General features: G+C 38.3%; 28 protein-coding genes and 4 long non-coding RNA genes across 39 annotated transcripts; 21 read left to right on the top strand and 11 right to left on the bottom strand.

The window, feature by feature from the left end:
• Positions 1 to 2,954: 2,954 nt before the first annotated feature.
• Positions 2,955 to 9,798, bottom strand: LOC141913353 (nuclear receptor subfamily 2 group E member 1-like). The gene is made up of 7 exons (XM_074804858.1): positions 9,762 to 9,798; positions 6,327 to 6,569; positions 5,937 to 6,069; positions 5,146 to 5,495; positions 4,103 to 4,549; positions 3,528 to 3,701; positions 2,955 to 3,196 (listed from the first exon to the last, which is right to left on the bottom strand). Exons 1-7 carry the CDS (start codon positions 9,796 to 9,798, stop codon positions 2,955 to 2,957), a joined length of 1,626 nt encoding a protein of 541 aa, XP_074660959.1.
• Positions 9,799 to 19,642: 9,844 nt separating this feature from the next.
• Positions 19,643 to 26,302, bottom strand: LOC141912799 (peptidyl-prolyl cis-trans isomerase FKBP3-like). Of its 2 annotated transcripts, XM_074804198.1 has the most exons (9): positions 26,228 to 26,302; positions 25,727 to 25,813; positions 25,434 to 25,540; positions 24,884 to 24,979; positions 24,692 to 24,775; positions 24,423 to 24,570; positions 23,613 to 23,677; positions 22,808 to 22,911; positions 19,643 to 22,244 (listed from the first exon to the last, which is right to left on the bottom strand). In XM_074804198.1, exons 3-9 carry the CDS (start codon positions 25,533 to 25,535, stop codon positions 22,181 to 22,183), a joined length of 663 nt encoding a protein of 220 aa, XP_074660299.1. In that variant the 5' UTR covers positions 25,536 to 25,540; positions 25,727 to 25,813; positions 26,228 to 26,302; the 3' UTR covers positions 19,643 to 22,180. The 2 variants fall into 2 exon arrangements, with proteins under 2 accessions (XP_074660299.1, XP_074660298.1); XM_074804197.1 differs by lacking the exon at positions 25,727 to 25,813.
• Positions 26,303 to 27,000: 698 nt separating this feature from the next.
• Positions 27,001 to 36,548, bottom strand: LOC141912708 (uncharacterized). Of its 2 annotated transcripts, none has more exons than XM_074804054.1 (13): positions 36,446 to 36,548; positions 35,766 to 36,067; positions 35,223 to 35,402; positions 34,687 to 34,866; positions 34,473 to 34,594; positions 33,914 to 34,097; positions 33,372 to 33,538; positions 32,938 to 33,019; positions 32,599 to 32,747; positions 31,883 to 32,139; positions 31,688 to 31,782; positions 30,949 to 31,212; positions 27,001 to 30,562 (listed from the first exon to the last, which is right to left on the bottom strand). In XM_074804054.1, the coding sequence occupies exons 2-13, from the start codon at positions 35,770 to 35,772 to the stop codon at positions 28,974 to 28,976; spliced, it is 3,276 nt and encodes a 1,091-aa protein (XP_074660155.1). In that variant the 5' UTR covers positions 35,773 to 36,067; positions 36,446 to 36,548; the 3' UTR covers positions 27,001 to 28,973. The 2 variants fall into 2 exon arrangements, with proteins under 2 accessions (XP_074660155.1, XP_074660156.1); XM_074804055.1 differs by having other exon boundaries at positions 30,949 to 31,197.
• A 7,277-nt stretch (positions 36,549 to 43,825) lies between these two features.
• On the top strand, positions 43,826 to 56,494 carry LOC141912522 (kinesin-II 95 kDa subunit-like). Its single transcript, XM_074803774.1, has 19 exons — positions 43,826 to 43,968; positions 44,327 to 44,418; positions 45,418 to 45,525; positions 46,013 to 46,137; positions 46,744 to 46,952; positions 47,476 to 47,555; positions 48,093 to 48,162; positions 48,254 to 48,346; positions 48,692 to 48,824; positions 49,443 to 49,626; positions 49,719 to 49,795; positions 50,300 to 50,451; positions 51,016 to 51,213; positions 51,644 to 51,882; positions 52,383 to 52,496; positions 53,067 to 53,175; positions 53,620 to 53,759; positions 54,086 to 54,145; positions 54,803 to 56,494. Exons 1-19 carry the CDS (start codon positions 43,966 to 43,968, stop codon positions 54,870 to 54,872), a joined length of 2,256 nt encoding a protein of 751 aa, XP_074659875.1. The 5' UTR covers positions 43,826 to 43,965; the 3' UTR covers positions 54,873 to 56,494.
• Positions 56,495 to 56,996: 502 nt separating this feature from the next.
• Positions 56,997 to 73,712, bottom strand: LOC141912732 (sodium-dependent glucose transporter 1-like). Of its 3 annotated transcripts, none has more exons than XM_074804095.1 (4): positions 73,608 to 73,712; positions 63,541 to 63,788; positions 62,461 to 62,746; positions 56,997 to 60,941 (listed from the first exon to the last, which is right to left on the bottom strand). In XM_074804095.1, the coding sequence occupies exons 2-4, from the start codon at positions 63,778 to 63,780 to the stop codon at positions 59,050 to 59,052; spliced, it is 2,418 nt and encodes an 805-aa protein (XP_074660196.1). In that variant the 5' UTR covers positions 63,781 to 63,788; positions 73,608 to 73,712; the 3' UTR covers positions 56,997 to 59,049. The 3 variants fall into 3 exon arrangements, with proteins under 3 accessions (XP_074660196.1, XP_074660198.1, XP_074660197.1); XM_074804097.1 differs by lacking the exon at positions 73,608 to 73,712 and adding an exon at positions 67,031 to 67,090; XM_074804096.1 differs by lacking the exon at positions 73,608 to 73,712 and adding an exon at positions 65,078 to 65,312.
• Positions 73,713 to 73,991: 279 nt separating this feature from the next.
• LOC141912803 (MICOS complex subunit MIC27-like) lies at positions 73,992 to 75,125 on the top strand. Its single transcript, XM_074804201.1, has one exon. The coding sequence runs from the start codon at positions 74,068 to 74,070 to the stop codon at positions 74,542 to 74,544; it is 477 nt and encodes a 158-aa protein (XP_074660302.1). The 5' UTR covers positions 73,992 to 74,067; the 3' UTR covers positions 74,545 to 75,125.
• A 213-nt stretch (positions 75,126 to 75,338) lies between these two features.
• On the top strand, positions 75,339 to 81,815 carry LOC141912662 (protein AATF-like). Its single transcript, XM_074803986.1, has 14 exons — positions 75,339 to 75,497; positions 75,619 to 75,813; positions 76,397 to 76,598; positions 76,854 to 76,939; positions 76,985 to 77,152; positions 77,573 to 77,716; positions 78,157 to 78,262; positions 78,430 to 78,615; positions 78,871 to 78,979; positions 79,701 to 79,820; positions 80,224 to 80,357; positions 80,463 to 80,543; positions 81,314 to 81,385; positions 81,687 to 81,815. Exons 1-14 carry the CDS (start codon positions 75,419 to 75,421, stop codon positions 81,754 to 81,756), a joined length of 1,752 nt encoding a protein of 583 aa, XP_074660087.1. The 5' UTR covers positions 75,339 to 75,418; the 3' UTR covers positions 81,757 to 81,815.
• Positions 81,816 to 82,201: 386 nt separating this feature from the next.
• On the bottom strand, positions 82,202 to 106,187 carry LOC141913260 (plastin-3-like). Of its 2 annotated transcripts, XM_074804735.1 has the most exons (13): positions 106,119 to 106,187; positions 102,015 to 102,170; positions 99,289 to 99,452; positions 98,555 to 98,638; positions 97,981 to 98,188; positions 97,264 to 97,449; positions 96,902 to 96,979; positions 92,281 to 92,491; positions 91,691 to 91,732; positions 89,530 to 89,706; positions 88,514 to 88,725; positions 87,848 to 87,991; positions 82,202 to 87,748 (listed from the first exon to the last, which is right to left on the bottom strand). In XM_074804735.1, exons 1-13 carry the CDS (start codon positions 106,185 to 106,187, stop codon positions 87,569 to 87,571), a joined length of 1,911 nt encoding a protein of 636 aa, XP_074660836.1. In that variant the 3' UTR covers positions 82,202 to 87,568. The 2 variants fall into 2 exon arrangements, with proteins under 2 accessions (XP_074660836.1, XP_074660837.1); XM_074804736.1 differs by lacking the exon at positions 91,691 to 91,732.
• A 5,190-nt stretch (positions 106,188 to 111,377) lies between these two features.
• Positions 111,378 to 112,466, top strand: LOC141913352 (excitatory amino acid transporter-like). Its single transcript, XM_074804857.1, has 4 exons — positions 111,378 to 111,530; positions 111,752 to 111,826; positions 112,169 to 112,291; positions 112,381 to 112,466. Exons 1-4 carry the CDS (start codon positions 111,392 to 111,394, stop codon positions 112,464 to 112,466), a joined length of 423 nt encoding a protein of 140 aa, XP_074660958.1. The 5' UTR covers positions 111,378 to 111,391.
• A 919-nt stretch (positions 112,467 to 113,385) lies between these two features.
• LOC141913351 (excitatory amino acid transporter 2-like) lies at positions 113,386 to 116,237 on the top strand. The gene is made up of 5 exons (XM_074804855.1): positions 113,386 to 113,468; positions 113,819 to 114,055; positions 114,711 to 114,902; positions 115,222 to 115,356; positions 115,856 to 116,237. Exons 1-5 carry the CDS (start codon positions 113,386 to 113,388, stop codon positions 116,010 to 116,012), a joined length of 804 nt encoding a protein of 267 aa, XP_074660956.1. The 3' UTR covers positions 116,013 to 116,237.
• Positions 116,238 to 118,051: 1,814 nt separating this feature from the next.
• LOC141913350 (putative G-protein coupled receptor 139) lies at positions 118,052 to 120,927 on the top strand. The gene is made up of 3 exons (XM_074804854.1): positions 118,052 to 118,099; positions 119,170 to 119,258; positions 119,751 to 120,927. The coding sequence occupies exons 1-3, from the start codon at positions 118,052 to 118,054 to the stop codon at positions 120,925 to 120,927; spliced, it is 1,314 nt and encodes a 437-aa protein (XP_074660955.1).
• Positions 120,928 to 122,242: 1,315 nt separating this feature from the next.
• On the top strand, positions 122,243 to 123,290 carry LOC141913256 (uncharacterized). The gene is made up of 3 exons (XR_012620262.1): positions 122,243 to 122,437; positions 123,022 to 123,164; positions 123,246 to 123,290. It is a non-coding gene; the product is annotated as an uncharacterized LOC141913256 (long non-coding RNA).
• Positions 123,291 to 123,313: 23 nt separating this feature from the next.
• On the top strand, positions 123,314 to 124,434 carry LOC141913349 (organic cation transporter protein-like). Its single transcript, XM_074804853.1, has 4 exons — positions 123,314 to 123,457; positions 123,699 to 123,834; positions 123,986 to 124,080; positions 124,192 to 124,434. Exons 1-4 carry the CDS (start codon positions 123,344 to 123,346, stop codon positions 124,432 to 124,434), a joined length of 588 nt encoding a protein of 195 aa, XP_074660954.1. The 5' UTR covers positions 123,314 to 123,343.
• Positions 124,435 to 125,152: 718 nt separating this feature from the next.
• LOC141913347 (putative transporter B0252.3) lies at positions 125,153 to 126,470 on the top strand. The gene is made up of 3 exons (XM_074804852.1): positions 125,153 to 125,251; positions 125,787 to 125,921; positions 126,326 to 126,470. The coding sequence occupies exons 1-3, from the start codon at positions 125,202 to 125,204 to the stop codon at positions 126,468 to 126,470; spliced, it is 330 nt and encodes a 109-aa protein (XP_074660953.1). The 5' UTR covers positions 125,153 to 125,201.
• A 419-nt stretch (positions 126,471 to 126,889) lies between these two features.
• Positions 126,890 to 127,556, top strand: LOC141913291 (solute carrier family 22 member 6-like). The gene is made up of 3 exons (XM_074804780.1): positions 126,890 to 127,006; positions 127,136 to 127,208; positions 127,296 to 127,556. Exons 1-3 carry the CDS (start codon positions 126,915 to 126,917, stop codon positions 127,506 to 127,508), a joined length of 378 nt encoding a protein of 125 aa, XP_074660881.1. The 5' UTR covers positions 126,890 to 126,914; the 3' UTR covers positions 127,509 to 127,556.
• Positions 127,557 to 128,446: 890 nt separating this feature from the next.
• On the top strand, positions 128,447 to 130,914 carry LOC141913346 (solute carrier family 22 member 6-B-like). Its single transcript, XM_074804851.1, has 5 exons — positions 128,447 to 128,664; positions 128,943 to 129,154; positions 129,245 to 129,380; positions 129,772 to 129,866; positions 130,846 to 130,914. The coding sequence occupies exons 1-5, from the start codon at positions 128,517 to 128,519 to the stop codon at positions 130,912 to 130,914; spliced, it is 660 nt and encodes a 219-aa protein (XP_074660952.1). The 5' UTR covers positions 128,447 to 128,516.
• Positions 130,915 to 130,926: 12 nt separating this feature from the next.
• On the top strand, positions 130,927 to 131,787 carry LOC141913409 (uncharacterized). The gene is made up of 3 exons (XR_012620280.1): positions 130,927 to 131,000; positions 131,098 to 131,266; positions 131,760 to 131,787. It is a non-coding gene; the product is annotated as an uncharacterized LOC141913409 (long non-coding RNA).
• Positions 131,788 to 134,651: 2,864 nt separating this feature from the next.
• On the top strand, positions 134,652 to 137,430 carry LOC141913345 (solute carrier family 22 member 6-B-like). Its single transcript, XM_074804850.1, has 6 exons — positions 134,652 to 134,781; positions 134,998 to 135,209; positions 135,618 to 135,810; positions 136,122 to 136,162; positions 136,632 to 136,828; positions 137,247 to 137,430. Exons 1-6 carry the CDS (start codon positions 134,652 to 134,654, stop codon positions 137,428 to 137,430), a joined length of 957 nt encoding a protein of 318 aa, XP_074660951.1.
• Positions 137,431 to 137,626: 196 nt separating this feature from the next.
• On the top strand, positions 137,627 to 139,501 carry LOC141913141 (organic cation/carnitine transporter 2-like). Its single transcript, XM_074804600.1, has 6 exons — positions 137,627 to 137,654; positions 138,165 to 138,299; positions 138,399 to 138,484; positions 138,630 to 138,747; positions 138,837 to 138,909; positions 139,338 to 139,501. The coding sequence occupies exons 1-6, from the start codon at positions 137,641 to 137,643 to the stop codon at positions 139,494 to 139,496; spliced, it is 585 nt and encodes a 194-aa protein (XP_074660701.1). The 5' UTR covers positions 137,627 to 137,640; the 3' UTR covers positions 139,497 to 139,501.
• Positions 139,502 to 139,627: 126 nt separating this feature from the next.
• Positions 139,628 to 141,501, bottom strand: LOC141913120 (uncharacterized). Its single transcript, XM_074804576.1, has 4 exons — positions 141,390 to 141,501; positions 140,722 to 140,911; positions 140,001 to 140,246; positions 139,628 to 139,901 (listed from the first exon to the last, which is right to left on the bottom strand). The coding sequence occupies exons 1-4, from the start codon at positions 141,390 to 141,392 to the stop codon at positions 139,873 to 139,875; spliced, it is 468 nt and encodes a 155-aa protein (XP_074660677.1). The 5' UTR covers positions 141,393 to 141,501; the 3' UTR covers positions 139,628 to 139,872.
• Positions 141,502 to 143,197: 1,696 nt separating this feature from the next.
• Positions 143,198 to 148,115, bottom strand: LOC141913045 (CD9 antigen-like). Its single transcript, XM_074804484.1, has 7 exons — positions 147,917 to 148,115; positions 145,879 to 146,076; positions 145,358 to 145,432; positions 145,088 to 145,189; positions 144,460 to 144,549; positions 144,177 to 144,266; positions 143,198 to 143,528 (listed from the first exon to the last, which is right to left on the bottom strand). Exons 1-7 carry the CDS (start codon positions 147,980 to 147,982, stop codon positions 143,469 to 143,471), a joined length of 681 nt encoding a protein of 226 aa, XP_074660585.1. The 5' UTR covers positions 147,983 to 148,115; the 3' UTR covers positions 143,198 to 143,468.
• Positions 148,116 to 149,035: 920 nt separating this feature from the next.
• On the top strand, positions 149,036 to 163,339 carry LOC141912444 (CD9 antigen-like). Its single transcript, XM_074803643.1, has 7 exons — positions 149,036 to 149,210; positions 154,284 to 154,481; positions 154,986 to 155,060; positions 155,625 to 155,726; positions 156,031 to 156,108; positions 156,556 to 156,645; positions 157,263 to 163,339. Exons 1-7 carry the CDS (start codon positions 149,145 to 149,147, stop codon positions 157,320 to 157,322), a joined length of 669 nt encoding a protein of 222 aa, XP_074659744.1. The 5' UTR covers positions 149,036 to 149,144; the 3' UTR covers positions 157,323 to 163,339.
• Positions 163,340 to 174,251: 10,912 nt separating this feature from the next.
• LOC141913147 (uncharacterized) lies at positions 174,252 to 180,389 on the top strand. Its single transcript, XM_074804606.1, has 11 exons — positions 174,252 to 174,327; positions 175,136 to 175,363; positions 175,467 to 175,735; positions 176,044 to 176,241; positions 176,324 to 176,569; positions 176,720 to 176,860; positions 177,027 to 177,185; positions 177,497 to 177,619; positions 177,913 to 178,144; positions 178,237 to 178,325; positions 178,579 to 180,389. The coding sequence occupies exons 2-11, from the start codon at positions 175,147 to 175,149 to the stop codon at positions 178,606 to 178,608; spliced, it is 1,704 nt and encodes a 567-aa protein (XP_074660707.1). The 5' UTR covers positions 174,252 to 174,327; positions 175,136 to 175,146; the 3' UTR covers positions 178,609 to 180,389.
• Positions 180,390 to 183,053: 2,664 nt separating this feature from the next.
• Positions 183,054 to 187,236, top strand: LOC141913148 (uncharacterized). Its single transcript, XM_074804607.1, has 11 exons — positions 183,054 to 183,065; positions 183,399 to 183,626; positions 183,730 to 183,998; positions 184,521 to 184,718; positions 184,802 to 185,047; positions 185,199 to 185,339; positions 185,504 to 185,662; positions 185,970 to 186,092; positions 186,390 to 186,621; positions 186,762 to 186,850; positions 187,102 to 187,236. Exons 2-11 carry the CDS (start codon positions 183,410 to 183,412, stop codon positions 187,129 to 187,131), a joined length of 1,704 nt encoding a protein of 567 aa, XP_074660708.1. The 5' UTR covers positions 183,054 to 183,065; positions 183,399 to 183,409; the 3' UTR covers positions 187,132 to 187,236.
• A 583-nt stretch (positions 187,237 to 187,819) lies between these two features.
• LOC141913152 (uncharacterized) lies at positions 187,820 to 194,312 on the top strand. Its single transcript, XM_074804613.1, has 11 exons — positions 187,820 to 187,852; positions 188,232 to 188,486; positions 188,830 to 189,098; positions 191,341 to 191,538; positions 191,622 to 191,867; positions 192,121 to 192,261; positions 192,411 to 192,569; positions 192,917 to 193,039; positions 193,248 to 193,479; positions 193,929 to 194,017; positions 194,212 to 194,312. The coding sequence occupies exons 2-11, from the start codon at positions 188,243 to 188,245 to the stop codon at positions 194,239 to 194,241; spliced, it is 1,731 nt and encodes a 576-aa protein (XP_074660714.1). The 5' UTR covers positions 187,820 to 187,852; positions 188,232 to 188,242; the 3' UTR covers positions 194,242 to 194,312.
• Positions 194,313 to 194,936: 624 nt separating this feature from the next.
• LOC141913344 (nurim homolog) lies at positions 194,937 to 197,319 on the bottom strand. Its single transcript, XM_074804849.1, has 4 exons — positions 197,061 to 197,319; positions 196,745 to 196,917; positions 196,330 to 196,497; positions 194,937 to 195,924 (listed from the first exon to the last, which is right to left on the bottom strand). Exons 1-4 carry the CDS (start codon positions 197,317 to 197,319, stop codon positions 195,622 to 195,624), a joined length of 903 nt encoding a protein of 300 aa, XP_074660950.1. The 3' UTR covers positions 194,937 to 195,621.
• Positions 197,320 to 199,128: 1,809 nt separating this feature from the next.
• Positions 199,129 to 200,184, bottom strand: LOC141913343 (uncharacterized). Its single transcript, XM_074804848.1, has one exon. The coding sequence runs from the start codon at positions 200,182 to 200,184 to the stop codon at positions 199,129 to 199,131; it is 1,056 nt and encodes a 351-aa protein (XP_074660949.1).
• An 11,359-nt stretch (positions 200,185 to 211,543) lies between these two features.
• On the top strand, positions 211,544 to 216,501 carry LOC141912805 (uncharacterized). 3 transcript variants are annotated; one of them, XM_074804206.1, is made up of 8 exons: positions 211,544 to 211,557; positions 211,852 to 212,366; positions 212,769 to 212,874; positions 213,588 to 213,704; positions 214,337 to 214,440; positions 214,760 to 214,830; positions 214,901 to 215,087; positions 215,696 to 216,501. In XM_074804206.1, exons 2-8 carry the CDS (start codon positions 211,895 to 211,897, stop codon positions 215,839 to 215,841), a joined length of 1,203 nt encoding a protein of 400 aa, XP_074660307.1. In that variant the 5' UTR covers positions 211,544 to 211,557; positions 211,852 to 211,894; the 3' UTR covers positions 215,842 to 216,501. The 3 variants fall into 3 exon arrangements, with proteins under 3 accessions (XP_074660307.1, XP_074660304.1, XP_074660306.1); XM_074804205.1 differs by having other exon boundaries at positions 211,552 to 211,645; XM_074804203.1 differs by having other exon boundaries at positions 211,550 to 212,366.
• An 831-nt stretch (positions 216,502 to 217,332) lies between these two features.
• Positions 217,333 to 224,381, top strand: LOC141912548 (X-ray repair cross-complementing protein 5-like). Its single transcript, XM_074803815.1, has 15 exons — positions 217,333 to 217,692; positions 218,180 to 218,284; positions 218,523 to 218,597; positions 218,730 to 218,777; positions 219,002 to 219,056; positions 219,257 to 219,350; positions 219,866 to 220,052; positions 220,506 to 220,666; positions 220,752 to 220,848; positions 221,267 to 221,381; positions 221,862 to 221,950; positions 222,252 to 222,492; positions 222,779 to 222,940; positions 223,564 to 223,763; positions 224,081 to 224,381. The coding sequence occupies exons 1-15, from the start codon at positions 217,615 to 217,617 to the stop codon at positions 224,195 to 224,197; spliced, it is 1,824 nt and encodes a 607-aa protein (XP_074659916.1). The 5' UTR covers positions 217,333 to 217,614; the 3' UTR covers positions 224,198 to 224,381.
• A 593-nt stretch (positions 224,382 to 224,974) lies between these two features.
• LOC141912538 (2-hydroxyacyl-CoA lyase 2-like) lies at positions 224,975 to 232,327 on the top strand. Its single transcript, XM_074803800.1, has 15 exons — positions 224,975 to 225,126; positions 225,389 to 225,442; positions 226,068 to 226,172; positions 226,657 to 226,735; positions 227,324 to 227,554; positions 227,801 to 227,915; positions 228,004 to 228,104; positions 228,503 to 228,612; positions 228,904 to 229,027; positions 229,142 to 229,236; positions 229,863 to 230,017; positions 230,344 to 230,481; positions 230,779 to 230,953; positions 231,035 to 231,133; positions 231,625 to 232,327. Exons 1-15 carry the CDS (start codon positions 225,001 to 225,003, stop codon positions 231,808 to 231,810), a joined length of 1,893 nt encoding a protein of 630 aa, XP_074659901.1. The 5' UTR covers positions 224,975 to 225,000; the 3' UTR covers positions 231,811 to 232,327.
• A 4,391-nt stretch (positions 232,328 to 236,718) lies between these two features.
• Positions 236,719 to 237,839, bottom strand: LOC141913241 (uncharacterized). The gene is made up of 3 exons (XR_012620255.1): positions 237,521 to 237,839; positions 237,334 to 237,442; positions 236,719 to 236,983 (listed from the first exon to the last, which is right to left on the bottom strand). It is a non-coding gene; the product is annotated as an uncharacterized LOC141913241 (long non-coding RNA).
• Positions 237,840 to 241,780: 3,941 nt separating this feature from the next.
• On the bottom strand, positions 241,781 to 242,721 carry LOC141913305 (uncharacterized). Its single transcript, XR_012620271.1, has 3 exons — positions 242,447 to 242,721; positions 242,250 to 242,361; positions 241,781 to 241,944 (listed from the first exon to the last, which is right to left on the bottom strand). It is a non-coding gene; the product is annotated as an uncharacterized LOC141913305 (long non-coding RNA).
• Positions 242,722 to 246,975: the final 4,254 nt, after the last annotated feature.

Below are 246,975 nucleotides of genomic sequence, written 5' to 3'. Positions count from 1 at the left end.
ATGTATGGTTTTTAGATTACCGTGGCACCTTCTCCGTCGAAATTGGCCAAAAACTGTCATTGCCTTATTAATCTGCGGATATTGATAATCATGGATAAAACACTTCATCCGTGTTGTGACGATAACGCGTAGAGAATCTAACGAAAAAATAGAAGTGCGAAAATGCTTCCTTGAGCGCTAATAGTTTATTCGACTTTTCGACTGATCTTTGGATATTCTAACTAAAATAAAATCCAACCAGATCACTCCAACTCTTCAGCGCGGCCCAGTTCCATAGTCATGGCTTAGACTTAATACCAATTTAAGACCATCTTAGTTCTATAACCAATCTAACAACTTAAGACCATTTTTCGACTTAAGTCTCAAGTAAGGAACCAGCCCCTCTGGTCAAGCAACCACATAAAACATACATTTTCAAAGAAACTATGGCCTGTGATGTTTGAACAATGCAAAACTTTGAAACCTAGAAACGTGCGTGTAGAGTGTTACATAGTTTTCAGTAATTGGTGACTATAATTGCGAGACACGACGGCGTTCATTAGCGAGAGCCGAGTTAAGAGCACTTTCGTGTTCGCCCAGGTAGCGACGTAACGTTGCCGACGCCGTTCGTAGAATCAAGGGGATTTTAACTCAGTTTCAGTTAATTGCCGTTACGACTTAAATATTTAATAGCCGCTCAGACGGTGAAGTGACTGATCAGTGCGACAGCAGAAAAAAAAACTGAACATTGAATACTGAAATTAGAAACTCAAAAACTATCATATACCTATATTTTGAAGTATATATGCATAGACTTTTGGAATATTACGAACGTTCTATGGTTCAGTATTGGCAAAAGCCAGAAGCATTTACTGAATCCAAATCTGCGTTGAATAGATTCTATTCTGCAAGAAAGGTTCGGCTATGAAGCTACGTCTACACAGGAAAAAAAAACGATGAACATGAATATAATAATTTTGGTAATGGCATTCGAACCATGGAGGTGGAGGCAAAATAATCCCTTTTGAAATTTGTCAGCTATCAACATGATTTCTTATTGTCACCCAGGACCCAGTTCCACAGTTGTGAGCTAAGATCAAAAATCAAAGATCAAAAATGAAATGAAAATAAACTGATTTTAACTCAGAGTTAAGTTTAACTCATAACTGTGGAACCAGGTCCAGGGGCCGGCTCCGTAGTTCCATGGCTAAGACCATTTAAAGGCTATTTTAATACTATAGCCAATCTTACAACTATTGGGCTTAAGTCTTGACTGTCAAATCGGCGCCGGTTTGTGGATATCCCCCTAGGGGTAACTCTGATACCCATTCTATGAAATCTGGATGAAGTAACAGACTTTCCGCGTGTTGATATTACACATGGCTGATGGGATATTTATTTGCGAATGTGAAACAAATTAATGGTAATCCTGTATGTAGAGGATACAGTATATTGTAGGATCATCTACTAAGTAAGTGTCGATCGCATTATCAAAACACAATCCTCATGGGAATTTCTGATTTCTTCGAACAATGAGCATAAGCTCTGGAATTCGGAAGACGGCTGGGAATCACCACTTAACCGTATCGACCGGTATAATGCGTGCAGTACCATTTGCTTTAGTAGATATTAATCCTCGATAAACCGCGAATACGCCGTCAACGATCGAACGTATTACAGTCCAAACTACATCAAACTGTATGCTACGGTGACTTTAACCGCTTTGCCCGCGGGTTTCAGATGCCGAACTTCCCACAAGTGCTGACCCGCGAAGTGGACGACCGTATAAGCACGCGAAGGAAGATTAGTCGCCGCGTTCGGTGCTTGCACGCGCTTCCCCCCGAAGCAAGTCCGGCGTGAAGTTCCGAGTCGACTTCGGCGCGGTCTCGGTTAATTGACGTAAATACGAAATCAATCGTCGAGATGGATACGAATCATTAGTTACTCGACTGGAATAGAGGAAACAAATCGACAAGCCGAGCACAGGATTACAGGCCATTCCTAATGATATCACGCAATGATAGAATACTGAAATGAAATAGCAAACAGCAATGAAAAATGTTGTTTGTTGACTTCGTGTCGTCCTTAATCATCAGTTCCTTTATTTTCTTCGCAAACTCACAGTTAGTGCCATTTTGGCCATTTCTAGTCAATTCGTGTGTTTTGAGATGAAGCAACGAGATTCGGATATCACGAAGGGTTCGAACCCCGATTTGCAAGTCTGATGACTCGGTACTTCATAACGAACCTTCTTCTTTGGTTTCGCTAAATGAGGCCCGAATCTGGCTGCCACCGGGATTCCATTAAACATTTAGTGACTTTTCCAACAACATTTGTCAGTGGGGTAGAGACCTGAGAACATTCGACCAAGAAAGGATTCGAACGTAATGGACGCTGGTCATTATCGGTACACTTTATAACTCTCAGTTAGTCTCTCGGTCTATTCATCGTAACAATCAAAAATAGAAAACGATACTAAAATGTCTTGTGTTCGATCGATTTCATGAATAATTTATTCATAACTTTGTACAATCTTTTATTACACAATCATTATCATCGATCATTATCATGGCAATATTCTTTACAGAAAATTCTAAACGTTAATTAGTAGTATATGCGTGGAATGAAATAAAATTTGCAAAACGTTCAAAAAGATATATATATATACACAGTATCATTTTACTATACAGCGACAGTTAGCAACGCGGTTATATTTACAGCTTTTGTCGAAGTCGTCATTTTGAAAGACAGAAAACTGACTTCTGAAAACTGAAGTCCATATAAAGCCAGTAATAGACACAGTCTCCTTCCTGATTTAAACATCGGGTTGGATAACTCAAGTCAAGTATAATATATATATATATATTGCACTTTAAGACGCTGATTGACTGAGAAATCTGCTCCGGGAAACTGCAGAAGTGTTATTAGTTAGTGAGAGTTTTTAGCACAGAATTGTGTATAGGTCATCCAGGAAATCAACTAGATTTGAACATGTCCGACAGTAGTCTTTCGATCGGCACCGATCCGATTGTCTTTCTGAAAAACAGTTCTTCGATGATTTTCGCGCTGACCGTTCTCAACGTGGGTAGTAACAGCAGCAGCCGACCGAACCGCACTTTAGTGCTGACGTGTTGACTGAACGAATACTCGTTCAGCATCAGTTGAGCCTGGTCTTGTAACGTCTCGACCTGGTGCGTGTCTTTCAGGCCTCGCGTTTCTGCAATAAACGAGAACGCGTGAATGAAATGGAATGAAAATGGATGAAATGTATTTTGTCATTGAAAATAGTTTTTAGTCCAGGGTTCTTTGTCCGGGTCACTATTCTTGTAAATATTTTGCACTACTTAAGCCCTAAAATGCTACACTGTCTTGTATATAGACCAATGAAATTGTATTTAAAAGTTACTGGAAATATATCGGATGGCCACAACCGCCCATATCCTTTCAGACTGAAGGAGATTCGTCTTGTCGATTCATCGTGGATATTATGATTACAGTGATTCATTATGCATTATTTAAAAAATAAATCGAAATCATTATAGACCTACCTGGTTTGAAAAGTACGAGCGCCTTGAGGCAAGCGAACTCAGTGGCGTCGACTCGGATGTTGTTGAATCGCGATATGATATCCTGTAAACAACGTATTTGCGACACTATCGTCGTGGCTTTCTCGTTAACGCGGCTCACCGGACTGACCATACCACTCGCGGTCAATAACGTTCCTAAAAATAACCAAAAACAAACACGTTTTATGTATTAGTCATCTCACAAGTCGACAAATATTGTTTCATGACACCCGGCAGAAGCTCGGTGTCCATAGAATACAGCCTTGGGGTAGGACTCCCAAGAAAAAGCAAAGCCCTGTTATTGTGTGCCCTTGTTACATTTTGCTTTTAATCCCCGTAATTTTCGAATAAATTAATTAATCATTTTTGATTTTCTTTCCTCAAAAGTTAAGTTCTTTGGGCAAATTAACGGTCACGCTATAGTGATTGAGGTTCGGTCTCAAAGTTGTGAGTCAGAGTTTACTCAGAGTTAAAAATCAATAAATCTTCACTGTTAAATCGAGAAGCAAATTGAACTCAGAACTGTGAAACTGGATCTCGAGTATTTAATTACGTACCTGGGTCGATCGGTAGTGACCACTGAGCAGCGCTCAATATGAACAGTTCTCCCCACGATTCCTCGAGAAGAATAGCTTGATCTCTGAACGGCAGTTGCAGAAACGATGGAATATTTCTGGCCCACTTCACCGACATGAACAGTAAACGGGCGGCGGTCTCGTAGACGCTTTCGGCCGCGGCGCTGACGTACAGACTGTGACCGTGCGGTACTGTCAGGTGAGTCGGTATCGGCATCGCCGGTTGAGTCTGATTGCTATTGCCGTTGCCGCTTCTCGAACTGGTCGACGAGTGGTTTTGGTCGTTTTTATTGTTACCGTTTTCGTCGTTATTCGTAGCTGATAAAAACGACAGTGATCCGGTAAGCGTGCCGCCGTGCGCCTGAGGAGGTGTTGATGACGTCGCAGCCGGTTTGTTGTTAGTGAACGACGCCGGTGACTTTTCTCGCTCTGAACAAACAGAAAATCGAATAAAAGGCTTAATATTTAGAAACCCGTAGAAACCCGACATTATACCACACGCAGAATAGATGATGATGACTATAGAGGTAATGCACCGACGTCACGCGTTATGCGTCATATTGGACGTCAAATGGCAGGTAACCTCGGCTTTTTTACTACGGTCGGCCGCTTGCGCTTGACGTCCGATATGACGCGCTGTTGCGTCAGGTGCATAACTTCCATCCATATAAGTATCGCAGCCATGTTTTCTAACTACACGACTACTCGTCCTAATATTTGGTTGTAAAACACAATAAGTTATTTACATGACGGGCCCTCAAAATTTTATGAATCCTCTGGACTCAGTTCCAGAGTTACCAGTTATTTGACTGATGAATTAAATTTGTCCATTTCCGATATTCTAACTCAAAGTTTAGTCAAATCTTGAACGAGAACTTGTAAACCAGGTCAAGATTTTACTTTTGCTATCATGTATGACAGTCTCGAGTATTGGTTGGCAAACAAACTCTGATGCCAGATGCAAGTCCTCCATTACTTTTTATTTCTTAAATTTGATTTGGTTTGATTTAGTGTGGCGGTCTTACCTGGAGATCTCCGACTCTTCGAATCGTTGTTCATGTCGTCTGACATATCAGACGTTGACGAGATCGGTCTCGATAATTCGGGAGTAGATTTCTCGACGGGACTGTTCGCTCGATTGATATTGTTATTGTTTTCGAGGTCTGGTTTATTATTGACGACGTGATGTTCCAGCGATGTTTGTCGAGCCGTAGCCGACAGACGATGGTTCATCAGAAAGCCGTTCAGACGGTTTTGAGCGCCGTACAGCGCGGCGGCCGGGTGCAGTAGATGCGCCGCCGCCGCCGGGAAACCGAAATCGTGCCCGGTTAAACCGGTCGGCGGGCTGTATTGAGTTAATCCGTTATAGTCGTATCTACGAAAAATGAGAAAAATAGCGATAAATGAATTTGAACAAATAATATAAACTAGAGTAAAACCTGTAGAAACCACGGGTGATTTCTTTTAGCTCTGAACTTCAAACTGTTCTATTTATCGGCCATGGAATTTAGTCGGGCCTTTCCAAAATTATGTAATAATACGCCCATGCCCCAGGGAGACCAGGAACTATCGAAGACGAACAAAATATATGTAGTTGAACTTCGCGGGATTCGAGCGTCTGGTGCAAGTCTTGTGCTTTATTAATTGGCCTGTGCTTTATTTATAGGCCATATTCATAATTATGCTTGAATTAGTAGAAATTGGCTCCGAAACTTATAAGAAGTTTTCCGAATATAATGCTATTAACTATATCATGAATTAAGGGAAGTATGCATTATGCGTGAAGGAAGGAATTGGAAATAGAAATAGCGCTTACCTGGCCGTGTCCAAAAAGCCTGGATGTGGAAAGGCGGGCAACGAACCCGGCAAATTTTGCTCGGCGAACTTCCCGATTTCTGGACTACCTCTTCTGTACTGGTAGCATCGCGGAGCCCTCTCGTGTTGGACAGCTGTAAAGATAATTGTTCAAACTTCATTTTCGATGCATATTTATGCTACGGTTATTCAATTATTTTCCAACATTATTATTGACCCCCGAGTGAAGAACGACAGAACCTATAGCTTGAACGATGCAATCTTCCTCGACCTGGGCGCATGCGAGTGTAGACTAAGATGACCAAAACTTATAAACCAACGATCACCCTAGGTTCAAAAGTCTGCATCGGTATGTTTCTTTTCACAATAATTAACTTACGATTGAGCTTACCATCTCTGTTCATTTTGACTTCGAGACATTTTTTGAATCGGCACGCCTGGCACTGATTTCGTCTGGCCACGTCGACGATGCAGTTGCCGTTCTCTTTGCACACGTATTCCAGGTTGCGACGGATCGAGCGTTTGAAGAATCCGCGGCAGCCGTCGCAGCTCAACACCCCGTAATGTTTACCCGACGCCTTGTCGCCGCACACTAAACACAACGCGTCCGGTTTTCGGTGCGATGGCATCGAATCTGAAACATAGGAAAACTAACTATTAAAAAAAAACTAACCAAATAAATAAAACCATAAAACTAACCAAACTAACCAAATTAAACCGGTCTAAACTAGACCGGTCTAATTTGGAACGGTATTTTTGCCCGTATGAACGCTTGGTCCGGTCTAAATTGGACCGGACCAAATTTAGACCGGTCTAACTTTCGTCGTGTGAACGCGCCTATGAGTCCAGTGACGCCGTAAAACATTGCTTAGAAATGTAAAGATTATATAATACTAAGGATGAATGAAGTTATGTTGAATTTAAATATATCCATCATTGAATTGAAACATGCCCGAAACATGAGAAAACATCTATGTTTGTTTTTTGTTGTTGTTGTTTTCTAGGGCCGCATACTGCGAACAGAAACACTAACGGTTAGTTTTCATAGATTGATGGCTGTCTGAAAAGCTCGCATATATAAAACAAGAAAGTAGTGACATTTTGACTCCGAGCCATTTTGAACGATGGCTCATAGAATAGAAGAAAAAACGTCGCTACCCTTTTACGGTGTTTTTTCTGTTGGAAACATATTTTTCGACTGCTGCTGCAGCCGACTTAACGTTTCTGGCCAATCCAATACGATTTACAAATGATAGAAAAAAAAACCGATAATTTACACGTACGGTTGATAATATAGACAGCGCGAACGTGTCTCCCCTCGAATATCAATTACAACACGAGTACAAATAAAATCACAACAGACGACAGCATAGAGCGGATGTAAACGATAATATAATAACCCGTTATCAGTCCACTCAACGGGATACGATTAGATATCATGTATTGCGTTCATATAGATGTATTTGATCGGCAAGTATTCATCCGATGATTTCCGATCAATTGATCGATGACACCCATTGATCTGGTCTTTTCATCACGCGAAAGTTCCGAAGAAGGGAGCAATCGTTATACACAGCGGCGGCGGTTACTTTGTCGTGTCTGCGAGGAGGGTAGATTATTTCCACGTGGCCGCGCACCTCTTGCTGGCCTCGTCGATTCGCCGGTGGTCTTTGCGCCGGTCCGATGTAATTGTTCCCCAATAATGATGATATCATACGTGCAATTGATTCATACCCGACGCAATCGACTCCGGGATAACCGGAGTCTAGTGTGTAGTCATTTCCGAATCTCAACGTATATATATCAAGGTAGCTGATAAGGTTAAGCCATGTGATGGTAGATTACTTTCACGAACCGGGACCGAAATTTCGTATTATGTATTTCGATTCAAACATGCAAAACAATCATGCAAATTCGACCGATCATTCAAATATATCAATACTTCGATTTCACCCCCGTTTCTTTTTCGGGGAAACTAAAATAAGCATCAAATCAAGTCGATAGATAATAGAGATCATCTTGCCCATTTCAAGCCATCAAAATCATCTCTTCACGGCCACTAATCGGAGCCAATTCTAACGAACAAATGCTGATATGTTTTCGAATTAAATATGACCAATGAAAATTCCTGCAAATATATTTGCGCATATATCTGTATAACATGTGTCTATAGTTGGAGTCTTATAGATAAAGAATCAATGGAGTCGATATAGATTTAATTTTGCGGAAAATAGTTACGAGTTATTCAGTCTCAAATTTCTGTGATATCGAACCGAAAACGAAATATATTTGAACGAGATACCGCTCATATACACATTTATCATACGCGTTAGTTAAACGTTTTGATAATCTATATAAGCTTGTGCAAGGTTGACGTCGTGTTATCGGGACGGGATCCGGAAACAAACATTTGAAAAAATTGACGACAACGACCTATAGCGATGTACATGTGTGTATAGGTGATAAAAAACCGGTAGAGGCGATTGTGATAGTGCTTATACCGGAATTGTGCCGTCTGAAATCGAACCGATGTTGATATGATTAATCTTGACTGATGATCGTTGTGCTAATATTTGAAGATCCGGTACGAGATCAATTTCGACAAATCGCGCCGCGCGGTTGCGGAAAAGGTGCTTTAATTCAGTTAGCAAAATTCAATTGACAAAATTGGACTAATCTTTCGGCGCGTTACGAAACAATGGACCACATAATTTCGCATGTGGTCTGAAGTTTGAAAAAGAATCGGTTGATCTGCAATTATCTTTAGTGTATCATTCAACTTAAGAGCGAAAAAATATGTTTCGGATCCCGTGTCAAATTCAACCCATAACTATTGATAATCATGACAAATATGGTTTCACCTATAACTGCCTTTCAACTACGTCATGTTCCGTGCAAAAATTTCATTAATCGTTACATAAGAATTGGAAAAAATATGAACCTCCGACTGATGTCAGAGTATTGAATGGCTGGGGTAATAATACCAAAAATGTAAAGCACTCGAACAGTTTTGCTGGATTTAGACACAATATTACTATCATTATTGTTTAAGCCCCTTTCACACTTCTATTTCATTGCTTTGATTATCTATCTTACATGCCAGATATCTTCCAGGATCATAAACGACTTAATCAATCGTTACATTTAGAAAATGAGTGTTATTCATCTATTCATTTCTTTTCTATCGGGAAAACTCTTTGAAGATTTGATTTAAGAAAAGAATTCATTGAAATTCTACTTCTGCCATTCTTTCAGTGTTGCTCATTTATGTTTTGTAGATATGATGTTCAAGTGAATCAAATTCATTCGAGTAAATGAAATTAATTCATTCTTCGTTTAATAGATTCAATTTGTATCCGACATGGATATTGCGCGGATACAGCTGCTGACTTTCACATATATTATAATACTCTAAACCATTGACGTTTTGACCTCGATTGATTAAATTTCATTATATATATTCGAGTAGAATTATCCTCAACATCGAATCATTTTGATAAATGACTGATATAATACGCTGCCGCGCAGGCAGTTTGTTTCCCCATACACGATTTATTGAAATTTACTATTTTTTCACAAATTAAAAAAAAAACCCATCGCATTTTCTGTCGTCACAGAACATACCGAAGTTAAAAAATGAACTACATGACATTTCATGTTTCGGAAAATGCGAATTCAATCTGTTACTTGGTAAGATACAGATATATATCTAAAATAATTTTCCATTTTATTTTTTTTTATATGCTTATAATTTTTGTATTAATTTTTTTCTGGAAAAAAAGAATCGTTTCATGTAAGTTGGTTAAAGTAAAATCAGTTCACGTACCTAAGACCTCAGAACTGGCTGACGGACTATGTATCATTTTGGAATCCGATTATAGAAATCCTAAATCTCTTTTGTCATGAAGCCGGAGTTTGATAATTTCCTTCTTCCTTCCGCTGTCAAACGAACGCAAGTGTCGAAAGATTATCGGCAGGTACCGGCAAAATCTACTAGATCTTTTAAAGTCCTCAACTTTGAGAATTTCGCAGGTGTTAACCGCCATTATCGAACGGCGCGCTCTGATTGGCTGGTCGACGTCGCTCGTGCGAAGCCGGCTGCCGAGCGCGCGCGACGCGGTAGGCCCGTAGCCGTGACGTCACTGCCGGTCGATAGTAGGCGTGACTCGAACAACACGGTTTTAAGTAGCGAGCAAACTGCTCATTGAACACGGGAACTTTCCTGTTTAAATTAATGAATAAATAATGCCAATAATACGGTGTTGGGTATATTAATTTACTGCACCGGTTTACAAGCTACAGCCGAACCAGGAATCGAAGTCGCACGACCTCATCAGTCACAAGCGTGGACAAATTTAGACAAAATGCACTGAATCTGTGAATTATTTAATTGCATTGTATAAAACTCGGTATGAAATTACAAAACGCGCTATTACAGTTAAGAAAAATAAAGTTATTATTCCTGGGTAGTGGATAAGTTTTTAAATTGACTTCGTTTTTTTCATAATTGATTTTGTGTGACACGAAATTTCATAAAAAATGACAAGTATAAACATTCCGACCGAATTGATACTTCTTTTACTGGCGTCAAACAATAATTAAAACGACACGAACCACCTACAGGTAAAGCGACCAAAACACACCGGGTGCCCCGGGGCGAGTTGGCCCCGAATTACCGATAAAACTTGATGCGAGTACACGCAAATTCAACAGGGAAAACATCGGTCATGCGAACACCCGAACGGGTTTACAGCCGTTGGCTATGGATACGGGGGAAGACGGTTTTCTTTTTCGTCGCGACGGATCCTATATAACAGCGACATGTTTGGAACAATATGGCTGCGTGCTATACGTGCTGTCCATTGTCGCCTCGGACAATATTTCCGCCGAGCCCTGACCAATAGGACATGGGAATCGGTCAGCTGGTCCGACCCTAGGACGTCGTAACTATGGAATGCTGACCGATCGGTCGACCTAATGATCGATTTGAGTAGCCGCGATTACGTGATGAAGCGAACGACCGCCAAACTACTTAAATACCGGTTACGAAATTCGTATAAACAATGATTATTTATCATCCCGCGCGTCGCTGTGCTGTATGTTGTAAAACCGTTCAAATGAGCAATTCGAGCTCTGTTCAATCTCTCCGAAGTTCATCATAAACCTGTTCAAACTTGATAGTGTCGAGAATCTTTTCGAACGTTTTTGCACCTTTGAAAACGATATAATGCAAATTTTCGACAAAAAAATGTCAGTGTTCTTGGATCTTTGAAATTTGCTTAACGTTTTATGGGGTTCGAACCATACTCGCACGATCAGAGACTTACCTGATACCATCGAAAATAATGATAGCCGTAGATTTTTTGGAAAGGAATTGAGTTTCTGATATATATCTTTTTATTTTTTCAAATAAGAAATAGACCTTGTGTTAATTTGATTCTACATAGATGGCAAGAATAATGCGTGATTTGATAAACTTAGATTATAAACTTAAAATAACTTGCAACATATAATTTCACTTCACCGTATAAAATAAAATGTAAATCAAATATATTTGTATTGGATATCGATCTGTTTATCAATTGTTCTCTCAGAGGATTGACAAACAATTTGGGACCACTTATAAACTAAGTTACGTAACAACATCTCCCGCCGCCCAGTGCGTTCGTTCACGTTCGTTAAGGGAAGTCCTAGGGCGATTCCTATTGAAATGCCTAATCAAGCGAAGATGATTTTGAAAATTAGAATCGTCCATAAAGTTCTCATGGTTTTGAAAATTAGTTTCATCACAAATGCCCCGTTATTTTGTACGACTGACAACAATTCCTTAACCATAGGAAGAGGTCGTTTCGCAGTACTCAAAGATAAATCCTAGAACAGCATTTATAGATTATTATGAACACTTGTCATTGAAATCTTGAAAACGGAACTTGACGGACGAACTTCAACTTACGCATTTCCGCGTTTCCAATTATGACTCCGTAGTTAGCTTTAGCATCCTTCCTTTTATTCGGTCGTGTAAATTATTTTCTTCGTTAACAGATATATTTTAGTTTTCTTCGCATTTTGTGACGTAGGTCATTGGATAGAATTGGGGAATTCCAATTCAATCACTTTCCAATCCGTTACAACTTCAGAATACGTTTGAAATGGACAGCCGTATAAAAACGCAGGTCACCGGATTAGTGTCTGTGTCGATTTCGTGAGATAGTCATAATATGCACCGTCCGTGGGATGAATTGAGAATGAGATAATCGCGTATATTTTCTCAGGATTACACGAGGCGAATATCAGAAATTTCATATCGCAATTCATTGAGATTATTGTCCATGTTTTAATGTAGCGTGTTTACTTTCAATTTCGGCACAATGAAACGATGAATATGATGTACGTCGTATGTTAGCAAATCAACGGTCAATGGTCCCGTGAGCGGAGAATAGGAACATAATCCCGTCATTTTCATCTTAGAAAAACTGGGGCCAGTTGCTCAAAAGTTGGTTAAAGATAACCGGCCGTTAAATACCATAGTAACAATGAAATTTCAATTGTCACCATATCAACTATCCACTGGTTAACTCTAACCAACTTTTGAGCAACCGGCCCCTGGTTGTTTTCATTATTAGTATGTTTTTTACATAGGAATATAATTGATATATAAGGTGAAGGCGAGCCTAAAGGCTGTACTTAATGATTAAGCACTGTGCCCATAAGTATGACATAGTGCCTTAATCGTTATAAACAATTTAGTTGATTCTTGCCCGAGTAATCATTTGTCAAACGATTACTCCTAGTTTGATTGCATTATACGCAGCTTCTGTGTTGGGGCCAAAAAATTATTTGAAAAAGTTAATATCTTGTTTCTCATTTCCGCTTAGCTTAAAAGTTGACCCGTCCGGCCGCCTATCTACCCTTTACATTACTTTTTAAAATCATGGTCTGGCTAACCACAACTGGCCCGGCGGGGGCTATAGAAATGAACCGATTATGAATTCTATTGCAGTTTACAAAAGTTTTTTCAACCTCAGAAAAAACATTTCTTAAATTCCTCATCATTCGCAGAAAGAAATACTTCTTATTTTGATCTTGAAATAGGGATTTTCCCTGTTATCTATTTAGCTGGTAAATTTCGTTTCATTTTTTGATTGTGTCCCTTACAGACCCACAACACCTGCCGGGAGCGAAACAGGGGGTTTTCTTCTTATTAGCGATGAAATACACAAATATGTTACGTAATTCATAAAATGTTTATGACTCTCTGTTGGACGGTTGACGCAAGTGGCAATCATCTCTTAATTACAAACGTTTTCGTACACGTCTTGAATTCGTTAGTTTGTGTAATCTGCCTTTCAATAAAATCCGGTGTACACTCCACGCGACAAGACAATCATAATATCGAGTGTCTGGCAGCATTCGAAAAACAGACAGAAAACTTCTCAGGCGACGCGCGCGATAGCAGAAAAGTTCTTCGCCGAATCCGACGCGGAGAAAGCATCTCGTTTTCAAGCGGCCGCGGAAACTGCGGAACGAAATAGCTGCGTATCGAGCACCCAACCGTATAACATTAGCACCTTCAATAGCTCTCCGGCGCTGACACGAGTACCTGCAAATAGGTCGACTAAACCAACACCGACACAACGTTAATAGCTACCTAAAAGTGAAAACCGTATTTGCGAAACGATTGAGAAATCAAAACACGATTGTATTTAAGCACTCCGTATCGACAATAGGGCTGCTCAATTTACGCTGGTGAAGCGGCCGTTTTTATTGTTTTAATGTCAGTGCGTGTCATCGAGGAACCATCCTCTTCTCTCACTCAGCCGCCTCTCCTAGTCGTTTAGGAAGCCAAACTTTTACCACTCGATGATGAAATTTTCGAGTGCTTCCGCTACCCATGATAATTTAAAATTAACTAGCTGTCTCTCTCTCTCCCTCTCTCTCTCTCGACAGGTACAACACCTATGCGCTGAAATTTGATGCCGCCATTGTGAACTGATCTAACCACGCATTGTGTTTGATTTTCAAGTGGATCTACGTGTACAAAATTATTCATTATATGAATTTTTAAAACAGAAATTCGTCCGATTCAATTATAATTGTGTTAGTGATGGTATTGATAATGGTATTATGTAAGGTACAGTACATTCATAAACATATCCATATAAGTAGAAGGTTATCCACCGACAGACACTCGCTCACCACAATATCGCGTAAAATGTGACTTTCCTACACTTAGACTACCGGGTATAGACTCTAAAAAGGAGGTCTTTTCGTTAGAGTTTTAATTAGACGCCGGTGCTTGATACCTTAATGATGCATTTTGAATGCTTTATTTTCAAATGTAATTTACAGCAAAGTGTGCAAAATGCAATACAAAATAGAGTAAATTATAGACTTGGGGGAGTCTTTAGAAACTTAGTTTATATAAAACAGGTGCCTCAAAAAAGAAGAAGGGAAGAAGAAAAAAGAGTAATATAAAAACACGCTCAAATCATTGGTTTGATGTCACGTGACCGAAATATGATTCAATAGTCTCTATGTCAGATCGGAAGTAGGCCTACGTCAGAGATGCATAAATTAGCCCATCCAGACGATCAGTTCCACAACTTAGTCAGTGAATTGAAATCGAACTTTTGACCGTAGACTTAATAAACTCACAACTACAGCGCAGTCCTTGACGTGGCAATCGGTGCTGAAGACTTGCCATACAGCAAAAGATAATCAGAGGATTTACAAACTTTGAGGCCGTCTTATTGCGTTAGAACACCAACACGCACTAATGCGGAAACAGTGCATGGCTGCAAGAGACGACCAGAAAAAAAGTTAATTCATTTAGTTTTTATCAAGGTAATCACCTAAGTGTGCAGATATAGAAACAGATAAAAAACCGATTGTCGCCGGATATAACGATTTAGACTCCTACGCAAAATAAATGAAAGGAGCTACATGTCATTGCGATTATCTGTGACAGATTATAGTGTGATCATCCAGCCGGAGATGATTAATATATGTAGATTTAATTCACGAATAATAGTATAATAGTATATCAATTGTAATATCAACGTAGATCGAATGCAGGACGAGTAGGTCATCGAGATCATCAAAACGATATCATTGAAACATTGAGAATTTGAGCAGCTGGGAAACGACTCCAGTTCGCATCTAGAGGAAATCTAAACATGACCGATTGCGACGCTGATGTTTCATTATACCGCGTTTTCTGAACTAGATCGCATCGTATCAGTTACTGTATCGTGATCGATCTGGTGACTGCAGTTGGAAAAAAGTAACGTTAACGATTGAGATTTTACCGGGAACGGCCTATTCCAGTCAATGAATATCAGGGTGATTTCATAACAGAGCAGAGTAATCGTTACTAAACCGTATCGACAATCGTCGGTCCACATGTAGTTGTGATTAACTAGAGACCAGCAGCCGTATTCATGAAATCTCACTAAGCTATAGTTTCTTGCTAAGTTCTTTACTACCTATAGGTTAACTACATAGTTAGCAACTAACTTACTTTAGAAAAAAAAACTCTTGGGAATATGGATGCGTGGTTCTCTAGTGAATTCTATGAAAGGAACCTTAGAAGATGTTTTTAGGAAGTGGTGAATGACACCTTCAGCGGTTTTTGGCAAACAATAGAACTTTCGAAGCCTTCACATTGTTGATCGCGCACGCACGGTGAGTCGCACGTGTCGCTCTAAAGTATATCGTGTTTGTGCCATCCTTTGCAAAAAACTGTCTTTTGAAGTAGTTTTACGTGTTTTGGGGCTAACGTTCTTTACGAACGAGAGGCAATTGAACCAGTTTTGGACAAAACTTCGACGAAACGCTCGATTCAAAATATTTCAACGAGTAAACCTGCCGCACGTTCGAAAGTTGAATAATAAACGTGCGGTCGGATTTTCATTCATTCGCTAGTGTATCGAAAAAATCATAACGGAAATACTGAAACATGTTCTCAAGAAGAACGACAACAGTCTGAATCACAAAGAAATATCGGTTTTTAGAAGTAAGCCATCTTGAATAGAATAGAATACCGATCACAGGTTGTCGTTTTCTATCGACATGAACTGCATCGAAAATGCTGGAAACCTCCCGAGTTTAAAAAACATCCACCGTTATTCGAGTCGTCGCGTGACTAAAGTCGAAGCAGAAAACCGCAAGTCGGTCGATAATTTCCCACTTTCAACTGTATCCCCATCTCAATCAAAAAGTGATACGACGTTCACGATATATCACCGGATGCTTCTCGCTTTTGTCTGCTACGCGGAACAGTTTTACATCTTCTTCGGGATCAATTCATTTTAATTAGGGGCATATCAAAACGAGAAAGTTATCGTCATCGTACGCGGGCACGGCAAGTGTCGCGTGAGTGGAGGTCGATGTTTAATTAACCGTCCGTCCATCGGAAGCTTTTAACTAAATTCAAGTTATCGACCGTGAAACGTGTCGCTAAAAGGCATATAGCATGTTTTTTGGGTCGTTGGTTAAAAGAAACAAATAAAGTCAATGCCTTTACTTTCAACGCTGACATTTTTTTCTTATCTTGTCCGTTGTGACAAAGTTCTTGTTGCGTGGGTATTGGGTTTTTGATAATGGCGTGGACTATTTTGTTGAGTGTCTGGGATTCAAATAGACAAATCCCTTAGGATTTTTAAATTCGACGACATGCCTCTTTTATTTTTTTTGTGTACATTTTCCCCTGTTAGAAATTGTAACTTGCAAGCCTGTCGCAATAAATGAATGAAGTGAAAACAATGAAATGAAATGTTAGTTTTGTGGGGACTCGGGAATACCGTCGTTTCGTCGAGATTGATACCGTTCACAGAAAAGAATTCATCAGATAATTAGCCCTAAAACCGAAAAGCTTTTCCAATTCTAATTGACACTATTTGATAAACAAATTTTCAATTCACATATGTATATACTATGCCATATATATTAAGATAATATATTTCTCATTTATTCATTTTGTCAATTCAAGTTTAATGCCGCTTTGATCTTTTCTTGAAACCCAATGGAATAAATACAAAATCGAAACTTACGAAAGTTACGTTTTATATTCTTAGATGTTCATAAAATGTTGATTTGGCTGCTCAATAGACTCGCGCTAAAAGCGATGCAATCACAAAAGAAACCAATCGTAACTATATATCGTCAATATCATTACGTATCATCGAGGGACATTTCATGATTGCCGCGGATAATTAACCCTTTATACTCGAGTATCGATATTCACCGGCAAACGATACCGGAAACTAGAGCCGTCATTACGAATCATAAGTTTTCCTCTTCGTTGAGCACTTGTTCCGTTCGATCAGTGATAACCGCGCGCGCTCCTCATCGATTCGTCCTTTTGTCAGTCGCGTATGCACAATGGCGGCATAATATTTGTAAATAATAAATAGACGGTGCACGTGGCAGTAGTCGATGGCATTCTGGCTTCTGGACTACTGTAGTGTCAGTTTAATAATTATATGTATATGTATATACATTAACTATTCAAGCGGTACTTAATTACCTACGTGTGTTTACTGTAATTATGCACGGACGATTTTCATTAATTGTCCCAAACCGAAACGGCGGAGAACACCTCAAAAAGGAACCTGGAACCATTTTTTAAGATTTTGTTATTATCATTTTGGGAACAATAAACTTCATTTCGTTAAGATTGCGTAAGTGATTCAAAAAGTGCCGTTTTCTTGTTTGAAAGACATTTGAAATGACCATACAGATGGTCTACATGGGGGGGGGAAAGCTGCGAAAGTGCCCATCATTTTTTATTAAATGCCCTTTTTCATTTTGTCAACAAAGTTGTGCATTCTCAGTAGAGTACGCCTAGATTTGCCTTTTTGGACATCAAACGCCCTTTTGGGACTTGACAAGTTCTTCAAAAGGAAGCTCTCTGTACGTCGGAAGTAAACCTAAAACAAATTGCCTTTTTGGACATTGAGCGCCCTTTTGGGATTTGACAGTCTGGTCCTCCCCTGCTCTCGCGTACACGTGTATGAATGTATGTTCGAATGTTTGTAAGCGAGTTGATTGATGCGTTAGATTGTGTCGCATATTGATCATCGATTATCGATCGATTTCTTTCGTCCGTCACAAATTGCGAAACGACTCGCTCGCTCGCTCCTTTCACGTCGCTGGCATTTGTACGTCTTATTAATTAACGAGATGCTCCTTTGTTTGTACCCGTAATCAAACTGTTGTTGGTTTCCAATCTTGTCTGATTGAATGATGACTGGAGTCAGTGGTGCGTGCGATATGGGAACGCCGTCAGCTGCGCACATTCGCGTGTTCAACTCGTTGCTGCGACTACAGAAGGGTTTCGGAGCCGGAACGGACCTTTCTAACTTCGCAGATTGCATATGCAAATTCGAAAAGGGATAATGCGAATTGGTTTATGTATTTATTTCACGCTATTTTTGCAGAATATTGTCTTAATATTTCATAATCTTTAAGGTATAAACGCCTTCGATCGGTTCACTCATTTATGAGCGAGTGGTCCATGTCTTGGGTCACCTGGTTTCGTAGAATTTCCGGTGCTTTGCGCTTGTTCAGACGACTAAAAGACAAATGACGATCCGGAAAATTCACCGAAAACAGTAGTTTTATGAAAAGACTGCACACTAATAGTATCCGCCTGGATGTAAATAAATATGTTAATGTTAAACACCGTACTAAGAATTTTTAATTTAGTTAAAATCAGACTATTTTCTCTAAGTCGGAGGATTTTTCTAGGTCCCAACCGACTTACACGAGGTTTATACTGTATCAAACGTTCGGACATTAAATTCAATTTAGATCATACGCGTCTAATGAATCTACCGAAACACACGACATAGAGGTTTTAAACACCAGTAATTGAATCGCATCCCAAAATTGCATCGATTTTATCATCGCGTCTAAATAGCTCTCAAATACCCAGCGACGTCTTGGAGTGTAACGGATTATACGAGATACTGACCTCAGCGTGGCGTCTTTACGAACAGCGAGATCACGATTACCGGAGGGGAAGCCAAGGGCTATCGAGATTGGCCAGATCATGAGCCGTCCACTCGTCGACCAAATACACGGAAAGTCACTCTTTACCGAGTTGTGGATAAGTGTCGATTTAATGCCGATTTTAGACTGGGGAAATTAGCGGCGTGCCTTGGGGATCAGTATATAGGCTACGCTAGTCGCGTGTGTAACCAAAATTACAACAGGGTGACCACGAACCACCCACTTGCAAATTCCCTGCGTTTTCCCTGTGAAAAGTTGATTTTCCCTGTGCTGGGCGTCATCTGGAGACCATGACAAATATAAAATTAAAGACAAGCAGCCTATCGTCTGATATAGCTCCGCTGTGATTTTACAAAGTTAAAAAAGTTTGTTAGAAAGTGGCGCTATAACTTTGTATTACTTACCATATGATCCTTGGTTTCAGGTAGACAATTGTAAACATTCGCGGTGAAAACGCGCGTGCGAGACAAAAGTAATTTCCCTGTGTTTTCCAGATTTTTACCAATTTCCCTGAGAAAAATCATTTCCCTGTGTTTTCCCTGTCTTCCAGATTCGTGGTCACCCTGTACAAAGGAAATTGATAAAATGGATATCTGTCCGCGTTTCTAGAACATACTGCATCGAACATGAACGCCTTGATATCAACCACAACTATAAACCATCTAAATGATATCTAAAAAAGTTTTCGTTTATTTTCGTTCATAATTTCAACATGTATATTTTTACAGTTTAACTTCTTATAACAAACATTCGTCGATAACTTCATTAAGACATCAGGTCGCTGCATAGAGGAAATATTCAAAATAAAGCCTGTTTAACTTCTAATCATTATCATTACGTGCCAATTCAGCAATTCTTTTCTTTTAGTTTTCCATATGGTTACGCTCTCATAACTTATTACACCTCGGGGGCCCAGACTTTGAAAGACTGTAACGTCTCTGTTTTTTCATAGTACCATAATTAATTAGCCTTAATCAGTTTCCTCATGATCAAGTTCCTTAAGTTCATATTTCCTAATGTAGACAATTCAAATTTTGGCACTGGTTTAAAGATGTATTCATGTAACATGTATTCAGTTATATCGAACTCAAAACTGCGCCGGACCATATAAACCTTGGTTTCATTCCAATATTAGTCGATAAAACCGGGGCCCTAGATGCCAACAATGCCTCGAAATCAAAATACTCAATCGCTACGGGTCATTAGTAATTCTTGGTAATCGAAGTAAATAAGGGACGCACAAGAGCAATACAAGGAAGGTATCCTACGTTTTTCTGGAATGAATTGACAAGATATGAATAGACGACCGAATTCAACAATTTAAATGCAAAATATATAAACATTCAATACACATATATAATCAATATAAGTTTTATGTACAGTAGACTCAACGATAAACCGGGTACATCATCATTCAACTATATTCTTACAACAGCTGTGCCTACCCTTGGATTTGAGTGTAAGTAGTACCCCGAACATCAAAAAAAAGACTGTCTTGTCTCCGAAAGTCAAGACAGTCTTTTTTTATCACGTAGTTCAAAATACAAATTTAAAATACGCTCAACGAGAAAGTCAATATTATATCTATTTGGTGATTTGTCTGATCATTTTCGGATTCGAAAGGCTAAAAATCAAGTTCACATTTCATTGAAAACGAACTGATTTTTATAACGAATGACCCAGTGTTTTGTGGCGCCATCTGGTGAGTGTTGTTACCCCATTGACACCCCACATTAGGCTAAAGAAAATTGATACCTTGTTTCTCCGCTCTGCTCAGCTTAAAAGTTGAATGGCCGCTTATATATACCACGTACATTACTTTTCTTAAAATGGTGATCAATTTTACCATAACAGACCCGGCCGCTATAGAAATGAATTGTTTTACAAATCCCATCATATTTTACAAAGTGACCCCGGCCGCTGCGGAGAAACAAGGTATCATTTTTGTTAAGCCTTACGCAGACATATCTAAACCAAAGATGGAAAATGGTTCTAGTTCAAGTTTGATGAACAGGTCAAAGTCAAAACAACTCTGAACCCGACAGTCTACTGTACATAAATGTATGCATATACGCAATATAACCGTTTGTGTCACTAAGTGACCAAATAATGCATGAAGAGACAAAACCGTATTCGTTAAAAAATACATCTTAAAAAGAAAACAAAACAAATTGACAATACCGAACCAACATAATAATAAGTACACGCCATGTACTTTGAAAGCATTTGATGAAGAATATTTCATCGAAGAATTGATAATCCACCACCGCTGAAATGAAAACCCGTGTGGTGCAGTCGTTATCTCGACCTAGGCTTTCGCTTCTTAAGATCATAAAATTTGAACCTTTGAATTTAAACGCAGACATCATATCCGCAGCCAGGACTCGGCATCTCCGACGTTCCACACTTAACACGAGCTTAACGTGTGTATGCAAATTCAACCATGCACGTCCCAAGACAGGGGGCTGGGGGACGAACACCCTTTTGTGCCTAAATGCCCTTTTTCAAATAAGGAAAGATGTCGATCAATTAATAAAATCTTTGCACTAGGACTTTAGGGAAAGAATTTAAATTGAAATTACATACAAACTGTGTATATAAACCAAAAACAAGTATAATTTACGCAGTATAGGGACTCAATAATGACCTCGGTTGTGGCCTAGGATGACATCTAGTTGATTTGGCCCATTAGAGAAATTTGACTCCTTGAAAATCTTGGGGACGCACAATATGTCAACTGCAAAGCTTTTAATCGAAAATGAGCATTTCTACATTTTCAAAAAGTTTATCATCTAACTTCAGGCTAAGGGAACGTGACTGCCCGAGAGTTCGGTTCCGGACTGCGGGTCCACGCCGCATGAGTAATAGCAGATTAGTAGTACGAATAACTATGAAGGTATCAGGTACTGTAAGCAAGCATCATTTTATCACTAGAAGAAAAGACTCGATAACCAATTTTTTTTTAGTTTCGCTTGAAGACAGCACGAGATAGCGCATAGTCGCGTGCGCGCGCGAAACGCTGAGACAAGTTCGTTGTAATCAGTGTTTAATAATAAACCAGCAGCAACTCTTGATTGCTCCTAAATTGTTTTATCTATCGTACGAAATTCATCAATAGTCCTCCGCCTTTTCTGCAACTACGATGATAGTTGTTCATTACGGTAAACCAACCAACAACCGCATAGCACCATATGCCGGCAAACAACACCCACCCGCCGAGTCCGTGCGTGATCAGCATGTTCGGTGGATTTCCAACTCGAATGTTAAAGTCTCATTCGGTGGAATTGATATTCCTCTGCGGTCGATCGGTTAAGGCAAATAAAAATACCAAGGGCTGCAGTTGCTCAAAAGTTGGTTAAAGATAACCAATCGATAAATACCCTAGTAATAACGAATTGTTTGTCACTACGTCAACTGTTAACAGCTTTGGAGCAACTGACCCCAGAAGTTATCATATCGTTTACGCTCAGCATTAAAATGAAGTAGAATCCGAATTTCCTTCCAGGTCCTTTTCAGTTTGAACTGAATTTAATGGCACTCTTACCGAGTTATTTTGCATACATAAGTTACATGGCACATCTGATGAACTTATACCTCAATATATATTGATATACTGATACCCCCCGGTGGCCATAATTTAAGTTGAATCGACGGAATTTTGAATAGGGGTCTGCCCCAGTGGTGCCCTACTTGCCTCCCAAGTTTGAAAATATATCTGATAACTGATAACCCGGGCAAAATTGTCATATTTTCAGTTATAACCACAGTTTCTTAATGTAACCATGGCAGTTGTCGCCCAGATTGAGGATTTACCCAGGCTGAACTTGAGTTAAAGAGTTGTTTTGGTTAAAAGGATACTCTTTATTTTTCCGTTCGTATCCATTTTTGCCGTAAGCCCATTCCGGCTCGATGACGAGTTCGACCTTTTCTCCAACGCTCATCGTTAACAATGCTTCATCCAGCTGAAATAAGAGATAAGGCATAAAAAACGTATCAATATCATTTCAAAATTGTTCATTAAAAGCCATATACAGTATCAGTTCCTACAGGTCTTGCAATTCAGGCCAAAATCAACCTTTTTGAGAACAAAAAGGTCGCAGGATGGCCTTCCCGTGTTGGATCAACCCAATTCAGGCTTATGCTGATGGGTTATGCGGGGATAAAACACATGTGAAAGATGCAGATAATTGATTGAAGCGTCTTCAAAATTTCCCCGGAAAAGTTCAAAAATGCTGATTTCTGCTAACAAAGATGGCTGCCAGTCGGTCATGTTGATTTTGACAGGCCCAGATTTTGGGCTGAAGCTGTGTCTATGGTAGATACAAGTGTAACTCAAATATCAAGACAATCCAGTAGACACTGACATCTTAAAAACTTCCCGAAATAACTGGATTCCATCTACGTATGGATGAATGGATGGACGAAGGATAAAAAGTGAACGCACTAGCCTGCTGGGCCCGGTTCCATAGTCATGGCTTAGACTTAAGACCAGTCTAAGACCATCTTAGTTCTATAGCTAATCTAACAGTTTAAGACCAGTCTTAAGATTTTAAACCACTTTTTGACTTAAGTCTTAACTATGGAACTGGACCCTGGGTCTTAAATGGGGTTAAAAAAAGATGGCATTATAACAAACATTGACAGTACATACATGCATACGTACCCCTCTAATGAGTGATCCGTTTCCGATCTTGAATGGAAAAGCTTGGGGCTTTTTACCTTTTCTTACTGAAAATTATCATGTCAAATGAGTCAGCAATAAATATTTTTCGAGATATCGATTGATATCCTATTCAATGTCGTATTCATCTTCAGGAATACTATTATCTGGTCATCTTTAGGAATACTGGCTCTGCAGTATCCTAAACCTCATCAATCAAACACCAGAGATCAGGGCCCTGTTTCACGGATGACAAAGCTTACTTTAAGTTTCATATTTAGTATCGTGTCATACAGTAGAACCCCTTAATGGGAATCATTCGGAACCAACCAACCAAATTCATCCAGTTTATTAGACCAACATTTGGATTTAAGCAGGTTTGACCGCAGTATGAAACTGGACCCTGGTTCAGCATTGTATAAACTGCCATATAATAGTGTCTACAGATCCCCATTGAATATCTTATTTTGTTTTCTGGGGCCAGTTGCATAGTCATGGCTTAGACTTAAGACCAGCCTAAGACCAACTTAGTTCTATAGCTAATCTAAAAACTTAAGACCAGTCTTAAGATTTAAGACCACTTTTGGACTTAAGTCACGACTGTGCAACTGGCCCCTGTAGATCAATTTTTGTTATAATGGTGCCAATGAAGACTCTCAATGTTGACTGCGGCGACCAAAAATCAGGTAACACTGATGCGTATTTGGACAAATACGCCAGGATTTTTGTCAGATTCATTTCAAATCAATCCACAATTTCTCGAATTCAACGAATGACGAATAAGCGCGCTAAAAAAATCATTTCAAAACTTACCTCCTACGACATTACTTTCGAATATTGTGCCGTCCGCTAATTTACCGGTGTAGAATAATTCCACCGAGTCGCCTTTTTGAGGATAAGTCTTTTTGTCGCCTTTTTTCAACACCTTCTTCGTGTATTTGGGTTCTTCGACCTTTTGCTCCTTAGAATAAAGAATGCGAATAAATCTTTGAAACGAAAAAATCTACATCGATTAAAAGTTACTTCTTCCAGCCTATTAAAGTGAGACTAGTACCGGTATTAGACAGTGATAGCGGTTTTACCTCTTTTGGTGCCTTTTTGATGCTGAGTTTTTCAGCGGCTTTCGTCACAGCAACAAGTTCTTCTTCGCCTTCTGTTTTGAATGCCTTTACGGTTTATTGGGGGATGAACAAAAAAGCTGAATATCACTACCCGCTCCGACGTAACTCATTTTTGTCGATAACCGACTTAAATTAAATCGAGTTTTTGCTTACCTTTGCTTCAAACATCAAAATGTAGTCATCGCCTAACTGTTTCTTTGTTTTGGATTTAATAGCGTTTTTGCCTTTCAGTTTATGGTCGACTTGGAACTGAAATTGACGATGAAATGACTCAATTTAATACATTGATCCCTACTATGCGTTATCCAAGGGAGTCAACGTGCACGATGTCATCTGACGTTTCAAGATGTCGATAATAATTGTGATTTTCGGTGCTTATTTTGTAGGCCTGGGTGCAGTTTCACGAAAAAGTTTGAGGCTTAAACAGTTAAGTTTGAATTGTTGTCCTCATTGATGAAATGAAGTAACCAATGGCAATAACACCAAAATATTTTTTGAGAAACAGGGCACTGATCAAATATATTACATAACTATCATCTTAGCTTTGAATAATTTCAATAATTAATTTTTATTACATTACATGACACAATTTAACTTTACTTATATCATCATCATCTATTGCCGACAATATATACCAATACACGTGTTATTTGTTAAGGTGTCTATAAATATTAGTTAATTTTTTTGCTTCAATTTAATTTACCTGTTGCGAAGCATTTTGTTGAAGGAATGTCAATATGTCTTTCTTGCTCAAAGCATCGCTGTCCAACTGTTCATCAGTCCACTGTCTGGTTATATCTGCCATTTTTCCTAGATGAAGAAAATGAAAATGATAAACGAAAATGCCTGTGAAAATAATAGAATAAAATTGCAAATGGAAATTATCATTATTTGACAATGACATCGGAAAAATGAATTAGATTAAGAAGAATGTGTAAATATCGATCTGTTGATATCCGCGAAAATACTTTTACCAGAACCAGAATCTGGAATTACCTTTTTTTAAATCTTAAAATAGAGATTGACCCTGTTATTGCGAAATAGCGTTACCAGGAATAACGCCATTACATGTTGCCAGGCTACCTAAAATAATTTTCAATCAAAATTGCCTGAAGATGTTGTAAGGCAATGAGACACAGATAATAATGGCAAAAAAAGACTGGTGGCACTGGACTGGTCGCAGTAGAACAGAAGATGCGTTGCCCCTTATCAAAATATCCTGTTCAAACAATTATGTCACACATCATGATCAACGAGGAGGATAATCAAAGCAGACTCTCTGAACCAATCACAGATCCTTCATTACTGATGATGACGATGACGATGAACACGTTACAATACTAAGCGGAATAAGCGCAGACCAACGAACCTGGAACATTTGGATTGGATGGAACAAATTGCGTGAGCTAGTCTTTCAATATTACCGCGAACAAGCACATGAGAAAGTTATGACGTTTTTAAACGTTTCTACACTTAAGCTATTATCATTTCACTTACGTGCTGTGTTGTTTTTAGAGCGAATTTATTTCTTTCTCTAGTACTAGCGCTGACTAGGCACGATGATTCTCTACTGACTTGCGTTTAGCCAGTTGCTCGCCGAGCTGAAGGTCACGAGGACCACAGTCAACTCAAATTCAATATATTCACTCAGGCAAATCCTCACTTGCGACTGACTTAAGACTTTCATAACTCACAACCAACATGTAATTGATTTTGTTCATCATAGTATTTTATGATCACTATTAATTTGAGTCTCACACAAGCGAGGATTGTCAATAAAGCATATTTGAATTTTTTGAACCTTTAGATCACAGTAAAACAAGGAACCAGTCATGGTTTAGTAAAACACGGAAACGGGCCAGGCAATATGGGTCGGACGCGCGACACTAAGAATCGTTACTGTAAGGCTAAACAAAAATGATACCTTGTTTCTCCGCAGCGGCCCGGTCATTTTTGTAAAATATGATAAAATTTATAAACAGTTCATTTCTATAGCGGCCGGGTCTGTTATGGTAAATTGATCACGATTTTAAAAAAAGTAATGTATAGGGTAGATAGGCGGCCGGCCGGGTCAACATTTAAGCTCAGCAGAGCGGAGAAACAAGGTATCAATTTTTTTTAGCCTAATCAGAATTTCCAACCAAAATGTGAATGTAGATTACGTACGGGTTCCTACAATGAAATCAATCTGGGCTTGAAACGATGAAGATTCAACAGACAACAATATGTCTTACATTTCTAATAGTGTATATTCATTACTTTTACTCCAACGAAATATATAAGTACCATGGCTGTGCTGCCTTTTTCATTATAAATACGAGTTGAGTACAATACAACATAACATCGCTAATAAGCACATTACAGGATTACGACTAAAACTAGTAGTACGAATCAATTGATATGAATTTTCGTATGGCTCATCCTTAAGAATTCTTTAAAATTATTTTTTGACTCCCATGATGAAAATGTATTGACACTACAATCAATACAGAATGCTAGAATAAGCTACTTTTAATGCAAGTTCCAGCAATCTATAGCCTGGAATTCTAAAGCCTGAGTTGGTAACAAAAAGTTGATTTCAAAATACCGAGAACTGAAGGCATCATCCTAAAGATATGACTGGAAGGCTGGACATTCAAAAATTGGAAGAGTGGCAGATTATGTCAACCTATCAATCACCATATCAGGGACAAGTAGATTTTCAAGGACACATTAACGAAACATGAAACATGAAAAATCTTTAGAGAGAGAGTAGAAAATTGTTTCAGGGACAGCAATAGATTTTAAATAGCATCAAAAACCACCACCAGGGACAGTGAGGCATTTTCAGTGACTGTAAGGTTCAGACTGCAAATTGCTACTTGCATCATCAATATGCCAATATTGTTTATTCAATCATGTGCATCATTTACAGTAGTTTTTCTATAACAAACAATAAATAGACTCCATCATCATCACCTGAAAACTGACCACATCAATTATTGTAATCAGTAGAGCTAGCAAATAAATCTACACGTACTTCATAACAAAAATTGTGCAAAAATATAAAATCTCATTATAATTCCTAGTATATTATACTTTTGTGTCTAGGTTTATGGAGCGCTGAGTATTTTTGAAAACAACTCAAGGACGGAGAGGAGAGATGCGTACAAAATCTACAAACTATAGCTTTGTTTGAATAACCGCACGGAATCAGACATGGCGAATAGATAATACGATTAAAATCCATCAAATACAAATTCAAGAAGTTATAACAAAATTCATTCACTAAATCAAATTGATGTAAAAGGAACTAACATTGGGTAGTCTAGAGCGGGTTCAAAATTTGGTGTCTCATTTAATTTTTGATCAACCAAACAATTCTTGTTTTAACCTCTTAAATTTGTATAAAGCGGGGTTGTACCGGTAAATTGTGACATAACAGACGATAATATGACTTTTCAGTCAGTTCACAGGCAAAAAATTGTAACAATTATGAAAAGGCCTGGGAGACTACTGGAACCCCTAAATGTAATAAGCAAACCCTCGTCGAAACCCACCTCTCAAATAAGTAGTGTATCTGTTAGTCTAAATTTGTATTTCCTATATTTAATCTACCAACACAAAGTCGACATTTGGTTCCAACTCCTAACAATGATAACTTAATTAGCGGGTAAACAAGTGTGACTGAACTAACAATTTGTAACGATATTTTTCACGAATGTACATGGAGAATAGTGGCCAATCGAACTAACTAGTTCTAGTTCGATTCAATAGGTTTCTTTTATCTCTTATTTTCTACTTTCTGTGAAATTACCTTAAAATCGAACTCTGTTTGCCTCCTCAGATCTGACAGGAACAAAGCTTGCACCGATGCGAGCTATCAATCCCGGCAGTCAGAGCGGTTATAACCACATGATTATCAATAGAAACTTACAAACATTTTATGGGTGTCACACGATGATCTGAGGCAGTCGGCTCTATGTTAAGTTAAGTCTATAGATCTTATCCCTTTCAGTACGTCTACACCGCAGTGCGGTGTATAAATCTGTTATGGACTTGGCTAGTACACCGCATCGCAGTGTATTGATGCTATAAGTAATTAGTTCTCTGTATTGAAAGATGGCAGCACATGGTGAAATATCAGTAGCTAACGATACACTGCACTGCAGTGTAGATATGCCCGCTATTCAACACATTGGGGTGGAATGTTTTTAAATTTTTACATTCTAAACTTTACATATACACTTTACATATACAAAATCTAATCGGCAAATTCGGCCAATTGTCGTTGGTAAATATCCTTCAACTGCTCGAGTTCCGCTTCCGAATCGGGCGTGAATTCAGTTTCCTCCACGTCGAAGCCGCCGCAGTCGGGTCGCGGTAGATTCTTTTCGATATTCTCCAGCGATTCCTCGATGCTGTCGGCGTCGTCGTCGTCATCGAGCAATAAACTCGAATCGGCCTCGTCGATCGTCTCCATACTCTCGGCCGGTTGAATTTGTCGACGTTGCGCGCGTATATTACACGACGTCGACTCATCGTCCTCCGATGAGTCGCCGTTTCGCGTGTCGATCGTGCTCAACTGTTTCGCGTAGACGCGGCAGATTTGACTGACGTCATCGGTGGCGCCACCGTTATCACTGCTCACATGCGAACAATCGACATCCGACAATTCAAAATCGTTCTTCGCGTTCAACAAATTCTCGGTAACTTTTGATTTCGGTTTAAACGAAACAATATCGTTCGATTTTATCTCGATTACGCTTTCAGTTTTCATCAGTAACTCTTCATTCTTTAAATTCTCATATTTTCCTAAATGCCGCTCTTTCGCGATGTTCGAATCTTTCGCGCCGTCGACCGCGACGTCCATCTTCGAATTCCGATCGTCGCGGTTATTATCGACCATTTCGATTTCGCCCTCGCTGATGTTTTCCAGATTCGCGACGCCGGCTTCGATCAGCGCTTCTTTCAACGTTTTCTTACCTTTCTTGTCGATGTTCTCGTCGCTGAACCACGAACGTAGTTTGAAACCGGCAGACGTCGACATTTCGCCGTCATTGTCGTCGACGGCGATCACATCACCGCTACCACCGCCGGAAGACAGCGAATCAGAACTCGACGTCGACGACAGATCTACCTTTTGATGATTGCGCTTGCGTAAAATATTCGTCACTAAAGACTTCGCCTCGAGAAGACGCGGTACCGGTACCGGTACCAGCTCGACCTTTTTAGACTTTTCGTCGACAAAGTCATCATCATCGTCGCTATCTAAAACTACGTAGTCGAGTTTCTTCTCATTGTCCGCCTCCTCGACTTCCATGCGATCGGTTTTCGACGCGGCGCTCGACGTTTTCTGTTTTTTTCGCGGACCGACTTTCAGCGGCGACAAGTTTAAATCCGACGACGACGACGTCGTGTTGTTACCGCTGTTCGACGAGTTCGGTCGTTTGATCGCCGCGTGATGCGACGACACCGGCTCGGCCCACCGATACCGACGATCGACCTCCATGATTTCGACGTCGCCATCGTCGTTGTCCTCGTCGTGCATTTCAATGTGACTGACGGCGATTTTCAACGATTTGCTCAAACGCGCCGATTTACGAATTTCCGATTCGTCGTCGTTCGCGGTGGCCACGTCGACGCTGATACTCGGTATTCCACCGCTGTTCGATTTCGATCGTTCAGGGTCAACGGAAAATTTCGGTTTTAGTTGATTCATTACGACCTTCGTGTTCGTCGTCGACGAAGGTCGTTCGGTGGTCAGACGTTTGTTCGATCCGGATACGGAAGATTTGATCGGAAATTCGATCAACACTTGTTTACCACCTTTCAACATGTTCGCTTGAGCCCCTGAAAATAATAGATTCTACAATATAAACTTACAACTCATTGGGCTGAAAACGAGATGAAAGGAGAAAAGAATCTACTCAATTCCTCAATCTTTTACTCAATGGCGGTAGGTAGGTTAGAGTTTAAATTGGGGTAGTTGCCAGGTTTACCAACCAGTCAGCGGTGTTGGTTCTTCCTTTCTCTCTCCTAATAATTAGGAATCAAGTGACTCTAATAGTGACAGCTTAAGAAAAGCAACAACTTAACAACTTATCCGACAATGACTTATCTGAGTTCAGCTGTAATGCACTGCGTGGCGGCGCTCAGTGGGTTAAAGAAGGTTTAATGAGGCCTGCACAGTCCTTCAGTCTACCGCAACTAGGTCTATACCGAAAAATCAAATTTACCTGTAATCAAATAACTGATAGTTGTGTACGGAGTGAAGTGGAAATCTTCGCGTAGATACCCGTTCAGCAGCATGTGTCCGATGACAATCTCGCATTGTTCGCGAATCATGCTCGTTTTCTGTTCAGCCTTCAGGTGTCCGGGTCCTTTACCGAGCCAAGCGTCGACTAATTTCGCCGCCGTCAGTCTCGTCTCGATCAGACTAGCTTTCTCGAGAATGTTCAACACCTCTTGACAATGTCGAGTCACATCTTTGCTGATCACCTCTAGAACGGAGTACAATATTGAAGCAATATTTAGATGTTTAAATAACATTGGTGATCAAAAATACAGTTGACTCTTTGTTCAGACGAGATCATCTGCTACAGTCAACCCTTGATTATCCAACATCCTCAGTTATCCATCCAAATTTCTTATCTACCTGCTAACAAAAATTTAATTCACCCAGCCTTTGATTATCTGCCGACAAAATATCATTACCTAAAGTGACAACCACACAAATATGCTCAATGCAATGATCGTCATACCAGTACAGGCCTATTCTAGTTAGTTACCTAATCGTTGGTGGTAAGCTTTTTATGATTGGATGGGCTTATACCAATGTGGTATATGTGGTTTGTGAAAATATCCGATCGTGAAACTAAACCACAGTCAGGTTACTGACTAAGGCCTATACAAATGGTAGCCACAGTAAACTTCATGTTTCACTCATGCACATCTTCAATATTGAGCATTCTTTACCTTTTTTATTGTTAGAACAATGATCGCACATTTTGTTACACAACGCCGAGTCCCAACGTTCGCCAAAATGTCTGGCAATCATCGTACGTCGACACCTGCAACACAAAAACCATTCAATTACATTGTATGAAATTCCTTCAACAAATATAAGGCAGGCTAGGCACGGGCCAAATCCGACCAGAACCAGTGACTTACTTTACAGTGTCGAGACAATAACCGATGATGTTGTAAAGCTTCTCGAGACCTCCTTGTTCGGTGAACACCATCGTGCTCTGTCTGAACACGTCCATCAACCGGAAATACAGGATACAACGAGCGTCGCGGTGGTCTCGGCCGGCGCGGCCGCTCTCCTGATAGTAATTCTCCATCGATTTACTGACCGAATGATGAATCACGAATCGTACGTCCGGTTTGTCGATTCCCATCCCGAACGCAATCGTCGCCACGACAACCTTACAAACGAAGAACAATAGACCGATTCTTTTAATTGAACTACAAAGACGTTTCACCAAGAACCTTAGTGTCTGATGTACCACAGGATAGAGCGACGGGGATCACTGGTGGAGACAACCGCTGCCAGTGCGGGTGAAAGACGAGCGCTGCGTTAGATGAATTACATAGTTGCATGAACTAACTAGCACGTTCATGACTAAAGCAGGTATCAATCTGCAGTCTGGGAAAACTTAATAGTTAGTCGGATTGTGATCAGAACTAATAATCAAACGATCAATAGGTTGAACGTTCAATCTTATGCATGTCACTATGTCCATGCGATTGCGCAATTAGATCTGAACTAAAGCAACCACAGTCAAATTTGATTTTGGTTTCTCAATAACTGGATGGAATTTAACAGTCCTAACTCATCCAGAATGGACGGGTTTCACTGTATCGATGAATTCTCATGAACCTACCTGAATTTGTCCTTCTAGCCATTTTTTGTGAACGCGACTGCGCTGTTTGGCGTCGAGTCTCGCGTGATAACAACCAGTTTTTATTCCGTACGTTTGTAAATCGCGCGCGACGTCTTCGCTGTCTTTTTGACTCAAACAGTAAATTATACCTGAAACGACGACGACAACATTCGCAGCTGATCTAAATGTAGCTCCACAGAACCGCGGAGATGCTGTGTTCATACTCTAGAATTCCGGTTGCAAATATTCGATTCATGTGCTGTTAACATGTTGGTTGATTTGTTCAACCTCGTTCATTAAGACTGACAGATAGGTCATTTGAATGAGCAAACCTCATACCTGACTGATTAGGAAATGAAGTTTTTATTAGTTTCTGCATTTCTTCCATATTATCCTTATGGTTGGAGGATTTCGGGCGTATCTACGAAAGAAATGAGAGCAGAAAATTATGCATATTTCCCAATGTATCAAATATTTCAACTGAAATTTTGAATAATCCAATCAACAGACATTGATCACCACATTCCCCAGAAATCAACTGCTAACTTATTATATTTCAGCTGGTACAGGTATCACATTGTAATCACTTTACTTATTTTACCGTTACAACTGTTCTTAGAAATTAAATCTGTTTTGAAAATGGTTCGTTCATAGCATTTCAGTCAAATCATCAAAGCACGTCTGCTCACACAGCTTTTCTTCATAATTGTGGGTTTTCTTTAAAATTCAAATGTAAACCGTCGCTTCTCTACAGAAACAAATTGATCGCTCACCTCGTAATAAAGATTCGGTCGATTGAAGGAATCTTGGAATATCACACATTTCGGAATGTTGAGTATAGTTTTGATGTCGTCGAGTACTTTAGACGTGGCTGTGGCAGTTAGTCCGAGGATTGGCGCACTTGGAAACTGACGTTTCAAAATACCCAGAAATTTGTAATCTGCAATAAAAAGACACTTTGAAGTATTTTCTTAACCCTTTTCTGCCCGAGCTTCGTTTTCCTATACGACTGGGGCGACATGATTTTGGTGTTTAGTGTGGCCCCTTTTTCTCTTTTATCATAATTTTTTCATTTAGTAAGAAATCGCAATCTTCAACTTAACCCACTCAGGAATTTCACTATGTCCTCAGTATGCTTTCATATGATGTAAGATTTGATGGGGTCAGCCACATAAATCGTGACCTTTTGCCACCAAAAATTCATCGAAACCAGTCACCGCGGATTCAGTTGGCTTGAGGAGTAATAGATCAAAATAGCAACAAATAGCGAATAGTGGGGGTATAACCGAACCGAAAAACATGATGATATATTTACCCGGTCGAAAATCGTGTCCCCATTGAGAGCAACAGTGTACTTCATCGATAGCAATGCGAGCTAATCGTCCGAGTTCGTACATTTTCTCCACTTTCGACATGAAACGTTTGCTCTGTTTCAGTTTTTCTGGCGTCACGTATAACAATTTCAGATTCGACGATTGGTTCGTCATCGCGTCGTGGACCTGAAGTAGAGCGACCATATACACGTTTAAAACGTGGTAGAAATCTAGTTGAACCATGGTTCCACGCACAATTTCATAGGTTCGGATCCAGAGCCCAGTCATGATTTCAAAAGAGGTTTTAAATCATAAGACTGAAGTTATATAGATTGGATATAAAGTATTGCATGTTACAAGGGCGGATTTAGGGAGTGGACCAGTCCATCTGATGAATGTTCTGAATTTTGAATGTGCCCCCAAAAAGTCAGGAAAGATATTTTTTGCAAAGAAAATTTCTAAAACGACTTTCAGTCCACGTTTCATAATTCCTAAACCCACTAAAGTATTTAATTATCAAATGATTATTATTTTCGCTGTCTCGATCAATGACTTACGTACATGCTTAACTTCTTCTTTCGTACTGGAGGCGTTGAGAAGTGCTGCATAAATTCCGAGATTCTCCAAAGCCATGAGCTGATCTTCCATCAACGAAACCAGCGGAGATATAACAAGAGTTATACCTGAATCGAAACAAATGCACTAGAACATCATTCTGAGTTGGTAGAAACCGATAATCAAAACCTAAAAATGTTTATAAATCCACGACACTTACCGGAGCTTATCACTGCAGGAAGTTGATAACACAGACTCTTACCGCCACCTGTTGGCATGATGAGAATACAATCTTTACAGGCCATCGTAACGTTAATCGTTTGGTGTTGAAGAGGACGGAAGTTCGACAGATTGAAAACGTTCTTCAGCGCATTGTTCACTTGTTCACTCCATTTAAACTCTACACAATTGTATAACACAATAACATTTTGAACTCAATCGCAGTCAGTTAATCAGGGTTCCTCGGCAAAATAATCTACCAAATTCCATAACTTTCCATGACCTTTCTTCCCAATTTTACATATCATTTCCCCGACACTAAACTCCCAAATCCAATACTTTCTAGATTTTAAATAGTGCAAGAATATCATCACCACTTTCACTGATTTGAGTAAAACTAAAGAACTGAAATTCCCAACTTTCAAAGACATGGAAAACTATTTTTCGATCCCTGACTTTCCCTGACTGTTGGAACTCGTGACTCCTGACTGTGACGAAATTAAAGAAAGAGTTATGAATTAAAATCAATGTTCATACCATTCTTGCTCCAGATATCTGGTTGAGAAACATCGTTCTGCGGAGCTAACAGCTTTTCTTCAAGTTCGGTTTTACGATTTACGAGCTTTTCTTGTCTGCGAATGAGTTCTTGAATTTGTTGTTCGACGAATCGCAATTGTTGTTTTACATCTTTTAATTCTCTTTGAGTCGACGCGCGGTCTAATTGAAAATATACATTGAGAAATTCTCCAGGGGCTGGTTTATAGACTGGTATCATATTCATCCCAATTTATTTATCAACTCCCCCCCCCCCGGGTTGTAGGACCTATTACTTTCTTTTCCCCTGATGTTTTCCCTGACTGATCTACTAACACAGTCAAATACGCAAGAAATAGATGTAAACTGTTTGATCATACGCGCAATCTAGCAATTTCTTTAACTTTCCCCGATTTAACCCTGATTTCCAACTAGCCACCGTGACACCGCGATTAGGCTTGAACTGGATTGACGAAAAAATCAAATACAATTTTAGAGTCAAACATTTCATTGAACCCGACCCAGGGTACAGTTTTCCATATATACCTTCCATGATATTCAGGGAAAATCCGCTCACTTCCAGAACACCTTGCCTCCGATAATCTTCACGGCCGAACGATTTTTAATGATCGTATCTCTGCCGAATTCGGTTCCGCAGTTCGGGCAGACGCCGCGAATCTTCGTGAAATTCTCGATCACTTTATGATCGTAACATTTTCGTAGGTGACCCTTTCCGCCTTTGCGATACGTGAGCAGTAACGATTGGCATTTTTGGCAGAAAACTTGCAGCACTCGCCAGGACACCATATCACCAGTAACACGGGTCGATGGCCATACTCAACCACCTACTGCATAGGAAAATAGTGACAGTTACCCAGTTCAACAGTTTGGATTTGACTATAAATTAGGTCGGGCCCTAGTTTTTAATGATCTAGTGTTTTACAATGTAGTTTATTAGAATCAAATAATAGACAGAAATCCCACATCATGAAAAAAAGGCCAAAATACCGGTAGTTAAAATGTATTGAAAATCAAATTGGTCCACACGATAGCGTTTAACTTATTATAATGCCACATTGGTATAATAAATAAAACATTCCTGTCCCGATTTCATTTTTTTGTGGATGATTTTTTTAGAATTCTGACTTTTTTGGTCATGTCATCGCGTTTATGGTGCCTAACTTTGAAGACGATAGGTAAAATAAATCATATGGCGCTTTACATACATTTCTACATTTGCGCTGCAATACTGGTCAAATAAGAGATAAGCGGCTTCTATTAAAACGAGAAACGTGAGTTTATAAACTGTAATGTTTGTGCTCCGACTTGACAGCTTTTATTTCCGGGTTCCAGTGAAAACAGAAAAACGGTCGGCTCCGATAATATACAAGTAAAGGTATCCATTTCGCGACGGTCCTTAGATATCCAAACTTTGGCGGGAATGGGGAGCGAGTGTAAAATCACACACAGGGCGGGCGGGCCCTATAGATCGATGGTATGGTAACTCTGAGGGCTATGGTATGGTACCGGACCGGTATGAGAGAAACCGGCAATACTTATTATATTATTATCGTATTATACTCAACTCTATCGTCAAAACCGCCGTGTTATTCTTGTCTATGTTTTTAAAGGTTTAAATCAATGGGTACTGTCCGGCGGATCACTTGTGTGGTTTAGTTGTGAACATCCGATCGTGAAACTAAACCACAGACAGGTTACGGACTACTATGTGCCTAGATATCTTTTGCAACATTACGTAAAATGGAAGCTTGTTTCATTAGTCACGAGGAACCACTGGAGCTCCAGAACTCGTCAACGTTGAATAGATTTTAGTGAGAAAGGATATTTATTCACCTGTTGCATTAAAGGTTCAGGTTTAAGTTCTGCCCGATGATCAATCATCGTGAATCGAAGAGCATAAAAATTTTCATCAGTCACCTGTCGAATTGAGGGTTTTGGTTACGAATTTCTGCTCACTGAATAAACGTCACCAATCGATGAGCAAAGCGTAATATTGCATACAGACATATTCATATCAAATCATATCATATATATCATTTCATTAACTAACTACTAACTTATTGCCAAAGCTTACGTTCCCTAAGCGTGTCATATAGTATCTTGAGTGATTTGGGGAGTTCAGTCCCCCAGGGCCGGCTTTCATCTTTTGGTTTGGGTTCGGGTTTTATGGGTTTGTGTTGGTGTTTTGGTAGTGTCTTTTCGTGGTGTTTGGTTTCATCGCTTGGGAGGTTCCGGTTATTTCTGTAGTATGTCCGCACAACTGGGAGTGGAAATAATACTATGTTAAAGAAGTTGTGCCAGTGTCATCATCAGGTTCGAATCCCGACAATAAACACTAATTCTACTTTCATTCTAATAACTCTCTTTATTTTGTACATTAAGTCTTCACGTTTTTAGGCAGACAACTTGTATTCGCTGTTTTGCAGCTAAATTTTTTAATTCAATCTTCTTATTATTTCCTTGCCATTTTTTCGTTCACCAAACCTTAACATTTAGTACAAAGCCCCGGAGGTGACACGGTGAAAAATAATACTTTCTTTTTAGGGAAGAAAATGATATTTTCATGGAAACCCAACGAAATTTATTTTTCACCATGTCACCTCCGTAACATGGGGCTCTGTGAGAGTAGTGATCCGCATGGATCGATTTTCAGATGCCGGGTGCGTAACGATATTCAGCTTAGAAAAAAAACACTCCATATAAGTTTCAATCAATATTTAGCTGTGCAATCATATTACATTTTCCAATTCATTTGTATAAGATATATATCGCATGTTTTATTCATTCGTCGACTGTTCTCGCTCGAGAAAACGAGATATTTTCATTTCGAAAATTGTATACGTTAGAAGAAGAGACTTAGGTAAGTCAAGTCAATGAAATTTTGGTACACTATCCGATAGACACAATGTTTATTGAAAAAAGAACGCGCTTGTCTAAAGACAAGAAATGAATTCATAATGGCTATTTATATTACGCGTCGAAACAAGAGTCTTGTTCCCGTGTTCCTGAGATACCAAACGCAAGCGACACGACCGTCCCGCACTCAGGCCCAGAGAAACACTGACTACAAAATGTAAAGAGATCATTTAATTGACTTCAAATTAATTTCATATTGCGAACAAAAAGTTATTCACTAAATTGATCATCACTTATATTATAACTGTTACAAGCTTTTGAGACTAATTTTGACGAAATTTAGAATTCATTATCAGTTAGTTTTGTCTGAACCTGGTAAGCCTTACATCATCTGAGGACAAAAGTTTTATTCACTGAGCGTCCATGGAAAACTGTTGAATAATCAGAATTTGGGATTCCCCAAAATGCCAGATCGCTAATATGTTGAATTTAAATTCTAGGTGTTGAAAATGCTTTCTGTTGTGATATATCGTGCATGTGCTCTTGTTGTGATTGTGCTCAGTGTTGCGTATAATCCACATAGTGAGTATCTCCTTGGAGAATAATATCACACTAGATACGGCGCTTATGAAGTACCGTACTTCGCTGTTGCCGAATTCACCAAAATACGGCGCTTGCACAGCCAGTTACGTTCATACTATGAGTCGGCACTTCGTAAGCCCATTTTACAGTTGCTAGCAGCCCATTTTGTTGGGTACTTTTGTGCCGTATTGTTGGGTCCTCTTAAGTAATATTGATAAAGGTCGCAATTATCTTTTAACGTGGCAATAAACGAAAAATATCGCGCGATAAAACGACTTTTTCTCGTTTTAACGTGGAAATTTTCGTTTTATCGCGCTATTTTTCGTTTTAATGCGGCAATAAAACGAAATCGTTTTATTTTCGTTTTATCGAGCTATAACGACTTTTAGGCGTGTGTAAAAAAAAGATTTGCACCATTTGTGATTTTTGTACGTGGCCCGAATCAGCCACCATACTAATCAGCCACCATATGTATTTCCTAAACTCCTGTACCGTATATATTTGTTTGTACGAATGGTCGACATGGACGAAGGGGCATCTATCATCCTCATCGTCGGGATCATCACCGGTCCTACAACCGGGTTGGGGGTTCATTTATTTACTTTCAATCTAAGATAATTGATAACTGTTTATAATAATAATAATAATAATTTATTTTCGTAAACCATGATGCATATAATCACATGAACAGTTAATACTTTTCATTTCAAAATTAATTCTATTTTGTATTTCATTTTTTCTTTGAAACTGAAATATAGCTTGCAAGGATGCCGGCGGAATCTGTAGTCATGATAACGACTGTTGCAGCCGTAGTTGTCCCGCGAAATTGTGTTCTTAGTGACCGAATCGTCGGTGATAAGAATTCATAATGGGATATATTTGTGGTGATTTGGGAAATATCCGATTATGAAACCGAACCTTTGTCGTAACTATTGCGCATTAAACTAAAGCTCAAATCGAATTTATATTTGTAACTCGGATGTCAGATCTCGTGTTATGATTAGATTCAATAAATCTGCGAGTAAATAAATAATCTAATTAACGGGTTGTTTGAACTGTTTACTGTTTCGTCGGTGAAGAGTTTCAGTGATCATCAGGATGCACCTTTCCATCCGCGGAGTGGAATACATTCGACTTCGACTACTCTTTCGGCAAAATTCTATACTTATCATCAATAGTTGAAATATTTTCTGAGTTTTCTGCTCTTTCATGGGTACAAGGATTGCTAATTACTGAAAAACATAGATTACTTATTACAGAAATAAACAGATATTACTCAGCATTACGAAATATTGAGTAGTTCTCGCCGATTTAAAACTTAATTTTCGAGAATATTTATCAATCCTTCAAATCGGTTCAAACTGGATATAAAAACAGTGATTGATCTGACTACACAACTCTACTGATTCGATTAACACCTATTTGAGGTATGTACGCCGAGAATTAAGCGAAATATTCCAAAAAGATCGAGGACAATCGAAAATAAGTAGACTTTAGTTTTAATGTATATCTATAGCCAGTTTTAACAGATTCCAGTTTGATCAAGTCGTCAAGCTTCAAGATTTCCATAGATTTGAATAATGGCTTAGATGGTGCTCGGGAAGTTGACTTGAAAATAGTTCATACTGCTCACTTCTGTAATTTGAATAATATTCTTTGCAATATGTATAACGTTGTTGGAGCAGTTTAAGATTATTCTTTTGTAGTGTGGGCAACCTATTACATGCGTCCGGCCGAGAGTGTTTAACTTTCTGTGAGATAAGCATACGATGCGCAAATATAGCTCGGGATATTTCCCTAACATAGGAGTATATGAGTATATGAGCGGGTCTTATAGTCGTGTCGTTGTTATTCGTATACCGTATACGGGAAAGATCCATCAGAGTGATCGAATGATTACCGTCAAATCGAAGCTTGTTTCAATAGTCCAATAGTTCAATAAACCACTGGAATAGAAGGCTCCAGAACGCGTCGATCAACAATTCAACGTTGAATGAAATTCAGTGAGAAAAATATTTAGTCACCTGTCGCACTTAAGGTTCTGGTTACTGAAATTTCTAACCATCATGAACTGAAGAGCAAATAAGTATACACCAGTCACCTGCTGAACTGAAGGGTTTCTTTTACGCAATTTCGGCTCGCTGAATAAACGTCACCAGTCAATGAGCGGAGTGTATACTGATATTTTAATATTAAAGAATAAAAAATATAAATAAAATATGTGTTTACATGAATTATAAGTGAATTTTAACTTTGCTGTATATTCTCTTACTACGTACATACTGAATACTACGTTAAACGAGTTCCGGGTGCCAGGCATCACTACGTTCGAATACCGACAATAGACACTAATTCTATTTTCTGCATCATTTCAATAAAGCAGACTTGAAGTCGCTACTTTGCACCTATCAATTACATTTTTCGCCGCTATTTTTCCTCTGTATACCTTAGCCATTATTTTCTCGACTATTTTGCCGTTCACCAAACCATATACCTAGTATGGAACAACGGAGGTGATGCGTTTTTTTAGGAAACGAAATAATCTTTTCGTTCCATCCCACGAAAGGGTTATTTCGTGGCCACCAAAACATATTTCGTTCCAACAAAAAGAATATTTGTTCCCAACGAAAAAAAAAATGCTTTTCTCACCATGTCACCTCCGTTAGGGCTCTGTGAGTGAACATAGTGTTTCGCATGGATCGATTTTGAGATGCCGGATGCGCATCGATTCAGCTTAGAAAATATCATAAGTTTTATTCAATGTCTAGCTGAGCAAACATAATGCATGGTAATGTTTTTATTTACAACGTATAAAATATCGCATTGTGTTTTAATTCACTCGTCTGCTGTTTCTTGCTCGAAAAGTTATTTCCATTTTGAAAGTCGAATACGTCGTCGGGAGAAGTGATTATGGTAAGCCCTGTGTTGAAATATTGTACACTGTCTGACGAAATATTTATTCACTAAGAGCCAATTGATAAAAAGGGAAAAAATTCAAACGCCGAATTCAACACTTTTATTTTCACCGCATCAAGCTTATGAGACTAATTTTGACGAAATTTAGTATTTGAAAATAATTATCAGTATTTTGTACAGCGTATCATTTAATTGACTTCAAATTAATCGTATTTTATGAACATATGTAATATTCATTGAATGTATGATTACTTTCGATCTCACTCTTACACAATGATAAGACCTATTTTGACAAAATCTAGTATGGCATCCAACCTAGCAATGCAGAAAACCCGTTATCGCTGCTTTGCGCTATAGTTATATCAGTTTTTCTTTTGAAGCAGCATTACTTTAAACCTGTAATGAAATCAACAGTTGAATATTCAGAATTTGGGATTCTCTTAAGTACCAAATTGCTAATATATTCAATATCACCCCTTCTCAATTTGGCGATAAAAAAGGTTTGCAATCATTTTATTGATATATGTCATGTTCGCCGTATGTCTACACGTTGTATTGGGTTTTTTCTTTTTTCTTTTTGATTTCTTTGTTCTGCTCTGAGCTAATTGCGGAGCAATAAACTTAACCTAATTCAAATTCTAGGCAACGAAAATGATTTTTGATGTGATACGTCGTGTATGTGCTATTGGTTTTGTGATTGTGCTCAGTGTTTATGATCCTCAAAGTGAGTAACAACTGAGAAAATAATATAAATTAAATTCGCAAATTATCAGTAAACACTTAGTAGTTGTTTATCGATTGAACGAATTAATTTGATGAATTGCATTTCACAGATAATATTACATACGTCTTATATGCTGACAAAGATTTATTGCCCACGTTGAATTCATAATCAATATGGAAATAAGACCCCAGCGAAAGGGCATGCCGGAGGCGATTTTTTATAGACTGGTCAGGATTTAACTAGCAGTCTATAAAACCAGGCCCCGTGTTTGTCTGAATGGTCGACATGGACATAGGGCATGTCATCCTCATCGTTATTGGGATCATCACCAGTCCTACAACCGGGGTTTCAATTATTTTTTTTTCAATTTCAGATAAATAAAACCTGTTTTACTTCAAAATTAATTTTGAATTTCTTTTTCTTTGAAACTGAAATATAGCTTGCAGCAGCAATGTCAGAGCCTGTAGTCATGATAACGACTGTTGCAGTCGCAATTGCAGTACCGGAAAATTGTGTTCTTAGTGACCGAATCGTCGGCGTTACGAATTCATAATGGGATATATTTGTGGTGATTTGGGAAATATCCGATTATGAAACCGAACCTGAATTTATATTTGTAACTCGGATTTCAAATCTCGTGTTATGATATGATTCAATAAAACTGCGAGTAAATCACTTAACGGATTGTTTTAACTGTTTACTGTTTCGCCGGTGAAGATTTTTAGTGATCAAGCAACACAAAGCACTTTTCCATTCACGGTGAAGAAGAACATCCATCGTCAATTCCAATACAACGTTTCACACTCGACTTCGACAACGCTTTAGGCAAAATACTATGGTTATCATTAATAATTAAAATATTTTCTGAGTTCCCCGCTATTTCTTTTTAGTAATAAAGGAACTATGTATACATGGATTGCTAGGCACTGAAAAACATAGATGACTAATTACGGAGATATTACTTAAACAGATATCACTCAGCATTATGAAATATTGTCAATTCTAGAAACACCAGTGCAATTTAAAATGGCTCGATAAGGCTGCTGACTAGCTTTATCTCCCGATAGCTGTCATCATAAAGCAATTCTGTTTATTTTGGTAGCAATAAAAAGCGATAAAGATCTTAATAGAACCCCGAAAAGTGGATGTATTAGGATCGTAGCTATAGCGGCATATGTAACTCGAATTTTCGACCAAAAAAGGCGCCAAATTTCGAGCGGCTATTCCAAGTGTTTGATCTTGTAAGTATTGTAAATACTTATATTCTGTTCTAAACACTGGATGATTTAAGCTAAACTTCACCCCAAACTTCAAATAAAAGCCCCTGCCGAAGAAGTGATGTGCTTTGTAAATATTAAGGTGTAATAAAGTAATTTTGAATTTGAATGTGCACGGATGGGACGGACTGCGACGGCCTTCACTCGGAGCCAACCTCTATGGTAAGCACCGGATAATTTGTCCGGTCACGCTTCCAATTGCGGCGCCCAGTACCCGTCGCCGTATTCCGTATTCTCAAGAATGAATTCCATTTCCTGATTTCTGTCAAAAAATTCGTGAAATCGTCAAAATATGAACTCCGTCGTCTCGTGTTGACGGCGTCGACGACGAGATAATTTAGATCAAACTTAACTAACCTCTGCTTTCAGCATGGTAAGAAAATCTATAGGCTCCAGCTAGGTTCACTTTAGGTTTAGTGAGGGGAACGATGTCGATATGGCTTTAAAATCCGAAATCGAGAATTTTTTGTTGTTTCGTATTTTCTTTCTGCAATGAATGAGATATTCAATTTATTCTAAGAATTTGTAGGTCTAAATTGGAATATGAATTATAATGTCTTCATCGCTGAAATTGCTACTTAAAGTGCGACCACCACAATTGAAATCGAAATGTGTTGTTATGTTTGCATTCGAAATCTGGTTCCAAAAACAGTTCAGTAGTCCTTGTTTGTAATACGTGCCGATGTTTAATTTCTTGTTGGAATATAAGCCATTGATTTGTTGTATTTCAGTCTGTGAAACCGCCGAAGTCAGATGAATGCGTGAAGGTCGTCGTGAGATGTCGACCGATGGATGAGAAAGAAATAGCCGCCAGTCACTATAGGTTTGTTTTTTAGATCGAAGACTGTATCGAAATTGCATCTTATGTCTATTTCAACCTGACTTGAGAGCATACCGTCTCACTACGACCAGAAAGCACTGAATGAGACTCCATGATTCAAAAAAAATCATTGAGTCAAATATCTTTATTTAACCCCTTTCAGTGAAGACTTTTTGGATATCCTTCAATACAGTTTCAAATGGATTAAAAAATGATGTTTTAGGTCGACTGCCAATGCTTTCTGGTCCTAATAAGACTTTTATCAGGTGTGTACCACAAAAACTGACTGAGCTAGGCCACCTGGAATGCTCTCAAGTCAAGTTGAAATAGACATTAGTAGAAATCTTGCCGTTGACCAAACAACACTCCTTGCCATGGATATAGTCCTATTATAATGCTGTATCATATAGAACTTATATTCCGACAGAAAATGCCTGTACCCGTCATTTTCCTGTATCTCTGATCCTAGCTTAGCCTGTTATCATAGCCTGTTGTATTTAGGTTCCCAAAATCCCGATGAATTATTGAAAGGCGCATGAAGGGCCTCCTAATCAGTGAATTGTTTCTGTCGGTTTTAAGTTGGTTCTCAGTAATGAAGAGTTATCCCGAGCTCGGTGAGATAAGGCGTGATGCTGTTGCATACACTGTCAGTGCTGAGTGACAAGTGGGTTCGAGTCTACTGGCTGCTTACAGTGTGCGGGCAACACTTCAAAGGCCGTGTTAGAAGGCGTCCCGGCTCGTGTTAGACCGACTCATAGGTTGACAGATGAAATGAAATAAAATTCTGTACATGGCGTTGCGTTATAGAACAAAAATTTATTGAGAAACTTAAATTTGTTGTCACTAACAAAAAAACTGACCATCTCCTTATCCACTTATCAATTTTAAACATCTATCTCCGACCGAAGGGACCGCGTGGTCCTCTTGTTTTATCAGTCTTCAATACAATCTCACAAATATCGTTTATTTGTTAACGACGTGTTCGCCCTTCGTTTTTCGCAGGGTCGTTGAAATGGACGTAAAACGAGGTTCGATCGACATTAAAAATCCGAAAAACGGCAACACCGAACCAGGAAAACAATTCACATTCGATTGCGTTTACGACTGGAAGTAAGTAACGAGTCGCGGCCTGGTTTTACAAAACTGGGGCCGGATGTTCGAAAGTTGGTTTAAGATGATAACAATTGGATCTATACAGTGGAAACAATAAATATTTAATTGTCGACTATCCACTGAATAACTCTAACCAAATTTTTGAGCAACCCTGAATTATGATTACGTTTGATTAAAATTTTAATTTCGGTTTTACAAAACTGGGGCCAGATGCTGGAAAGTTGGTTAAAGATAGTCGTCGGATGGACACAGTGGAAACAATGAACTTTTGTCACTTTGTCAACTATCCACCGAATAACTCTAAAAAAATTTTGAGCAACTTGTCCCGAATTATGATTATATACCGCTAATTCAAAGCTTAATTTCGACTAGTTCTAAGATGAAAGTTGGTGGGAGTGGTTTATCGGGGGTGCTAATAATGCGCTCAGTGGGAAAATTTGTGGAAAAAAAATCTAATCGATGATTTAAAATGTTTTTTTCGTAGCTCAACGCAGCAGGATTTGTACGATGAAACGTTTCGAGGTTTAGTTCAATCAGTTTTAGATGGCTTTAACGGGACAATCTTCGCGTACGGACAAACCGGTACCGGTAAAACATTCACTATGCAAGGTATGAATTGTATGAATACTGTCTAGAATTGTAGATACAGTAGACTTCACTCAAGTCGGATATTTTGTTGGGATTGTTTCTGATTTGAGTGATATCCGAGTTAGATGTTATGTATTTTTTCCAAAAACATCCGAGTCAAACGATTATCTGAGTTGATTGGATCCTACTTGGACGGAGTCTACTGGGTCCAGTTCCACAGTCGTGAGTTAAGATTTGACTCTGAGTTAAAACATCGAAAATGAACTAACTTTAACTCAGAGTTAACTCTTAACTCACAACTGTGGAACTGGGTCCTGTAGTATTAAATCTTAAGCCATTTTATAAATACTCAGATCACGTGAAAGGGATTGACCAGTTTTGTTTTACCAATTGAGATTCATTCAGATCTGTTTTTAAGGCCTCACAATTAAGTACGCAATATTCACATATTACTAATATGGGATATAAAAGTGATGCAGACATTTCCTCTAAATTCGAAATTGTCTCCTTGAAAACTCCTTATATCCAGGAAGACAGATCATATTTAGGGACCCTGTTGACTACCCGCATCGAGAAATCAGAAATAAGGAATAAATATTTCTTGCTCTTTTCATTATTTCATCAAAGGCGTCAAAAATGATCCGGTTTTACGCGGCGTGATACCGAACTCGTTCGAGCACATATTCCAGTTCATCGGACGATCGGAGAACCAGCAATACCTCGTGCGTGCTTCGTACCTGGAGATTTATCAGGAGGAAGTTCGCGATTTGCTGTCGAAAGATCAGTCGAAACGGCTCGAGTTGAAAGAACGCCCGGACACCGGGGTTTACGTCAAGGTATGAGTTTTCTTTTGCGGCGATATTGTGTTAGTGTGTAAGGAATAATAAGTCACAAACGATACAAAATTTGGTTTAGAGGAGTAAAATACTTACTTAGAATTTATCCCCAGGGCCCAGTTTCACAAAAATGATTAAGGCCTAAATCGATTTAAGATAAACTGAATTAATGAAGAAATTAAATCGATTTAAGAGTTAAACCTTTTTGTGAAACTGGGCCCAGGGTTAGAGTGATACCCAATTTATGAAATTGTGCAGGGCCCATTTGCATAATCCTGACTCACCATAAGTCCAGAAGTCAGCCTAAATCTTAAGATTGGTCTTAACTTTTTTGATTGACTATAGAACTAATTTGGTCTTTGACTGGTCTCAAGTCTAACTCACTGTACAAATGGCCCCTTGAGATTATATAGAAAAAAGCTAATCTGTCCAGCCAAGATCAACATTCACAATTTCGCAAAGTTAAGTTCAATTAATGTAGTATGGTAATTGTGTATTTTTCGAATATATTTCATGAAATTAGGATCTGTCGTCGTTTGTGACGAAAAGTGTAAAAGAGATCGAACACGTGATGAACGTAGGAAATCAAAACAGATCAGTGGGGTAAGTTTACTGTTGGATGAGTTGAGGATAAACTGTGTATGGAGATGTTAAGATAACAGTATGCAGGATTTGTGGCTGTTATATTACACACACAGGCGCAGTATTTCATATTCTTCGATTCAAGTCTCTGTACTTTAGTACATAGGAGATAAACCTTTAATAGCAGACATAGGTTGGCCTTGCGACTGCCAGCAACTGATTACAACGTGATTCTCTGCTGCCACGATCGTCAGCAGCAGTTGCATCGCTATGACCTGTTGACCTAAGCAAGGCCAGTTGCAGTGAGTCGCACATGTTCTACTTTACTGCAACATGACCATCTCCCAACTCACATACGCTGCTTTCTAATACTGGTGATCAGATTTTTCAGTGAAAAAATGATATTTCATTTACATAAGAAAATATTACTAACTAAAGACATGAAAATGTTGGCATTACAATAGAGGAGTGATATGATGAAGACAGCTAGGCCTAGTTGGTTTAGAGAAGGGAAGTCAACGCTGATTGGGGTTTATGCGGACATTTCTTTCATTTCAGGGCCACGAATATGAACGAACACAGTTCCCGATCGCACGCCATATTCATCATCACAGTCGAATGCAGCGAGGTCAGTGAAAACAATCTTCAACAACAACAAAAGAAACAGCCTTAAACCAATGAAAAAGTACTGCTTAAACTTCGAGTTTATCTATTTTCAGCTCGGCCCCGACGGTAAAAATCACATTCGCGTCGGAAAATTGAACCTGGTCGATTTGGCCGGAAGTGAACGACAAGCCAAAACCGGTGCTAAGGTAGATACATAGCTAGTAATAGAGAATATGAGCATTGCTTTTTGGTCCTTAAAAAAACTTTTCAGCGCTGACTAATCAAAAGTGCTGGAGATAATTTTTGAAATAAAAAAAATAAACTCCAGTGCGTTGTTAGTTACTAATATTCAACTGTGTTTGCCATCATATATTAGAGGTAAAAACTAATTACTAATTGCGTCAATACACCTCAGTGCTATGTACTAGCTAAGTCCATCACGGATTTATATATCTGTATTGCGGTGAAAACTCATTGAAAGGGTTAAGAAAATATTATTTTGAAACCGGTGGCAGTCCTGTTATTGAAAAACGATCTGACATTTGTTCCAGGGCGATCGATTGAAGGAGGCGACGAAGATTAACTTGTCTTTGTCGGCTTTGGGAAACGTGATTTCGGCGCTAGTCGATGGAAAGAGCACTCACACCCCGTACAGAGATTCCAAACTAACGCGATTACTACAAGGTAAATAAAACGACTGTCGGACGCTGCTAAAATATTGAAGTAAAATATATTATTTCATTGCTGTCCGATACTAATTCACCGGTGGTACTTATATCCCACAAACACTATGAGGAGTCACTCGTTTAAGATTTTCATAACAATTGTTTGTTTAGCAGAAAATAAGGGGTGGGGACGATTAATTGTGCTTGTGTAATTATTTTACTGGATCATAGTATCCTTTTGATCCCAAAATGAAGGAAATGTGTTTTGAATCGTACCATTACCCCCTAAGTGGTTACATACTGGTATGTAGGGGGACTTTTCTTTAGAACAGTCAGGAAATTGTCAGGGAATTCAGTAAAAAGGCTACATGTCAGGATAGTTCAGGAAAATATGTTGAAATTTCTATACCATGCGTTTAATCAGTTTTCATCTATGTATTACGTATTTGACTGTGTTACTTTATTGGCTTCGTAGCAGATCAAGTCACCGAAAACAATATACATGTCAGGGGATAGTCAGAGAAAAACCATGTCAAAAAAATAGTCGCCTCCCTATAAAATCATCGGGGGGGGGCATAAGTAATGCCCTACTTGTGTTAGTATTATGAAGTAGAATCGGTTGTTTCTGGTTTTGTAGATTCACTCGGTGGAAATGCTAAAACAGTGATGGTCGCGAACATCGGACCAGCGAGTTATAACTACGACGAAACGCTCAGCACTCTTCGATACGCGAATCGCGCGAAACATATAAAAAACAAACCGAAGATCAACGAGGATCCCAAAGATGCGCTTTTGCGCGAATTCCAAGAAGAAATTGCCAGGTATGATACGACTTGTCTCGACCCAAATCTGCAGTAATTTTGTTTAATTTGATATAAGCCAGTGAGTGAATTATGAATACGGCCTCTTTCAGACTCAAAGGTCAGTTGGAACATCGAGGTCCGGGTGCGAAGAAAAAACATCGCAAAAAGAAAAAGCGTGGGAAAGATGGTACGTACGTGCAACATCTACAGGTTAATAGCACATTATCTACGGATATTGGAAAAGATGTGGTTCAGTTTCAGACAGCTATCGGGATACCGAGATTCTGAAGTTTACTTTTTCCTAACACTAAATTAGGCAGATGTTTTGTTAAACTCTGCAGATGTTCTATGATCCAAATTTTAAGTAAACGTCACGTCGTAAAGGCTTGAAATGAGATAATATATCGGCGTAAAAAAATGTACAGCCAACTCCACCTCACGCGGTAGCATTGGGACTGTGAATATCAACGTGTGTTGCCCAAATACCAAGCCAACAACAATCAACGAGGGTGGTTTAAGGTTTTATTCTATGGTTTAATCGAATGAATTTTAGTAAAATTTACTGACTCAAACAGGACTGACTAAGGAGGAGTCTGCTGTATTAGTTTTGGAATGTGACCTGTCATAAATGAAGTCTATCCTGAAATTAATTTCATTGACCGAGATTAGCTACTTGACATGATAACTTCAGGTGAGCTTGTTGACGGCGACAGTAGCGAAGATGACGTCGAAGGTGAAGAGGGCGATGAGGAGGCCGACGCTGAAGCATTCCGTAAAGAGCAAGAAGATAAACTAGAGAAAGAAAAACAAGATATTCTCAACAACAAATCGCTAATTGAAGAGGTCAGTGAGCGCATTGAAACTATGATAATACTTGACAAAAACTTGCGCTATTTAAGGCAATTTCATTTCGATTGAGTTCGATTTTAGCTGATTGTAAACAAACGCATGGTTAAATATTTCAATTACTGGGGCCAGTTGCTCAAAAACTGGTTAAAGATAACCGGCCGTTAAATACCATAGTAACAATGAAATTTCAATTGTCACCATATCAACTATCCACTGGTTAACTCTAACCAACTTTTGAGCAACCGGCCCCTGTACATCATGGAGATATAATCTGTTATAATTACATATGTTTCATTGCTGTAAAAAAGTTTGGTTGAATTTGAAGACACTCGGCATTAGAAAACTCTTGGGCGGTTGCTCAGAAGTTGGTTAGAAATAGACTTGATAATCAATATGTGAACTATCCACTGGTTAACTCTAACCAACTTTTAAGCAACTGGCCCCCAGACACTTTCAATGGTCACTCACTTCCCCTGCAAGTAACTGTCGACTGTCGCGGATACGGATACTTAAAAGGCACTTTGATTGCATGTTTAAACTCGCGAAGTATTTTTTCAGGAAAAGCAAAAACTACTCGGTGATTTACAAGAGAAAGAAGACGTTCTTAAGAAAGAAAGCGAAATGAAAGACGCTCTGATGAACAAAATCAAAGCGATGCAGAGCAAGTTGTTGATGGGCGGTAAAAATATCGTCGATCACACGAATGAACAGCAGAGGGCGCTGGAACAGAGGCGACAAGAAATCGCTGAGAAACAGGTTCGAAATTGAGATTATCTTAAAATTGTTGAGATTGTGGTTTTTAAGCGGCCAATTTTCAAGCAAATCTTAGTCAACATGGTGGCCACTGACCTGGAAAACCTGGACATTCAGGGAATCAGAAAAAAATCTGGGAAAGGACAAATTTTATCAAATACCTGGAAAAGGGAATACGGATAATTCTATGTACCACGTGTTTCTTTGTCAATACGAGATTCAATGAAAAATGAGTGAATTGTAATATTTTAAACCTAGATGTTTCTCTCATTCACTCGGGGAATTTTGTGTAATCACAGGAAAAGTTAGGGCTAACTTGCGGTATTTGTAAACGGGTGGAAAGTGGCCACCCTGACTTATTTTGCTGGGAAAATCATCATCAGATCATTACCGGAAATATTCTCTACAAAGTTGAATTGTATTTCGTCTTCAGCGTTTGGAACGAGAAATGGCTCAGACGTTAGAGGAGAAAGACGAGGCGGTCGTCGAGTTGCAGGAGACGTACAGCAGTTTACAACAAGAGGTCGACGTCAAGACGAAGAAACTGAAGAAACTGTTCATCAAACTGAATCAGTGTAAAGCGGAGGTGAGCGATCTGCAAGAGGAACACATCCGCGAACGCCAAGAACTTGAACAAACGCTGAACGAGTTGACGAGAGAAGTGAAACTCAGGTATACTTCATTTCATCCGAGTTTTGATTTTCTTTGAAAGGATAAGTATTAAATCATGTGTACAGGGTCCGTTTGTCCATATTGTGATGATGGTTTGACGAATTATTATGTAAAGTTTTATATACATTGAGTTACCGATGAATTTACGATAGGGTAAAAATGAATTTACAAAATTTCCCACTGGCTATACCGATTCCTCGAAATCCCAAAAAGTTCTGCGGCAGTGGAGTTTTGATTCTGCTCTACTGGAAGAAGAATTACCTGCTTTCATCTAGCAGGGCACAATCGAAAAAGGCCGTATTGTAGTCATTTGGTGTCTATTGCCAGGTTTCACAGTAATATATGAATGGTACCTCTTATAGTATTGTAAGCATTGAGTGAAGAGCTAAACTGCTTTACAGACTATCATTGAAAGCAAAGAAATACTGTATTGCAGTTATTTCGATAAGTTTAGTGCGATAAGTTTATCTTACGTGAATGTATGCGTTGCACTTTTTCAGAGCACTTATAATCGAAAATTTCATTCCACCAGAAGATAAGAACAAGATAATGAATCGTGCGCGGTACGATGAAGAGAATGACGCGTGGACGTTAATGGCTTACGCCAAGAGCGGGTGAGTTATAATAATAATATATAATATGTGTCTTATATAGCGCTAAATCCAGCCAGGCTGCTCGGAGCGCTTTATTTTTTCGATATTATTACCCCGGCCAATTTGATACTCTAACAAGTATCAGTCATCTCTCCCTGGGGAGACGTAACACCGAGCTGCTAACAAACGCTCAGGAGTCATCTATCAGGCCAGGTACCCATTTACTCCTGGGTGGAGAGAGGCAATGAGGATAAGTGTCTTGCCCGAGGACACTACGGCAATGTACGGGGTTCGAACCCATGACCTGGCTTCCCAGAGCCGAACGCTCTAACCGCTCGGCCACACCGCTCCACGTTAGCAATCTAGATCAGCTAAATTAAGTTCAACCCGTGTTGAGAAAGTTTAAGACAGATTACTAAAGTCAACCTCGGTTAATCTGCATCACTATCCGCGCACTTTCTGAGAATCCTCAACACTTCAGTGGTGAATGTTTGAATGTCCGGTGTGCTTGCAGCCTGCAAATTGATACATGCATGAAAATGCTGTTGCTGACACGTCGCGCTGAATTTCAATAATCTTTCTTTTTGTCAGACCGATGACGATGGCCAAACGACCGCAATCCGCAGTCGGTAATAGACGTCCTATTTGTGAATACGCGCGTATGATGGCTCACAGTATGGGCGGCAGTTTCCGGTATAAGGTAAATATATTCATTACTCAGTGTGCGTCATGAATGAAAATCTAAAATAGGGAACGAATTGCAAATTAATTTACCGAATTAGGGAACGTTGCATGTATCAGAAATGGTCCAAAACACAGACTTGACTACGACTACTATTTGAGAGAAGTTTTGAATCTTTTTGAGAGCTGCTTCCAAAAATATCGAAATACTCTCAAAATCAGAATACTTTCTTGTTCATTTTCAATAAGATTACTATTTTTGATGTCAATTTACTCATCTTTTCGGTGAAAACTACTGCAATTAGAGATATCAGGTAGTCTGGAGTGAATACATTTAATATGACTCGCGCAGAAATAATTTGGTTTATAAATCAACTTTATCGGTTTAGACTATAAAGAATGCGGTCTTTTGAAACTAGTATTTCACGCATGAGTGTCAAGTCTTCGTTGTGTATGTTTATAGGGGGAGAATATCCTGATGGTCGAATTGGACATGCCGAACCGAACAACTCGAGATTACGAAGGCCCCGCGGTGGCGCCACGTGTTCAGGCAGCGCTGGACGCTGCGTTACAAGATGAAGATGATTTAGACATCGACGGAAGGTGAGTTGTATTATGATATTTCGGCGACTGTCTGTTTTACTGTCGACTCTATACTATATTAACTAAAGAAAACCTAATTAATGCCTGACTCGTATAGTGTGGATAAACTGTTACGATTATAACATCTATTTTTGTCGTGTATAAAGCTGTTATTTGAAACTTTAGTTGAGGGATATTTTCCTGCTTTGAAATCTGCATCAAAATTGATGATTCGTTTGATGTGTCAAAGAATACTGCAGCACTAACAAGGCTTATTTTGAAGTACAAATTTCGATGGACTATCGCATACATATTGTGAATTTAATAATTTTCATTGCTTTTTTCAGCCCTGCTGTTTTCAGTAACAAAGCCAAAGTAAAGACAAAGAGAAAGGAAAAACTAGCGAGGTGAGTTACATACATTATTACCTCTTCCTCCTCAGGAATATCTTCATTATGGAAGTGAAGTAGAATTAGAAAATGACTAGTTTAGAGCAACCAGACGCGCGATACAATGCAAGTTGATTAAGTTTGATTGTAGCTGGTGGAAACAAATGCATGTTTAGATCTTTCAGTTAGATTTAGTATGTCATGGAGTTTTCTTTCTGGCATTAGCCGACTGATACCTGCTAAATGCCTTAAACACTGATGATCAGTTGCCGGGCGATTTTCTCACTTCCAAAAAATCAAATCCTAAATATTGATTTACATGAATCGTCCTATTACAGTTTGGATAAACTATCATACAATGAAAGTTCCCTCCGTTGGGACCAACAAGAAAGTGCCTATTAATGAATTAAGAGTCATAAAGAATGTTATTTTCGGCATTTGTTTTCTCTGCAAGAAAAAGATTGACGTTAAGTTAATAATAGCATATGAAAATATCTATAAAAAAAACAGTACCTTATTCTGAAAGGCTCTAAGTCGCTTAACAGAATGTAAAAAAGCAATACAATTGGGATACAATTGAAATGTAGCACGAAATATAATTTGGCTGTACAAAACCAGTAAATAAAGCAATTAGGTAAGATGTACATGAAAATGAGAATTTATACTGTCTTTCAGACCGAAAACATCGTCGAAAAGGTCCGAGGGCGCTGAGTTTCCACAATCGCGAGGGTTAGTGCCGAAATGATGCTGTCACGCGACGACGAACGATGAACTGTTCATTTCGCCGGTGTGTTCGTGTTCTCTACTGCTGCTCATCTACTGGATATATCTTTATTACTACTCATCGCAGACGTTCATCGGACGACAGGCGTGTCACGTTATCGTTTACGGTCTTATGAATCTCGTATTGGAGTGGATGTAGCAACGCCAGAGGTAACAACGCCAAACGACGAAAATATTATCAAATCATCGAACTACGACTACTACTACCGCTTCTTTCAAAATAACGCACGTTATTTCGGAAGCGTTGCGCACACGTGGAACTCTGGTGATTGCTCCAGTACCGAATAGACGAGAATGAACTCATTTCGAGTCGGAATCAAACGGTAGCCACCGCTTCAGATGTTAGTCGTTTCTAAAGATTGCCGCGCCTAGAACCCAGGACTGGGTTTCATAGATGTGGAAGAAAGATAGTCCCTCGGAATATTTTGAAATTTGTCAGTTATAACCATGGTTTCTCATTGTTACTATGATGGTTGTCACCCGGATTGAGGATTTACCCCTAGGGATAACTTTGATACTCAGTCTATGAAACCGGGCCCATTGTCCGGGTCTATTGTTGGTGTGATTATTTCGAGTTTGGTCAGATAGCCCCTAATTGAATAAAAACTTGTTTTTGGTTTTAGGTCAAATCGGGCTCAAACTCGTAATACGTTAAAACGCGTTCAGTGTGCTGCTTACTTGTATTACCCGATTATTAGTCATTTGCTGTGAATTTAACTACAAGTAAAATCATTGACTAGGATTTCTCTTGTTATCGACTGCCAGAGATTAGAATGACACTTTTCATCTTTTATAACTGCACTTTTGTAGCTTTAAGATATATGAAAAGGTATCAGTCTACCACCCGAACCCTCGCCTCAAACCTTCAAAATTTATCAGTTGCCCAGGCTTGAAAGAGGTTCTAGGCTTCGGAGGAATTGGTTCTGGGTGGCAGGTTGTTAGACACTGAAATATAGCTACTTGACACTTGAAAGTATGGTATACTAACTGGAACTACTCCATGACCGCTGCTACATCGGCAGTTGATATGTTAAACGAAATTGGCTGTGTAATGATTTTGCATGATCTCGGTTCCTTTGCTTGACAATATGAACTAAGTTGATGTTTCAGTTAGTCGAACTAGGGGCGGATTCAAATTGAATTGAAGCTTAGCTCCAAGCTGGATCCGCCCCTGCGAACATATACCGAGTAATTCACATTCGCTTGTATGGCAGATGTGTTCGTTTTCAGCTATACTACTGGTAAATAAAGTGTGTTCGCTAATCACGAATGTTAATTTGTACATATATATTTCAGTCGTTTTCGAGCGTCCTAAGTGTTTATGTACTGATTTATTCGATATATACCCTCCTGCAAGTTCTCGTCATTGATAGATCTGACTATTTTTCATGATAGACCAGTTGCCATAACACATGTACAAAGTATTGCCATTCAAGTCAATACCCTGGTAATTGTAAGCTTTGCGACAATTTGTTAAAAATGATTCCTACCTTCGCGGATAAGTTTGTTGTGTAAATGTGATTTCTTACCAAAAACTCCATGATAATTATTAATTTATTTAACGAAATAAATATGTATATGATGATAGCGAATGTATGATTAATCGTTTGCATTGTCTCGATGGTTTTATAGGAATAGATGCCTAGGATCGTGATGGCAGATACAGGCCCTTCTTCATCAGACCCTATTACATCAAACCATATTTCATCAGACTGTTATTTATGGGAACATACTTCATCAGATCCTAGAATCCTTCAACAAACCACACTTCATCAGAACCAATTTCTTCATCAGACCCTTTTACCAGTTCTCAGCATATTCAATTGCATCAGAAAATTCTGCAATTTTGTATGGACAGCCCCTAGGAAAGTCCCTCATCTGTCATTTTATGAGTCATTTAATCACGTGGTAGACTTGTGTTACAGGATTTTAGTCCGTCTGAAAAACCAATTCAGGTAAAAGCTCGCTGTATTTTTGGTACAAAGGAGGAATATTGGAAAGAGCTTAATCAGGGCAGGTCATTTTCAGAGGCAAGGGCATAACAGCCAACCGAAGCAATAAAACAACAATTTGAAGTTACCGAATTATAATTTATTTTAAATAGCACACTGGATCTGGAAAAATATAATCCAAAAATGTATTTACAACACGTCAGGAGCTCGTAGCCCTACATTAATTAACAAGAGAGGAAGTTGAGCCATCTATTCGAAACATATCTTTGCACAAATTTTAGTTCCAGAAAAATTACATACCTAAATAAAGAATATAATGCTATAATGACGATGGGAATGTAACAGATGAGTGAGTGCTTTTTGAGATCACATTTGGATGATAGACACAACCTCGTTTATAAATTGAAAATTAGGTATACAGAAATTTTGTTCGAAGCATGCACGACAGGCTGCAGCAGAAGTCGACATCTTAAAGATCACAGAGAAAATTCATTCATAAATGAAAGCGCAAACAGTCTTTGATTTTGTTTAGGTTTACATAATTTGTACAGCGGACCTCAGAACTAATTACTAATAACATCACTACACCACGATGCGGTGTACTAGTCCAACACCGATTTATACCCCACACTGCGGTGAAGATGCGCTGAAAGGGTTAAATCATTGATTCAATTTTTTAAAACCAGGAACTTTTGAATTGGGTCCACATTTTCAAAGTCCCGTTGTGACAAGGTTCTGCAGTTGTATGATAGTTAAAGTATGGGATGAAAGCTTCGCCCTTCTCGCAATATATTTTACACATTTCTTTTCACTCTACAGTAGAGCTGGGCTAGTAGTGTGAGCAGAACTGAAGTCAGGGTCTAAATACAAACAATCATTCCTATATAGATATATCTTGCATTAGTAAATCGATCTCTCGAATTCTTTTATTCTGAAGTATAGTTTCATATATTCTAGAGCAAACAGATAACGATAAATAAATACAGCTATTGAAAATTGAAAGTTTCAGTCTGATTGAAAGTACACAAAGACTGTATTTGGGTAGAGATTTATCGTTAAGAAACAGGAAAGAACTTCGGTAGCAGACAATGAATTAAGAGCACAAAAACTACTATGCCTTCGTGAGAAAGAGCTCTGGTAGAATCGACCGTGAATGATATTCGGTTCTATGACCCGATGGTGAACGCGTGACGAACTCATCGGTCAAATTATCGAGGAATGATTTCTTCAATGATTCAGAAAATGGTCCCATAGCAATTCATTTCAACGTACACGTAGTAGAATAAGTTGTTAAATAGGAGATCAAACTAAGGAGATTCTCCAGGAATTCGCTGGGCTGTCAACCGCTGAAGTATTATCAGTAACGGTTGAAATGTTTTCAATTAACATCACAATAGTATAATGAGAGAAAATATTCAAACGTAACAGCAATGAAGGGTAAGACCCTAGGTAACAGTAGGCAGCTTTGATTAACCATCCATACGCACTTGAATGAAGAAACCACAACAAAACACAAAAGAAATGGCAACATAACACGTATTGCAACACGTATGAAGCAATGAAGGGTAAGACCCTAGGTAACAGTAGGCAGCTTTGATTAACCATCCATACGCACTTGAATGAAGAAACCACAACAAAACACAAAAGAAATGGCAACATAACACGTATTGCAACACGTATTACGGATTCACATTGATGATATCAATAACCCCCCCCCCCCCATTGAAGGACTGTTTCTGATCGTACTCGAAATAAGCGGATAGATGAAAATAAGACTGACTAGATTTTCACTGGCTATAAAATCTTTTTTTTACACATACATAAAACTTCTACGAAATGTCAAAAAAAAGTTTTCGTCGTATTCAAAATAGCCGAATACCGTTTTACCCAAAATAACTCCTTCAATGTGGTCGCTATCAAAACATATTTCAAGTCCTCATTTAAAAAAAAATTCAACCCAAATTGTGGTGAGGAAACCTTAGACAAACAAATGCCACAGTTAAGCTCACAGTTATGCCACTAAGTTTTACGGTGACAATCAGCATTGGTGGTCAGCGGTACTCAAGAGGTTTACCGTGACAATCAGCTCAGTGGTCAGCGGTACTCAAGAGGTTTACTGTGACTATCAGCACTAGTGGTCAGCGGTACTCAAGATATTTACTATCTTCCGATAATCTACCAATAATTTTAATCATGTAAATCGATAAGTTGAGTCGCGTGTCCATTTTGTTGCGGTTGATCCTCATCTTTATCCACCGCCTCATCACTAGCGGAAACGAACGCTGTCTCGTCCGTCAAATCGAAACTGACGTTTTTCTTCTGTCCGTTCGTTTTGTTCGTACCGTTTAATTTGATGCTGCTGCTGCTGCTGTTTTTACCGACGTCGTTCAATTCGAACACGGTCGCGTCTTCGACGTCGTCGTCGTCGTTGTGCACGGGAACATGCGTTAATAGTGAGTATTTCTCGCCGTGATTCGACGCCAGGTTCTGCATGATGATATACGCGACGCAGCACGCGAGACTCGCCGCGAACGGCACGTAAACGAGAAACATCGGCGTCTTCTTCTCGAACAGAAACCCGGTCAACACGGGCAGCGCCATCTCGCCGAGCGCGGCCGCCATCACGAACCACGCGGCCACCTTACTCGTCACGTTTATGTAGCGTTCGGCCCACGCGATACCCGTCGGAAATATCGACGCCATTCCGACGCCGAGCATCGCCGTGCCGATCCACATACTGACAGAATAAGATTGTACCATGAACAGCATGACGAGCAGCGTCACGACCGTAATGCACAGGTCGATTATCAACATGACGGCCGGGCGTAGATAGCGCGCGACGAATATACACAAACCGCGCGTCGCCGCGAACGATCCCCAGAACACCGACGTCAAATACGAGCCTTCGCGTTTCGTCCAGCGCAGATAGTCGACGGCGAACGTCATCACCAGTCCGCCGTACGTCACTTCCATGCCGACGTAGCACAACAAAAAGAAACACAACAAGATCATCAACTGCACTTTGAAACCGGTGGCTTTTTGCGCGCGGCCGTGCAACTCGGGGTGGTACTGAGACGACACTCGACGACGATCGAAACAACACACGACGCAGAACAACACGCCGACGACGAACAGGAACAAACTGACGATCAAATACGCGAATTTCACTTTCGATATTCGCTCTTTGAAATAGTGAACGGCTTTGACAACTTTTTCTTCGATATTGTGCAGCGTTAACTCGAATCCCGGTTCGAGAGGAGTCTTCGTCGTCGTCGCCGCGATCGAGATGGTCGACCTGACCGCAGGGTTATCGGTTACGGTTCCCGTTCGGGTCGGTTGAGTAGCAGACGACTTTGCGACTGTTTGACGAGCGGTAGTCGGAACAGCCGGCGTCGGGGTTGTAGTAGTCGTCTGGGTCGTGGTCTTCACGGTTGTAATTTTCATCGTAGTAGTCCCCGGATTCGAGATCGTCGCGTTCGATCCCGACCCGGTCGCGTTATTCGTTACGTTCTCGCTCGTCGACGTCGACTTCTGCGTCGCCGTTTCGGGAGCTACGTTTTTGATTTTATCGTTCAACTTTTTCAGCGTGTTTTTCACGAACGCGGCTTTTATATTTTGTCCGGCGGCGACCTTTCCCTCCGAACTAAGGTGTTTACCGTTGGTGTCCGGTTTTTTCGGTAACTGCGCGGTAGGTGGCGGTGGCGGTAACGCAGACGTTAAATTCGTCGGCGAGCTCCTCCGAGTCGACGACGTTTTGTTGTCGCCGTTAACAAGTTTTTCAATACTGCGAATACTTCTATCTAATAAGAACGCGATGTCCTCATTTTTGCGCGACCGGGCGCTTCCCGCCGCCGCTGATATGGAATCTCCGTTAGGTACGTTCGAAATATGACCGGTTTGATGCAGTTTATCGGCGCTCGCGTCGGTGAAATTAACGAGCGCCGTTGAGTTCGTACTCGACAGAAACGGCTCGGCGATCAGCGGAGCTACGAACGCGCCCATTCCGAACGCGAAATGCAAAGCTTGTAAAAACGGCGCACTCGATCTGCCCCATAATCCTATACACAACACATTACCACCTGAGAGAAAAAAAAACAAACATAGATATATTTCATTTATTTTCATACAGATCTGAGGATATCACATGTCATATCGGGTGCAGATTGAAGAAGGCATTTTTATGCCTATAAGCATAGCCATCTTGTTTCATTTTGTTCCTGTCAGGTAACATAGACGTAGGACTGTGCTGTACAAAATTTAAACAACTCAGTGCTCGACTTTTTCATTTTCTTTATTCATAGCGCATTTCTTTCCAGTGTTGGATATCACATCGGGTTCAGCACTATTGAAGAAGGCATTTTTATGCCTATAAGCATAGCCGTCTCGTTTCATTTTGTTCCTGTTAGGTGTGCCAGCCTGTTAGGTAACATAGACGAAGGACAGTGCTGTAGAAAATTCAAACAATTCAGCTCTCGTTTTATGTTCTTGTAGCGCATTCTAGTCCTAGTGTTTATGCAATTTGTTTTTGAAAATGTTGACGCTTGAGGCAGATATAGTGCATACACGCATTGTAATCATCATTTTGAGCCAAGAACGCTCCGTATTTCAGTATACCATATACAATACCCACAGTCTGTGATATGAAATTGAAATTTCATTAAAACAGCACGCCGCACAATAACGTTTTTAACCGCATGGCCCCCTTCACGTGCGGTGGTTTCGTTTTAATTATCATACTATAATAGCACTCCATAAACAAGTAAGCATAGATGGCTTTGTATATAAAGCAATCATTTTCAAATGCAGTCTTTTGTTATTGAAACGCAATATGCGCGCCACGTGTAGATCAATCAATCATGTATGTACTGGTAGGTAAGTACGATAGGTAGGTAGGTAGGTAGGTAGACCTACATATATGTTTCAGAACAAAACAAACATTTTCAACACATCACATGCGAGCAATAGTCTGTAGTAAGAAAGTATTGATTACGTTTTAATCATATTTTTCGAATACGTAACAATTGATATAGCTGTTCTCCCATAACGAGTACAACTATATCCGATCGTGGCATTATTTCAGGACAATATCGGCTCGTGGTGGAATATCAGGACAATCTCTAATCTATACACCCCTCTGTTTAAACTTTTTCATAAAACAACACATTGATTATGGCAATGATTTTTTCGAATATGTAATAATTAAAAAAGCTGCACTAAACGAAATCAGCTATAACCTTGTGTCAGAATATCAGGACAGTAGCGTCCTTGCTTTTTTCGAAAACATATTGATCGCTACGAAACGACGGAGACCTTGAGAGCTAGTCAATCACCAATTTTCTGTTTATGCCTGTTTGTTTATCTTTATGGGTGAGTGCAGAAAAAACCACATTTACGTAGAAGCAGTTGTGCTTTTTGGCTTAAGCATAATTTATCAATTTTAAGAATGGCTCAAAGAATTGAGTCGAAACGCCATTATTCATTAGTTTTTCAACGTACTTCCCTAACATTTCCATGATATCCAAGTAAGTGACCACCCTGTTCAATTAAGCATTAAAAATCAATGGAAAAAGAAAAGAAAAATTTTTGATCATGCCTCACCTGTGTCTAAAAATCCCATCGTGAAACCGACTATTGAGAACATGCAAATCATCAACCAGAGATTTTCACACCAGGGCGCGCTGGCCGTCGCGAACGCCGAGAACAACAACGACAACGCGATGAGAAAAAACTTGTTGAGATGATCGAAGAGGAGACCGCCGACGATCGAGCCGAGCAGATACCCGATCGACCGTCCGGTGAATATACGCATCGTTTTCTCCGTATCGGCGCCGGTTATTTCCTGCAGATCGAGCATCGTCGGACCCGGTAAAGCGATTACTAAACCCTGCAAATATAATTCATCGGCGACGTTACTACGTTCCACGTACGATTAGGAAGTGAAACGAGACGAGAATATACAGAATATCCGTGTATGATGAATAACGAGAGAAATCCCGCAATAAATTCAACCAAAATGAAAACTTCTAAATACTATTAGCCATCATCAGGCGTACTGATCATGATGGATAAATTCAGCCGAAATGTTGCTCGAAATATATAGGCCTATATCATTTTACTACAGAAGTTTTCATTTTTGGAATGAATGAATGAATGAATGAATGAATGAATGAATGAATGAAGGTCAAGTAGCGATAACCAAAATAAGCTGTATTCTTCAAAGTCTTAAATAGGGACCCAGACACCCAGATCCTGGACACAGGAGTGAGATGTTTTGATGCCTTTCGTATTTCTAAGCAAAATATAGAGTCGGTATTGTGCAAATCAAATAGTTGACAGCTCTGTGGTGCAGGTGTCTGACTGAATGATTGACAGTTATGGGACGTTAGACGAGAAGATACACAATATCCGTGTATGATGATGACGAGAGAAATCTCACAATAACGAAGCCAAGATTGAAAAATTCTATATCAGAATGATTGTATTAGAGGAGCGACGTTTCAGCTAACAACTGTTAGCCATATCAGTATGCAACAACTGTTAGCCATATCAGTACGCCTGATGATGGCTAACAGTTGTTAGCCGAAACGTCGCTCCTCAAATACAATCATTCTGATATAGAATTTTTCAATCTTGGCTTCGTTATTGTGGGATTTCTCTCGTCATGGGACACATACGTACCATTCCACAGAACGACAGACACAAAATGATCGTCTGAACCACTTTCAGACACGTTCCGTCTTTTTTCAAGTTCGGACGCACACTGTTGCTGCCCAACAACTGCATACGATCGTACGCCTCATCGTCGCTATCATCATCGTCGTCATCATCCGCTCGACCACGACCGCAGCGTCTGCCGTTAAACTTCCGCACGTCGAACAGGACCTGATCTTCGTCTTCCTCTTCAGTTGGGGCCATCATTCTGACTCCTAAAAAAAAAAAATATCAACGAGAATGAAATAAGATCTCCATAAGATTTTGACAGAATTTTCATTTTTTCTGCCCCCCTCCTATCATAAACATTTGGCAGATTTGTTTGAGAACCCACAGCCTCCATCTGCAATAAGTGGAATCAATGAATCCAATATTTCACAAGAACATAATTATATTAGATTACCGATCAATTTTTCATTGATATACATACAGTGGCTTATCATCTGCTGTGTGTAACACTGGTTTCACAAATACCGAATTGGAAATCAGAGACTGGTTTCAATTGGACTTATTCCAGTTTAGGAATAGAAATTCTGGATTACAAGCCACTCCTATCAGGTCTACAGATTAGACTATTCTGGAATAGGTAGAGCGTGTTCTGGTCAAAACGAACACACCAGAGAAAAGTATTCCAGAATCGGTAAAAACAAACCGAAACCTTCCTGATCTTGACCAGACGAATGTGTACTCAGTGTTATAGAAGTTGATAAATGAGCCCACAATTGACGATATATGATAGATTTATTCTTCAAACTTTAGAAAAAATTTCATCCATCAATTGTGGGATGATTTTTCATGATTTTAAAGATAAAGCCGTCTTAATTTACTGATTACTTACAAACTGAATAATTTTGAAGATAATGAAGGTAAACGTAAATCCATAATTATCCAAAAATTAAATCTTCTAACTGAAGTGTAGTCGAAATTAAATCGATTGCTCTAGATAACATCTTATAGCGAGGAACTTTATCCTAACAGCACTTTTAGTAAATTGTGAGGAACCACGTTATCAGATTTCAAACGAATTTCAATTTTGACGATTAAATCAATAATTTTCATTTCGGAATCAAAAATTCCAGTCTTAAACTCTAGATACAGGTCCATCATATCGAGACCGTGTCAACACATCGAGTATAACTGCTACTTGCCCTGAATCAAAACTAACATAAGCCCGAATTTCGTTCGCGTGCCCACCCCTTAAAGACTAGTAGTTAAAGTAGAGAGAATCCCACAATGATAATAAAAAGTCCGAAAATGTAACTTCGAGATAGTAGTTTATTTCAACTATATCCTAATAGTCATCTTCAGGAATAATTACTTCTGAAGATTATTCCTGAAGATGACTATTCGGATTAAGTCGAAACGTTGAATAAACTACAATCTTGAAGTTACATTTTCGGACTTTTTCTTATCATTGTGGGATTCTCTCCTCATCGCGTCAACACGGATATAGTGTTCTACCAATCGTGAACTAGTAGTTAAAGCCCGGCGGGCCGAACCTTACCCGTTACCGATGAAGTCGATATCTCGAAAGAAAGAAAACGAGATCTCTACTGGCAGACGGTAACAGACTTTTCATCAGGTTGTCGTTAAATCAATTCATCACGACGACGTCACGCTTATATCAGCGCGATACACGACCACGACTTTCAAATCGCGATACAAACACCGTTAATAAATTCATTCATGAAATTTCAGCGATTTCCCGTCAAATATGCATTTTATGACAAATATCAGTACGGTCGTATAGACCGCAGTGTTTGTCGCGACAGATTGCGCAAGTTCATTCCGCATTCATTCCGTATTTGTACATCTGCCTACGCATACATAAAATTTACATCCTCAAACAATCTTTAGAATATCAATATCTGACGACATTTAAATACGACCAATGAAATCTTTTTTATGAAAGAGATTCGCACTATTCAAACCAATCCAGTACGCCGAGCGATTTTGCCAACTGGCTTGGTGGCTATTTTGAATTGGCTGAATACTTATCATCATCTTCACAGTTTGTCACTGATAATGCCAATCGAAGAAATATAGAGAATCACACAGTAAAACAATATAAAATCTGAAAATGTTTCCTTAAGCAATAACGGTTTTTTAGTCGAAAACTTCAAAATTTATCAAGTCAATGCCTAACGTCTGTGATTACTTAAGGAAGTTAACAGATACGGAGAGGCAGTAAAAATCAGAGCTACGTACACTAGTAATTCACTTCTGCCGAAAAAGGCTCTGTGGCAGCCATCTTGGACAAACTAGATAAATCAAAACAATAGGGTTCACCCTCCCCTCTAGTCTATACACCAAGTTATGAGAAAATTGGTCCAAAACTGTAGTCGACTGTTGCGCGGGGACAAGGAATAAAATGCCAATTTCACACCCAAATATGGCTGTGGCGGCCATCTTTGATGACCTACATAAGACAAAAACAGTAGAGCACATTCTCTTTCCATCAACCAAATACCGAGTTAATAGAAGATCTGTTGGACAGTGCAGATTGAAGAGCAGAAACGAGGTCCATGCCGAGGCGGCCATCTTGGATGACCTACATATCAGAAACATTAGAACACACCCTCTTTCGACCCCTAACCCTTTAGACTATGTAGAGCAGGATGCCCATCTACCGGCCTACCAGCCGAGGGATAACCAAATAGCAGAATTCAAACTTATGATCTGCTGAGTAACTGGTCTTATAACCGGAGATCAATTATATAAGTACACCGGGCACATAGAACTGCGGGTCCACGGGTGCCTGGAGCGAAATAATAACATAAACTTCTGTGAATCCATGCTACAATGCAGGAAAAGAATACATTGAGTAAACAGGTGGTCAGTAACTGTAATCGATATGATTTATGCTGGCAATTAGTGCATCTGCTGTTGAGAAACATTTCATATTTAAGTCAATAATTTTCACGACAACGCAATTTTGGCGTTGGTTGAAATTTTCATCATACACTAACTATATATGCTCATTGTCAACGGTTCGTTTGAAAATTTAAGATTTTCCAAAATTTATGCAATATATTACAAAAAAAAGGTAAAATGCTATTAAAAAGTGTAAGAGGAAAGTGCAAAATCTATGGGCAAAATGTTGATACACGTAATGTAAGGATACTAAAAGACATGTTTTTGTGAAAAAATTTTTAATTTTTGAATGACAATCAGACTTATATAGTCAGGCCTACATTCAAATTATTTTAAGTAAAGTTATTATAAGTAAAGATATAAACAAAACATTTATTAAAAAATGGGATTTCTGATATCATAGCTACCATAATAACCGAACAAACCTCGAATCGACCAAAATATCATCGAAAAAACCGAGACCTCTTATTCAATCACTTTTTAACCTTTTTTTCCATTTTTCGATTAGTTCGTTACGAAATACTGAAAATTCATCTTCGAACGCGATAATTATTTTTGACGAAAAAAAAAAAAACAAGATTACCTTATTATTGACATAGAAAAAAACTTCGCAAAAGAACGATAATCAAATCGCGGGGCCGAGGAGATTAATCCGTGTTCATCATCGTAGTGAATAAAATATAATTTCAAAACTCGCTCGTAATTGTGCCACCACCATTCCAACGACCGTTCAACAAACGAATGATATTATATATATATATATATATATATATATATATATATATATATATATATATATATATATATATATATATATATATATATATATATATATATATATATATATATATATATATACAAGGGCCGAACAAACGTGTTAGTCAGTTGTCATTGAATCAATAAGGCAGCTGTTGTTACAGAGTTTAATAATACATCTCTCTCCAACTCTCTCTCTCTCTCTCTCTGACTCTCTCTCTCTGACTCTCTCTCTCTGACTCTCAACACCTGTCAAATCAACGGGCAACATAACTTTCATTACACCAGTCACATCGACCAACTGTTACCACCGCTTTCTAAACCGACTCGCCGACATCAGCAGGGCACCCACACACCTGAGACGACGCAAAAGCTGCAACTAATTGGATATTCGTGCCTGGCACGGGTCGATGAGGGCTTCGTGCCTGAAAGGTGATAGCCGATCTTCGCAGAACGTTCATGCCCGTGTACCCGAAGACGCCCAGGAGCGGAACTAGGATTTCAAAATGGGTGGGTTGTTAATTGAAGAGGCGAGCGTGTGCTATTGCACTGCTGTAACCGATTAGCACGTGAAAAAGTCACCAAAGATACAGCAATAAGAAACCAATAGAACCATCTCTCCTTTAGCAACCATTTGAACCATATATAGAAACCTCGCAGAACCGGCAAAATTAGTCCGAGTTAAACGAAAGTCCGAAACCTGTTTGTATATATCGCTCTACATCATTCAGATGTTGGTTTTTCAAGATTAACTCTTTCGGAGTTAAGGATCATAGAATACAATAAGGCGTAAGAAAATGATTCGGTCAAAGTTTGACGAGGTTGACTGTAGCGTTGAGAGAAACCTGCCCGAAATTTCCAACAAAGACTACATGGATACGGCACCCACACACCTGAGACGACGCAAAAGCTGCGGACATTCGTGCCCCGGTGCACGGCACGGGTCGATGAAGACTTCGCGCCTGAAAGCGGAATGTGGGTTCGCGTATATACCCGAGGTGATGTTCACGCCCGCGTCCGAAGCATTGAGAGAAACCTGCCCAAAACTACCTATGAAGACTTCATGGATGCGGCGATGCTATATCCCTGGTGAGAGAATGAAGAAGCGCGATCATTTCTACGCTAAGTTAAATTAATCGGAAACAATCAGTCCGCGAATCTAGTAATGTTTATAGGAGAAAAACAATGACACTTCATTGTACTGCGTTCATTTCAATCAGTGGTTTTTAATATCATACTTTCAACAATAACGCATTAAATACTGTCTGTTTATATGAAATAAAAACCACCATCAATTTCACGTCGCACGGTCGTTCAAAACAACAGGCTCCATTCGCGCTTTAATCAACTTTATCGACAAAAGCTTTGTATAAAAAGTTTGCGACTACGTGCTGACAAAATGAAACGCAGACAACTTGAAATTTTAATAACCGATCTCATAACAAAACCAGACATTGTTGGGGGTCAATAATTTCATCGAAGTTTTGGCTTAATAATACGAAATAATATCTGAATAAAAATTAACCGCGATCGTCGAAAAGCGTTGCAGCTGAATCAATGAATTGTTTCTTCTTCGGGTATTCAACTTGTCAATTATGCGGAAAAAGTTTATTTGGGTTGAATTATTTAATTTCAATATTACAACTTTACAGTCAATTCTGCTTTATATTCAGGTGCTGAATGGACTGCTGATTATTTTCAGCTGAATTACACAAAATCCAAGATGATCTCATAACTCAGGAACCATAATTACCAATTTTCATGATATCGAGTAATGGGAGTCATCCCGTCAGATATCCGACGAACTCCATCAAAATCGTTCAAAGTTCATTTATTCTGATCTCAGTTTTCGGTATTCCGATTAAAAAATAAGTCAATTAACGCTTCTAGATAAACTAATCATCGTCGTACTGTACACAAGCGACACCTGGTGGAATTTTACTTGCCAGAGTAGCGTTTAATCCAGAACGATATCGATCACCGGCTAAATCTGATTCGGTAATAGATTTTGCGTTGTGGGAGAGTGGGTTAGTTGTGGCATACAGGCCTATTGATCGATGTTAAATAAACTTTAAACACCTACTTGACTTTGCTCAGAAACGAAAAACAGCTGATGGATACATATTAATAGTCAAATACTCATCTACATCTTACATTTAAATTGTCATATACGAATCGAATATTCAAATATAATGTACATATGATGAATTGAATCTGGTATATTCTCCTTACGTCTGCTCAGAATAAGTCTGTCACTATGTCAGCAGAGCAATACCCTCGATAACAGCAGCATTCAGACGCTTAAGCCCGCGGCACACCAGGTAATTCTTAGTCGGGAACGGTTAGATTTTCAAGCTGTCTGGTCTACTAGATGACTATCGCTGCTGAATCGCAGGATACAGTGTTGCACCACAATATGTTGGCGCCACTTCACTTCTGGGGGTGCTATTTTGGTGAATTGTAAATGATTTTTATCTGGGCGCTGATCTTTTTGGGATTTGAAGTCACTTCTCACTAATTACAACTGCAGAGGATTAACTTAATTATTCCACCTCTAGTTACCACCACTAATTACCACCTCAATGGATTACCTTTATTACTCCACTTCTAAGTTCCACCACAAACTATAAACAGACCAATTACACACCCCCCCCCCCCCGCTGTCTTCATTTTTATCAGAGGAGAATAAAGGCTTAATAAGGGTAATAACACCTCCACCAGACCCCGCACCACCATGTTCACTCAACCACGGCTGCCCCAACACATAGGCCTACTGTGAACAGCGGGCTTAAAGTTGCACAGCTTCTGGTCAGGGGTTTAGAGTCTCCTGAAATTTCATCTTATTTACGTTACAATCGGCTGTCATCTGTCACTCTAACTAACTAACCGGACCGAGCAATAATCAGTATTGATAGAACAGTGTAACATCAACTCATATACAGCGGCAGCAGACATCCGAACAGATGGTCGCTGATTTTCAACAGAGACGAATATAAAAATGACAGGGGCGGATGCCCCTCGAAAACCTTTTGTGCAGAACGACGAATTCAAGTGAGGAAAATTGACAAATTAAAAAGCGCCATCATTATCGTTGCCTAAGATATACGAACAGATGTTGCGTGGTAGGAGTTATGATGACCAAGAAGTGACACGTCTATGGCTGGCGATGTTATAGAAGCCGGTGAACTACTCGTCAGCAACGTCGACTTATTGATAGTCCAGTCATTAATCAATATAGTCTGTGATTAGACAAGAAGGTACACATTATCCGTGTATGACGATGGCGAGAGAAATCCTACAATAACGAAGCCAAGATTGAAAAATTCTATATCAGAATGATTATATTTGAGGAGCGACGTTTCGGCTAACAACTGTTAGCCATCATCAGTCGGTGATTAATGTGGTGTATGAAAACGATTGTATCATAGACAAAGATAAACTTGACGAGTGATCTGATAGAACTGGCTGAATAGAAGTATCAATCTGGAAGCACGTTCACCATTGTATATATGACATGTACTGTCTGTCACACATGCTCTTCATGCAATGTTTTGACGGATGATTTCGCTAATAGTCACTAGATCTACCTATTATACCTTTAGGCCTATATCGATTTGTTCAGCAAGGATTTTGCATTCAGGAATAAACGACGAGGTTGTTTTTGTTTTGCCACTGTATCAACATCTGTTTACTCAACATCGAGTAGGCCTATCTGAGCTGCAGTAGGCGGCGCCACACTACACGCGGCCGAAGCCGTTTTTTAAATTACGCGGGCGTATTCTAGGTAGGCCTAAACAATCGCTGATAGATTATATAAGGCTCAAAATGGGGTCCCAAAATTAACTTTTTTTCCATATTACATGTAATTTGTAATAAAGTCCCTGGCTTCATTTAGCCTCAGATATACGCAATGCATAGGCCTAAACTCAATTCATGATATAGCCCTATATACATGATATCAAAAATACATAAAGATCTTGATGTAAACTACCTAGTAATATTTGGCATAAATCTTTAATTCAATGTAATTCGCTGTAATTAAAGTGTAATAAGCTGTAATAGCTGTAATAACCATATAAAAAATACGTAATATTTGGCATAAATCTGTAATTCAATGTAATTCGCTGTAATTAAAGTGTAATAAGCTGTAATAACCAGATAAAACCTAGTAATATTTGGCATAAATCTGTAATTCAATGTAATTCGCTGTAATCGAGGTGTAATAAGCTGTAATAGTTGTAATAACCAGATAAAACATACGTAATATTTGGCATAAATCTGTAATTCAATGTAATTCACTGTAATTAAAGTGTAATAAGCTGTAATAACCAGATAAAACCTAGTAATATTTGGCATAAATCTGTAATTCAATGTAATTCGCTGTAATCGAGGTGTAATAAGCTGTAATAGTTGTAATAACCAAATAAAACATACGTAATATTTGGCATAAATCTGTAATTCAATGTAATTCGCTGTAATTAAAGTGTAATAAGCTGTAATAGTTGTAATACCCAGATAAAACCTAGTAATATTTGGCTTAAATCTGTAATTCAATGTAATTCACTGTAATCGAAGTGTAATAAGCTGTAACAGCTGTAATAACCAGATAAAACCTAGTAATATTTGGCATAAATCTGTAATTCAATGTAATTCGCTGTAATCGAGGTGTAATAAGCTGTAATAGTTGTAATAACCAGATAAAACATACGTAATATTTGGCATAAATTTGTAATTCAATGTAATTCGCTGTAATTAAAGTGTAATAAGCTGTAATAGCTGTAATAACCAGATAAAACATACGTAATATTTGGCATAAATTTGTAATTCAATGTAATTCGCTGTAATTAAAGTGTAATAAGCTGTAATAACCAGATAAAACCTAGTAATATTTAGCTTAAATCTGTAATTCAATGTAATTCGCTGTAATCGAGGTGTAATAAGCTGTAATAGTTGTAATAACCAGATAAAACATACGTAATATTTGGCATAAATTTGTAATTCAATGTAATTCGCTGTAATTAAAGTGTAATAAGCTGTAATAGCTGTAATAACCAGATAAAACATACGTAATATTTGGCATAAATTTGTAATTCAATGTAATTCGCTGTAATTAAAGTGTAATAAGCTGTAATAGCTGTAATAACCAGATAAAACCTAGTAATATTTGGCATAAATCTGTAATTCAATGTAATTCACTGTAATCGAAGTGTAATAAGCTGTAACAGCTGTAATAACCAGATAAAACCTAGTAATATTTGGCATAAATCTGTAATTCAATGTAATTCGCTGTAATTAAAGTGTAATAAGCTGTAATAGTTGTAATAACCAGATAAAACCTTGTAATATTTGGCATAAATCTGTAATTCAATGTAATTCACTGTAATTAAAGTGTAATAAGCTGTAATAGCTGTAATAACCAGATAAAACCGGCAACCTGTAAAACCTGTTATTACAGTCATTACAGCTTATTACACTTTAATTACAGCGAATTACATTGAATTACAGATTTATGCCAAATATTACTGGTTTTATCTGGCTATTACAGCTATTACAGCTTATTACACCTCGATTACAGTGAATTACATTGAATTACAGATTTGCGCAAAACCTTTCATTTCTCTTCAGAAAGTTACTGTTTATTAGGCCTATAAACATACATGCATAGGCTATTTGATGTATGCCTGTATAATGAATTGAGTTTAGGCCTATGCTAAATAAGGCTAAATGAAGCCAGGGACTTTATTACAAATTACATGTAATATGAAAAAAAAGTTAATTTTGGGACCCCATTTTAAGCCACAAATGTGATAGATGAAAACAAAAACCTGTTTATTTGAATTCAGTTTATTTCTGAATACAAAATTCCTTACGGAACAAACTGATGCGTGAGTTATTCACGAAACCTGAGCCAAAAAGACATCTAGAATGGAATTGGCCTTGAATTGTGGGGTAGACGGTAGTTAGCTACCTGTCCTATTCGGATACATATAGGCCTAATTAAATACTTTTACTGATTTCATGACACTATTTTTATTGAATGCCATTTGTCAATGTTTTGTTTTCTCAATTTAATGCATATTCAATTCTATGTATTAACATCACAGGCTACACGGCGCAAAGTTCAAGTTCCAGTTCCGTAGATAGATGGTGGTAAGCTTTAATCAGATGGGCTTAAACCATGTTTGTGAAGATATACAATTGTTAAATTGAGCCAAAGACAAGTAACTGATGGGGGGAGGTGGGGGGACCGACTGAATTAATGTCAGTCAGGCGTGAACGAAAAAACGAAAGCAAGACCGAGCCCGAGAAGAGTTTTAAGTTCAATTCAAGAATCCAAGAATCAAGGTCGAGATCGATACGGGCAGATTTGTATGACAAGTGCGAAAGATATAGTAAAAGAATACCTGTTGTTGTTTCTTAAACTGTAAGAACTTTCGCCACAGATCATCTACATATGTCGCCGCATTTAATCATGATATATCACTTTTCTATTTTTTGACACTTCCGCATTCAATAAAAATGGATTTTATTGCATTGAATTACTACGTACTGACCACGACAAGTGCAATCATCAAAATTCAGATAATCGTTTTTCCTGCGAAAAACCTGATGATATAATTCATTTTAAATCGCACAATATCGGATATATGATTTACAAGCATCTTTCCATATTTTTGAGCTGCAAACATTTTTCTTCGGCAACTATTGTTAAATAAATCTTTGAAATTTGTATTGAATTTGAATAGGTTGAGGACAATTCCGGGCTCCACATAATCTGCGTAAAGGACAACTCCGGCTTACCAAGTGAATGAAGTAAGCTTTTTCTGCTTTTTCTATATTTGCACTTTCGATTTTGTCCTTGATATGGCGAATAATAGCATGAAAGCCCGTCAGTTACCTATATATAAAACGAAAGGCAGCAATGAAGCCGAAAAGTCGTCTACTCCTTGCTCCAGCGGCGACTGCGGTCAAATTTCTGAAATCCGCAGAACTCTCTGGTCGTATATGGACGCGAGTAAAGACACCACGAATATGATAGCTGAAAAATGTGCCACTGCTTCGAATCACACTCGAGAACTCTATCATTTCATCCGAGACGACCCCGGTTATCTACCGCGCGCCGGAGTAATCGCGATCGCCGGTCTCGGAGGTTTGGTTTGCGGATACAAAGGCGGCGTTATTCGAAAGTCCGTTTACGCGATGACCGGAATGGGTACCGCAGCGGCGTTCTGTCATCCCGATCAAACTCTGGTTATTTTAAAGCAAGCGTACGGTACCGCGACGGATCATGTGAAAACTATGTGGCAAAAAAGCGGTGAAGGATCGAGTTCGAAGAAATAATGGAAGACTCAGTTCTGTGCTGCGAAATAAACATTGGAATGATAGATACTACAACCGCGGACTGTGATCACAAACCATCATTTGAATTAAAACTAGAAATGACTTCAGTTAAATCTTTCAGTGCATACACCGCAGTGCGGTGTATTAATTGACAATGGACACTAATACACAGCATCACGGTGTATTGCTGATTAATTATAGTAACTTTGATCTCTAAAGAAAGATCACCTGTTTTCAAATTATCCCCAGCAATTTAGGATATGAATTAGTTAATTGTTGAATCTTGTCTATTTGGAAATATTTTCCTCAGTTATTTTAGATTATAGGGTTTTCACAAATGCTTTTACAATATATGGCTATGGTCAATTCAAACCTCTACTTAGGTTAAAGCCTGCACTTAAACGACTTTGGTCAGTTAACCGGGTTATTGTCTGTCATCATACTTGTATGATTTTTGTTTGAAACTGTTAATTCCAATGTTTGAAGTGTTTAAGTTTAATACTACAGATTACATATTACAGAAGTTCCAACTGACATTTGTTATGATTCTTGACTGAAAGGATTTCGCGAAATAAACTGTTAGCCATTAAATTAATTGATCTATTTGTTGCCTTTGATTGATACTGATAGCTCTACTGTCCGATCACTGGCCTTCTTTACATTATTTTCGGTCTTGTGACATTGGGACAAGAGGACGCGAAGTGTATCGGGCCTGAGTGCCCAATACCCCATGGGGAGCCACCCCATAAGAAAACAAGTATATTGAGAGTTGGATAATCTCGGAGCCGCCCGCTACGTCGAAGAAGAAAACAAACCCACATGGGATAGTCGATTGAAGTGTCTACTCAAGTTTTCAGTTGTTATCGTTTTAACGATGAGTTTTGCCGAAGAATTAGCGAAATTAGTAAATCCAACGCCTGTTTTTGATGATCCCGAGGATTCATTTCATCCAGGTTAGAAACAATCGATCGATCATTGCCCCTCCGGCTGGTTGAGAATAAATTCAAATGATTTTTTTATTGAATGAAAGCTCACCACTGCACATACGTTTTCAAACTATAATTTTGACTTCAGATAGTAAAGCGAGACTGTGCGATCCAGTTGCCGGTGATGATGAAGACAACGATGACGGTATCGCCCTAGCGCCGAGTAGCCTGCGTAGAAAGACGCTGAATCTAGACGACTTCGGAGAATCGTACGCGGGCAAGAAAACTTCGCGGAAAAAACTAAACGAAGATAGCGATTTTGAAGATGATGACTCTGATGATGGTATGCATTTTCAGATATAAGATTTATTTGTTTAGTCGCGGGGTATCAGAAAAAATTAGATTCTTTGGGTCCTTACAAAGTCCTTGAATCATTACGATCTCCTAAACTGCAAAATGCTTTTAAAAAGGTGCTTGAAACTCCTTTTTCGGCAATTGGCTTAAAACTCCTGTAATACTCCTTCGATCTTGAGAAATGAGTTATTTTATTAGAAATGTTTGTAGTTCTACTGTGAGTAGACTACGCCTAAATCGGTACAATACAGTTGGGACCTGAATTTTTTTCTTTACTAAACTAGGTGGAATTAGAAACCGATATTAGTGGTGTAAAGGATGATAATTGCTTACAAAACCACTGAATTAACGGTTTACCAAGATAAACAGTACCGATTAAGGAGGAGTCTCTACAGTAATTGGGATATGAAATTGATGCAGACACGAAATTTGATATTTTCTCCGTGAAAACTTCTCATATCCAGGAATGACTGATCTGTAGGGACCCAGACTCTTTGAGAGTTGAATTTTAGATTCTCTAAAAAGTCTGCAGTAATTAGGCCTATATATGTTATCCGATCTCTCTCATGTAGATGTCAATGATGAAGATTTGGATGATGACATTTCCGATGAAAATGGTGAGCAGGCGGATGAAGATGATAGCGAAGATGACGAGAGCGAGGCGGGTGACAGCGATGATGATGGTGACGATGAGAATGATGATGACCTGGCCAGTTTCAAGACGAAGATGAAACTTACGGAAAACAAAGCAAAGGCTTCTGGTCACAAATTCAGGTGATTTGTTAATCTAATTTAGATTCTAACAGGGTGACCATCAGAAAAATGAGAAAAAAAGATCAAGGAAAATGCAGGGAATTGGGATATCTTATTGACCGTAAACTCGAGGGGTATATCCTGACCTTAACTTATTGATACTCGCCATGACTTTGAAACTGGTACCTGAGTTTGTGACCTTCACATTCATATGTCACTTAAATCTTGTTATTCATAAATATGAAATCTGTTCTGATATTTTGTTGATGTAAACAGTTTCAGCGCCCACGATGATTACAGTAAATACGCAGATGATGATGAAAATGAAACGAGCGAAATGGATGATGATGATGATGATGATGATGATGATGATGATGATGATGATGATGATGATGATGATGATGATGGAAATGATGATAGCAATGATGATGACGTAGATTCGGAGATGGACGACGGCGAGGATATCGAACCCGACGACGAAGGCGCCGCCGAGCGAGACGGAGAAATTGAGAAATTTTCCAAAACGAATGTCACCGATGAAATCGCTCGCGGTAAAGCGGCCCAAGCACAGCTCAGTAAGTTACGTTCTCAGTCAAGATCTGAGAACTAAGAGAACCATTTTTTTATCAGAATTTAACATATATCCTTACATTTCCCATTCTTCTCTTCCCCTTCTACTCAAGGGAGCATTTGAAATGAGCTTCCTTGATGTATTCAATATTCAATACAAATACACCCTTTCGAGTTGAGATGTACATTGTGATATTTACATAGTATTTACAAACCTCAAAGATTTTAAATAAAGAACAACCATATCGCAGGCTTTAAGCTATAATATATATCACAACAATCATTAATACACACAGCCTTAAGTAAGAATTCCGAAATTATGGGCATTGTTTCAGTTACCAGTGTTGAAATTTCAAAACATTACATGATTATTTTCCGATTGGACCGTGGCAGTTTTGATGAATCGATGTGTTGTGTAATTACAGGTTTATGGGACAGTTTCCTCGAATGTCGCATAAAACTACAGAAAATCCTGCTGCTCACTAATCAGCTGCCGCAGCCGGATGCATGGGACGAAATCATCGCGTCATCAGGACCTGACGATGAAATCCAGACCGCAGCAAAACAATGTAAGTACGCCATTTCACCTTTGAATCAATTATGAAATGTTTGGAGCGGTGAGGACTCTGCAGTCAATTATCATTATAGAGGATTTAACTTAAAGCAAGCGAAGATTTGAGCTAGTGCTAGCCTTCAGACAGGGTAACCACTGACCTGGAAAACTCTCGGAATCAGAAAAGTTTGGAAACATCAGGGAAAACTAAAAAATTTGACAAATTTGCAAAAAAAAAACCCAAATCTCAGGGAATTTGGATATGTTTTTGACCATGCATTTCTCCATAAATAGAAAATGAATAGATAGTTAAATATTAAACTTAGAAATTCCTCAGCTTTGTCCGGGGGTATAACGTGTAATAACTTGGAAAATTCAAAACAGAGTTTATAAATTGGCGGAAAGTGGCGCCACCCTATCAGAGGATTCATCTCCGGTCTGCAATATATTTTTCAGGTCACGCGATGTTCAAAACGCTACTGGATGAGTTATACGTATTGCAAACATCTTTACTGTTGCGACATCCGGACACCGAGCATATCGGACGTGATGGAGAATCAAAGTAAGTTGTCGGCAATTTTTCAAAAAAGAATTAAATTTTGTGTATTTTGTAATATTTTCTTCTGCATTCTTGATGGTAATAGATATGTTTCTCTGGTAGTACAGAAATTTGTGAATCAAATATAACATTCTAATGAATAATTGATCAAACTTTTGATTCGTAAACAGTCCAGAAAAAAATAAAGATGTTGATGATGATGATGAAATCCCGAGCGATTCCGATGTCGGTGAGGAAGATGATGATGACCGGGAGCAGAAGAAAGTATCGCTGTCTTCGTTGCGAAAGCGTAAATACGACGAGTCGGAATATCCGGAATTGCTGAGCAAACGGCATAAGAAATTTCAGACGTACAGGTTAGTTACAGGACGCCCCTCGTAGTCATGATGTTCATATCTGCCATATTGACATAAGGTCGGGGTTCATACTATTGATTTCTTTTTAAAAAAAAACATTTTCAAGGACTTTGAATATCCTCTGATTTTCAGAATTTACCAGCAAAAAACTCCGTAATATTTCTGTAATATTTTCGATGTGTTTCTTTTTTGCGACAATGTTTCCTGGCATTTAGAAAAAGAATGTGTAAATCTTCGATTTTTCTTCAATTTCAGGAATGAAGTCATTCAAAAATGGAATGATAAAACACGCGTCTCGAGCGGCAAGGTGACGAGTAAATCATTCTCGGCGTTCGACCAGCCTGTTCTCAAACAAATCAACCAGGTAGCTATAGATCTTATAGTATCTTAATATTATCAGATAGTATTCCAATATTGTATCGAAGTTGAATATCCTGCATTCAAGGTTTTGTACTCGACGAATGGCCCCTTATCAGTGTTTTCAATAAGAAATTAACAAGCCAGGTCCCCCTATGTCACAGCCCCTGAAACAAAAGCTGGTTTGAAAAAACGGGCGGGTCCTTTATAAACAACAGACGGGTCTGGGACCTGGGACCTGGCTCTTATTGAAAACACTGCTTATGTTACTGCACGAGCCCTGAAGCTCCAGGTGTAATATACTGATTCGCTCTGTGACTTAAGTCCTAATGTGATCAGGGGTCGGTTGCATAGTCATGGCTTAGACTAAAGACCAGTCTAAGACCAACTTAGTTCTATAGCTAATCTAACAACTTAAGACCATTCTTAAGATTTAAGACCACCTTTGGACTTAAGTCACGACTGTGCAACTGGCCCCAGTGTCTTAAATCTTAAGACTGGCCTTAAATTGTAAGATTGGCTATCGAACTGAATGGTCTGATGTTGAATTTAAACCACATAAGTATATATATTCTGTTGTTTCGTAAATAATGTCTTAATATCTTATAAACCGGGTATATCTCATAGTCTCCATCCATATGCTGTGTAAATGGTCAGAGTATAAATAAATTCCTAATGAAATCTACTTTCAATTTCACTGAAAATGCAAATTCTAAAACTCTCCTCAGATTCTCGCCGACCGCGATCGACTACTGAAACGAACTCAACTGAAACGTTCGGCTTATCAGATCATCGGGAAAGTAGCGGATTCAGTTGAAACGGTGCCCGACTCTGAACAACAATCTACCGTAAGTAAGAAATATACGTCAAATACTGTTAACCAGGGCCAGCGGAGTGAGGGTGGTTTTTTGGCTGGGCTTCTATTTTTGCGGATAATATTATGAATAAAATGGATCTAGAATTCTGTACTCGGACATGAGCCGGGCCAATGACAACTTGCATTCACTGGCCCTGTTAACTCACCTTACTAGATAGGGTTGTAACTATGAATATTTGAGTTGAGCAGATATTGAGTTGAGAATCAATTAAGTAGAAGATTTTCTGAATTAAATTTTTGGAAAATTTATCAACTTGAACAGTTTAACAAGTTGACTAGTACCGACTGGGTTGGAGTCCGCTGTTAATGAAAATGGGCAGAAGCATTTTGATAACTTCTCTAGTAATCGATGTGTGTTTTTGTTTTGACGGTAGGAGTTTGTATCTAGGGATCATCTGAACGACTACGACCCCGAGATATTCGATGACAATGATTTCTATCATCAATTGTTACGAGAGTTGATCGAACGCAAGACGAGCGCGATTACCGATCCGGTCGCTTTGAGCAGGTACGTAATATACACATTCCAAGAGAAGTCCGATTAATGATAAACTATCACAAGCTATGGCAGGGTTTTATGATATTCGCTGAAACGTTTCGGCGATACTTTCAGGCAATGGATGGAAATCCAGAAACTTCGGTCAAAAATGAAGAAGAAGGTCGACACTAAAGCGAGTAAAGGTCGGAAAATCAGGTGAGTGATCTAGGCATCCACGATTAAAAATCGATGTATTATTTTGTTTAGGATAATCAATGCCTATTGTGCCTTGAATGTTCTATAGTATCTATACTGGTCCTTGTGAGAACCCTTGAATTCAGGGAGTTCATATGTATTCCCTTTTGCTCGAAACCTCTTTCAATGTTCAGAACAACTCTTCGCGACCCATTTGTACCTTAAAATTTGACTGCGCCGTCAAAAATAGCCTAATTCAGCTATGTTCCAAACAAATTGCAGTTGTTTTCACCCGAATTCAGATTATAATCTGATGTCGAAAATAGTACAATGTAGTTTAATTGAAAATGAACTAGAAATTATTCTGAATTTTGGAGTATTTAGATATTTTTTTTTTTTTTGATCTTAAAATAGGGATTGTCCCTGTTATTTATTTGGTTGGTAAATTTTGTTTGATTTTCTGATTGAGTGTCCCTTACAGACCAACCACACCTGCCGGGAGCGAAACAGGGGGTTTGATTTTGAAATCGGAAATCGAAGTACAGAAATAGTTGTGTGATCGGCGGTCTAGTTTACATTTTTTTGTTTTTTTTTTTGTTTAAATCGAAGTACATGATTGGGAAATTCGATATAAGTGGGAGTAGTTGGTCTTAAAAAAGAGTAGCAATATTCTCAAATAGTTGTCACAGTCAGGTCTACCCTAAATTCGGAACTAGATACTGACCTTAAGAAAGTAGAAGGCACCTCCCCCCTGATTTATGTGCAGTTATGTGTTCCCATTTGTTATTTAGATACGACGTTCACCCGAAATTAGTGAATTTCATGGCACCAGTCGACAACAGCACTTGGAGTGATGAAACGAGGTAAAAACTACTGTTTAAGTTTACTGAATAACGAGTAATTCTTCTACATTATTCTGTGAAAAGTGTGTTGGAGATTAATCCCATGCTTGAAGTTTTGACTAACAGTTTTGAGAAATTGAAAGTTTATTGAGACCACACAGTCATCATTATTCTGGTTACAGAACAGCCGAAATATTGCAACCTCAGTAAACCTTCTAATCTATAGCTCAAACTTCTAGCATTCAAGCGTAGGATTAATATTTAGTAACTGTTTACTGAATTAGCAGGCCCTAATAGTGTATCATTGCTATTATGTTTGCAGGAATGAACTGTTCTCATCTTTGTTCGGAAAAAGATTCGCAGATCAAGAAGCGACGCCGATTTTAAGATGATGCTTTATTCAGAGGCAATAAATACTGGTTTTACACAAGAATAAAATGAAGGCTTTGTGTTAAATGAATAATTTTCCAGCCTGCATAATACAGTTGTCATGTCGTGAATTGTTTAAGATCCCTGTTGTGGTCAGGTGAAGAGAATCAATCTCTGCCAACCATCTGCTAACCCCTCTAAGTTTTCAGGCACAGTTCCTGATTATCGAAAGCAGGGTCTCAGTCATTCCTGGATATTTAAGATTTCAAGGAGTTTAAGGCAGAAAATTTCTAGTGTCTGCATCACTTTCATATCCCAATTACGCAGAGTGCTCCTGAATCGGTGCGTTCGGTTGTTTCGTAAACGAATTCCTCAAACATACCTTAACATGGCAGACATTTACAACCAGACAAGACATAAAAACCTCAAAACGAAAACAAATGAAACAATGAATTACTTGCAATACAGCAAGGCGCATTTTATTCTTCATTCATAATGGAAAATGTAAGTATGATTTTTTTTTTTTGGAATGACAAAGTTTTCTCATTTTAAAATCTCTTGTATTATGTTGTACAAATGAACATGTGGCTCAGCAGAGCAGATGTGAGCCGATATAACAGACTATTAAACACACATAACACACCGAGGGAGTGTCCAAATAATAATAGCAGGGTGGGACTAAAATATGAAATACGTCGATATAATTCATACTATATGGGGAGTGGGCAAATTGCCAACTATTTGAACGCTCCCTTATACGTGCCTCATGCCTGTCAATTGATTAGATAAATTGTCATAACTATTCTCCGCGAAGAACATGGGGTTTCATAAGAAATTGATAAAATTCTACAGTACGTGCCTTCCTACTCGACATCAACTTATGTTTAGTAATATAGTAAGGAATGAATAGAACTCACATGAAATCAATTCAAACGTCATCACAATATTATACTGCACTTATAAAACACAATAACAGTACGAAGGTTTATACAGACACGAAATTGTTCACCAACTCTAGTAACATTAACACCTTTAAGGATCGCTCAGAATCGAAAAATCAACCCAAAAATACGGGATATTCTTGACAATACCATCGGGGTCTAACACTACAACATATAGATAGCGAGATGAAGAATTCTACGTATGCTAAATATTAATTTTTGCATCTAAGACGAGAATGAAGGAACGACCGACGACAGAAAGCTATTGGCAGTTATCAATGCACAAAAACATGAGCACCATTTAGACAACTGGACGGAGTAGCTGAAAGAGTAAGCGGCATTTCATCAGTTCAGGGTTCATATAGCAAACTGTTACCTTTTGAAAATATTTAGTACGGCCCTTAAAAATTGATGTAATTTTTCACCAAACTGTGCATAAATAGAGCTCGGACTTCGACTTTCGGTACCGGTATCCCAAATTTTTTTGTTTTGGACAAATATGTGTTATGTCAACATTATTACTGTAAGGGCTTCGACGACACTATTGATAAGGACGAGGGCTGCCGTCATAAATGATAAGATAAATGTCACCTTAGCTTTAAAAAAGTGCTTACGGTACTTTTACTTACAAAAAATGCTAACTATTACCTCCGCTTTACTACTGTGAACCCTGTAGTTCAATTTGAAATATCTTAACATCGAGAAAGAATTCAAACCGAGTCCCACAGTCATCGGTTAAGATTTAAACTAGTATTAAAACTATTTCATTTCCAATGTCTGAACACCTGCCTACGTCAAATCTTAACCATAAACAGTGGAACCGGGTCCTGGGCATTACAAACCCTTCCCGTAGTAGACCTGCGTGGCAATAATACCGGCGATGCACCCATCTTACTACGGTGCCGAGTTTCAACTTGTCGCGCAGAGGGTCGCAATGCAATCAGGTCGAAATTCCCGGCGAGCGAATCCGTGAACATTAAGTACCGCTAGTGGTAATCTGTGAGGAACAAAAACCAAAATGGAAGAACTTATTTCGTAATGATGTGAATTGTATGGGCAAAGTACAAATCACGTAGACGCAGTAAAACAACCCTGGACAATCCATTCAGTTTAATCATTCTATATCACAAGTAATCAACTCAATGAAATGGAAGCGTCGTAAACAAAATCTCCTAATTTTCGTGTGTCATTAAAATGTAATGATGCGGTAAGTAGTGACACGCCCCTAGTGATTCTTTGTGAATTTGTTCAAAGGTCGTCTTAACCTGTAGGCCTTAGTCATTGAGATAGATGGTTTGATGGTCATGCGGAGCTTCAATAGCAATTCATCAAATAATCAAGAAATCTCGTGCCGACTTTAATAAAGCATATATCAATCACAAATACTTTTCGGCCCTCCTGATAAGTGTACAAGCAACTAAAAACCAACTTAACTTGCAGCAAAATACGTTTAGTACTTTATATCAGAGCGTTCAAAACCAGTCAAGCAACTTACAAGGAGAGAGGTAATAACATAGCGTATGCATCCTAGATAATGGTCAGGATTGGATGATTTTGATCATTTCAACAAAGGTGTACCGCACTTTGCCGCAGCTTAATTCATGCCTCGTCCAACTAAGCGCGTTTAAAAAAAGAATCTCTCGGGTAAAATACAGGGGCCAGTTTTAATCGACCAGTTAGTCAACTGAGTTAACCCCATCGCCCGAGTGCAAACCAGTCGATGACCCAGAAGATTAAATGATAATAATAATCATAATAATAAACTCTACGTAAGCTAAAATACACTAATTCTACCAAACTTTGTATCCTCTCTTCAGAGTTCTTCAATATGTACAACTTAAAATAATAATTATCACAATTATAACGTATCAAAACAAATCACCGTTAAAACAATGTTTCGCGTAGTTGCCGCGCGCGATTACGAATCGTCGATTAATTGCGAAACGTATTCGAGCATCGATCAACAGTAGCAGCTCTATATCTTAAAATCACACCCGACACCGATAAAATAATGAACGGCGAGTTTTTACAATAAAATCCCCGCAATCTTTTTATATATAAATATTCTCTATACAGCATCATATCATTTACAATGACGATTCTAGAACAATTTAGATGCACAAACTTTTTGTCCGGTTCATTCGGAATCATCCTCCGTCGGCGCTGATTCGAACCCAATTACATCGAGACTCCCCATTTGATATGACAGATGACGCCAATCAGCAAATACTATTTTATTCTAGTTTCGGGTTTTTCCATTTACCGTTATATCCCCGTACATTGCCGTAGTGTCCTCGGGCAGGACACTTATCCTCATCATCTCTCTCCATCCAGGAGTAAATGAGTACCTGGCCGGAGAGATGACTCCAGAGCGCTTGTTAGCAGCTCGGTGTTATTTCTCCCCAGGGAGAGATGACTGATACATGTTAGAGTATAAAATTGGCCTAGGTAATAATACCGAAAATGTAAAGCGCTCTGAGCAGCCTGGCTGGATTTAGCGCTTTATAAGACACATATTATTATTATTATTATTATTATTATTTTGTTTTTTCCGTGAAATTTGCCCAATCGATTATACAAGACGCAATCTGATTGCTGGTAGATGTTTTTGTGCGGTAAACCTGCACACCGGGTCTAGCGTGGCAGGGTTTCGTGCCATGGCCGAGTCGAGAGATGCAATCTGGTTCGAATCACTTCCGAAGGAGGATGGGTTAAAATGCGATTGGAAATTATGCGATGTTTCTTACTTGCATTTTGTACCAGAAACACGTGCCTTTTTTATCACAAACAAACACAACTACCGAGCCTAGGAACTCAACTGTGGAACTATTCTGTCCTGTATTGCAGCTCGAACTGCGGTAACAGCTAACAGGTCTGTCGGCGCCTCATTGTAAGATGGAGATTACACATGTCAAACCAAATCAACTTTCTAAACATTATCGATAAGCATAAAAGAATGGAAAGTTGTTACAGGGAAAACAGGGATTTTTTATACAAGCAGCTTGTATCGATATCGATGTCATGAACTGAAAAAAAAATCGAATCGATAAAAATAAATGCAAAAAAAATGGCAAGCAATTTTCCAAACGAAATGTCATTGGCAAGATGAGAAACGGTTATGTATAATAATTTCTTCAAAAAACAAAAATGAAAACTTTAATTTTTTTAAATAAATGGAAGCTAGAAGGAATATTTATGTTGACTGAAGCAGTAATAATTATCATGAAGACAAAAGATTGACGGAATGGACCGAATGGTGAAAAGTGCTGTGGAAATCGAGGATTGCACTTGTGAAATTCTCTTTTTCGCGGCAGCAGTATACTTCTGAACAACTCAACTAACCAACTTGAAATTCTACGGAAAAACCAAAAGTTAATTCCCATAACACTATCATACCTTCCATCAGATGGATGGCAAGTTGCCCGTTCGAACAATTGGCAAATAACAATACAGAATGTCTAGAAAATTAACAAGTATTAGCATTAAACGTCGAAAAAAAAAACAAAGAGGAATGTTTTTTCTTTACAAGATCTGAATAGGAATGGAAACTATTACGACGATAAGTAACTGTATTAATACTTGTTAAATATTTTCTTTATGGAATTATAAACTGCGAAAAAATTTCGAAATCTAAAAATATTCGGTAAATCATCAGAGAGTGAATTGTTCCCTAGTAAAATGGAATTAAAGCCGCGATCACGTGGAGACAATTTGGCCTGGGTCGAACTAGCCCGACCAGACCCAAGTCAGATTTGAGCCGCGCTCAGAGTCACATCAATCACTCACTCATTACTGAAATACTATGAAAATGATGCTGTGGCAAGTGAGGCGAGTCACTGCCAGAACCGATGAGCATTCACACGCAATAATTTGACCCGTGCTAAAACTTGGCATGAATGTCCTGGTCTCAAACATCTTTGGTTGGGCCACTTGGCACCAGTGTGAACGTTCGGGGCCTCGTTTGGCGTGATCGCGGCAGAAGACAATTGTTGGCACACTTTATAGTCGATACTTCGATCGAAGTAGATTTTCTTCAGAATCATCACACTATATACAAGCAATGGACGCATTCTTCCCTTCCCCGTATTGAATATCCCCGCTTCGTAAAATACGCCGCATTACGGTAATAAAATTTCGAAATGTTTTCAAAATCATACGTAGCCTTTCATACTCAGTTACATATGATATATATATCTATATATATGTACAAAAATTTTCAATTTTCTTTCAACAATAAAAACGTTTTTGTTGCATATATTCTTCTATCGCGTTGCGTAAAATACTTCAGTTTCTTGTTTTTCTCTTTCGGTATATTAACGAACATTTCTCTATGACGAACAAATAATACGGCCATTCATTCGTTTGTTTTCTATTTCGCGATCAAGTTCTTCTATCCTTTCGGTTTTATCTAACCAGAATTCGTACAGCTCCTACTCGAGATCTATTTTCAGTAAAAAACAAAATCCAGACCCTATTATTCCCACGATCTACGAATTACCCCTTAACCTTAACTTTAACTCAAACTCTGAATACTGAGATTAACATCAGTCTTCTTAACCAGTCATCATTACTTCAACACCACTGGTCTCATTGAATGAATTCGTCAATCAGTATGAAGCTTTCTTGTAGTATATAGACTCCAACTCATACTCGATCTTTACACTCATTTCTCTACAGGTTTTACAAACCCGAATCTCTAAATCCCATTTTTCAATTACTATTTTGAACGTTTTGTTTTGGAGACCGTACGAACACCGATTGACAAAAACGCGTGGTACGCTTTTTTACAGCCAATAAGCGATGATAGTTCTTGATTAACCCTAATAACGATGATGTTCTATGATGTTCTGTGATGTTTTATGGGTTTCGCGCCCTCCTCGTGATGATACGTGTTTTAGATCGCTCGTGTCTCATTCGAGCCCGTCGATATATTAATGTCTAACAACATCAGGAAAGCGAACATCGTCAGCAACATTTTCGGGTTGACTTCGACGATATCTTCGGGCAGAGCGTACACGGCGGCGCCGGCTTTCCTTGCGACGCCGATCGCGTATTTTGCGTTCGCCATATAGTCCTGAAACGGAAAACATTTGAAAAACATTCCAACTTTCAGTTTAAACTATATCAAGTTTAGGCATAGGTAAAGACTAAATCAACTCTATCAACTACTTACCTCATCGCTGTTTCCATCAGAGAGCAGATCAAAGTTGACTATATTCTTCTTGATGGCTGCGACCAGCTCGACGAGGATAACACCTGTTTTCAGGGCTGGATCTTTGAAATTGTTTATCTGGTGCTTGAATCCACCTTGGATTAACTATAAAATGAACATCATATATGACAGGCGATAAAATCCTTATTCCAGTACCGCGATATTTCCATGATTCGCATTTGATTAAAGTTCAGCTTACAATCGGATATTTGATTAAAGTTCAGCTTACAATCGGATATGTAACGTGCTAACTAAGCAGTTTCAAATGACATCAAGACGTCCCGAGATTTCACTTGATGGTTAAATTTGACTCTTCAGTTAAAATTGATTCATTTCCTATGATTTAACCTTTCTACACCGCAGCGCAGTGCAGTGCTAGAACACAGCATCCCGGTATATTGATGTTAATAGTAATTAGTCTTATAAGCTATTATAAGTCATTACTTCTTTTTGGTTGCGATAACAGGTTGTTACATCATCTAGCATCTGAACTGTTCAAAACATTTATTGCATTTTCATTTCCTATATAGGTATCAGCCTTAGCGTAGACTCAAAATATATAAGTATGTCGCTCTAAGTTGTTGATTTGATTATTGCTTCCGACACACTTGTGAAAGAATAACTTACCTTTTCATTCGCCCAGGCGATGATCTCTTTTTCCTGTACCGGGGCGCCATCTTGTTTCACTTTCATCAGGATATTGAGAGTATACGCTCTCATCATTTGCCAGAGGAGCGCTAACGTCAACGTACTGTTCATGGTAGCGATATCCCCTCCGTCGATTCCAACCAGCGAGAAGTCCATACCTTTACCGAGTTCGATGCAGTATCGACAGTTTTCTGCAATGATAACATATATATCTATACCTATACGATTTACCCATATTGTTTTTTAACGCATACTCCAAAGGCAATACAGATGATAATACATGCGATAACAAAGTTTCTACATTAATATGGTGTTGACTTGGGCAATGGCCCTCAAGCCACCCATATCCGCGCTGCCTATTACTCCTCAAGCCACCCGAATCCACCAGACTCTTTTTTCATCTGCTACACGTAAATGGCTACAGTGGGATTTGAACGGATTAGTTAAGAATAAACTAGACATAGTTCCATATGGAAATCAACATTTTCCTATTTTTGAAATCTTCGGGAATTTGGAGTATGAACATGACAGATCCGAGCGCTCACTTATCCAACTAAGCCTGGATGAATTTCAGGGGGCTAATGGTTGTAATATAGGTGGCCCAACTCATCAAATCTTGTATCACATGAAATTCCCCGACTTTTTTAACCCTTTCAGTGCATCTACACCGCAGTGCGGTGTATAAATCAGTGATGGATTTTGCTAGTACACCGCACTGTGGTGTATTGATGTAATTAGTAATTTGTAATTATCTCCATTGAAAAATGGCAGCAAGTGTCAAACATAGTGAAATACTAGTAACTAACGATAGACCGCACTGCGGTGTAGACGCACTATAGTGGAATTCCCATTGTTCAACACACTAGGGTGGAATTTTTTAGAATTTTCAAATTTTCTCCAGCACTATAGGGTATTAATTAGTCAGCACTGAAAGGGTTAAAGAAAAGAAATTTCCATGACTTCTTAATTTCCAGGCAAGTGGCCACAGTACTCACCTAGCTTTTTGAAGTTGGCCGACAGTTGGCGGTACGGCGGCAGGTTAACTTTCGACCAATTGACGCAGCTCGGCTCAATCTTGTCGAACATCTTCAAGATGACGAGTCCATCGCACAGGTCGCTGTACAGATGATAAATAAAGCCCCCGCTCGTGCTGTTTATCCAGTTTCGGTAGGCTTAAAAAAAAATCCAGAAAATATCGCTGAAAAATTGCCTCGCTCGATAAGAATCACAAAAATTGTCGGTTACACCAACAAGAGGGATCGCACCGAAAACATCAACCCAGATAAAACCCAAATCACCACAACCTGAAATAAAGCACTAGAAATCCAGCTTCGCTCAATACTGCATTAATAAAAGCATAATATAAGTAAGAATAATGATAATAATATCGTGACAGTTTATTGTTTTGATGCATAGTAAATACTATGGGAGCGTTCAATAAGTTCACACTTGTTCGGGAGGGAGGGTTTTAATTTTCATAACTAAACAGGATACAGGAGAGGATAGTAGAACAAACTTACATACTTTATACATGCAGAGTATAACAGTCTTTAAGTTGATATACTCAATCGCCAATATTTGTGCTAATATTGTGTATAATCGAGATGGTTTTTGCAAGAAATTTTTTTTCAATCAAGCAAGTGTAATAATTAGGAACACTATCTAGCAATTCTAATCATAATTGCAATCGTAATCATAATCGTAACCTACCTAAGAGGGGGGTCAGTAATTCTGATACAAAGGTGGTACGGGGTGGGTAAAAAATCAGGAAATTTCGGGGTACTTTTTGAACACTCCCTCAGAATGCAGTAGCACCGGACAACTTCAGGCACGTAGTACAGTAGTTTCCTAACATGGAGGCAAATTGTGTTGACAGCAGTTATTTCTCTGCAGATATATTCAATTTATTCATTTTTTATGAATCACGTATTGATAAAGAAGCACGAGGTCAATAGCATCATCAAAATTCCCTGTGTTTTCCAGGTTTTTGGTCAAATCAAAACTGTGAAATTCCCCCAAGTTTTTCCCCGATTTTTTTTCAGATTCCCCGAGTTTATCCGGGTCAGAGAGAGGTCACCCTGCGATAGTTATAATAGAACACGCATTTTCTGTACGTGCAATAAACGCGATAACTTCTCTGAACAGAAATTTGCCTCAGTGAACTGATTCGCAGTGTTACGCGCCTCGAGGGGACACGTACAACTGACGCATATGTACTGACAAATAACAGTATGAAATTAACAAGAGCGTCAAATATCGACGATTTAATGATTTGAAAAATTCATAACATTGAAGGACATAACATAACATTGCCGTAGACAGTTTGTAATTCAGGTCAATATGCCCCTCATGCGTTGATCCATGGGACGAATTAATCAGTATACAACCAGTATACACCAGTATCACCAGTATACCACCAGGTTCCAGAGAGCAAGAAAATTTTACTCATATTGTTAGGTCCGTGACATTTTGGATTTCAAAACTGCCGAGAACCAGGGTCCCTATAGATAAGTTTTTTTAAAAGGAATCAAGGAATTGTAGGGAGTTCATTCAGGGACAATGAGAGTTCATTCACCGCTGTGCAACAAGTTCTAGTGTGAAGGAATCTCGACTGTGTTTTATATAAAGGGAGGGAAGGCTACCTTTTGGTTAAGTAAAATTTACCAATAGGGCCCGATCTAAATCTTGTCTGATGCGATTGTTCGAGGTTTTCCAATTACTGACCGGGAATACCGGGTTGTACCCATTACCGAGGAGTATTTATGGCATTCGGACTATACGACCCTTCTCCACTAACTGAAGGCAATGTCTTCAGTAAAACCTACGCACACGAAACAAGAAACAAAAACATAAATGTATCACAGATATAGAAAAGTAAAAACGTTTTTAACACAAACTGTTTCTTGTTTCATAATTTTTTTGTCCGCGTGCGCTAGGCTTTAAACGAAGCCAGCCTACAGTTAGAAGGGTCTATAGCCCGAGAAAGTGCGAGGAAGAATTTTTCGTCGAGCTCGAAAGTTTTGCCAGCAAGAGCTCGAAAACGAGAGCTCTTCGGAGAGAGAACCTCGAGAGTGACTACTCGTTGAGAAGGAGAACCGGAGCCGAGAATGGACGCACAGAATATCATATATACTACTACCGTGTGACTGTACCTACCACGCTCTTCGCGACTTTCCTTTACGATCACTTCAATTTCCTCTTGAAATAGCAATATTCATTCAATTTAGATTTGAAAATGTTTTGGTAAAACAACGCGTTCGCACAAACGTCGAAACCTTTCAGCTTTTGCCAACAACGAATCAAGGGTAAGGGGATTTATAAAAAGTTTATAAAAATGATGACAGATTGTTGTTCCGACTGCCCCAAAATTTCGAAATCAGGGTCAAAAAGATAAATTTTCAGGGACACAATTAGGGAAATTGAAGAAATAGAATAATTTTTAGAGCGACAATAGGGAACCAATAGATTTTCAATAGCATGAAAAAACCACCATCAGGGACAGCGATGCATTTTTCAGGGAGTATACTTGATAATCACGGACAGTTAACAGCTCTGTGGAGTTCATTGGTGTCGCGTTGCATCTCAGGCAAGCGGAGTCAACTGAAGCTGTAAAAAATCTACCCAGAATGTTGACTACCGCAGACACGTACGCCTCATTTTCCAGTCCGTCATAAAACCTGAGGCTGTTTTCAATCAAATTGAAAAGAATCCTAAATACGACGGGCGAGGGCGAATAAAATACGTACTTTTTTCCTCGCGAGTCTCTCCGGCGACTTCCACGTCGGACGCCCGATCGCCGACATCCAACGCCGGGTAGTTGTTGAATAGATTCGCGACGAAAGCTAAATTCAGTTTCTGGTTGCCGCTGACGACGTCTTGTGGCGAGACGAACATGCGACACTGGATTTTGTCCGCTTCCCTCAACATGAGATCAGCCCTCTTCAGATGATCTTGTTCCTGCAAAACCATGTATACATCTTTATTAACTAAGAAAAAACTATTACAAATCAATTTTTGAATCATTCTTAATCAACATCTTCAAGGACTAATAGGTCCTGCCTCCACAAACATGGATCTTTCTTTAGTTAAATAGCTATGTTCTTTTTTTCATCTTAAAATAGGGAATTTCCCTGTTATTTATTTGGCTGGTAAATTTCGTTTGATTTATATGTTCTTAAGGGAAGGGTAAAAAAAATTTGGATCCCCAATCGACCCAAAAATATCTATTTCTACCACACCACCAAAAGGTAGCCATACCAGTAAACAGCAGACATTTTTCGAAAGCTAATAAGGGGTGCGGATACTAGATATAATGGGTAAAAAAAAGTTGGGAATTTTAGTTCAACCCGGATATAGTGAGTAGAGCAATTTCCTGGTCAGAGATAACATGTCGATCTACTAGTATATGCAAAACAAGTCGAAAATAATGAACTTCAATCGACATTCAAATGAACAGGTATACAATACTGGTCGATAGCTTCCGGGTTATACTGCACACCATATGAAAGAATGAGCGCAGACTAAATTCATAGTCAATGAAAATATACTCGTACAATGTCAGTATGTGGGTAGTACAGGTAAAAGGAGTATCAAAGACCTTGAATTCATTCGGGCAAAAAAACATTAATCACAGTTCTACTAATATTGACTACTTTGAATTCTATGAATTATACATTATTTAGACAATCTATGAATAGGTCAAAGAAAACCTAAACTAACTACGAAGATAGCGCAAATGTAAATAATTCAAATTTTTCAGTACGAGATGATATCTGAAAAGGAGAGAATCCCACAATGATAATAAAAAGTCCAAAAATGAAACTTCGAGATTAGTAAGTTATTTCAACGTTTCGACAATATTCTAATAGTCATCTTCAGGAATAATGGAATAGTCAGGAATAATTCATTATACCTGAAGATGACTGTTAGGATATAGTCGAAACGTTGAGATAAACTACTATCTCGAAGATTCATTTTCGGACTTTTTATTATAATTGTGGGATTCTCTCCTCATCGCGTCAACACAGATATAGTGTTCTACCAATCGTGATATCTGAAAAATTTGACGAGGAATTTTCCGACTCTGGAAGTAGGCTAGAAATTTTTCCGACTCGAAAACGAAAAACCAGCAGTTACGAAGCGCGCTATTAAATAGTTAAGTCGATTCAGGTCCGACAAACGTGAATTCCATTTCCTTTCATAACACGGCAGGTGTTAACAATAGAACCTGTCATAATACTATACGATATTAAGTACATACATCTTGAGACGCGAACACTCGCTTCGCGCATATTTTACTGGCATTCTTAAATGTGATATTGATGACTATAAAATTACACGGTTTATCGCGAGACGTCATCTTGTCGCTTTATAACGACTGCCTCAAGAGCAATTAAACACTACAAAATATAAAATAGCATCGCCCAATCACTCCACAATTCGTTTACATGATTTTTCATGATGCCATGCTTATAATGCAGGGTCACTTCACATCAGTCATTCCTGGATATAAATTTTCAAGGAAAAAATTCCAAATTTTTCGAGGAAGTGTCTGCATCACTTTCATATACCAATTACAGTAGACTCCTCCTAAATCGGTACAGTTTATCTCGGTACACCGTTAATTTGGTGGTTTTGTAAGGAAATTTTTATCTCTAAGACTACCTAACCTCGATTTCTTATTCGGTAACCGCCAAATTTAGTAAACACAAATCCAGATCCCAACTGACCGATTTAGAAGCGGTCTACTGTACAACTTCAAAAATATCTTATTGCCTATTTTTCAAAATTGAAGGAGTTTTAAAGAGTCCTGGGCACTTTGCTCAAATTTCTGGAGTTTCAAGCACAAAGCATTTTCACGGAGGTTTTTAGAAATTGAATTCACACAACAATACGAAGGTCTATATCCGTGTTGCAGATTAATTCACTGTAAAAGCCTCGAGCATTTTTGTCCTGTATACTTTACTCAAAGTCTACGGCAAAATCATCTGCGCATTACTCATCTCATATGACACGCATTTTTAAATTCTTTCAGAAACTGCAGATGGAGGATATCAAATGCCGCGTGATCGGTACTGAGTTTTTAGGTTACAACTACAAAGAGATGAAATAATGATCCCTTCAATTTGTGCACCTCCTTGGACGCAAGTGCCACAGTTTTGGTTTGCAGTTATCAACGGCATTCATATCTACAAGTATCGGTCTTTATGTCGCATAATGCCAAATGTCCAGCCTTGTTACAAAAAAGAAATAAAGTTTTGAATTCAGAATTCAACAAACGGCTTATCTATGAGACCAATACCCGATTGAACTGTTAGGTTACTGCTCAGATAAAGCTTTTAAGCTATTTGTCCAGTAACTGTGGATTAGACAGTATAAAATTCAAACTGCGTAATTAAGTAATATAGCTTAAAAATCTTCCGAATCAGCAGCAAATTAATATCTTTAATATCCAATTAAGCTTTGCATATATATGGTCTTGAATATATGATATAATCTTATATATGAATAGTCATCACTTGTTGAAGATCTGCGATGGAACCGTATGCCTCAAATATCTAAACGTTCCGATTTCGTTAATCTATGTTACAATAAGGACGGGTAAGAAAGAAACCATCTCGTCAGGTGAAAGCAGAAAAAACTAGGTTAAAGAATTAATACGTAAATTCTAACGCTACACGCATAAAACACAACTTTACCTCCATTATCTCCTGGAACGGAAAGAAAAGTAAATAATGAATTCATGCATAAAATTAGTATCGACTCGAAAAAGTGATGCGAATCGTTGAAAAAAATATTCTCTTAAATTCGTCGAACCCTGGATGCAGTAAGCACATAGTCAGTGAAGTTCGGACTAGATTTTTACTAGTTCGATTTTCCTCGATAATTCGAATCAAGAATGAAATCGCAACTCGCAAATGATCCAGAATTTGGTTCGTGTTATTTTGAGGACGTGTACGGGATTGAAAAGCAATCTTTCAATTACAGGCCGGTGTTCGATGAATTAAGTATTTGAAATTTTGAATGAAGACATTTTCGATAATTTTGACCCAGTTCAATAAACTAATCATTTGTGAGTAAAATATCTCTCTACCAGGCTCAAAATGAAATACAGAATTGTAGAACAGGTCCAAATGAATAACTACTTTGATGTATTAGGGGAGCGTTATGTAAATTTGGTTTAAACTAATCATGATCAGGGCCCAGTTTCACAAAAAAGTTAAACTCAAATTTTTGGTGTAATTGCTAATGGTTACTTCATGTTTTCAATGAAGACAACAATTCAAACTAAACCGTTTTAGGCTTAAACTTTTTCGTGAAACCGGACCCAGTATTCAGCCGCACTACACTGCGTGCACGCGCGTGTGTGTGTATAACGCTGCATCTATTGTTTTTCAAGCGACGTTTTTAAACAACGCGTATATTTCCGATATCAACAGAAAGCAGCGACGAATGTTTCGGCCAGGAAAACGAAACTCGATGGTACTACAATATGCACGACGTCGACACTGCCGGCCTGATAAATTTGTCTATATTTCAAGTGCACTCCACAGTCGCGCAACTAACCGTGTACGGGTGAACACTATATCCATCAGTATCAAACTGAATTGTAGAATGTAAATGATACTGTGTTGCTTGAAGGGACATTTTGCGTGTTTTCATCAATTATCCATTAGATCCCAAGATAAACCTGGATCTATAGATCCAGAAACCAGGGCCCAGTTAGCTTGACTCGCATCCGAAAGTGTTCTTAAATCATGAGACTCGCCTTAACTCGTAAAGATAGGCTTGAACCAAGATGGACTAAGACTGATCTTAAATCTAAGCCTTCACAGTACAAGTGGGCTTCAGGTGGCCCAGTTCGATAGTCATGGCTTAGACTTAAGACCAATTTAAGACCATTTTAGTTCTATAACCAATCTAACAACTTAAGACCAGTCTTAAAATCTAAGACCATTTTTGGACTTAAGTCTCAACTGAGGAACCGGCCCGAGTGTTCTTAAAATCGAAGACCGATCTTAAGTAGTTAGATTGGTGGGTCTTGAATTAAGAGAGACTAAGGCTGAACTTAAATCTAAGCCTTCACTGTGTAATCCAATCCGGATATAAATACAGTATAGTTAAATCACAATATTCAACGATATTGTTTATTTTCCATCCCGTTTTGTGTCTTTTCTAAAATTCACGATCAGCTTGAATGAGTTTGAAAAGTTCTCATAGATTTGTGCAAATATTTCACTTGAAATTAGTTCATCCTCAATTGTTCTTTAACTACCGGTAAGTAACTAGAAGAATCATAACTCGATCGTACGTTAAAAAGAGATGATATTGAAGCCAATATTATTTTTCCGCGCGACGGTTACTTACTTGGAACGCTTGCGACGTAACAACGTTTGACTCGGCGGGAGCGATCCGGCTTAACAAGTGTAAATATATCTCCGAATCCTGAAACGTAAAGAAAAGGGATTTTAAAGAGGGTTCCGGACCAACCCTGAGTCAATGAATCAAATGAAGCCAAAATAGTTAAAACAGTTCATGCGATGATATTCAGTGGAATCTGATTATCACAACCTTGAATACAGCTATTCATTTGTTACAAACTTTTGTCCCAAATAGGACAATTATAGGAATTCCAGACTGGACATAATAAAGATCGGGTTATAAAGAACTGAAGTTAGCTTTAACGAGGTTCCAACGAACGAGGAATGCCGACCAACGCAACAACGTACCATGATATCCGTATTGAAATTTCTTATTCGTCGCGGTTCGCCCGATTTCTCGAGATGATAATTCACCCAACGCATCAGTAATTCCTCGGGAGACAACGCTTGCAGGTCGGCGAGCGTTTCACCGTCGAGTAGCAGCGCGGCAAGTTCGGCGTGATCGTGTAGATTGATGTCGTTCAACAAACCAAACTATTTACGAAAAAGCAGAAGAAATTGTTTCATCTTTCTCGCCACAAATACTCCAAAAGCAGACGTAGGTCGGCCTCGCCACTTGTTGCGACATGATTCTAAGCGCTGGCCAGAGATGATCACGTCTCCCAGACGCAACAGATGTGTATACCGCTCTCGCTACTGACAGAGTGGCACACCTACATCTGCCTTAGCCTTTACGAAAATAAGGGTGTTCGCAGAAAAGCCAGTCTCCCTCCTCTTCATCGTGAAAGAAACCTTGATTCTGCTAATTAAATAAAACACCGCGAGCAGGGGCGGATCCAGTGGGTGAATTTGACTACATTCCTAGAAATCACTGAACAATGATCTGCAAACGAAGTAGCAAGCAAGAAATTTTTGAAAAATAACTCGTTTTCCTTGTATCTAAGGCATTCTGGACCGGTCAGATTATGTACTTCTAAAAATTAAATGTCAGTTACATTTTTTTCTGACTACATTCCAGAATATAGAATAATTACCGGATAACAAATTCAGAACTCGTTTACGTACCCTGATGATTTGCCAAACCAACCCGAGCACGAGATGTTGCCGACCGTCGATGAGATCTTGCGGACCGATGTTGACGATATTGCAGCCGATACCCTGCGCCGATTGTAATACTAGAGTTTGATTCTCGTGTTTCGTGAACAGAGTCAGTTTATCTTTATTCATCACACGTTCGTCTATCGTGTCCGGGCAAGAACAGTTGATCATTTTACTGAAAATGCGCGAAACGGTTCGTCAAAATACGATATACGTCGGCCCATGTCCTAATCCACAAAATAAATCGTCCAAATAATAATCCAGGGCCCGGTTTCATAGACTGGTATCAAAGTTATCCCTAGGGATAACTCCTAAATCTGGTTAACAACCACCATAGTAACAATGAGAAACCATGGCTACAACTGACGAATTTCAAAATGTTCCCAGAGACTATTTTGCTTGCATGAAATCCAGCCCAGGATACCAAAAGTAAGCACTGTGTAAGCACTTTTTGTAATTTCTGCGAAAAGTAAGTACTTCGGGAACTCACTATGACTCTGAAGGTTTTACAGATCTGACACAAACAAAAACATGCTCTTACCATAATACAATTCCATCACTTAGGTCTTCGAACAAATTTTTAATGGGTAAATATGGTTTGCAGTCTGGATCGCTGGCAAATTTTCTGTAAAAGAAGTAGAAAGGGCAATAATTGTACGAGTCACGGCAAATTGATTCATTCATAGCGAGCGTATTCGTGAAGGCAAATATGAAACACGGGAAATCCTGCAGCCATTCAGACTGGAAATTAGAAAACTCGATTGCACGAATAACACACTGTACTCGGCCTTACTGTGTTAAGATTTCATACAGCACTGAATTTATCGCAAACAGTTGGGAATTTGATGAACTAAAAAAGCCCAACACACACGATACTGAGAAACATAGAAACAGAAGACAGAAACATGTTCCCAAGTGTTTCCCAGTGTCTTGTGCGTTTAGTATAAACATGGTCTATGTCTTTCACATCTAAAATGTTTAATTCCATGTACCTGTGATTCCCTGGGTCGTATGTGTTTACGAGAAAAACAAGAAACATAGTCGAGGACAAGGTATTCGAGATGAAACAAGTTTCTGGGTTTTCCTGTTTTAATGACAAACTTTGTTCATGGCGTAACAAAATACCAGCTCACCTCTCTTGATGCTTTATTGGAGCAAGCAGTAAGAGGATCTATATCTTTATTACGACTCATTTTTTGCAGAACTTTTCGTGTTGGCGAGTAGTTTATTCAAACCTTCCAACCCCGAGGGTATGGAGTCCGTATCTGTTCTTACCTGTTGATCCAATCAGTGAACGCGTGTTTCTCAGCCTTACTGAGACTGTGCGTGACACCTTCAGCCGTCTGCTCAGAAAGACCTCCGATCGTTTCGATACCCGATTGTCGACTGAGTAACTTAGTGAAGTTACAGTTCTTCTCCTTGCGCAACATGACCGCCGTCTGTAACGAGAAAGAACACATGGAATAGACGAGGAGCTCGTGATGATTTGGCCGGCCAAAAGAATGATCGATTTATTCAGCGTAACTACGGTGGCATAAGATCCGACCGACCTAAGTGTACTTACGACTGTACATAAGGTCATAGCCAATGAACAGCGATGTACACATCACATGACTTAAGCATTTGGTTCAAAACAATCACGGATCTCAGGTGACCAGAGTGTAGCTAAGATCCGACAAACTAGTTTTGCCCGAATTAGCGATTCGATTGTGCGAAGTGACATGAGTGAATCGTAGACGATCGGATCTTAGTGCCTCATCTTACTAGACAAGGAGCTGGTTATGTGTGGGGTGGCCGGTCTGGTCGTCAGGGGTCATTTAAAATCAGATTAAATTTAACGAGATTGAGCAATAGAAAGTTTGTGAAAATACTCTGATGCGTTGCATGGTAGACCAATGACTCATCAAATATGATATTATCAGTTACTAGTTATTAGCATCGCCCTAGGGAAGAATGATGCCATTCAATTTCGCCCTGCTTCTGTCTGCTTTACTTATAATTTCACAAAAGAGATGAAGAATTACGATACAACAACATAAAACAACTTGAGCTAGATTGAGCTTCCTAATGAATGCCCCTGGACTCCGGGAGAGGGTGGAATAAGCCCCAAATCTAACTTGTCTTTGATTTAAAGTACAATCGATGAAACAATTTAGCCCAGGTTAAACAGTAGACCGAGATCAGACCAGTGTAAATTTGGCTTAGTCACTTTCAAAACAAGTTGAATTAGTTCAACCCATGAAAAAATTATTCACGGGCCTAATTCGACAGTTTTGGTCGGGCCAACTCGAGCATGCTGATCATTTATTACATCACAAAATACCCGGCAATGATAATAATCTTTCCCTAAAGGTTTTTTCTTAGAAATTACACTATTTTGAGTAACTGGTTACGTATAATAATATGAATTAAGACTTCAACTCAATGACTGCGGAACTGGGTCAAAATCGGACGAGTTTCACAAAACAAGTATAACCCCTCGTCAGGGGGGTATTAAACGAGTTGACCCCTCCTCCCATTTCACTTAGGCCTAAAAATTGGTTAAAAAACAGGCTGCAATCGTATCGTTAGTTATAGGTAAGGACACTAGACGCTCGCAGGCATGGCTATATCATTGCGCTCTATACCTCTCTCTCTCTAAATCTAAATCAATAGTAATTATACACAACGGATAATGAATTTTTTATCAGATCCGCAATAAATACAAAGGCACACACAATATATACATATAAACACACACACACATGTAGGCGCGTAACAGCATGTATCAATTTGTCAATAATATTAGCTACAAATGATACTAACAACCACCGACCAAGTGACTGACCGACCGACTGACAGACCGAGTGACTGACCAATGGTCGTCACATAAAATTAGAAATCGCATAATAAATCGGGCCGTTACGTGAACCAACGCGCTATACTTTAATACAGAAAATATCGGAATATTACGCACAACAGCCAACAATACGAGGACGGAATGAGTAATTATTTTTCAATAGCCGTGACACTCGACCGAGCGACGGTACGTTCCAAGCCTAACGTATCCGATTTTCTAATTTTAATGTCGATAATACAGTTCACTCAGCTCGTCACAGAGCGTGTCCCCGCATACAAAACCGTTTAGAAAATTGTATGTAAACGTTTTTTTCATTATCTTCAAGTAAGGATTTACCCCTTTTTGTTTGTTCAAATCAAATCGAACGAAATAATAATCAAATAAATAATTTACGGTGAATCCCTACTTAAAGATGAAAACAAAAAACGTTTGCCATTTTCAACTGCCGAGTTCCGACTACAGATCAGTCATTCCTGGATATGGTCTGGGGGCAATTCCATCGAGTGGGAAATCTATTTGATAGAGCTTGGCAACAACCAGTTTCAGATTCAGGATAATATAAGGAGTTTTGAAATAGTTTTTTAAAGGAGAAAATGTCATAATGTCGAGGAAGCATCTGGATTCTTGCAGCAAAAATTAAGGGTGAACATCTTACTTAACCCTTTCAGTGCTGACTAATTAATACCCTATAGTGCTATAGAAAATTTGAAAATTCTAAAAAATTCCACCCTAGTGTGTTGAACAATGGGAATACCACTATAGTGCGTCTACACCGCAGCGCGGTGTATCGTTAGTTACTAGTATTTCACTATGTTTGACACTTGCTGGCGTTTTTCAATAAAGATAATTACAAATTACTAATTACATCAATACACCGCAGTGCGATGTACTAGCAAAATCAATCACTGATTTATACACCGCACTGCGGTGTAGACGCACTGAAAGGGTTAATATCGGTAAACAGCATTAGGTACTTTAAAAACTTCCTTGGACAGGTTCGTAAGAGTTTTCTATATTTTTGAGGTACTTAAAAGTCATGCTTCAAAAGCCAAGCCACAATGCTATATACTAAACAATGAAGATCCCAGCTTGTCGATGAACGCTGTTTTAGAACTAGATCAATGACCCCCGATTACTCTTTTTTTAATACAATCTTTATTACCTTGATGAACTCGTTTTTGCTGAGTTTGCCGTCGGAGTTTGAATCATGGTTGCGTATCAAATCTCGTATCTCGTACGACGGGATTCTCAGATGCAGTTTCTCGAATGCATCCTTCAATTCTGATATCTCGATGAAGCCACTCGCATCGACGTCGATCTGCGAAGAAATTGCGATAATGATAATAACAGTAGTAACGCTTTATTGAAAACCTGGTGTAAAATATAACATGTATGCCAAGGGACAGGTGTCAAGAGTCCACGGAACAGGTGTCAAGAGTCCATCATTCACTTGGGATTTCATCCAGCCTCAGCGTGGATTTGACCCGGATGGCATCGGTTAACTCAGCGACGGTGCTACACTAGACCCACTGCACAGATACATGTCCAATGAGAATCTGCTGCACCAATCAGATTACGCGTTGAATGTAACCTGATTTGTGGCAAATAATGACATGCTCTAAGCTGCATATTTACCCGTGTATTTCTGATGCCCTACTTTATGTAGGAAGAACCCCTTTTCTCCAGAACCCTTTTTGATAAATTCATGTATCCACTTCGCGGCAAAAATGTGCTGTATATCACTTCATTTACACTTGTTTGATGAGAATACAGTAGATCCCCACCCTCCCCCTCCCCCCCGAGTGCTTTCACTTTTACTCGAATACAAATCTTATGTCAGTAGCTTGCTTGTTTTTATCGTCGAAATCGAATAATCACCTAACTCCATAAAAAATCAAAGGTCCCAAATGATTCCATTCCTAAATACTTATTATCTATGTAAGCAACATTTATTAATATATCCTCAATCGAGGTCATTAGGTCGGCATTCATTATTGTGTAATAATTAGTTCGTATGATTTCGGTAATTTGAACTCGACTGCGCTGCGCTTTTCAGGTTATTATTACAGTGACCTAAAAGCAGAGCCGTCTCGAGTTTGTGCTTGTTTAAGGCCTCTGTGAATTTTGCATTAATGCAGTGTGTCAACTTTGACCATTCAAATTCATAGTTGCAACACCCATAAAAACGGCACCTTGGCTCAACAGACTCTCGGTCTATGTTTGATGGCCTATAACCTCTATTTTTGATCATCCTCCCCCGGCAGGGATTCGAACCTGACGGCATCGAGATTGCCACGGCACGAAACCCTGCCATAATCGACCGTGTGCGCAGATACATGCGCAGTTCAGATGATGTGATTTTTAGCCAATCAGAAATCCCGTTTTATTTTAGCCCGGGTTTTCCCATTTATAGTTCTTCCTTGAAATTTGCCTCAACGATTATACAACGAGCAATCTGATTGGTGCCGCCAGTTTTCGTTCGGAAAGCTGCGCATGTACCTGCGCACCCGGTCTACTGATGCAGGGGTTCGTGCCGTGGCTGAGTGTAGTGATGCCATCAGGTTCGAGTCCCTGCAGAGTGAGGATGTTTTTGATAGAGATGGAGACATCTCACTGCCTCAACCATCACACCATGTTTTCAGGGAAATCCATCAACAATTGCAAGCCATATAGAGCGAATAAGTCCCCCCCACCACCATGACAAAATCAACCTAAAAACGTGTTCTGGGCCTAAGAGCCAATCATCAGTTAAAATCATCAGTGACACTTCTCATTTACAGTGCAGTAAGTAACACTATAAAACGACCTCAACGGTTGACATTGTATAATGTAGGAACACGCCGTAAGGACCTGATTGGTTGGCGTGTTCTAATTTGTTAATCTGTATTTTTTTTCATTACCGCCCGACTTCCTTTTTCAAGGGAATGATGAAATGTAATTGAATTGGGCGAAAGCAAGATGCCGTAGCCATGACAACTAGTACACGCCAGACCACTCATTGAAGTACTCGCTTCTTAGCGCATATATAGACCTATAAATACAATATACATTCCCGACAGGTGAATGATACTTAAAATAATCAACTAGCAATATCAGAGAGAGGATAAGGATAGAAGAGAAAAGTTGAGTTTGAATAATGATAATATAACAATAATAATTATCATTTTCTTGATATAGCGCATTATCTACATCAGTAATCTTTGCACTTTGCATAAGATAAGAAAAATCAAAAAATTAAAAGTACAATCCCCGGTGATATGCAAAGCATTGAGATTACTAAAATTGTCGATTCGTTAAAACAAAAATAAGACAAATAGGTTCGTTTAAAAAGATATGTTTCCATGTTTGATTTGAAAGTTTCGACTGTAGCACTAGATCTAATAGGCCTATGACTAGGCAGAACATTCCAAAGTTCAGGAGCAGCAAATTCAAAAGCTCTCTCAGCAAAAGTTATATGTATGATAGGTTTTCTCTAGTTGATTAAAATCCTGACTGGAACGAAGACGTCGAGATAACAATTATACAACAGGGATATTGAATGAAAGCAATGCTCTGAGAGAAACACTGGCTCAAAATCCTATCTAGGCAAACTTGATTTAAGACAGTTATTTGCACGAGAGGGACAGCAGGGACAAGAAATTGAGCAAAAACATTCAAATAAAACAATAGATGATTTGTACTAGAAATGGTTCGTAGACATTTTATGCATTTTTGTCAACAAAATGCTTTTTTTCATAAGTTCACCCTAAAATATACAGGCTTTAAGTACAACCAAATTACTTGAATTGAAGTCACTTAGGACCAATTAAATTCAACCGATTGAGAATGAGAAATCTGGATTGATCATCACATTTCACACACAATTATGGATGGATGTACCATGAATAATATCCGGACTCGACAATAGTAGTCATTATTCTACACAACTAACATAAAGTTTCTAACTTAGGGGTCATTCATTTATTACGTACGCATCAAGGAAGGCGGGAGGGGTCAGTGCAATTGCATACTGTAATGCTTAATGTATATGAAAAAATGGCCGATTTTGCGTACAGAGGGGGAGGGGGGGTCGAAAAATTCAAATTCTATGCGTACGTAATAAATGAATGATCCCTTTTGATCTGATACACGGCGGCAGAATTATGCATTTCATTCAAATATGAAAAAAGTGCCTAGGCCTTTACATGACGAACTTTTCGCCTAAACTAGTTATATTAACTAGGACTATTGTACGCAGACAAATTGTCAGTGACAGTGAAATCACACGAACCGTAACAATTGACAGTTTAATTGAGGATAATTGTTCGATCAATGGCCATTTTAAAAGGATTCAACCCAGCGCTAGGTGATTAAGATAAAGAATTGAAAAATTAAAGGCTATTAGGCTTCAGCCTAATGTAATGTTGGAATTCTGAATTCCTGGATATTTCTTTGATTTTTCCAACCCGATCATAATTCCCTGACTGAATTATTAGATATCCTTTATCTTTATTGCCCTAATCAGTGTGAATCAATGATTGATTCATCATTAAATTTTTTTTCCGTTTTTCATTTTTTCCTTGCGCCCTCATAACTTTTTTCTTTTGTACACTGAAGAATCAAAGTAAAGGCCTAAACTAATAAGATATTTTACTAATGGCATCGATTTTCTCAATTAATATGATCATTCTATCTAGCCTATTTTTGACACAGTTGAGCGTGGTCAGGTCCAGGTATTTAAGCCTAACAACTGTGGGCCCCGTCAAATTGGGCTCAAAATTAAGGCCTGTTTGCTACCTACATTCTCATCGTAAATAATTTATTACTAACATTCTCATGTTTCGAGCTTGTTTTCAGATTTTTCATGGCATAAATTGTGCAATTCATGTGGACCAAAACATTGTCAGAGCAAATGGGATCTGTGTTGTGTATGTTTTCATTGACATGACCACTTTTCTGACACACAAGCTGTCATCAATGTCAGTGTACAGTACGTGTGACAGAACTAGCACAGCCGATAACATAGAATACATCGTGTGACAGACAGTAGGCCGTAAAAACCTTTTTATGCACTGGTTTATTGCTGGTTTATTGCTGGCCCCACTATTCGTAGACATGAACTGAACATGAACTGAACGGACCATAAACAGACTAAGACCTAACCGGTTGAAACTGCAAATTCAAACCTATCCGCTTTATGACAACGACCAGCTCTGCATTTTAAATACAAGCTACATCGCAGATTTTCCAGTTTGCTAGTTATCGAACATTCATCGGCGCGACTTACCGAATCAAAAGCGGTTGTTATTTCTTCGAGTTCCTCTTCGTTTAAAGTTACCGTCTCCATGTCCGCCATTTTAAATGTGTCATGTAAATATTGTGGGCGTGTCGCAACGTGTCACATGACTACCGGGAAAAGTTTTGACTTCCGGCGAACTTCACAGCGAATCGCACGCGGATTGATACATCCAGCTTTTCGCGGGCTTTTAAAGCGCGGGAAAGTGCCGCGTATTCGAACGATTCGAATAGATTCGAATCCCAATATTTACCCCACGCCGCGGATCGGTGGTCGGTGCGGTGTCGTCGAGCACCGACAAAATATTAAGGTCGATTCAAAACAAAATATGGGTCTGGAATTATGAACATCTTCAACTACATGGGCACTTTAATATCAGCCTGTGGTAGCCAAAATTCTAAACAAATTATTAAACGATTTCATCGGTGGTGCTGGTGAAACAAGTGACATTTTCAACGAGAACCGGCTTTTCCATCTATCCCACATTCGTACACTTACTAGACTAATCTGTCCGTCTGAAGCGTGATTTAATCTGGCGCCGCACGGTTAATATTTTGAAAGGGGGAATCTGGCCTTATTCGTGGGTTTAATTTAAGTCACGAAAATGTATGAACATGTTATCATAGGTTTCTGGTTTAACCCATCGATCCAAAGAATAATAACGCCCGAAATCCTGTGGAAAAGTCCCGTACGAGATGGATTTGTAGGTTGGATTACCATTTATCATTCTCATTACCGGTAATGATTCATCGATAAATCACGTACAATGTTCAACATCGGCCCCCAGAAACTGCAATCCGGCCGGCGACTGGACTTGATATCCGGAAAGCCAACGCATGTGTCTCAATCCCAAAGCTTTCAGAGTGAACTGTTATGGGAAAGTCTCGATCGTAAACGTTCCTCTATAATTGAGTCTTTTGTTGTGAAATTGTACAGCGCACTCAGATTGTTGTTAATTTCGTGGGGAGGTGACCTTATTTGTGACGCGCTTTGATTGAGGTCAACTGAATGTGGGATGCTGGCTGACATCGTGGATACAGCGTGCCGTATCTGAATGAGGAGAGACGACCAACAGGACAGTCGAGTATAGTGCGCAGCCGGTCGACAACATGCAGAGTTTTGACTTAGTTTTTTGAAATATATATATCGATCTGTGTCAAACTGTGCAGGATATGTAAAACACACATCGCTTTCTTTCAAACAGTCATCATAGCATCAATTTTAGGACTGACGTTCAAGGCGATAAAGTTTTGAAGATTGTTTGTTAAACGCACGCAAAAATCTCGAGAAACTGCTAGCCGAGCGCAGTCTGAGAATTCTCGTGAAAAAAAAGAAAAACAGTTTTCTTCAGGGAACTAATTAGCCATCAGTTGAAAACTTCACTGAACGTAAGTTTATATATAAACACAAGGACTTTCAAAAAACTTCTCGGCTCTGGCGGGGAAGTCGGTCGTATCAAAATCGCTTCAATAACGGAGATCTTTCTTCCTGGTATCATCACACCGTTCGCTTAATTATAACACGACCAGCAGGATGTTTAAAAACAACAAATCGAAGGAATACGATTGCGAAGAGATTTGGCAGGTAAGTCGATAATTTCAACTCATCTCAAAATCGGCTTCGAAAAACGACAATTGAGAATTATAGCTTCGTAAACATCCCGAAATCCACGCCAAACACCGTCCTTGAAAAGACGTTGAAATTGAAAAGTTGACAACTGTGTCCTTTAGTGGATCCGCGCGCACGCTCTCGACCACTCTACTAAATTTGTTTACCCGTTATATATTGCCGTATCGAGGCTTTTATCACCTTTCAATAACATCATTGAATAATTTCCGGCGTCTCGAGAATGATGTTAGTTGTCCTTTTCTGCTCGTTTCTAAGAGTACACGACGTCACGCGCGCAGGCTTATATTGTTATCATGCGACACTTTACGAAGCCTATGTCATGTTAATTATATATCATTTCATACATCTTCTCTACGACTCAAGTAATTAATATATTCATGATCGGGTATATCATAAGCTTTACTTCAGTTTGTGTTATCTAAAAGTTCTTGACGGTTTGTTCGTCTTTTTTTCTAATGCTATTTGAAAATATCTTGGATTGGGTATAATGATAAACATGTATTCAATTATCAATTGAAAGCCTAAAAATGGATAAGTCGAGTGTCATTATGACCGAGACAACGCGGGCCCAATTTCATCAACATAGTTACTAAACGCTGGTTTCCACGAGCAGTTTCCAATTTAGAAAATGCAAGTCCTAGCTGGCTGGATTGATTGGCTTTTGACTTAAGTTATCGGTCCTGCCAAAAACATGGCGACGTTGATCCCGCTAGCAATTCATAACTACCAAATAATTTTGGCTGCTCATCAAATAAACGGCACTAGATGGAAAGCACCGGAAGAACTGCACTCGTATGCCCTCGGGCGGGGTATTTAGAAAAACAATGAATAGACAAAAATGCAAGTGAATGAATTTACACACGATTTATGCCTAAACACTACATAAAATCTGATGTCATATTATGACATGATGCGCAGGTTCAGCAGAACCTCGCTATAGCTATCGTTCACTCATATTTCTTATACATGCGGGTAGTCAGGCCATAGAAAAGGGACGATTACAACCAAAAGTTTCGTTGTTTCTTCGTTGGAGAAAAATGGTGCTTTGGCACGTAGTATAATGCGTTATAGGTTATGCGTAATACTTTTTATTTCTAAATCACTTTATTCTTGTGATAAAACATGAATGGTCGGCTGGTGGCTTTAATTAGTGAGGTGTAAGTTCAAGTTGGTGCATAGTAATTAATACCCGGGGTTGGTCAAACGGATTATTCAAGACTATAGCCATATCCAGACAGTCGCAGACAAACTCCGTGACTATCATACACACTATTTGGTAAGCTCATAATCCATATAAGTAACGATGAATCTATCTAACATACTATAACTAGATCTTTGTGCATCGTTATTTCGTTCACTGGTGGAAATAAAACCAGACTCTTGTCTCTCCTTGCGGATCGATAATGATTGTTTTGGACATATCAGAAATCAGTATGAGCTAAAAGTGCTCAATTTGCAACGTGCACAATGGCGTCGGGCTATTTTCATCCGATCGAATGAAAGGTAGAGATTCTTTTTAAATGAATGACAGGTGTTTGGTCGCGAGGTCAACTATTTTTATCATCAGCGCTATTCATTGTTGTTGTGGATACGCGACCTATTGACAAAAAACGGTTGCAGTTGGTTTGACCAGCAGGATTACACTTGCCTGGTTTGACAAACTTGCTGAATTGTAAGGTTAAGAGATTATAGATTGTTTCTCCCAATCGGCTGGGTCACTTTTGTAAACTGCAATAGAATTTGCAATCAATTCATTCGTATAACTGCCGTGTCTGTTAATATCAGCTCTTTTTGTTCTTGACTTTTAATCTCAGCAGAAATGAGAAACAAGGTATTGAATTTTTTAGCCTAAACGATGTAGAACTAAATTAATCGTTATGTGGACGGTTTACCACGCTATTTGAGATAATATGGACTTTTTTCGGTGAATTGAATATAGCCCATTATACCATGCCGGTCTCCCCCCGTACATAATTCCAAAGTAGATATTATCCTAGTAATTAGAACAATCGTGTGCACAGTGTGTTAACAACTAATTAACGCACAGAATATTATTTTAAGAGCAGAAAAAATTGTCGCATTACTTTTTGTAATTCACCATATAATATAATCCATATACACGATATATGTGCACATTTTTATGACGCAATACGTGAATGACGACGAGCAAAAATTGATCAACTCTGTATAGGACGAACTTCGGGTGCAGGCTGCAAAAGAAGTTCCAAGTACGAGGAGATATCTGCAGGGTGACCTTTTGCAACCCGACGAATTGAACGGAATATAGCTCATATCGTATTTGGTAAGCGATAGGATTCGTCACTCTCGGCCTTATGACAGGGGATCTCTACACTTAATCTATCTTTGTGACTTATTCTATCCATTTTTAACGACCGAATTGAGATATCACGTGGGCAGATCAGCCAGTAATATTGTACCCGCGCGTGCGTGTGCTGCGATATCCATAGATTTGCACGTGTTAATTTTTAATTTTGTAATAAAACACAAGATATTATTTATCATTACATTAATACTAATAATTTGTCACCGAAGCAGCAACAGATTGAATTAATTAATTTCACATACCGGTACTTACATACAATATTAAAATGCGAAATGTGCTTTTACGTAAAATGTTGATTGCGTGCTTAATGTATTATAAATATTTCGGTAATATTTCAGTCATAATCAGTAATATTAATTACTTTCATAGTTCTATGTAAGAATTTGATTTGCGCGTGTTAGCGACATTTAGCGACTTTAAGACACGTCTGATATACATGGTGGCTGATTTGGGCTGAGTTAAGCTGAAAAAAAAATCCGTCTAATACGCCATGCACAAAACGATATATTGCTTCTTATCTTCGTCCGTTTCTTCGACGCGACGAAACATAAATTACCGCGCAGAAACGAGTGAAGAAACGAAGGTTCGTTCTTGCGCCCGTTTCTGCGCTAATCTGCCCTTAAGAGGGTCTTTTGATCTTAAAATAGGGTTTGTCCCTGTTTTTTATTTGGACGGTAAATTTCGTTTGATTTTTTGATTGAGTGTCCCTTACAGACCCGCCACACCTGCCGGGAACGAAACAGGGGGGCTCGATTTTGAAATCGGAAATCGAAGTACAGATATAGTTGTGTGATCGGCGGTCGAGTTTTATTGTAAAACCAAAAAGCTGAACTATTTCAACAATGTGAAACATCCAACTGTGAATGATAATTATGTCACGAGAATTTCAGTCAACAGTCGAAACGTTGTGGTTTCGTTTGAATAAATTACATCGTATAAAAATTTGAATTGTGGAACCTCGATTCGATCTACAGTGTTCACGGATTAGAGTTTTTCATTCGACTACATTATTTAGTTTAGGTTTGTCATTCCAAATTTGGTAATCTACACCTTCTCCCCTAGTTTGTCTGTTTGGTTTGCTCTCGTTGCAGAATTTTGTAGTGTATTGCATTTTTAGGCGTACATACTTATATTGTCTGCGGTCTTCGTTTTAGTCGTGCTATTTATATAACGTAACGCCCATTTGACTGGGTCTTCTTTATATCAACAGCACAATGCCTCTATGAACGATGGTAACGAAAAAGATTACCTAACCACAAGACACCCAGACGAGACAATCTACCTCAACGAAATGGATAAAATTCAATGTAAAGAATGGCTGAAGGAAAATCTGCTGCTTTTGCTGGCTATCGCCGGTGTAGCAGTCGGATTTATAATCGGGTTTAGTCTGATGGGCTTAGCCTTGTCGGAGGAAGTTCTGATCTGGATCGGTAAGTTTTGAAAACTTAGTCGATGAGCCAATTTTTCTATTCCCAATTCCATCAGATTATTATAATTCGAACTCGTCAAGTTGAAAAAGTCCAGTTCTGTTGACTAATGCTTGTAAAGTGTTTTAAAAAGCATTTTTTCAAGTGAAAAAGAACTAAATAAAAATTATCCAAAATATGGAAAACATACATATATATATATATTTTTTTTTTCATGTTTTCAGAAATGCCAGGCATTATTTTTCTACGCCTTCTCACGATGATGATTGTACCGTTGGTTATTTCAAGCATCATTTCAGGTAGGATTTTTATCTCATCGAACGAATCCCGATGCTTTATTGAAATTCATCCTCAAAATAATGGCCATCTACAGTCGGTTCAGGGCGCGTTTGCAAATTAATTTTTCAAAAAGCAGACCAGCTTCGGATTTTGAAAGGTTCGTCGTAACCCCTAAACCAACCCCCCCGCTACGTAACTGGGTTCAGTTGCCAGTGATCGTAGTTGGGGAAGCAACTGGTGGGCGATCATAATTTCGGTAGTTGCCGGAAATCAAGTGCAGCCGACATAAGCTGGACTACGGTCGATCGCGTTTCCTCTCGTAAGACCCAAGAATAACTAGTTCGATCCCCAACTTGTTGCAGGTTGTTCGAGTTTGGATCCACGACTGAATGGTAAAATGGGACTGTACACGTTCATCTACGTGTTTGTTAATAACGTTATCGGCTGCCTAATCGGTTTCGCCATTGTTTACGCAATAAAGCCTGGTAAGTATTTCTGCTTATATGCTACATGTTCGTCAGCAGGCCAGAAAGCAACCGGTACTATTCGGCCCATGAAAGGCGCTTCGATGTAGAAACGAACGTGCGACGGTGGCCGTTGGCATTCGGTGGCCTTGACGTCGAATTTACACACGGCATCGGCCACGAATTCAAGTTTTGACGCTGATTAGAATATTAAATCTATCTTGAAAGGAGACACTGGTGGCATAAGAGAAATCGGATCTACCGAGGTCAATTTGATGAAACTGACGACATCGGACGTTCTTGCAGATTTAGTCAGGTAAGATACGTATGAATGGTATATCAGATTTCTCTACACATCAACGTAATTCAATTTTTAAAAGGATTTTTACATCGACCATTTTCTTCTTCAATCGTTTGAAATGAATCTCATATATAATTTCTCAACGCCGTCACGGACTTGTTGTTTTTATTAAATCGTGTTTCCTTCAAAAAATTCGAAGGTAAAAATTCAAAACGATATTATGATCCACAACTTTTTTTTCAAAACGATTGATCAGCGACTGTATTTCTCTCATTACGATTACTCTGCCTCTTTTGAAATATGTCTCGAATTTTGTTTTCTATCACGACGTTTAGACCGCTCTGGTTGTCATCTCTCTCCGCAGGAACATTTTTCCGGCCAATGCAGTCGACGCGATGATACGTAGCGAACAAACGGTGTTAAAAGTATTAAATACCAGTTTACCATCAACAACAACTATCAATTCCACTCTATTCATCACCGGTAATTCAACTTTATACAACTCAACAGATACCGAATTCGCCACTAAAATAATACGAAAGGTGAGACACTTATCTTTTCGATATCCGCGTCACGTCGCGGATTCCGCTTTAAAATCCCTCTAATTTGACTGTTTTTAGTTAATTGTGAAATCTAATACGCCAACGTGTATCGCTTTACAAAGATTTAATATTTCGGAAAAATTCGAACTATTCAGTTGTCCTTTAACCAGTCGTAAATATTCTTCATTTAATAGGTACGGCTTTATGACGGGAGCAACTTGTTGGGCGTTCTGTTTTTCTCGACTGTATTCGGGATCGCTTGCAGTGGTTCGATGAGAACGCCCAGTCAGCCGATTATTCACCTGATGACCGCCGTTATGCAAGTCATACTGAAGCTCTTCAGCTATTTTCTCTGGTATTTTTATATTTGAAATGTTGAAATAGCGACGAATCTTTTCGCTGATTCTGATGTACTTTCAATATTATATGTTTTATAAAACGATTTTGGACTCTATCTTGATATCGTACTTTAAAGTTTAAAAACACTTAAAAACGGGGTCCAACAAACATGGATTCATTTGAAATTACTTTAACAACGATTTCCAATTTAGGTGTCGCAACTTATTTGCCAGAAACGCTTCTTAATTAATCGAGTATGCCTTAAAAAGGTGATCGGTCAATTAGTGTGTCAATTATCAAAAAGCGTTCGCTGGTAGCGAAACTACCTCCTAATCAGTAGATTCTATTTGATATTCTGAATTCTAGGTTTTCGCCGATCGGTATCGCTAGCCTCATATGCAACGCGTTGCTCAGAGTCGAATCAGACATATCAGTGACGTTTGAACTGCTCGGTTATTTCGCGATGACTATCGTCGTCGGGCTCGTGTTTCATCAGCTGGTCTACTTGCAAGTGATGTACGTGTTAATAGTTCGCAGCAATCCGGTCGTTATGTTTATCAACTCGTTGAAGTCGTGGATCACGATATTCGCCACTACTTCATCGTACGTATATTCTAATATCGAAATGTGTATGAAGATTTTGAAACCGTTTTACCTGTTGTCGGAGACCGGTCTTTGTCGCTGGTGAAATAAGAATAGTGTAGCCATTTTGGTATCCAAAGGAAAGCGACTGTTTTATGTTTGAATATAAAAAACCCCACAATTAAAAAAGAAACTATGAGAGCAGTCATATTTTTCCACTCAATTGCAATTTTACAAAATACATAAATTTATGTATTTTTGGCCATTTTCAAAACAGATTATAGTAATCCTATCGCTAAACTTGTATTCGTTACAACTGCTCTAACAAAATCAAATCAAAATTTAGAAAATGGCTCGTAGCCGATCACACGGAGACGATTTGGCCCGGGCCAAATTGGCAAAGTCGGATCAGGTCAGAGTCTAAATTGGCCCGTGCCTAATTAGACAGTTGCAATAATTCGATAATGGTCAACGAATTGGCCAGGGCCGAACAGTCACAGGCCCATTAAGACACCCTTGTGAGTAGTAATTTCGGACCAAATTTGACATGGGTCAAAAACGCTCGCAGGATCGCGGTTATAGTTTTCGAGTCGGAATATCAAATTATTTATTACTTGGGTCCTCGAGACCATGAATAGATGTTTTTTGATGCATGTATTTTGTTTTTTCTACGCAGGTACGCGGTTATGCCGGAAATGATACGCACCTGCGAAAAACACGGCGTCGACCGAAGAGTTTACGGATTCGTCGTGCCGTTCTGCGCCGGAACTAATCGCAATGGAAGCGCGATATTCGTGACGGCGGCGACGATTTTCATCGCGCAGATGAACGGCATCAGCCTCAATCCGGCGACCACGTTCACAATTGGGTAGGATGGCCGTGTGTGCCTCTTACATCGAAATATCACTGTTTATCATTGATATCAGATGATAGAAAAATATCGTTTATTTCATTCGCGTTTATTTCTAAAGCCCAACGCAGACGACGCAGGGAAACACAGAAACGACCAAATACTGAAACAAGCATATTTTATATTGGAAACGTTGCTCCCCGAAACCATGTTTCTTAGTCAACGCACACGACATAGGGAAACGCTCGCAAACATGTTTCTGTTACACTGCGTCGTGTGCGTCGGTCTTTACGGTGTTATATTATTCAAGCGATACACGTTTCCTGTTTTCTTCTAGGTTGTTGGTTTCACTGGCCATGTTTGCCCTACCCGGCGTACCTAGTGCAAGTATGGTGTGTATTTTGATGATTCTTACCTCGACTGGTTTGCCGACTAATAGCATCAACATGCTATTTGCATTGGAATGGATTTTGTAAGTGAAAGTGTTTTCGTTGCTCGGCTAAAACCGCTAAGGCTAATCTTTAGATCATTTTCCTGAGCGGCTAATCGCAACGCCAAACGGTAAACCAGTAATATTGATTCCTAATGCTTGTGAGTGATATTCCAACGATGACACAATCTCATCCAAGGCATCGCTTATTTCCGTATCGTTTGGTAGTTCATAAATAAACTAAATATGGTAATATCTATTCATTCAGTATCGTTCATGGATTAATCAGTGTCGCTAACGGGTGGGTATGGTATATTGAACAATCGGCGAGCCATGAAAAAAGACGTGAGACAATAATGAAAACATGAAAAAATAATTCAGGTTCTCGCATCCAGCAAATTATTACTTGCATCTGGTTCACTCGCCACTATCATCACTGTAAAAAAACTATCGATAAATAATCTGTAGAATATCAGGGAAATAGAAAACTAGTGTGATTCGAGTGTGGGCTTCACTTATCGCTTACTCATTGATATTTCAGGGATCGGCTCAGATCGACGAGCAACGTATTGAGCACGTGTTACTGCGCCGCCATTGTGAATAAATTAGTGACCGATGACATCGAACGTTGGGACGCGTTGCAGCTTCACGAGGGAAACGAACAAACTGTCGTCTTCTTGAAAGAGAGCGCCGTGTGACGTCGTCGATTTCTTAAAGCCATTAACCATTAGAAGCCGAAATGCGACCATCGTCAGTACATCAATACCAGTCCGTTGTTATGATATTATTAGTATATGTTTGATAAGAACATAGATAAGATAATGATGATTTTGTGGCCATGTTGGCAGTATGGTAAGTAGGTTTGTATGGTGGCTGATAAGGGCCATCGAAATATTACCCATCATCCGGTAGGGATTTAAACCTCGCCAAAGTACGAAACCCTGCCACGCAGCTTAGATTTTGTTATCATTAGCCAATCAGAAAATCCTGTTTTATTTACGCCCAGATTTCTCCATTTATAGTTTATCCAGGAAATTTGCCTCAGCGATGGGCAATCTGATCTGGCAAAGTTTTCGTGCGGCAAACCTGCGCTGCCATGCACCTGTGCAACCGGTGTAGTGTGGCTGGGTTTATTGATGCCATCAGGTTGTAATCCCTGCCGGGTAGGATGTTTCCCATGGCGCTGTTGCGTCCAACTAAACACATTACAAAAAAAACGCCCAATGTATTTCTCTCATAGCAAAACATATTTTAGACAGTGAAATATTCGATTGAAAAAAGGACAAGTTAACATGATAACTGTAGATCCGACGCGCAATGTTCTCAGAGCGCAGTGGCTATGCATCTCTTATCACCTCGCTGTTCGACAGCGCGAAAAAGGCGTAATCAAACGTAATCGTAAAATCCCGTAAATGTAGCGACATCGGTGCTGCGACTATCAGTAGTAGTGTAATTACTGCTGGATTACTGGTAATTACATTGAATCGTTATTACGTGATTTGACTATACGACACTGTAACTAGCCTCTTGCTAATTATCGTTACATAGTACATACTGAAAATTCATTGGTGCTACATTGTAAGTGAAAAACATCCGAGAAAAATATTGAATAAATCGTTTGTTCCCAAAAGTAGCAAATCGTGTTTTCAAAATTTATTGTTGTATTCTTGACGTCACAGTTGGATGACCTGATCCTGGTTTATGCGAGCTTCCATTCTCGCAAGCTTTTCGGGGTCTGACGTCACCTCTTTTAACGGATACCGGAGTCGTGTTTACAGTTTCACTACCTAGACATCACTGTGCAGCGAAATAGGAAAACAAGGTACAAACCCAGTATATATAGACTTAAAAGTTTAAAATCAAGAATTTGTTTAATCAAGAATTGAAAAGACCCAACGTTCCAAACCCTCAGTAGAGATCATTATCAGGTATCTTTTTAAATCTGTATATAGTGGGTTTTAATCTTATTATCTGTTCTCCAAGTTTGAGTGTGGTCATTATACCAATAGGAAGATGTATCCATGTGAATGAATTCAGCCAACCCCGATATACCAATCCCTGATAAACCATCCCCATCCGGTATTTTGCCTTGAGACTATTAACCAAAATGAACCTACGACATTACCGCCATTATACTCTACACCGCCAACATCCTAAATCACTTATCGGCGGTTTATCGGAGGTTGAATGTATTGAACGAGCAAATATCACTTTTTCAATCTGCGAATTTCAACGTAAGATGGGACAAATGGGTGTGGGATAGATTTCACAACTTCTAGATTTCAGAGCTTATCGAAGTTTTGAAATCTCTGCGTCTATGATTCCGGCCCTCGGTCGCTGCTCGGTCCACGGATGACAATATCGAGCAGAAGCCTATTTTGATACGTTCATTAGCGGAACATTGAGCGTGATAATTCAAGAGATACGAGGATGAATTCGCCATCGATGGGCGATATCACACCTAATTAAAACAATAATACCAATAATACCGCGTGTACCAAAGATGAATGGCGTTTCATTTAACATCGTGTTATCACTTGGTTGAGTGAATCCAACTGAAATTGGGTGAAACCGAGAATAAAAGCAAACCGTCCATCAATTACAGCCGCACTCTCGCGACGTCCACCTTCCTAGACGCACGCGCATCTCTAAGATCTAATCCATCTCACAACCGGAAATGAAGTCCAGAGGATTAGCCGTGTTTATGTTGCTATTATTAGCTACTTTCGTGGGCATAATGGCCGAAACCTCGACTATTTCAACGAAAAGCGCAGATGAAAATGCGGTAAGATTCATAAGATTTATCTTTGATAATACATTATTCAGACACAACATATTAGTCAGTTTTCATAGAAAAGAGTCTATTAGTCGATTATTCAATTGAAGAAAAATAAACGGAATTTTGGAGGTAAACTAAGAGAGTAAGTGACGTGTCGTTCGATTCAATTTTATGAGCCATCTTCAAAGCATGTTTGATAAATAGCTCATATAGAACTCAGTCTCCTTGCTACTCTCTTTTCCGTTATTTGAAATTGTGTGAATTCATTATTTTGATATTTGTATTGGACAGTTTGTTAACAATTTCAATGCCAGGCAAACGTCCAGGGAACATGAAGAAAATATAAATTTTATATTAGAAACTTCTTCCGGGCGAATTAGTTTTCACCGAGATTTGAAGCACGCTTCTTTACAAGATGAAGACCCCGTATCAAAAAACGTCTAATGACACTTGAATGAATGGAGCTTTGCGTGAAACAGATGTGTTACTAGAAATCTGAAAATAACAAACATTTCATATTATAGAACGATAACCACACTCAAACGTGGTGAACGGATAATAAGATAAAATCCCACTATTTACAGATTAAAAGAATTTAAAAACAAGAATTTATTTATTAAATCTAAAATATTTAAAAGACACGACGTTTCGATCTCACCCTAGAGATCATCGTCAGGTGACGTTGATCTCTAGGGTGAGATCGAAACGTCGTGTCTTTTAAATATTTTAGATTTAATAAATAAATTCTTGTTTTTAAATTCTTTTAATTTGTAAATAGTGGGATTTTATCTTATTTCATATTATGGTGGCTGATTCGGGCCGAGTAAAGAAAAAAACATTCAGCGCATTAAACGTTCCATGCCAACTAAAGCATGGCAAACAGTACAACTCAATCTTACCACTGGTAAAGGTAAACATTAACTGCTTATCCACTAATGTTTATATAAATGGTTGATTTGTTTCGTTTCTTCGCCGCGAAGAAACGGAAATTACCACGCAGAGCAAGCCATGTTTATTTATCTATGTCTAAAATCGAAATCCATGTTTGTAAACATATATCTTGATTGTCATTTCAGAATACGACTAATGATGGATTCACGGACGCGTCGGAAGCGACCACGAGGAGCCAACCGTCAAAACAACCTCGAACGATGTCTCGTGACTGGTAAGTACTTAAACTAATCTTAGACTCGTCTTGATATTGCACTATAGGAAATAATCCCTCTTATCGAAGTACATCAGATATAGTCCGATGATCGGTCGAATTAACAGAATTTCTAACAAACAGAGAATTCAATAATTTGCTCCAAAATGCCAAATTATAGCCGCGAATAACACGAGCGTTTTTTGCCAAGGTCAAATTTGGCCCGGACCAAATTTGACCCGGAACAACTGTTCAACACGGGTGCCAAAATGGGCCCTAGCCTGTTTGGCCCGACCAAAAACGGGTAGTAGTACATGTGCATGTTTATACCTATGTATAAATAGGTCGTAAAGGACCAGCACAGCTAGATATGCAGCTGAACTAAAAAGTCGATTTTTAATCCATTTTACACTATGTTGAATGATTGCCCAAAAGTCTTCTTTGAATGGGGTTGCAAAGAAAAAAGTGCTTAGGTTATTCGAAAATGCAAAAGACGCATGGTTATATTTTCAGGTCGAATTGCAGCGTAACCTTCGAAATAGTTGATGAACTGAATTCCGTTCCGATTACTGCCGACGTACGGGCAGAGTGGCCGTGTCAATTACTGAAATTCTGGAAATCGTTCAAACCTTTCGTCAACGCCGTCAAATTCCTACTGCACTACGGCACCGTACTGATCGTCGTGGTCGGTGTCGTCTGCAACATCTTGGCACTAATCGTCCTTCTGAATCCGCTTATGCGGAAGGTGTCCGCTAACAACTATCTAGCCGCCCTGGCCATTTACGACACCTGCTCGCTGCTGTTCAACTTTTTGGTCGGCGTACTTCGCGGACAGAACCCGGACACGATCAACAAAGCTTTTCAAGAATCCGAGACGCTTTGCAAAGTACACTCGGTCGGGGTGGAGATTTTCAACATTCTCAGCGTTTGGATGATCGTATGCATGACCATCGAGCGCGCCATAGCCGTCCTGAGACCGCTCAAAGTGCAAACGTTGTGTACAGTGTCGAAAGCCAGGAAGATAATCGTCATCGTCACAATAGTCATAGTCGTCGTCGCTTGCCACAAGATCTTCGTGACAGGGTTCGAGGGCGATAGCGTCTTCGGGTACAAGGCCTGTCGTACGAGTCGCTCGTCAATACCGGAAATCATTTATTTGTACGTAGCCGTCAACACGTGGACGCCGTGTGTGATCATCATCATTCTTAACAGTATCATCTTGATTTCACTGAAGAAAAGTGCAAACGCCCAACAAGCGATGACCGCTGCCTCCTCGAATAACGCCAAGAAGACAATACCAGGCAAATCGCAGACCAGGATCACGAAAGTTCTTCTTCTCGTGTCGACCACGTATCTTATTTTGATCCTACCGCTCGGTATCACACAGTCGGTTGAGTTGTTCTACAATGCCACCTACAAGAAACCAGTCGCCACCGACGGCCAGGCCCTGATCGACTACGTAGCCTTCATGGAAACAAGGTTCACGTTGAAATGGATTCGGGCGTTTTGCTTCTTCTTCTATCAGATAAATTTTGCCATCAACTTCTTTTTGTACTGCGTCTCTGGAAAGCGTTTCCGCGACATGGTTCGCGTAATTTTCCCGTTCTGCGGCACGCCCGCCAGGTCGGATAGCATTCGTAGCTCATCGACGAAGGTATCCCGAATTTCGAGCCAAGACAGCGGCGATTAAAGGCGGTTAATGACAACACCACCATTCCTCCCTGCATCCCAACCACGTTAGCCTTTATTTAAATGTATTCATAGAGTATATAGCGAATAAATAACGAGACGAGTAGTACTATCAGGGGCGGATACAGGGGGGGTGCACGAGGTGGCTAGCCCCCCCCCCAAAAAAAAAGAAAATTTTAAACACCTATATTTTCTTGATTCATAATTTCTTCATTCGTGAGAATGGCCCTGAACGCGTCTCTGTTCAAATTATTTTTCAAAATTCTCTGGTCTGGAACCCAGACAGTAGCCTAGTCGTATGGGCCCATGGGTCAACTTTAAACAATGGAAATTCGCGAAAATTCGCATGCGTTGGGCATCGCATGCGTTGGGCCCATCCCCCGCTCGTACATTACTAAACCTACAACAGCCACCCCCTTTATAAAATCCTGTATCCGCCCCTGACTATATAGGTTAACTATTTTGACGCACGAGCTTTCTCTACTAATGTATAGAAGCTTCGTCACTCATTCACCCGATGAGGCTTCTATACATTAGTAGCGAAAGTTCGTGCGTCAAATAAATAGTTCGCATATATTCGAATGCACTATTTACGATTCAAAATTCAACGGATTTTACCAATTTGCCTATAAGTACGTAAATGGAGATAATTTTCGCATTTGGAAAGATTGTTTAAATGTTGTTTTTTTTAAAGTAACACGTGCGGTTATCTATTGCCCATTATTTGCACCAATTTTTGCATGTATTGATATTTAATCCTTTGTGCTGCGATTTCTGAAAAAAATATACGCGCGACCTAGGCAAGGCAACTGACACCGTATTTCAATGCGTTTTGTATGTTTCTATTGGACGGGGTAAACCTCGTAAATGCATTCGTTTTATTTCATTGTTCGGTGAAAATTAGAAACTGAGATATTTTTTTCATAGTTGTAGACGAATTCATATTACGTTGTTGTAGTCGTAATTATCCTAAGCAGCTCGGTGATACATCATCCATTCCACTATAATGTAAGTAACCCAGTCATACATTTATTTATCATACTATTTACGAATTAGTAAAATCATCCGACTAATTATCGTTATTAATCGGGTACATGTTAGGCCTGAGCGGAACACGGATTAACGGGTTCCGCCTAGACAAAGCCTAATTAGTGTCCGTAATTTTACTCAAAAGAGTTAAAAATTTCTTCATTTCAATGAATATTGAATGTTTAAGCTCTACAGTCATCTATTAACACAGAACTATGGAACTGGGTTAAACATAGATGATAAATCCTCTTATTTGCATTGGTAATTGTAATGCTTTAGGATATAGATGAATAAAAGTGATCGTCCGTGTGATGAATTATACGTTTTAATTTTGGATGAAGAACTTTCCTGAACTTTTCGTGGTAATCTGAAAGTGCTTTGTTTATAAACGGAACCGTTGGGGCAACGCTTCGTGGAGTGAGTTTGTCTCTAAAACATAGCGAAAATTCTGTTTCATTCAGAGGCGTTACCAAATTAATTCGGTAAGATAGAAATGCTTTTCTTCAGGAGGCAGTTCCACAGTTGTGAGTTAAAATTCAACTCATAGTTAACTCATTGAGAATAAACTGATTTTAACTCGGAGTTAACTCTAAATCATGACTGTGGAACTGGATCCATAGTGCGTGACTGTATTCAAATTAAAATCACTGAAAGACTTCACTCTGAATAAATACTTACATGATGCCTTTCGATTTCTCCTACCGTCATGATCACGATAGTGACGTCATCATCCGACGTCATTGAGGACTGTATTTAACTGTAGAAACTACAAAAATAATCATCTTCAGTCTGATCAGTCATTCATTGATTATAGAATTACATATGTATCCTGTGTCATGCTGTGTTCATATATGTGCGTCATTTGCATCGACATAAACTTATGTGCGTGGCATCATTTGCTTCACGTAGGACCTGTGAGGAATTTTTTTTATATTGGAAACTCATCTGGTAAGAACTTGTCACACTCGCATTGTACCTGCGAGTATGGTTTTTGAAACTCCTTGACATAATCTTATGACAATGCTTTCCTAATTAACAACCTAAATTGATTATCAATGATTTATAGATGAGAAAAGGTTATGGACAGGACTGACGAGATTCTAAAATCTCTCGGGAAATACGGGCGATGGCAAATGGCACAGATGTTCGTAGTCGGTTTCTGTACCGCATTCGCAACAGCCTTCTCAAGTTTGGGTATAATCTTTCAAGGTACGCATCTCGTAGATGACACATGAATAAAAAATACATACGATTAACGATAATTTACGAAGGATATGTATTTTATTTCAGGCTGGACTCCGCCATATTACTGTTCGGTCGACGGTAAGAACTTCACGTTGAATCAAACGATTCCGTTTGTGATCGACGCGAACAGCGGCGCTTCGTCGATGGATAAATGCAATATGTACGAATATCCGGGACAAACGAACAGAAATACGACTGTTCCGTGTCAGAACGGCTACACCTATGATTCCGATGGTTATTACACCGTTGTAGAAGAGGTATATATATATATATATATATATATATATATATATATATATATATATATATATATATATATATATATATATATATATATATATATATATATATATATATATATATATATAATATATATATATATATATATATATATAAATGAATTAGGGGGAAAAGGAAGCAAAAATAGAATTTAAACGAATGAAACACGTTTTGTCGGAACCTTTTAACTGGGACGTCTAATAATTTTTTTCTGAATAGTTTTCGTGGGTATGTGAAAAAGCAATCCTGACGTCCGTATCGCAGACGACATATTTCGGTGGTGTGCTGTTCGGTAGCGCTTGTTTCCCCCCGTTTGCCGATTACTTTGGTCGCAAATATACGACGGTGATAACAGGTATATATTAGATTTTCAGTTCAATTCACAGGTCTGATTATGCCATACACCAACATTCACATCCATTCTTTAAAAAAAAACCTAGATAAAAAGAGTTCTATAGGAGAATATGTAGATGTCAGCATGTCAATTATAATAACTTATTAATCAGGGATTCTCGGCGCCATATCGCATCTGGTCGGCGGGATTGTCGTGCAACCCGCTGCCTTCATATTCACAAGATTCGTTAATGGCGCAACCGATCAAGTAAGAGATAATAAAACACAGCAACACATGGTGTTCGACCTTTGTCATATTCTTCTTCTGATGAAACTACTGAAATATAACCTGATCATATTTATGGTCACGTTGTTGTAGGGAACCTATTTGTGCGGTTGCGTTATGGTATTCGAATGTTACTCGACGAAGCATCGAGCTTTCGCCAATTCGATTCTGATGATCATATGGTCCTTAGGAATGGTAGCTACCGGAATTACTGGATATCTCGTGAAGAACTGGCAGCATTTTCAGATATTTGCGTCCTGTCTTTTGGGGTCCGCCATTCTCGGCATATGGTATGAAATCTGTCAGCTATCAAGCTGGCTTGGTGTCTTTCCCTAATGATAAGAAATGTACCTTTTGCCGGGTATATGTGAATCTTGATGAACGACTGTGTGTTTTGGTATGGTAGTACGTTACAATCCCACAGTACAAAAAGACGAATTAGTCGGAAAGGTTTCCTCGAGCTATATATACAGGTCATTTCAGCGTTTTCGACATATCACAACAGTCATCTTCGTGAATACTGAACCACCGAGTGCAGTATTCCTGAAAATGACTTTTACAGAATAGTTAATAGTCGAAACGTTGAAATAGAATATATATTCGATCTTACGGGTCACGTAAATTTTCAGGGTCTACGACGAATCGATCCCCTGGCTCGTGGCAAACTCGAGAATCGACGAGGCGAATAGAATTCTCAAAAAAGCGTCAAAACGAAATAAAGTTCCGTTTTTACCTATTGATAACATTTCACTGGCGAGCTCACAAGACGATCACACCTATCATATTGATTTCGATGGCAAGTGTTCGATACTATTTTCCTATTTACATATTTTAATGCTTAAACTTGACATCTATTGCAAGGTATTTTGATTTGATTTACATCATGCATTCGTTGAAGAATAAGTACACGAATATTCGAGTTAGAAAATTCTGAGAACACTTTGTATACGATTTTAGAGCATAATAACCAAACTGCCTCAGAAAGATCAAACTGGAAGATACCGGAACGGAAGGGTAAGAGGTGGGAAAATATAGTCATATTGAAACGCATGTGCTCTTGCGCGAAAACAACGAAATCTCTCGAAATTGGTTATTTACAAATAATGAAACATCGAACCTTGATGATCTACTTGATAATTCAATCATTCATCTGGTAAGTCTGATAGAAAAGATAATCTATCTATACCGTTCTCAAATTAGAATTATTTTGGAAGAATTCCGTTCCGCATACCTCTATAAGTATGCACCTTCACCGCAGCGAAAACCGACCGCGGGATGAAGATATGTTTTGGAGATACTTTTACTTCCGTAAAAGGCTTTACATAGTGGACAATGACCGCCGGCTTAACTACGACAGCAGACAATGGAAGTCAAATTTCAGATTTCTAGAATTCTTTTTGAACTTTAGACTCAACTTATAAAATTCGAAAATCCGACTTTCAAAACTAAAACAAATAATCAAGTTTTAGATGATATGCTGTTGGTCACATTTCCCTTCCGTAGCAAGCTTCAGGTATTCATCTCCTGTAGCAGTTATATCGACGGAACTGGATCCTGGTTAAATGTTGAGTAGCGGGATTTGTTTTTTTCCCGACGGATTTCGTGTTTTTACACGTATACGTTATTGTGCGAACTGAAATCATAATCATCGTAATATCTATACAGATCGTGGCTTTATTTACCTACAGGGTCTTCACTAGTTTCACCTACTACGGTATGACTTTAGGCACGTCTGTGATGGTTGGAAATCGGTTCGTTAATTTCATGCTCAGCGCAGTTGTCGAGTTGCCCAGTTATCTCGTCACCCAGGTCCTGATAACGTGGTAAGTCGAGCCGGACGCTAACGATCATTGCATAGCGAAAAACAGTGACATTTTGCATTAAATTTGACACACACACAATACTCATTGGATTGAACACTTTTTTGTCCCATGCACGGTGTAAGAAAACAGTTCTCAGAACAAAGATTATGTCAGTAACTAAACGTTGTTAAACTGGGTAACCTACCTTTGCGCGATAATCATACAATATCATGCAATGTGTCCTCCACCTGCCGGGAGTAAAGCATGAGGCGGCTTATATCTTGAAATCGAAAATCGGACTACAAAATATAGTTTGAGTTTATTCATTTCGGGCCGAACCAAACATAAAAAATTATACAACAACCACGCGTCAATACGTCTATTCGCCAAGTCCGTCAAATTAATGATTGTATCACTGTTTTCAGTTTTGGGAGGCGTCCAACAATGATACTAGCGTACAGTCTAACCGGCGTTTCGCTGGTGGCGGCCAATCTTATTCCCGAAAAGTCTGGTAGGCCTTTATACACGGTGTCTCAAAAATGTGTTACCGAAGCTCTAAGATCAATATGATAATAATAGTTAATAATATTAATGTCCGGCTTTTATATTTTAACAATTTTATTAAGGAGAAATCTTTCTCAGTTGATATGATTGCCACATAATGGCCACGTCTCAACCCAAACGGCATCACGTAGACAATGGCACAATCCTAATTTCGTGTATTTGGTTCGACTACATTTTCGCGTGTACTCAAAAAAGCGCTAGTGCTCAGCCATGTACGACTTACTGCGTGTTAATAATCCACTCTCAACCAAACAGCAAGGTCTATCAACCATACCCCTAAAAAAAAGAAATTTATTATGATTATAGTTGATAAAAAACAATCGTAAAGCTTCGTTCATGCATTTTCTGAAGGTGAACCTTTTCTACGTACGATCTCTTCTCGCCTGCACAGAACTAGTAGAAATATATACGATTTTTGTTTCAGGAAGTGTTGACCTTGTGCCGCTTTTGATGACATTGAACGCTTTAGGGAAGTTTTTCTGCGCGGCTGCCTTTAGTGCACTGTTCATACACACTACTGAAATATTCCCGACGAATTTCAGGTATAAACATATTGCAACTTTCAAAGGGTTACGATAAAAAAGATACTAGAATATATTGCCAGGGTTGAATTATCACGCACGATATGATCTCTAGTGTAAATTCCAGTTGAAAATGTTTCTCATTTATAGAAACAGGGCTTTGGGCGTCGTGTCATCTTGCGCACGTATTGGTTCGATGACGGCACCACTAATCTTTCCTTTGGTAATTGTGTTGTGTTCATTATCGGTTCCCGAATTTTCGTATTTCAATTTCCTGGTAATATGAATGTTCCATATTTTCATCTTGCAGACTGACGTTAACCCTTGGTTACCGGGATTAATATTCGGCGGTATCGGTTTTTTGCCGGCGTTGTTAGTTTTACCTCTACCGGAAACTAAAGGAGTTCCGATGCCGCAGAAGATCTCTGACGTACAGACCAATCCTTGTTATAACTGCCGCCATTTGTTATATACGGAAAAATGTGTTAGGAATTCCAGAATAATCGCTGACGAGGTTTTGTAATCATTGTTGCTTTCAAAATCACTGATTCTGTCGGAAATAAAGTTTTAAAATGCGTAGAGATAAAGTTTCTTCATCGATCGGGTAGGGGGATTTGAAATAAGATAAAAACTGCTCCATTTTGGATGCCGTTTTGGATAATATCTACCCGAATAGTGTCCATTTACTGAACTACACGTATGACTGACGCCGCCATTTTTGCAAGTGACGCTTTTTACTGAACGAACCTGAGAAATGTGTCCATTCACCATAACATCGAATTTGTTTGTAAACATATGTCACGTGGACTGACCTCATTAACTGGTCAGTGACAACCAGACAAAAACAGACGAGAGCAGAGCAAACCAAAATACGTTCATGCTCAAACTTTATACGTAATAGATAGTTCAGTTTTTTGGTTTTGCATAAATCCTATGGAGGGTGGATTAGTGGATTTCAACGCTCGTGAGAGCGCATCCAACATGAATGCGAGTATGACCGTGACTATAGCCGTGACCATGACGAACATATCAATCCTGTTTTCCACATGGCGCCGAACGTCGAGTCCGGATTGCTACAGAACATCCTTTTAAAATTCATGCAGGGAAACAGGACTTTCAATATATTCGTTTCAATAGATTTTTGCGACGAATTTTTTTTCTGTCCTCAAAACGGCTAAGTGTCGCTTTAGATATTCGAATAGCATGATGTACATGATAATGGCCGTCAAACTAAATAGGGTCGGGTATTATTTCTTAATAACCCATTATGTTACCATTACCTATATGCACTAACTTAGGTCATAGAACAAAAAAAAATGTCGCACCTTAATTCTATATATACTTCGATCAACTCGGAATATTTCACGAGGGCTGAAACTATGAAATGGATTGCACGGAAACATTGAATAGAAACAGAAATACACTGTACTTGCGTAGACAATCGAAAGTTTAGAATTCGAATCGATTCCGAGTTCATACAAATACAAGTTTTGAAAACCGAGGACCTGCGGGGGTTACGATTAAGACAAGAATGGAAGAAAAAATTATTATGGATAACATCGACGAAGTATTAGAATCTCTCGGAAAGTACGGACGATGGCAAATGATGCATCTGCTCTTGGTCGGTTTCTGCACCAGTTTCGCGACGGCATTCTCAAGTTTGGGAATAGTGTTTCAAGGTAAATGCTAAAGATATTGTTATTCTCTCGCAGAAACTGTCGCCTGCACATTATATTTGAAATAATACAGCTTAGATTAGAATCAGTGTTTTATATTTACCTAAACTTACATTTCAATACGCTCGTGATACTAATAACCATAATTTCCCTCGATGGAAAGATTAGAAATCGCCACCACAGCAAAAAGGCTATAGAGTTAAAATTATGCTGTTCTATAACGATTCAGACTTGCCAAAGCTCACGGTTTAGCGGTAAAGTTTTAAATTACACTTCCATAGGCTGGACCCCACCACATCACTGTGCGGTCGACGGTAAGAACTTCACGTTGAATCAGACGATTCCGTTTGTGATCGACGCGAACAGCGGCGCTTCGTCGATGGATAAATGCAATATGTACGAATATCCGGGACAAACGAACAGAAATACGACTGTTCCGTGTCAGAACGGCTACACCTACGATTCCGATGGTTATTACACAATCATTGAGGAGGTATGTTTCAAATCAAACGATGTATTTTTGATTAAATTGGCAATTTCGGATAAGCGAGGCCGTTACTTTCCCTTTTTTCTCTTTGAACAGTTTTCCTGGGTATGCGACAAGGCGATCATGAATTCAATGGCGCAGACGGTATACTACAGTGGCGTGTTGTTTGGTAGTTTTTGTTTCTCGCCGTTTGCCGATTACTTCGGTCGTAAATATACATCGATTGTCACAGGTACTTTTTCATTACGATGTGGAGCCATGGTTTTCAGACTCTAGCATAGTTTAGTATTTGATGGATAATGACAAAGTTCTGAGTGGATGAAATCGATTATTAGAAAATATATATTGAAATAAATCCGATTTGACTTATGCGGGAACCGATTTGTGTCATGAATTTAGCAGAAAATGGATCAACAAAGATATTGAACGATCTACATTTTGCTGTAAATTATATGTAAAATAAAGCATTCAGCATTCATCGAAATATTGGATATTTTTGAGAAACTGGACATTAATAAATACTCATCGTTGCTTCGGACCTAACTAGCGACTTTAGAACTGGGGTATAGGTTGTTTTGCCAAGAATAGCCACTTTTATAAATACTTTCAATCGTCGTTTATAGGAGTTGTTGCCGCGATGTCGCATCTGATCGGAGGAATTGTTGTAAATCCAGTTGTCTTCATAATAACGAGATTCTTCACCGGTACAGCCACCATGGTATGAATTATTGCGATGAGAAAACCAAGGTTCAGTTGCAGAGACGCTTTAATTTCAAGACCAAAAATCAGGCTAAACTTATTCTTTAGCTCATCTTACAACATAAGACATATGTGCAGCTAAACCATATGGGCTTAGTTATACAGTTACGCAAGTTGGACCAAATATTGACATAATATTAAGACTGGTCTTAGATTGCGAGATTGGTTATAGAACTATGATGTACCTTGACTGCGCAACTGGTCTGTGGGCAAAGTTGCTTAGTTGTTGCAACTTAATTGAAAAAAATATCACACATCCTGACACTGAGCTCCTAAGTTGTTAAAATGGTTGTAGAACCTTAGATGATTCAATAATGTTTTGAATGATATAAAGCAACCGGCTACTGGCTATCTTTCAGATTTTGATCATGTTTAACTATCATTTTCACCCCGCAAATTCCTCTTTATCTCCTTCAGGGCAGCTTTTTGTGTGGCTATGTTTTGGTGTTCGAATGTTTCCCGACGAAGCAACGACCTTTCGCCAATTCAATCGTGAATGTCAGCATTTTCAAATATTAGCGTCCTGTTTATTGGCGTCCGCCATTCTGGGTATATGGTACGTGCGTGGTTGGTGCGCTGGGAGTAGAACTAATGAATATGAATAAACCCTTAGAAATAGAGAATCTACAGTAGACAAATCTAAGTTCCTTCATTATGAAACGTCAATGCTATTTTGATGAAAATATACCTTAATTTTTTTCTTGAGTTTTGCTGTAACAAAATTATCCGTTTACTTTCGTTATTTTGTTTTTATTCTTAAAAATCTTAGCGCATTGCACTGTTACTGCCATTAAACCATCGACAAGGTTCAAGCGGTTGTATTACTATGGTATCGCCGTTTTGACCTTCTGAGTTTCCCATTCTTCGTATACTTTTCAACGTTTTTATCATAACACTTTCGGTACGTTTAGGTTAACTCTGTGTTTTGTATTTTTCAGGGTCTACGACGAATCGATCCCCTGGCTCGTGGCCAACTCACGACACGACGAGGCGAATCGAATTCTTGAAAAAGCGTCCAAACGAAATAAAGTTCCTTGCCCACGAAATAGCGTTATTACGCTACTCTCAAAAGAGGATAAAGTAATCAACGATGGTACGCTATTCTTCTATTGAAATGATGAGTAACCTTAGAAATTCTAATCAGATTTAAGTTAAATGTTTTAAGCGTGTCTGTTTAAATATAATTTCAGAACATAGACATGATCGAACGAAAAGAAATCTTATGCTTTCCAGAAACATAGCTGTATTAAAACGGATGTTTTCTTGCAAAAAGAAAGCTAAATCTCAAGATATCGGCTATTTAGAAATTATGAAACATCGATCATTGAGTGCCTACTTAGTAATTCTATCATTAATTTGGTAAGTTGTGAATATATGTTCAGGAGAGTCTGAGGTGAAACATTTATAAAAATGAGTAGTGAAGGATAATGTATTTGTTGCCTTTAAGGACTTGTGACAATAGCCCATGTTCCCGTGTTTATGATAGCACAATTGCCATTCTTTCAACAGGAACATGAAGCCCACTGGAAAGATTAATAGTTGGGCCATGAAAACATGCTTAATCGTGGTTATTTCTTTCTTCGTGGTTTACAGTAACATTTTTATTCACCGGATTTGACGTCTGCGCCTAAAAGTGTATAAACCTGCGCACAGCATTCAACACATCAGAGAGCGAATTTTCTTCGGACGTTGTCCATTTCCAATAGACAAACATTATTGTTACAAGTGTTTTACTGATGTTTGAAATAACCATTCACGATAGCAGCATTCTATCAATCGGGTGTATAAAGCAGAGTACGGTTCTTTATTTGTAGGTGCTGTAATAGTTTTCAATACTACGGTATGATTTTAGGCACGTCTGTGATGGTCGGAAATCGGTTCGTTAATTTCATGCTCAGCGCAGTCGTCGAGTTGCCCAGCTATCTCGTCACCCATTTCATGCTCATCCGGTATGTTCGTTCTCAATTTTCATTCGAGAATGAAATAAACTCACAATATTGTTTCGCTACGTAGAAGGTTATTTGTCAAAATGTCGATGTTTTTTTTTTCAGTTTTGGGAGGCGACCAACAATGATAATAGCGTACAGTCTAACCGGCGTTTCGCTGGTGGCGGCTAATCTTGTTCCTGAAAAGTTTGGTAGGCGCCGATTTTAAGACGTCGGAAAAAACCGTTAGAATGATGTTATATACATAGTATGCATCTTAAGGGGTTCTGCACTATACGTCATCAAAAATGGCGTAAGACAATTCCAATTGTTAATTTTGACGGTTTTTTCGTAATTGAATCATAGTTCTATCACTCTATCCTTATTTTTTTCGAATAAATTTCAATCGTCGTATTTGAGAGGATGTGAATTATCGATACACCGTCATCAATACATCGGGGCAAGACTGGTCACCGATCAATTCAATTCAATCATCAATATATTCAAATCCGTTCTCTTGGTTCAACATCATTAGTAAATTCTATAACGGTTAATGCTTTAACAGTAGAGCCGAATCTCACGTCACAACTGTAAAAATGGGCCCTGAAACTGAGAATCAATATTGATGAATAATCGTTGTGTTTCAGGAAGTGTTGACCTTGTGCCGCTTTTGATGACATTGAACACTTTAGGAAAGTTTTTTAGCGCGGCTGCCTATTGTGCACTGTCCATTCACACCATTGAAATATTCCCCACTAATTTCAGGTAAATAAGTATAATGTACATTGCAACTTTCAGAGGGATTGGAGGGTTAAAAATAGCAAATACTCAACGCGTTATAGCGCATTTTATCGATGTTAAAGTGCCCAGCTTTAACTCGTCAATGCCCTTTCTTCATTACAGGAACAGGGCTTTGGGTGTGGCTTCGACGTGCGCACGCATTGGTTCGATTGTTGCCCCACTGATCCTTTATTCGGTAATGAATTCATTTTGTATGTGGTCTTATATACCTTTTACAGTTTTCAATTATCTTTATTAGTTTTTAAGTAATTGCGAGACAATCTTCCAAAACACATTTTGCATCAATTTCGGTATAGGGTGTCGTGAAACGTTTGTTTTCTTTATTTTTCAGTCTGATGTAACTCAGATACCGGGATTAATATTTGGCGGTATCGGATTTTTAGCGGCGTTGTTAGTCTTGCCCCTACCGGAAACTAAAGGAGTTCCGATGCCGCAGAAGATCTCTGACGTACAGACCAATCCTTGTTATAACTGCCGCCATTTTTGTTAAAACCTGTTCGGAATTCCACAGCAATCACTGACGACGCTTCAATAAGTTGAATGAATGTCGTGATTTTTTGCAAAATATACAGAAATAAATAAAACCGAAAATAAAACCGGACTTTGTGTTCATTTTTTCTTCATTCCTCCTTTCTTTCTCTTGAGTTTTTACGAAAGTTACAATTTGACTGGCGTGTCTATTCTGGCCGGCAAATCTTATCCTCGTAAAGTCTGGTAGGCCTATATTCAATGTATTGAAGCCGAATTTCTTTTCTCATATTTCATCTACAAAGAACTAGTTGAAATGTCCGGGAACTGTAGATTTTGTGCCAACTTGATGACATTTTGATCACTTTTGTGTGGCATTTTGTCAGGCACTGATCGCATGCAATGAGTATTAGAGTATTCATGGGTTTAGCAGTTGGAAATTAATGGGAAAAGCGATATCGCTTATTGAATATACGCAAAGCCTATACACGAAAAACAACAAAACAGCCGGAAAATAAACCCTCCATCAAAATTAACTCGGCAATGTGACACATGGAGCCATGACAAATTATGGTGAATTTGTATTTGTAAGGTAAGTAGTTTTAAGCCTATTATCTGAATTGGATTGTAAACCATTATATAATATGAATTCCTAAATTTTGCCGTCGACGAAATAAACCCTCCATCAAAAACAACTCGGCAATGTGACACATGGAGCCATGACAAATTATGGTGAATTTGAATTTGTAAGGTAAGTAGTTTTAAGCCTATTATCTGAATTGGATTGTAAACCATTATATAATATGAATTCCTAAATTTTGCCGTCGACGATTCTTTATTTGAGGGTAATCATTTCGATCGGCTGCAAGAATAAAAATCTTATTGAAATATAATTGATTTTAACGCGTTTGAACGATACGTATGAGGGAATATTAAACCAATAAGCAAACATTTTGTTAGACTAGTTTTTCATTGCTTATGTTTCGATCATTGTTTTTTAAGTATTTCTGGGATAAAGACGAGGAAAAAAGGAGCGCGCATGAATAGGATAGAACAATCAGAATGTAGAAATGCAGCAGGCACTAAGGGGACAAGAAACGAAACAGACGGCAATTTTTCTTTCTAAGAACACTGATGATCGTCGACAAATTATGATGACATTTTGATATTTTCGTTTTCACGCGTATCGGGTCCCGCGGAAGGCAAGTAAGATTTTTCAATTCGTTTTTTACCGCTGGGTTTTATTCTTTTCAAACGTTGAAATTTGTGGAAACAGGAATTCATGCGCATCGATATATTATCGAACTTTTGTTCCTTCTCCGCTCCAGCTTCCTAGATTCTAGTATGTCCGTATTACTTGGGAAGTAGATCATTCATATATATTTGAATACGAACGAACCTTGAGAACTTGGTGTTTATTAAAGAAATATCGAATATTGTGAGTTGTTTCGTAGATTTGAACATTATTAGAAATCTAATCGATTACGTATTTTATATATTGATAATAGAAGGGAACAGAACGGTTTACAGGAACAGAAGAACCAACCATGATGGATAACATCGACGAAGTATTAGAATCTCTCGGAAAGTACGGACGATGGCAAATGACGCATCTGCTCTTTATCGGTTTCAGTACAGGATTCGTGACGGCATTCTCAAGTTTGGGAATAGTTTTTCAAGGTAAAGTGCTGAAAATTGTATTACATTTCAACACGCTCGTGATACTATTAACCATAATTTCACTCGATGGAAATATTAGAAATCGACACAACTGCAAAATAGCGAAGAAACGTCATATTCTAGAGTTAGAATTATGCCATTCTATGACGATTCAGATTTGTCTTTGAAGTCAAAGCTCATGGTTTAGCGGTAAAGTTTTGAATTACACTTCTATAGGCTGGACTCCGCCACATCACTGTTCGGTTGACGGCAAGAACTCCACGTTGAATCAGACGATTCCGTTTGTGATCGACGCGAACAGCGGCGCTTCGTCAATGGATAAATGCAATATGTACGAATATCCGGGACAAACGAACAGGAATACGACTGTTCCGTGTCAGAACGGCTACACCTATGATTCCGATGGTTATTACACACTCATTGAAGAGGTATACGTATGATTTAAACTGGAAATGTTGAATTAGCAAGCAAGCGCATGAGGCCTTTTTCAATAGCTTGGTTTACGGGAACCGCCTCCCCAAATTTGAAGGAAAGTCAAATTAAAAGAATATTTTTGAAATTTTCATTCCTGTCTGTGGAACAAGTGAAAAAATAAGCAAAATAAATTTTTTTCAACTCCTCCGAATGAGAATCCTGGCTTGAATGATGAAAAAATTGAAAAACGCGAGGTTCTTTTTTGATCTTTTTTTGCAGAATTCGAACTTTCCAAGAATCATTTGTTTGGACATATGTATATTGCCCTATCGACAGTTCCCTCGTCCATCAAAAATGATTTTATCTCACTGAGGGAATTTTTTTTGAATTTTTGTTTCCTCCGAAATGATATTCTAATATAGGTCTACCCCGTAAACCAAGCTATTAAAAAAGGCACCGTTTTGTTTCTCTATGAACAGTTTTCCTGGGTATGCGACAAGGCGATCATGAATTCAATGGCGCAGACGGTATACTACAGTGGCGTGTTGTTTGGTAGCTTTTGTTTCGCACCGTTTGCCGATTACTTCGGTCGTAAATATACATCGATTATCACAGGTACTTTTTCATTATGATCTGGAGCCATGGTTTTCAGACTCTATAATAGTTTATCAATAACGATAATGTCAAAGTTCTGAGTTGATGAAGTCAAATATTAAGAAATATTGAAATTAATCCGATCAAACGGATTTTTTGGACCAATTTGGGTCATCAATTTGACGGAAAATGAATGTTAGACTTTTTAAATGTTAGAGACAATCGTGAGTTTTGGACCTAACTAGCGACTGTAGAACTAGGTACAAAACTTGGTACAAAATGCTTAGGCAAGAATAGCCACTTTTATAGATATTTTCAATCGTTGTTTACAGGAGTTGTTGCCGCGATGTCGCATCTGATCGGAGGAGTTGTTGTAAATCCAGTTGTCTTCATAATAACGAGATTCTTCACCGGTTCTATCTCTATAGTAAGAATTACTGCGATAAGAAAACCAGCAGTCGGTTGCAGAGTCATATTATGACTGATCAGCCTAATAACGACTTAGTGTTATAGCTAGTTTTATAACTGAAAACTATAGTGTCCAGATTTTAGCCCTTTTTGAACTGAAGTCACGATTTGGCTTAGTTATACAATTGCGACCAAAGACTGGGTTTAGGTTGTTAGATTGGTTACAGAACTATGATGTGCCTTGACTGCACAACTGGTTGCTCAATTGTTGCTATATTCAAGCCGAAAATACTACTTGAGATTAAGATGATGGTTTAATATAGGTTATGAATGGTACAAGCCATGAAAGTGCAACCGTGTATTCACCCCCTTTCAGGTTTTGGTTATGTTGAACCATCATTTTGCCCCACAAATTCCATCTTTATCTCTTTCAGGGCAGCTATTTGTGTGCCTCTATTTTGGTGTTCGAATGTTTCCCGACGAAGCATCGTTCGTTTGCCAATTCGATTTTGATGACCTCGTGGTCATTAGGAATGGCAGCCACTGGAATTACTGGATATCTCGTGAAGAACTGGCAACATTTCCAGATACTTGCGTCCTGTTTATTGGCGTCCGCCATTCTGGGTATATGGTACGTACGTGGTTCGTTGCGCTGGGAGTAGAACTAATGATTATGAATAAGCCCTTAAAAATAGACAATCTACATTAGACAAATCTATGAATATCTTGTATACAATGTTTAGAAGAATAAAAGAAAATAAACACTCACAAGTAGACGAATCAAAATTCCCTTATAATGAAACATAAATGCTATTATGAAAAAAACGAATCTTTTCGTGAGTTTTGCTGTAATGAAAATATCCCTCAACTTTCGTATTTCCGTTTTTTTCCTTAAATATCTAAAGGTATTGCAAGGTTCAAGCGGGGAGATTCTATTGTATTACTATGGTATCGCCGTTTTGACCTTCTGGGTTTCCCATATACTTTTCAAAGTTTTATCATAACTCTTTCGGTACGTTTAGGTCAACTCTGTGTTTTGTATTTTTCAGGGTCTACGACGAATCGATCCCCTGGCTCGTGGCCAACTCGCGACACGACGAAGCGAATCGAATCCTTGAAAAAGCGTCAAAACAAAATAAAATTCCTTGTCCACGAAATAGCGTTATTACGCTACTCTCAAAAGAGGATAAAGTTCTTGACGATAGTACGCTGTTTTTTCTATTGAAATTATAGATTATCTTAAAAGGCTATTTTTAGCGTTTCTATCTAAATATAATTTCAGAACACAGACATGATCGAACGAGAAAAAATCTAGTGTTTTCATGTACCAGAAACGTGGCTATATTAAAACGGATGCTTTCCTGCAAAAAGAAAGCTAAATCTCAAGATATCAGCTTTTTAGAAATTATGAAACATAGATCATTGAGTGCCTACTTAGTAATCATGTCATTCATCTGGTAAGTTGTTATCATATTATGTTCAGAAGAGACGTTGAGTCCGAGGTGAAGATAGTAGTGAAAGATAATATAGTTTAGCTGGAGCCTTTAACTTGTGACAATTATTCCTGTTCTCGCGTTTCTAATTATTACTTCAACTCAATAGCCATTCTTTCAAAAGGAACACGATGTTCACTTGACAATATAAATGGGGATTAAACCGTACTTGATCAGCGATTTCGAAAATGACAATCACAATTAATGAATTTTGTAATTAAAGCAATAAACTTACGTCATCACTACATTGGGGCTAGACTGGTTGACGGTCAATCGATATATACTCAAATCCGAAATAACTTAATTGATCCTTAATAGTATATAGTTATATTATATTATTTATTGTCGACAATATTGAGCAATATATGTATTTTCTAACGAGGCAATTATTTACTGATGTTTGAAATAACTGTTAACGATAGCAGCATTCTATCAATGACGTGTATAAAGCAGAGTACGGTTCTTTATTTGCAGGTGCTGTAATAGTTTTCAGTATTACGGTATGATTTTAGGCACGTCTGTGATGGTCGGAAATCGGTTCGTTAATTTCATACTAGGCGCAGTCGTCGAGTTGCCCAGTAATCTCGTCACCCATTTCATGCTCATCCGGTATGTTCGTTCTCAATTTTCATTCGAGAATGAAATAAACTCACAATATTGTTTCGCTACGTAGAAGGTTATTTGTCAAAATGTCGATGTTTTTTTCAGTTTTGGGAGGCGACCAACAATGATACTAGCGTACAGTCTAACCGGCGTCTTGCTGGTAGCGGCAAACCTTATCCCCGAAAAATATGGTAGGCGGATTTTTTCTTCATCATTCCCACTAGTTAGTTAAGTCTAAATCGGTTAATGCTTGAACAGTAGAGTCGAGAACAGTGGAAATGGACCCTGAATTGTAGACCTGAGTATCAAGATTAATAAACAATCGTTCTATTTCAGGAAGTGTTGACCTTGTGCCGCTTTTGACGACATTGAACACTTTAGGAAAGTTTTTTAGCACGGCTGCCTTTAATTCAATATTCATTCACACCACTGAAATATTCCCGACAAATTTCAGGTAAATATAGAACAGCAATAAGTTAGACAAGTTATAGCGAATTCATTTCGATTTTAAGGTCTCTCCAGCTCTCCATTTCTTCATTACAGGAACAGGGCTTTTGGAATAGCTTCGACGTGCGCACGCATTGGTTCGATGGTTGCCCCACTCACTCTTTATGCGGTAATGATTTCATTTTATCACCCCATTTCTGCCCCATTATATCTTTTGAAATTACCCTAGGACTTAGCCCTAGAAAACTATTCCGTCCGATGATTGTATTGAGTTTCAAGGTCATCGGTTTCTCTTCATGTTCACCAGGGGCGTTAAATGACATGATATTTCTATTTGTTTTGTAAAAATCAAATTGCTAAGTTATAGTTCATGACATTTTTCAAGCATCTGCATTTATTTATAAGGGGGTGTTTATGTTTTGAATAGCCAGACTGTCGGGCACTGTCTCCTTGAACTGCTAGTCCAATGTCGAAATGGGTTTTAGCAACGTTGCTGGTAAAATATGAAAAGATGCTGAATTATTTTGCATCGATTTCGGAGTCGGGTGCGGTTTGGGCGATACGTGTACACGACGTTTTTTTTTCTTCATTTTTCAGTCTGATGACGCGAAGATACCGGGATTGATATTTGGCGGTGTCGGATTTTTAGCGGCGTTGTTAGTGTTACCTCTACCGGAAACTAAAGGAGTTCCGATGCCGCAGAAGATCTCTGACGTACAGACCAATCCTTGTTACAACTGCCGCCATTTTTGTTAAAACCTATTCGGAATTATCAGAGCACAATCACCGTTTCAATAAGTTGAATGAAAACGACCGCTATATTTCTGATACGATTCAATTGTGCAAAAATATGGAGTAATAAATAAAAATGAAAATATAACCGGACGATGTATTAATTTTTCTTCATTCCTCTGTTTTTCTCTGGGTTTTCACAAAAAAAGTTGCAATTTACAATTTCCTAAATAGATTCAAACGTGACGAAACTGCGTTTGTGGTTTTCGGTCGTTCAAACAGACGATGCAATCTAATCGAAATGAACCAAGTAAATCAAAACACGATTCTTGTTTCGATAAATTTCAACTTCATATGTATTCGTCTCCTTCACTTCAGGTACCATTTCATCCAACACTAATTAGATTGACATCAATTTTTCTACATATTCTACGAATTCAAAAAAGAAGAGCATGCTTACAATTAAAAATTCCGTATAGGAACTAAATATTGTGCAAACGTTTTCGAAAGTTGATTATAATTACGTACGTATATAATCAATTTGTCCATTTCCGGTGACATCTGCATCTTTGATGATTTCCTGCAATTCTTTTTCACTCAGCGCACTGTTGGCGTACTTGGCGAGCAAGGCTTTCAATTCATCCGGGCTTATGTATCCGTTCCCTTCCTTGTCGAAAACGCGGAAGGCTTGCAGTATATCCTCGTCTGTTTCGGGTCCTTTCAGCCTCCGGGCGACCAACGTTAAGGCCTCATTGAAATCGACGGTCTTGCTATCTGTAAACAAGAATAGAAAAATACGTTTGAATGATTTTTCTCATAGCTGAAATCACTTCAATATTGGTTGGCCGGATAATCTGTACGGTTATTTATTTTCAAATCGATTCCGTGTCATCGTTTCATAGAAAAGTAAACTGAAGAGAAGGCCGCCGGACTCACGGACTCACGTGATGTCACCAAATATTTGACAATCGTCGAAATTAACAGAATCCTCGCTGTTAGAGATAAACAATAGCCTCTCGGTGATACATCCACCGCGAGCATTGGGGACAGCGTTTTCCAAGATTTGGTGTAAAGTCTTAAGACTTAGACAAATCATGAAAAACGCTAATTTAGATAAGAGACCGGGAACCCGTCTATAAAATATATTGTTTATCGCGACCGGTGATGGCGCTGAACAAAACACGTGCCTAGCGGACTATTTAGGAGTCGGCCTTCCCTTCGAGTTAACACTTTGATCTTTTGAATTTACCACCGGAAGCACGGACGGCTGCCATTTCTTTCTTCAAATCGTCCAATTCGGCGTCAGTAGGATTTTCATCCATCGATCGTAGAATGGTAGCTAGTTGTTTGATAGTGATCGTACCTCCGCCATCTCTGTCGAATAGCGAGAACGCTTCTTTGAATTCGGCAATTTCGCCCTCGGTTAATTGTCCAATACTCTAAATATTATGTATATATTCGATGTATTTGATTATGTATTTGTGCGAACCCACTTATCGAACCTCGAAATATCCTTCTTATTCTACCAAACAACGCCTAACGTATCTTGTACGCATTGTACGTTTCATACGGTTGAACCTCGTTAATACGATTGTTGTTAAAACCAAAATCGTGAATTCCGATGATTTCCAGCATCGTCCCAGCTGATATAGTTATATCAATCAAGCTTTGGTTAATACGAAACATGTAATACGACAATTTTACTTTGCCCACAAAATTCGTATTAACAAGGCTCTACTATTACAAGGTTTGAGTGTTTGAGCCATTCGGATAATTAGTATATTTATCATCAACCTCTCTCTATTAATACCACTCTTAGGCCCCAGTATTTTGTGCATTTGGGTTTAGACTTTCTGTAGCACAACGAAATGCCAGTCATTTCAAAGTGGTTTTTGGAAACTTCAAAAAGATACATACCATATTTTCACGTCGGAAAGCCGTTAACGACAAGCGGTGCGCTGAGCAGTGTGACGGTTACGTTTGGTAAATCACGTGATATCGGTTGGTCACCCGAAACGTTATTCCAATCGTCATTTGAACAACTCCTTCATAAAAGAGGAATTCTTAGCAATTTCAAGGCGGAATATCAAATGTGCATCGAAACCGCTATTTAAACTTTGAATTTGAGGGTCGGATCCAGTCTAACGCTTATAGATTTAGATTTTGTTCATAATCCTCGAAACGCACCGAAGCTGAGAACCACCTGAGGGGCGTTCTGAGGGTCCTTCCCCGGAAAACCTTGTAAATCAGGAGAATTATCCGCTTTCTGATATTAAGGCACACGATCACAATTAGGTTAGAAGCTTCAAGGTGTTTAGGGCCCAAAAATAGTACCTAGAATATAGAAGAGTTCTCTCGTGAACGTTGCCATAGTTCTACAAATAAGATATGTAACGAATTGCGGTTATATGTATGAAATACTTAGGACCTGAGATTCGTAAAAATGTACCACTCGAGTGGCATAAGCAGTAGGCTGGATCCCTTTTCCAAAATCTATATAACAATAACAAGACAACTCGACTGGTATTTATGGCACTAAAATTCCTTATCTTTGGCGAAATTTTATTACAAACATATTTATTACGAAAAGCCTAGAACTGCAACTTCAACTTCAACTTATATACGATACATTCTATAGTACATAAAAGCGCCCACGCGATATGTTTAAACGCCCGTCAACCTCAAAAGGCTTCCCTTATCATTATAAGGTACCATACTGACAATCGGATCTGTAAAACATTTATACGTATTTATATACTGAGCAAGGTTGACGTTACATTCAGAATGCTATCAATTTTCAAATGATTTTCAACCAGGGCGGCCTGTCATCTGTCCAGATGAATCAATACGATATATCTTTTCAAACGGATCATGAATGATTGTTCAATTCAAATCTCAGTGTTGGCGTTAAAAACGTTTGAGTGCGAATTTCAAATTATGTAAAAGATAAATCCATTAGTACGTACTTGTGGATTTATCTTTTACACAGTTATGTAAATTCGACCGATCATCCGACAATATCGGTACTTCGATATCCGCCCACCTGTTTCTTCCCGGCAGGTGTGTGTGTGGGTATGGTTTGTTAGAGATACAAAACTCAAGTCAAATCAAATCAAAATTATACAATCAATTATACAGAAAAGAGGGGAAATTCCCTATTTTGAGATTTGAAAAATAAAACGTTGAGCCATCACGCCAATTAGATTATCCCTCATTTTCATTCATGTATTTTGGTTCGAGTCAGCCACCACAATGTGCGGTGTCTATCATCACTATTTAGAAAACAAAGCTGCCGCGCGGGCGGTGGTGTAAATGATATTGGGACCAGGACTCGAGGCTCGCCCGATTATGAATACGTCTTTTTGCGATCGTTTATACATCGTTTATAGATTCATATTCACAGGATAACTAGTAGCCTCTAGAAGCGAACTAACTATACGATGATTAAAATAGATGAGTTTTTTTTTTCATCAGAAAATAGAATACATATTATATATATATATATATATATATATATATATATATATATATATATATATATATATATATATATATATATATATATATATATATATATATATATATATATATATATATATATATATATGTATGTATATATATATATATATATATATATATATATATATATATATATATATATATATATATATATATATATATATATATATATATATATATATATATATTATGATACATAATGAATAGATACATTAAAAAATTAACCAACTCTGGCCTATAAAATATGCTGTGTATATTTGCGTTTGACCTTCGCCTAGTTAATCAGATCGAGCCAAGATTTGATGCATTTTCATTATGATTCCCATGTGTTCGGTCGTTAAGATGCGCCGTTTTCCAGAAACCCAGTATATACTTATTTGTATTTGATCGTTAGTGTTAGCGAATACAATATAATAATGCATGTATATATAATGAATAATGGTGATGTCACCGGTCGGCTTTCCAAGCGCGGCTTGTTTAACCCCTAGTGTCCCTGATAGCGCAGCATAGCAACATCGAGAAGATCAGACCAATCAACTGAAAATGAAATTTTAGAAAATGTTACAATTACTTTACTCCAACGACATAATTACAGGCCATAAATTGCCATTACGTAGATATACGTATCATGCCCCGAGCCCAGTTATGATTTGAATCTCACGCACGCGACGCAAGGAAACACGGAAGCAGGAGACGGAAACATGTCTGCGAGTGTTTTCCTCGCGTCGAGTGCGTTGGGCTTAAACACAGAAACACGGAATCAAACGCTCGGAAACATGTTCTCTCTCCTGTTTCCGTGTTTTCCTGCATCGTCTGCGTTGAGCGTGAACATGAACCTATGAACTTGGGTCCAGTGTATGAACTTACGTAAATATTATGTATTTCGAGGTATCGTTTTGTTTAACCCATCCCGGTAAAAGAGATGATTTACAAATCTAGATATCGGCGCTATATATCTTCGAATATTTTTTCTGTTCCAACTTTTTGAAATATTTCTTGTAAATATATTCGCGATCGTGACCACAGTTTATCATTTAGTGATTTTTAAAATCACAAATTGATAAGGCTGCGTTGAAAAATATTCCCAGTTGAAATTTCCGAGGTATAATGTTTTGCTTCTTCGATATTTTCGTATTCTATCATCAAATCAATTCACATTCTATATAGGAGTTATTTGAATCGTACCATGACAACTCCTAGTCCGATGACTACTGCGGCTACCACTGTCAATTTATCTTTCAACACGCTGGCCGTTGCTTCCTCGCATCCCACAACCTGCACGACAATTTGAGAACTTTAAAATTTAATCCGAATTCTTAGCAAACCCGATAAAACACACCATTAAAATACACAAAACTTTAAATTGTTCATTATCATTCTCGACATGATCTTCGAGACATCTCGTCCACCCGATTATCTGGTAAAATGTACAGGATTATTTTCTACTAATCCGCCATGTTATACATACCGGCTTAATGAGAGTACTTAATTGCGTACACGGCTTCGGTCCAAGACCAGGAAGGTAGTCAACTCGCCCATGTACCCCGCAGCAATTGAACTAAGATACAGAAAATAGAACTTCGGGTCATAGTTTCACTAACCATTTAGTTGTATAAATATAACATATTTTGATGTATTTTTTGTCGGGCAAAACAATAAGCTATATACAGTGTGCTTTTTTTATGCTTTTTGACGCAGTAATAACCGTTACAATAATGTTTATCTACATTGATACTTATTATACGTTATTTAAGTGGTGTGTTAGTCGATGTGCACTACGTCATCGATATTGGCGTTACAAAATAAAAATCACAATTGTGGATTTTGGCGTTAATTTTGTATTCAAATATATTTCATAACTCTTATTCTATTTTTGATAAAATCTAATAATTATTATTTTTGAGAGGATGTGCTCTGCGTCATCAGTAACTGGGCTGGACTGGTTGTCGGTCAATTCAATTCAATTATCGATATATGCTTAGAATCGTTGGTTCAGGGCATTGTCCTTTTCTTCATGAATTATCATCATCTGCAGAGATGTAGGCATTGTTTTCTGAACAGCAGTCGCCGGTGCTGCGAATGAGGAGCGCGCATACCTGATTCTGTATATTCAGTAGATCCGTATTCTTTTCAGGTGTGTCGTCGTTTTTATAGTTATCGACGAGACTTTGCAAATGTATTCCCCAGTATTTCTTCACCTACAAACGAAGTCAAAATGAATTTATTGACAATGAAGATCCTTTCTTCTATTAGGCTGGTATATATGACTCAGATTGCGATGTTTCTAATTCAGTAACACAGTTTTCTGGTCCAAAATCAGCATTCGTAATGAATCTTGTTGCGGGTTCTTAAATCAAGTAACTTACAGCTGCTTGTTTAATGACAGCCCAAATCCCGCATCCGACCAGGGTGATGAAAATCAACAGCAACAGTACGAAAAACTGAAATATATTTCATCAAATGAACTCAAGCTTATCTAATGGAGATATATCATGATATTTTCATTTTTTTGTAGTTGGTAAAACGTGCTGCCGAACTGTTCGAGATATTGCCTTGCCTCCCTCTTAATCAGAGCAATATAGTATCGTATTTAGATACAGCATTATGGCAGGGGCGATTCTAGGGGGTACTCTACTGGACAATCAGCTCTGCGTTGAACCTACCGTAACTGCCAGTGCCGAAGGCGCGAAGCAGTGACGGGGATCTTTGGGAAAATCTTGAAATTAGCCATCATTCATGCATTCCGAACGTTCAATACCAAGGGACTTTTGCTAAGGAAGGGGGCGTACTAGCACCCCATGCACCCTTTGGTTCCACGCCTGTTTCAGCTATTACAGTTTACAAAAGCGACCCGATCGATTAATGGGAAACAAGTTCACAAATTTACCGTCGTCAACATGCACTGGCTTTCTCTCCAAGCTCCACAGTAACCGAGGAATCCTAGCACCATCACTATGATACCAACAACGATCATGACGTAGGCACCGATATAGAAATTTCCAATGCCAGCCTCCTGGATGAGTTTTGTCGATTCTGGATCGACGAGCAGCCATATACCAACACCCAGGAGGGCCATACCCAACAACTATTTGAATAGATAGAGATAAATCATTTTTTTGCAAGGTTTTGGATGAACTATAATTAAGTTATCGTATAACAAAGAATTATCGTTTATCAAGTAAAACAAGCATTTCAATGTAATATGTTTAAAAAAATCACGCTTTTAAATTCAAATTAACGAATTTGACATTCACATTCTAAAACAATTTAGAGTCCATGATGTGACGTAGCCGAGCTGGAGGTGTGCGTACTGACCGATGTCTTGGGCGATGTATAACGTGAATCGCTCAAAAATGCTGGCTTTTTCAAGTATTATTGTAATACTCGTGGTAAGCTGTTTAGCCATTGTTACAAGTTGATATATTTATACATTAGTTTATATGTACACAGTCGAACAACACTCTCGTGAAAAAACACACAACGAAATGTCGGAGATGCCTTTCTCTATCCCGAGATAACATGAAACGCTAGCTTACATAAACAGATGCTAAAATAGCCCGTGTAATGATTATCGTTATAGGTAATATCGCATTTTTGTTGTTGAAGTATATACGAACGATAAGATAACCTATGTATTCGTATATTTCGATCTTTCTATTTGTTCACTCGTCAATTAATTCGTAGTTATCTTTACCCGAGGGAAATTGCTCACTAATTGTTGTTTCTTCTGGCCGTCGTAATTTAGGGATTCCTGCGCGATAGGCACTGCACAAAAAAAACTCACTAAAACTTGGGCACTATGACGTTGTTATGATTCTATTTCGTAAATGGATAGAACATTTTGATCGACTTATAAAAAAAATGCCAACCATCCTGACCCTTCTAGCTATTTGTCTGTATTTAACGTTTATGGGGGCCAGACAAAACCATCCTTACCCAGGCTGGTTTCCAGAGGCTAGACTTGGGATCTAAGACAATATTTTGGACATAAGTCACTAAGTGTGCAACTGTGGAAATTTGGCTTGATATTCAAACCATTCAGAAATTCTATCATTTTTAAATGGATTTTTCTGCGAAATGACCGGTTTGAGATCACAGTACAAACTTTCTGCAGATCACTTAAGATAGATAGATAATATTATCTGAACTCATTATACCGTGTCGGTTTAGAGTTGTACCAACAAACGTGCACGAATGTGCAGGGAAAGCTAGTATGGAGGTAAATATAAACGAGGGAGGTGTTTATCTAGGCGCGGGTAAATTTAGATGATCATCCGATGAATTAGAGCATCGCATATCTCTAGATTCAACTGTTGTAAGATGTCGGCAACGTGTATGTTTTTTCAACCTCACTTTTGTTGCAGTAAAGTAGCGGCCTCAACATCTTCGAATACTCGATTCTGCTGGGAAAGATATTTCCCTCTCAAACATTCGCGAAGCCTATATATAATGCCAGACGTCTGCTGATGCCATTTTGAAGACTCTCTCGAACGCGGGCCAAAATTACTTTCCGCGCATTCCCGCGAAGAGCCGCAGAGAAAGACTTTTCACAATGATGAAGTACGTCCCGAACTAACATTTTACATTTTTCCTCCCTTCTCGTTCGCCAAAATGTTACCACACCAGGGTACACTAGGATCGTAGACTGTCGTAGATCAGTGTGATGGAAACAACCACTTCCCAGGAATGGCCGTGAATCTTCGACACGCACGCATTCGTCGAGTTAGGTTTTAGAGCAGTTAGGTCTGTCACCAGACCACAATAATCCGACAGTTTTCGAATTGTTATTGTCAAAGAAATGAAGATGAACAGCTATTTTTTTAAAGATGATACGAAATATTCCGTATCTTTAGTATTGAAATGAGATGTTTTAATGCAACGACAAAGTTTTACAATAAGGAAAAATAACGATAAAAGGCACTTACCCAAAAGATGAAATTAAATGCTATCATCAAATATTTGATGCAAGTAAAACAGCTTCCGAGCCCCATAATGACGACGGTTTGATTATTAGTATATCACCTGATTCAATTATCTTACGAAGAATAAGGGCACCCTGAGAGTATCTAGAGATCAACAACACCTCAGGAGTCGGGAATTAATCCGTCTCGATCAGCTTGTAAGGAACTCTCAAACAGAACTGCATGGAACGGAACTGACGCTATATCGCAGTAACAGTACCGCCGCAGCAGCACACTAGGCTAAGCATTGGCCTAGATACACACACCTATCGGAAAAATATCCGATTTTTTGCACGATTCTCATTTGTTTTCGTTTTCAGGAATTAGCCAATGTATATGATCAGAATTTGTTGGTGGCCGCGACACTACGATATCAATTACCTGCCTCCTAACAAAGTCGAACATGCAAATGCTGTTTCACAGCCCAATTTTCCAAATTCGGTCAACCTGAGATAAATTCCATCTTTTTTTTTAAATTAGAAAATGGGAAATTATTTCTTTTTTAAAGGGATAGTTAATTATACTTTTTGCACTTGTCCAGGTTTGGCGACACAAGTAACTATTGTGACGATATGATGATTTTCACTCAAATTAGCGCAATAGTTCAATAGATCTTGTTTTTGCTATTTATAATTCACACAAAGGCCCTAGTTTTAATTACTTGCAGCACAGATTTTTCAATAGAAATTGTTGTTTTGATTATTTGAGCATTGAAATTATTTGAGTATGAAAAGAAAATAATAAAAGAGTGCAAATTGTCATGAATTTTGAAAATAAAGATGGAGCAAACGAAGAAAACAAAATGTTTTTCAATTGTAGATCGGAAACTCGGAAGAAACGGAAATGTAAAGAAAATCAAATGATGTTTCGTGGAAGAATCCTCGGCACCGCATTCGGGTCCCATGTAATCAAAAACAGCAGAGATATAGGCTTTTTCGTTTCATCAATCCATAATTCGTGCGTCGGTTATAAGAAATAACTTTATGTTCAATAAAAATATTTGAATTGAATTTAAATATAAGTGGGATTCGAATCCTCATAGCACCTGGAAACACCCTCAACTCGCCAGAGGGCGCTAGCGACTATTCGGATGAAATTCTGAATATCAAAAGTTGGTTTTTCCGACAACAGGATTTACTAGTAGCGGATTTAAGCGCTGTTTGACAGTATTTGACACGATTAAACAGTTATCATGGGTCTGGGAAGTTGTTATACGTGCATCAAGTATTTGATGTTTGCATTTAACTTCTTGTTTTGGGTGAGTAATCGAATCCACTGTGCTTCTTCAATACTTCATCCTCTGACCTCTTCACTTTTTACTTCCAGTTCGTCTTCGTTTTTTTTTCTTGGTTTGTTTGCCTTCCCTTGTTTGTTTGGCTTTACGTCGCTTGGATCTTGGTTTCCCGTTGTGGGATTGTTCGTTTAACCTTACGACAGGACTGCAGCCTTTGAAGTGTTGTCTGTACACTACACTCCTCAGTCTAAACGACTATTGCCGGTTGAACAATACATCAATAGGCCTGTTGTTTAATATTATAATTCAATTGAGTAAATGTTTGTAGAACCAAGGGCCTTACTTTTTGCCACTGTTATTACTAAACTGGGTCTCAATTTTAAAAACTTGCTTGTGAATTTGTGGCCCACCCCAAATTTCAATAAAGCTGCTGCACTTAATGTGCCTAATCTATTCCTTGAATTACTCGACAATCTACAGAAATAGAAAGAAAGTGGTTATTTTTTGCCAATGAGAATTTATTCTAGTTGTAAGACTTTGATGTTCAAAAGGTAGTTGACTGTTTACAACTAGAATGGGCTCAATCGAATCGACCTAGAGAATTAGGATCTCTAGCTTGAGTAAGATATGTAGCCGCTTTAGGTTAAGCTAGGGTTACGGTTATTAGTAGTTAAAACTTGAAATCCGATGAAACCACTGTCTCTCTATCTCAGTGCATTAAATCAGTTGATCTACCTTTATGCATCACTTTCAGTTCAAATGTACTGCATCAAGAAATAGTAAGAGATGTTTATTTTAGACGCTACGCTCTCTACAACTGCTTCAAGGTTGCAGTAGCACCCCTAATAGCGCAGCCGCAGTGACTAAACTTAAATCCCGATTTGTTGTTTCATCTTAATAGATATCTGTATCGAGTGGGAACCTGGTGTTATCTATAGTAAAGGGGTCAATAAACTTTCAAGTTTGAATTTTCCTCGAACATATCGGCCTATATTCAAACACAGATACTCTTTTAAGTTGGGCAGGCGTGTTCAAACGATATATTCTGCAATATATGCTACATATAATAGGCTATTGCTGTGATGATTGTGTATTTTTTGCTGTATAACCGCACAGCCGACACCCATTTGCCTGCGTGATCCTCTCAATAGAGAATAATTTGTGTCAACTATTTACGCGGTGGTGAATTAGACGCGCAGATACAGCAGGTATTAGACGTCTCTCTATCACAATCAGCGTTAACAATGAACTGAGAGTTAATGAGTCATTAACTAATCACGCGCGAATCAAAAAAATATATATATACGTCGTCATCGTGGTATCGTCTCTGTGTACTGAATGCGACGGAAATACTGGAAAAATGTATTTATCGTCAATTACATCATTTAAGGCTCTCTTAATGAATCTAGACTGTAAAACTGGCCCACTTCATGATGACTATTAGGCCTAGATATAAACGGTTTGTTCATTGTTCCCTCTTCAGATGTGATTATTTCGTCGGATATTTTGACCTATATAATTTCTCTTCCGAGTTCTCTCAAGCGATACCGTTTGTTTAGATTTTGGTTGGAGTTTTTTTTTGTGGACATGCCGCTATTAAATTCATATTAAGGGCAATGGCGTGGGGGCCTCGCAAGCCTGATTTGTAGGCCTCTAGCCTAATTTTTACCAGTTCTGTCCTACAACCTGCATGTAATGAAAGGTCGTATAATACACACATTTTAAAGCCAGGAGACGTTTTTGTTGTACATTTATCGGGGCTTGTCTTTTCATATATATATATATATATATATATATATATATATATATATATATATATATATATATATATATATATATATTATAGTCGCTTCTCTTGAACTGGGAAAATTTTCCAACGTGTGGAAAAATGTGAAGAATGTAAAGTGGGGGAGGGGGATACAGTGAGAAGGTAATTAGTGGTTTACAAGGAATCATCATTTTTGCTTAGAACAAATAATATAATTTCTTATAATTATCGGATTCATTTTATAACAAAAAAAGGGCAGCCACCACCCCCACCCCTGGAGAGAGAGATATATAAATGAGACGCTCTGTTTGAGTAGTTGTGATTGAGTAATAAATTGCGTGTATTGACAAATTGAGGAGAGCTGTATTTCCCCGTGATGATCGGTTCATAAAGCGCTGTCAAATTCCTCTGCTGGATATCCATATCATTCAGCAATGATAAGATATGGGATATCCCCTACAGTCAGTGAGCTAGGCGATGATTAACGCGAATGTTATTTTCACCAGTTATTAGTCTATAGGCCTATATGTGTCGATGATAAGATAGCCCTGATCAATATGATTGTCGTAACTATTCACGGCTAATTGTTGTTGGTTAAGTGATGTATCATGATCCCTTTAGATTTCTAAATTTCGTATTTCTTTCGACCGTCAGTTTGTGGCAAAAGTCTAGAGATACAGCGATCACACATGGACGATTTGGCAAGGCTTGAGCCAAATTTGGCCCGTGCCACTAACTACTAAGTCAATACCACTGACTCAATACTAAACAATGCTTAAACAAAGCGAAGTGGGTCATTTCCGAAACCAATTCAAACGCAATCATTCGTCCTGTGTTGAAATTTGGCTCGAGTCTGGTCGGACGTTTTTTGTCGGGCCCATTCGGCACCCGTGTGTGAATCAGTTGTTCCGGACCAAAAAAAGAACGCCCTAGTTCAGGATAGGCCGTGATTAGTGCTGAGTAATGCGTTTATTTACCCTATTTTTAGAAGTTAAGTATCAGTAATGTTAAATCAACTATACTTCTATAAAATGAATATGTCCGAGATAAATACTTCCCTATATGCCGAAAAAGATTTTTAGTGCATACAGCAAGACACAAAACTACATTCTGACAGTTAGTTTCATCAGGGAAGTTTCATCCGTTGGTTTCATCAGGGAAGTGTAATGACATCCATTACACTTCCCTGGTTTCATGAAACAGTTGTTTGATTGTTACGTTGTGTGTTAAAGAGTAGCTAAACAAGAAACACGACGACGCACAATAAATAACTAACCGATCGGTGACAAGCAAATAAAAAAACCATCAAAATCATCACCATTTTCATACCATGAATCATTATCAGTCCTACTTCTTTTCTAACTGCTAGTGGTTTCTTCTCTACGTGTGATAACGCGGGGAACTAAACATACCAAATCTGTTATGTGTTTCCTCAGTTCATTCTCACTGCGTTGTGCTAATACCCATCCTGTAATGCAGTGAGGTATTGCAGCTTTGAAATTTACACCGCGGCCCCTCGGGAATTTGTTTGATATTTCTATGATTTCTGATCATCCCAACTTCGTATGGGTCAAAAGGACTTTTCCTGGTTCCGTATTATTCGGTAAAATAAATTTGCTAGAAATATCCAACATTCATTATTTCTTAAGTCCGAAAAAGTGAACATGCAGACATCCATGAAACAAATTTCTAATGTAGACACCCCCCCCCCCCCCCCCCGTATAAATCTGCCTTGGACAAAGTCAGTTGTTATTTCTCAATCGAGACGTGAACATGCGGTTTACGATACACTGTGATATAACCACTCATTGCTGTATATATGATTATTACTTATTATATACTGAGTTGAAATGTTAGAACTCGATCACCCTGATCGAGAAATGAGTGTTTGATTTCTTTCGGCTGGTAAAAATGTAATTACTCTATATTGATTTTGTCGCCCCACAGACCATGTAGTATATATATATATATATATATATATATATAGATTTATACTATGCAACGTTTGCACTTCTCATCCATAGTCTAGGGGTTCGCATCCTGCGGGAGGGATGGGGAAGAACATGAGTTTAGGAACCGACGTAACCACATATTATAACCATACTAAACGTTATATAATGCTTTTACTACTGGTCGTAAGACGTCAATTATTGTATTTACCGGTTGTTTTTCTAGCCTCCGATCTTCCTGATGTAGGCCTATGTCACTAATGCTTCCAAAGATCGTGAAAATCAAGCTGAGTAGTCCATATCCAATATGGACCACTCTCCAAAAATAACCGGAAATCAATATAGCAGAGTTGTCGATATTGATTTCAGGTTATTTTTTAATATCAATAATCAATAATATTATTTACTATTATTATTTAATAATATTTTGAACTGTTATTTTATTTGGTTTCTTTCATCGCCTCGCAGTAATATCTGCCCTGAAGTTTTGGATCAGGGAGGTCTCGGTTCTGTCGCCGGTATTGAATCGAATCTGATGATGAAATATAATGTCGTGTCTCGTCATGGAGGCGGTGTTGAGTTTTATTCATGCGATCGGCAAATAGTTTTTTTATGCGATGGCGAATATTAGTTAACCGAAATACATATGTAAAATAGGAAATATGAAGCAGCGTTGTGCGGAGCAGCTGAGCCTCTGTGTATATTCAAATGCACTGTTAGCTTAAGTCCTATCTGCAGTACACTTTCACCGGTGCGGGTAAGCGCGAATATGTTATCGACAAGTCTGAAAATTCAAGATCTTGTCCACATCAGCCAAAAAAGCGAGCTTTACAAAATACAGTCAACCGATATGCCGCCTACTGCCAGGTTTTCTAAATGTACATCTCAATATAAATACATAGTAAAACACCCCCGATATACTGCCATACTCTCTATACCCCCAAAATCGTTCTGCACCGATGTGGATGGTATATCAGGGGTTGACTGTATGAGCAGTTGACCGACATAACAGTAAAACAATCTGCAGTAAACCTCACCTTACTCGGACTTTTGGCTAAAGCCGCGATCGCGCAACGATTTGGCTCGGGCCAAATTCACGGGATCAGACCAGAGTCGAATTTGGCCCACGCCTAATTAGACAGTGCATTCACGCGTAAACTACTCTCTCAATACTGAACAAAGCGAAGTGTATCACCTCCGCGACCAGCTGCAATTCACATGCAATAATTTGGCCATTGGCGAAATATCCACTTCCTTTTTTAAATTCAAATAGCTTTAATTTGTTGACCGAGGGACCCCTCATACCACAGTACAAACGTCGATGCATTCGAAGGTTTAACGAGTGAAGATTTAAACTGGTTTCTTTATTTCTAATTTCAGTTGCTCGGATGCGCTATAATCGGAGTCGGAATCTGGCTGCGAGTCGACAAAAATGCGCAACGATACGCCGAAGAGGCCGGACTGACAGCGATCTTCACGGGAGCGTATGTGTTGATCGCTGTCGGTTGTATCATCATGGTCCTCGGTTTCCTCGGCTGCTGCGGCGCGATTCGTGAGAGTCAGTGTATGTTAGTCTCGGTGAGTAGTCCGACGTCTCCTCGTCGTTTAAGGGACGTCATTGTGTCGACGACTTACGCTTAGTAAAAATTGAATTGGAAATTGGGACTCGGAGATAGTGACAACTAATGGCGCGAGGACTGACGCAGTCAGCCCAATCGAATACGCCTGTTGATGCAGGGTGCGATCTAAGCACTTGTCCGATTGCCCGGGACAAGTATATTTTCATCAGGGCAAGTAGGTTATCATTTATAACTTGTCCCCTGGGCTAGTGCAATTTTATGTCACAAAACTTTTTTCCCAGTCGATACGACGGATGATAGTGCCACCAATCGGACTGCCTGTGTAGGGCAAGTAGCTTTTGGAAGGGGGCAAGCAAAATTTCAGATATGCTTGCCCCCCCCCCCCCCCCCCCCCGGCAAGTGGCTCTCATTCCTTAGATCGGACCCTGTGTTGTCGTGTTTGAAATTTGGAATTATTATCTATTCATTATTCGTTTGTTTTATCTGTTTTATGTGTTTGCAGTTCTTCATACTGTTGTTTATCATCTTCGCTGTTTTACTTGGAGCTGGAATCTGGGCCGTTGTCAACAAGGATTCGGTAGGTATACGCGCGATAAACCCGTGTTCTTAGATTTGGTTTTTAGTTATGCCTTTACCAATGGCGTCTCAAAGCGTATCTTATATTTCAAGAGATTCGTTCGTACGTACCAGTAATAACTTCATAAAAGGACGGCTTTTAGAAAAAGGACTCGCGGTAAACAGGGATAAAAAAACGCTCACGGCGATGATGGAAATTACTTTTGTTTTATCCAAATTACCCGATTTGTTGCCCTTGTTAGATACCGACTACGGGCCCGGAGCCAGTTTTATAGGCTACCGTTAGCTAACTCAGTTGATTGCTGATTGAGTTCACCAGCGGGTTCGAATGACGCCAGTCCTGGGCCCAGTTTTATAGACTGGTATTATCTTTAAGAACCCAGGGGCTAACTCAATTGAAAATAAATTGAGAATGAATTTAGTTGCCCTCCGGGTTTAAGTTGATACCAGTCTATAAAACTGGCCCCTATGAGAATTAATTCTTTTCCATTTCCAAGCTCCAAAATTTACTTGTATTACCGGAAGTTGAATATATGGGCTTAATTCTATTTTCTTATTCGTGCAGCTGAAAAATCAGTGGGGCCTCTTCCTACAGAGTCTCGTCGACAAGTACAAGAAAAATCAGGACCCCGCGGCTAACTCAGTTCTTTACGAAATCCAGGAAAAGGTAAATAAATTCGAAAAAATTAAAACCTTACATTTGATCGATGAAAGAGTAAGAATTGCTTAATTATTTTCGCGTACTTTCGGGGTATCATTCAGTCAACGCTGGAAAGGGTTCACCTAGCGATGAATGGAAAAGTCTCGCCTTGAAAATAATCTTGAATAATCGAAGTATTTTGTCAATTTATTCAACTGAAACCAGAGCATTACAGCCATCAAATCAGGCAGAATGATTTAATGTTCCCATACAATTCCCGTATAAAGGTAATGATATCAAATAGCCTTTTTCTCTTCTTTTTTTTTTATAGTTTGAATGTTGCGGTGTTGATTCGATTGTAAGCTATGGAATAACTCCCCCGCCGCCGCCGTGCATTTCCACCAAAGTGGTATGTATCTCCTGCTATTTCCTCACTCACAGTTTTCAGGGTTCTTACGGATACGCGTCTGTGAAAGTCGGGGAATTATGGTTTTCGGCACCGTTTTCTTGCCGGTAGCCTAACGAGTGACATGAGAGACCTCTGAAAGAAGAAAAAGCCACCACTGAGGATTTAATCAGGGCATTTTGTGGTTAAAGGTCGGGGAAATTCCCTCAACCCTGTGTTTTATGAAGATCAGTTTCTTGTGGGTTGCTTCTTAACTTATGGTTGATCCATGGAACTATAGCTGAAACTGGTTATCACCTGCTGTTGTATTCAAAACAAAATGAAATTGAAGTTACTTTAAGTCTTTGAGGCTAGTTAGCAGAAAACCCTTTTGTATTTTCTACTGCGCATGTAATTGCTTTAGATCTGAGATATGATGATTCATGATCTGTGACATTTTCTTTGTTTTAGTTCAGCGGTTGTAAAGATGGTGCATTCACGTTTATCAATGAAAAGATCGTTGTTATTGCGGCTGTTGGTATCGGAATCGGTATCGTTATGGTAAGACATATTTATTTTCAAGATCTTTTTTCTGAATTTATTGAAATTGCCAAGATTTTTAAACATTTCACAATGGGGCTTGGTGTCTTGGACCCCTAGTTATTAGCCCTGGAGGATTATAGCTTTGTGTGCGATAACTTTTGATTGATCTTCTTCTAACTTGGTATTTGAGTTAAGAATGGATGGAGCATTTAAGCCATTTACCTGGTTATCAGAGCCAATTTCCATTTTTTAACAAAAAAAGTCCGGTAATCATGTAAAAAAGCTACCGTAAAAAGTCAGGGACACTTGTTGAGAATGCTAGATCGCACGAAAAATCAAACAGTTTCCGACTTTGTTTTGGGTATTTGACTGTGTTAATTGGTTGAATTCTTAGGGAAGAGTCGGGGGGGAAAGCAATTCAAATAAAAGTGACTCCCCTGTAGTATTTGGGTACAGTCACCACTTGGCTTGGTCCAAAAGTGGCCTGTGGGCTCTGTGACTGCTCCCTCACTTATCAATGTAAATGCGGCATTTATAATTTTCATTTCATTGTTATCTTTGAGTGAAAAATTAATTATATTTTTTTTTTGTTGAAAGAACATTTGATATACTTGCATGTGTTGATCTGATTACAGATATTCGGAATGATCTTCTCGATGATGTTGTGCTGTGCAATACGCGACACGAAGGGTTAGATGAAGAGTTGAGAGAGAAAAAACCATGACCGACAACGGAGATAAAAAGACAAACATTACCAATCAAAATCTGTGTGGATAGAGTTTTATGGCGTCGGGATATTTATTAAAAAGCACTCACAAGCCGTATCTAGGACCGGAATTGACGTAGGGCACATCTCATCATGCAATTTAGATGCTATCGAATGGTATATATGTCGGTACCGAGCTTAGGAAACCGTTGATTTCTTCTATTTCGATCGGATGCTAGACCGACGAACGCCACTACAGTTAAACCCGCTTAATTCGGATAAGATTCATTCAGATTTTTATCCGATTGGGATATTATATATGGTCGACCTATACTTAAATGTGTATGTGAAAAAAATTATGCGTATAATCGGAGACGTCTCGTAAACCGGATTAATTCCATCGGTCCAACGTGATCCGAATTGAGCGCGTTCTGCTGTAAAAGGAAACAGGTTCAGCACTATATTTTCCTAATCAACGACTCGGCCTTCAACATCGATCGAGAAAGATTGGAAGTTCGTTCAAATGTGCTTTAATACATATCCTGACTTAGCTATAGCCGTCGATGAGCGAAGATATTTTTAGCCGATCGCATTTTCCCGTTACTACACGTCGTACTACCAGGTTCGCTTCAGTGTACAGCATATACTGTTATATACCTGTTTGCCTGGATCACCCGCCTTATTGTCGCTATTCAAAATAATGCTCCCAGTTTATATTTGTCATCGGTTATGTAATACACGGTCCCTACAACTTTTGATTCTTTAGAAACTCCTTTTAAAGAGAAGATGATTCATTTGAGTAAAATGCATGAAACTCTTTCAATTTCGAGAAATCAGCGATTAGAAATGTTTGTAGTTGTGCGGTAACTGTTACCTTAATCGGTACAGTTGAGACCAGGATTTATTTTTAGCCAATTAGGTGGTTTCCGGATTAGAAACTCGGGTTGAAGTAGTGTATAGGACAAAAATTTGCTTACGAAACCACCGAATTAATGGTTTTCTGAGATGAACAGTACCGATTCAGGAAGAATCTATCGTAATTGGGATATAAAAGTGATGGAGATGCTTCCTCGAAATTTTCTTGAAAACTTCTTTTATCCAGAAATAGAAATGACTGATCCGTAGGGACCATGTAATATTTTCTACATTTATCGGAAGTTTACAGATATTACCATCACCTCTTCTTTGTCGCGCTATTGCCAGTTTCCTGGTCAATGTAAAAAGCGCAGTGTATATGTACATGTACATGTATATATATATATGATGGCACGAGATGTTCATTATCAATTACAAGCCAATTATTTGAATTGTGTATGTTTATGGAACTAGGTAATGAAATGTCCATTCGGTAATGGCTTACGCTTACGTCTCTCGGGGTCGCTCTAATGACCTAATAACTGGTAATAAGGTTTTCTAGAAAATAGAAGCCGCACGCTCAAATTTACAGCTCGATTCATCGCGAGTCCGTATCGATGAAAAGTGAAAAAGTGAATGAAAATCAGGACGGCAAATTTCAAAACTTGTTATTAATGATAAGAGATGGAATGACAGCTTTTGACCTAATGAACCGCATGATATAACTATACATTGATATAATGAGGTCTAAGAAACTAGCGGAGTATATCATATTCAAATAGAACTCTTAAGCCTTTTTTGGGTTACTTTGAGTATGGTTCCGCTGCCTGGAGTTTCACCACAAGCATCATATGAAAAAAAAAAAAAAATTCAAACATGGAAAATTTTTCTTCGATATTTCCAACTTGGTTTTTAATCGCATGATTCGCAAAAAAATAGTTTTTTTTTTGTCTCTCCATCCATCGTTTGAATTCAATTCGACTCAATTTTCACTCGTTTTTCATGTTTGCCGTGATTCTTTCCGGATTTCATTTGAAAAAAAATCTCAAATCATTGAAAAGAATTTAAAAACATATTCATTTCCTTATTCCCTCCCGCTTTAGAACGCTGTGATAGAAAACATTACTTCAGTATAATTTTTTGCTGTTTTTCTTGAAAAGATCCATACTTCAAGTAATTGGAAAAAAAGGCTTATAGTGTTTCAGGACAATGTGGTGTCGTCATACAGCCACATATAGCTTTATAAAACTGGCGCCCAGCCTCGGTAAATTTCAAAAACATGCATGTATGGCCAAATGATACAGGACATTAATGCATGGATCGACTGATCTAACCTAACCCCTTGCAGGGTATCTTGTTATGTTTGCCGAGAATGTAAGTAATTTTCCGATCATGTACAAAAAAGATTTTTAATAACCGATTAAATCATAGATTAGATTTATTAGATTTAGATTTGAATATTATCGTAAGTACGTAAAGGTATGACCGACGAGAAATGAAAGGAATATGATAGATTTTAGTTTTTCTAACTTTTAGATGAATCCGATCCCATGTGTATATGTATATAAACATACTTTACTTCGCTTTGTGATCAACATGTTATTAGATATATAACCCAGAAAACTTTGGAATCATACATTTTTTTCTGAATGTTTTAACAAGTAATTTGCAGAGGAATCCATTTTGCGTAACAAATTTTTGAAAATTCCGATTCGGATTCCTATGATTTTAGGATATTTCATTTTCTGTTTTGAAGAGTGCATTGTTAAGAGTAGATTTGTGTTTTTGCATTGGTTTCGAATGGGGAAGGAGTACTCAGTAGTCGAGGATTCCGGCTGTAGTCCGACAATCCACCAGGTGGCAACAGTGTGCAGTAGGACATCGATGGCAAATTTTTAAGATAAATCTATTCATAATTTCACGAATTCAGTGGAAGATGAATAAAAGTTGCGCATTATGAACCCTAGAAATCGACCCGTGTTCTGGAAAATCATTTGAAAATGAACTAAACTTCGAACGAGTCGTCCTATTGTTACGAGCGCCATCTGGTGGGAATACTCGCGGTCCTCTTCGTATTGACTTTCCTCTACTGTAAGGAGGACTTCAAACTGTAAGTCGAAATGGGCATTTGTCACTATATACGTAGTTAATAGAGAAATATAGTTTAAAGATTCAACTGATTCATCCATATTTCTGTAAATAATAGATAAGTACGTAAATTGATGCTTTAGAATTTGTCGTGTTTAACGGCGATGATGCAAATATTTTCGCGCGGAATCAAATTTTACGATAATTAAGATTGAAACGCTGCATGACGCCTATGTTTTGACTGGTTGCTGAATATTAACCCTTTCAGACTAATCAATACCCTATAGTGCTGGAGATAATTTGAAAATTTTGAAAAATTCCGCCCTAGTGTGTTGAATAACGGGAATACCACTACAGTGCGTCTATACCGCGGTGCAGTGTATCGTTAGTTACTAATATTTCACTATGTTTGACAGGTACTGCCATCTTTCAATAGAGATAAAAACTAATTACTAATTACACCGATACACCGCAGTGCGGTGTACTAGCAAAATCCATCACCGATTCATACACCGCTCTGCGGTGTATACGCACTGAAAGGGTTAATCAGTACCGAATAAGATGGGAGTCTAGTAGGACGATTGATTTAATTGGAAAGGCGTGTTTGAATTAGGTAATTATACATGTATATCTCTGTGTAATATATTAGCATATAGTAGACTCCTTAAATACACTACTGTTGGGATACCAGTCGCGATCACACGACCGTTTCAAATTCAGCCCATGCCGGATAAGGCCTTTGACAATAGCCAAATTTTGCACGATCAAAAACATTGGACCAGACCCACGCCAAATTTTAGCTCGGGTCAAAATCATGTTGATGGGTGTGAAGTGGTTCTGAAAGTGACTCACCTCACTCGCTTGCCACAGCATTGTTTTGATAGCAGTTTTAGTTACGAGCGAACAGTGAATTTGAAGCGGGGTTCAATTGTTTCCGTGTGATCGCGACTTACTATTTATGAGGAAGCGTCTACTGTACATCTTAATGTGTTAGCGATGTAAATACGATGTTAGCTCAATTGAAATAGTTCGTCAGCAGGTACTTGGTAGAAGCTTCGTCGCTTTTCATTTTCTCCTGGTAATATTCGCAAGATTTTCTATACTAAGCTTACCTCAATTTAGTGTTAGTAGGAATCTTATCGTTGTGACAGTGGACTTATATTATGCGTAATCGAAATCTTTGAAAATTGTTAACGATTTGAGAATTGAGTAAAAAGTTTGCGAAAACTTGTAGTTTTTTCGCTGATATTTCGGTCACGCACGTATTTTCTCAATTCCACCACGGCAATTTACAGGTTCACCATTTTTTGCTTCGTGTTTTTAGATTCATGCAGTTGCATTGAATTTTGTTTGATCATGCTTTCGTATAATGTATTCTGAATCGGTTTACGATACGACAACCATATGGAAGTATGGTTTGTGTATGAGTAATTATACCGAGGTATTACTGAGTATTAACTACCGGCAAAAGTAAGTAAAGAGATGTATTTTCTACTACCGGATATGTGCTTGCAGCTGCATTTATTTCTTCAATTCTATGCGCTCTTATTTTTTTTTCATTTGCTTATCGTTTATTAAAAGATCATGTTGATAATAGATGTATCATGTCATGGCGAAACAGAGTTAAAACAACTTACGGCCAATAGTGTTGATAGTTGTAGCGTGCATAGTCGAATATTTATGCACAACTTTGCGATCAGTGGTCAGTCGCTCAAAAGTTGGTTAAAGATAACCAGCGGATAAATACCATAGTAACAATAAACTTTTAACTGTCACTATGTCCACCGATTAACTCATGACTATTAACTCTAACTATTGAGCAGCTGTTCACTGGCCTAGAAGTATAAACATCAGGTGCGGATCCAGGGCTTTGCAAGAATGAAGTGCCCTAGGCAGACATGACTACCGCTACTATTTGAGTGTAGTTTCTATGATGACGCCCAAAAAATATCAATACTCTCGAAATCATAGTAATTTTCAGCTCATTTTCAATGGTAAAGCTACTATTATTTTTTATATCAAAATTACTTTCATTTTTGGTGAAAACTTACTACAATTTGAGATATCAGGTAGTCCGGTCTTCCTTGGAAATTTCTCTGAAGAGGGGCCACTTGCAGAATTATAATATTTTCTTTCAATGCACGACTGTCGTGAAATGCGCCTGGATCCACCCACCTCCCCCGACCTCACGAATATGTAAGGTGATAATATTTTTTAAGAAAACATATAATCCGGAATGATATTTTAGAAACCTTTCTCATTGACTGTGTATTAGAAAATGGCTTCCGCGAATAAGGTGAACTGAATCTCCGCATAACAAACCTGTCTCAACCGATAGAAAACATCGCAAGTAAATTCTTTTGTCCGACAACTATGAATAAAGTTGAAGAATTCTTCAAGATGTGTCGATCCAGTTCACGAGCCAGTTCCACAGTTCACGGTTGTGAGTTCAATTTCGCTAGAATTAAAATTTTTTTTAATTTTTCCGTGATTCAAAATCAAAATGAACGGGCACAAGACATTCGTTTTCTATGGACGTGGTGCTATACGTATAAGGGACATTAGAATATCTTTATTTAGGCGTGCGGATAGACAAAACCAAAACATGACACGAACTGCAATAAACTGCACCTTTGAAAATCAGGGAAATACATGTGGAGGTTTGAGTAAAATTAACTGCCTTCAAGGCTCCTTTTTCAACGTTTTTAGAATCTGATTTCAGCTATCATGAAACGATATTGAGGTTAATGTGTTTTCTAGAAATTCAAAAAGGCACGTTGCAGTTGTAATGATTCGCGCCTGTCTGTCCGGTTCGCTGCTCACAGAATCACCTGTTTTATATTCTGAAATCGCGTGTGTATCAAACGAATTTTTTTTGATTCGCCAGTTAATTTATGCGCATGTATTAGTTACGTACATCGAATATCGAATATATTTAATACATATGTATATTCCCCGAGTTCATATATGATATTATGTAAATGATATTATGTATTATGTTTTACATATTAATTATAATTATGCGTAGCTCTGCTGATTTTTCTGGTACAATAAAATATTTTACATGGTAAAAGTAGCAGTGGATTATTGTTTGTTTTCCTTCGGCAGGCTAAAGAAAACTTTTAGCTACGTCAAAGAAACTGGTGGAAAGCTGATCACAATCACAGGATTATCAATTGTAACGGATCCCTGTGGTCGCAATGATATGCTGATGCTGAATATGTTAAACAAGGATGTCTTAGGTTCGAACCCGGTATATCAATGGTCGTGCTTCGTTGGTTTTCTAATTTACGTGAATTATAACAGAATGTAGCATAGAATACATTTATTTACTCTCCAACCATATCCATGGTATGTAGAGGAAAATGACTTTTTACGTAATTGCATAATGATTTGGTGTGATTTCCACCATAATTTCCTTGAACTGTTTATTGACAACTTCCAATAGATGGCAACCTATGATTTTGACATTCTGTACACGAGCTGAATTGAAAAATTTCAGAGTTCAAAAAAATTCCAGTAGATGGCGATCTATGACTCTGAACAGTCCGGATAACCGGGGATGCTATATTCTCGCTTGCCAGGGTTTGATTGCCTCGCGCCGATACTCACGCCAACGACACAGGCCGCAAACCCTTCATTGATCTATAACACCATCTTCACCCGTCAAGGAAATGAAATCACGCTTCGTGAGGCCAGGGGGCTGGTGGAAGCGAGTTCGGGAGTGATACCGGACCCCTGGCAAGCGAGGATGCTATAACACCTCCTAGAGGCGTTTTTACGAGCATCCGATTTTTGCGATCGATCGTAGGAACGCATTTACGAGCACCGATTTTTGCGATCGATTTCACGATCGGCGTTTTTACGAACACGATTTTCCGATCGATTTTTGAAATCGACCAACTCGCTCGGCGAGCGATTTGGCGATTTGATTTCCAAGATGGCGGCACCGGGTAGTTCAAAACCATACATTTTTTTCCTCAACGTCGCCATATTTATGTCATGTGATTAGCCAAAGCCATCGTCATTTTTACGAACGTTCGATTCGATCGTACGATCGAAGCAAATCGTTCACGAAATCGATCGCAAAAATCGGATGCTCGTAAAAACGCCTCAAGATTCCTTGGTCGGACAGGTTGCCGCTCAGGCCCGCCCAATCAAACCCTGGCAACCCATTTGATCACCTTATGTGCTGCACCCATTCTGCGGCGCAAGTTTTGGCCCGAGGGGGTCAAATACGAATAGCTGCAACGTTTTTGCCTCTATTCTAATATTTCTACACGATTTAGACCTTTTTATTAATGATGGCTGATTCGGAACAAAGCCTAAAATCCCCTGACATGCAAAACGAAACAAAATACGTAAAACCTACAACAGTGATGCTTATAGCAGTTCACTCACCTAGGTTTAGCGGGTGGTCTCGGGGGCTCGGCCCTCTGCTTTGACATAAAGGTTGCCCTTTTCGTGACGACTAAGATTGTTAAAAGCTGCAAATCTGAAACTCATTCTTTCGGAAATTGTTTCTTTCTAGAAGCCTATGACATTTGCATATTTCCTCGATGTATAAAAGATCTAACATACCGCTCGTAGCCTATAACATGGCTGCTCAATCTTCTGGACCCCGACCTCCCTATTACCTAGATCCACCCCTTCACTTGGCCTCAAACAGTTCGTGGTTTTCACCCTACTTTACTCGCGCCAATCTAGGGCTGAAGGAGGGATTTCTTTAACATATACTAAGTACAAAATTAACTCTGCGATATCCTCAAAAGAAAGCCGTCAGTGGAAGCTTTTATCCATTTTATAAACGGGATTTTCAGAAGTATTGAACGATATTTCGATTAGATGAATATTTGTTCAGTTGATAAGTCCACAAACAGAAGAATACTGAATAGTGGATCCGGTTATATCTATTTATTCATATGTTTATATTGATGATGTGATATCCCTCACGTGGACGGACAATCAGCGCATCTGTGCACATTTGTGTCTTAAAATGTGGTCACAAAGTTAACTTTTTTTCATATTACATGTAATTTGTAATAAAATTCTGGCTTCGTTTAGAATGCATAGGCTCATCAGTAGGTCAATAGTATCTAATATGCGTTTCATGGATTGAAATGTTTTGCATTAAATCTGTAATTCAATGAATTACATTTATTAACAGATTTATGCAAAATATAACTTAGGGTTTATCTGGTTATTACAGCTTTACAGCGTATTACACATCGATTGCAGGGAATTACATTGAATTACAGATTTTTGCTATGACAGATTTATGCAAAACCTTTCATTCCTCATCAGAAGGGGACGTACGCAATAACATATACAATATAATGTATAAATAATGAATGCAGTTTAGGGCGTATGCGTTACATGAGACTTAGGCTTAATGAAGCCAAGAATTTAATTACAAATTACATGTAATATGAAAAAAAGTGTTAATTTGAGGCCCACTTTTGAGCCTTGCACAACCTTTCACATTCCATACCAACAGGGCCGCATCCAACGACCACTGTTGAGGGTAGCACTACTAAATGGCATCATCTGAGACAAACGAGGGGGTTTGGGGTCCTCCCACAGAACATTTTGAAAGTTTACTGCTATTTGCCAACGTCTTTATGAGAATGATCTGCCTGGTAAAAATATGCCCATTTGGGAGAGCCTTTTTTGTTTGACATTTTCCACCTCATCTTGAAGAAAAATGTCCTTTTCTACTTTTGGGATTGATGGAGACTAAACGTGTCTTTTCTTGTTTTTCATTCGGTATTGATGAACAGCTGAATGTGCCCTTTTGTTTAAAATTAACTGCCTTGTCTTAGAAAAATGTGCCCTTTTTTCTTTTGGGATTGATGGAGACGACTAAACGTGTCTTTTCTTGTTTTTCATTCGGTATTGATGAACAGCTGAATGTGCCCTTTTGTTTAAAATTATCTGCCTTGTCTTAGAAAAATGTGCCCTTTTTTCTTTTGGGATTGATGGAGACGAATAAACGTGTCTTTTCTTGTTTTTCATTCGGTATTGATGAACAGCTGAATGTGCCCTTTTGTTTAAAATTATCTGCCTTGTCTTAGAAAAATGTGCCCTTTTTTCTTTTGGGATTGATGGAGACGACTAAACGTGTCTTTTCTTGTTTTTCATTCGGTATTGATGAACAGCTGAATGTGCCCTTTTGTTTAAAATTATCTGCCTTGTCTTAGAAAAATGTGCCCTTTTTTCTTTTGGGATTGATGGAGACGACTAAACGTGTCTTTTCTTGTTTTTCATTCGGTGAATGTGCCCTTTTGTTTAAAATTATCTGCCTTGTCTCGGAAAAATGTGCCCTTTTTTCTTTTGGGATCGATGGAGACGACTAAAATTGCCCTTTCAACTTAGAAATCACGCGAAATATTTCCATATTTTAGATGGACGTTTTCTACCGCCCTTCTCCGGTCTAAAGTGAATCATTGAGTCCTAGACTCAAGAAGGGTGGGGTAGAAACCACCCGAAATATTGATAAAATAAACTTTTTAGTCATTCAATCTATTATTGTAGACTTTTTACACTGATTGTCTCATCGCGGATATTGTGATCAACTGATTCATTTAATCGAACAAAATGTTAAAAACTTCCCAGAATAACTTGATTCTACCCCAAGTAGCCAAACCCACGCTAAGTAACGATGGTTTGAATGATGAAATACAGGAAGAAAACTTTATTATCATAGTAAACTTTGTACCTTCGTAGATTTCTTCGAATCGAAGAGGTCGCGACCGTTTTTTGCAAATACGACCGACAAGTTCAAAGAACCGCAAGAGATTTTATCTTTCAAAGTTTAAATACATCGATAGTACGGGTAAATATGACCCTTACAAGACAAGAGAGACTCTGAATTTTATTTGCAGCAAACACAACCTCGTGCGGAAAATATAACGAACAGACGGAATCGAAATGAATGATAATTGAGCATTTAATCAATAATTACACCGATCAATCCGACCAGACAATGAGATTATTGCAACAACTTTATTTGTAATTGCTGTTGATTCAGCAGAAGTTCAGTTTCAGATACTTTCCAATTATTTGTAATGATTTCGATTATTGTATCAATCCTACGCGTTTGACAGCTGTGTTAGCCCGCGATAGCGTTTAAATAGGTCGTCGCCGCCAATCGTGGACCATTCGTCGTCGAAAGCTCCGAAGAAGACAGGGGATCTACGAAGACAAGTAAGTTTCACTGGGGAAAAATCATTAAAAATCATTGGGCCGGAGACAATAATCGAGGGATAAGAAACCTTTTGGTTATATCTCATTGAAAGGCATGACTCAATTTCACAGTTGCAGAGTTATGATTTGAAAACATTTTGTTGAAACATTGAAATGAACTAATTCTAACTCAGAGTTAAGTCTAACTGACATCTCTGTGAAACCTCGGGTCCATATGACTAGGTTATGATTTTTTTTACATTTTATGAACGTTGCACCACGTAACGGTTCTTTTTATATCGAATGAAATTATTCACTAGACGTCTTCTATGTGAGGATCAAGAAAAGTGGAGGCTTCACCCGATCTAGGAATAGCCATAACCTTACGATCTGAGCACTAAACAATTTACATCATCCATTGTATTTTTCTCCGTCTAAAATCATCATTTTTCTATATTCCAATTAGATTTAGCAAGAATGATTTCTACTTGGTTGTCCTGCGCGGTAGTTTTGGTCGTGATGACCGCTGCCGCACACTCAGCCGCTCCAGAAACGGACAAAAAACAAACTGTCGGTGAATCTCTGGACGCCAGACTGAAATACATCGAACAGTCGATGAGCCACATTTCGCGACAGTTGATGTTACAACAAATGTTCGTAGAAGAACGTATCAGATCCGATGGTAAATCTGGTATCAAACAACTACGACTCACTCGCCAGGGTAAGTTTCAAAGCTGCTATATTATTTCCACGCAATAAGTTGTATGTTCCTCACCCTTACCATAATGGACTCATACCAATCTGCTGGCAACAATACACCAACGCTTTCACGTTTTTTTACTAAGGAAGCAATGAGAGATAGTTACATGGCTTTGATATAGTGTATAGAATGTACAAGATTTCTCTAAATAACGATTCCTGGAAACTCAAGGCAGAAATACTATAGAAAAGTAGTATTTCTCGCGCGATTCATACATAAGAGCTTTTTATCATTTACAAATTGTAATAACCACCAGGACCTAGTTCCACAGTTGTGAGTTAGAGTTAACTCTGAGTTAAAATTAGTTCATTTTCAATGAGTTAACTCAGGTTCAAATCTTAACTCCGAACTGTGGAACTGGACCCATCGAATTCGTCATAGTTACAGCATAGTTACAAGAAAGCGTGACCAACCCAAACCCTTATGATTTTGTTTTCCACAGGAAGCAAGACCTACCATTCGACCTCATACAGTGGAAAGCGAGCTGCTGCCATGCACGATCACTCAAACCACATTCGTACAGTCGGCATGGGCGAATTCGTAGCCGTGTTGAACGGAGTCGAATTCAGAACCAGACACAACGATTATAAACTCGCGAAGCCTGCCTCCATCGCTCCCGGAATGAACAGAACCGCTTACAATCAGATTGAGGACATCCCATTCCCAGATGTCCCGAAATCAGTTACAGAAAAGGACACGATTGAAGAACAGGTTGGTAATGACTGAAGTAAAATTTATTTAGAAAAAACCCTGGCAGTATCTATTCTTCACTTGCTATACGTAGACAAATAAACTAACTAGAAATGATGAGAACAGAAACAAAGCAGTTTTTCTGACTCTTTCGGACGCTTAAACTTCTTAGCTTTTAGATAAATCCATTGAAATCTTATAGTCAAAAACAACCGACCAGCTCACACTGATCATTACAAATATTGCAGATTCAAGAGATGAGGGAATATTTCAAGGCGTTCAGTCAGCAAAACGAAACTCACAGAAACTACAAGGATTATTTCAAGCCGTTGTTGTGTTTTCTGGAAGGAGGATGGACTGTATCTGATGAAGGCGCCATCGAAGAATCGTTCGAAAGCGACCGACACCACTTGGACGCCTCGTCGTGGCTTGATCTTCAGGAAAAAGTACGAGCTGTATGAAAACCTTTTTTGTCTGTTCTCGTTTTTAGAATAACTTAACGTATAGATATTTTCCGATTCCTTGTTTAGGTAAGATACTCATCGTACACTGGACGAAAAGATCGATTTGAGAATTTCGCCTACCTGCCGACTACGATTACTAAAGTAGTGAACGGCGTCCCGATTCTGGCGCAATGGAACTATCGAATTGTATGTCACCCGTTGAAGAACTACTTATCGACAAAACGACTCGTACTCGTCGATGATTTAGACGTCAGAATGGCAAATAAACACGATATCAAACAATACGAGATGTCTAGAGCTGCCCGATATAAGGTAATACTGCTGACAACTCCTGATAATCTTTTACAATGTTCACGATTTGTCTTGATTAAAAAATCATTGACTTTTTAGAAAAATATTTTACATGAATAACGTATAAACAACACTGTCATTGATACTGATGATACTTTCTTTTTTTCTAAGCTGGCACCTAAAGACGAAGACTCCTGGAAAGAGGACACTTATCGATATGATTTTCTGGATGAATTGATGTCTGAAATCCCGGGTAAAGACGGTTACGGCGCCAACATGGTCGATGACGGAATCAGTGGAAGTCGCGCCAAGGTCAGTTTTAGATCAGAGAAGCACTCTATGGTTTAGACCATCGGTCTATCATGAACTTGTCTCTCATCAACCACGATTCTTTTTCTTCAAATCCTCTTCCCACTATAATAGAAATCGTTTGAAAAATGTTCCCATTCATGAAATGACCTCCTTATATTTACAGTCGTTCGTTGAACCAGAAAAAGATTTGAACGCGGCGTATTATCACAGATGGTTCACTGGTGACCGGGACGCTATGGGATCTAGATGGCAGCACCGAGGTTTCGACGACGACAGTTTGTTCGCGGCTTCGACCACGCAGGAAAAAATAGCACCAGCTGAGGTTAGAAAGCACTCGTACGGAACAGTACGACATGGTGAAAGATTCATCGAAAACGAAAAGCCTGTAAAATCAATGTGTTAAAAAAGTCGATCTCTGAGGAGTGTGACGAGTGTCATTGTCTTGTTTATCGTTTCATTTTTGGGGTTATTCTTAACGGCTCTAGCATCCTTTTTCTATCACGTAGAAGTTATTTAAAAACCCGAATCACGCAGTACTTCAACCGCATATACTTAAACTTAATTTACGTGAACATAATGCTTGGGCGACTCTTTATTTTGCTTCGTTATAATCATGTTCGATGTTTTCCCCCAGGTCGAGTACTGCCGGAAAAAGAAATGCGTGCAAGCCAAACAGAGGTTCACGTACGCGATACCGTTGGAAATTGTCTATCTGACTCCGCTTAACAGCTGGAATCCCCACAATATTGCTTACAAGGTAATAATGCTAATGAAGTCAGTCCTTTGTTAATGGTTCTCAACGTATTGATTGCAACAATCTGTACAATGTGACAGTCAATGAATAATGTTATAATATAAAACAAAGTTACAACTAATGAATTAATTTCATTCCTTCAGAAAAATGATTTTTCGTCCAATTCCGTTGAATCCCATCGTTATTCACCGGTATATGTGTCATTTCGTGGTAGTTCATATGAATAAAGTTTATATCATAGCGATACTATATCTTAACATATATATAACTTCATTTAAATAAAAAGCATGACGAGGACCCAAAAACCTCACCGGGTATTGGAAAGAAACCGGGTAATGCTTTGGCGCACGCTTCGAGGACGGTTTACGACTTGACGCCTCTAGAATTCTACGCATCTAACGGATACAGCGGGGACCCGGCCGACACTTCAAACGGCTTCATGTACATCAAAGACAATAAGGGTGTGGCTCAAAAGGTGGTCGCATCTGGAGCGAAGATTTTATTGCCGCCTATTCCAGGTAATTTAGATATTCAACAACAACTACTCCTTGCGTTAAATACAATGTTCAGAAATGCTTCAAATGATGTGATATTTCTTGTATAATATAAATGCAGGTATCGACCGTAGAGTTCGGTTACGTTTCCCGATCATGCCCATTCACCAGGAGGGTAGCGTTTACTGGAAGAAAATCGACGCACTTCAGGTAAGCGATTCATAAAATATAATTTTCAACATTTCCACCATCTATAACTAGAAATTACTTGAATTCGAATATCTTCGCGCAGTTTTTTTTAGCTACGTGTTACGTAATTTGACTCGGAAGTAAAAGTTCAGTTCCTTCTCGATTACACAATTTCACGTTAAGAATTCTAATTCACATCTTTTGGATCAGGAGTTTAATCTCTAGAAATGTTTAAAAATGATGTAATGAAAATTTAAACCATTTCAGGACTCGTTACGAGCAAAAGAAGAATTGTAGATGATCATTTGGAGATGCGATGCATGAAAGAAAGATGATCGGCAATAGATACGTTAAAATGTCATATTTAAATGTATAGCTGGATTGATAATAAATGAGTACACAATGGAAATACTGATGCGTTCACGTCATTCAATATAGATCTAATCTAGTGGATTTTAGGAAGTTTTACCCTTACATCTGTTACAGAGCTCTTGAACGATGACAACCTGTTTTGTTAGGATTCGAAGTTATGCAATCTTTCGACGAGGACAACCTTTTTTGAAGATTCGTTTCGATGATGGCGTCATCCTCCCTCGGCAGGGATTCGAACCCGTTCGGTACGAAACCTAGCTGCCTTCTTTGAAAGATGATTACTTCTTAATACTCGAATCCTTACAGTACAGAGCCCCGGCGTGTGCTGTGAAAAGTGTAAATTATCGTCGTTTCACCTACAGGTTTTCATCATAGCACATGATTAGTCGGTAGATGGCGTTTCTGTCGATTATTCGCCGTAAAAGTTTAGACTGGTTGCATGTCCCATTCAATATCTAATTGAAGATAGAGACCGGTAACCAGTCTATGAAAATTGTTGATGGTTGGAATTCATTGTTTTTGAGCAATTGAATGAAAAAACCCAAACTCACGACAATATTTGACGAAACGCCGAAATATATAGGCATGCGCTAGACGAATGGAAGAACATTTTGAGTTGAATGAATATTCTGACCCGTCGTATATGTCGAAAATGATTCGATAAGGAAAACGTTCTGCACTAATAATTCATTTGAAAGGTTGATTTATAAGAAGAAAATATTTATGTGTTTAACTATGACTTATTTCTTTATGAAAGGGAAAAAAGTTTCAGGCATAGATGAATTATTTAATGTAGAAGTTGAGAGAACATTATAAGAGAATATTTTCGATAGGTGAATCGAGGTCTTGATATTTCGTTCCCACAATAAGACACTGAAAAATATCTGCTTACTATCCAGTTCGGCATCGATCACTGTCCTGAAGTCACACTAATAATTATAATAATCATTGTTTTTATGATGTACATGTAAAAGAGCCAAATGCAATATAGAGACTGATTTTAAATCAACTCATCAATTTAAAGCATGAAGGTTTTTCCCATTCATATCAGTTTAAATGCAGACCTGTCACCACAGGTCCCGAAGCTCTGCAAAATGGCGCGAACTGCCGTGTGAGGTCTCACTTCATAATCATTATTTTATAGTAACTTAATATTAACTATATCCATGGTTGGCAATATATATCATACTTATTACTATAAAGAGACCAAAGAATTAAAGTTTTCCTTCATTTCATCATTTTAAATGCAGACCTGTCACTACAGGTCTCAAGAAGCTCTGCAAAATGGCGCGAGCTGCCGTGTGAGGTCTCGCTTCATAATCATTGTTTTATAGTAACTTAAGATTAACTCTATCTATGGTTAGCAATTGATATTATACTCATATTATACTCATTACTATATATAGGTTTTAAAAAGTAAAGTTTTTTCCATTTCATCAGTTTTAATGCAGACCTGTCACCTCAGGTCCCGGGAAGCTCTGCAAAATGGCGCGAGCTGCCGTGTGAGGTCTCGCTTCATAATTATTGTTTTATAGTAACTTAAGATTAACTAGACCAAAAAAATTAAACTTTTCCTTCATTTCATCAGTTTTCAAGCAGACCTGACACCACAGGTCCCGAAGCTCTTCAAAATGGCGCGAGCTGCCGTGTGAGGTCTCGCTTCAAAATTATTGTTTTATATTAACTTAAGATTAACTATATCCATCGGTTAGCAATTTATGTTATACTCATTACTATGAATAGACCAAAGAATTTAAAGTTTTCCTTTATTTCATCAGTTTTCAAGCAGACCTGTCACCACAGGTCCCGAAGCTCTTCAAAATGGCGCGAGCTGCCGTGTGAGGTCTCACTAATTAATCAGTGTTATCGCAACTACGATGTGTCTAATTCAACTTATAAGTTTAGAACAAAAATGTTTTTAAATTGTATGTGCTCTTGGTGAATTAATTATATTGCGAGTAATCAATAATAATAATATGTAATAATAGAGGGTCTAATTATAATGAGTATAATGATTATCATTAATGCTGATTATGATTACAAAAGGCACTACTGGTATCATTGCCTGATCTTGATATGTTTATGTTTCATGTTACAAGAAAAAAATAAATTAATTGTAAACAATTCTTTCAATGTTCTCAAATAAGTCACAATCATTGCACCTTTATTGTTATATATACAAGGCGATATAGTTCAACAACTTTTTATAAACGGACAAACATAAATTCTTAAATGAATTCATAACATAATCCTAGTTTGTTTTTTGTTTTTGAATAATATATTCAGAAAGCACTACGATATGTTCTTTGTATTCTCATCGGCTATCATGTGTTCTAAATCCGCGCCTATCATGTCTTCTAATCGCCTATCTTCGGTTCAGTCATAACGATTTTCATTTTAGCGAATCAACCTGTCACCTGAGGTCCCATCATGTCAGGTCTTGGGCCCTGACATGACAGGTTCTGGAAACTCTACAGACGGACCTAAATCGATTGGAGCAATATTGAGTCAAAATTTGTCATTTTTTCGAAATAAATAAGGTAAAATCATGAATACAGATCAGGTTTTATAATAAATCTTTGCTTATGATGAGTTTGGAGACGATGATTTAGAGCTAATAGACAGTGAATCCAGTGACTTGATAAAAAAGTTCAGATGATATTTATGATATAGACGACGAAAATCAAACCCTTCTCAAGGCCAAGTCCTGGTCCCGAATCTGATGAATCTAACAAATACTGACCAATGCTTTGTCACTTAAATATTCAAACCTGGTATCATATGAAAGGTCATAATATTGTCTACAAACTTTTTTTTTCGCTGCTAAGCTATGACTGATTTTTATAACTAGTTTTTGAACTTAATGCTCGCATAATTTAAGGCTTTTCATGCACATGTTTTCAAGCAAAATCGATACCACGCCCATATATGATTCCGGTAAAATAATCAAATCTAACATATCGTGAAATTCGCTGCCAGGAACGGTGAGTAAAATAAGACCGGGAAGATACACGATTTTTAAACAAAATGTTTTGAAAAGTTAATATATTTTACTCACAGTTTTCCATCGATGTTATCTTGCTATTCTTACAAATGAAAAGTAAATCTATCATCTCCGAATCCTTACTCAATTTTCAATCGACTTTAAAACAACGTGGTCTTTTGATTATTCAAAGAATTCACCAATTGCGAAAGTGTATTTTACAAATAAAATCTACCCGAGTTCCCGGGTACATAAGAATGAGGTATATTTTTTACATTTCATGAACGTTACACCCCGTAACGGTTCTTACATATCGAGAATTAAATTTTCTCTCTAAAATCATCATTTCACTTTATTTCACTTAGATTTAGCAATAATGATTTCCACTTGGTTGTCCTGCGCGGTTGTTATGGTCATGATGACCGCAGCCGTACACTCAACTGTCAGTGAATCTCTGGACGCCCGACTGAAACACGTCGAACAGTCGATGAGCCACATTTGGCGACAGTTGATGTTACAACAAATGTTTGTAGAAGAACGTATCAGATCCGATGGTAAATCTGGTATCAAACAACTACGACTCACTCGCCAGGGTAAGTTTCAAAGTAATCATTTACAAATTGCAACAACCACAAAGGAATTCGTCATAGATAAAGACAGCGTCACTAAACCAAACCCTTTTGATTTATTCCTCAGGAACCAAGACCTACTTTTCGACGACGTACAGCGGCGGGCGAGCTGCTGCCATTCACGATCACTCAAACCACATTCGTACAGTCGGCATGGGCGAATTCGTCGCCGTGTTGAACGGAGTCGAATTCAGAACCAGACACAACGATTATAAACTCGTGAAGCCTGCCTCCGTCGCTCCCGGAATGAACAGAACCGCTTACAATCAGGTTGAGGAAATCCCGTTCCCAGACGTCCCGAAATCAGTTACAGAAAAGGACACGGTTGAAGAACAGGTTAGTAATGGTTTACTACTTAACTAATTTCTTTGGATACAAATTTTTACTACAAATGCTTTGAGTGTCTTGCGTCATAAAAAGCAAGTCATGTTTAAAGGGTAATCATTTTTCATGAGATACGTAATGACTGAAGTAAGATTTATCTAGAAAAAAGCGATCATAGATATCAGGTATTTCGTTTGAAAGAACGGGAACAAAGCGGTTTTCCAACTCTTTCGGGCGCTTAGCCTTTACGCAAATTGCTTTAAAAATCTAATCATCGAAAAACCCCGACCAACTCACATTGATCATTACAAATATTACAGATTCAAGAGATGAGGGAATATTTCAAGGCGTTCGATCAACAAGACGAAACTCACAGAAACTACAAGGAATATTTCAAGCCGTTGTTGTGTTTTCTGGAAGGAGGATGGACTGTATCTGATGAAGGCACCATCGACGAATCGTTCGATAGCGACCGACACCATCTGGACGCCTCGTCGTGGCTTGATCTTCAGGAAAAAGTACGAGCTGTATGAAAACCTTTTTTCTGTTCTCGTTTATAGAACAACTTAACAAATAGATATTTTCCGATTCCTTGTTTAGGTAAGATATTCATCGTACACTGGACGAAAAGATCAATTTGAGAAATTCGCCTACCTGCCGATTACGATTACTAAAGTAGTGAACGGCGTCCCGATTCTGGCGCAATGGAACTATCGAATTTTATGTCACCCGCTGAAGAACTATTTATCGACAAAACGATTTGCACTCGTCGATGATTTAGACGTCAGAATGGCAAATAAACATGATATCAAACAACACGAGATGTCTAGAGCTGCCCGATATAAGGTAATACTCCTGACAACTCCTGGTAATCTTTAATGTTCACGATTTGTCTTGATCAAAAACTCATTGACTTTTGTTTTAGAAAAATATTTTACATGAATAACGTATAAACAACACTGTCATTGATACTGATGATACTTTCTTTTTTCTAAGCTCGCACCTGAAGACGAAGCCTCATGGGAAGAGGGCAGTAATCGAACTGATTTTCTCGATAAATTGATGTCTGAAATCCCGGGTAAAGACGGTTACGGCGCCTTCATGGTCGATGACGAAATCAGTGGAAGTCGCGCCAAAGTCAGTTTTAAAGAAGCTCTCGATGGATTAGACCATCGGTTTTTCACGTTCCACGATTCATTTTCTTCAAATGCCCCTTCCCACCTTTAAGAAATATTTGCAGAAAATCGTTTTGAAAAAAAAAATGTTTCCACTAATTCATGAAAAGATCTCCTTGTTTTTACAGTCATTCGTTGAACCAGAAAAAGATTTGAATGCGGCGTATTATCACAGATGGTTCACCGGTGACCGGGACGCTATGGGATCTAGATTCCAACACCGCGGTTTCGACGACGACAGTTTGTTCGCGGCTTCGACCACGCAGGAAAAAATAGCACCAGCTGAGGTTAGAAAAAACTCGTACGGAGCAGTACGACATGGTGAAAGATTCATCGAAAACTAATGACCTAATCTATGTATTCAAAACGTCGATCGTTGAGGAGTGTGACGATTATCACTTTTATTTTATCGATACATTTTTGGGGTTATTCTTAACGAACGGCTTTTGTATCATTTTTCCATCACGTATAAGTAATTTAAAAACCCAAATCACGCAGTACTTTAACCGCATATACTTAATCTCAATTTGGGTGTACATAATGCTTGGGCGACTCTTTATTTTGCTTCGTTACAATCTTGTTCGATGTTTTTCCCCAGGCCGAATACTGCCAGAAAAAGAAATGCGTGCAAGTCAAACAGAGGTTCACGTACGCGATACCGTTGGAAATTGTCTATCTGACTCCGCTTAACAGCTGGAATCCCCACAATATTGCTTACAAGGTAATAATGCTAATGAAATGAGTTCTTCGTTTATGGTTCTCATCTTATTTATTTCAGAAATAGATTGCAACACTGTACAATGTGAAATCGATGAATAATGTTATGATATAAAACAAAGTTACAACTAATGAATTAATTTCATTCATTCAGAAAAATGATTTTTCGTCCAATTCCGTTTTATTCCATCGTCATTCACCTATATATGTGCCATTTCGTGGTAGTTCATATGAATAAAGTTTATATCATAGCGATACTATATCTCAACATATATATAACTTCATTTAAATAAAAAGCATGACGAGGACCCAAAAACCTCACCGGGTATTGGAAAGAAACCGGGTAATGCTTTGGCGCACGCTTCGAGGGAGACATACAACCTAACTCCTTTAGAATTCTACGCATCTAACGGATACAGCGGGGACCCGGCCGACACTTCAAACGGCTTCATGTACATCAAAGACAATAAGGGTGTGCCTCAAAAGGTTGTCGCATCTGGAGCGAAGCTTTTATTGCCGCCTATTCCAGGTAATTTAGATATTCAACAACTGTCCTTGCGATAAATGCAATGTTCAAAAATGCTTCAAATGATGTGATATTTCTTATAAATATAAATGCAGGTATCGACCGTAGAGTTCGGTTACGATTCCCGATCATGCCCATTCACCAGGAAGGTAGCGTTTGCTGGAAGAAAATCGAAGCACTTCAGGTAAGCGATTCATAAAATATAATTTTCAACATTTCCACCATCTATAACTAGAAAATACTTGAATTCGAATATCTTTGCGCAGTTTTTTTGATTTATATGTTACGTAATTTGACTCGGAAGTATAAGTTCAGTTCCTTCTCGGTTAGACAATTTCATGATAAGAATTCTAATTCACATCTTTTGGACCAGGAAGTTAATCTCTAGAAATGTTGCAAGTTTAAAAATGATGTAACGAAAATTCAAACCATTTCAGGATTCGTTACGAGCGAAAGAAGAATTGTAGATGATTATTTGGAGGTGCTGTGCACGGAAGAAAGAAGATCGACAATAGATACGTTAAAAATTCATATCTAAATGTAGTCGGTAACCTGACTGGTTTAGTTTCACAAACCACATATAAGTTCGTATGAGCCCATCCGATTATAAAAATCTTACCACCAACGATTAGGTAACTAACTAATCTAAATGTAGCTGAATTGATAATCGTATAAGCTTAGTAGAGTATAGTAGTATTTATTTATCATTTGGTTGTTACATTATTACATGATTGATATTGTATAATATACAGTGAAAAAATGTAACAAGAAAATGCGGGCTACACAGAGAGATCACAAAGATCTATCGGAGCCGTGCCACCCCAAAAGAAAAAAATTAACATACATACAAATTCACTCTTACACATGCACACTACAAGCACCACACGTATACACACACGCACGCTGCATCAGTGAATGCATTCAAACATAAAAAAAATACAACATGGAAGTTCAAAATACATAATCACGATAATTTAAGGAATTTTAGATATTTACGTTGAAATACTCGAGACTCGGTCAATATCCTGGCCATCAATAGAGATTTGTGTATTACCAATATACGACTTACTGAATATAATGTAAGATGTCTTTTTTATATTAATAGATAGCTTATTGGCACGAAACCAGATTACAAGATTTGATAACTCACAGTTGACAGTATTAACAAGACGATTAATATTTTTACGGAATAGAAACAATTCGTGTCATCAAGGAACAAAATGAAATTTGAAATATCAGATGAATTTGTACAGTCATTCATATAGATTAGAAACAACAAAGGACCTACGATAGAACCTTGGGGCACTCCAATACCAATACTAAGCGAAGTTCATTTAAATGCTTAAATGCTTCAATTTGAACAATATGTCACTCAAGTAGTTTTTGAACCACATCAGTGCGTTACCTTTTATACCATAATGGTTTAATTTATGTAGTACAATGCTATGATTGACAGAATCAAAAGCTTTGGAGAGATCTAAAGATATCCCAATCGATGGTGTTTTAGATTCAATATTAGCTGAAATTTTATCTATAATCTGAGTCAAAGCCATTGTTGTTGAGTGGTTTTTTTCTGAATCCAAACTGGTTGCTATCTAAGATTGAGATTTTATCACAAAATGAGGTTATATACATTTTTTTCCAAAATCTTGGAGAAACAGGGTAGGATTGATATTAGGTCGATAATTATCACAACAATGTGCGTCACCTTTCTTATAAAGTGGACAAATTCTGGCGATTTTTAGTTCAAACGGAACAAAAATTAAATATATGGGAAATTGGGTCTTTGATTGTGTCAATAACTTTCTTAATAATTTTCATTGAGATTTCATTGATACCGATCCCCTAGTTTGCTGAAAAACTATTCATAATGTCAGCGATCTCATAAGCGTTAGTTGGGAAGAAGAAAAAATTTTCCGCTATTGGACGGCTTAAATAATTTTCAAAACTAACTCCGGAATCTGGAATAGAATTCGCCATATTTTGGCCAACATTAGCAAATAAAGAGTTAAATTCATTGGCAATATCATAAGAACCACTAACGGCAGAACCATTCAAATAAAAAACATCTGGTAACTTTGAGTTCCTAGACGATTTTCCAATAAACGAGTTGATGACATTCCAAGTACCTTTCATGTTACCTTTGAAAAAATGCAATTTACGTTCATAATAATTTTTTTTCTGCCAACCGTAGTAATTTACATAAGATGCGCTTATAGTCTTTATAACGTAATAAATGAGTACACAATGGAAATACTAACGCGTTCACGTCATTCAATATAGATCTAATCTAGTAGATTTGAGGAAGTTTTACCCTTACATCTGTTACAGAGCTCTTGGACGATGACAACCTGTTTTGTTAGGATTCGAAGTTTTGTAATTTTTCGACGAGGATAACCTTTTTTGAACATTCGTTTCGATGATGGCGTCATCCTCCCTCGGCAGGGATACGAACCCGTTCGGTACGAAACCTAGCTGCCTTCTTTGTAAGAGGATTACTTCTTAATACTCGAATCCTTTCAGTTCTTGGCGAGGATATAACCTTTTTAAAGATTCGCATCGATGGCGCTATATTTAATCGGCAGGGATTTCGAACCTATTTTCTACTAAATTGTTTATTCATAAATCGATGTATTCTTTATCGAAGAAATGGAATGAATTTTAAACATGGAAACTGTGAATAATTCCCTCAGTACAAAGAGATTAGCGCGTTACTCGCTCTCTCCCAGATCCGGCAGCAACATCTTCTCTGACCGCAACTTCCGCTCACACCGTCCATGAGATTAACTGATGTAGGAGTTCTTAGTAGGAATAAAGACGTTATAGTGAATAGTCGATCGAGTGCACATCCCAAGCTTCATTCCTGGGTCGTAAATTCATAACCCACAGTAGCATTATTTTTAGGCATTAATCTAGAGACTGTTTAACTGAACAATGCTTGACCAGTACTGGCCAGTGACTACAAAGTAATCTATGTGTTTAGTAAGCAATTGAATCGTGTTTTGGTGTCGAGCAACTAGATTATTTAGCTTCACGTGTTCTACCCGAGACATTCTTAACTGAAAATGAGCGTACACAAACATCGGATAATATCACTGATCAGCATCGTCGTTATAGTCTACATTTTATGTAATAATATTTCAAACGGTAGATTATTGAAGAATATCATATGATTGTCTGGTATCGATTATGCGCGAAAACACGTGTCCTGAGTGCAAACATGGATGATGCTTTGTAAGGTACTTAGTTGCAAAGCAAAAATGGTGCAGCCGTTGTCTCAAGTTCTAATCAATAGATATAGCTGAAAAATAATGTTTGTTCGGAACTAATGATATGCTTTGTTGTCGATGCTTTGCAGCTAAATTCATAAAATTCCTCATGGTATTTGCTCGAAACAAGTACCTTACCTTACAAAGCTTCACCCATGTTTGCACCCACGACACGTGTTTTCACGCATAATCGATACCAGACTAGCATATGCTATTTTTCAGTAATATATCGTTTGAGATATAATCATATAAAATGCAGACTATAGCCACCAACTGTAACCGAGTGTAACCTAACAATCCGTAGACTCTCAAACTTCCGTTATGAATTTTGTAGACGATTAATCTCTAAAAAAAAGCTGATCAATGATATTTTCTGGTGTTTGTGTACGCTAATTTTCAGTTCAGAATGTCTCGGGTGAAACATGTGAAGTCTGATGTTATTCCTATGATTTTTTAAAACAGAAAAAATCTGTGAGGAATAGAAACTAACATAAGATCAATTCACAAGGCCACGGATATGGGAGCCGGGAAGGGTAACGATACAACTCCATACATGGATATGCGAGCCGGGAAGGGCAAAGATACAACTCCATACATTGATAAGGGAGCTGGGAAGGGCAATGATGCAACTCCATACATGGATATGGGAGCCGGTAAGGGCAATGATGCAACTCCATACATTGATAAGGGAGCCGGGAAGGGCAATGATACGTCAACTCCTTACATAGATATCAGGGCCGTATTAAACAAGGGGCAATGTTGTCCCCTAGAAATTTTGTTAAGTCCCCTTTTTGCAAGTTATATCCTATATAACTGTCCTTTTCCGGGTTTCTCTGCCCCAATAGAGTACATAGTGTCTAAAGGTATAGTCCCATTCACACGCAACCTCGCTTGCCAGGGTTTGATTGCCGCCCGCTGGAGCTCACGACAATACAAACCCTGGCCGCAAACCCTTCACTGGACTATCGCCCAAGATTTCTTGCTCGGACGGGCTCCCACTCAGCGCCACCAGTCTATATATCTAGCCAATCAGATGCGTGATACTTATAGAGCAAACTTCGTGCCGGTAAAAACGCCTTTGATTGGCTAGATTCGACGGTGGCGCTGAGTGGGAACCTGTCCGCCCAAGAAATCTTGGGCGATGTAATAGACCAACGAAGTGTTTGCGGCCAGGGTTTGTATTGGCGTTAGCTCCACCGAGCGGCAATCGGACCCTGGAAAGCGAGGATGGAACACACGTGAAGTATATGGAGTATCGAGGTTGGAAGAATGGGAAGAATGGAACGTCTCGCCCCAGACAGCAGATTGACACGTTCAATAATTGAATAATCCCCCAAATAAAACTAGTCTTTGAAACCTCTGTTATTTCTTTATCAACAATCAAATTATAAAAGATCGCACATAAACATACAAAAATGATATGCATTTAAATAGATTATATAATAATATCAATTGAGCCCAATGAAGTAAATCGCTTAATGTTTTGGTCACCCACAGCCACTCTTAGGGATATTTTTCAAAATTAAGCGACAGAAAAACATTTTTCGTGTTTGCTTTTCATGCACATGTTTTCGAGCAAAATCGATACGACGCCTATATATGATTCCGGTAAAATAATCAAATTTAACATATCGTGAAAATCGCAGCCAGGAACGGTGAGTAAAATAAGACCGGGAAGATACACGATTTTTAAACAAAATGTTTTGAAAAGTTAATATATTTTACTCACAGTTTTCCATCGATGTTATCTTATTATTCTTTACTATTTCATGAACGTTACACCACGTAACGGTTCTTATATATCGAAGATACAATTTTTGATTTATCACTAAATGTCGTCTGTATGAGGATGAAGAAGAATGGAGGCTACACCTTATATATGAATAACCCCCGATCTGAGCACTCATGGGATATATTGGAATTGCGTTTAAAATCATCTATTGCATTTTTCTCTCTCTGAAATCATCATTTCTCTTTATTTCAATTAGATTTAGCAATAATGATTTCTACTTGGTTGTCCTGCGCGGTTGTTATGGTCATGATGACCGCTACCGCACACTCAACTGTCAGTGAATCTCTGGACGCCCGACTGAAACACGTCGAACAGTCGATGAGCCACATTTCGCGACAGTTGATGTTACAACAAATGTTCGTAGAAGAACGTATCAGATCCGATGGTAAATCTGGTATCAAACAACTACGACTCGTTCGCCAGGGTAAGTTTCAAAGTAATCATTTACAAATTGCAACAACCACAAAGGAATTCGTCATAGATAAAGACAGCGTCACTAAACCAAACCCTTTTGATTTATTCCTCAGGAACCAAGACCTACTTTTCGACGACGTACAGCGGCAGGCGAGCTGCTGCCATTCACGATCACTCAAACCACATTCGTACAGTCGGCATGGGCGAATTCGTAGCCGTGTTGAACGGAGTCGAATTCAGAACCAGACACAACGATTATAAACTCGTGAAGCCTGCCTCCGTCGCTCCCGGAATGAACAGAACCGCTTACAATCAGGTTGAGGAAATCCCGTTCCCAGACGTCCCGAAAACAGTTACAGAAAAGGACACGATTGAAGAACAGGTTAGTAATGGTTTACTACTTAACTAATTTCTTTGGATACAAATTTTTACTACAAATGCCCAGAGTGTCTTACGTAGTAAAACAAGTCATGTTTAAAGGGTAATCATTTTTCATGAGATACGTAATGACTGAAGTAAGATTTATTTATTTAAAAAAAAAAAAACTGGCGATATAATAATATCTAGCAATATCTATTCTTCACTTGCTATACGTAGACAAAAGAACTGTTCATAAGACTGTTCAAAATTGATAAAGTAATATTCAATTTATACTATTCGTTTCCCAAATTGAACCAGAATGAACTTGTACGAATAGAGAAAATTGAGGAATATACATTTAACGAAGTGAAAATATGAACAGCAGAATATCTTCCCCGATCATAAATATTTCGTTTGAAAAAAAACGGGAACAAAGCGGTTTTTCCGACTCTTTCGGACGTTTAGCCTTTACACAAATTGCTTTAAAAATCTAATCATCGAATAAACCCCGACCAGCTCACGTTGATCATTACAAATATTGCAGATTCAAGAGATGAGGGAATATTTCAAGGCGTTCGATCAACAAGACGAAACTCACAGAAACTACACGGATTATTTCAAGCCGTTGTTGTGTTTTCTGGAAGGAGGATGGACTGTATCTGATGAAGGTACCATCGAAGAATCGTTCGATAGCGACCGACACCACCTGGATGCCTCGTCGTGGCTTGATCTTCAGGAAAAAGTACGAGCTGTATGAAAACCTTTTTTCTGTTCTCGTTTATAGAATAACTTAACAAATAGATATTTTTCGAATCCTTGTTTTAGGTAAGATACTCATCGTACACTGGACGAAAAGATCGATTTGAGAATTTCGCCTACCTGCCGACTACGATTACTAAAGTAGTGAACGGCGTCCCGATTCTGGCGCAATGGAACTATCGAATTGTATGTCACCCGCTGAAGAACTATTTATCGACTAAACGACTCGTACTCGTCGATGATTTAGACGTCAGAATGGCAAATAAACACGATATCAAACAATACGAGATGTCTAGAGCTGCCCGATATAAGGTAATACTCCTGAAAACTCCTGATAATCTTTTAAAATGTTCACGATTTGTCTTGATCAAAAACTCATTGACTTTTTGAAAAAATATTTTACACGAATAACGTATAAACAACACTGTCATTGATACTGATGATACTTTCTTTGTTCTCTAAGCTGGCACCTAAAGACGAAGACTCCTGGAAAGAGGGCAGTTATCAATATGATTTGCTGGATGAATTGATGTCTGAAATCCCGGGTAAAGACGGTTACGGCGCCTTCATGGTCGATGACGGAATCAGTGGAAGTCGCGCCAAGGTCAGTTTTAAAGAAGCTCTCTGTGGATTAGACCATCGGTTTTTCACGTTCCACGATTCATTTTCTTCAAATGCCCCTTCCCACCTTAAAGAAAAAGTCGCCGAAAAGGCGTTTTGAAAAAAATGTTTCCACTAATTCATGAAATAATCGCCTTGTTTTTACAGTCGTTCGTTGAGCCAGAAAAAGATTTGAACGCGGCGTATTATCACAGATGGTTCACCGGTGACCGGGACGCTATGGGATCTAGATTCCAACACCGCGGTTTCGACGACGAAAGTTTGTTCGCGGCTTCGACCACGCAGGAAAAAATAGCACCAGCTGAGGTTAGAAAAAACTGGCTCAGAGCAGTACGACATGGTGAAAGATTCATCGAAAACGAAAGGCTTATAAAATCAATGTGTTCAAAAAGTCGATCTTTGTGCAGTGTGACGATTATCATTTTTATTTTATCGATACATTTTTGGGGTTATTCTTAACGGCTTTTGTATCATTTTTCCATCACGTATATAAGTTAAAAACCCGAATCACGCAGTACTTTAACCACATATACTTAAACTCAATTTTGGTGTACATAATTCTTGGACGACTCTATTTTGCTTCGTTATAATCTTGTTCGATGTTTTTCCCCAGGCCGACTACTGCAAGAGAAAGAAATGCGTTCAGACCAAACAAAGGTTCACGTACGCGATACCGCTGGAAATTGTCTATCTGACTCCGCTTAACAGCTGGAATCCCCACAATATTGCTTACAAGGTAATAATGCTAATGAAATGAGTTCTTCGTTTATGGTTCTCATCTTATTTATTTCAGAAATAGATTGCAATAATCTGTACAATGTGACAATCAATGAATAATGTTATGATATAAAACAAGGTTACAATATTAATGAATTAATTTATCTCATTCAGAAAAAATCATTTTTCGTCCAAATCCGTTTTATTCCATCGTCATTCACCTATATATGTGCCATTTCGTAGTAGATCATATGAATAAAGTTTATATCATAGCGATACTATATCTTAACATATATATAACTTCATTTAAAAAAAGCATGACGAGGACCGAAAAACCTCACCGGGTAGTGGAAAGAAACCGGATAATGCTTTCACGCACGCTTGGAGGGAGACATACAAGCTTACTCCTCATGAATTCTACGCGTCTAACGAATACAGCGGGGACCCGGCCGACACTTCAAACGGATTCATGTACATCAAAGACAATAAGGGTGTGCCTCAAAAGGTTGTCGCATCTGGAGCGAAGCTTTTACTGCCACCTATTCCAGGTAAATTCAATATTCCTCAAACTGTCCTTGCTATAAATACATTTTTTTACATATGATTGACCCCTCAATGACTACCTCCATAACGGTTGGTTCAGAAATGCTATACATGATGTGACATTTCTTGTATAATATAAATGCAGGTATCGACCATAGAGTTCGGTTACGATTCCCGATCATGCCCATTCACCAGGAGGGTAGCGTTTACTGGAAGAAAATCGACGCACTACAGGTAAGCTATTCATAAAATACAATTTTCAACCTTTTAACCATCTATTACTAGAAATTACATGAATTCAATCTTTGCGCTGTATTTCTAATAATGAGTTACGTAATTTGACGTGGAAATAAAAAGTTCAGTTCCTACTCGATTACACAATTTCATGTTAAGAATTCTAATTCACACCTTTTGGACCAGGAGCTCAATCCCTAGAAATGTTGCAAGGTTTGAAAATGATGTGATGAAAATTAAAACCATTTCAGGACTCGTTACGAGCGAAAGAAGAATTGTAGATGATTTCGAGGTGCGATGCACGAAGATGAAACACTTTAAAGTCATATCTAAATCATATCTAAATCATATCTCAGTCATATCTTATAGCTGGATTAATAATAAATGAGTGTACAATGAAAATACTAATGCGTGCAGGTCATTTAAATATATCTGATTTAGTGGATTTGAGGAGGTTTAGCGCTTACAGGTTATATACAGCTTACAGATCTTGGACGAGGACTACCTTTTTTAAAAATTCGTATCGATGGCGTCACCATCCCTCGGCTGAGATTCCAAACCGATGGCATCGCGAGACTCTGCCAGGGTAAGAAACCCTTCTTGAACGAGGATTACTTCTCTTTACGGCACCAAAAAAATGATAATATCTTTGCGAGCCAATACTTTCTGGATCTATTCACAGCAAACAACTCATATCAGGCAAATGGGCCTGATTGAAATGCAATAATTCACCGATCGATCGACCTCGTGGACAATAAGATAATCGCATCTGCTATCTTCGTTTATAATCGGCTGTTTATTCAGTACACGGCCATTTCAGATGCTTTCTATTTGTGATGATTTTGATTACATATATCCTCCTGATAAATAGCAGCTAATGAACCCTGCGCGTTGACAGCTGTATTAGCTCGCAGGAGGCGCTTAAATAAAACGCGTACGCTAATTAGAGCCGCATTCGTCGTCGAAAGCTCCGAAACACTCACACGGGATCTACAAAGACAAGTAAGTTTCTCTGGAAAAAAAAACTGAATAAAGCAGTGACAAGATTCGAGGCAATTTTTCCTCTTAATTAGATCTCATTCAAAATCATAGGATGGCATTTTAAGATTTAAATTTGAGTCCTCTTAGATTTTGACGAAAGCAGATAATCTATTAATTCACGAATATATATGTGAACATACTATATCGAATAAAAGTTTCACTGTGAATTTATATAAATATGTAACTTATCTGATGACACAAAGCAGAGGCCACATCCGATCTATGAAGAACGAAAGCATAAGATTGGAGCCCGTTATCGACACTGTAATTACACACGATAATAGCTGCCTATAACCATCTATTATATCTTTCTCTTTAAAATTATTTTCCTTCTAATCAGATTAATCGAGAATGATTTCCACTTGCTGGTCCTGCGCGGTAGTTTTGGTCGTGATGACCGCAGCCGCACACTCAGCCGCTCCAGAAAAGGACAAAAAACAAACTGTCGGTGAATCTCTGGACGCCCGACTGAAACACATCGAACAGTCGATGAGCCACATTTCGCGACAGTTGATGTTACAACAAATGTTCGTAGAAGAACGTATCAGATCCGATGGTAAATCTGGTATCAAACAACTACGACTCACTCGCCAGGGTAAGTTTCAAAGTTGTTATATCGCTTTTTTCCATATACACAAAATTTATCGCACGTTCTTCTGAAAGTGTTCGAATGAGTGAGCAATGAGAGGTAAGACAATTCTTAAATGTAAATAAAAGATTTCTCAGAATTGCAAAATATTCCTGGAAATCCGGTTGAAATGATGAGGAAAATGACCATATATACATGCATAATGGAGTTACTATGTGTAATAAAAACGTTCGTTTGAATGTTTGAAAAAAGAGTATTTTCCTTATATATTCATGTTTTCATAAATTGTCATAAAGAATTCATATTTGTTGAATCAGCGTTTCCAACGCAAACCCTTGTGTTTCCACAGGAACCAAGACCTACCATTCGACCACGTACAGCGGCAAGCGAGCTGCCGCCATGCACGATCACTCAAACCTCATCAATACAGTCGGCATGGGCGAATTCGTAGCCGTGTTGAACGGAGTCGAATTCAGAACCAGACACAACGATTATAAACTCGTGAAGCCTGCCTCCATTGCTCCCGGAATGAACAGAACCGCTTACAATCAGGTTGAGGCAATCACGTTCCCAGACGTCCCGAAAACAGTTACAGAAAAGGACACGATTGAAGAACAGGTTGGTAATGGTTTACTATCTTAACTAATTTCTTTAGTAATACATCGCAATGTCTCTTTAAATAAATCTTTTAGAGAGTTTCTTGTATCATAAAACAAGTCACGTTTAAAGGGTAATAATTTTCATGAGATATGTTCTAAATATGGAAATGATATCGATAAGAACGTTTACACGGATGATGATAGTAATGAATAAACCACGTTTTTCAATCTACAATTCGTTTCCAAGTTGAAATCGTGAACCTGAATTGGTAGAGATGATTTAGAAAAATTTATTGAATGAGCCTAAAATACGAACGACAGAATATCTTGCCCGATCAAAGATATCGGGTATTTTATAAGAAGGACATATTGGAAACAAAGCGGTTTTTCTCACTACCGATATTTCGGACGTTTGATGATAATCTCCTATTTGAATAAACCATTTTACAGTTGCTAGCCGCCATTTTGTTAGGGTACTTTTGTCCCGTATTGTTGGGTCATTTTTTTCTCTTTTTTAAAAACTATCCGTGATGTGTATTGTATCATATTTCATCTGTCGATGGATGGATTTTGACAACTTCAGCAACATTCAAACCGCGTGAATCTCTAGTTTTCAGTTATGTTAAAATCATTCCTCAAATTTACAACAATGCGACATGAGAGCGATATAAAAATCGGTGCTCAGTTTTTGCCGTGCGCATAGAAATCCAGGGTACTGAATTTGAAGTTCGTTATTTTCAGAAATAATTTTCTAAAAAATCCAAACATTTCAAGCACTGTGCGCATAAATGCCCCATTTTAGGTGAACTTTGAAATTTTAAGATATCTTGCCTAGTTTTTTTCCTATGGCTCTTTAACTGCAGCGCGTGTATTGTCATTCCGAGATTTGGCGCTGTTTTCTTTGCGTGTATTTCAGTATATGGGAGTTATTTCTTCATTTTCACTACACTTGTCTCTACGGAAAATGGTTTTAATTGTTGGTACGAGTATCAGGTTTAAATATCACGTCGTTTATGCAATATAATAGATCGGAGACATTAGAGATGTTGGGGTTTAAGGGATTTTTCTGACCAGTTTTAGCAGCGAGACTGAGCGGCATTTTGATCACGCATTCGAAATTGCGCGCGGGAAGAGAATATATGGGCCTATATTGAGATGGAAGAAGAAAAGAAATATAGCACTCAAAATCGAGTATGATGACCATTTAAATCAGTAGTCTATCAATAAATTTACATAAAAATCTACTGAAATTAGATGGATGGAGAAGTGGTCAAAAAGCTGGACAAATGGGGTGGGGCAAATATTCAGCTACTTTCTATGAATACTTTCTATTAAGTACACTCAAGATTGATTAGATTGGGAAGAAAATATAAGAAAACGTTTTCTTTTTTTCGAATGTCAGACGCAGGTGATAAAAAGTAAAAAGTGACATCTACCATCACCAAAAACGCAAGAAGTGTGTGGATTGCATTTACAACAAAAGAGTGATATTTTGGGTTTTCTTGGGTGCATGTACGTAAGCCTCTGCCTGCCGTAAAAGCGGTTACCACTACAGCCATTACGAACTAGCGCCGGAGAACGGAATACAGTATTAATGCCGTAATATTTAAACCTGATACTCGTACCAACAATTAAAACCATTTTCCGTAGAGACAAGTGTAGTGAAAATGAAGAAATAACACCCATATACTGAAATACACGCAAAGAAAACAGCGCCAAATCTCGGAATGACAATACACGCGCTGCAGTTAAAGAGCCATAGGAAAAAAACTAGGCAAGATATCTTAAAATTTCAAAGTTCACCTGAAAGGGGGCGTTTATGCGCACAGTGCTTGAAATGTTTGGATTTTTTAGAAAATTATTTCTGAAAAAAACGAACTTCAAAGTTCAGTACCCTGGATTTCTATGCGCACGGCAAAAACTGAGCACCGATTTTTATATCGCTCACATGTCGCATTGTTGTAAATTTGAGAAATGATTTTAACATAACTGAAAACTAGAGATTCACGCGGTTTGAATGTTGCTGAAGTTGTCAAAATCCATCCATGGACAGATGAAATATGATACAATACACATCACGGATAGTTTTTAAAAAAGAGAAAAAAATGACCCAACAATACGGGACAAAAGTACCCTAACAAAATGGCGGCTAGCAACTGTAAAATGGTTTATTATAATTATAAAAACTTAGATTCCATTATAGATCTTCTAGTTATCAAACAACTCTCACCAACTCACACTGATCATTACAAATATTGCAGATTCAAGAGATGAGGGAATATTTCAAGGCGTTCAGTCAACAAAACGAAACTCACAGAAACTACAAGGATTATTTCAAGCCGTTGTTGTGTTTTCTGGAAGGAGGATGGACTGTATCTGACGGAGGCGCCATCGAAGAATCGTTCGATAGCGACCGACACCACCTGGACGCCTCGTCGTGGCTTGATCTTCAGGAAAAAGTACGAGCTGTATGAAAACCTGTTTGTCTGTTCTCGTTTATAGAATAACTTAACGAATAGATATTTTCCGATTCCTTTTTTAGGTAAGATACTCATCGTACACTGGACGAAAAGATCGATTTGAGAATTTCGCCTACCTGCCGACTACGATTACTAAAGTAGTGAACGGCGTTCCGATTCTGGCGCAATGGAACTATCGAATTGTATGTCACCCGTTGAAGAACTATTTATCGACTAAACGACTCGTACTCGTCGATGATTTAGACGTCAGAATGGCAAATAAACATGATATCAAACAATACGAGATGTCTAGAGCTGCCAGATATAAGGTAATACAACCGCGACACCAGAAAGCTAAAACTCCGAAACCAATTCGAATTCAACGTTGAAATATGTTCTTCCCACCAAAGATATATTCACTTTAAAAAACTTCGCTTAAGTATTTTTTCTTATTGGTCAAAGAAAGTATGTTGATTTAATCGATTGAATTAACGACTCGAAATGCGTATAAATATTATGTAGTTGGCCACCATAACTGTGTTACGCGTTAATGCTGACATTTCAATTCTATACCTTATAAAGCTGGCCCCTAAAGACCAAGACTTCTGGAAAGAGGACAGTTATCGATATGATTTTCTCGATGAATTGATGTCTGAAATCCCGGGTAAAGACGGTTACGGCGCCAACATGGTCGATGACGGAATCAGCGGAAGTCGCGCCAAGGTCAGTTTTAGAGAAGCACTATATAGTTTACACGCTCGGTTTTTTAACAACTTGTCTCTCGTCAACCCAGGATTACAATTTTATTCGAATCCCCTTCCCGCCTTTGAATAGAAGTCACAGTTAAATGGTTTTGAAAAATGTTTTTTCAGTCGTATGTAGAACCAGAAAAAGATTTGAACGCGGCGTATTATCACAGATGGTTCACCGGTGACCGGGACGCTATGGGATCTAGATTCCAACACCGCGGTTTCGACGACGACAGTTTGTTCGCGGCTTCGACCACGCAGGAAAAAATAGCACCAGCTGAGGTTAGAAAGCACTGATCAGTGTTCGCTAATGGTGAAAAGATTGATCGAAACTTATGCATAAAAAGCTAAATCTATATAATGGTCGATGTCACATGAAACATTTAACGTTTTATTTAACGTTCAGAATTTTGACGATTGTTGTTGATTTTTTAACATGTATATTTTTGAAATTTTTCTAATTCAAACATTGTAAATGGACTTGGTTAAATCATTGCCTTTCCATTGACATGAAAGTTGATCCCTTTTAGTCTCAAAGTCGTATTGTTGTGGTCATTTTCGTATATTTCACTAATGGCTCTAGACATTCTGCTTTGTTGTCAATTTGTCGTGTATATATTTTCCCTCAGGTCGAGTACTGCCGGAAGAAGAAATGCGTGCAAGCCAAACAAAGGTTCACGTACGCGATACCGTTAGAAATTATCTATCTGACTCCGCTTAACAGCTGGAATCCTCACAATATTACTTACAAGGTAATGCTAATGAAAAGAAAATGCGTCCATCGCTTGTTTCTTATTCAGAAAAATAATCTATATATTACTAATTCAATTGCGTTTCATCTTTTCACCCTTTATCATTTGCGTTTACGAGCCCTAAATATCGCCGTGGATCTTCAAAACGTGAATAAGTTTGCATTTTTTGATGCTATATTTTGATAGATATGATTTCATTTCATAAAAGCATAACGTGGACCCGAAAGTCTCAACGAATAGCGGAAAGAAACCGGGTAACGCCTTGACGCACGCTTGGAGGCGTCTTTACGACATAACTCCTCTAGAATTCTACGCGTCTAACGGATACAGCGGGGACCCGGCCGATACTTCAAACGGCTATATGTATGTGAAGGACGGCAAGGGTGTGCCTCAAAAGGTGGTCGCGTCCGGGGCGAGGATTTTACTGCCGCCTATTCCAGGTAATTTAAATACAATTCCCAACTTCAAAATTGAACTTCAGTGAACTACCTTCGTTCTACCTATCAATATTTTCAAATCTCGCTATAACGCGTCACAACTTCATCTGCAATTCTTTCTGTATGTACGTCTCCCTTTTATTCGGTAACGAATGAATATGAATGTATATGTGAGTGTGAATGGACGAGGGATAAAGACCAGTTCAAGCCAGCATTGGCTTTTCCTTAATTCAACGCATTGTTTCATCCGTACGTTTTGCGTACACCTGTATATAACATGGGAATTTTGTAGCGATCTTTTTCGCGAATAAATCATATCGTCATATCATACAACTAAATTGGACAGCTGTCTTAACGATAAAAATCGTCATTCGCAAAAATGTTTGGCCCCTCATTGAATGCGTTCGTTAGTGATTCATAATGTATAACGTTGCTTTTCTTTAAAAATGCAGGTATCGACCGTAGAGTTCGGTTACGATTCCCGATCATGCCCATTCACCAGGAGGGTAGCGTTTACTGGAAGAAAATCGACGCACTACAGGTAAGCGATTCATACGTAAGAAACAATTTTCAATAATCTTAAATACTATCTCAGGAATTACTTAGAGTTCTTGGAGCTATGAGTTTTGAATCGGAGTAGAAATCGGTTTCTTCTCGAAAACGAAATCTACGTAAAAATGTCTGAACATGAAGCAAGGTTTAGAAATAATGAAAAGAATGTTCAAATCATTTCAGGACTCATTACGAGCGAAAGAAGAATTGTAGATTATTTGGAGGTGCGATGCAAGAGAAATGTTAAATATGAAATATGAAGATACGATATTAAGTTTGGTTACACAATAAATTGGTAAACAGTAAAAATACAAATATGTGACGACAATACAACTTGATATCATCCCTACCGTCTATATAAACTATGTCTAAATGAAGTGTCTTCAAAATATATCATGAAAACTTAGTTGCCGAACAACAAGGCCATCTAGATTCCCATCTCGCCAATTCTGGGCCGTAAATGTATAATGTGTCGATGTATATATAAACCAAATATCACCGTTCATCAAGCCGTGTTGAAAATGTCCCCAAAAAATAGATCATGTCTTCAGGCGGACGGGAAGTGAACGCAAGAGTCCGCGGGGTGCGCAGTGGGCAAATCCTAACAGCGTAGATGACCTAAAAGATGTGGATCACGAACTCGCGGTTACGTTACTCGGTAGCATCGAGACCGGAAATATTTCATCGAGTTGAGAAATGCAAATCGGGAAGGTTTTCCCAAAATAATTCAGTTAATTCACCGAATTGTCTACTATAATTCATATTCACATACAATCTACAAACAGAAGAGTTCTTCTTATGATACAAAGGTATAATTTATTACTTTTCCAGACATGATTTTATATCTAAATGTACATTATAACAAACACGTTTACATTACATTAGCATTAAACATCGACATACTCGGTAAATACAAATAACTATCGAAAACAACATTTCACGAGGAATTTCAGGAAAAAATGATTGGCTCTCCAGATATATTCATTATATGGATTTTTTATCAGAAAATTCCATGGAATAATTCCACAAATGCTATTTGCGTTAATCCAAAATCAAATCATAATTTACCGTGTACTTACAACGAAATACCAGGTTTGGAAGACATGAAAATTACAAAAAAGACATTATCGAAATAACTCGTAAATTTATAAAACATTATCATTCATGTTACTCTACTGTAAGTAAAAATAACTGTACATAAATGCAAGAATTCAAAGCGCACTAAAAAGCGGGGATATTATTATTCGTTAGCACTAAATACAACTCCTGTACAACTTTCTCGCCCTCGAAAATATTGGACAACAGGGTAAACATCGAAAAAAAACAAAGTATCTAAAAGGGCTGCCCAGCACACTCATCATCAAAAACTATACTAGATACTACTACAATACCGAACACATCGCTTATGGCAATGCATCACTCCTTGATAGTAACAGTGATAAGACGGATCAGCTATGAGAGAGTTTGGACAGTAGTGGCAACGGTGGTGGGGGAACCAGAACTATGAGATATCTAATGTATAAACACCTGTAATGAACCAGTCCATGAACGATATTCACTGGTACGTGTATTTGGCAGCACAAAGGAGGAATTTCATTTAACCTGAGACGTCACCATCATTCTCCTCTTCGTTCGCATTCGCTGCAGTTCGTATTCTTTTCGTTCGACTTGTTCGTCGATGTAGACGTAATCGTCGGGCGTAACGCGGAACGCGGCGAAGTTATAGAACGCGAGCGCCGTGGCGAACAACCAACGATCGATAGACATCACCGGGTGAACGCACAGTATCAGCGTTAAACACGTCAAACCGGGGTGACGCATGTGTCTGTAGAATATTTGTAAATCCCAGGTTTTTAGTTTGATCGGAAGCACGTTTCCAAGGCTGTAGAAGTAGATCTGAAATATGCAATAAGACAAACTATTTTAAACATCCTGAATTCAAACACAATCAACAGGGCGACTACTTTTATTGGCTTTTTCCCTGACTATACCCCGACATGCACATGTCATAGTTTTGCCTGACTTAACCCGCTAATAATAGGTGTCTACCGTCCCGGGCATGATACATGGGCTAATGCTAATGACCGACAAAATCTGGAATGGTTTCAGGAACAAGAAAACACTCTGATTAGGTCTCGAAGATTCATATAATTCTGTACATTCCTTTAAGTGCCATAGTCGCAATACTGCGGCGACTATGGCACTTCAAGGGTTTGAGATGATCAAACTAACAAAGCCATTATCACACCGGGTAATCGATTCGACTAAGAATAATACTTAATCAAGAGGCGATATAGCTACCTGTTTGAGACCGAGAAGTTCTGGTAGATCCATCAAGCACAGCTGACCGAACAGTATCATCCACAGAAACAGATGAACCAATGAAAATAACGTCCACCACAGCAGAGATTTAGACGTGTCTAAATTCCATAGAAAAATATTTATCGACTCCCACCGGTCCAATACAACCTGAAAGAAATGGATGAAAATTCATTACGTTTCTTTCAGTGACTTAAGATGTCTGACAGTTGTTTTTTTTCATATCAAATGGTCTTCAGGGTTTATAATCTAACATAGAGATCAGGATTCAGTTTCACAGTCATCACTGGATCCAGGAGCGGTTGTCTGGGGGTGTCAAACATACGGAAATGAAATTTCAACGAGCTATGCTCAGTACTAATCTCGATCAAGTTAGTCAGGTATGCCGAATAATTACCGATAAAGTGAGCGAAGTGATGAATACGTATACAGAACGCTCGATAACGATTAGACTGAAATATCTGTACACGATCGACTTGAAACAACGAGTAGCCATTAAACTGTGCTGTAATGCAAACATCAGCAATAACAGAAAGTCTTTCAACAAACTCAATAAAATTTCATCCCAAACTGTAAGAAAAGAAGACAAATTATCATTTTAAGAATTGTGGATAGCCTTGGTGTCTTGGTTTTACCCGGGCCATGGATAGAGTCTGGTTTGATTATCTTTAAACGGCGTAAGTTGTGATAATAAAGGACCCGCAATATTTCACCTTCTTTGCCAATCAGTTTATCATCCGTCGTACTAGAGTCGGCTGGGTATCCTCCGTCGAGTCCTGCTGCTGCTGTTGTTGATGCTGTTGACGACTGATTTAAAGATGGGTGGACAATGACGAGGCGTCGTAGTTTCTGAGTAGAACAAAACTTTACGAATTTCATCGTCGAAATCAAAGCGCAAACGAATGCTACGGCACCGATGACATAAAATATCAACTGTTTTACCGCTTTGATTATCATTGTGGGCGCCGCCATTTTATGATCATGTGACCTGTCAATCGTAAATTCAATTCAATTCTTTATTGTCCTTTAGAAAGGTAATAAAACATATAAGCATAAAAAGCAATAAAGGAACAGTAATCATTACAAGGGAATTCACAGAATAGAATACACATGAATTACAAGATAAACTAAGCTTTATTCAAATCAAGCCAACTCATTGCACTTTCCTCCGGATTAAATTTCCTGACCGTATGCCTCAAACAATTGTTTCCGACTTAATTTAGCGCCCTCATAAAATCGGTTCGAGTAACGGATTGGCGCTCGTATATACTACACGCGCCTGCTCAATCATGATCGCGAAAGATCTACTCTAATCTAATCTTCACATCATCTTCACCCGTCAAGGGATTCGAACCCACTACGCTTAAAGCTGTTCCCCGCTGGTGGAAGCGAGTTCGGGAGTGATACTGGACCCCTGGCAAGCGAGGATGTCTTCACATTAGTTAGTTACCTAATCGTTGGTGGTAAGCTTTTATAATCGGATGGGCTTATACCAACGTTAGGGATGACAAGGGCCAAAACACGGTTGAAAAAAGTAACACTTCAAAAATATACTTTCTATCCACTTCAGTCCACAATTAATGGCTTATTTCACAAACTTACACAGGTACCTTTCGAAATAATCCAATTTTATGCATGTTTCGAGTGATTAATCAACATTATTTTGAGAAATTAATTAATTTCTCCACAAATTTCGCCATTGGCCGCCATTTCTCTGTATTGCACATGTGGCATGATAAGACAAGGGGACCTACAAGGATTTATATAAAACTTCCAAGACGAAACGACAATTTTTATTTTTGATGGTTTTCCAACCTATATTTCAAATCTTCGTGTTTTCCTTAATTAATATTTAAATAATAAATTCTGGTAAAAGAAAAATGTGAATAAGTGTTGATTTCTTAATATTTTTCAATTTCGTCGTTTCGCTTTGTTAGTTTGTGCTGTTGTCCTGGCCTCAGTCCACAGGTGCCAGCACCTCCAGTAATTTTCAAAATGGCAGCTGTTGACTCTACGGAAATTTACTCTCACTTTACGGCCGATTTGCACATGGATTAAGATCGTCAGGTGAGGTGTTATAGGTATCAGACAAACTACGAATCTGTTGTGCGTCGATTACAACAAAAATTAGACGGATATCTTAAGAGACAATGAAATGCCAGGCAAATTACTCGTCAGTCAAATTGGCTGACGAAGATTTCATACAAAAATGACCTTCCCATTCCTGACTGTGGTTTGTGAAAATATCCGATCGTGAAACTAAACCACAGACAGGTTACTGACTATCTTCACATCTGCTTCATCGAAAATTCGCAATAATCATGAACAGTGGTCGCACGGGTTTTCCCGGTGCTTCTTCCACTATTCGCAGTTTAGCGATTGGAAAACGCTCGAATCAAGCTCCAGACTTAAATGTGAATTAGCTCGATCAGCGTAAAAAACAGAAATATCTACTTGTATATTATATAGGCGCCCGCTTGACAAAAACATAAATTTTGTCAGAATATTATTACCCATGAAATATGCTTGAATTCGAAGAAAAAGAACTGCCGACTTGAAACAGTTGTTTGATCCAGATCTGTCTCGCATTACAAGAAGAAAATCCTGAGAAAATACAATAGAATCTGGAAATGATACAGCGTACGTTTAATATGATATGACGAGATGATAAGAAAAATACATATAAATACATTGATTTTAACAATGACATTGGATCCAATTAATTCATAGCTTTCTTTTTAATGTTTGTATTAACTGACCTAGGAGAGTCAATTTCCACAGTTATGAGGTATAGTTGAAAACCTGAGACGAGGATGTGTTGTGCTTAGAGCCACCGCGACAAGCGAGGTACCCTCTCACTTCCGCCGAGGTAAATACGTAAATTACAAAATTCATCCCGTAGTTCAACTCCCATAGAATATTAATCACCGGACCGTACAAATTTTCTCTGATCCACAAGAAATCAGGCCACAGGAACATACATATCAACACTATAGTAGCCGGTGTCAAACAAATTACTAATGTCGTAGTTAATGCTACGAGTAACTTGGTGACCTTGAGAGCGCTAGCGCGCTTCCTTCTTTCAGATGGATCCGCGTTTGTAGATTCGGAGAGATTCTTGCGCCTGAGCAATGCGATGATTATGGAGGCGTTGCAGGCGATGATCAAAGTGATTGGTAAAATAGAAATAAACGTCGCCGATATCAAAGTGTTTGTAACTTGGCTTTTTCTGCCGACGTAACAGCCCATTATCGGGTGGAACTCCAATTCAAAACTTGGCATCAATATGTACGTCATAACGACTGCCGCCGCCAGTAGCGTCGAAACGGTTATAATTATCGCCGCTTTTCTCGTGCAAAGACGATAACCAATTACTGGAAAACAAACCACAATCAATCGTTCGATACTAATCGCCGAAACCAACCAACTACTCTGGACGGCCAATGTAATACTGCAGTACGTGGCCACGATACTCGTGGCTAAATTCACCGGTTTTACTATCTGTGGACCACCGAACCACAGACTGGCCAAATTTAACCAGACTACCAGACGCTGGGCCACGTTACCCACATCCACCAATGATAGAGCAGATAGGTAAACAGTGTACGAATGTCTGCGCATTTTCGTGAAAGTCATGATTACAAATGATATGACGTTTGCCGCGAGACCGAACGTCGTAAGAACGAATGATACGATAAACTGCAGCCAGGCTTTCCACATCGGTCCGTCCAGTAGCGATTGCGAGTATACGTAGTATAAATCACAGTAATGCCCGAGTTGGTCGCCGCCGCTATCTTCTTCATCGCTACCATGAGTTACATTTCCGTTTGACGCCATTTTACGATTACAAAAAAACCACGGCAGTTCGCGATATCAAGATTATGAGTTCTCGAATCGTATTTTTGACGAATATTCAACTTCCAATGATAATCCGACCGATACACAGCAGATAAAAAGGATGGTTCTTTTCACACTTCAACAACAAATCTTGCACTGTCTTTACTAATATATCTTCCTCCTTTTTGGGAGAATCTTGAAAGAGCAAACGTGTTCTAACTGTCGCAGGATTATGAATTTGTAGCGCAACTGATATGACTGGTCGAAGATCTTCACGGTATTTATGAGGATTGCACTGAATGAATGGGGTGTTAGTTAGATTGTGTGAACGAGTTCTGCTATTTTGATCTTAGTGTTTATTAACTTTCACACCGACACCATACTACACGAGATGGTCGTGCTAACCCAGAGATAATAGAATGTTTAATCTACTGGGAACAAAGGGTCAACAGAATCAGGCTCGCCCTCGTGATGTGCGTCAGAGGCGCCAATAGACAACGGAGAAAGTGTCAAAATCACTTATCTATTTCGATGCAATGAGATAAATGGTATTGAGATGAACGAAACAAATTGCTATTTTTACCACATTAGTTTGATTTCATTTGCATGATGATTTTATTGGATAGATTTAGATGAAATCATGGGTGAAATGGCGACAATTACCGTTCGTATGAAAAATTTTATTTTCAATGTGTAACCGACGACCAGAAAATAATCAAAACTCGAGTGTTCATGTCCATCGTAAATACGTTTGTTTAACAGCAAATAAACGGAATCTAATCATTTCTGCATAATCATGCGGAAGAATACAAGATTTACACTCGCCGAGTTAATGGATGTTCAATTAATTTCATATGCTATAGTCCAAGATCAGGGATCTTACTAACTGCCAAGGCTCAGTGTCTGTGAATAATGCTCTAACATTTATGCAAAATTACAGATTAAGCTGATTTACAGCGATCGATAAACCGTACAAGACAATAAAATGACCTGTTGAATCCAAAATCCATGCGCATACACTGAACAGAAATAAGAACGTGTAAAAGAAAAATATAAACCTCAAACTCAAAATCTAAAAATTTAGTTGTCAGCTGTGACAACGCAGCTGGGTCTAGTGCCCACAAACCCCCCCCAAATAAACCTCTTTTGAACTTATTTTTGCACCATGGTCCTACATTGTTTAAAACACCATATACTGGTATATATTACCCGTGTCGATCTGGCTATGGTATTTAGGCTTATTTTATATCTATATATTACCGGTAGGTAGGTGACGTATGGCATGGTATATATGTGACGTATCGGATATATTTTCATTCTATCACCTGGTAATTATGTAACAATATATATAGCAAAATGCATTCATTTATTCATAGCTTTGACCACGTTGAATATTATACTGAAATCAGTCAGACCCAATATGATTCGATACAACGCGGACCTGGACTTCACGCAATAGCGTACAGTTAGCCGTATTTTAAGTCTATAGCTACGAGTGTACAAAAATATCATGAACACATGAAATTATATACACTGGCCTCTGGACCTTTTGACATTCGAGTAAAAATCAATTCACCGACTCCCTACAAAACACACACCGATTACCGATATAGACTTTTTCAGTAAATAATAGTTTTTTTTTCTGAATAATTGATGAAAATTCTGTTCACTTATATAACGCCTTGTAACGGTGAATTATGCACTATAACGCAATATTGAAACGTACCCAGTGGTTGATGATATTCCGAAACTTGTCGGAACGTTGAATATCGTTAATATGTTTTTTAGAAATGGCCGCTTATTCCTGTTTTTTCTTTTATTGCAAGAAGGTAAGTGGTATTTTATACGTACTCAAATGATTGATCTAAATTTTGTAATGAAGCCAAGGAAACTTAGTAATTCCATCGATATGTAGATGTGACGATAATGATGTATCGATTGGAAAACTGCGAACAAAATTTCATTAAGTCTTTTCAAAAATAGCTTCTTATAAAATCTATCTCGTTGTTGTAATATTATTTTGTTATTTTGAAACATGATAAAAAATAACTAAAAAGATAAGGAAAATACTACCGCGGAAATCGAGTTCCCCAGAAAACGTAGCCCCAAAATGCATGGAAATTTAGATATTTAGGATGAATTTGCTATAAAAAAAAAAGCTATGGACTGCACCCCATTCTGGCTGTCGTCCCTGATAATGATTAACTAATGGATCAAATCACTGGCTTTTCGTTTTACTAATTAATTAGGATCATCATTGGAAAAGACCTATTTATCTGATTATATTGGACCGGCAAATGACCAAGCTTCAGTAGTGAAATGTCCGGCCGGTAGTTTTTACACCGATTGTAGCTGTGAAGTAAGCGGAAGAGCAGTGGATGGTGCCAAGTTTCAAGGAGATGCATGTTACTGTTATAACAGCGGTTGGGTGGGTCCGACGAGGGTATGTACACCTGATTGTGCGTGCATTCAAAGTTGATTAAATATATACCTTCGAATACATTGTTCATGAGCATAAATGTCCACATGTAAAACACCGCTTTATTTTGATTGATAATAGTCGTGAAACAAATCACTGGAAAAAAAGATTTATGAGCTGAACAGAATTAGTTTCAATTGGGAGCAAAAGGCAGCAACAATTTTGCCAGATGATTTTCGATTTTTTTCAGACAAAGCTGACCTGTACAGACAAAAAGAACTTATACTTCACGATGTCATCATATTCAACCCAAGACCCCTCTGTATACTGTCCTTGGCGCTCTACAGCTCTATCGTGTAGTCTGCATAACTTGTAATTATTTTTTGTTTAAATGTGTCGATGATATGATTACGCCGATTAAGAACTGTTTCAACGACTTAAATCATTTTTTGGTTGATTCGGATCATTTGGTTGAAATAATAAGAAAAGTAACCTTCTGTGGCAATTTTTTTTCTCATTTGGCACCTAATCAGCCACCATAATATTTTTTTCGATAGCATTTTCGAATTGCTGCCAATGCAAATATTTTCTAAATATTCTATCCGTGTGTTGAAAAAATAACAACTGCTATATTTCACTGTTTAGCTATGGAAGTGCTTTTATGTACTCAGTGAATAAGGTCGGCAATGGATGTAGAGCCGGGTGCCGACGATCCTGCCTTTTACAAGTTAGATGTGTAATAGGTAAGTCATGACTTATCATTCCCTCCCCCGTACAGTGGCCTCATGACGAATGAATACTTGTAAAAAAAACCCCACTCGAATAAACGAGAAATTCCGATACTAAAGGGCGACTCGTAGAATACTTGGAACTAGTTAAAGTTCTGTGAATGACTGCTGTTGACTAGTCGATTGTCTTATTAATTCATGTATATTCGTGAAACTTCAAATATGACATATCGGTATAACACTTTCAATCTAAAGCTGCTCGATGATAGGATGGTTTGCATATTTCTATTGATATACATTTAATTTTTAGAACTTACTGGAAAAACAATGATATCCACGAAGTTTGCCAAGATAACGGTGCAACCGGATACGGGATTTAAAACGTTGCGAACGGCAACTTTATCAAGTTGTATAAGCGAATGCGTAAAAGACTTGGTTAATTGTCGATCTATCAGCTTCCACGCTAACGACACTAATACCTTTAAAACGTGTATATTGAACAGGGAACCGTATAATATTGTCCCCGCTAAAAATGGCTGGAAATATAGAGAAGCAAAAATGGAGTACGTCACAGTCGCTTGAAGTGTTACGTACATACGTTTTAACACAACTCGAACATACTCTCACATTCTGTATCGAAAGCTGCAAATCCACTTTTAATTTTTCAAATGCACTGCGAAAGTAATATAAGGGTCATCGACATCGTATTCAATATAGCATGTAAATACACGTGAGATATAGACCATCGACGATTCATTGATTTCAAGGTTGCTACAAATGAGCTCACTGAGAACGAACAAGCTCGACGTCATTTGTTTCTCTGCGGGAGAAACAGAAATATACACGATTTCTTAATCTCATCGTCATGTTTTGTACATATATTGTATGATATTTTTCTCTTGTCCATTTTCAACGATTTACATGAATATTAAAGAGGATTTGAAACCAGACAGAGGGATTAAGTTAAACGATTATTGATTTCAATTAATTTAAGAGAATTTGCAGGTCTGCTTTTGAGTGATTTGAATATAAGATTTTAGAATTTTAAAAATACGTTCTTTTAACCTTATTTGGAAATATCCTATGTTTTGGAAGAACACCTCGTAACAACCAACTGTACTTGTTTGGAGAAATGGCCTAAAATTGTCCAAATAGTCGTCCGATAGATGAGTAATAAAATAAGCGAACTTAGTCAGTAGTTTGAACAATCAGAGTTTGAGAAGATGAAAACCTTGGCGAATCATCTCAAAAGGTAAGGTTTTATGATCAACACAAGCAAAATAAACGAGATGGGATAGTACATATAGCTTAACGTGTTTATTTCAAGTACGAGCTTTCGCAAATTATTTCGCAGTAGCTTCGTCTGGTGAATTTGTGAAAATTTGCAATCGAACTCAAGTGTTATTTTGCTTGAAGAAAATAAGTGAATAACACTGATATGATTTGTCTGACTTCGTGCTGAAAAGTTTTCTTTTGACTGAAATAAGAGCAGTTGTTATACAACACAGCAATTTAATCGAATCCATTATGAAAATGAACTGTTGAAAAAACTGGGGCCGGTTTTATATTACTATGTATTGTTAATAAGATATCTCCGGGGAATATCTTTAACCCAGACCTTTTCGATTCTCGGAATGTATATAAATAATGTAAACAGTCCCTGTATAGAATCACATTTCCTCACAAAAATGCAACCGTAATCGAAAGAAAATGAAGTATTTGGTTTCGATGGTAATTTATTATCGATAGTCACGCACGCGCATCAGTTGTCGCTTTGATTATCAGTCACGTAATCTTTTATCAGAATATTGTTTTCAATGTCTGATGATGTTGAATACGTCAAATATCACACAAATTAGATGCGGCTCATTTTGATAGGTCGATACGTGATACCATAAAAGTCATCGTGGCCGCAGTGTCTGACCAGTTTCGATTATTCGCTCACACGTCCTGTAGCAGAAGACTGATGAATATGATGACCTGTTTCGGTCGCTTTCGATTTCTTCTACTATTTACAAGTCTTTGTAAGTACTTAATTATGTTATATCATTATATGAAGTTCAACTTGAATTTTGTTTCATTTCCTGAATGAAATCGCCAAAACAGGTAGAGTTTGGTGATAAATTTTAGATCGTTAATATGCCGCCACTAGAGTTTACCGCCTTTCTGCAGAAACTCTATTAGAGTTTCTACCTCATAATTTTGTATTAACTCTGATATTAGGTATTTCTACTGTTTCACAAAAAACCATATTTGTTTACTCCGGATTATTGGGGTTTTCTGCTTTTTCACAGAAAACGCTTTTACTTTTCTCTCGATTTTTTATATTAGTATTATTATTGTCATTATTATTGCTATCGTTTTCACTATTATGTTTTTATCATTATCATTATTAGGGTTTTCTACTTTTTCACAGCAAACCCAATCGCATTACTATCTATTATTTTTTCTTTACCCTTACTAAGGAGATAATCCCCACCCGGTTCGTCCCCCAGGGGGTCTAATGTTGATAATAAAGTACGTAACTTTTATTAATTTGGAAAGGCTTACGAATAGTTTGTATAGGCAATTTGTATATAGAAATGTTGTATTGTTACCTGCCCAGGTTCTATAGTGTTGCTTGTGTAGAATGCATTGAGTAAGTAGCTTGGATAGAACTTGGGGTAGATGATTGCTCCAAGGATAGAAGCAACATCGAACAGCCTGAATGTTGTACAGATGACCGTGGTCAAAGTTAAGCGGAAAGCCGTGTCATAGCTCGATGAAAGAGTCTCCGAATATTAGATTCTGTTCGGTTGGGTTCGAAATATTTTTCCCAATTGCTTTGATGAATTGATATTCAGGTTATCGAATCCTGAAGTTTTCTGAAATGAAATTTTTGAATTACATTAAATCAATTTCTATGCATTATGATACAGTTCATATTGCTCGGTACTGAATGTGGTCTAGGTTTGGTGGATTTTCATTGATCATTGATTTTTTGCATGTAATGCTCTGTAATTGCGGTGTTTTATCGAATGGAATGGTCAAAGGATCGGATTGTTTTGTATAAATTCTTCTTATACACGGGTGTAATAAATTTGCATGAATTGATTAGTGTTGATTCCTAGCGTTGACGTCTATTTGGGTTTGTTGGGTTTGTCCAAAATCTACGAGATATCAATTTGTTTCTACGAATCTTTAAAGGAAATGTGTATTACATAATATGAATAATATTTCATTGATAATCTAAAAACATTACTAAAAATGCTATGATCCGGGGCTATGATACACGACGAATAGATCAAGAGAGGTTTATTGCGCATCTCACCACTAAAAACGCAGGAAGATGGGTCTACCAAATCGGGGGGTTGTTTTATCTAATAATCCACCAGTATCGCCTTTCGAATATCTTAGCATCGCGTAGTTATCACAGATGAATCAATTTTTTTAATCGGCAGATAAGGTCAGCTTCAAAAAAAAGATTCTTTTCTCTATATTTCAGGTAATGGAAGGCCTCACCGAGGATCACACGCTGATGCTTTTCCAAATATCCGTACCGGAAAATATCACAGACCAGTGATCGAATTTGACGAGGATGGCATTGCCGTAGCGGACTGTCAACACAAATGGCATCCGTGTACCCGGCATAACGGTTGCATATGCACTGTTTTGGACAATTGCTGCGATCACAAATCTTTAACGTGTGCTAGAAATAGCACTACACGCAAAGTACTAGAAAATCTGCTCCCTAACGTAAATTGTATTGAGGTACGCGCGAACGACGGCGGTTTACAGCGGTTTTTCGAAATCACTCGATGTCCTGATAGCTACACCGAAGACCCAACCATTCGTCAAAATTGCGAATCCCTGTCGTCAAACGTAATTACGGAGATACCTGTTTATATAGATAACTGGTTACCGTTTAGAAATATGTATTGCGCTTTATGCCACGGGTTTAACATCAGCGAAGTGCGACCCTTCAGGGTAGATCTGCAATGTTCTTACAATTACACGGAAAACATGAAAATAAATGACATCATAGCAAGCATCAAGAACACCACAACTGACACTGAAAACCGTCTACCGCAAGATTGTCGATTAGTTTATACGCCACCTGAATATCATCGTGCACTGATACACCGCTGCGCACGCAAATTGGTTTTCCAAAATAGTATGTGTCCGCAAAGCGAAACTAATGTAATCTTAAGAACTAAATGTAAGCATATATATAATCCAATATCAGCTATATCAAACGGTCAGTTGATATATTTCCGTAACTCATATTGTTTGAGGTGTCAACGAACTGATTTGTTTGAGAAAGCGTTGAGTTGTATAATTGAAAGGTCCGGGCATAAGATATACGGGATATACGGTTTGAACGTGTTGCTCGATTTTAGTCTGGTTGATGGCATTACATTCCATACTAAAGGCTTACCGGGCGTTTCGTTATTTCCCATGGAAACTGTATGCGCCAAAAGTGCCAAAGTATTTGATAAGAGAACATACGGATGCCGAGATGAGGGTTGCTTGTTAGGATACCTCAGGAACGGCGACCAGTGTGAACTTGACTTCAACGAATGGCCAAAAATCGAGATTCATGGAAACTTTACGTTTTATATCACTTTTACTGAGACTCAGCGCTTGCGCATGGAAATGTTTGCCTACGATTCGATGTATTGGTACCGTCTTCAATGCAACTACGGTTATAAAAGCAATCGTGAAGCAAAATTTACTGAAATAGGTGCAATGACAACCATCGCTAACAACTCATTTCGAAGATATTTTGAATACAGTAAATACGAGATACTCGAAAAGTACACTTCCTTTGTCGATATGAAGCACGCCATTAGCGAATACAAGTCTGGGATCACGTGTCTGTTCGAATTTGATGGAAGCATAGTCACCTATACAAGATATAGTTATGTGATGACGAGTCTAACCGTTAATTCAAACTGCAAAGAGGAAACACTATCAACGACTGAACACATGGATGGAGAAATTCCTGAGCTCGAAGAACCATCACTAGACCAAAGCAACGATGGGACACTGATGTCCTACAATATACTTCAGACCACGTATAATGGCAAAGAACACATAACTAAAAAGAGCAGATGTTTAACGAAAAAGACGGACTGCATTCGAGTGTATGTCAATGGAAAGGGTTTGGTTTGTCGAGCTACGGATCTATTTGCTAATCGAGACTTTAGCGTAACGTTTGTTTGTAGTTGTTTTTCTATCGTTAGTCTCGTAGTGACTGTCTCCATTTATCTTATTTTTCCAACTCTTCTCACTCTCCCCGGGAAACTCATCGTTAACTTTTGTATAAGTCTCACAATAGCTCAGGTTCTACACTTATCTACTTTTCGTTTGAGTGACAGATTGTTATGCGTCATTATGGCCGTCATAAAGCATTATGTCTGGTTGGTTGTTTTTGCGTCGATGAGCGCAATATCCATCCACATGGCGCATACGTTTACAAATCTCCATAAATTATCAAATTCCTCGAAGGTTCTAGTTTCCTATCTGTCGTCGATATGGCTTTTTCCTATTCTCGTAGTCGGACCTTGCGTTTTCCTCGAATCGACTGATATCACGAGATTTTCTGGGATGATCTACGGTGGCGCTCATACTTGTTGGTTCAGGAATAAGATTTTGCTGATGTTTGCCTTCGTTTTGTCAATCGCAATTCTTGACCTAGTCAGTGTCATTTCGTTCATCGTTGCAGTTCCTCGCATTTATCTCTCATCCATCTCATCATCCGATGCAGTTCAGGCGGGAAACAAAAGAAATACGGCACTTATTTTCTTTCGTATGGCACTGGTGACCGGAGTTACTTGGATCATCGGGTTCGTAGCATCGTTCGTAAACAACGATTTCCTCTGGTACTTCTTTAACGTCCTGAATTCTTCTCAAGGGAATCTCGTCTTTTTGGCTTTTATTGTAAACAAGAGGATCTTTGCATTGTTCAAATCTCGATTCAAAATTCATGACTGCTCTCGCCCTCGTGCATAGGTGGAATTTACTCACCAGGCGGAATGGATGTCGTCGCCTATGGAAGTCTGAATAATCCATTTTACAGTTGCTAGCCGCCATTTTGTTAGGGTACTTTAGTCCTGTATTGTTGGGTCATTTTTTCTGGGTTTTCTTAATTAGGCCTATCTGTGATGCGTATTTTATCATATTTCCTCTGTCCCGGGATGAAGTTTTAGCAACATTCAAACCGTGTGAATCTCTTGTTTTCAGTTATGTAAAGACAAAATCATTTCTCAAATTTGCAACAATGCGACATGAGAGCGATATAAAAATCGGTGGTCAGTTTTTGCCGCGCGCATAAAAATCCAGGGTACTGAACTGTGAAGTTCGTTATTTTCAGAAATAATATTCTAGAAAATACAAAAATTTCAAGAACTGTGCGCATAAACGCCCCCATTCTAGGTGAACTTTAAAATTTTAAGATATCTTGTCTAGTTTTTATCCTATGGCTCTTTAACTGCAGTGCGTGTTTTGTCATTCCGCGTTTCGGCACTGTTAAGATTAGTATTATTCCGTATTAGTAGTATCATTCCGAAAGATTGGGCGGTTGATAAAATAAAAACTCTGCATAGAAATTTATGTCGTAAACATGATGTTCGAATCACGTTGCTAGGCTGCGTGGGGAAATCCTCTATCAGGGCTGGATTAAGTGGTGATCACAACGGTCCCTATATTTGGCCGAGCATGGTATTCTTCTTCGTTGTCATTTGAAACTAGACTATGAAATTAGACTGTATTACTTCATTAAGATTATTTGTGGTTCTTCGTTGTTATTTGCGGAATTGACTAGACATTGAGATTATTGTACTACACTATACGTTAGGCTTATTTTTTGTATTTTTTCTTCGTTGCCATTTGCTGAAATAGACTGTACCATTTCTTCTAAGCTTATTCGTGGTTCTTCGTTATCATTTGCTGAAACAGACTGTACCGTAACATTTCAGCTTAATTTGGTTCTTCGCTGTCGTTAAATAGACTCTAAAAATACTATTACATTGAGATTATTCGAACGCTGGTACATTATTTTCGAAGATCCCTCCTCCAGAAGCCGGGACACCAGACCGTCAGGTTTTTAGGTTCTCCAAGGCGCTCGTTGTTGTAGTGGTAGGCCAACAGTGTTTACCAAAACTTCCCCTTCTCCAATTACCCCGTCATCAAATGAGTGCGAAAGAAAAACTGCCGATCATATCTATTAATTGTTCGTTTTCGTTTGAAAAACTTGTTAATGATTAATTGCATGTACGCATATATAATAATCGACAATATCTTTGGCATGAGTGAGCTCAAGTATGTTGTAAACCTTGTATTATGAGATCAGAATAAACCTCTTATACTTCACTATAACAAACTCATCAAATGATTGATTGATTTCGATGAAACTTCATGCAAACGGTAACATCGTCCGTGTATAAAATAGAGCGTATGGCTTATGTCGACAAGCAACGCGACGCCTACCGACTCCTACCGACGCAAACTGAGAGCAACCGCGATCGCAGTCCAGCTTATGTCGACTGCGCTCTGATTCGCAGAACTGAGGCCGACTAGCGGGATATGAGATCCCTCCCAGTTGCTTCCTGCTCAAATTGCTTATGTCGGTTGCGATTACTAGCAACTGCAATGGCTCAAATGGTCAGGTGATAAGCATTTTGAGGCCTTTAAGGCTTTCTCACTCCTTGATTATTCCTTTGATGCCTTTTGTTTTTGTCTGGATTACCCCTTAGTTTGTCTTTGCCTTATAATCACTCGTTTGGGGCCTGTTTGTCGTTTGCCTGCTTTGGTTAAGCGCGTGAACTATTCAACAAGAACAGCATTTTTCTAAACGATACCCCAGGTTAAATTTCGTTCAGGTAATTCTTCAAACTTGGGCTTGAGATTGTTACTTCGGCGAAAATGTCCCGGCCCGCTGCTCTGCGCACCGCAGCGCCGTAGTAGACAAAAACCCACAATAAAAAGAAACACTATCTGGTAGTTTAACGTTTCAACTCAATTCTATGAGCCATTTTCAAAAACTGGCTTTTTTGAAAATGGCTCATAGAATTGAGTTTTTCTTTTAATTGTGGGTTTTTGTCTACGTATTGATACGGGATAGCCACTTGTCTATGGAAACCAACAGCGCCGTAGTCCTAAGTCGTCAACCGTGATTGTTGCCGTCCAGATGCCCCTATCCAAAACCGTCGAATAGCGTCTAAAATGGTCAATTTGACAGTCAGAGTCAGTGTGCAATTTTCTGGCCCATCATGACCAAAAAAGTCGAATATTTAGCCGTTTAAAAAAGGCTTATCTAACTAACATACATACAGTAAGGACCGCGTTGGTTGTCTTTTACTTGACAAGTCTGACTTGACTCAATGACTGTCTCCTCTGTGTCAGTCAGTGACAGTGTGACTGGTCAATAATTGACTCGTCCGACTATCCTTCCTTCCTCCTCCTCAAACCTGCTCACCACCACCAGTCCCCTCCATTCTTGGCAGGTCCTCATTCACCATCATTCATCTGTGTTTCTAGGCTGCGTGTAAAAGATTGCCTACAAAAATTGATATTTGATTAAATGGCTTTGAAAATACTACTGGGAACTGTCAAAAATCCTAGCGCATTTATTAGAAGCAAATTTCTTCTCATCGGACCACCGCTTATCAAACGAAGAAATCATCGCCAGGTTTTGAACTTACACATTCCTAGATGGAGTAGCTATAGGTTTACGAGTTCTATGGCAAGAGCTGTAGATTCTCGAGTGGATATTCCCGATTCTAACGATCGTCGACCGACGATGTCAACGGATACAGAAAAAAACTCCGCTAAATCATCAATGTTGGTTGAATACGGCGGAGCAACGTTTGACGTAGTTTACGAAGATCACGTCGCGGTAAACGATGATCACGGAACGACCGACGATAAGGAGCGGCCCGAGGCTCCGATAATTGTCGGAGTTCACGGTGATCTCGGAGCGGCCGGTGATTTTAAATACGTAGTTCCGGCGCTTGTGAAAGCTGGATGTCGTCTTGTGTTGCCTAATTTTCCAGGTAATAAACATTACGTAGCGATTCGAACCTGGTGGCATCGCGAGAATCGGCCTTAGCGCGAACCGTTGCCTGATTAGCCCGATTAAACCTTGACAAACAGCATAGGGATCATTCATTTATTACGTACGCATTAGGGGAGGCATCTTCACCCGTCAAGGGATTGGAACCCACTACGCTTAAGCTGTTCCCCGTTGGTGGAAGCGAGTTCGGGAGTGATACCGCACCCCTGGCAAGCGAGGATGTAGGGGAGGGGGTAGGGGTCAGTGCAATTGCGTACTGTTATGCTTAATGTATATGAAAAAATGGTCGATTTTGCGTACAGGGGGGGTTGAAAAAGTCAGATTTCATGCATATGTAATAAATGAATGATCCCATACCTTTAGTAACCACTTCTCTTTATAGGTTATGGATTGTCTACTCAAGTTTCCCCGGAAGAAACGATATATCACGGCCCAGTTGAACGTTCAAACCTTCTTTCTGCGTTCCTCGACAAGTTGAATATCGACAAGTAGGGGTCAAACTTTCTAACATCAGATACAGTCTACATAGTAGTACAACAACCACACTCAAACGTGGTGAACGGATTATAAGATAAAAACCCGCTATGTACAAATTAGAAGAATTTTATAATCGAAACGTTGTGTATTTCATATTTTAGATTGTGTGAATAAATAAATTCTCGATTTTAATTTGTTTAATTTGTACAGAGTGGGTTTTTATCTTATGACTACATACATATCTGAAATTTCATTTGCACCCCTCAACAATCAACTTGCCCTACACTTCAGCCAGTCCTGGCAGTGTGGCTGTCTCTACAGTGATTTACATTGCTCTACGATCCTAGCGTACCCATCAGACAATTAAGGTTCTTGGTGAAGCCCTACTCAGGCAGTGCGATTGGTGGCACAATCATCCCATTGTATCGAGTGGGACACTAACCCGGTGGACAAGTGATAATGATAACCTACTTGCCCTAATGAAAATATGCTTGTCCTAATGAAAAAATATACTCAGACCCTGTAAGAATATTCATTGATGAAGGCTAGTGGTTGGTTGAGTTATTTGTCAGTTTTCTGATAAAAAAACCAAACAAACATCAAATCTAGCAGTTAAACATATAATCTCTAATACGTTTAACAGAATGTCTATAGAGTGTCAGTAACCTGTTTACAAAGCCTTGCTAAGACATTGATGAAGCTCTGCTTTTCTTATGAAATTCAGAGTTGATATGCTGTTGTGTCACAGCGCTGGATCTTGGGTTGGTTATAGTACTGCAAACCGCGATAAGAGAATCAAATCAGTAACACATCTATGTCCAGTCGGTCATCGTGTTCACAGGTAATCCTTATCAATCAGTTTCTTCCATGAAACATTCGATCCCCGAGCCAGGCTTACAAGATGATAGCATTTGTTCACTGAGTATAAGTCCCATGTTTCATGATTTGTTAGCGGATAACTCAATTTCTATTGCTGTTGAAGTGGGAGCTAATTTTCTAAGCTATGCATTTATTTTCTTTCATCTAGGCTAGTGAAACAAAGCACCTCTTCATGGCTCAGACCACTAAAGTTCTTGGTCCAGTTCCACAGTTCTCAGTTAAGATTTGACTGAGTTAACTCAGTGAAAACGAACTAACTTTAACTCAGAGTTAACTCTTAACTCATAACTGTAGAACTGGGTCCTTGGGTCTAATACGACCCAGCTTATTGGATTCATTTTCAATTTGTAAACTCTTGAGTCAATTGTGATTGTCTGTGTATTCAACAAGCTATGTTCCCTTGAAACTCATCCTTTCGGAAAAAGCATATTTTATTGTATCATTTCTTTAGAAATATCTCAATACCAAGGGAGGGACTCCGGTCGCCTATGTCTTGGCTGCTTTATCTGAAAAATGGCTTTTCTTCCTGGACCCCTGCCCCCTTCCAAATTTCATAGATCTGCCCCTAATCATGTCTTTCATCTGCTATTACAGAGCACTTAGACTGCACAGATTGATGCCTATAGCACTGTGGGTTATGAATACGAGATTTGGACCCGTGATTGAGCGTTTTATACTTTGGGCGTACATGAACGCAGGTAGGTATCTACGTACGGTAGACTCGGTTTGCCTCGGATTTCGCGGATTTAGAAGATTTGTATTCCCAGGTAGAACCCCCCAGAATGCAGGAAAATTAGGATAATCTTTCAAAATTTACTGGTAGTTGACCGATAGAGCACCCCCATTTTGAAAATCCTAGATCCACCCCTGGTAATATGTTGTCCAAGAAGTACGAGATGATCCAAGGCAATCGACTTGGGGCCTAAGCAAAGTCTACTGTATAGAAATAGTCATTAACTATGCCTGCTGTTTCTGATTTAGCTAACCATTAATTACTTTGTTGCTTTGTATTTACAGGATTTCATCATCAAACTATCGATAGAATTTATGTATCGTTGAGATTTCTAAACCAGCTCAACTTTCCTAAGGTAAGATTTCTTATAGCCTATGATGTGAAGTCAGATTTTATGAAATGAAATACGACGTTTCACGTTTCAGTGTCGAGCGACGATGGAAAAACTGAAAAATAGAAATCTTCCGACTTTAATCGCATTTTCGCAAGCAGATAAACTGATCGAGTGGCAGATACCGTACGAAGCCTGTCAAATACTCGGCATTCCCGCATCTCATATACTAGCTTACGATAAAGACGGTGCTCCTGTAGTGCCGGAAATGGAATTCATCGGTAAGTTGAGTTAATATACGGAGGTCATTGGAGGATCTCATGTAGAATATATACTACATAATGGATAGTACTTTATTGGTTTACTAGTTTATTAGACGCACAAGCTTTCGCTACTAGTATCTATACATTAGTAGCAAAAACTTGTACCGAGGGCAGTTACTCAAAAGTGACAATTCACCCTTTGCCTGCGAACATGGTTGAATTGTGGTGAGCACGGGTCTCTAGGTAAAAAAAGTCTTAAGCATTTTTGATTACACGAAACCGTTTATAGCTGACAACAATGAAATTCTAAACAAGGTTTTAATCCGAGAAGAAATCTTGGATCATTTGTTGTCTTAAGGGGTCATTCATTTATTTCATACGCATTAGGGGAGGGGGAGGGGGACAGTGCGATTGCGTAATGTAATGCTTGTAATGTATATGAAAAAATGGCAGATTTTGCGTACAGAGGGGTGAAAAATTCAAATTTTATGCGTGCGTAATAAATGGATGATCCCTAATGCGCACTAGCAAACCTGGTTGGTGGATACTCGCTGCTTACAACCCTGAAACCTCGATTGCCGTGGATTGAACGTAGCGTCCTAATTTCTTAATCATTGCATTTTCAGATCCAATCGTCGACGGAGCATTTAAACGCGGATTGATGTTTGAGACCGGATCTCATTACGTGCACAAACTACACACTGAACGTATAGTCAACAACATGATGCACGTTATCAACAGTATTAAATCAGAGAACGGCGCCAAGTTATAGCAACTACCTCCGTTTTCGACTAAGTCCCGACTCTGATCACAATGTGCTATTAAGTCCACTCGGCCTGGATCTTCTATTTGAGAGACTATTGCATATCCAACGAATTCACTTTTTATCAGCGAGTGGAATCTATTTTTACTCACCCGCCACAATCTACTTTCTGTTTGCTTCTGGTTTTTCAGCTCGCTTGCAAATTTGTAGCTCGTGATAATCTATAATTGTGGTGATTTTCGAGATTTTATATAGATGCTCCTGGTGGTGTTGAATGTTGACATATTATAGTTGGAATTAGTGTCCTAGCATGGGCGGATTTAGGGTGTGGCCACAGGGTACCTCTGCCTTCCCGCTGAAGTCGCCCTTTTTGTCGGGACAGAGATCGTTAAAACCTGAAAATTTGACATTCATCCTCTCCGAATTAACATCTTTAACGAAGTATTTCTTTAAATATATTTGAATACAGAGGATCCTGCGAGTGAGTGGCCTTTAACATGGCTGAGAACTGTCTTTTCTTAGTCCCAACCTTCCAATTTTCCTAGATCCACCCCCAACACTAGAACGTGATATAACTATATTTAACGTGATGCTACTTTTACATTCATATATTGTTTTACATGATGTGAACTTTATGATGTGTTAGATTTAGTTTTATAAATTAAAGGTCTCGAGAAATTTATTTGTTTTGTTGAAATTGTTGTTTGAGTGTTTGGAGTGGTTGTTTTTCAAAACTATGTTGTTATGGGCCTATCCTATAAACAAAACCCTGGGCCTAGTTTCACAAAAATGATTAAGGCCTAAATCGATTTTAGATAAACTGAATTAATGAAGAAATTAAATCGATTTAAGAGTTAAACCTTTTTGTGAAACTGGGCCCTGGATGAGATGTGTTACAGATTACTCTCCTTGAACGGACTGAATACCAACGATCTTGCGGGTTACCACTAGTTTTTTGTGGACAATAACTTAGATGTTCTAGACACTTTCAAGTGGACGTGGTGTTCGTAGGAAAATTGAGGCGTGTTTCGCTGAAAATGGCCTTTCCATGAATAACAGAAAGGTGTACGTCGCGACTGGTTGATGCTCCATCCTGATCATCCTTGGATGTGGTTTTGGAGTTGTGGGCAGTAGAATTAGAAGTTCACCCAGTCATGGCAGTGCGGTTGTCTCCACAGATCTCCATCACTCTATGATCCTAATGTAACCAAGTGTGGTACATCAGACACCAAGATTCTTGGTGAAAGTAGAAGGAAGGGGGCCATGGCAGAGAGGACACTGACAAGGTGTGCAGAATTCAAAATTCTAACAGATTGACAGTTTTCCTTTAGTGCTTATGGTCATTTGAGAAAAGCGGAGTCTCTACGTGTTATTTCGTAGTAAGATTTTCCAGGGAGATTTTGCGGCCGCTGTTCACCGGCGCGTGACAGTATTTATTCGGTTACTGGCGATAAATAATACTACTAGGTGGCAGCACGTTCTGTGCACAGCCGTCCGTAGTAGTTGGTCGTCCCCGAAAGTAGATTTTCCCGGCGCTTAACAAACCGACTCAAATTGAAACGTTCCACAAAATTAAGGCCTATTCTAACTCAGTTTACAACATAAATATTAAAACAGAACATAGATTTCCACCGACAATAAAAATATCGTTGGTTGGGATTCAGGTTTCAAGTAGTGACACAACCACCGACCGACGTCTTCTCTCCTCCCGAGTCCCAGTCCCACCCAGCAGCCCCTAGGCTAGTAGAGGCCCTACGTTTGTACCTGTCGCAGTTGACAAAAATGTCAGATTTAACGTGGGGTAACCAATTTGATGGCGGTGATGATGATGTAGATGATGAACAAGACTACAGCTCAAGGGTTCGTTGATGATCTGGATGTTGAAATTTATTTCATTTAGCTCTTATTTATCCATGTTTGATGTTGGGTTAACTCTTTTCTATGACCTAAACATATCACGATTATTGGATACTTTTGCAAACTACCCATATCCAATTAAACTACTCACTATAGATGCTTTTCTCGTCACTAGGCAACAATTAGGCAACTAACTATGCCCAATCAAAGAAAAGATGTTAGATGATTTTAACGTTTCGATTCAAATGCTATGAGCCATTTCAGGAGGTTTATAGTATTTGAGTTGAATAAACGTCAAAATACGTGGGTTTTGTACATCGATTGAATATGAAAATGCTATAAAATCTATGCAATTAACTCACCCATTATAAAGTAGCGTTATTGAATTAGGCCTGTGAGGAAACAACGGTGGTATAAAACTTAGAATTTCATCCCAGTGATAGAACGGTATATCGGTTATAACGAGTGATCGGGTGATTTCTATTTTCAGTGGCAAACGGTGGCGCGCGATGGTTTAATCATGTTAATAGATTGTACAACATCGATGTTTGTTTGTGATGACGACGATGAAAGTCCATTCGATCTTTGTATCAAGGTATTTTTCCAGGGTCCCTATGACTAGTTGATTCCTTAAAAACTCCTAAACTGACAATTCTTTTGAAGGTGCTTGAAACTCCTTGAGCTTGGAAAATTGTAAAAGCTTGAAAAATTGGGGCATTCTGACTTTTCTTGAAGATCAGGGGAATTCGAAAAAAGAGCTCAGTAACTTTTCTGAAGCTCTGTTTCTATAGTTCGTCATAACAATAAGTGCAAAACATTTTGCTTCACTTCAGTGCGCCAAGAACATGATGCAAAATAAGATAATCAGCAGCGATAGAGACTTGATGGGAATCGTTTTCTTCGGCACTGTAAGTACACATCTAAGAGATCTAGAATCCATCGCCGAGAAAATGTTTCATTCGGCTTCGCGGTCCGATGCGGTCGATAAATAGGACGCAAATCAAATGATTACATATTTTTACCTCTCCACATTTTTTCAGGAAAATTTGAAAAACTCATCAGATTTCAAGCACATTTACATTCTGCAGGTAAATATCATAACGAATTTGTAGTGTACAATATTACAGTCAAATTCAGTTACCGGTAAGTGGTCATTGTAAGTCACATTGCTGAAGTCATCTCTTTTGAGTCCTAATTTGTAATAGAAATTCAATTTACATAGTGAAAGTTATTGACACGCTGATCGTCCCGAATAAAATGACTTACGCAATTTCACTGTATATCTAAGAATCGCTATCTATTGTTTTCTTAGGACCTTAATCAACCCAGCGCTGAAAGAGTTCTTCAACTCGAGGAAATTATGAGCTGTGAGTCAAATAGAATTCACATTTTACTAGAACAGCTGCACTCGATGATTCCAGTAATCGATAATTCGATAATTCATCAATCTGACCTCTGCTATTGTATTCGCTATTCTAAAACCCACCTATTAATAGATTGAAAACTAAATCTTTAGGTGACACAAAAAGATTATCAATCTTTAATGCGTAACCGTTATATTTCATAGATCAACCTGAAGATTTCAAGAAAGAGTACGGTCATAACGCTGGATTTTCATTGAGCGACGCTTTATGGACTTGTTCGAATTTGTTCTCTAACTGGTAATCAATTTTTTTGTATAGTTCAAAATTTAGTTAGTTCAAAAGGTACATTCTGAGAAGAGAAGAGATCTTATCAGCTGATTTTCAGACAACTACCTGTCCCCCTCCGCGTGGATACTTATGCACACGTCATGTATTTATTGAATGGCCCCTTACAGGTATCATGATATCTTATGCTTCATCAAAAGCTGAAAGACAGTCGAACTCCAATTAGTTGTCACATTACGTAATCGGTCTCCAGTTCAATTTGCCAACAAGTTCAAGTTGTCGACGAAATGATCGTCGCAGCTCTGAGATCATTAGCTAGGTTGACTGTTTTGAAATTGCCAGATTTTCAAATATTGTATTTAGGTGCATGGTTCGTGTCCTCGGACCTGTAGTTGGATAGACTTTAAATTTTTTCTCAGCTCAGTATTCAGACGAATTTCTGTAAAAAAGATTATTTGGCATCATGGGTCTGAGTGTCCTGTATTTGGTGGTGTTACACCACTGATGTACGATATTCTATTTTCCAGTTCGCACAAGCTCGGATATAAACGAGTGATGTTGTTCACGAACAACGATAATCCGCATTCCGAGAATAATTCGCTACGAAACCAAGCAATCCGAAAAGCTAAAGATCTCTACGAGACCGGAATTCAACTCGATCTGATGCACATGCAAAAACCGGGACAAACGTTCGACGTCACTGCGTTTTACAAGGTTAGAATCAAAAACAGACGAAAATAATGACAGTCAAACTTGGAGCGCAGCAGAAAATGTTCCCTCTTACGTCAAAGGATTCCCTCTAATATCAGTTCCTTTATCTGTATCTGTTGCTCGCCTCATGCCTGTAGAAATTTCGTAGCCATGCGCAGTATTGGCTTGATTTACATGGCGCACCCTCAAAGATCCTTTGTAAATCCCCTGATCATCTTACAGGGTCCCTACGACTCCTTAATTCCTTAAAAACTCCTTCTAAATGGAAAGATGCTTTTAAGGTTGCTTGAAACTCCTTTAATTTTAGTAAAATGTCAGAAACTCCTTTAAAACTCCTTCAATTTTGAGATGTTAGCAATTAAAATCTTTTGATTAGACTATACCTGAACTGCATGCCATGCTCTGATTTGCCTTGATTTACATGAAAGACCCTCGAAGTTTGTAAATCCCTTCTAGGATTGTTTATTTTCCAACGACGATGAAATCACCGCGTTACCCGATCCGGCCGAACAATTCGAAGAATTACTCACCAGGGTGCGCTCTAAAGATCACAAAAAACGAACGTCCGGCAAAGTGAACTTCAGCTTCGGCAATGGCGTCGATATGGCGGTTGGGATGTAAATAATTCCTCGCTTTGATCCGATAAAATCACGATGGATTTATTAAACCGATATCTAGCGATTAACACTATACGTTTTTCAGTTACAATCTCGTGAGACAGTGTTCAAGACCGTACGGTGTCAAATTGTACAAACGTACGAACGAGGAAATTAGGACCAACTCAAAGACCTTCTTAAAGGTGAAAATTATAATTGTTTTCTTTACGGTGATGTCGATTTTGCTGTAGTCATTTCGATAAATTAATTGTTTATTAAGAGCACTCAAGTCACAGTGACTCATTATTGCACATTTAACATTTTAAACCACAATATTTCTCGTACTAGCTCGATTTTGTGTTATAGCATGGAAAACTCAGGGGCCAGTAGCTCAAAAGTTGGTTAGAGGTAACCAGTGGATATAATAGTTGGCATAGTGACGAGTAAAAGTTCATTGGTACTATGGTATTTATCCGCAGGTTATCTTTAACCATCTTTTGAGCGACTGACCCCAGGGAATTTGTAAATGGGCAATGTATTCCGTAATCAAAAATATTGTTATGCTTTGAAATTATGCTTCACGATAAAATGACTTCTGGTATGTTTGTATTTCTGAAATAGGAAACCTGCGAAATTTTGATGCCGCAAGATTTGAAAAAGGCTGCCACATACGGCGGGAAGAAGATCTGCTTCGAAAAAAACGAAATCAACGAAATTAAAACATTCGGAAAAACGGGTAAAAATCGACGTCAGAGATTTATCACCAGCCGCACTTGATTTCAGTTCAATAATATCAGACTTTAAGTGTTCATTTCTGTCAGTTACAATGAAAATCCCACAATTGATGCGTCAAATTCTTGAAACGGAATTCTTACGCACTGTCAGTTTACCATTCAATACAGCAGACTACATTTGCCTCGAGTCTCACAGCACAGATAGATTTTGTCTGGCCAAGGAAATTCGTGGGCAGTTGAAGCAGGCATGGGTCATGATCGCATGAATTGTTGTAAAAACTCAAATTTTTTATCTGGTGAATGCATTAATTCGAGGCAATTGGCTCCATGGCAAGGAGAGTGCAGGGGCTGCAGTTGCTCAAAGTTGGTTTTGAGTAACTTTTGGGCAACTCGCCCCTGGTGTGTATCAATTTTCTTACAGTACGGGTATAACTCTCTGGTGCGCGTAGAACTATCAAACGACTACGAATTCTGTATTTTAGGAATAACCTTGCTCGGATTCAAACCACACAGTTACCTCAAAAGACACCACCACGTGAAACCAGCTCAGTTCATTTACCCAGAAGAAACGGTATGTATAAATCGGAGTAATTATTATTCGAAATATGGTTTCATAGAAATTTTGTTCAAACCTCTTTTACTGAAATAAACTAATGCTGCCAACTAAGTTTTGGTCAAGGAAGTGATTGTTTGATTTCTAGCACACTAGGTAGGTCCACCCTGAACCGGTAGCGATGAAGGTGTCGCACAAGCAGTCCCAAAGCCAACCTACGCCCGGCTTAAACTTTGTCCAGTTAAACTAGTGAAATATATTCACTTTCCCGACATTGCTGAATAAAGTAAGCGCATACAACTGTATTTACATTTCTCAGGTAATTAAGGGCAGTACGACGATGTTCTCGGCACTGCTGCAAAAGACGTTGGAGAAAAATGTCATCGCGATTTGTCTGTACACGCCGCGAAAGAATACGCCGCCGAAATTCGTCGCGTTGTTACCGCAAGCCGAAGAGCTCGACGATCAGCGCGTTCAAATCACTCCACCGGGATTCCACGTCATATTTCTTCCATTCGCCGACGATCTTCGCACGTTGAAATTTGAGGAAATGCCTCGAGGTGCGTGTAGTACATACCTATACCACATTCGTACAGCCAGTTCTCGGGAAGCTTTCATGGATATTATGCTATGGGGTCATTCATTTATTACGTACGCATCAAGGGAGGGGTCAGTGCAATTGCGTACTGTAATGCTTAATGTATATGAAAAAATGGCCGATTTGGAGTACAGAGGGGGAGGGGGGGTTGAAAAATTCAAATTTTATGCGTACGTAATAAATGAATGATCCCTATATATCATTTCGCTGTATCGCGATATTTTATGGTGATAATCGATATTTTGCAGCGAATACGGAACAGATTGAGAAAGCGAAAGATGTCATCAAGAAATTATCGTTCAAATTCTCGAGCGACGAATTCGAGAATCCGGCGTTACAGAAATACTACGCGAATTTGGAAGCGTTAGCTTTGGAACGCGATGAACCGGAGCCAACTGATGATCTTACGAGTCAGTATGAACTGTTTCACGGTCGCTCACCTGGAAATCAGGGAAATTGTTTTTCAGTCTGGGAATAGTCGGGGAATTTTGTAAAAAAGCTAAAAATCAGGGAAAAGTCAGGGAAATTTGTTGAGATCGCACATATAATCAAACAGTTTCTGTCTATGTTTTACATATTTGACTATGTTCATTGATTGGATTTTTAGCAGATCCAGTCATGGAAAACAATGTGCATGTCGGGGAATGGACAGTGTCAAATCAAAGTGGCATCTTAGCCAAGACCGTGTAACTGGCCCATGAAGATTGAATTACATCAAAAAATAAGATAAAAACCCACTATCTACAGATTAAAAGAATTTAAAAACAAGAATTTATTTATTCAATCTAAAATATATAGAATACACAACGTTTCGATCTCACCCTAGAGATCATCGTCAGGTTATTATCCGTTCACCACGTTTGAGTGTGGTTATCGTTCTACATCGTTCTACATCAAAAGAATATTGCATTTCATTCATTCAGATAGAAAATATGTGAAGCGTTATGGGAGGTGTTTGACATTACGAAGATTAAATGATGAGGCAACAGATTTTGTGAAGTATATTTGGTTGATTATTGTTTATATACTTCAGTTCCTAATCACGAGCAAATGATGAAACGCGCCGGCAAAGTCATCAAAGAATTCGAAGACCTCGTGTTTCCGGACGGTTACAAAGACGGTAAATCGGCCGCGAAACGTAAAGCGCCTGCGACGGGAAACGCGGCCAAACGAACTAAGAACGACGGAGACGAGGTCGATATTGATATCGAAAAAGAAGCGAAGGCTGGACAGGTATAGAACGTAATAGACATACAGTAGACTCCTTCTTACTTAATTCAGTGAATTTACTATGGAAAAACCTATTTCCCTGATTCTTAAATCAGTAAATTTTTCTGTCTAAGGTTCAAATCCAATTGCCTTCTAACAGTCCAGGTTGCCTTGAGAAGTTTCAAAAATAAGTCACTCAGCAAGTCTTGTGAATGATCGGGTGTGAAAGATCTATGAAAAATCTAATGTATTATATCATAGGAATGTTAACCTCAAGGTTTCAGATGACCCTCGCTTAACAAATCTGAATGCAATGTTTGTAAATTTTTCGTCTTTTTCAGTTGAATAAATTAACCGTACCGGTTCTGAAGGCTTGCATCGGTCAAATGAAGATTAAAATGAAAGGAACGAAAAAGGCCGATCTCATTGATTCCATTAACAAGCATTTCGGACTATAAGCGTATCCGGAGGAGAATAGTTCATTCGCCTTTCGTAACCTGTATAATTGTTTTCTAAGATTTAAATATATTATTATTTGTTCATCTAGATTCATATTCTACCATTATGTTTAAATGATGTTTTACATGTGGACATCCATTTGGAATCATGTTTCGTTTTGTAAATAATCGAATAAAATGTAGTTGCAGTAACAGCAATCTTTGTGTTCTATCTCTCATGGTTATATTTAGTAAGCCATCTCGTTTGATCCTTGGAACTGCAGTCGACCCCCTTAATTCGGATCGATATATCAAGTTTATATGAGAAATCCTGATTAAACATTGTATTTTACATACATTATGCTTAGGTGGACCATAAACATTATCCTGTGGCCAGTTGCTCGTCATGACTTCGATTTGACTTGAGACCAGTCAAGATTGAAACTGATCTGATTGAAGTGGGTTTGACTGTATTAAATGAATGAGTTTTAGAAGGATCTCTTTGTTGTGGAAGGCATGGATTTGCAAGTTAAGATTTACAAAATTTTCGTCCCTGTTAAGTCCATAGATTACACAAAATCGATATCTCAAAAAGCTGATACAGAACAACAGCCCGCCTGATTTTTAGATAGAAAAACATGACTTAGAGAAATGCTGCCTTTTGAAATAAATTGAGAATTGAGAGCCCGATAAAAAATTTCGAAAATATTTCAAAAATCATGGATTCGAACCTACTATCACGCCACACGTACATGTGACATACATGCACATGTCGGGTCACATGATCAGCACGGTCGGTCGAAGTCTCTTGACAGCTCAACGAAATGGACTTGGAAAATATTTGTCAGCTTTTAAAGATTTACGCCCCATCTGTATTAATTGGGGCGAGCACAATCGGTCTATTAGCTGCACTGAAACTACTGGGTCTCACTTATCAATGGCGACACAAGGTTAGTATTATCTTATAATCATAAAACGAATGGAGTGAAGTGGTTCTACAACACACTGTGCTGTTGTGGTGACTGTGTCACCTCTGTGTTGTGTTGAAAAATACAATTCAGAAATTTTTATTTTTTTTGGACACAGGTGTTCGTCAGAGTTGTAGGTACTGTAATACGATGATCTGTTGATCCAGTGTCTAGACACAATCAGAACGAGTTGTCAGCATTGAAATATGCCACACTTTTTTAAATCTTCCGTATTTTCTTGTAGGTAGATGCAAATTCGACGAGGCACGGAGGTGAATTAGTTGCAGAGGTCTTAAAGGTATTGATTTGATACAAATGTACATCAAGTAGCATCTATTTCGAGAAGGCTGGGCGTTTACCCTCCCCGTCTAGATAAAGTCTGAATTCCAGACAATGTAGATGTTCCCCAGGGGTGGATCCAGTGGGACCTTGTGAAACTTGTAGAAGGCATCAATGTTTTGTAAAGATAATCTTACAAGTTCGTTCTGTGTTAAAAATGTATGCACTAAGAAAGCAGTGGCATTAAAAAGATGGCATTAGGCTAAAAAAAAATTGATACCTTGTTTCTCCGCTCTGCTGACCTTAAAGGTTGACCCGGCCGGCCGCCTATCTACCCTATACATTACTTTTTTTTAAATCTTGATCAATTTCACCATAACAGACCCGGCCGCTATAGAAATGAACTGTTTATAAATTTTATCATATTTTACAAAAATGACCCGGCCGCTGCGGAGAAACAAGGTATCATTTTTGTTTAGCCTTATAAATGACATTGACTGTACCGGTATCAAGAAATAGACAAATTTGAACTCTTAGAATTAAACCTTCTGAGGTCAAATTTTGGCCAACAGAGAACTGTAGAAGCTGGTTCTGGATCTGAATCATCGGTTTTAAGCTAAATTTGATTTCTTCTGTTTTTCTAGAGTCATGGTATAAAGTACATATTCACGTTATGCGGTGGTCATATTTCGCCGATTTTGGTCGCGTCGGAAAAACTGGGCATCAAAATCATTGATACACGTCACGAGGTAGGCCTACAACAATAACTGACATATTGATTCGTTCAGTCATCTTCTGGAATACTAGGTTGATAACAAAATATAGATATAGACCTAGATGCAGTCCAGAAAAAAGACTATAAGTTATAAGAAATGACATAGCTGGGAGGCCTGTACACGTGTATTACTTAAATAGTAACCATTTTTTCTCCCAGCCAATGCAATGAAATATTTCAAAGATTTGTGAAATAGAAATCTATTGTTCTTCGTGATTGTAAAAAAAGTAAAAATATGAAAATCTCAATATTTTGAAAAAACGTTCTCTAGATGAGGAAATAGGTGTAACTTGGTTAATGGCGAGCTGTCAAATAAGAATAAGCGATTCTACTCATCCGTCAATAACTTTGGCTTATATTGGGTTAATGGCCTGTTTCAAATTCTGCTTTAACTCATTAAACAGCACCTGATGTTTAGATTTTTATGCATAAGACCTTTTTTTTGGTTTTTCTTTCAGGCTACCGCCGCGTTTGCAGCCGACGCTGTTGCGCGTTTATCTGGAACGGTAGGAGTTGTGGCTGTGACTGCTGGACCAGGTTCGTACATTTAACTATCATACCTTAGTCATCAACTCCCCTCTCATCCAAACTGGCAAGTAAGCATTAGAATCAAAGTTGCAATAGGTGTAATGATAGTAAATGAGCTTATTTAGCTCTGGAGTCAAATTTAATGAGATTCAGTGACCAGTTTTATTGACTGGTATCAACATGACCCAGGGTTAACTCAGTTGAAATCGAGTTGAGTTAACCCCGGGCTTAAGTTAATCCAGTCTATAAAACCGGCTCCAGAAGATCAGTTAGGACAAGATTAAACTATTTTTGATATCGAATTACATATAACCCCTTATATACCATCCACATCGGTGCAGAACGATTTTGGTGGTATAGAGAGTATGGCAGTATATCAGGGGTGTTTTGATATGCATTTGTATTGAGATGTACATTGAGAAATCCTTGGGGTAGGCAGTGGTGGTAGTAAATGGGAGGGCGGTATATCGGGGGTTGACTGTACTCTCAATTTTGGTGAAAACTACTACAGTTTTCTGGTCTGGGATAGGTTCTAGTTCTTAATGGATCATCCCAATCTATTTCTTCGTTCTTTATTATATTTTCTCCTTCGTTTAGGTTTAACGAACACAGTAACGGCTATCAAAAACTGTCAGATGGCCGAAACGCCGGTACTGTTAATCGGGGGCGCCGCCGCCACTTTGCTAAAAGGTCGCGGAGCGTTGCAGGACATCGATCAAATGTCGCTGTTCAAACCGCTTTGTAAATATACAGCGACGATCAAATCGCTGAAAGAAATTATTCCAACGCTTCGTACAGCCTTGCAGTTAGCTCAGTCCGGAACACCTGGTAAGTAGCATGACATCGAATCTAAGTTTTGGGTAAAAAATTCTACCAATTTTGACAAGAAATAGGAGACAGTTGTCAATAACATAGTTCTATGAACATCAGATACCGGGTATGGATTTCCATAGACTGAGTGACTGTCTATAATTCGATATGATCCATTGGCCCGTGCGAACTGTTTGAGAGTGAATTTAATGATAGGTGAAAAGTTAGATGTTAAACTAAGTTGTGTTTCCTCTGTCGTCGCAGGTCCAGTATTCGTTGAATTTCCGATCGACGTGCTTTATCCCTACCCGACTGTCAAGAAAGAAATTGGAATGAAAGATGGCGGACCTGTTTCTTTTATTCAACGAATTATAAACTGGTATAATTTCTGCTTAAATCCTTCATACTTTCTATTGCAACTAGTTACGAATAGCATTAATGTGCAAAATATTTATTTTTGTTTGAAGGTATTTACAGAATCATTTGAATAATCTTTTCGCCGGTGCATGGGAACCGAGAGATGTTAAACCACTGCCGGTAGATATACCGAGAGCTACGAAATCTCAAGGTATGTTTCATTAGATAACCTCTTGATAATTCAAGGAGATATCTTCCAACTTTGAAATGAGTTCGTTCGTTATAACCAAGTTCATGTACTGATAGGCAAACTAGCAGTAGACTCCGCCCAAAATTTGTCCGACTTGGGCGATATCCGAGTTGAATGGCGGGTAATTTATACATGTATGATCAGAATTACACAAACAGTTATCCTAATTAATCAGATCCAACTTCTAGTTAACCGGAGCCTGCTGTAAATGGAACTAGCTGGAAACTTCAAATTCAATCGAAAACTTGTCGTTATGCAGTTATGAATTCATATTAGTGTAACTCAAACATCATTAATTTATCGCACCCAATCCTGTTGAAATGAAATCGAGTGCTGATTATCATTTATCTTTTTTACAGTTCAACAGTGTTCGCACATCGTGGCTAAGGCGAAAAAGCCTCTGATTTTGATCGGCAGTCAAGCTACACTACCCCCAACATCTGTGCATGAACTCCGAGCTGCATTAGAGGTACCCTAGAACATGTACATAACGATCTGCCTTGCTCTGTAGCGTGTTTCAAATAAATATTTTAGTAAATCTGCACCGAGTAGAGTGGTTTACTAAGTTGAGCTGTACTGATTAAGGAAATGACTGCTGTATATTCATCATTTAACTGGGCGTGGTAGATGCATTCAGAGTCTCAATGATCATATTACTAAATCTACGGAATCAAAATCAAAATTCTAAACTTATGAAATCTGAAATGTCGGGTAGTGTATGTACGTATGTTAATATTAGGGCTATTATTTCCTATTTTAGGCTATGGGAATACCGTGTTTCCTGGGTGGAATGGCACGTGGTCTTCTAGGGCGAAACAGTCCGATACAAGCCAGGCAGAAACGACGTGACGCTTTAAAAGAGGCGGATGTAGTAATTTTAGCTGGTAATTATCAAAACCCGCTTCAGACATAGACTAAGCTAATTATTCTTTTTATCAGTATTCTCTTACTGTTCGTCGCTATGAATAACAAGTTGTCTGATGGTTTTCTCGTTTCAGGTGCTATTTGTGATTTCCGTTTATCTTATGGACGAGTTTTGAGTAAAAGGTCGAAGATAATCGCAGTCAACAGAGATCATGAACAACTTCACAAAGTAAGATATTATGAAACCTATTCAGAATTATCTCCGCTATGTGGTCGAATCATTTGACTCGTTAGATCATTTGACTAAGGGTAGTCTGAATACCAGTCGTTGTTACGGGTTCCCTACAACCCTCGTTGTTTGGGGAACTATGGCTAGGTACTAGACTAGACTCTGGGATGCTAGGCCGTGGGCCAAGCCCTGCATGTTACCTAGTGTCCTAAGGCACCTGTCCTCATTGTCTCTCTCTCTCTACTTAGGAGATATAGGCTAGGGGTAGGGATGCCAACATCACTTCTTTCCAGGGAGAGATGACTGATCCACAGTGATTTAGATAGGCTAGGGGGTTATAATATGAACACTTCTCCAGAAAGAGAGATGACTGATACACAGTTAGTTATATAGGCTAGTGGTAATGATACCAATATCATTTCTCCTCTGGGAGAGATGACAGTTACACAGAGATCTAGGGGTAATACTGAAATGTTTCTACAATCTATCGCCAAAAATTCATAATGAATTTTTGATATCACTCATCAAATTCATTTTGAATGTAGAACAAAGACATCCGAGAAATGAAAAAATCTTAGACTATAATTACATCAGTCGAGACTTGATCTAGTGTTGTTTTCTCTCAGAATTCAGATATGTTTTGGAAACCGACTGTAGCGATTCAAGGCGATGCGGCCCACTTCATAACGGCTCTGGCGAAAAGTCTGAAAGATTATAAATGTGATCCGGAATGGCCAAGAATGCTCCAAAACAGAGAACGCGAGGTCGACCAGAAAAATGAGTCAGTACAAGAGTAGATGAGTAGATTCATTTTAAAAAGTGGAAATGTAGAAAGTGTAGAAAGTTTCATAGAGTTCTGTATTATTGAACTAGAAAGTAAAATATCCATCCACAATGCTTCGTGAAACTGAATATTAAAACATAAACAAGCTTTTGGCTATTATGTAGAAAATACCACAAGGAGAAGCCAAGTGTGATTGCAAAAATGAATACCGGGTATTCATGCTTACTATCAGATCTTTATGGACTTTTTGGTTCGGAAAATCTGAGCTGTCAGTATCTGATTGGTGGCCACCGATATGATGATAGAATTCGTACGTTTTTCAGAGTTAAAGCTAAAGAACAAACAGAAAATCACCTGAATCCGATAAAAGTGTTGCATACTGCTGAACAATTAATGGATGAAGATAGCATTATTGTCGCTGATGGTGGAGACTTCGTTGGTACTGCAGCGTACATATTGAGGTTAGCTACACCGCCCCCTTTTGACAGCCTGCTCAATGTAATTCGATATAATTCGCACTGCCTCTAGGACCAGAGTACAGGAGATGCATAGCAGCCGCAGCCCAATCACTACCAATTATCAACTAACTAAACATTTTATGTCTTTAAATAAAAAACTGATCATCAAAGCTTCACTCAAAAATGGTGAATATCTGAAGGGTTGATTCTGGAGTAAAAAGGTTTCACTTTCGTTGCTGCCCAACCTATACCTGTCTTCTCCAACTGAAAACAAAATGAAATGTTTTATCTTCCGTTTAGGCCGAGAGGACCGCTGCGATGGTTGGATCCCGGAGCATTCGGTACACTCGGAGTCGGAGGTGGTTTTGCGCTCGGTGCTAAGCTGTGTCGACCGGACAGTGAAGTATGGATGATATACGGTGATGGAGCTCTCGGTTACAGTTTAGCTGAATTTGATACATTTACACGATTTAAGGTAATTAATTAAGATCTACCGCATATTGTCTATTTTGTTTCATTATAAATGTAATGTTTTTGCTTTATTTCAATATTTTAGTTACCCGTAATAGCACTAGTCGGTAATGACGCTTGTTGGAGTCAAATATCTCGCGAACAAATTCCGATGTTCGGTTCAAATGTCGCCTGTGGATTAGCTGTAAGTAATTGAACTAGCGAAAGTGAAATTCGTAATGAATCTGAATATGAACTTCAAGATAGAGTCTGTACAAGTGTACTGTAATATCAGGGGCCACTTCTATCAGGTTTACGGATTGTGAAATCGGTAGAGCGTATAGAAGACCAATCGAAATCTGCCTTAAATTAAACATCAATCTAAACCCATATTGGCCAAATTAACAATTCGAGACGTCTTTAGAATCTAAATCTAGTAGATTTAAGCCCATTATATCATTTCCACAGTGAAGAGTTAGATGAGTTGATAGAGTGTATGAGTTAGAATCAGTTCATCAGCTCGATGAGTTAACTCAAGAGTCATAGTTTATTTTCAATTTTCACTGTACTTTGAGTTGTTTTAGGGAAACCTCGAGAGTACATTGTTAGATGCCCAGTCAACCAATTGATTATTATTATTATCAGAAATGTAATGAAAGATTACGAAAAGTGGCGGTTTACGTTTTTGTTTTTCAGTATACCGATTATCATAAGATCGCCGAAGGTTTCGGCGGTAAAGGTTACCTGCTGTCTCGCGACGACGACGAACGAATTGAAGAAATCCTTCGAAACGCTCAGCAAGACGCTAAAAACGGTCGACCCGTGTTGATCAATACGTTGATCGGTAAAACGAATTTCCGAGAAGGCAGTATCTCCGTGTAAAACTGTGCAGAAATTGAAAAGAAGCTTTCGCAGTCCACAACTGCATTAGTATGAACTCTGACTTGATTTAGAAGGAATTGTAGACCTGATTAAAGTTGTAAAATGTATGTTCATTTGGGTAACCGAGTAAACGTCCACTATTTGATGATTTAAAACTCAGCAGGGATGGATGGATCCAGAGGCCAATATTGAAGAACTTTTCACATCCCAAAAGGGCACTTTGATGTCCACAGAGGGAATATTGCCGGACACTTGCGGCACTGACAGAATGGAAAAAGGCAAATTTGATGGACTTCAAATCTCACAAGCCCCCCCCCCTGGATCCACCCCTGCTCTTTTATCTCTGGCTGAGTCAATTTTGTCTCATTCATGGCCAATATAAGTCAGCAGTAAGAGAGATACTGGGGATATAAAACCTGGTTATAAGGTTTGCCACGAGGCGATTTTTACAAGTTCTTTTTACAGTGCATTCTCTTTATATCTACAGTTGTCAACAATTTCAAATCAATAAATTATAAGTAGTGAATAGATCTGACGTTTTTAGCTCACTTGGTACTTTAGTCCCCCAGGGGGCTATTTGCATTCACTTTTCATTCGTCCTCCATCCGTAGACAGAATCTAGTTATTTTGGCAAGTTATGAAGACGCTTCGATGTAATGCTTTGATATTTGGGTTACACATGTATCTACCCTAGACACATCTTCAGCCCAAAAACTGGCCCTTTCAGAATCAAGATGGCCGACTGGCAGCCATTGTTGTTCACCAAAATCGGCACTATTTACACATTTTTGAACTTTTTGAGGGAAATTTTGAAAACGCTTTGATCAATTACCTTGATCTTTCCTATATAATTGAATCTCCCAAGGGCCCCATCAACCTAAGAAAAATTGGGTCGATCAGACTAAATATGGCCATCCTATGATCTTTTTCGTGCCCAAAAATGTCAATTTTGGCCCGAATTCAGAGTCCTGTAGCTTCCTACTGGTTTGCCATTTCTCATTGCAATTAGTGATGGGTATTCTTTGGAAAGGGATGTTTCATACCCGAGACAAGTATTTTTGATTGCCAAGGTTATTGGTTTGTATATGGTCACCAGGGGGCGTTGAATATTAAAATTGTTAGATGTGCTAGCATTTGAAACCACTTCCAAGCGGGCATGGTGGCACTGGACGCCTATTTACACTAACTAAAACTTGGATACGAGCCCTTGTGGAATAAAATACCATTGGGATCCCTGGGTGAAACTGATTGGTCAACAACAATGCCCACGGCCCAGTTTCATAAAAAGGTTTAACTCCTAAAACGATTCAAATTCTTCAATAATTCAGTTTACCTTAAATTGATTTATGCCTCGATCCAGGAGACAAATTTTAAGATCAATCAAATTTATTCTCATACAACAAATTTACAAAATGCCAGGTTTGTGCTCGAGAGATTATTATGTAAGCTCCTCAAACACGTGGACTGTATTTCAAAAACAACTAGTCCAACCACCATGTGCGTATAAACTATTAACAAGAGTTTATACATACATGGTCCAACGATAGACCTCTAATACAAAAAAGTCTATGGCCCAACCATGGACTCAATAGCCCATGGCCCCCGCACTAAAACCAGAGATAAACCTGGGTAAATACTCTGGAAAGCGTAGGATTAAGTAATCAATCTGATTTACATTCTTACATCATTTTATTTTCACATATCATATAATTAACTTTATTTTCTCAAATTTTAATAGTAATTTTATTTCTATTACTATGTATGAAATTGTACCAACTTTAAAACCACAAAAGTTACATGTAGGCCTAAGGTATTTCGAAGTCTTTTATATCTACAATACATTTCCAATACAGCTGATTTATACAATTTGCATCAATAGGAAAATAACAAAATACACAAAGAATTATTAACTTTGATGCATAAAACACCAACAATTGGCCTAGTCTGAATGTCGAGGATTATGAATTTGACAATTCATAAGGTCAATATAACAGACACTTTGTTATATTTCATGAAATGGATCTATCGTCAACTTTTCAAATGACATCGAGATTGAGGATGAGGATTGAGGAGACTGGGATATCTCCTCAATTATCAAGAAAAAGCTCAACTATATTCGATAGGACCTTAATAAATCAGTGTTTTATGAACAATTGACATGAACGTATGTCGTTTTATCCCACAACAACAATTATACCTAAATGACAGGTGTGTATATACTTGAGGAAACATGACCTGTATTTCAAAAAAAGTCTCCAACATAAAAACCAGAGATAAAAACACAAATTCAAACTGGAAGGCTTATGGATTAACTAAACAGACATTGATTTTAATTTTCATCAGACATGATCAAATTGCTTATTTTCTCATATGTTACATTTAATACAGAGTGTATTTTAGAAGTATCCTCTTATATGCAATCAACAAAATAAAATTGTTCACCAGTCAATTTGAATACAGCTAGCACAATCTACCAATTAACACTTCATATTATCACAAGAGACTGCTCCTCTATTTTCCATAAGGACCTTAATAAAAATACTATTTTATGAACCACTGAAAAGCACCACAGTGAAAAAGTTGCCCACTCGATGCAAGGGATGAATGTGTCACAATCGCACTGCTCATGTAGGACAAATTGATTTTGAGGGTCAAGAGGCATTTATTCCTTACATCAAGGAAGTAATGATACTCTCATTACACTTCCCTGCTTAGATCAAACCCTGCAAACTATTATAAAGGTTTTTCTTCTTTGTGACAATTCAAGATAAATCGAGTATCTCCAAACAAATATATGGTAACTGACAAAGCGACAGTAACTTTTCAATTATATTATTCAACTTGATAGTAGATATAAATACAACTCTATATAAAGATCAGAAATTCTTCGAGTCCAGATATTACAGGCCCTACCTAAACAGACATGGTTAAACCGATAATCAAAACAAAGCTAGAACAATTGACCAATTAGCACTGTATCCTCAAGTTATCAAGAAACTGCTGCTATTTCGACAGGCCCTTAATTAAATCAGTATTTCATGAACCACTGAAAAGCACTAAAGTAAAATTGTTGCTATAAAACTTAACAACTGAAATGTTTCAACATGAATGATGAAAATGTACATCGTTTTATTCACACAACAATATTATCTTAATCAAGGAATTATCATGCAAGTTCCTAATTAACAAACATGCAAAATGTGTCACAATAACAGTCTCCAACATAAAAGCATTAAAACTAGAGATGAGAAACTCAGATTCACTCTGGGACTCTTAGTATCAATTAATCATTACTTTCACTAGAAATCTAGAATTTTGCCAACTTTGCCCCGACTTAAAGATTACCTAACACCTTGACATTACATACTAAGTATTCTGACGTTTTTTCTTCCAGCTTTGAAAAGATCAACGTAATTATTCATTCGGTAACTAATCAATAACATCAATAACTTAAGTTTATAGCTGTTTCACATTCTTTTAAGAAAGTAAAAAGTATTTACCAGATTTTAGACAGTAAGTCTACCCATGTATAACAATAAACAGTCACAGCAGTGATTGAGCGCGGCTAGTTGAAAGGACGGGTCGATCTTTCATCACAGTTATTCACAGCATTCTATCATATCAGTTATTTTTTTAAATGTTTTCGATTTAGTTAAGGTTTATGGTTATTTGTTTTGTTCATTACAATAACTGAGTTGATAGAATGCTTTGAATAACAACAGAAAAGATCTCGGGTTTTCGCTATACTTAGGGAAGGTTGTTCGATAAATGAAGAACCTTGTTGATAAATATTTGAAAAAATGCCTTTTCATGTAAATAGAATTTTAATTAGTTGTTTGTTTATATTGTTGTTTATTCTATTTAATATTTATTGGTTTTTTTTTATTTTTTAGAATTAATTTATGTACTTGTAGTTTGTAGTTATGTATTATTTATACTCCTCTATTTACAACTGCAGGCATTTTTTCACTGTAAAGTCCTGGGGCCCATTTAAAAAAAAGCGCTACCGATTCACTGCCACTCCTTAATAATCATTATACACCCAATTTGAAGCTAAGTGATTATTCACGTGAGCCATCTCGTGATATGGATTTCCCAATTATAATAAAAGAAGTTCATACAGCTATAAACAATGTTAAAACGTTACAAATTAGTCCTAGCTATAATTTTATGTCTCGTTATTCCTAGCTTTACCTCTCAAATGTAATGATGGTCTCCTTTCAGATAAAGCTTTAGTTTTTAAATACGTAGCTATGATCATCAAACAGATTGATGGAGGCTTAAAGGTCAATGTGAAAATCGAAATCTACGATTTCAAATTTGTCAAATTGGTTACATGGGCCTTCCGAAAATATCAATGCCATCAAATTAGTACATCTACAATTCAGCAAATAGTTAATATTTGTACATCAACACTGGTCTAACGTTATGTTCTATGTTTCCTAACTATGTGATATCTACACAGACAAATAGCCACAGTTGACTATGTTTAACTATGGTAAGTTGGAAGATTAAACTCACAATTCATGTTGAAACTATATCTCAGTTTAGGAGTTAACTCAAGAGACCTACAAGTCAAAACTAGGCACTCAACACGACCATTTACCCCTAGTGACTAACTTAACTCGACTTATCTATTGACCAAAGATCAAAGACCAAAATCGTGCATTAATGGAGCTTAGCTTTTATTAGACTCTCACATTGCATAAACATTATCAATAGTTTCCTCGAAAACACTATATTATCCATCAGACTGGTTTGAAAAAGGTGATAAGCAAAAAAATCAATACTTTACTACAGAATTCCGCTATTATCTTCGCTGCTCCTGGATCTCAGTGTTTAGAAGCACTATTATCTATGCTGCTCCTAATAAGATAGACTATTGTCTTTGCTGCTTTTAAAACAGTGTTTATCCTGAATCAGTGTTTATGAGATAATCCATTAGCTTTGTCGCTTGAATCAGTGTTTATAAGATTCACTATTGTCTCTGCGGCTCCTGATAAAATGTTTTATAGAAATCACCGATTGTAGAAGAATCCATCGTTGAGTGATTAATCCGTCGCTGGTCCCTAAACTTCTCATTTGGGCTTCTGCAGTTTTCATCAGCAAATGGGTCAATCAGTAATCGTTGTGGGTGTCTTCTTCAGACCATTATTTCCGGGATGTAGTTTGACTGAAACAAAGTGAAGAAAACAAAACATTTTAGACAGATTTATCATAACTTACATGTCATTTCAAATTACAAGCCACCGTGTTTTTCACTTAGTTAATATAGTTATTTCCAAAATCAGAATTAGGTTCATTGACGTCAATTGCCGATTTAAACCCCAATAAATAATTGCAGTAGTAGGACTAGTTCATCAATGTTTAAGCTTGGAGTAATCATTTGAAAAATTTATTACTCCAAGGTGTAAGACTAGTAAAGATAAAAGTTCTAAGATCAGCCATGTGGACAGGTAAATAGATTTCGATGATAATCACTTATCAAATGATATTCATATGAGGCCTGAAATTTCTATATACCGGTAATTTCCATCTAATGAGTTAGAGTCTTCTGTGGGTTGTTCAAATCCGTAGATTTCAGATGAGTAGTTGATTTTAAGCTGGTCTCTTTCTTATAGTTAAAACTTAGCTGCAATGAGTAAAGAAATATATCCTGTAATCACGACATTTAGAAATCATCGTAATAACTCCATGTGTATCAAGTTACCTTTTATGATTGCTGGTTTCATCATCGACGAGGATCTCCTAAGTCGGTTGGTTTCTGTGCACTGTTCTCTAATCGGCAGATCTTTGATGAGTTGTTGACCTCAAGCTCTTGTTTGACATTTCAAGTTGGTGTCCCTTACAAACCTACCACACCTGCCAGGAGCGAAACGGTGGTTTTTTTCAAAATCGGAAGTCGAAGTACAGATATAGTTGCGTGATCGGCGGTCGTTCTTACAGATCTTAAGTCCAAGAACATAATTGGTAATTCGGTTCCGGTTCATTCTAACAATCTTTTAGTCTGCCTAATTCTGATTTTGGAAATAACTATATTACAAGGTTGAAGATAATTTTACAATATTTGGTCTTTTTTTTATGTAACTAGTCCGAAAGTTTACAACGTTTAATAATTTTGTCTAACTTCAATTTTTTTTGGTCGTTTTCACCATTTAAATAGTCGAAGCACATATTAAGTGACTGATTGGGGTTAACTTTTTTTCTGCCTAATTCAATACATCGAGATTTTGGAAATAACTATATTTTACAATATTTGGTATTGTTTTCATGTAACTAGTCCGAAAGTTTACAAGGTTGAATAATTTTATCTATTTTTTTCTGCCTAATTTAATACATCGAGATTTTGGAAATAACTATATTTTACAATATTTGATCTTTTTTTCATGTAACTAGTCCGATAGTTTACAAGGTTGAATAATTTTATCTATTTTTTTCTGCCTAATTTAATACATCGAGATTTTGGAAATAACTATATTTTACAATTTTTGGTCTATTTTTCATGTAACTAGTCCGAAAGTTTACAAGGTTGAATAATTTTATCTATTTTTTTCTGCCTAATTTAATACATCGAGATTTTGGAAATAACTATATTTTACAATATTTGGTCTTTTTTTCATGTAACTAGTCCGAAAGTTTACAAGGTGGGAGAATTGTGTCTAACTTAAATTTTTTTGTCGTTTTCACCGTTTAAATTTGTCTAATTTTTTTAAGTTTATTGTAGTTTTTCTCCAGTATGTCTGAAATCGAAGTACATAATTGGGAAATTCGATTCTGGTTCTTTCAAACTATCTTCCAATCAGTCTGAAACGGCAAGCTGAAGAAAAGAGCAGAACCTTTTGAGCAGAAAATGCTTTCGAATATCACTGGTCATAATTGTCATGTCAATTCATATATAAGATCAGCAATGTGGATCGTTATGTAGATTTTTTATAATAGTCTTAAATGATATTTATGAAATTCAACTCATATAGTAATTCATCTATATTCTAAACATCTAAGCAATGGTTGATTATTTTTAGTTTAACAACAATTCAACTAAAGCATCTATAGTCATCTCTAGGAATACCAGAGTTACAACAAATTTAGTAATGCATAATCAATCTTGGCAAATCGTTTTTGAACTGTATTCTTTTCTATCTTCTTGAAATTATTGATGTGTCTTTTATTGAAACCCAGGCCCATCATACAGTGCAAACCTGCTAGTAATATTGGCATATATATATTTCGATTGTCAGCAAAACCATGTTCGTATTATCAAATTAACTTCATCGTCAGTTAATAAACTTAAGAGATATTTTCTACCCATAGGTGGTGACATCTGTACCCAGTGAATGGTATTCTAATCCATTTCATTAATTCTAAATATTGCTCCTAATATATACAATGATCTTGTAATTATGATAATATAACTAACTGAAGAGTGAGTGCGCTGCCAGCATTGAGCACACTGATCCTATAAGTAACATGGTTCTACAGATTTAAGAAACCTTGAATCATTCCCACACCTCGACAAATCCAGAATTCTGCAAAGCCTTAAAGATTCACACGCACAAGAGACAGAGTTTAAACAGTTAACCAGTATTCTTTATATATCAATCAATATTAAATAATACAGTTGTCTTATCAACCCCTATGGTTTAGATTTGAGCACTTTCACCTTATATGAAGATGCTGAATTAGATACCTAATCAATTAGTTAATTGATAATGTCCTAGCTATAATTGAAATTGTCTCGGACAATATTTTATAAGGGGCTTGAAATTTCTACACGAGAAGAATTTCAGATCCGGTACGAATTTGAATTAATCACTATTTGAACTGCTGATTTTGCATCAGAGCTTTTGATACCTAGCTTAACTAACCCAGAATTCCCCAAAACCTAACTGATTCAACAGATCCCACACACATGTGGCCCAGTTAGACGCAAACGACATTGCACGATACAGTCGTCTCATCCACTGCACAATTTTGAATAAGTTTCACTTATATTCATTATATTGAATTGATTTTAATTGAATTCTAGGTATCTAAGCGAACCATTAATTAGTAATCATACTAGCTATATTTTAATTGTCAGTTGAACAATATTTATATGGAGCCTGAAAATCTACATGAGTAGAATTTCAGATGTGGTGAATTCGTCACTATTTGAATTCATCAGAAATTAAAGATAAAAAAGCATATTTTTAGTGGTAAAATAGAAATTCCCTTAGCCGAATGGCTATATAATCTTTATTTCCCGTATACAGTACACTGTGTATAAGGACCGAAAGACCTTGTTATGACCGGACCTCCCTGGTGCGGTGCGAGTCATGATGCTAGAAAATAGTTTGAAGGAGAGGGGTTAGTAAAAGAGACCTATTAGCAAGAGGAATAAGACCTAAGTTTAGGATATCCTGTCAGAATAAGGCTTTCAATCTGACATACACAGTGAAATTGAAATATTCCCTCTTCCAAATCCAGGAATGTATTTGTGTACAGATTTGTTTTATCTCCCTTCGATCGGAAGTAAATCTGCGTGAAATGATTTTGGCAATATGTATCAAAACTAATACAGCTGTATGAAGACACAATAGGTTCACTTAGATACAGATAAATAAATGTGCTCAGATACACATGTATCAGCTACATTTTAAATGTCCATGGAATTAGAAATAATTTCACATAACAATTGAATTAACCTTAATCGATCTAAGTAATACGTTAATGAGTAATTCATCTTAGATTCTAATTGTCGATTAACTATATCCAATATGCGTCACTTGACACACAGTATGGCTTTTAGATATTAATTGAATCAGTTAGGTTAGAGTAAATTTTGGCAATATTGAAAAGCATGGCTAGTCATCGTAAGCGCAGCAGTTGGCGATACAGAACTGATCAGTCAATGAGACTGATTCAAGATGTGCTCAAATATATTATATATTTCAGCTATATTTCAATAAATATTTATGATATAAAAAGTTTTTGATCTAACATCAAATATTGAATTCATCTTAATTGTGAATATCTAAGCCATTTTTCCTGGCTGTATTTATGCTAATTGTCAGTCAAACAATAATTATCATGCTTCGCCCAAAACAGGACGCAGTGTTTCAGGAATGAATTAAATCAATTAAAGCTTTGGTTTATTCTGGATTTGTCAAAGTGTTGAGACCAAATCACTGTTTCATAAAGACCCGTAGTCCATAGTTTTCCCCATATAACACCAGACCTCGATAGAGCCCTAGACACTATCTTATGAAATTCATTATTGTTATGTGTGAGGCAGCACACAGTATATACTGTAAAGTATGGCCTCAATCTTTATAAATTTATCAATATATTATTTGTAAAGAAAAATCTATTAACCGACGATAAAGTTGAATTGATATATCTTTAAGTAAAGCCGACCTAAATGTATATGGGGCCTTGAAATATCTACACCAGAAGAATTTCTCATCAAACATTACAAGATATTGTATGATTGCTTATATCTAAGCGATTGGTTAATTAGTAAATTGTTCTATCTATATCTTGATTGTCAGTTAAACAATAGTCATATGAGGCCTGAAAGGGCCTAGCAAGACAGGGTTGACTATGTTTAACTACTAAAGCATGATAAAACTCACAATATGATGTTGAAACTATATCTCAGTTAAGGAGTTAACTCAACAGACCTACGAGTCAAAACTAGGCGCTCGACGCCAACATTTACCCCTTGTCACTAACCTAACTTGACTTATCTATCGACCAAGGATCGAAGACCAATATCTTGAATTAATGGAGCTAAGCTTTTATTAGACTCTCACATTGCATAAAATATTATAAAATAGTTTCCTCGAAAACACTATATTATCCATCAGACTGGTTTGAAAAAGGGGGATAAGTAAAATAATCAATACTTTACTACAGAAGTGCGCTATTATCTTCGCCGCTCCTGGATTTCAGTGTTTATAACATGCACTATTGTTTATGCTGCCCCTGATAAAATGTTTTATAGAAATCAACCACTGATTGTAGAAGAATGCATCGTTGAGTGATTTATCCGTCGCTGGCTCCTAAACTTATCACCTGGGCTTCTGCAATTTTCATCAGCAAATGGGTCAATCAGTAATCGTTGTGGGTGTCTTCTCGATGATGTTAGTTTGGCTGAAACAAAGTGAAGAAAGCAAAACATTTCAGTCAGATTTATCATAATTTACATGTCATTTCAAATTACAGGCCACCGTGTTTTTCACAAAGTAAAATTCATTGACGTCAATTGCCGATTTAAACCCCAATTATTAATAGCAGTAGTAGGACTAGTTTATCATTGTTTAAGACTAGTGAAGATAAAAGATCAGCCATTTGGACCGGTAAATAGATTTTGATGATAGCCACTTATTAAATGATATTCATACGAGGCTTGAAATTTCTATATACCGGTAATTCCATGTACATGTATATCAACTTACCTTTAAAGAATGCTGGGTTCAGTTCTGGCCTTTTCTGTGCACCGTTCCAGTTTGTAGATTTTGGACGAGTAGTTGATCTCAAGCTGGGCTTTTTCGTATAGTTGAATTTTAGCTGCAATGATCATAAGAAGATATCCTGTAATGACAAAAGATTTCATTTAGAATGAATCAAAATTTTTCCATGTACATCAAGTTACCTTTTATGATTGCTGGGTTCAATATCGACGTGGATCATCTAAGTTTGTTGGCTGATGAGTTGAATTCAAACTGGCCCGTTATGTGAGCTGTTCTCTCATCGGCAGATTTTAGATGAGTTGTTGATCTCAGGCTCTCGTTTGAAGTACAGATATAGTTGTGTGATCTGCGGTCAATCTAACATAATTTTTTTTCGAAATCGAAGTAGTCCGAAAATTTACGTAGAATTTTGTCTAAGTTTCACCTATTTTTAAAGTTTTTTTTTTTTTAAATCGAAGTGCAGATATAGCAGTCAATCTTACATAATTTTTTTTCAAAATCCAAGTAGTCCGAAAGTTTACAAGGTAGAATTTTGTCTAAGTTTTACCTATTTTTAAAGTTTTTTTTTTAAATCGAAGTGCAGATATAGCAGTCAATCTTACATAATTTTTTTTCAAAATCCAAGTAGTCCGAAAGTTTACAAGGTAGAATTTTGTCTAAGTTTTACCTATTTTTAAAGTTTTATTTTTAAATCGAAGTGCAGATATAGTTATGTGATTGGCAGTCAATCTTACATAATTTTTTTTTCAAAAATCGAAGTAGTCCGAAAGTTTACAAGGTAGAATTTTGTCTAAGTTTTACCTATTTTTAAAGTTTTTTTTTTTTAATCGAAGTGCAGATATAGCAGTCAATCTTACATAATTTTTTTTCAAAATCGAAGTAGTCCGAAAGTTTACAAGGTAGAATTTTGTCTAAGTTTTACCTATTTTTAAAGTTTTTTTTTTAAATCGAAGTGCAGATATAGCAGTCAATCTTACATAATTTTTTTTTCAAAAATCTAAGTAGTCCGAAAGTTTACAAGGTAGAATTTTGTCTAAGTTTTACCTATTTTTAAAGTTTTTTTTTTTAAATCGAAGTGCAGATATAGCAGTCAATCTTACATAATTTTTTTTTCAAAAATCGAAGTAGTCCGAAAGTTTACAAGGTAGAATTTTGTCTAAGTTTTACATATTTTTAAAGTTTTTTTTAAATTGAAGTGCAGACATAGTTGCGTTGATGTCTTCATCCTCCAAGTTGCTTGTCCCGTGTGTTGACTAGGGAATGATGTTGTTGGAACGTCCAAGGGTGCCATCGGACTCAGTCCCGGAGTCGGATTATGGATGTTGGTATCACCAGACTTCCCACCTTCGGAGTTTGACTTCTGTCTAGCGAAATGACAAGATGAAGAGAGCATATTATATATTAGGTCAAAATATTTGTCAGACAGAGCCTGACCACTGTGGTTTGAGAAAGCTTTAATCATCTCATAACCATCCCTATCCCTATGCCTAGTATTAACTATTATTGTGCCACAGATTTATGCCAGCTCCATTCGTGTCTGGGTACATATACAGCCAAACCATGTACCTCTTCCCAACACGATAAGCCAGGTTTTTTGAGAACGGAATGTCAGAGTTTTTTTGCCTTAGAGCTAGTAAGAAATTAACACCAAAATACCACTAGCCCCTCCTAATGCCAGGCTGTTTTTTCTGAGAATCAAACACCTGCATTTTTGAATTAGTAAAAATCAACCCCTGATATATCACTATTGCCCCAAGTAATGAGCTGAAATTAAACAGTACATAATCATTGATTAACAAGACAATTTGCGACTATATCTAACTTTGATAGTGGATGAAGAAAATGATGAAAGGCCAGGATGAGGGGTCTGAATCAGAAATCGAAGCTACAGAGTTAACGATGTATTTGAAGTACACAAAAGATGTTCGAGATTACAGAGTTCACGAATACAATATAGACGATATCATCTGCTGCGACAAGAAAAATTGGGAAAGATTTTGATGGAAGGGGAAAGAACCTTGGATGAAAAATAAAATTTCCAGAGTTTTACGGCTTTAATTGAAGTACAACCATATAGACGCTGGTAATACATGGTTTTAACGGCTTTACATCATATTTGATCTAACCTGAGAAAGAGAAAGAAGTCAGCACAGAACTTCTGGCTGATAACAGCAAAGTCTTAGTTCTCAGGGTTCCAACTGGCAGCGGCAGAGTCGGAGTTCTCTAACGTGGCCTCGTCCCAGCTAGTGGCGGGGTGCTGACGACACGGGTGTTACTACGGAGGACCCGCAATCAGAGTAAGACGGGAAGTGACAAACAACTTCGGCTTCGGGGGATATCCGATCTTCAAGCATCAACACCAAAAGACAACCGGCACCCAGATGAGAGAGAAAAACTGGGTGACCGGGGAGCCCAATCAGCAAGCTGCCAATGGGTAGCCTTAGGCGAAGAAACCAGCCGATTCAGACCAGAATGGACCTAACTGGGGACCCAATTGAGAATTGAGCACACCACCTAAGACAACCGACACCCAGATGACAGAGGAAAAACTGGGTGAACGGGGAGCCCATCAGCAAGATGCCAATGGGTAGCCTTAGGCAATGAACCAGCAGATTCAGACTAGAATGGACCAAACTGGGGACCTAAAGATCCAACAGCCCCCTCAGTCGAAGATTGCTACCGCCCCCATCTTATTCTGATCGCAGGTACCCTGTAGTAACATCCGCATCACCAGCACTCCGCCACTAGCTGGGTGGGACGAGGCCACACTAGAGAACTCCGACTCCGCCGCTGCCAGTTGAAACCCTGAGATTGAGAGGGCGGGGGCGAGGGACGAATGAAATGAAAGAAAAAAAAATGAAAAAACAAAAATAATATAGAAAAATAATGAAAAAAATAAGATATAAAATATACCACACATTCATACGACACATATAAACTCCATTCACTCCTCTTGCACACACCGCGCACACAACTCCATCCACCGCACACATAACTCCATCCACCGCACACATAACTCCATCCACCGCCACCGGCGCCACGCCACCACTCCGAAAAACACCGCGCCACAAAACCGCCAGGAAAAACAGCAAAAGCTGAAGAGCTCGAGAGAACGCCATCTGATCGTGTCAAAGACTAGTACTCGAATGAACGATTGTGGAGAAATTCCGCCCGAAGTCTACGATCAAATGCAAACCCAAATGTATATATTTTATTGAACGGAATTTATTTTCAGTCCACGTCATTTGAAAACCCGTTTTGATCGATGTTTTATCGTTTATTTTTAATGAAATTAGATTTAATACCTAGGGTTATTGACTAATATCTAATTGTGAGGGTTAGATAAAAGAATCGCGGTTGAATTTCCTGCTCACATGCCACAGCTCTGTCAAATATCAATCGTCTAGTGCTGCCCCTAAATACTGTGGCGAATACATAAACTAATCGATTAATATACTCTGCCCGTATTTGTAAAGGCCTACCGTTTACTTATCTTGCTTAGATTACGTCGTTCGTGTCTTGTAGTATCCTAAGATAATAAACCATATTGGATTCATTCAGCGGTATAGCTAGATAATTAAATGATATTATCCGAACAGTAGATTTTAGCAGATTTCACAAACAACAACTCGTTGGCCCACTGAAAGATAGCAGCGAAACACTGAATCTTCGGGTAATAAATGTTAGAAACAGTTAGCTCCTTAGGACCGTACAATGGAAAATGTAAAGCAAAGGAAAGGTAGGCCCACCCATGTATCCACCATTACAATACAATATTCAACTGCAATTCAAAAGCCTTGACGAGAAATGAAGAATTAGCAACATAAACAAAATCGAAAAGGAAATATCGAAAGTACGAGGATATAACTTTATGGATGCTTAACAATTAACCACTAAAACCGATGAAGTAGCTTGGGCTTGAAGCTCACACCACGAGGGCAGATCTATGCAAATCGAATTTCAATTGCTAGACTTTATAGGGTGTGGTCGAATGAGAGAGTAAAACATCTCAGGAGATGTCTAGAAGTTCAAATGACACTGCGTAGATTTGTTCACGTCAAGATCAAACTCAAACAGTCCCATAAAAATGAGCACCCGAAGTCTACATCAATGACAGGGTGGCCATTTTATCAGAATCTTGTGAAGAAATCCTTTGAGGAAGCGATGGATAAAGGCAAATACATCTGATTAAAAAGACATGTTTATGAATATGAACATTAGTTTCCAAAATATTGAAAGTATGCCTAGTTTACAATCTCATTAAAAACCCAAAACCGACCCTGGAAATATATTCATTCTGCAAGGAGGTTGGTTGGCAAATTAGGTGGTAAAATTATTGGAGATTTGGGGCTGTGGAAGGTATATGAATCGCATGATTCATTCAGATTTCACATGGTCATAGTCGAATGATCGTGGGGTCTATTCATGCTCGTAAGTTGAACAAAACTAAGTCCCGTACTATAATATGCCAGCCCTACTAGATGCCGTATTTGTCATATGTGGTTTTATTAGAAAGCCTTCATCTGTTTATTTTGTAAAATTATCATGAAAGTTACGAAATATTCCCATTCATTGCATGCAAGTATTAGCGGAGATAGGACGTTATCCTGTATATTGGCGTAAAGCGTAGAATGATTAGTTTTTGGGTTGAAACGATTTCGTGCAAACTTAACTTAGTTCAATTCTGTATAAAAGTTTCTTTTTTTTATTT

The sequence above is a fragment of the Tubulanus polymorphus genome, chromosome 11 (assembly GCF_964204645.1).
Source record: "Tubulanus polymorphus chromosome 11, tnTubPoly1.2, whole genome shotgun sequence".
Taxonomy (NCBI): Eukaryota; Metazoa; Nemertea; class Palaeonemertea; order Tubulaniformes; family Tubulanidae; genus Tubulanus; species Tubulanus polymorphus.
This window is presented reverse-complemented; position numbering and strand designations above follow the sequence as displayed.

Bases quoted from the DNA above. Each gene is read 5' to 3' on its own strand.
- LOC141913045 (XM_074804484.1), bottom strand. From the start codon at position 147,982: ATGGGGCTCGGAAGCTGTTTTACTTGCATCAAATATTTGATGATAGCA. The intron at 144,550-145,087 runs GTATGCGCGCTC...TCTGTATCTTAG, and splicing joins TACTGAATATACAGAATCAG to TTCAATTGCTGCGGGGTACA. The intron at 143,529-144,176 runs GTACGATTCAAA...TTTCATTTTCAG, and splicing joins TCGGACTAGGAGTTGTCATG to TTGATTGGTCTGATCTTCTC.
- LOC141913147 (XM_074804606.1), top strand. From the start codon at position 175,147: ATGATTTCCACTTGGTTGTCCTGCGCGGTTGTTATGGTCATGATGACC. The intron at 176,570-176,719 runs GTAATACTCCTG...CTTTTTTCTAAG, and splicing joins CTAGAGCTGCCCGATATAAG to CTCGCACCTGAAGACGAAGC. The intron at 178,145-178,236 runs GTAATTTAGATA...ATATAAATGCAG, and splicing joins TTTATTGCCGCCTATTCCAG to GTATCGACCGTAGAGTTCGG.
- LOC141912799 (XM_074804198.1), bottom strand. From the start codon at position 25,535: ATGGCAGATATAACCAGACAGTGGACTGATGAACAGTTGGACAGCGAT. The intron at 24,776-24,883 runs GTAAGCAAAAAC...TAAACCGTAAAG, and splicing joins TTTTGATGTTTGAAGCAAAG to GCATTCAAAACAGAAGGCGA. The intron at 22,245-22,807 runs GTATCCTTTTAA...GATCGACCGCAG, and splicing joins TACGAACGGAAAAATAAAGA to AGGAATATCAATTCCACCGA.
- LOC141912548 (XM_074803815.1), top strand. From the start codon at position 217,615: ATGTCAGATTTAACGTGGGGTAACCAATTTGATGGCGGTGATGATGAT. The intron at 217,693-218,179 runs GTTCGTTGATGA...TTCTATTTTCAG, and splicing joins AACAAGACTACAGCTCAAGG to TGGCAAACGGTGGCGCGCGA. The intron at 220,053-220,505 runs GTTAGAATCAAA...AATCCCTTCTAG, and splicing joins ACGTCACTGCGTTTTACAAG to GATTGTTTATTTTCCAACGA.
- LOC141912803 (XM_074804201.1), top strand. From the start codon at position 74,068: ATGGCGAATAATAGCATGAAAGCCCGTCAGTTACCTATATATAAAACG.
- LOC141912662 (XM_074803986.1), top strand. From the start codon at position 75,419: ATGAGTTTTGCCGAAGAATTAGCGAAATTAGTAAATCCAACGCCTGTT. The intron at 76,599-76,853 runs GTGATTTGTTAA...TGATGTAAACAG, and splicing joins GCTTCTGGTCACAAATTCAG to TTTCAGCGCCCACGATGATT. The intron at 76,940-76,984 runs ATGATGATGATG...ATGATGATGATG, and splicing joins TGATGATGATGATGATGATG to GAAATGATGATAGCAATGAT.
- LOC141912522 (XM_074803774.1), top strand. The intron at 48,163-48,253 runs GTCAGTGAAAAC...ATCTATTTTCAG, and splicing joins TCACAGTCGAATGCAGCGAG to CTCGGCCCCGACGGTAAAAA. The intron at 48,825-49,442 runs GTAAATAAAACG...CTGGTTTTGTAG, and splicing joins ACTAACGCGATTACTACAAG to ATTCACTCGGTGGAAATGCT.
- LOC141912732 (XM_074804095.1), bottom strand. From the start codon at position 63,780: ATGATGGCCCCAACTGAAGAGGAAGACGAAGATCAGGTCCTGTTCGAC. The intron at 62,747-63,540 runs GTACGTATGTGT...TTATATTTGCAG, and splicing joins GTCTGTCGTTCTGTGGAATG to GGTTTAGTAATCGCTTTACC. The intron at 60,942-62,460 runs GTGAGGCATGAT...TTTTTCTCTCAG, and splicing joins GATGGGATTTTTAGACACAG to GTGGTAATGTGTTGTGTATA.
- LOC141912444 (XM_074803643.1), top strand. From the start codon at position 149,145: ATGGGTCTGGGAAGTTGTTATACGTGCATCAAGTATTTGATGTTTGCA. The intron at 154,482-154,985 runs GTGAGTAGTCCG...ATGTGTTTGCAG, and splicing joins GTCAGTGTATGTTAGTCTCG to TTCTTCATACTGTTGTTTAT. The intron at 155,727-156,030 runs GTAAATAAATTC...TTTTTTTTATAG, and splicing joins TTTACGAAATCCAGGAAAAG to TTTGAATGTTGCGGTGTTGA.
- LOC141913120 (XM_074804576.1), bottom strand. The intron at 140,247-140,721 runs GTAAATTCAAAA...TCTTGTTTACAG, and splicing joins AGCCGTCCGTGCTTCCGGTG to ATAGCAAGACCGTCGATTTC. The intron at 139,902-140,000 runs GTACGTAATTAT...TTGAATTCGTAG, and splicing joins TGGACAAATTGATTATATAC to AATATGTAGAAAAATTGATG.
- LOC141913291 (XM_074804780.1), top strand. From the start codon at position 126,915: ATGACATTGAACGCTTTAGGGAAGTTTTTCTGCGCGGCTGCCTTTAGT. The intron at 127,007-127,135 runs GTATAAACATAT...TCTCATTTATAG, and splicing joins ATATTCCCGACGAATTTCAG to AAACAGGGCTTTGGGCGTCG. The intron at 127,209-127,295 runs GTAATTGTGTTG...TTCATCTTGCAG, and splicing joins CACCACTAATCTTTCCTTTG to ACTGACGTTAACCCTTGGTT.
- LOC141912805 (XM_074804206.1), top strand. From the start codon at position 211,895: ATGGCTTTGAAAATACTACTGGGAACTGTCAAAAATCCTAGCGCATTT. The intron at 213,705-214,336 runs GTAATCCTTATC...CTGCTATTACAG, and splicing joins GTCGGTCATCGTGTTCACAG to AGCACTTAGACTGCACAGAT. The intron at 214,441-214,759 runs GTAGGTATCTAC...TTGTATTTACAG, and splicing joins TTGGGCGTACATGAACGCAG to GATTTCATCATCAAACTATC.
- LOC141913141 (XM_074804600.1), top strand. The intron at 138,300-138,398 runs GTATGTTCGTTC...TGTTTTTTTCAG, and splicing joins ACCCATTTCATGCTCATCCG to TTTTGGGAGGCGACCAACAA. The intron at 138,748-138,836 runs GTAAATATAGAA...TCTTCATTACAG, and splicing joins ATATTCCCGACAAATTTCAG to GAACAGGGCTTTTGGAATAG.
- LOC141913345 (XM_074804850.1), top strand. From the start codon at position 134,652: ATGGATAACATCGACGAAGTATTAGAATCTCTCGGAAAGTACGGACGA. The intron at 135,811-136,121 runs GTACTTTTTCAT...CGTTGTTTACAG, and splicing joins ATATACATCGATTATCACAG to GAGTTGTTGCCGCGATGTCG. The intron at 136,163-136,631 runs GTAAATCCAGTT...TATCTCTTTCAG, and splicing joins ATCTGATCGGAGGAGTTGTT to GGCAGCTATTTGTGTGCCTC.
- LOC141913260 (XM_074804735.1), bottom strand. From the start codon at position 106,187: ATGGCGGACATGGAGACGGTAACTTTAAACGAAGAGGAACTCGAAGAA. The intron at 99,453-102,014 runs GTAATAAAGATT...TTCTCGTTACAG, and splicing joins GCAAAAACGAGTTCATCAAG to ACGGCGGTCATGTTGCGCAA. The intron at 87,992-88,513 runs GTAAGTTATTCT...TTCATTTTATAG, and splicing joins TCGCCTGGGCGAATGAAAAG to TTAATCCAAGGTGGATTCAA.
- LOC141912538 (XM_074803800.1), top strand. From the start codon at position 225,001: ATGGACTTGGAAAATATTTGTCAGCTTTTAAAGATTTACGCCCCATCT. The intron at 228,105-228,502 runs GTATGTTTCATT...TCTTTTTTACAG, and splicing joins GAGAGCTACGAAATCTCAAG to TTCAACAGTGTTCGCACATC. The intron at 230,954-231,034 runs GTAATTAATTAA...TCAATATTTTAG, and splicing joins ATACATTTACACGATTTAAG to TTACCCGTAATAGCACTAGT.
- LOC141913350 (XM_074804854.1), top strand. From the start codon at position 118,052: ATGGCCGAAACCTCGACTATTTCAACGAAAAGCGCAGATGAAAATGCG. The intron at 118,100-119,169 runs GTAAGATTCATA...TTGTCATTTCAG, and splicing joins AAAGCGCAGATGAAAATGCG to AATACGACTAATGATGGATT. The intron at 119,259-119,750 runs GTAAGTACTTAA...TTATATTTTCAG, and splicing joins CGAACGATGTCTCGTGACTG to GTCGAATTGCAGCGTAACCT.
- LOC141913352 (XM_074804857.1), top strand. From the start codon at position 111,392: ATGGATAAAATTCAATGTAAAGAATGGCTGAAGGAAAATCTGCTGCTT. The intron at 111,827-112,168 runs GTAGGATTTTTA...AACTTGTTGCAG, and splicing joins TATTTCAAGCATCATTTCAG to GTTGTTCGAGTTTGGATCCA. The intron at 112,292-112,380 runs GTAAGTATTTCT...GCTTCGATGTAG, and splicing joins TGTTTACGCAATAAAGCCTG to AAACGAACGTGCGACGGTGG.
- LOC141913347 (XM_074804852.1), top strand. From the start codon at position 125,202: ATGAAACATCGAACCTTGATGATCTACTTGATAATTCAATCATTCATC. The intron at 125,252-125,786 runs GTAAGTCTGATA...ATTTACCTACAG, and splicing joins ATAATTCAATCATTCATCTG to GGTCTTCACTAGTTTCACCT. The intron at 125,922-126,325 runs GTAAGTCGAGCC...CACTGTTTTCAG, and splicing joins ACCCAGGTCCTGATAACGTG to TTTTGGGAGGCGTCCAACAA.
- LOC141913344 (XM_074804849.1), bottom strand. From the start codon at position 197,319: ATGGCGGCGCCCACAATGATAATCAAAGCGGTAAAACAGTTGATATTT. The intron at 196,918-197,060 runs GTGAAATATTGC...CTTTTCTTACAG, and splicing joins TAAACTGATTGGCAAAGAAG to TTTGGGATGAAATTTTATTG. The intron at 195,925-196,329 runs GTAGCTATATCG...TGCATATTTCAG, and splicing joins AACTTCTCGGTCTCAAACAG to ATCTACTTCTACAGCCTTGG.
- LOC141913343 (XM_074804848.1), bottom strand. From the start codon at position 200,184: ATGGCGTCAAACGGAAATGTAACTCATGGTAGCGATGAAGAAGATAGC.
- LOC141913353 (XM_074804858.1), bottom strand. From the start codon at position 9,798: ATGATACATAGTCCGTCAGCCAGTTCTGAGGTCTTAG. The intron at 6,570-9,761 runs GTACGTGAACTG...CCTATGTTTCAG, and splicing joins AGCCAGTTCTGAGGTCTTAG to ATTCGATGCCATCGCACCGA. The intron at 3,702-4,102 runs GTACGTAATTAA...GGTTATTTTTAG, and splicing joins GTCACTACCGATCGACCCAG to GAACGTTATTGACCGCGAGT.
- LOC141913152 (XM_074804613.1), top strand. From the start codon at position 188,243: ATGATTTCCACTTGCTGGTCCTGCGCGGTAGTTTTGGTCGTGATGACC. The intron at 193,480-193,928 runs GTAATTTAAATA...TTAAAAATGCAG, and splicing joins TTTACTGCCGCCTATTCCAG to GTATCGACCGTAGAGTTCGG. The intron at 194,018-194,211 runs GTAAGCGATTCA...AAATCATTTCAG, and splicing joins AGAAAATCGACGCACTACAG to GACTCATTACGAGCGAAAGA.
- LOC141913349 (XM_074804853.1), top strand. From the start codon at position 123,344: ATGGATAAATGCAATATGTACGAATATCCGGGACAAACGAACAGAAAT. The intron at 123,458-123,698 runs GTATATATATAT...TTTTCTGAATAG, and splicing joins ATTACACCGTTGTAGAAGAG to TTTTCGTGGGTATGTGAAAA. The intron at 123,835-123,985 runs GTATATATTAGA...CTTATTAATCAG, and splicing joins ATATACGACGGTGATAACAG to GGATTCTCGGCGCCATATCG.
- LOC141913148 (XM_074804607.1), top strand. From the start codon at position 183,410: ATGATTTCTACTTGGTTGTCCTGCGCGGTTGTTATGGTCATGATGACC. The intron at 183,999-184,520 runs GTTAGTAATGGT...CAAATATTGCAG, and splicing joins AGGACACGATTGAAGAACAG to ATTCAAGAGATGAGGGAATA. The intron at 185,048-185,198 runs GTAATACTCCTG...TTGTTCTCTAAG, and splicing joins CTAGAGCTGCCCGATATAAG to CTGGCACCTAAAGACGAAGA.
- LOC141912708 (XM_074804054.1), bottom strand. The intron at 32,748-32,937 runs GTATGAGGTTTG...TCGTCGTTTCAG, and splicing joins TTCATTTCCTAATCAGTCAG to GTATAATTTACTGTTTGAGT. The intron at 31,213-31,687 runs GTAAAGAATGCT...ACTCCGTTCTAG, and splicing joins TTGTTCTAACAATAAAAAAG to AGGTGATCAGCAAAGATGTG.
- LOC141913346 (XM_074804851.1), top strand. From the start codon at position 128,517: ATGGAAGAAAAAATTATTATGGATAACATCGACGAAGTATTAGAATCT. The intron at 128,665-128,942 runs GTAAATGCTAAA...ACACTTCCATAG, and splicing joins TTTGGGAATAGTGTTTCAAG to GCTGGACCCCACCACATCAC. The intron at 129,867-130,845 runs GTATGAATTATT...TGTATTTTTCAG, and splicing joins TCACCGGTACAGCCACCATG to GGTCTACGACGAATCGATCC.
- LOC141913351 (XM_074804855.1), top strand. From the start codon at position 113,386: ATGAGAACGCCCAGTCAGCCGATTATTCACCTGATGACCGCCGTTATG. The intron at 114,056-114,710 runs GTACGTATATTC...TTTTCTACGCAG, and splicing joins ATATTCGCCACTACTTCATC to GTACGCGGTTATGCCGGAAA. The intron at 114,903-115,221 runs GTAGGATGGCCG...GTTTTCTTCTAG, and splicing joins GCGACCACGTTCACAATTGG to GTTGTTGGTTTCACTGGCCA.